This window comes from Rhinopithecus roxellana, chromosome 1, assembly GCF_007565055.1.
Source record: "Rhinopithecus roxellana isolate Shanxi Qingling chromosome 1, ASM756505v1, whole genome shotgun sequence".
Lineage (NCBI taxonomy): Eukaryota > Metazoa > Chordata > Mammalia > Primates > Cercopithecidae > Rhinopithecus > Rhinopithecus roxellana.
In genome coordinates, this window is record NC_044549.1 from 32,914,527 (window position 1) to 33,183,346 (window position 268,820).

The 268,820-nt window shown below is 38.5% G+C and overlaps 4 protein-coding genes across 13 annotated transcripts; 2 read left to right on the forward strand and 2 right to left on the reverse strand.

Annotated features, from left to right (window-relative positions):
- Nucleotides 1-3,987: 3,987 nt before the first annotated feature.
- On the forward strand, nucleotides 3,988-44,476 carry TMPRSS7 (transmembrane serine protease 7). 6 transcript variants are annotated; one of them, XM_030939272.1, is made up of 17 exons: nucleotides 3,988-4,124; nucleotides 6,297-6,422; nucleotides 8,929-8,996; nucleotides 10,746-10,936; nucleotides 12,396-12,508; nucleotides 12,734-12,962; nucleotides 14,852-14,982; nucleotides 15,702-15,814; nucleotides 21,674-21,780; nucleotides 25,326-25,462; nucleotides 27,065-27,172; nucleotides 29,924-30,034; nucleotides 37,418-37,534; nucleotides 38,449-38,620; nucleotides 40,101-40,369; nucleotides 41,969-42,105; nucleotides 44,125-44,476. In XM_030939272.1, exons 6-17 carry the CDS (start codon nucleotides 12,817-12,819, stop codon nucleotides 44,293-44,295), a joined length of 1,719 nt encoding a protein of 572 aa, XP_030795132.1. In that variant the 5' UTR covers nucleotides 3,988-4,124; nucleotides 6,297-6,422; nucleotides 8,929-8,996; nucleotides 10,746-10,936; nucleotides 12,396-12,508; nucleotides 12,734-12,816; the 3' UTR covers nucleotides 44,296-44,476. The 6 variants fall into 6 exon arrangements, with proteins under 6 accessions (XP_030795132.1, XP_030795129.1, XP_010359359.1 ...); XM_030939269.1 differs by having other exon boundaries at nucleotides 3,988-4,119; nucleotides 6,292-6,422; XM_010361057.1 differs by lacking the exon at nucleotides 12,396-12,508.
- Nucleotides 44,477-49,326: 4,850 nt separating this feature from the next.
- On the forward strand, nucleotides 49,327-82,297 carry C1H3orf52 (chromosome 1 C3orf52 homolog). Of its 2 annotated transcripts, none has more exons than XM_010361052.2 (6): nucleotides 49,327-49,551; nucleotides 56,486-56,615; nucleotides 65,772-65,899; nucleotides 73,593-73,663; nucleotides 77,018-77,199; nucleotides 80,737-82,297. In XM_010361052.2, exons 1-6 carry the CDS (start codon nucleotides 49,414-49,416, stop codon nucleotides 80,739-80,741), a joined length of 654 nt encoding a protein of 217 aa, XP_010359354.1. In that variant the 5' UTR covers nucleotides 49,327-49,413; the 3' UTR covers nucleotides 80,742-82,297. The 2 variants fall into 2 exon arrangements, with proteins under 2 accessions (XP_010359354.1, XP_030796761.1); XM_030940901.1 differs by lacking the exon at nucleotides 49,327-49,551 and adding an exon at nucleotides 50,068-50,137.
- A 2,646-nt stretch (nucleotides 82,298-84,943) lies between these two features.
- Nucleotides 84,944-97,800, reverse strand: GCSAM (germinal center associated signaling and motility). Of its 4 annotated transcripts, none has more exons than XM_010361053.2 (6): nucleotides 97,587-97,800; nucleotides 94,539-94,607; nucleotides 92,101-92,145; nucleotides 91,042-91,088; nucleotides 89,264-89,292; nucleotides 84,944-87,803 (listed from the first exon to the last, which is right to left on the reverse strand). In XM_010361053.2, exons 1-6 carry the CDS (start codon nucleotides 97,613-97,615, stop codon nucleotides 87,489-87,491), a joined length of 534 nt encoding a protein of 177 aa, XP_010359355.1. In that variant the 5' UTR covers nucleotides 97,616-97,800; the 3' UTR covers nucleotides 84,944-87,488. The 4 variants fall into 4 exon arrangements, with proteins under 4 accessions (XP_010359355.1, XP_030796799.1, XP_010359356.1 ...); XM_030940939.1 differs by having other exon boundaries at nucleotides 92,101-92,309; nucleotides 97,587-97,754; XM_010361054.2 differs by having other exon boundaries at nucleotides 94,539-94,613; nucleotides 97,587-97,754.
- Nucleotides 97,801-118,408: 20,608 nt separating this feature from the next.
- Nucleotides 118,409-236,429, reverse strand: SLC9C1 (solute carrier family 9 member C1). The gene is given in 28 exon segments (XM_010361081.2): nucleotides 118,409-118,491; nucleotides 127,791-127,917; nucleotides 129,395-129,580; nucleotides 129,707-129,838; nucleotides 140,052-140,222; nucleotides 141,080-141,178; nucleotides 142,650-142,775; nucleotides 153,757-153,905; nucleotides 155,141-155,192; nucleotides 156,678-156,827; nucleotides 158,650-158,835; nucleotides 168,137-168,332; nucleotides 171,616-171,735; nucleotides 175,651-175,748; nucleotides 184,811-184,936; nucleotides 187,688-187,854; nucleotides 192,101-192,182; nucleotides 210,794-210,968; nucleotides 212,072-212,215; nucleotides 214,107-214,206; nucleotides 217,791-217,952; nucleotides 222,776-222,904; nucleotides 225,555-225,720; nucleotides 226,630-226,758; nucleotides 228,569-228,669; nucleotides 234,649-234,715; nucleotides 234,717-234,743; nucleotides 236,397-236,429. Coding segments are annotated over 28 exon segments (3,483 nt in total).
- Nucleotides 236,430-268,820: the final 32,391 nt, after the last annotated feature.

The window sequence follows — 268,820 nt, forward strand, 5'->3', positions numbered from 1 at the left end:
GTACGTGGCCACATATTATCCCATTAATTGGCAGGGTTAAAGACTGGAGGGTATGAATTTTGAAGAGAAGAGTGAGGGAGAGGAAAAGAAAAGGAGAGAACTCTTAAGGACAGTGCAAAAGAGAGATTATTTCTTTGGAACTGGCGTTCCATACTGTGGCCTTTAAAAGAATGTGTGGTTAAAAGCTACTTCATCTCCGGAGTTTAGTTACCCTGACTTGTATAAATCTCTCCTTAAAAGAAGCTAAACTCTTGAATACATTATTAAAGAATTCACAGCATCAAATAGCAGAGGGTAGACAAGAAAATAAAAGAGGAGGAAGGGAAACAATTAAATAATGTATTTTTTACTCTTGCACATAACACTATACACATCAATACACTTAAACCAGCAATTTTCTAATCTAATGAGTGTTCTATTTCGTTCTTCGATTTACTTTTAAATAATTCTTTCATTTATAATTGAGAAACTGAGTCACTAATTAGTTCAGTGGCTGGCAATGGCAAAACAAACATATTTAATTCCTGTCCTACAACCCTATGCAAATTATCGTATCACCTTTACTTTTCCTTCCTACCACCCAGTCATGAAGCTGTAACTATGAAATCAATTCACTTCTGTGGGGAACTCACTTATCTTCTTATTTTCAATCCTGCATCAGCCCAGAAATAATTGTGAGACAAAAACCATATAATGCAAACATGAGAAACACATACATACACAAAAAGGACTGTAGCCAGTCATGGTGGTTCACACCTGGAATCCCAGCACTTTGGGAGGCCAAGGCAGGTGGATCACCTGAGGTCAAGAGTTCAAGACCAGCCTGACCAACATGGCAAAACCCCGTCTCTACTACAAACACAAAAATTAGCTGGATGTGGTGGCAAGTGCCTGTAATCCCAGCTACTTGGGATGCTGAGACAGGAGAATTGTGGGAACCCAGGAGGCAGAGGTTGCAGTGAGCCAAGATCACTCCATTACACTCCAGCCTGGGCAATAAGAGCAAAACTCTGTCTAAAAAAAAAAAAAAGGGGCTGTGTACACACATGAATCTAACCACATAGAATCTTAACCTTAACCTCCTAACCTTCAAATCCTCTAGTCTACTTTACCCCGTGAAATTCAAGCCTGTCCTCCACAGCATCTATTCAACAGAGTTGGAGAGTTGAGGAAAGAACCTAGAAACTGTTGCGGGAAGTCAGGGACCCAGAACGGAGGGACCTGCTGAAGCCATGGGAGAAGAATATAAATTGTGAAGATTTCATGGACATTTATCACTTACCCAATCAATACTCTTATAATTTCCTATGCCTTTCTTTACTTTAATCTCTTAATCCCATCATCTTTGTAAGCTGAGGATGTATGTTGCCTCAGGACCCTGTGATGATTGCGTTAACTGCACAAATTTTTCATAAAGCATGTACGTTTGAACAATACGAAATCTGGGCACCTTGAAAAAAGAACAGGATAACAGTGATGTTCAGGGAACAAGGGAGATAACCATTGGGTCTGACTGCCTGGGAGTTGGGCAGGACAGAGCCATATTTCTCTTATTGCCGAAAACGGGTAAGAGAAATAGTGCTGAATTCTTTCCCCAGGAAGGAATATTAATAATTAACAGCACTGGGAAAAGAATGCATTCCCAGCAAGAGGCCTCTAAAATGGCCACTCTAGGAGTGTCTGCCTTATGCAGTTGCAGATAAGGGATGAAACACGCCCTAGTCTCCTGCAGTGCCCCCAGGCTTGCTAGGAGTAGGAAATTCCAGCCTGGCAAATTCTAGTCAGACCAATTCTCTGCTCTTGAATCCTGTTTCCTGCTAAGATGTTTAGCAATGACAATGTGTGCCCAGCGGGACATGGACCTTCATTAGCAATTCTAGTTTTGCCCTGACCTTGTGATCTCGCTCTGATCTTCTGCCTTGTGATATTTTATTGCCTTTGAAACATGTGATCTCTGTGACCCACACCCTATTCATACACTCCCTTTCCTTTGAAAATTGCTAATAAAAACTTGCTGGTTTGGGGGCTGAGGGGGCATCATGGAACCTGCCCACGTGTGATGTCTCCCCGGGACACCCAGCTTTAAAATTTCTCTCTTTTGTACTCTTTCTCTTCATTTCTCGGACTGGCCAACACTTAGGGAAAATAGAAAAGAACCTATGTTGAAATATCAGGGGCTGGTTTCCCTGATAGAAACCATTTCACTAGGGTTTGTATACAGTAATGTCTAGTTTCTCTGATCTTAATTTTGTGACTTGGTGCAAATCAACTTATTATACTTATGCAAATAATTTGATATACTTACATAAATATGAATGCTTAAACAGTTACATTTAGGCCTTTTAGCACCAACCTCTCCTGACTGGGTAGTTTCATTTAAGATCCTGACTACTTCTACTTGGTAATATATCTTTTTTTTTTTTTTTTCTTTAAGATATCCAATATCTCAGTCCAAGTGGTCAGTGCCCAAAAGAAGCTGCCAGGGAGACGACCACCATTGCTGGGGAGACGACTACCATTGCCAGGAAGACAACCACCACAAAGACCCATTGGCAAAGCCAAACCCAAGAAGCAATCCAAGAAAAAAGTTCCCTTTTGGAATGTACAAAATAAAATCATTCTCTTCACAGTATTTTTATTCATCTTAGCAGTCACAGCCTGGACACTTCTGTGGCTCTATATCAGTAAGTTAAAAATCTGTGTTTCTTTGGGGTTAGGGCTTATGGTGTGAGTCTAGCATTAGCAATGCAAGCCTAATCTGCAGTAGGTGTTTCCGATGGGATTTTCCTTTTTCCAATATGGATACACCATTTCCAAAACTGGTGTTGATGGTTTTTTGTTATTTTGTTTTGAGACAAGATCTTGCTCTGTCACCCAGGCTGGAGTGTAGTGGCACAATCACAACTCACTGCAAGCTTGAAATCCTGGGCTCAAGCAATCCTGCTGCCTCAGCCTCCTGAGTAGCTGAGACCACAGATATATGCCACCACACCTGGGCTGATTTTTAAAATTTGTTGTAGAGACAGAGTTCTCACTATGATGCCCAGGCTGGTCTCAAACTCCTGAACTCAAGTAATCCTCCCACCTTGGCCTTCCAAAGTGCTAGGAGTACAGGCATGAACGATGGTGCCTGGCCTGGTGTTGATGTGTTAAGGAGACATAAACCAGAATTCTCTTTCTCATTTCTTTTTTTTTTTACCAACACCATTTTCTCCCCATAGGAGAGCAAGAGGAAGAGACTGGGGATAGGATGGGAAGAGCTGAGAAGGATGCTCAGGAGATTTTGACTAGTTCAGAAATGTAATGCATTTGTAGCTTTAAGAAAATTAATGGAATGCTAAGCTGTTTCATTTCCTCATTCCACCCACCACCTGTTTCTAGGCAACCTTGAATTTCCGGCTCCCTGAGCTCCATTTTGCACATGCATCTTTCTCTCCTCTGTTATTATGTGTTTGTTGATCTGACTGATCCTTTTGGACAGGTGTCATAACTAAGCCCTTTCCTATAGAGTTCTTACTTAGGCAACACTGTAAGTATAGCCTTTGTTGACTTGTGTTGGAGTTGCCATCTATACATGTTAATATATTTGATACAAAATACATGCACATGACACAATGTGAAATATATAGTTATTCTGTGCCCCATATTTCTGGCTCAGAGCTTCTAACATTCTGTAACTTCCTGAATGATAGGAGTGATAGGGGCATCTTTTGTTTTATATACATACATTTTGTTATAATATTTGATTGTAGTCCCTAGATCCTAACACAGAGCTTCTAAGAATGTCTTTTTGTATGTTAACAAAATGACTGGTGGCTAAAAGCCCCTAGGTGACCAGAGAAACCAACCACATGCTGAAAGGATTGTAACTTTCAGTAGGGGGCTGAAGATTGAGCTTAATCATGAATGGAAAATGATTTAAAATTGAACTCTATAAAAACCCTAAATGGCAGGGTTCAAGGAGCTTCCAGGTTGGTGAACATATCCAGTTGCTGGGAGGGTGGCATGCTCCAACTCCACAGGGACAGAAGCTCCTACTCTAGAGACCCCTCTGGACCTTGCCCTAGGTACTTCTTCATCTGACTGCTCATCTGTATCCTTTATAATAAAGAAGTAATAGTAAAGTGTTAGTCTCTGAGTTCTGTGAGTCATTATAGCAAATTATGAAACCTGAGGGCTTTATGAGAACAGCCAATTTGTAGCCAATTTGGACAGTAGTGTGGGTAGCCTGGGGACCTACTACTTCTGATTGGGATCTGCAGTGGGGGGCGGTCTCGTGATAATGTGCCTTTAACCTTTGGGGTCTGACATGAACTCTTGGTAGCTGGTGTCAGAATTGAATTGTATCATTGGACATCCAGTTGGCGTCTGCAAAGAATTGGAGAATTGCTTGGTGTGGAGAACCCCCACCCTCACCCCCACATTTGGTGACAGAAGTGTTATGGGTAGAGAAACAGTTTTCCTAGATGTACTCTCAGAGATATGAAAATCTGATTGGAAGGGAAGACTTTTAGGCAAAGAATGAAGGAATATTGTCTTGAACAGTTCAGGTCACTTATATGCACATAAATTGATGACTTGTGATTTGCTTGGCAGAAGGTAGGGCATCAAACACACCATGATGCATCTCCTACCTTCGGAAAGCTCACAGAGGCATTTGCTACTTTCAAAAAGTTCACAGTTCAGTGCTAGAGAGAAGGTGTGAGCTGAACTTTTTGCTTAAGTGATTATCTTGTGATGACAGAAGAAAGACATCTAAATTGCCCAGGGATGGTATCCAGAGAAGGGTTCGTGAACTGGTTCCTGAACATTCATCTGATACATCTTGAGACTGCTCATTATGTGTTGGGTCCTGGGGTGGGCATGGGAGCAGAGTGGTGAGCGAGATAGGATCTCTGTCCTTGAGGAAACTGGTGGGGAAGTCAAGTCAATGGGCCGTTAAGACAAACACGCACAACCTCAGCCCAGAACAAAGCAGCTTATTTGCCGTCGTTTCTCTGCTGTTCCCCAGCTGACACATTTGCACTGTCCTAGCATGTTTATAAAAGTTTTAGAACATCCTTGTGCAGATGTAGTTTGTTGGCTTATAAAAATCGGAGAAGGTTACTTCATGGAAACAGATCAATACAAGCAAAGGGAGACTGGTATGGACCAGTAAGAATTTTTCAATAGAAAACAGGTTAGTTTTGATACATGAAATCTGGGCATGGAGGGTGGCCTTGAGAAAGGAGGTAGACAGAGACAGGTAAACAGGGAGACTACGGAGGATCTTATACATTAGGCTGAGCTGAAGAGTTAGGTAAATGTAGTCTGATTTAATGCTAAATTAATTGATCTTTCTTGCATGATTGTTGTTCTGACTCTAGAGTACTCACTGATATGAGAAGGATGTATGAGCTTCTGGAAAGAAGTCATAGCTTTCATTTGAATTTTAGAGTCCGCAACCAAAAGAAAAAGAAAAAAAAAAAAAAAAGAAATCTAGGAAGCACTTCCCTGATAAAAATAAAAAAACCCCAAAACCAAAAAACAACTGCTGTTTTATATGACTGGCCTAGAGGCGAGGCGATCAGTCCAGGGTCACATTACCTGAAAAAACAAATCAAGGACAGGAGTTCAAGCCTCCTGCCCTTTACTCCTCCCCTCCCCAGCCTCCCTACACTTGCTGAGGCTAAAGTGACTTTAAATGGATCTTAGAAGGCAAGCTGTTTCCTATCACTCACAGCGGTTGCAACTTCTTTTTAATTCAGCCATCATTTATTTAACATTTCCATGTGCTGGGCCTTGTGCTAAGAGGAAATATTCTCTCTCTCTTTCTCACTCTGTCTTTCTCCCTTTCTCTCCCCCTCTACCCACTTTGTCCCTCCCTTCCCTCAAATGTTTATTGAGCTTCAAAGCTAAGCCAGGCACTGCCTGCATCAGGGGCTGAGGAATCAAAATAAATTACTGTTTATTCCTTCAGAGGGCCCATTAAGGAGACAGAGAGAAATCATGATAAAGCGGGGTAAACATGGACCACAGAAAAGTAACACACAAGGGCCTTGAGACCCTTTTAATCTTGCTTTTAAGTATTTGCCAGAGCTGACAGAAGGAATATTCTGAGATACGGTTATTTGCTGCTGATGAAATAGATGTTGTTACCTACATTTAAAACTTCACAGGCTCTGAACCAGTTAGTATGCAGCTGCCTAAAATAAAATTATTTTAGGAGCCTCATACTGACATAGCTCAGACAATTCCTTACTGCCACACAGATGGGAAAGCCTCCCAATCTCGTTCTCTCCTATTTTACAGGTAAGACAGAAAGCAAAGATGCTTTTTACTTTGCTGGGATGTTTCGCATCACCAACATTGAGTTTCTTCCTGAATACCAACAAAAGGAGTCCAGGGAATTTCTTTCAGTGGCACGGACTGTGCAGCAAGTGGTGAGGTGATGGGGGTAGAAGGGGTTAGGGTAGAGTGGGTTTGCGGGGAGGTAGGGGATGAAGCTGGAGGGGACCACACGTGTCAGAGGTGAGCAGGGTTTAGGGAAGTAGAGGGCAGGGTAGACAAAGGAAGCCGTCAGAAGAAAACATGAAATTTAGCACATCTCGGCTATAAGATAGAATTTCTCCCCTGCTCCCACGTTCCAATGTAAAAAAAAGAATGGCTCTCTCAGCTTCAGTTTTTCTCAACCATAAAATAAAGGAATTGGAATCAGATGACCTTTAAAATACCTTCCAGTTCTGAAGTTAGATGCATACCGATTAATTCCATTATTGTACACATTTATTTCAACCTTGATGCACTGGCAATCTCTTCACTGTAAAAAGTAACTTTCTCATTATAGAACTAATAAATATTTATTATAAAAATTAGCAAAATTCAGATGATTATGTTTTAAAAACTAACATCTTCTTTAACGTCATCACCAGAGATAAAGCCCCTTTTTATTCTGAAATACACAGGCATAGAGAATAGTGCGATACTGGAATATTATTTTCAGTTTTATAAACTAACATTTTCTCTTAGCATGCTATTGCATGCTTCTATGCAAGTAAATTTGTCTTAAAAAAAATGTAAGTTACAATAGCCTCAAAGTTAGCAAATCCCCATTTATTGGATGTTTAGGCTGCTCCCAATTTTTGCTATAGATAATGTGACAGCAAAGCTGCCACATTCTTTGTGAGTATCTCCGATTACTCCCTTAGGTGGTTTCCTAAAAGTATAATTACTTGGACAAATAGAAAAGTATGTATTTATGGCTCTTGGCGCATATTACCAACTAGAACGTTGCTGTCAATTTGTATTTTCACGGTACTGGAGAGGGTTGTCATAGTGATGACCTTGACACAATGACTGGCTGTGTAGAAAGAGGAAAGGTGGTGAGAGAGAGGGCACATCAAAGACAATAGTGCTCAGAGCAGCTTTTACTTACTGAATGCCTTCTACATACTGGGTACGTCACTAAACCCTTTGCCTCTAATATTTATGCAGTCCTGTGTCGCTTAACAATGGAGATACTGTTGTACAAACATCGTAGAGTATGTGTGCACATACATAGCTGGAGTGGCCTACTACACACCCAGGCTAGATGGTATAGCCTACTGCTCCTAAGCCACAAACCTGGATGGCATGTTACTGTACTGAACAGTGTAGGCCATTGTAACACAAATCACTAGATGATAGGAGTCGCTCAGCTCCATCATAATCTTATGAGACTACTGTCATATATGTGGTCTGTCATTGACCAAAATGTCATGTGGCATATCACTATATACCAATTATGTCTCAAATTATCCCAAGGAGGTGGGTGTTTTGATTACCACTTTATAGGTAAAAAAGAAAAAAAAAAATCCACCTAAACAGGTTTAGGCAACATGTTCTGTGTTGCACAGTGAATTTAAATTTCATAGCTCATATTACTTCCACTACACTTTACAATTTCTAAGGGTTAAAAAAATTTTTTTTAAATCTTGAGCAATTATGTAGTGGTTTTCAAATTATGCAGGAAGGAGAATACCAGAAAAAATGACTTGGGAGAAGAGAGTGAGTTTGGTTTTAGAAATGCTGGGTGAGGGCCAAGAAGTAAATCAATTGAAATACAGCTTTCCTTTGAGATCCAATTATGAAGTTTTTTTTTTTTTTTTTGAGACGGAGTCTCGCTCTGTCGCCCAGGCTGGAGTGCAGTGGCCGGATCTCAGCTCACTGCAAGCTCCGCCTCCCGGGTTTACACCATTCTCCTGCCTCAGCCTCCCCAGTAGCTGGGACTACAGGCGCCAGCCACCTCGCCCGGCTAGCTTTTTGTATTTTTTAGTAGAGACGGGGTTTCACCATGTTAGCCAGGATGGTCTACGATCTCCTGACCTCGTGATCCGCCCGTCTCGGCCTCCCAAAGTGCTGGGATTACAGGCTTGAGCCACCGCGCCCGGCCAATTATGAAGTTTTAAAAGAGCTGGGGCCCTTCCCTAGAGTTTGTTCTGAAGGAGGCTGGTAGACCTGGCTGTGGATACCACTCGCCCCCTAGTGGCCAATATGAGAATGTGTCCTTAAGAATATAGTCAACGCTGCTGCCCTGATAGAAAAGACATTGGGTCAGATACCGCAGTATGAAAATGTGCTTAAATGAGTTCGATTTGTTAACTGTGGAGAAAATTAACCTTTGGAGTGGGGAGAATACAGAAGTTAAGTTTGAGTTTAAAGAGAGCAATAAATGACTGAGGGTCACTGATTTTTCACAGATAGCAGAATGAAAGTAAGTCACCCAAGATTGTTGCAGGAAGAATTTATTTGAATTCAAGAAATAATGTCTGGGTGTAGAGTTAGGGGCCTTTATTTTGAGACTTGCACTTCTTCTTGCTGACTGTCAGAGCTTGGGCCTACAACATTTAAGATACTGTAAAAGGAAGTCAAGTATGAAATACTTCAGAGACCTCAACTATTCTTTTTCAGATAAACCTGGTTTATACAACATCTGCCTTCTCCAGATTTTATGAGCAGTCTGTTGTTGCAGATGTCAGGTAATGCATGTCCCTCGTTTTGGGATTTCTGTGTTCATTGTTCTAAATTCCATTCAAGGCTATGAAAAGGCTGAGATGCCACCATTCCTAAGTAGCTTCTTGGAGGTGGTTGGGGATTCATACTGTATTAACACAACTAGTGACTCAACTCACTGCCCTGTTTTTTTTTTTTTTGTTTTTGTTTTTTTGTTTTTTTTGAGACGGAGTCTCGCTCTGCCACCCAGGCTGGAGTGCAGTGGCCAGATCTCAGCTCACTGCAAGCTCCACCTCCCAGGTTTACGCCATTCTCCTGCCTCAGCCTCCCGAGTAGCTGGGACTACAGGCGCCCGCCTCGTCGCCCGGCTAGTTTTTTTTTTTTTTTGTATTTTTAAGTAGAGACAGGGTTTCACCGTGTTAGCCAGGATGGTCTCGATCTCCTGACCTCGTGATCCGCCCGTCTTGGCCTCCCAAAGTGCTGGGATTACAGGCTTGAGCCACCGCGCCCGGCCGTGTTTTTGCTCTTTATCTACCAAATCCCGACCTTCTCCCCATAGCTAGAATCCTGAACCCCTATAGCAGTGCTGCTGTGCAAAATGGCCATAAACTTGTCTATCATATTGGGTGGAGGGTGGAGGCAAAAATAAAGCACAGACCATGATTTCTTAATGTTCAGTGAAAAACTGGTCAATAGAGATCTTCTGAGAAAAAAGGGGATTCATGGTGAAATAATTTTTAGAAAAAATTGTGCACCATATATTGTATCCCACCCCTACCCGCTCCCAATATATCTGCAGAGATTCACAATCCACAATCCACTTTGACATATTAAAGCACTGAGAAGCCTTGGACTAAAGCAACTTGATTAGTTTCCTTAACCTTCCATTTCTCAAGTCATTTACTGCAGAACGCCATGTTATGTTCCTTTCATAAAACACGGCAGTATTTATGCCATTGGAGCTCAGGCTCTGGGGGCAGACTGGAAACCAAATTGGGCTTAATTACTGGATCTGCTACTAGCTATGTGACGTGGAGTTGTATTTGGCCTCAGTTTTCTCACCTATAAAATTGGAATAATAATAGGACCTTCTCATAAGATTAAATGGGATAAAGCAGATTTAGCACAGTCCCCGGACATGGCAGAGTATCAAACTTTTTAATGGTTTTATTTATTTATTTATTTTTGAGACAGAGTCTCACTCTGTTGCCCAGGCCGGAGTACAATGGCACGATCTCAGCTCACTGCAACCTCCGCCTCCCGGGTTCAAACAATTCTTCCGGCTCAGCCTCCCGAGTAGCTGTGATTACAGGCACCCGCCACAATGCCTGGCTAATTTTTGTAGTTTTAGTAGAGACGGGGTTTCACCATGTTAGTCAGGCTGGTCTCAAACTCCTGACCTCAGGTAATCTGTCTGCCTCGGCCTCCCAAAGTGCTGGGAATACAGGCGTGAGCCACTGCACCCGGCCACGGTTTTAAATTTTAATGGCAGTGAATACTGATTGATATCCATTAGAAATAGCATATTCTCCATGGAGATGCAACTATACAGTAATGGCTTTAGATTAGAATCCAACACAATAGTCTGAATACATGTAACATGATGCTGTCCTTTGCCAATCTTCACAACAGAAGTCAATGACTACCTAAAGAAGGGAGCTAGCTTCAGTTGAAGGATGTGCTCACTGGCCTTACCTTGAATCTATCAGCTGGGTACTGCTTCTCTGTAAAGTCCTGTGAGGTCCCTGACGATCTCTCTTTTTTCGTTATAGCAGCAACAACAAAGGTGGCCTCCTTGTCCACTTTTGGATTGTGTTTGTCATGCCACGCGCCAAAGGCCACATCTTCTGCGAAGACTGTGTGGCCGCCATCTTGAAGGACTCCATCCAGACAAGCATCATAAACCGGACCTCTGTGGGGAGCTTGCAGGGCCTGGCTGTGGACATGGACTCTGTAGTACTAAATGGTGATTGTTGGGTAATTCTCCTTTAGCATTCCTTCCTGCAGCACTCCGGATACTTGCCATGATTACAGTCAACACTGTAACGAAGCATTACAATGTGGGATTATCCCACAATCCCAGGAGCGCAGGATTAACTAAAGACATTGGAGCTATGTTAGTAAAGTAAAAATACAGCGATTGAAAGATAGATTTGGGGAAAATATTCATATGAAATTGAATGTATTACTGTGTACCTCTACCTACCCTTATTCAGTTCATGCATTGTCAAACTAAGTCCCCAAAGAACAAAGACCTAGACAAGGAAGAATTTTGCTGAGGTTTATCTTGTTACTTTACTTGCCCAGACAGAACTGTCCCTTTACTGTGTAATGCTGTCCAACACTCCAGAACAGCTTGCTTCATAGCCTCAAATGCAAATTTCATTGTTTGCCTTAATAGTAAAATGGCTTAATGATTGCATAACTCAAAATTTATGTAGTTTTCTGTTTTGATTTAAATTTTATATATAAAATACATATATGAACATATGTTATAAATATATTATAAATTTCTGTGTATTTAAAAATATATAAATATCTATATTATATACACACACACATACACTAGGCATATGGTAGGTAGCTGACAAATATTTGTTAAATAAATGAAAAATCTCATAGAAAATTCTGTATCCCATGTATTATTTCATATATAAAACTAATATCATATTTGTTTGGTTGCTTTTTTACCTTTGAAAATATTTGAAACTTGCAACTACAATTTCAAGGATACAAAGGTAAAGAGAATAGTACAGTGAACTCTCATACACCCATTACTTAGCTTTGACAACTATCAACTCACTCACAACTATTCTATTTGATCTCTAAATACCTAAACAACTACCTCATCCTCACTGGATTATTTTAAAGTAAATCCCAGATGTGTTTGATTGCTTTTAAAGAAGAACTGAAAATAATTTTTACTAAGCAAAATTCTAACAAAATGAAACGATGGGATTCAGTCTCTTGTCTATGTGCTTTTTCATTGCAGCTGGGCTTCGGTCGGATTACTCGTCAACCATAGGATCTGGTAAATTCTTTCATGTGGTTCCCCCTCCTCCCATGTTAATATTGTTTTTGGCTTTAATTTTCATTTTCTAATTGATGGTATTTGTCAGTGCTCTTTTAATTGCAAGTGACAGAAATGCATTCAAAATGGCTTAAGCACAAAAGAAACTTGACTGGCTCATGTAAGTGGGACATACATGGAATGTGCTGGCATTAGTCATGGTTGAGTCTAGGGTCTAAAATAAAATATCATCAGAACTCTGCATCTCTGCCTACTTCTATGGAGACTTCGTTATCAAGTTGTGCTCTTTCGCTGTAGTGGTAACAAGGACCACCAAACAGATCCAAACTTAAAATTTATCATTTTCTCAACCATGGTGAAACCACCTCCACGTATTTCCTGACTGCTCTTGCAGAAGTCCTGGGGCTGACTCTCACTGTCTGGATTGACTGACATGCCTATTCTTGAAATGACTTCTTTGACTCTGATTGGCCAGCCTGGGTTATGTGCCCACCTCTGAAGCTAGGGGTGAGTTTAACCCCAACCAAACTATATAGACAGAGTGCTGGTAGTTTCTAAAGGCAAAATGCAGGGCTGTTACCAGAAGGCAGAGAAGTGGACCTAGGCTGGCAAAGGCAGCATATGTCCTTCACATGACCTCTTTTGCTCTTTACTTTTCTATAAAGATTTCTTTTTTTAGAAAAATCATTCCTAAAATAAAGAAAAGAAAGGAAAATGGTGCTGTCTCCACAGACAAAGGCTGCTCTCAGTACTTCTATGCAGAGCATCTGTCTCTCCACTACCCGCTGGAGATTTCTGCAACCTCAGGGAGGCTGATGTGTCACTTCAAGCTGGTGGCCATAGTGGGCTACCTGATTCGTCTCTCAATCAAGTCCATCCAAATCGAAGCCGACAACTGTGCCACTGACTCCCTGACCATTTATGACTCCCTTTTGCCCATCCGGAGCAGCATCTTGTACAGGTACGATGCAGGTACTCTTCTTGGCGGGTAAAAAGATTTTTTACAACCTCTGTTTTACAGTATCTGTGTTCCCCCTGGATTGTTTTTTAAAACAGTTTTTGTGTGCACACATGAGGTCGACGACTGACCCATGCCCTATTTAGTATCCATTATACTTTAGTACCCTTGCCAGGGCCTATCAGACTCAATGTTTTCCACTTGTAGCAAATACTCTCAAAGTCAGTACAGCAAGAACTTCAGCCAATATACCTGAAATATAACAGATACTTTGTTTAATTTTACATTTATTGAAATAAAAATGAAGTCTACTGTTTCAACAGTGTGAGAATAAATATCCTATGATGATTGCATCACGTTAGTAAACAATTAAATTCTTTTCTCATTACAAAGATAACACATGTTTATTGTAGAAAATTAGGTCAGAGGAAAGAGTATCAATTACTTTATAATCTCCTTATTCAGAACAAATTTCTGTTATATTTTAGCATAAATCCTTTCATGTATATGTAATAACACACACATACACATACCCTAGTATTTTTTACTTAATAGTAGATATTTATTTATGGGTGCTTAATATTTGGTAAACTAATAATGAATCACGCTTTATTAAGAAAGTATTTATTACTCACTGTGCTAAAAAGGTACACAAATCATCCTATTATTTTTATCCGTGTCTATGGATGTACGTAACAATGCTTTATGTGTGTGTGTAGGTATTTATATTTTGGTGATGAATGTGCATATTAAAAATTCAAACACTATGTAAGAATATGCAGTGAAAAGTAAGTTTGCCACTGATGCCCATTCCTCCATCATTATCAGCTTCTTTTCATCCTTTCAGATATATTTACTTATCTCATTTAATCCTCAGCACAATGCTATGAGGAGCATACTATTATTATTGCTACTGAGGCAGCAGAATAGGATCTGGAGGCAGGGAACTTAAGGCCAATTAGTGCTGACTTCCTAAAGCTGATTCAAGGGGAAACAACAAGATCTGGGGGCAGGGAACCTAAGCCCAATTAATGTAAACTTCCTAAAGCTAAACCAAAAGGAAAAGCCCCATCACCCTACAACCCTCCCGCTTCCACCACTTCTCAGGTGGAAAGGGAAAGCACCCTGATTGGCCTCAGGCTAAGCCCAGGCCATTCCTTCAGCTGCATACCGCACCAATTTACCTCGACCTTTAATTAGCCATGGACCAAATCCTTCATCCAGATAAGGTGTAGCTGATAGGGACCTCACAAGGAGTACTTAAAACCCTAAATACTTTGTAACTGGGCCCTTGAACCGCTTGCTCTGGCCCACTCCCACCCTGTGGAGTGCTTTAATAAATCCCTGCTTTCCTTTCTCATTTCTGTTTCATTCCTTTGTTGCTTTGTGCATTTTGCTCAATTCTTTGTTTAACATGCCAAGGACATGGACAACTCACATGGCCTTTGTTCTGGTAACACTACCATTGCATAGAAGAGAAACTGGTGCTTACAAAGATTTAAGCCTGGCATCTTTCATCCATTTACATGATGGAGCTGACTTTTGAATCCAGTTTTCCCTAGGGCAGAGTCCAGGACCTTAGCCATTAGATACACTACTTTTATACCGTATTTCTGCTCAAGGAGCATCCAGTGACAGGCATCCCAGAGAATTCTCTGGTAGAGGTTCCTACACAAAAATGTATCTACCTTTTCCGGCTCTGTAGTGCTCTGTGGCTACTAATGGATGAGGATCTGGTTGGGAGAGATTCCCAAGAACTGAGTGGATGGATTGAATGGATGGCCCAGGAAACCTGTGGAATCGTTTTGAATGGAGACCCATTTCTCGAACAGGAGAACCATTTCTCAAATAATGTATTATTCATGTACTTTTGTTTTATTATCTGCTTTCAGAATTTGTGAACCCACAAGAACATTAATGTCATTTGTTTCTACAAATAATCTCATGTTGGTGACATTTAAGTCTCCTCATATACGGAGGCTCTCAGGAATCCGGGCATATTTTGAGGTCATTCCAGAACAAAGTAAGTCTTCCCCAGTTATGCAGAAGTCACTTTTAGAAATATTTGTTAAGATAGCCTATTCTTAACTTTCTGGAGGCTGTGTTGTAATATTCATTTTATTAGTCTGGGACTCTGAATAAGGGTCCAGTCAGAAGAGAGAGACCATATTAGTTATTTGGACAGAATGAATTCGGTAAGAACTATTAACTTAGTGTAAAGGTGTTAATAAGGTTAGTCAAAAGGTGAATAGGACAAGAAGAGAAATGTAAGGTACCATGGATGTAACATGTGCAGAAAGTAACTATTATCCTGAGGGCTGGATGAACAAAGGAAAGAGGTTGGGATTATCACAGTTTAGAGCGTAGAAGAGAGAATATGAGGGATGGAACTCAGGCCTCTGAGGAGGGGTTGCTGTTCAGCTGTTGCTGGTGTCTCTGAGTTCAGAACTATGTTTTTAAAGAAAGTAATAGCATCTTGCAGATCTGCAGCCAAAACATATGATTTGAAAACAAACATAGAATTTCAGAATAAGTATTTTAGCTATACATCTGTAGGGTGGTATTTCTTTCTTCTGAAAAACAAACAAACAAAACAAAACAAAACAAAAAACAAAGTTTACAAAATGTATAAAGCTTGTCGATCAAGGAAGTGTGCATTAGTAGTTAAATGAATGTATGAAGTGTATGTTTCCATAATCTCACAGCTGCGAATCATTGTGTGTCACTGGGTATCTTTTTCAGAGTGTGAAAACACAGTGTTGGTCAAAGAAATCACTGGCTTTGAAGGAAAAATTTCAAGCCCATATTACCCAAGCTACTATCCTCCAAAATGCAAGTGTACCTGGAAATTTCAGGTAGCCTAGTTCTACCAGTGTCTTAGAAAAATATGACTGCTCTATTTTTAATAACATGAATTTCATTACATTTATTTTTAATTACAAAAGAATATTGCTTAATTTTATAAAATTTCAGTATTATTGAAATATATTATTTAGAACGCAACACTTTTCTGTAATTTCAACTCTCTGCCCACAAATGAACTACTCTTAGCAGACTGGAGCTTGTTTCTTAAATTTATTTTGTTTGTGTTGAAAATGCAAAGGCATTGTTGAAGGTTCAAACAGTTATTTTATTATGATAGAGCACATTTATCCATTTTTAATTACTTCATCACTAGCATTGTAATAGGAATAATAATAAAATAAAACATTGGATTAGGCAATATAGTCAGCCCTCTGTATCTGCAGGTTTGGCATCTGTGGATTAAACCAATCACAGATCAAAAAATTTTACAAACACACACAATAAAATACAACAATAAAAAATAATACAAATAAAAAAATACAATATAACAACTATTTACATAGAATATAATTGTATTAGGTATTATAAGTAATCTAGAGATGATTTAAAGTATAGGAGAGGATGTGCGTAGATTACACGCAAATACTACACAATTTTATATAAGATACTGCAGTATCTGAGAATTTTGGTATCTGTGGGGTTCCTGTAACCAATCCTCCACAGATAGCAAGGGACAACTGTATTATATTTCAGTTGTATAAGCAAACCAGAGTGCAAATGTATATGAAATATCTATCTATCTATCTATCTATCTATCTATCTATCTCTCTATCTATATCTATCATCTATCTATATCTATGTATCTATCTATCTATCTATCTATCTATCTATCTATCTATCTATCTCTCCCACTGGTGCTAGATAAGGCATTTATGCTTTTTTTTTTAAAAAAAAAATCTTAGTAAACTGTTTTTTCTTTCTCCACCTATAATATCACATGGAGACAGGGCAAAGTGTCACCTTTGTTCATTCAGGATATACATATAAACTCATTGTTGTGTGGCATAGCAATTAGATAAATTAGATGTAAATGGCAAGCAGTATGTCGTTTGCATTTATTCAATGTATTATTGAATGACTACTAGGGGCCAGGCACTCAGGCATGATTCCAGACCCGGGGGATCCATGAAATCAGACACACACACCCATGAAATCAGACATACACACACACACAGCAGCCGTGCTCTCATGGAGCTTACCTTCCAGTAGGGGAAGGCAAGTTATAAACAAGTTAAATATGCATAATATGTCTCATAATGATAAAATGCTATGGAGAAAAATAAAGCAGGGAAGGGGGCTCTATACTTTGAGTTGGCGGTGGGAGGTGTGAAGGATAGCAAGTTAGGTGTTTGTTATCTTAAATAGGATGGTCAGGGAAAGTCTTGCTGACAAGGGGACATTTGCAGATAAACCTGAAAGATGAGGGTACTAACCTTGTAAATACCAGGATGAGAATGTTGCAGGCAAAGGGAATAGCTGAGCCAGGGACTCTGAGGCAGGAGGGTGCTTAACGCATATATATTTTTTTGTGCGTAGTCATAATAGTTAAAATAATTTCATTACTCTACCCAAACCTGTAAGTTGGTGTCAATACCCTGATGGCATGTATCCTTAAATTTTTTTAAAAAAATCGTTATTACAAATATGTCCAAAGTAGTTAAGAGACAAAGGTGCTGGACCCTTGCTCACTGCCAGATTCTCAAGGCTTCAGGGCAGCAGAAATGCAGGGCCTCAGATGAGCAGTGAGTCTGAGGAGGAGAGGAAAAGAGGAGATGAAAAAACGGGTTAGGGAAGGAAAAGGGAAAGGAAACATATCTCAATTTCTTCAGTCTCTCCACAAAGCAGATTTACCTTCTTGAGTTCATGTGATAGCAGAAGACAGTGCCATTCACAAAAGCCCTGTCAAATCCTTGAAATTCCTTTGAGATAAAATAAAGGTTGACTTCCTAATGATCCATAGCCTTAAAATGAAAAATTTAAAACTTTGTTGGGACTTTTAGTCAGGATGCGAATAAGAATATTGGATCATTTACTGTTTTGCTAGGGGTTGGGGGTGAGAAATGCTGAAGAAAAACAAAAGGCTTTGTAAGGAAAAGGGCATCCCAGTGCTCAAGTGAGGAGTGGGAGAAAGGAGGCGGGAAACCAGGACCAACGTGTTAGCTGTGGTCATCTCTCAGAGAGCAAGTTTGTTCTCCTCAGTGTGCAGGTTAAATAAAGCTGTTCCTTTTCAGAAAGCTTTGAAAACATGAGGGCATGTTACTGTGAATGGAAATCAGTGTAAAACATATTGACTTTTTTCACCTGTGAAATAGCTTTGAATTTATTAAAAAATAACTAAGAGCTAGATGACTTAAGTAACAAAAATATTGACTCATCATGATAAAAGTTTTTTACACAAAAGTTAGTTTATATTCTCCTCAATCCATCTTTGTGTCTGGTTCCATTTTGAAATTTACTGAAGAGCAATCAACTCCCTTTGCAAACTCACTTTCAGCTGAGTTTTAAGGTCTTATTTATCTGAGAAGGATTAACTCCTGCTACAGCTTAAAGTCCATCTGATTCTTCTCTCAAGCTCTCTTGTCCACTCAACAATGCTTATTACATGTCTGCCACGTGTCAGGCTCTATATGGGGATGCCTAGTAGCAAGATAAAGTCCTTGTTCTCATGGGGCTTACAGACTACAGGGGAATATGGAACAAATAAGTATAACCAAAAAAGGGTGTTGAGTTTATATTATGTTGTCTATATTTGTTTAGCACTTCAGTGTTTTTGGCAACATATTTTTATTTGCCCTTCAAAGCACACCTCTAATATACAAGATATATTCTTAGCACATTTTATAGGTGTGGAAAAAGAGATGGGTCAAATCATTTGCTAGGGATCACTCAAACAGAAAGTGACCCAGGTAGGACTAGAAGGAATCATGCCTTCTCCATAAATAAATTCAGCCCCTTCTCCTTTTCTGGGTTTCTAAAGATGTTCTGCTTCCCTGCGTTTCTTAACAATCACTTAGCTGAACATCTACCTCCTCCCTTCTTTTTGTATTCCAACACATTTTGTTATAGAATCTTAGAACAGGAAAATGGAGCAGTGCTTTGAATTGTTTTATCACAAAAGTCATCAGCACAGCACCATCCAATTTAGGTCCACCAGGCAGAAGCATGGATTTTTATGGGCCATGTAAGTCACCTCCTTATATCACTTAGGAAATGCACAAGATTCCCCAGAAGGGAGCCCCGCTCCCTGCTTCTGTGAAGGAAATATGCAATCAGTTTTACCACAGAAATTTTCACTGCCCATCTGAGGTAGGCTCTTGGGTTGTGTACACACGATCCCTGGCAAATTAGGGGTGGCTGAAAGATATGGCCTCTTGCATCCTATCACCATCACTGACCAGAGAACTATTTAAATATTACAGGTCCAGTTCCCAGCGCGAAGGCAGAGGATAGGGAACAGAAGCAGAGAACACAGAACATATAATAGTGGACTTATTTTTTGTTCATTTGTTGAAATAGCTTGCAATGCATTGTGAAACTAAATGTCACCCCTCTGTTTGTCAAGGAGGTTAATGTAAGTAATGCCTCTTGGCCAATCTGCATGCAAATGTAGAATTGTGTGCAATTCTGTATTAGTGGAATCAGTGTGCAAGGGGACTCATTTCTTTTCACTATGGAGGAACTCTGTAGTTTGGAAGGTAGTGTTGCATATAAATCCATTTTTATTTTGAAGCTTTGGAATATAGTGAAAATGCCTAACTGAGATTCTTGTAGAAGACTGCGCTGGAAGATGTTCTTACATTATAAGATTTACATTAGTTACTTAACATATTTACTGTCTCTCAGTTTGCATATTTTTTATGTGAAGAAATAACCAGATGAGAAGACTTAAAAAAATTGATGTGTGTTCTCATGAGCCCTGGGTTTTCGGTAAACATAAGACAATCCCTTTCCGATTGAGCCCCCTATGTTGTTATCCAAGCAGCCTGTTACACCGGGAAAAGGGTGACCTTCAGAGGCATGCAGGGCTGGTTTGAATCTGTGGGCTCCAGTTTTTAACCTTGGGAAAGTTACTTATCTTGGTTAGTCTTGGTTTTTTCTTCTGTGCAATGGGATTCACACTACCTGCACAACAGGGTTGTTGTGATGTTTAAGTGAGAAACATAAAGTACCTGACTGATTCTCCCTCAAAGGTAGGTGGTGAGGGGTGGTTTACTCTATTCAAATGCTCATGGGAAACAAGCAAACATTTGCAAGCGTGCGCGCGCACACACACACACACAGAGCATAACATATGATACGATGACATAACTAAAACCTAACATCTTTCAGAGCAATACAAGTAATGGGTAAAATTCACCTAAAGAAAAAGACAATAAGATTGAATTACAAAGTATTACCTAAAACTGAACTTTATGTTATTTTCAAAAGACAAAATGAACTAAAAAGCAACTCAATAAGGCTGAACAAAAAGGATGGGCAATTGTATCAGGCAAGTATAAACAACAAAATGCAGAGTTTACAATCTTAGTACCAGGCAACACTGAAATCAGGGCAACGACATCCGTGATTTGCAAGTACGAGACAAAAAGCAATCTGTAACAATAAAGACGATGATCCGTAAGATCTAATTACGTCAATTGTTTATGCAGCAAATGAAACAGCATTAATACTCATAAATCAAAAACAAGTGGAAATACAAAGAGAGAAGTGGGCAATGCCGGCTAGGCACAGTGGCTCATGCCTGTAATCCCAACACTTTTGGAGGCTGAGGCGGGTGGATCACTTGAGCCCAGGAGTTCGAGACCAGCCTGGGCAATGTGGTGAAACTCTATCTCTATAAAAATTATTTTATAAAAAAAGTAAAAAAAAATAAGCAAAGAAGTGGGCAATGCTTAAATAAGGAATTTTAAGTCTCTTCATTCATGACAGAGATAGTGGAGGACAATAAACAAGGCAAAGCAGGATATTAAATACTGAATATCATGCACATGAGTTTCATATTATATATATGCAGACTACTCCTTTTTTTTCAAAGTAACCATGAAGCATTCATAAATTTGATCACAAAATTTAAAAAATTTAAAGCACTATAAATGATACTCTTATTCAACTAAGATAGAATTAGAAAGCTTGAAAATGGATGAACCCAAATTTGACTCTCTTAAATGTAAAAATTCCTTAAATAATTCCTGGGTCAAAGTGAAAATCAAAACTAAAACTTTGTCATATCAGACATAATACAGATATATACCACAAAATGCAACAAAAAAGTCAGTTGCGTAGTGTGTGTGTGTATGGAGTGGTGTGGTGCATGCGCGCGTGCGCACGCGCACTCACACGTATTTGCTCATACACGAAGGCAGTTTTCTCTTTTAACGTCTCCCGACAAGATCTAGGGGTGACTCACTAAGAGCCTTCAAAAATACTGAATTTAATATGAAGAGGAGGCTGATTCATTTCTCCTTTGTCTAAAGAATCTGAATGATGCTTTAAATCAACTGTGTCATATGTACATCAAAAGAGGAAGGTGTTTACACTTATTAACAAGTGGGTGTTTTTAAAGTTAAGTTCACACTAACAGGGAGAAACTGAAACCCAGAGATGCTGATACGTCTCAAGTCACCCCACTCCACTTAGGACCCAGCATCTGCTCCCTGAATACATGGCTGCCTGCTTCCTTCTTCAGAACACTCTCCTCCTTATCCTGCTTTGTTCGGGAGAACTGGTTTATCCCACTAAGGGCCACAGGGTGGAAGGAGTAGAATGGCCTTAAAACAGCAAGCCAAGGGAATAAGTAAATACGTCCTTTGATTGAAGCATTTTTTCTGACTTAATGTTTGTTTTCACAGACTTCTCTATCAACTCTTGGCATAGCACTGAAATTCTATAACTATTCAATAACCAAGAAGAGTATGAAAGGCTGTGAGCATGGATGGTGGGAAATTAATGAGCACATGTAAGTGATTTTCATATGTGAGGCATCTGACGAAAGGTTCATAGCTGTGTGTTCCTTGTTCTCAAAGAGTTTGTGCTTTACCATTTACAGTTAGCGAAACTGAGGGATATAGTAGTTATGTAACTTGCTCAAAGTCATGCAGTTCATGAGTGATCGAGGCAAGATTCAAACTCATGTCTTAGGGCTCCTGTCCCACCTTGCTCTCTGCTGCTGGGCTATAGATATGTATATTCCACACTTCACACCAGTATTTGGCAGATGAGTTTTTCAAATCCTGGATCCATGGGAGAGTATAATAAATTGGGGTTCTGCTGGAAAAAAATGTTGGAGACCATTGACCAATTCTGTGTGGTAGGAGAGTCCCAGCTGGCCTGGCTAGATCCTGAGGCTGGGAAATGGGTTGAAGCTAATTGGAAATCTAGGGGCTTAAGGTTAGAACCAATCTACTTGGCTCTAGAACCAATGTACTAGGTGCTCACTCTCACTCTTAATTTGTCCCTTAATTGTTGTTGTTGATTTGCTTATAAACCTATAACAGATTAAATAGGCACTGAATTAAATAGTTTTGTTGTTTTTGTTTTGCTTTTTTATTTTTGTTTTTTTGAGACAGAGTTTTGCTCTGTCACCCAGGCTGGAGTACTGTGGTGCGATCTTGGCTCACTGCAACTTCTTCCCTGGTTTCAAGCAATTCTCCTGCCTCAGCCTCCCAAGTAGCTGGGACTATAGGCATGCACCACCATACCTGGCTAATTTTTGTAGTGTTAGTAGAGACGGAGTTTTGCCATGTTGGCCAGGCTGGTGTCAAACTCCTGACCTCAAGTGATCCACCTTCCTCAGCCTCCCAAAGTTCCGGGATTCCGGTCATGAGCCACCACACCCGGCCCCTGAATAGGTTTTCAAAAATACAGCATGCCCTGTCTTGACCACGGAATAACTTCTTAAGTTCACTTTCAGAAAATTCTGTGAAGTTAAAGGATTTGCCTGCTACTTCTTTGCTCATTGTTATTCTATGAGTGAAACCTTCCCTTTCTAAGTGCTTTTTCAGAAAAAACTTCTTTCAATTCCTTTGGACAGACTACTTTCAAAATAACTGGTCCTGTCTTCATTAGAATAGGGCTTATCAAATTTAAGGACATTCTTGGATTCATTATTAAAATACAGACCGTATTATTTTGGGGAGTGTAATTGAATCGAGGCTCTATTTTGTGGGAGTCAGAAGACCTGGGTTCAAGTTCCAGCTCTATCATTTAGTAGCTACATTAAATAGGGCAAATTATTTAACTTCTTTGAGTTTTAGTTGGTGAAATGAGGTAATGATTCTTAATAAGTTTTTTCTTGTTTGTTTTTTGGTTAGAATTTACGAAATCATGTATACCACACAGCAAAAAAATACTAGCTATTATTAATATGAATAATGAGATTGTTTTTGAAATGACACTTGTTGGATAAATACTATAGAACATGCCCCCAAGGCTTTAAAGATATTGCATTTTGGTATTTAATTAAAATACAGATCCAGAAAACAAATCTTTACAAATCTTTTTTGAAGGTGTAAGCCTATGACAGAGCTGTGCTTTGAAAATGAGGGACTATTTTATCCCTAAATCACAACAACTACCCAGGATGTGTTTATTGCTGCCTAAGTAGGAGCAGGATCTGCTCCCAAGCAATACCAGGAAAGCTCTCTGAGCCCCATCCTTTCCTAAAGGGCCAGTTCTTCACTAGGCTTGTGGGCTGGCTGAAATCCTATCAGATTCATTTAATGCTTCCTTACCCTCAGCATTTAAAATGCCAGCCCTTCACATTATCAGTACTTTTCATCTAAAAAGGAAAAGCTCTAGTTGTGCTAACTAGACACCTTGCTGAACAGTTAGCCTAAGGAAATTGAGGCTATAGTGGGGAAGGAGGAAAAAGTAATCCTGACTGAAAGAAACCTAATGATCTCCTCTAGCCAGCCTGGGGGTGAGGTGTGAATGCTCAGGGCAGCTGGACTGCTGTATATGAACCCCGAAGAAACGGATGGCCTTTTTACAAAGATTTAGCATGGCAGAACTGCTTTGGTATGCTAGAGTTTAGCATCAGACCAATTAGCATCCAAATTTTGGTTCTACTTACTTGTTATTTGAACTTTAGCAAGTTATTTCACGTCTTTATGTCTTAGTTTCCTCACTTGTCATGTGTCTGTCTATATAAACTGACTCTTGTTGGCTTTCTCCAGTTTCTCAGTTTCAAAATGTTCATTTCATAAGCCACCATTATTCCTCATTGCATACTCCCCCCTTTAAAACTCCAGCCCAAGCGTGTGATCTCTTTCCTCTTGATTCCCCGTAACATGCCTAACAAGGCTTATCTTTGCAAGGAAACTCTACTAAATGTTAATGGTGAGCGCAAAGAAAATCACTATGAGATTCAGATAACATAATCAGCATGTTTTTAAGAGCGCAGGATTCTGATCTCAAGATGGCCAACTCTGACTCCAAAAGTTTGGCATGGCTTAGCTTTCAGGTGCCTCTCAGACCCTGGCTCCCAGTTAGCCAGAAGGACATCTGCACTTGCCATCTCTTCCTCATACCTCAGGAGTTGTCTAACAGCTTATCAGTTCCTGTACTTCAGCCAATTGCGAAAGACTCTTCCTGAGAAACACGTGAATGCTTTCCTCCTTTAATCCTTAAAATCATAGGCTGTCTGTGCTCCTGAATGCCAGTGTCTGATCCATGGAACATTCCTGTTTCCCAAGTGCTTTAGGGGCCTAGAGTGATAGGCATCACAGGTTCCAGTGGAGGTCGTTACCCCCAAGCCTTGTGTCTGCTGTCTCCCATCAAGATCTTGCGGGTTTCTCTGTGGGAAGAGCCTCATCTACACAGGGTGGTGGACTAACTTAGGGGCCTGCAATATAATAATACTGCATGCTCCACTAACCACAGTGCTAATGTAGTGAGAATTATTAACAGGAGGGATATTTTCTCAAAAGGATACTGGGGGGCATTAGGTGATGAGAGGTAATTAAAAATAATCAAGGTAGGGAAATATTGGAGACAGACATTAATTCTTTGAAATTTTGCCAAAGACAAGCCCTTATGTGCATGTCAGATTTCAATTTACATTGAAATAATGTTGTCTTTTGCTTTTAGTCTTACTGGAATTCTTTGCATATTTTCAACCTGAACGAATGGACTCCACTTTGTTTGGCAGAGAGGCTTGTGGACAAAAGCAGGCAATTCTTATGTTACACAGGTTTTCACATTGTAGAAGGAAAGAAAACAGAGAGAATTAAATCTGTATTTCTTTGGATCATAAGTGATGGTGAAGAAAGCAACAGGTCAATGGTGCTATTATTGTTCTATTAAGCAGAGGAGAAAATAAAGAGGGCAGAAGTTACTTGATCACAGTCACATGGCCTAGATTGAATACCTACCATTAGCTCTACCATACGCATCTCTGTTTGTGAAAACCAAATGACCAAAGTATTAGAGAATTCACCATGAATAGGAATTCAGTCGACAGAACCTCAAGCTGTGTGTTGTCCCCGACTCTTGTCTCCTCAGGTACTGTGGCTCCTACATGGATCATCAGACAATTTTTCGAGTGCCCAGCCCTCTGGTTCACATTCAGCTCCAGTGCAGTTCAAGGCTTTCAGACAAGCCACTTTTGGTAGAATATGGCAGTTACAACATTAGTCAACGTAAGCCTGGGGTCACCTCCTTAGGAAAACTGAATGAATACTTATATAGAGGATAACATTTTATAATTCTAAACTGTGAGAATTTAAGAAATGAATACTGCTTTATTTCTGCTATTTCCTTTTACATACTTATTTTTATAATAAATAATAAATATAAAGTACTAATAAATATAACAAATAATATATATGATTACATATTTATTACTACTATACTTTGAATTGTTAAAGAAATAATATAACTTTTTAATATTACTGATTTATAGTTGAAAAATAATTTCTCACATTATTCCTTAAAGACATGTATTGGTTTGTAGTTTTTGCTAGCCATCATTCTCTGTAAATATGATGTTTACACCAACATGTAGCGAATCCAAAGCCAACACTTGCCACTCACTTTGGCCTGTGCTTGCTCAGGAAGAGCTGTTTGGTGGAGGGAGTTCAAATATCAGCCCTCAGAATGTTGAGCTTGAAATTCATACTGAAAACTACTGGAAGAGTGGCCAGGAAGTGCTCATGAGAAAAGGCAATGTGTGAGGGAAGTCATTAGAACTACAGAGAGTAGGTAATGACACGCTCAGGAAATCTTTGACCCATCTTAAGAGGGAAAAAGTAAAGACTGCCCACTGAGGAGTCCACAGGGATACGACTTGAGAGAACATTTCTTTAGACCATGTCCTTCTTTGCCAATCCCTAATAGACCTTTTTCTAGATTCAGAATATTATATCCTGAATATCAGAGTATTACAGTTTCCAGCAGAGTCACAGGTAGATAAAGCAAGCTGTCTTATTTTTAATTGTTTTTTCAAGTCGTAACTATTTTCCAGCATCTCATCCACTCCATCATGTGCCATTGAAATAGTGTTTGACTCGACCATACACTTTCCCCCATTCTTTTGCACAAGGGGAGGAAGGATTCATTATTTCTCTAATGTTTATCTATGAACTCAGGATGAATGATTCAAGATCAGGAATGAATCTTGAATCAGGGAATGGATCATTAATCAGAAGCCTGGTTGAAGAGGAAAGACTAATGGACAGGGAGGTAGGCGGCAGGAGTCTGGGTTTGAGGTCAGTAAGTAATCTCTCTAGGTCCAACGTGATAAGAGCAGTGGTTACTCATATGTTTTGGAGCACAGCTGACTTGAGAATGTAATTTAAGACATACAGAATAACTCATCTAATCACAGAAGATCCAGGGGCACCAGAAGTCAATTTGAAATTCTCTGGGGCTGTCTTTATAGACTCCACATTAGGAATGCTGGGCTCCCTTAGGTATGTTCCAACTTTCACATTCTTCAGGTATATGATAAAGTCATCCAGCTGAGACTAGACTATGGAGATAGTAGAAGTTTGCTTGTGCATATGACCTGAATGCAGTGCTCACCCAGAGCTCCAAGTGGATATTACTTTCTTCTTTGCCCTTCTATGTTCTGCATTTTTGTCTTTCAATGACCGGCAGCCTTCATTTGATGGAGACAATATATAATTATTACTGCTACCCTGCCAACTCCCTAACCACTTCACACTTTAAATTTCTTTGCTAATGTGGTCTAGTGATTTTCAGGGATCTATCCAAGATTTTCTATTTTTTGTTTTCCGTAGCCTGCCCTGTTGGATCTTTTAGATGCTCCTCTGGTTTATGTGTCCCTCAGGCCCAGCGTTGTGATGGAGTAAATGACTGCTTTGATGAAAGTGATGAACTATTTTGCGGTGAGTATTCAAGCTTTTAATATGACTTTCGTGTGAATAAGTAACTTCTCAGGACCATGATTGCTGCTGGTATATATCCTTAGTCTTTGTAGTTATTATTTATTACTGCATAACCAACTACTCCAAAGTCTAGTGGCTTAAATAATCATTTTATTCTTGATCATGCATCTGTGGATTTTCTGGGATCTGACTAATCTAGATTGGGTTCATATGGGTGGCTCTGCTTCAAGCATTGAGTCTTTCTGAGCTTGATTCTTCCAAGATTGGAATCAACTCTACTTTTTATGGCTCTTTTCCTCATTGAGCCAGTCATGACAGTGGCAAAAGGAAAAGAGGGGAGAGCAACAATTCATGGTTTCTCATAAGGCCTGGGTTTGGAACCAGCACACCATCATTTGTGTTACATTCTATTGTTCAAATCAGGTCACATAGCTGAGAACAATGTCAGGGGCAGGGAAATTTACTCTATACACCTTGGGGCTATGGTAACACTGGGGTGCATGATACTACCACAGGGAGTAAAGATCTGTGGCTAATAATTTAATTCACCATAATCTTAAACACTGAAATCCTAGTTGAGGGCAGAGATTCTCCATCTGGAGAGAAGCTCAGAATTTGCAGAGAAGTGCTCTTTCAGCTTGCTCCTTTATGAAGCCCAGCTCCCATCTGTTGTTTGTAAATAAAAGAGAACGGGTTTTGTCTGTTGTGCATGTTTTCTTTTCTTTTCTTTTTTTTCTTTGAGACAAGGTCTCGCTTTGTCACTCGGGCTAGAGTGCAGTGGCACAATCACAGCTCAATGCAGCCTTGACTTCCTGGACTCAAGCGATCCTCCCACCTCAGCCTCCTGAGTAGCTGGTACTACAGGTGTGCACCACTACATCTCACTAATTTTTAAAAGATTTTATTAGAGACAATGTCTCACTTTGCTGCCCAGGCTGGTGTCAAACCCCTGGCCTCAAGTATTCCGACCGCCTCAGCCTCCCAAAGTGTTGAGATTACAGGCATGAGCCACTGCAGCCAGCCCCATGAAAGAAAAAGTTTTGTTGTTATTTTTCTAACCTGTACAATTTGTATTGACATCACATTGGTGATGACTAATGTGTGGGGTAACTGACATTCTTATTTAGGGTGAAGAATCTCTGTCTTAATTTTTCATGACTATTTGCACCTCATTCTTGAATCTATCTCTAGTTTCAAGGAGGAATATGGGAAGGACAATTCACTGGACTATGTGATACCATTGGCAGCATTTTCCCCTGAAGGTCCAGAGAGTTTAAATCAAATACAGTCACAATGATAATGCTATTTACTCTTTTTTATATCCTTGGGAAAATATAGTTAATATGCTATATCTAACTGTGAGAAATTATATGAATGAAATATAACCTGTGACTATATACTTTACTTATTTATTTTGTAGAGACAAGCTATTGCTCTGCCATCCAGGCTGGAGAGCAGTGGTGTGATCATAGCTCACTGCAGCCTCGAACTCCTGGGCTTAAGGGATCCTTCCCTCTCAGCCTCCTGAGTAGCTGGGAATACAGGCACACATCACCAACCCCACTTTTTTTACTTTTCATACAGATGGGGTCTCACCGTATTGCCCAAGCCAGTCTAAAACTCCTGACCTCAAGCACTTCTCCCACCTTGGCTTCCCAAAGAGATGGGATTATAAGCATGAGCCACCATGCCTAGTTTATGCCTTTTTTTTTTAATTGACAACACAAAACACAAAATTTGTCTTAGCTTATGGTTCATTGATTATTTAAATCTACAGTGTTCTATTTCTTAAGAAAATAAATACTGATCATTATATAATGACTGACTTTTTTTACATTATTATTTTTTGTGCTGATTCTCCAAACAAAAATGATTATTGTGAATTTGTAATAAGGACTGTTTTTTGATAATCATTATTCCTCATTGTGCCATTTTTTGGAGCTGTTCTCTAAGAGTCCACGAGGTATGCTCAGGGACCTAATGAACAATTTTAGGGCAGCAATATACTCCTACCTGCCCTCACAAGAGATAGCTCTGAAAAAACAGGTGCAGATAGCAAAACTTTCAACTTTTCACAAAACCAGAAATATCTAAGCAATCATGCTTTCTAAATTTGCTTGCTTGTACTTGTTGCTGGTCTAAAGGCAATTCATGAAAGTATTCCAAAGAGGAAAAACATGATAGATTTACATGAACATTTCCTAATTCAGGAAATGGATCTCATCAGACAAAATAGTTCCAAAGAGACCACAGGGCCACATAAACCTGAAGTCTGTTATCCTTTAAGATCTCACATTCATTAATTCATTCAACAAACCTTTAGTAAACAACTACTATTTGTTCAGGGGCTTGAGGTGCAGAGATGAAGAAGACAAAATCTCCAATCTTAGGACACTCCTATTTTGCTTCGGAAGGTAGATGAATTTGATTTAGATCACAGCTTATGATTTTTATTTTCCTTAAAATAAATTACTATGATGCATTTAATTGTAACTAAATAAACAAGCCACCGGAGTTTAACGCATTTATACAAAAGCAAAAATCAGATCTGACAAAACAAGTGGTAGAAATTACACCAAAGTTTGAACACCTACTTTTCCTCATGGAAGTGTCAGTTTTTAGGAAAATACACTTTTTGTTTTATTTAGGTCATCTGAATGATTTGTACCTTGAGACTGGCACTGCTGATCATCAGAGAACTCAGCTGGTATCTCAGGCTCATGAACTTTCTGTTTTTATTTTTTATTCTAGGGAGCCCTCAACCTGTCTGCAATACCAGCTCCTTCAGACAGCATGGACCTCTCATCTGTGATGGCTTCAGGGACTGTGAGAATGGCCGCGATGAGCAAAACTGCACTCAAAGTGAGGGAGGGTCCTCTGTGCCCTGCTGTTCCACCTATGAAACTCTTCTAAATCAGGACAAAAATACCTCTGAGGGGTTAGGGGTTAGGGCAATCAACTTGTCCCAGTTTCTCTGGAACTTTTCCAGTTTTAGCACTGAAAGCCCTTGTGTTGGGAACCCCTTTAGTCCCAAGGGGACAAATAGGGACACTTGGTCACTCTAAATGGGGTGGAATGTGTGTGTATGTGTGTATGTGTTCATGTGTGAATACTGGCAGATTTTTTTTTTCAATTTTAAAAAATTTTAGTGTAAAAACACTTTTTTTCTTTTTTTAAAAATTATTATACTTTAATTCTAGGGTACATGTGCACAATGTGCAGGTTTGTTACATAGGTATACATGTGCCATATTGGTTTGCTGTACCCATCAACTCATCATTTCCACTAGGTATTTCTCCTAATGCTATCCCTCCCCCAGGCAGGCCCCAGTGTGTGATGTTCCCTGCCCTGTGTCCATGTGTTCTCATTGTTCAGTTCCCACCTATGAGTAAGAACATGAGGTGTTTGGTTTTTTGTCCTTGTGTTAGTTTTCTGAGAATGATGGTTTCCAGTTTCATCCATGTCCCTGCAAAGGACATGAACTCATCGTTTTTTGTGGCTGCATAGTATTCCATGGTGTATATGTGCCACATTTTCTTAATCCAGTCTCTCATTCATGAACATTTGGGTTGGCTCCAAGTCTTTGCTATTGTGAATAGTGCCACAATAAACATACGTGTGCATGTGTCTTTATAGTAGCATGATTTATAATCCTTTGGGTATATACCCAGTAATGGGATGGCTGGGTCAAATGGTATTTCTAGTTCTAGATCCTGGAGGAATCTCCACACCGTCTTCCACAATGGTTGAACTAATTTACACTCCCACCAACAGCGTAAAAGCTTTCCTATTTCAGGCCGGGCGCGGTGGCTCAAGCCTGTAATCCCAGCACTTTGGGAAGCCAAGACGGGCAGATCACGAGGTCAGGAGTTCGAGACCATCCTGGCTAGCACGGTGAAACCCCGTCTCTACTAAAAAATACAAAAAGCTAGCCGGGCGAGGTGGCTGGTGCCTGTAGTCCCAGCTACTGGGGAGGCTGAGGCAGGAGAATGGCGTAAACCCGGGAGGCGGAGCTTGCAGTGAGCTGAGATGCGGCCACTGCACTCCAGCCCCGGCGACAGAGCGAGACTCCGTCTCAAAAAAAAAAAAAAAAAAAAAAAAAAAAAAAAAAAAAGGCGTTCCTATTTCTCCACATCCTCTCCAGCATCTGTTGTTTCCTGACGTTTTAATGATCACCATTCTAACTGGCGTGAGATGGTATCTCATTGTGGTTTTGATTTGCATTTCTCTGATGGCCAGTGATGATGAGCATTTTTTCATGTGTCTGTTGGCTGCATAAATGTCTTCTTTTGAGAAGTGTCTGTTCATATCCTCTGCCCACTTTTTTGATGGGATCGTTTCTTTTTTCTTGTAAATTTGTTTGAGTTATTTGTAGATTCTGGAGATTAGCCCTTTGTCAGATGGGTAGATTGCAAACATTTTCTCCCATTCCGAAGGTTGCCCATTCACTCTGATGGTAGTTTCTTTAGCCATGCTGAAGCCCTTTAGTTTAATTGCATTCCATTCCTCCTTGAAGAGGTCCTTCACATCCATTGTAAGTTGGATTCCTAGGTATTTTATTCTCTTTGTAGCAATTATGAATGAGAGTTCTCCCATGATTTGGCTCTCTGTCTGTTCTTGGTGTATAGGAATGCTTGTGATTTTTGCACATTGATTTTGTATCCTGAGACTTTGCTGAAGTTGCTTAGCAGCTTAAGGAGATTTTGGGCTGAGATGATGGAGTTTTCTAAATATACAATGATGTCATCTGCAGACAGAGACAATTTGACTTCCTCTTTTCCTAATTGAATACCCTTTATTTCTTTCTCTTGCTTAATTGCCCTGGCCAGAACTTCCAACACTATTTTGGATAGGAGTGGTGAGAGAGCACATTCTTGTCTTGTGCTGGTTTTCAAAGGGAATGCTTCCAGTTTTTGCCCATTCAGTGTGATATTGACTGTGGGTTTGTCATAAATAGCTCTTATTATTTTGAGATACGTTCCATCAATACCTAGTTTATTGAGAGTTTTTAGCATGAAGGGCTGTTGAATTTTTTCAAAGGCCTTTTCTGCATCTATTGAAATAAACATGCGGTTTTTGTTGTTGATTCTGTTTATATGATGGATTACGTTTATTGATTTGCGTATGTTGAACCAGCCTTGTTTCCCAAGGAGGAAACCAACTTGATCGTGGTGGATAAGCTTTTTGATGTGCTACTGGATTTGGTTTGCCAGTATTTTATTGAGGATTTTCACGTCGATGTTCATCAGGGATATTGGTCTAAAATTCCCCTTTTTGTTGTGTCTCTGCCAGGCTTTGGTATCAGGATAATGCTGGCCTCATAAAATGAGTTAGGGAGGATTCCCTCTTTTTCTATTGGTTGGAATAGTTTCAGAAGAAATGGCACTAGCTCCTCTTTGTGCCTCTGGTAGAATTTGACTGTGAATCCATCTGGTCCTGGATTTTTTTTTATTGGTAGGCTATTAATTATTGCCTCAATTTCAGAACCTGTTATTGGTCTATTCAGAGATTCAACTTCTATCTTGGTTTAGTCTTGGGAGGGTGTATGTGTCCAGAAATTTATCCATTTCTTCTAGATTTTCTAGCTTATTTACTTAGAGGTGTTTATAGTATTGTCTGATGGTAGTTTGTATTTCTGTGGGATCGGTGGTGATATCCCCTTTATCATTTTTTATTGAGTCTATTTGATTCTTCTCTTTTCTTCTTTATTAGTCTTGCTAGCGGTCTATCAATTTTGTTGATCATTTCAAAAAACCAGCTCCCAGATTCACTGATTTTTTTTGAAGGGTTTTTTGTGTCTCTATCTCTTTCAGTTCTGCTCTGATCTTAGTTATTTCTTGCCTTCTGCTAGCTTTTGAATGTGTTTGCTCTTGCTTCTCTAGTTCTTTTAATTGTGATGTTAGGGTGTCAATTTTAGATCTTTCCTGCTTTCTCTTGTGGGCATTTAGTGCAATAAATTTCCCTCTACACACTGCTTTAAATGTGTCCCAGAGATTCTGGTATGTTGTGTCTTTGTTCTCATTGGTTTCAAAAAACATCTTTATTTCTGCCTTCATTTCGTTATTTACCCAGTAGTCATTCTTGAGCAGGTTGTTCAGTTTCCATGAAGTTGTGTGGTTTTGAAGTATCTTTTTAATTCTGAGTTCTAATTTGATTGCACTGTGGTCTGAGAGACAATTTGTTGTGGTTTATGTTCTTTTACATTTGCTTAGGAGTGCTTTACTTCCAATTATGTGGTCAATTTTAGAATAAGTGTGATGTGGTGCTGATAAGAATGTATATTCTGTTGATTTGGGGTGGAGAGTTCCGTAGATGTCTGTGAGGTTTGCTTGGTGCAGAGCTGAGTTCAAGTCCTGCATATCCTTGTTAACCTTCTGTCTTGTTGATCCGTCTAATATTGACAGTGGGGTGTTAAAGTCTCCCATTATTATTGTGTGGGAATCTAAGTCTCTTTGTAGGTCTCTAAAGACTTGCTTTAAGAATCTGGGTGCTCCTGTATTGGGTATATATATATTTAGGATAGTTAGCTCTTCTTGTTGAATTGATTCCTTTACCATTATGTAATGGCCTTCTTTGTCTCTTTTGATCTTGTTGGTTTAGTATCTGATTTATCAGAGACTAGGATTGCAACCCCTGCTTTTTTTTCCCTTTCCATTTGCTTGGTAGATCTTCTTCCAACCTTTTATTTTGAGCCTATTTGTGTCTCTACACATGAGATGGGTCTCCTGAATACAGCACACTGATGGTCTTGACTCTTCTTTTTTATTATTATTATTATACCCTAAGTTCTAGGGTACATGTGCCCAACGTGCAGGTTTGTTACATATGTATACATGTGCCATGTTGGTGTGCTGCACCTGTTAACTCGTAATTCTTTATCCAATTTGCCAGTCTTTGTCTTTTAATTGGGGTTTTAGCCCATTTACATTTAAGGTTAATCTTGTTATGTGTGAATTTGATCCTGTCATTATGATGTTAGCTGGGTTTTTTTTGCCCATTAATTGATGCAATTTCTTCATAGCATCCATGGTCTTTACAATTTGGCATATTTTTGCAGTGGCTGGTACCAGTTGTTCCTTCCCATGTTTACTGCTTCCTTCAGGAGCTCTTGTAAGGCAAGCCTAGTGGTGACAAAATATCTCAGCATTTGCTTGTCTGTAAAGGATTTTATTTCTCCTTCACTTATGAAGCTTAGCTTGGCTGGAAACGAAATTCTGGGTTGAAAATTCTTTTCTTTAAGAATGTTGAATATTGGCCTCCACTCTCTTCTGGCTTGTAGGGTTTCTGCTTGTAGGGTTTAGTGTGATGGGCTTCCCTTTGTGGGTAACCTGATCTTTCTCTCTGGTTGCCCTTAACATTTTTTCCTTCATTTCAACCTTGGTGAATCTGACAATTATGTGTCTTGGGGTTGCTTTTCTCGAGGAGCATCTTTGTGATGTTCTGTGTATTTCCTGAATTTGAATGTTGGCCTGCCTTGCTAGGTTGGGGAAGTTCTCATGGATAATATCCTGAAGAGTGTTCTCCAACTTGGTTCCATTCTCCCCATCACTTTCAGGTACACCAATCAAATGTAGATTTGGTCTTTTCACATAGTCCCAAATTTCTTGGAGGCTTTGTTCGTGTCTTTTTTCTCTAAACTTTTTTTCTCACTTTATTTCATTCATTTGATCTTCAATCACCAATACCCTTTCTTCCACTTGATTGAATCAGCTACTGAAGCTTGTGCATGTGTTGCGTAGTTCTCGTGCCATGGTTTTCAGCTCCATCAGGTCATTTAAGGTCTTCTCTACACTGTTTATTCTAATTAGTCATTCGTCTAATCTTTTTTCACAGTTTTTAGCTTCCTTCCAATGGGTTTGAACATGCTTCTTTAGCTCAGTGAAGTTTGTTATTACTGACCTGCTGAAGCCTACTTTTGTCAACTTGTCAAAGTAATTCTCTGTCCAGCTTTGTTCCATTGCTGTTGAGGAGCTGTGATCCTTTGGAGGAGAAGGGGCACTCTGGTTTTTAGAATTTTCAGCTTTTCGGCTCTGGTTTCTCCCCATCTTTGTGGTTTTATCTACTTTGTGTCTTTGATGTTGGTGACTTACAGATGGGGTTTTGGTGTAGATGTCCCTTTTGTTGATGTTGATGCTGTTCCTTTCTGTTTGTTAGTTTTCCTTCTAACAGTCAGGTCCCTCAGCTGCAGGTCTGTTGGAGTTTGCTGGAGGTCCACTCCAGACCCTGTTTGCCTGGGTATCACCAGCGGAGGCTGCAGAACAGCAAATATTACAGAGCAGCAAATAGTGCTGCCTGATTCTTCCTCTGGAAGCTTCATCCCAGAGGGTCACCCACCTATGTGAGGTGTCTGTCAGCCCCTACTGGGAGGTGTCTCCCAGTTAGGCTACACAGGGGTCAGGGACCCACTTGAGGAGGCAGTCTGTCCATTCTTAGAGCTCAAATGTCATGCTGGGAACACCACTGCTCTCTTTAGAGCTGTCAGACACGAACGTTTAAGTCTTCAGAAGGCGTCTGCTGCCTTTTGTTCAGCTATGCCCTGCCCACAGAAGTGGAGTCTATAGGGGCAGTAGGCCTTGCTGAGCTGTGGTGGGCTCCGCCCAATTCGAGCTTCCCAGGATGTTTTGTTTACTTACTCAAGCCTCAGCAATGGTGGATGCCCCTCCCCCATCCAGGCTGCTGCCTCTCAGTTGGATCTCAGGCTGCTGCCCTAGCAGTGAACAAGGCTCCGCGGGCGTGGGACCCGCCAAGCCAGGCATATGTGCCATATTTTCTTAATCCCATCTATCATTCATGGACATTGGGGTTGGTTCCAAGTCTTTGCTATTGTGAATAGTGCCGCAATAAACATACATGTGCATGTGTCTTTATAGTAGCATGATTTATAATCCTTTGGGTATATATCCAGTAATGGGATTGCTGGGTCAAATGGTATTTCTAGTTCTAGATCCCTGAGGAATAGCCATACCATCTTCCACAATGGTTGAACTGATTTACACTCCCACCAACAGTGTAAACGCATTCCTATTTCTCCACATCCTCTCCAACATCTGTTGTTTCCTGACTTTTTCTCTTTTTTTGAGAGAGAGTCTTGCTCTGTTGCCCAGGCTGGAGTGCAGTGGTGCGGTCTCAGCTCACTGCAACCACCCGCTCTGGGTTCAAGCAATTCCCCTGCCTCAGCCTCCTGAGTAGCTGGGATTACAGGTGCACACCACCACACCCAGCTAATTTTTTAATAATTTTGGTAGAGATGGGGTTTCACCATGTTGACCACATTGGTCTCGAATTCCTGACCTCAGGAAATCTACCCCCTCGGCCTCCCAAAGTGCTGGGATTACAGGCATAAGCCACCGCCCTCAGCCTTTTCCTGACTTTTTAATGATCGCCATTCTAACTGGTGTGAGATGGTATCTCATTGTGGTTTTGATTTGCATTTTTCTGATGACCAGTGATGATGAGCATTTTTTCATGTGTCTGTTGGCTGCATAAATGTCTTCTTTTGAGAAGTGTCTGTTCATATCTTTTGCCCACTTTTTGATGGAGTAGTTTTTTTCTTGTAAATTTGTTTGAGTTATTTGTAGATTCTGGAGATTAGCCCTCTGTCAGATGGGTAGATTTCAAACATTTTCTCCCATTCCGTAGGTTACCTGTTCACTCTGATGACAGTTTCTTTTGTAATACTGGCAGATTCTTATTGCTTACTTGCTTTTAATGATACTCAGGATTGTAGGATACAGAGGACCTGATGTAGGGGAACTTGCCAAATACTGGAATGGAACACTTTCCACTCTCACCCTTGCAGAAACAAACCTCCAGGGTTGTGAACAAATGTGTTGTAATTCACAAGTCTGTCCATTTTGCCTCCTACTGATATAAAATAACTGAGAATGGCTGTGATTTTTGCTCAAAAGTTTTCTTGGAGAATAAGAGAAGGTAATAGCAAAGAGGCTACAGCCTGAAGCCACTGATATGTCACACTTCTTCACATCTCACCTGCTGTAGGAGAAAGAAGAGGTGGTTTGATTGATTCTCAACAAAGCCTGCCAGCCTTCAAATGGCTTTTCTTAAGTGAAGACACACATCACTCTGAGGTTGCTTCACTTCTTTTTGCCATTTATCCCAGAGCAGTAAACACCAATCCTGTGATTAAATCATTTTTTATGGGGTTTGGAGTTTTTCATTCAAATCTCATTCACTCAAATTTGTTTCTGGCTAAGGAAAGCTGTTTCTTCTTTTGTCCATTTTTAGGTATTCCATGCAACAACAGAACTTTTAAGTGTGGCAATGATACTTGCTTTAGGAAACAAAATGCAAAATGTGATGGAACAGTGGATTGTCCAGATGGAAGTGATGAAGAAGGCTGCAGTGAGTAGAAATTCATTCCTTTGGATTCCTGTATTCCATCTTCAGTTTACCTGTTTTTTATATTTTCATTCCCTTCTTGGTGTATTTCACTTGATCGAGGTTGCCATAGCCAAAATAAGAATAGTAACTATTGGCAAACTGAGTCTGAAATTGTTTCTCAGAAATAAAAACTCTGGAATGGATTCTGTCGTCTTGATAACAGCATTAATGAATTAAATTTTTATAATGAGAACTTTCACTTTCTAATAACTTTAATCAAAGGGGAAGATCTTAAATAAAAAACCCTGTGAGAAAATAAATAGAAACTGGAACGCAGTGGATGACTTGTTAATAATGCCTTATGTTATGAACAATATCAAGTGTTGTTTCTTTCTTTAGGTTTGACCCAATAACTAATCTCCCACATGCTCCTATTAGTCATGTGGCCACTAATTGGCCATGTGGCAACATGTAAATTATACATCTTTACCAATACTAGTTACACTGGCAAACAATTGCTCTGATAACTAGTTTTCCCAGTAGGTTTCCATTTGTTCAGGTCTTATAAATCTTTTCCCAAATACTTTCTGTCACATCAGCACAACTTCAAGGAAATTCTCAATTCATTTACATTCCTCTTTACCTGACAATCTAAGTCCATAGGCAGCTGTTTATGTCAGTTCAGCTGTTACAACAGGTCCCCCTCCTCCCCTCATGCATTGTGGTATAGAGACTGTGTCAGGGCATGCTTCAGGAAGGAGGGGGTGGTTTGTTCGTACTGGTTTTGGACAGACTCACATGTTCTCTGTCCTCTAGATAAGGAGATTTCAAATTGCTACCTAGTGAGTCAGTTCCCAGACAGCACTAAAACTGGCTTAATTTCTAGTTTTTCTTCCAAGTTTACCTTTAAATCACATGCCCTTTCTCTACTAAAGCCTGCAGCAGGAGTTCCTCCACCCTTCACCGCATCATCGGAGGCACAGACACCCTAGAGGGAGGTTGGCCGTGGCAGGTCAGCCTTCACTTTGTTGGATCTGCCTACTGTGGTGCCTCGGTCATCTCCAGGGAGTGGCTTCTTTCTGCAGCCCACTGTTTTCATGGAAACAGGTAGGATATCACCGTCTTTACTCTCAAGTGGCACTCTGTGGCCACAGACAACATATCTGCCCTCAAATGGTGGGAAGCAGATCCCCGTTGGGGACATTCAATCAATTCAATTGAGCTTTCATTTTTTGGATCCCACTTGTGTGACAAACATTTTTTAAAGGTATTATTGGTATAAAAAAAGAACACAAAGAAAACATCAAGAACGTATAGGCTTTTACTAAGGTTGAGAAAATAAGATAGGGCTTTTAATTCAGAGGGAGCAAACTTAAGAGAATGTGTGGAGAATGTGGAGAAAAATGGGCACTGGAGAGTGACTGGAGAATGGAGATCCCCATTTAATATAGGAGGGGGATCCTGGAGAGGCCCATTAGGATTGGCTTTGGAAGGGCTCTGTCTTTACCAATGGGATTATTATGGGATAGATGCTCTTCCAGCTAAGGGTAAGAGGACATCTTAGAAAATAACCTCACTTAAAATTTAAACTTACTATTAGAATCTACTAAATCTTAGGTTAAAAAAATCATTCACTTCTCATTCTGTATTTTTTTTTTTTTTTTTTTTTTTTTTTTTTTTTTTTTTTTAGTATTTCAATGAAATTATACAGTTTGGATATTTGTTTCTCCTGGAAATTATAGGATTTGTATTAATTATTAAGATAGCTTCACAACTGTTTGATTATTAGTCTCAATGCTGTGAAACTGCTCCAAATAATGTGCTAACCCTAATATTTCTTTAGGTGTCCATTGCCACTCATGAGACATCAGCGAAGCAGATTGTGACCAAAATTTTGGGGCTTCCTTACTTTTTTCACTCCCACCTTTTACCCCACTGTTATGCTGATGGAGATGGAAGCTTCACATGGAGATTACAAGTCCTTCTGTGACTCGTGCAAGGTCACAGAGGTCAAGATTGGGATTCTTGAAGGACTGATGGGAATGGCAGTTGGTGACCCTATGAATGGGCATTGTTGAACAGTAACAGTGGTGATCATTAAGACTTCCGGTAGTTTGCCAGAAGGAATTTCACTAAATTCCTGCTTATAACACTTTGATTTCTAATCTATCTTGGTATTCACATCATTTGAATTTGGTAGTAGGGTTCTCCATCAAATGCCATTGTCAGCATAAATAGGAAGAATGTGACAAATTAATTCTAGTTACCAACATTCTTGACCTGTGTGTGGTTCATGAAATACCAGTGGCAAGAAAATGTCCAAGCATTTTCTTAGGATATTGTTGAGTGAATTTTCTATAACTCGCCACTCCGAATACAGCTTACTTCATTTCTGACTTTATGAGGGAGACAAAGGAGGCTCACAGTTATGCTTTCTGCCATAGTCCCTGGACAGAGCCAGTGGCTATAATAAGGCCCTGGAAGTCAGACCCTTCTTTTTCAGCCCTCAACCCTTTGGAGTGCTTGTTTGCAAACTATATGTGGTTCTCTAAGCTGCTAATTTTATGTTTCATTGCTCTTCTATCAGGCTGTCAGATCCCACACCATGGACCGCACACCTTGGGATGTATGTTCAGGGGAATGCCAAGTTTGTCTCCCCGGTGAGAAGAATTGTGGTCCACGAGTACTATAACAGTCAGACTTTCGATTATGATATTGCTTTGCTACAGCTCAGTATTGCTTGGCCTGAGACCCTGAAACAGCTCATTCAGCCAATATGCATTCCTCCCGCTGGCCAGAGAGTTCGCAGTGGAGAGAAGTGCTGGGTAACTGGCTGGGGGCGAAGACACGAAGCAGGTATGAATGTGTATGAATGAATGGTCATGCCCTTCCACTGCAAAGGATGATAAGGTGTCTATGTAGTGCTTTAGGGTTCATAGAAAGGGTTTGTGTATATCATCTCCTTTGAACCTCCTGACAACTTTGGAAGGTTGGATTGGAGAAGGGTATTGTTATTCCTTTTTAATGATGCTATCCACCTGCTTTAAAAGAAGCAGGGCTCACCTCATAAAGAGGGAGAGGACTGTGTATGAGCAAGGCAGGATTTTTTAACTAGATAGTCATGGGCCCTTTTCAAACTTTGAAGGGTATGTTATGTTATTCACTAGAGAAGGAGCAATTCCTCCCTTTTCATGCAAAGAAATGATTCATTTATAAAGGAGAGAAGGACACACATGCACATCCCACTATGTCAACTCATAGGCAACAGTCTGGAAGACTATGTGGTATGTCCTGTGCCTGTGTAATTGGCTAAGGGAAGAGAGTGAGGGCTGAACTTCAGACTGTCCTTAGTTTTCAGACCAAAAATTCAGCCCTGGAGGTTATACCAGCCTGGATTCGGTCCACCCAGAGGAGATACCTTTTTGCAATTCCTCTGACAGGAGAGGACATCTTTTCAATATGCGTAAAGATCAAGCTGTATAGTAGGGAAGTCCCTACGGCTACCCTGCCAAGGTTTTTCATGGTCCAGGATTCAAGGTGGGACTTCGAAGATGTAGTGAGGGGAAGAATCCAATGCTTTGTGAATGTATCCCCAAACCCTAGTGCTAATATTTTCCCTTGGTCTTTCATTCACCTCACATTCTTCTGTCGTCCTTTTCAAGGGTTTAGGACACATACAGCATCTGTAATTCCTGAACCTTACCCTGCAGCCTCATTCTGACACTCTAAAGTGTGGGCTGTTTCTCAAAGGCAGCTTCTCACTGCTTTCATTTAGTTATTGAAGGAGTAATACCACCAGCTTGGGCCCACCAAGTCTCAGGGTCCCAAGGAGGGAAGGCAGCTGACTGTGTGAACACTTGTAACTTTGATAGGTTACTGTGCTCAGTGCTTTGATTACATTATCATATATCACAGGAGGAAAGCATCTGCCCAACCAACTTATCATGAGATGTTTTCTTTATAAGCCTGAGTATGTGTGTGCGTGCTTATTTTTCTGAATCATCTTAGCCAGGTAGGTTCAAAAGGAAGTGAAAGGGCTATATGCAAACTATTAGGTTTTTATGGTTCGTCAGAGACTCCCACATATCAGTTATGCTGCTCCATTTAAAGAGCTCTCTTGAATAGTAGATATTAGTAACAACTGTTGCTGACTCATCATTCTACTGAAAACAGGAGGGAAATGGTGAGGAATATGACACAGTTGTTCAAGTAATTGAGTCAGACCTTGGGTCTGAATCTTGTGTTACTTGCTAGCTGTGTGTCACTGGGCAAGCCCTTTAATCTCCTAACCCTCCATTTCTTCATCAGCAAAATGAGGATAATAGTAGAATCTACCTTAAAGAATTGCTGCTATGAGGGTAAAAGGAGATAATGTGTGTTAACTTTTCAAATGAAGCCCTGAATACATGTAGCCATTACCACTAACACCATTTGTACTTCCAATGTGTTTTGCAGATAATAAAGGCTCCCTTGTTCTGCAGCAAGCAGAGGTAGAGCTCATTGATCAAACCCTGTGTGTTTCCACCTATGGGATCATCACTTCTCGGATGCTCTGTGCAGGTGTAATGTCAGGCAAGAGAGATGCCTGCAAAGTAAGTCACTGACCCTTTCCCTTGCCTAACATGTTGTGCTTTCCATAAATGCTTTCTCACTTAATCTACATAACACTGGGAAATAACCAGGGCAGGTATTTCCCTTAATTCACCTGAGCTGCCCAGATATTATTTATCATCCAGTTGCCTAAGATCATGGAGATATATTGAAATAATTGATTCTATAGAACTCAGTTTTCTATAATGTGCTCCATGTATTTTCCTTCAATATTTAGAGGATGAGGTCAGCATTCATCAATCTGCCATAATTTTCTTATAACCAATTTATTTCCTATTTCCTTAGCAGCTGTCATTTAATTTCTAAAATTTGCAGGATTTTATGTACTCATTCCTTTGAAGCATATACTGGGAGAAAAAGGAGAGGAATGGAGAGGTGACAAAGAGTACTCATTTGTAGTTCGCTGCCCTGGCAGTGGTAAAGTTGGAGGTCACCGTTGGGGTGACATTTCTTGGAGCCTGAGATTCCAATCTATGCAGTTACCTACATGATCACCAAAGAGTAAACAGATGATTTAGGGCAAGCTTGTCCAACCCATGGCCCACAGGCCATATGCAGCCCAGGACAGCTTTGAATGCAGCCCAACACAAATTCATAAATTTTCTGAAAACATAATAAGATTTTTTTTTGCAATTTTTTTTAGCTTATTAGTTAGCATTAGTGTTCGTATATTTTATGTGTGGCCCAAGACAATTCTTCTTCTTCCAATGTGGCTCAGGGAAACCAAAAGACTGGCCACTCCTGATTTAGAGGGTGAGTAGGACAGTGGGAGCTGTTCTTTCATCTTTCCACAATCTTAGCGATGATGCCACAAAACTCATCCTATAATAATGACTTCTATCTTCTGAGCTCCTATTTTGTGGCAAGCACCATGCTAGGTTCTTTACATAAATTTATTCTAATCATTCTTTTTCCTCATTTTATAGAAGAGGAAACTGGGCACAGAGAGGGCAAGTAAATTGCCCAAGGTCATACAGCTAGTAAGTGTAAATGTCTGAGCTGGGATTTGAACCCTTGCCTCTCTAATGCTAAGGGTACTCTATTTTGGGTGCTTCCCATAGCTAGTCAGTTACTCAGCCCTGTTCCACATAGCCACGAGTGTTTACTTAAACTTAGTAGAGTTGATGTGGTGACAATTAAAATGACGACCCCAGTTTCCCTACTAGTTGGAATTTTGCTAATCAGATATAAGATCATGATTTGGATACATGGGCAAATTTGTTGCCTCTGAGTAAGCTGCAAGATTATCTACCCTCTAAAATAGGAAAATAAAACCTAGATATTATAATTTAAAGGATTAATACTGTGGAAATGATGTTTATACTTTGAATTGTTTAAGCCTTTGCTTAGAGGAATTGAGATATCAGAAAGGACTCTCAAGTGAGAGTGATTTGTTTTTGATAATTGTGGACCAGTAGTTGTTAGGGTTTTTTCACTGGACCTGGCTAACTAAACAGGGTCTCTTCTTCTCCATGGGGCTATGAGCTAATCACTGAAGTTGCATGGCCCAGAGATAGAAGTCAACCTTCCAAGATAACCATGCCTCATAAGGTTGTTGTGAGGATTAAATGTCTTTAAACAATTCTTATCACATGGCTAGCACTAAATAAATGTTAGCCCTTACTACTACTACTACTACAACTACTACTACTACTATTACCAACACCACCACCACCACGATCACCACTAGTATTATTGAGATTTATTATTTGTTTAGGGCTATGTGAGAGTTGTTTTCTCCAGTAAGAATCTTCTAATGTTATTCTTAGCCTAAAGAATCATGTTTTGTCTAATGAATGCAGCTGTTTGATTATTGGAAGAACAATTATAAAATGATAGAAGTTTCACATTACTTTTTGACACTTCCCAAATTACACAGTGATTAGCCAAGCAAAAACATGTCATAAGAGGACTCTTGAACACAGTTCATTAGATACAATAAAGATGAAACCGATGATCAGGGGACCAATTTACTTTATACTTATTGTTTTTTTGTGTAGGGAGATTCGGGTGGACCTTTATCTTGTCGAAGAAAAAGTGATGGAAAATGGATTTTGACTGGCATTGTTAGCTGGGGACACGGCTGTGGACGACCAAACTTTCCTGGTGTTTACACAAGAGTGTCAAACTTTGTTCCCTGGATTCATAAATATGTCCCTTCTCTTTTGTAATTGTACCAGTTGTATTTTTACTGTGATTTATGTTAAAAAATAGTTTAAAATGATGCAATAATTGCCTGGGTGTGGTGGCTCACACCTGTAATCCCAGCACTTTGGGAGACCAAGGCGGGCAGATCACGATGTCAGGAGATTGAGACCATCCTGGCTAACATGGTGAAACCCTGTCACTACTAAAAAAAAAAAAAAAAAAAAAAAAAATTAGCCGGGCATGGTGGCAGGTGCCTGTAGTCCCAGCTACTCAGGAGGCTGAGGCAGGAGAATGGCGTGAGCCCAGGAGGTGGAGCTTGCAGTGAGCCGAGATTGGCCACTGCACTCCAGCCTGGTTGACAGAGTGAGACTCCATCTCAGTAAATAAATAAATAAATAAATAAATAAATAAATAAATAAAATGATGCAATAATTATTAATAAAATCAGTCCCTTACATTTTCTTTAAACTGGAAATGTCAGATTGCATACATTTAATAATAAAATTAGTCCCTTACTTTTTTTCAACTGAAAATGTCAAATTGCATACATTTAATACTGATTGAAAGACAGATTAATACGTGTTCCATAAAAAGTTTTCCGAAGGGAATAACTAAATTCATTCTTAAGTACAAAAGGTAATTGATTCAGAGATGGAAGAAACCTAAAGTAATGTTATGAATCAAGCCTTTAAAATAAAATAAAAAAATAAGGGAGCTGTTCAGGGATCCTTATTTTATGTCCCTATTCATGTTCAGATATTTATAAAAATTAGAGCAAATTTGACTTATTAAAATAAGAAATTCCAGTAAAAACCATACCTGACCATCAGCATTTTCAAGAAACTAAATGTACAAAATATCTTCTTTGCAAATGCAAATAAAGCAAAACTCGGTTATTGACAGAATAAGTACCAATATTGTTGCTTTATAAACCAATTTTATCTAACCATATCATAGTGGACCATCTTCGCCATGGCACATGGTAATGTTGTGTACAGAGAAACCAACCAACCAACCAACAAAACTGACAGCAACCATTACTAAATGGCAGAATAAAGCATCATGGTAATTGAATTGAAAGCATGTATATGAGATTCAAAGAAATTGTTGTAATGCTGGTCAGCAAAAAAAAGGCAAAGAAATTTTTGAATGATTGTTGTGAAAGTGGAATTTTTCAGAAAAATTATCATCTGACTTTTGGTTATTTCCTAAAACCCCATGGATGAGACTTTCTTTTACTTTCAGACTCTTATAATACCTTACATAGTTGTAAATCTATAGCACACTCTCAATGTATCTTAGTTCTTGATTTATTTTATCTTGATTTAGAGGGTTTCATACTTGATCTCTGAATATTCTTTTCATCAACAGAAGCCAGAATTGATGTACCACCAAATGAGTGAAAACAACAGAAAAAAGAGTGATATTATTTGTTTTCCTGTTATAAAGTCAAAGCAGTAATAACAATACTATTATCAGGTAGGGTCTATTAATAGAATAATGCACAGAACCTTAGGAAATCTTAATGTAACAGCAAAAGGAGAGAGAGCAAAAGTTGTCATCCCCCAGGCCAGATAACTTTTTCAGTTCACAGAACATACTTCTATTTGTTAAAAGACTGTTCCCTCAGATTAAGGATAAAACATCTTAATAATACCTCTATGAATGGGCCTCAAAGGTTTCAGTAAACTGGTTATACGATAGTGCAATTCAGAGGGCCAAGTCTACCACTAATTCAAAAGGGAGGACTTGGCTACTGAATCTACTGGACAGAAGAGCAAATTAGGCTGATAGTTCTTATAATCTACATTTATTTTGTCTGGATGGCTGTGACCTATATACAAGGTGAATTGTACTTTTTACTTTATGGTCATTTCTAGGGCATAGAATTGTTCTTCACAAAATACATGAAAACCTTTGCCTAAGTCTGTGATCTCAGTTATGGGATGGAGGAGGGCTGGCATGATCTATGAAATCGATTAGAGGGAGTTTTTGAAAGCACATGTATGCACTACCACTATAGGCCCTCACTGGTATGAAAGTGAGTACACTATGTTCCTTAGCAGTGCTGGGGCAGGGAAAAGGTTGAAAATCAAACCTAACTTACTTGGATATTGCATGTTAAGATGCATTTAGAACCTGAATGAAGTGTGAATATCTACTTCAATCTTGCAAAGGTGTGAAGTAAGGCAAGCCCCAAGAATGGTTTTGTTAGCAGAGCAAAATGGCCTTCATAAACCAAGACAGCAGCATTTCACATGCTATGTTATTGGGGAGAATTTGTAGGGACTCATGCCCTCTTTCACAGTGCCTTGAAAATAGCACAGTGAAGCACCACAAGCAGCCATTTCTCAATTGTTTTCTACTTGATTAGCTTGAGTGACTGACCCGGTTGCTGATGTTTGGAGTAGTACTACTTGCCATCTGACAACACACAGGAACAAACTGTTGCGTATTCCAGAGTCACTGACCTATTTGAAGGGAATGAGATGCTTTGGTGTGTTGGTGATATCACTCTGATGATGTCACTTTGTTTTTTTGGTTTATATGATAACCATTTAGGAAATTATTTGCTTCTAAAAAGGATTTAAAAAGAAGAGCAAGTACTATTACAAAAAAGCAACATCAAAAATCTTATATTGGTCAGCAAATATGTTTTAATTTTTTAATGTTATTTAAATTGGACTCTTCAAACAGCCTAAAGCAATTGAGTCAATAATAATTTTAAATTATATTGAAGAAATCTATTTTTGAAATAATAGTGCATTTAAAAAGCTACCCTTATGTAAATAAATTCTGAAGGAATTACAAAAACAAATCTAGGTAGAGTTTGGTTCCTCATTCACAAATGCTTGACTTTCATCAGAATCATTTAATCTAAACTTGGTTGTACCTCTAGGGAGAAACACCTCTTCCTAACTTATTCTGAATCCTTAGTGTGGAGTGAAACTGGCAGGATGAAGAAAGTCTTCAGGTACAGTTGGGACTCTCATCTGCATTCTAGGTCAGCTGTCTGGAGATTAAGAAATTTGCAGTTAACCAGAACAGGAACAGGTTGCAAATAAGAATTTAAGTAGTTCAGGTAATATGGGAGGTGTCAGCAAGTGTGAGTGATCAGGAATACAGGACAGGACAGGAAGAAAAATCAATATCAAAAGAAAACTTTGAATCAAGGGTTAGTGCTAGGTGCTAAGGGTCGGGGGAGGGTGGGTATTAGCTACAAAGACACAGGTAATGTAATGGAGCATTTACTGAGATCCTCTCATTTTTCAGGCACAGGAATAAATGCTTTACCTTAATCTTCCTGCCTCTGCTAGGTAGGAATTATTTTATAAGAAAACAAACAGACATTAAACAACTTGCCCAAGAACACACAGATAGTGAGAGTCTAAAATTGATCCTACTTCTGTCTGCCTTCAGAACTTATATTCCTTCCACTGTAACATAAGGACAAGGGTTAGGCATATGGAATTACAGAAATGCATTCAAATCTAATTGCAGAATACATAAACCTTGCTTAACAGTACTCAAAATGCATTAGAAGATGTGGTTTAGGGTGTGCATGAGACAGGAACAGTTGCTTTTTGATTCTCTAGGGGAGTGAAGGAGGCTTTAGGTATCTATGCCTGGAGAAACCAGGCTTGGAGATATCTACTATCCATCTGATGTGAGAAAAAAATCTCATATTTAGGCTGAACTCCTGCAATCAAATGAGGGAACTATGAGAAAAGTTTTCTGGACCCTGGGTAAGGATGGGGGTGGGGAGAATCAGAAGTTTGAGAGGTCTCAGTGCTTCCAGTCAGGTCTGCATGTTTTTGTGACTACAGATCCTATCAAGACCTCCCTGCAAATTCCCACACCCTTCAATGGCTCTAGTTCTTAATCAGTCTCCAGTCCCTTTTAGGCCTAGGGGTGTTAACAGTGTTAACAGCTTCGCACTATTGCTAGTCCCTGGGTACCTCACCATTCCTTGTTGATTCCCTTAACCCTTGCTCCTTAGTTAAAAAGCCTGTTCAAAAATCCCAGCTGAGAATGCAGCCTGATTCTTGCAGGATCTGCCTGTTGGAGCAGAAGTCAGTGCAGGTCAGCAGATGAGTCACTGCAGACTCCCCTTAGCAGGCGGATGGATCCAAAGTTCAGGGGATCTGGTAGCAGGCACCAGACAACTGGAGACAGGATATCTAGGCTGTGTCTCAACATCAGGCACTGAATATGCCAGACTTTTGGACTCAAGTCAACATATTTGGAGTGGAGCTGATTTATATGCTTCTTGTTAATGATCTGGTCTTAATGTGTGTGTGTGTGTGTGTAAGGCCCCTCCCCTCAAAGATAAATAATAATGGTCAATATTTATGAGTGCTTGCTGTGTCAATCACTGTTCTGAGTGCCTTGCTTACAGCAACCCTTGTAATCCTGGTAAAAACTATATTAGGAGGGTACAAATATTACACCACCTTTCCAGGCGAGGACGTTGGCACAGAGAGATGAAGCCCGAGGTCTCACAGTGAGGAACCCTCTGGGTGGAGAATAACCCAGGTACACTGGTTTTAGAGTCCACCGTCCCCAGCACCACACAATACTGTCTCTGTGCCTGACTCTGGACTTGACGAGGAAGTGTGTTGGTGTATATTATTCACCTTCATATACTCAGAACCTAGCACCATGCTGGCACGAGGCATGGTTATTTCTTGATTGAATGAATGCACTTTTGCTAGACCGCGACGACTGTGGCAAACCCCAACAACCAACAGTTTGTGGGCTTAGATTGCAAACTTTCCTCCGTTGGACGGTGCTGCCGGGCCCATCCTTTCCTTACCACAGCCCGACACCCAGGCAGCCCCTAAACGCAGATGGTCTGCATCTGCAGGCGCGGGGAAAGGCATAGCAGGCAGCGCCCTGAACAAACCAGAAAAACAGCCCTCGGCTCTGGAGCCCACTGCGGGCACGGCCTTGGGTGCTCTACCCCGCTCCGGGGAGTGGCCGCCACTCACCGCTCGCCCCTCCCGTCGGCTCCGGTCTGCTCCAGCCGCCCGAAGTCCGCGGCGCCCCGCCCAGTGGGTGGAGTGTGAGGCGGCGAGGTCGCTAGACCCTGCTTTCGCTGTAGCCTCCAGCGGAGCGACTCAGACCTTCTCCGCCCGCCCATGGACCTGGCCCAACCCTCACCACCCGTAGACGAGCTGGAGCTCTCGGTGCTCGTGCGGCAGCCAAACGAGCACACGCCTCTCAATGGTACCGTCAAGGTCTTCCCTTCTTTGGACGAGGAGGCCCCCCCGGCCGAGGTAAGGTCCCCTTGGCGCTGGCCCTAACTTGCCAGCGACGGGACAGTAGTAGGACCCCGGCCTGGCACCCGCGAGTTTCGGGTTTCCAGCCAGGCGGGGCGTCGCCGGCGCCGAGCGAGGGTGGGGCGCGCTCGAGTGCTCTGAATGGAGCCGAGTAACCGCGACACCCTTCGGCCGGAGCAGTCCCCTCCCCAGCCCCTGGGATCCTCCAACCCCTCCGACCCCCGAAGCGCTTTAGGAATCCTAGTGGTGAGCTGTGGCCGCTCCTGTTTTCAGATACTCCGGAGATAGAGGTGGTTTTTTAAAGTTATGTAACTTTTAATTCAGTTTTTCTTTTTTCCAGTAGGGAGAATGAGAATGACAGATGGAGTCTCCTCCTTCTCTCAGAATCTCTTACGCCTTCCCCTTACCTTCACTGCCTTGCCACGTCTCTCCCTCGCCTCCACCCACCTCGCCGCAGCTCCCAGCCGTCTTCCATGCCTACCATCCGCCAAGCACTTTCTGCCTTCTCCCAGCCTGGCCATTCGATTCTGCAGGAAGAGAGATAGGGGAGAGCACAGGGGAGAGAAAGCGGTCAGAAGAAGGGGTAGGGCTGGCGTGGGGATGGTGCGGGCGGGTCGGGGGGCAGGTGGAGGTGAACTTGCCCTGCTCAATTGAAAGAAAATAAGTTCAAAGTTCTTGTCTCGAAGGATGAGACTTCGCCCACCTTGCTTTTACCTCCTCTCAATCCCTGGCGATTTTTAGGCCAAGCTCTTTTCTGCTTCAACCTTAGCAATGATGGAAACATTATTCGCTCTCATCAAAGACTTGTAAAACATCAGAGCTTTGACTTCCCAGCCATCCACCTTCTGATTAACTGTTAAGATTGGCTTGAGGTTTTCTGGGTACACAGAACTCCCCATATTGAGCCCCAACCTCATCTTTCTAGGCCCCACTCCTCCGCCCCCAACTTTTTGGCTGCCCAGCTGTTGATTTTAGGGATAAGCAGGAAATTCAAAAGTTGAAAGCATTGCTTTTGTTCTACATTGACTCCTGCACCTATTGCAAAGTCTGCTTTTATAGGTACTCTGGAGAGTAATTTGGAAACTTATTTCTGAATAAAATATGAATACCACAGAAGAATGAAGGTTGAACAGAGATAGTCTGGTCACCAGTGCAAGTGGCCACAACTGTGAACTTGGTGTATGGGTCCTCCAGGACGGTGTCTACGAATGGGAGTTGGAAATACTTGCCTCAGATTAGACAGACCCGGACACCCTAAAGACTCCCTAGCTTGGGACTGAATCCAGAGATCGAGTCACCACTAAACAATGTGTCCCAGGGGCAAGGCTGTCCCGTAGTGGTAATGTGTGCCTAACTCGGGCTTCTGTGAGGCCTGGGAATGCCTTGTTGAAAACAGGTGATGGGTAGAACATGCCAAATCCATGCAGGGTTATTAGTATTCTGTAATTGTTTAGCACCTACCCTGTAGCAAGGTTGTTTCATGTTCTCATGACGTCCTTGTTAGTAAGGTATACACAGATACCCTAGACTTCTTTGTAAGTTAACTTTGTAGGTCGCCCAATAGGAGAGCTGTCCTCAGTAACAGGATGGAGTGAAGGCGAAGGGTTACGGGAGCACTTGGAGTGTCTTCAAGGAATGCTTGGACTTTGTTAAAGGGAAATCTTTAACAAAGAAAGAAAAAGCATCATCTAATGTGATAATTATTCTGTTTTTTTCTATAAAATAAGGTGAAGTGTATTTCAGTTAGAAAAGCAATACATATAGGCTCATTAAAAAGATTCAGACAAGATTCAGACACTTAAGAATTTTGTGTGTTGGTCTCTTTGAACTGTATATTAAGATTTCTAATTTTGAAATGTAGCTGAAGTTCATGTATTTTCATTAACCCTGTTTAGTAACTGTCTTGTGACAAATACTTTTGATGCATAAATGCATTTTATTATCATAACTAACTTAAGAGGAAGGCATCAGTATTCTGGTTTGTCAGATTAAAGATGCTGAGTGAAGAAATTGAGGGAGGCTCAGAGGAGTTACCAAAATGCTCAGGTTCCCTCACTGGTGCCTCTGAAGCCTGAACGTGTGTTTTTTAGATCTCAAAACTATGCTGTTTCTGTTGATTTATTCTATCTATTATCTATCTATCTATCTATCTATCTATCTATATTTAATTTAAATATATGTCATATATAATTTATACTCATTTATTTATAGTTGCCTACATTATTAATTATTACTAATTTCTATAAGTTAGGTAGTTTATAATTAGGTAATTTAAGTGAGCTAGGAGTTGAGTGTCACATCTGGAATAATGGAGTTGCAGGTGGATGGGTGAGGAATCGGGAACAGTTCTGGAATGATTGGGAAGAAGACATCTCTCTTCTTCCTTGGAAGAGCTGTGACGGGAGAGTGAACAAAAGCAGTAGAAAGAACTTCTTTCCCTTTCTTGATGTGTGCTTGGCACTTGAGACAAACGAATAGAAGCCACTGAACTCTACTTTGCCTGCTGTCACTGTAAACATGGCAGTATGATTGGGTCAAAAGTGAAAAAGAAATTATGGGTAATAGAGTGAGGCTGGTTTTCTTTCATGGCTCATAACAGGGGCTCTGGCTCAGTTTTCAAATAGAAATCCCAGAGGCATTTTAAGAGATGGCAACATCATTTGAAGAATAACAAACCAGTAAATTGATAGTTTTGAGGCAGGTAAGATTTATTTCAGGCCGGACGCATTGGCTCATGCCTGTAATCCCAGCACTTTGGGAGGCCAAGGCGGGTGGATCATCTGAAGTTGGGAGTTCGAGACCAGCCTGACCAACATGGAGAAACCCTGTCTCTACTAAAAAATATACAAAATTAGCCAGGCGTGGTGGCACATGCCTGTAATCCTAGCTACTCAGGAAGGCTGAGGCAGGAGACTGGCTTGAACCTAGGAGGCGGAGGTTGCAGTGAGCCGAGATCACGCCACTACACTCCAGCCTGGGCAACAAGAGCGAAACACCGTCTCAGAAAAAAAAAAAAAAAAAAAAAAAAAAGGATTTATTTCAATGGGCTAGCTAAAAATTAGCTCCATTGCCATGTGTTGTTCAGTTTAGGACAAAAATCAACTGGCTGTTTTGTGCTTGGATCAAACAAGTGGATTAAATCCCACAATGAATATTATAAAGAGTTTCTTACCTGTAAGAAAATTTTCCCTGATCTATATAATATCTGCTTCTGTTTGAGTCAAAAAGAAGAAAAGCTTTTTGGATCTAAGCGATAGGTATCCTGCCACTGTTGCAGGATCCTGTGTCATGTATTTAGACCTTTATCTAAAGACGGATGTGAATATATCTGAAAGCCCCAAAAATTCTTGAGCCATAGAATACGATCACAGAATATAAGATGCAGTTTGCAAATGTAAATTATTAAGCCATGTAAAACAATAATAGAATGTAAGATGCAGCTGCAAATATCTCCGGAAGGCACCTTAGAGAAGAATCTATCTGTGGCCTCTCCTCATGACCTAGAATTTGGGCAAGAGAGATGAAGCCAGTGAAGAAGGCAGTGTGTCTTCATGATCCAGTTTAGAGGCAAGACTCAGATGGCACAAATAGCACAAACCTATTGTATCAGAGGCTGTTCACCCTCAGGGCACATTGGAATCTCCTGGGGGTACTTCTAAAAGATACTAATTCCTCAGCTGATTCTAATGTACAGACTGCTGAGAAGCACTGTACAAGCTATTGTTTGGCTGGGAGTGTCTGACAGTTCCGTGTGCTTTTTTTTTTTTTTTTTTTTCATTTGAGACAGAGTCTCACTCCTGCCGCCCAGGCTAGAGTGCAGTGGCACACTCATAGCTCACTGCAGCCTTGACCTCTTGGGCTCAAGCGATCCTCCCACCTCAGACTCCTCAGTATCTGGGACCACAAGTGTAAACCATCATGCCTATTTTTTTATTTTTATTTTTTGTCATGACAGACCATTTTATAATGACATAAATCTGTGATTATTAATCATGTAAGGGATAGCACTCAGCAGTCTTGATCTTAGAGCTGAGGACAGGTCAGTGAGGGCACTGGGCTGCAGGAAGAGGCATTTCCTATAGATGACGGCTGTATAATTTTGAGCTGATTTCCACCAGGAAGTCATAGAGTAATTAGTGGTTTTTTTCAACCCACCAGAGTCCTAATTTATGATCTCTAAGGGACAGCATAAGTAAAGGTCTGAGAGGCCAAGGAGATGCATTGACATCTCTTTGAAACTAGGTATTTCATTTTGTGCTAATCTTTATGGGTTCCAGCTGCCTTTTGTGTGAGGGCTGAAAATAGCACCAGGCCTTTGGCCTCAGGAGCTCTGTAAATGGGGAGATGTTTCTGTCCCCTGAGAAATTAAAGATTCCTTGTACTGGGATGTCTTTTTCCCATGTGGCTTTCCCTGGCTTTGAAGCAGTTATGCAGGTTTTGAGTGGGGATGAGAGGTGACCCTATCCCTGGGATTCCAGAAATGCACTTAACTCAAGAGGGATTTCCTCTGGCACGATATCCCCAGGGCCTTTAAGTGCTCCCCTTGCACCCACAGGCTGGGCCTCAGAGTCAGTGTAAAGTGCACTTCGGAAATCCAACATTTGTCCCCTCATTTAGATTTTCTCAGGGTCCGTTCTTAAAATTTCTGGAGGACCCTACAACTAAACAGCACACAATTGTTAAATGTATATTACTTGTAGAAGGCACAGGTATGGAATATAAGAACAGGGGAGTGTAAGAGCACCCCTCCTCTGTGTGGTTTCAGTTTACCTAGCAAGATAAGACCAGTCTCTGTTTGTTTTTGAACCTGAAACCAGAGAGGGCAGTCAGTGGCAGCAGCAGATGGGCTATGTGGACAGCTCAGGTATTGGAAGCTGTCACTGAGGGCAGGTGGGGAGGGAGGCTTCCACTAAAGGGGAGATTTGACCTAGCTCCCTAAGGGTGGGAGGCCTCAGACCAGAGGCCTGCCATCACCTCCCTTACAATCTGGTCCACTAGGCACAGGTGGGGCCTAGGTATGTGTCAGCACTTTGGGAGGCCGAGGCAGGTGAATCACGAGGTCAGGAGATCGAGACCATCCTGGCTAACTCAGTGAAACCCTGTCTCTACTAAATATACAAAAAATTAGCTGGGCGTGGTGGTGGGCGCCTGTAGTCCCAGCTACTCAGGAGGCTGAGACAGGAGAACGGTGTGAACCCGGGAGATGGAGCTTTCAGTGAGCCGAGATCACGCCACTGCACTCCAGCCTGGGCGACAGAGTGAGACCCCGTCTCACAAAAAAAAAAAAAAAAAAAGAATGGGAGAGAAAGCAGGCCAGGTGGCCAGGTGTCAGTCAGGAGCGAGTCTCCTTGAGTGCCGGCTGCTGCTTTGTGGGATGGTCGACGCTGAGGAACAACGGAGGCGCGGTTGCACACTTCAGCTGAGCTCCCAATAATTGTTTAGTGGATGCTTTGTGTCCATTATCTCTAGTTTTTGCAACAGTCCTATGAGCTACATTTAGTATTTATATATTTTAAAATTGAGGACTTTGGGGCCTATGAGTTTCAGTAGCTTGCTTAAAACCAGCTTGCCTTTAAGTGGTATACCTTGGTTTGGAATCCAAGCGTGTTAGCTACAGAAACATTTTTTTCCCATTGTATTCTGTTGTTTCCCATGGTCTCCATGTAAGAATTACCTAATGGTGGAGTGGGAAGTAGGAGAAGAGTCATGGGACCACATAGGGTAAGGTGGGGGCTCCTCCTTGACACCCTCATAAATCAGACCTCTGCACAGTGATGTGGACAAAAGGGAAAGTTGGAGAGCTTTGTGCAGACACACAGCAGGGATTGGTTCTGGCTCATCTCTCTGAATTGCGTCTTTGAAATGGGCTAGTGCACACCCTGAAGGGCTGTTAGGGTTAAGTGAAATGATGCTGGTGCTCAATAAACCATAGCAGTTGTACTTGTTTTCACTGGCCCCTCCTCTGCCCCACTCCAGCCTTCTCACTCCAGCTTTGCAGCTTATTTCCTGTTGTCTCTTCCATCTGTCCTTTCATTGCCCTTCCCAACCCTTTTTTACATGGAACCTAGGCCACGGCTTTTTCTTGGTGTTTCCACTCTAAAGTACACATCATTTTCCCTTAATTTTCTTTTTCTTTTTTTTGTTTTGAGACAGAGTCTTGCTCTGTCGCCCAGGCTGGAGTGCAGTGGCCGGATCTCAGCTCACTGCAAGCTCCGCCTCCTGGGTTTATGCCATTCTCCTGCCTCAGCCTCCCGAGTAGCTGGGACTACAGGCGCCCGCCACCTCGCCCGGCTAGTTTTTTTGTATTTTTTAGTAGAGACGGGGTTTCACTATGTTAGCCAGGATGGTCTCGATCTTCTGACCTCGTGATCCGCCCGTCTCGGCCTCCCAAAGTGCTGGGATTACAGGCTTGAGCCACCGCGCCCGGCCATTTTCCCTTAATTTTCAACACGGCTCTGGTGTTTCAAAACCTTCAAGTTACCAGTGCACACCCAATTAAGTCCAATCTATTCTGGGACAGCCATCAACACCCTCTGAGTGTGCTCCCAGCCTTTCACTCTCTCTCATCTTAACGTTCATTATTTGCCTCTGAAACCCACATTCCAATCGGCAGACTAGTCTGCTGGCCGGTTGCATTACGAATCCACACTGTGGATGCTCTTTCCTGGGTTTGGAATGCCTTCAAAAATCCATCTTTCAAAATCCCGCCTATCCTCCCCACCTCAGAGCCCCCGGAGGATTTTCCTGCTAACTTCTTGGTGAGGTTCTATTCTACCTCTGATCGATCTTTTTGTAAACTTGATTCAGTAGAGTGTTGCCCTGAGGTCAGGGTCTTCCTGCCTTCATTTCTGTGTTACTGGCTCATCCTAGGTATTCAGAAATGTCTGTTGCAACAAAATGACTGCCTGGCAATCTCCCTCTGCCTTTCTAGGCTAACAAGGAAAGCCCCTGGAGCTCCTGTAATAAGAATGTGGTTGGAAGGTGCCAACTGTGGATGATCATCACCTCCGTTTTCCTAGGTCTTATTGTAGTGATCATCATAGGCGTATGTCTTTCTGGAGGTAAGAGGATTTAGATGTGAATAAGTTGACACATTTTAAGAACTTACTTAAGGTGTGTGACTTACACTGAAATGGAAGATGTACTCATAGCCACTTCGTTATTTATAATGTTAATTTAAGACTGGCTTGGAATATATTGTATGGGTGGGAGATATCCCTGATTCTTGTGGGGTTTTTTTTCTCAGTTGTTGCTGTATTTTGTTGTTTTATAAGCTCCAGAAGAAGTAGACAAACCAGTGTTTTACTTTCAACTCTGCTCATTGGATCTTGAAGAGGTTTCTTAATATTTTAACTTAATCACTGATTTATATTTTATGATATCCTGATATCTGTTAATGTGAATTCTTTTTATTTTCATTTGTTTGCTAAAAATAATGATACTTCATCTGGTGTGTCTGATATATTATTATGATGATAAAATAATAAATAATGCATTTGAAAGAGTTTTCTAAAACTCTTGTTGTCTTACTGTATTTATTTATTTATTTTTTGAGAGAAAGTCTCACTCTCACCCAGGCTAGAGTGCAGTGACACGACCTTGGTTTGCTGCAACCTCTACCTCCCAAGTTCAAGGAATTCTCGTGCCTCAGTCTCTGAAATAGCTGGAATTACAGGCATGCGCCACCACACCCAACCAATTTTTGTATTTTTAGTAAATACGGGCTTTCGCCATGTTGTCCAGGTTGGTCTTGAACTCCTGACCTCAAGTGATCTGCCCGCCTTGGCCTCCCAAATTGCTGGGATTAGAGGCATGAGCTACCATGCCTGGCCCAATTTTAACTTATTTTAGAAATGACTGTTTATTTTATTAGTGTCATATGTGTGTATAAAGCAAAAAACATATAGAACGCTAACTATATATGACTACATCTATTCCATATATTATTTCATTTTGTTGCTTATTTTGATTGAAAAATGATACATGTTCAGTTACCCATAAAACCCATTCATAATATTAATATTTGGTAATATTTTCTTCTAGTCTTTTGTTTACTTGCATTTCTAAAGTAATTTGAGATTAGATTTCTTTATAGTCTTGTGGACTACCTTTAGGATTTTGATATTATGTTTAGATCATTTTGCCAAGTCATTAAAAATTCTTTGTGAACATTATTATTTTTATGATTTGCATGATATAGTCTTCCACATCATTTAAAGCCCTTTAGGTAGTTACCAATTTTTTAATGATTATTGTATTTGTTAAAGTTTTTACAGTGCATAAATATAGCATCCTCCGGTGGACAATAATTTCAGTTTCAAAATGGAAAAGAAGAAAATTGTTTTTATTTATATGTGGGGGTGATGGTAGAGAGGGACGCGTCTGAGGCTGGGATACTCCCAAGCATGATCCAGCCTTCACGTGGGCATGGGTTGAGTCCAGCTCCCCGTTGCAAACCCAGTCATAGAATGAGAGCAAGAAGGGGTAACTCCCCAGTCTCTCCAGAGGGAGTTCTCAGGAATTTTCTTCAGAAACTACATTTTCCATTTACCTCTTATTTCCCCTTCTCCCAACCCCTTTATTTCCTGTCTTAGAGTTTTGTAGTTCCTGAAGGAATAGGAAAACTTTGATGACATCAGTCAACCTCCAGCACCTGAGTTTCCTGGCCAGACACCATGTCTACTTCTTTACTTAGGGCATTGTTCAGGTGTGGTAGATGACTCTTTGAGGCTATAAGCTTGTGTTAAGGTAGGAAAAAGCTAATAAAGTGTGCTGTACCTCCTCTGTCATGCTGAGGACAATAGTTTTGATGTGAGCATTACCATACTTGCTATTCATATCAATTCCAACATATAGGTGTTGAAAATGAGGTTTAGTAGCACAATCTTGTCCTGACGTGACTAGTTGGTGCTATCCTGGGAGTTGATATTTGGTTCCTGATGGCATCTGGGGCCTATCATAAAGGATGATTCAAGAGATCTAGATGGTTTAATATTCAGGAATCTAAAGCACAAGACCCAGGATCTGTCTTCCATTCCCAAAAAGTCATCTAACCTCTTCACCTCACAAAGAGCAGTCTGCAAGAGGAAGGTATTTCACTGCCTTCCATAGTTTTTCTGGAGATGTAAAAGGTTATAGGATAATATTCAGGGAAGAATTTTTTTTAACACTTGTAGTGCAAACTTTATTTTTAATTTAATTGTAAATTTGTGTTCTAACATGTCAATGCTGTAAGAGAGATTTTTTCAAACTACTTTTTAAATCAAGGAAATATTTTTATTTTACTTGGCATCTCAGCTCTTAGCTATTTGAGCCTGTGGGGAGAGTCATGTTAGACATGGGGGTGGGGGAGATGCAGTAGGTAAAAATGGGTGGGGCAGGGACTCCCTTCTGTGACAGTCCCAGCCTCACCTAGAGCAGCTCTGTAGGCATTTTTTGGGGATGATCTGCAATAATCGGCCACTTCCTAATTGCCAAGCCTGTTAATATGAATCAGATATTTGTGGAACTTTCAAGTACTGCGTGGGAAACGTTGTCTGGGGACAAAAACACTGTTGGGAGACTCAAGGGCTGTGCCTGTGGATGTCTGGATTTACTGGGTGACTAAGGTTCCTCAGGAACTACATTTGCCATTCGTTGCCTGCTTACCTTTCTCTAGACCCCTTAATCTCCTGCCTCAGGGCTCTATAGTCTTCAGACTGAAGCTTGGAGGCAGAAGGGTTAACTGTTGTTCTTCAGTAGGCAGGACTTTGCAAAACTACCCAGAAAGGGAAACTGAGAAGCTAAAGAAAAACTGACAAATCCGGTTACTCAGACAGAAACATTTAACAGGGTTTTAGGAACAGAAGCCATGCCTTGGGCAGCAGCGAGAGGAGATAGTGCATTCCTGCACCATTACCCCAAAGGCCCAGGGCTTAAATACCATAGAAAAAAGGTATGCCTGCTTCAGAAGGGATGTGTTTTACAATTGCATAAGGGCAGGATTTATGGCATGTAGATAATGTCAAAGTTGTTTTGACCTGAGGGTGAGATTTATGGTAAGTATGTGCTCTTATACATGAAACAGTCGATGAAATAGAAATCTTAGAGGCATTTCCAGAGCTAGAAGTTAACACAGAGAAATCAGAAGTTAACACAGTGAAATAATAACTAAGATGGAATTTCTTTAGCCTTCAAAACTGTGCAGCTGGGGTGGACATAAAATGGGACAGTGAAAGCATCTCAGAACAGAAAGTTGGAGAGGGGACAATAGGGTACCTAGGGCAGGGTATCCAGTGGGGAGTTGTATTTTGTCACTCAAATTAAGAATTGTCAGCATGTGGTGATAATAAAAGCAGACCAACTTGTAGTAGGTTTTACTATTGCTGTTCATGCTCTACAGACTGTGTAGCCTTTATTGCCTGTACATGGGATGGGCTTGTCCACTACCCTGCCCTTGTATGCCGTTGAAGAATGACACATTCAGGATCATGGCTTAGCTTAAGGTACTGAGTAGGGGCTTTGTATGCACTAGGGAAAAGAGGCCACCCTTCCTCCAGACTCACAATCGACATGGAAATTTTTTTACTGTCCATTTTTGTGGGTGGAACCCAGGAAATTCTGTTATTTGAGACTCTTTAGGGAAAAGGTATTAACAGATTCTTTCCTTCTCCATAAGGAATTATAAATTTCCTGATTTGAAAAGTACAGAAACAAAAGCCTTCATCTTTTTCTCAAAGTCATTTTCTTTCTGGATAATTTGGAGAACCAGTTGAGTGTTCTCAAGGGTTCTCCTTTCTTCACTAATTCACACTAGTCATGGAGAGGTGAGACCCTGGATAACACTTTACTAATGAAGTTTTGGTTGGGGCAAAATATTTTAAATATTTCAAAAACAAAACTGTGACAAGTAGGTGGACGCTTAGAAACATGATTTAAATTGATAGACCTGGAGACCCTTATGTGATATCCCCCAACATTATACCCCAGATTCTTGCCTGACCCTAATCTCTTAATTTACACATCTTTTATGAGTAGGAATGCTGTGGTACTGAGATATAAGCAACGACTTCCTAAGTGACATTGTGTTGAGTGGATTTGTTTGCCTTTCAGTTGTGAATAAGAGCTACATTTTATGATGTCACGTGGTTCTGGCAGACACTGACAATTTTCACATGGTAATGCTCCCTGGTGTAGGGTGACTCATTGGAAGATCCTAGGCAGACGGCATTAACAAGCTATAAGCTGCCAAGGTCCTTTGGGGCAGGAACGTGAGAGCAGTGCTAGACCCAGTACCTTGAACTTTCTTTCCATTTTCAGCTATTTATCTTTTCTTCAAATTGCTGATGTTTCTCTACTTTACCAAGATGGACACCCTTACCTGTGGTCTCTTGTAATATCTTTCAGCTTCCTCTAACCCAGAGATCTTCAGATATCTCCTCCTTTCTCTAAGCATCCTCAGGTTCTTCTTAATTTATGCCTTGTGTTCCTTTATTGGAATGCTAATCATGTGGAAGTTATTTATATCCCACTGCTCAAGGTCATCACCAAAGTCCGATTGCAAAAATTCAAAAAGTTGCAACCTCAGGTATAAATGGGTTAACTCTTCAAATGCACAAGCATCCTCTTGCCTTCAAAGCAGTCTTCCATCAGGATTCTTGCTACTTCATTTAGATATGTGTTTTTTTCTCTCTCTCTTTTTTCACTTCCAGAAACAAAGGTCTGCATTTGAATCTTGCAGACTTCCAAACCTCTTGTATCTATTGGTTCCCAATTTTTCTTCCCAAGATTACTGGCAATTGTCTGATCATGGAAGCCAACATTTCTCTGTCTCCTGCCTCACTGTCAGCTTTTAGCTCTGTCAACTTCATTATACTCTTCTGAGTGTATAGAACTCCTGGACTTTAGGTTGATTTTGCTATTTTTACTCTTGGCCTCTGCATTGTGGGTTCATGAGGCTTCTCTTCAGCTTTCTGACTTTTCATATTCTTCATTCTTTTCCTTGGCGAGATCATTCACTCCCAGGACAGCAGCCATGCCTCCAAGAAGGTGACTCCTAGATCTACGTCTGTACAGTTTTCCTGAGTTTTAGAGGTACTCTTGGCTAGAGATCTTTATCTAAAAATAACTGTCATCATCTCAATTATTATACATGTGAAACTACCATTTGTATACTATTTTAGTCTGCCTGGAACAGAATATCATAAACTAGGTAGCTTATACATAACAGAAATTTATTGTTCACAGTTCTGGAGGCTGGAACTCCGAGATCAAAGTGTCAGCACATTTGCTCTCTGATGAGGGCACACTTTTTATTTTGTAGATTGTGCCTTCTAGCTATATATTCTATGGTATAAGGGAAAAGGCAGCTTTCTGGGGCCTCTTTTATAAGGGCAGTAATACCATTCATAAGTGCTCTCCCCTCATGATCTAATCACCTCCCAAAGACCCCACTGTCTAAGACCATCTGATATTGTTTGGATTTGTGTCCCTGCCCAAATCTCATGTTGAATGGGAAGAGGGGCCTGGTGGAAGGTGATTGGATCATGGGGTGGATTTCCCCTTTGCTAGTCTCATGATAGTGTGTGAATTCTCATGAGATCTGATGGTTTAAAAGTGTGTGGCTCTTCCTTCTTTGCTCTTTCTCTGTCTCTCCTGCTCCTCCATGATAAGACATGCTTGTTTCCCCTGAGCCTTCTGCTATAATTGTAAGTTTCCTGAGGGCTCTCATCCTTGCTTCCTGTTAAGCCTGAAGAACTGTAAGACAATTAAACCTCTTTTCTTCATAAATTATGCAGTCTCAGGTAGTTCTTTATAGCAGTGTGAGAATGGACTAATACACAATCACGTTGGTGATTAGATTTCAACATATGCATTTTTCAGGGAGACACAAACTTTTAGACCATAGCATATCCTTTATTACAATTTGCTCATCTTTTCCTCGTTCACTCACCCTTTATATAAGACCAAGTTTATTTTAGTTCTACTATCCAGTTGTGTAACTTTAGGCAAACTTGTCAACCCTCTGGGCCTGTTTTCCCATTTATAAATGTAAAGATTTCGGAATCTGAGGCTATAAATATACCTTGACCTTAATACATGCTAATTCATTGACCTGAACAAATTATGCATTTTCTCTAAGACTCAGTGTCTTCATTTAAAAATGAAAACAACAATATTTAACTCATTGGGTTGATGTGAGGATTATGTGAGGAAAATATATTCATAAAGTGCATAGCAGAGTGTTTGCACATCATACTTAATACAGTAGCTATTATTCTGCTTGTTCCTGGGCTTGATATCTTAGAAACCTTTTTGATTTCTTCTTTCTCATGTCTAGATAATGGCCAAATCTTACCAGTTATTCCTTGGTAGTGTCTTAATAGTAACTTTCCCACTTACTACAGGGCACCATGCAGGATATTTTATGCATGTTGGTTTTCATCTTTACTATCACCTGCATTGTAGGTGTTGATATTTCTGTTGGGGAAGCAGCTTCAGAGATTTAAATGACTTGCTCAAGGTCACCTGGCTAACAAATAGCCAGCAGGAGTTCAGACTAAGTCTGGCTACCTTTAAAGTCAGCTCTGTTTCCGCTATCCTGGGCTTTCTCATTAATTTTTTCTTTTTGTTCCCACTGCTGTCAGTCAAATCAGTCTTTTCCAAACTTGTGCCTGTTGGCCTCTCTGCCTCATTTCTCCTGGTTTCATTTTATCCCTTCCATGACCACCCGATTAACCTCCGTTGAACACCGGCCTCTACTTTCTTCATGGGAGATGTTTAACAACACACCATTACCCCTTGAAGGCATCTGGCATTTAAGGGCTCTCTCTCAAGCTTAATTTCTTATATTCTAGCCAAAGAACTGTTTTCATGTTCCTTCAACATACAACACACGTTTTTGTGATTTTTTAAAAATATGTTTTCTCTACACGAATAAGTACAGCCCAGATTATCTCATTAGTGACATAAAAACTCTTCTGACTGGGTAAGCCTGTCGTTGTTACTATTGTTATTATTTTGACACACACAACTATTTAGATAGGTCTTGGTACAGATTCATGATTTGGATGATACACATTAAATATGTGTTATTAGAGCTATTATGGGAGGCCTGTTTTCACACTTGGCATCGCTTCTCAGTGTCCTTGAGTTTAGCAGTTATTTGAATCTTGTATCTATCCTTTTGTCATCCCCTGTTGTTTTCAGAGGCATTGACATCTGTTATGGGAATCTACATGGTGAGTATAGAACTCAAAGATACCCATTGAAATATTATTTATAGAAGTAGAAAGCCGAAAATAATAAAAGTCATATTTAAGAAAATAGGTGAGCCTATTATGAAGCCGTTAAAATAATCTTTGCAAGGAATTTTAAGCACATGGGAAATGGCTTTTGATATGTTTACAACAAAACAATCAGGATAAGTAAGCAATAATAGCAGCAAACAACAAAAATCAGGATATAAATTACCTCTTTGTTAAGACCTCAAATATATAGTATCAAGTATAGGAGGAAAAAACCCTCTCGATTGCAAGATTATTAGTATTTTTTTCTTTGCTTTGTTACAATTTCCTGTACTTTGCAAGTTTTTTGCTATGAAGGCATAACTTTTTAAAAAAAATCATACAACATAATATCATGACATAGCAAGTAAGGACGCAGGGATAATTCCCTATGTTCGGGGGTCCCAAGATCATTCCTAGATTCAACAATTTGCTAGGAGGATACACAGGACTCAGCATTCAGTCCTACTGATGATTGATGTATTACAGCAAAAGGATACATTACATCAAATGATTAATTACAGCAAAATCCAGAGAAAACCAGGAGCAAGCTTTCAAGTGTCCTCTCTCAGTGGAGTTGCACCAGACTTGTTTAATTCCTCCAGCAATAGACTGTGACAACACATGTGAGATCTCATCTACTAGGGAAGCTTATTAGAGATTCAGTGCCTGGGGTTTTCAATGGGGGTTGGTCATATACGTAGCCTTCACTTACCATGCACCAAAAATCCAGACTCCCAGAAGGAAAGGAGATGTTAGCCACATTGTACAAACAGTTGAGGCACAGTGAGCCCCTCTCATCAGGGGAAAATCCAGGTTCTCTGACGCTAGCCAGGACCAATTTCGAGGAGGCCTTTTTTATGCTAGCAATCCCAGGCCTGCTATATTAACTCTTTTCTGCACATTCCTTGCTCCAAATGCTTCACATTTCCAGATGTCCTCACAGAATAAGTAACAGGAATACCAGGAATCTTCTTCCTTTTTGCCTGTCCTTCCATCACAAACACTGAATTTATTCCACTATGGTCTTAAAGTCTATGGCAATATAAGCACCTGCTTCCTCCCACCTATGCCTTTCTCAGGGCCAGAGAGGTGGTCTCCTGTGTGGGGCCAGCTGGTGAGGCTGGCGTGGAGCCAGGGGAGCATAATTAGCACACTAGTGCCAGCTTCTGGTGCCTGGATCCTCACTTTGTGATTTTCCTTTAGTTCCAACTACTTAAAAATCAATTAGATAGCAGTCATTAAACACAAGCAGCAACACATAACTAATTGTCCCAGGAACGTAATTCCTGCACACCCTGGGGCTCTGAGTATAGTTTAGCTTCCCTTCTGCAAGCAGAGCATGTCAACATACCTGTCCTGTGAGACATAGTCTAGAGCGATGACTTCATGCTCATCCTCCGTCTTCCTGGGGAGACTTCAAGACATGGACTTGCATGCTCATTTTCTAGTCCCACCTCTGTTGTTTGGGTCGATGATGTCACTTCTTCATGGTGGTCTTTGCCAGCACAGAACTGGGAGGTGAGTCAATGCAGTTGCTTGTTCCCACTTCCTGTCCTCCATCACTCATTGTTCATCCCCACCCACTACCGTCTCCCAGTACCTGTCTTGACACCTGTGTACCTAACTAAGCTGCAGGTTCAGTCTAATAAGGAAGTTCATATTCTTCCTACTCCCTCTGGCCCTTTCCCCAGTCTGTATTCATTGGAATCTGAGACCCCTTTGCCATAAAACAAACAAACTTTTTATTTTGATGGAGGCAAATCCCTGTATTTTACTCAATTTTACTGAGTGGAGAAAGCATTTCTGCTTATACTTGCTTGCTGTGTTCAGCCTTTACCCTTGATGCTCATAGTTATGTTCAAGTATGGCAGTCAATGGAATAAATAAGTTTATTATTATATGCAGGTGTTTACTTTCGTTTTTCATTTCCACCTCCCCTACTCTCTTTAGTAACTTATGTTGATGAAGATGAAAATGAAATACTTGAATTATCATCAAATAAAACATTCTTGGTCATGCTAAAGATTCCAGAGGAGTGTGTTGCTGAAGAGGAATTGCCTCACCTGCTCACCGGAAAGGTAATTCCATCTTACGTACTTGCCTGAGGAGTTCTTGACATTAGAATATGAGTTCTGCTAGAATAATTGGCATAGAGCTGTAGAGGAAGTAGCTTCAATTTTGGATTCTTTGTCTGGATTTTAGCAGAAAATGATGCTTATAAATATATTTTATGATCAAATACCACATGTTCTTACTTACAGGTGGGAGCTAAATGATGAGAACACGTGGGCACCAAGAGAGGAACAGACATTGGGGCCTACTTAAGGGTGGAGGGTGGAAAGAGGTAGAAGAACAGAAAAAAAAAATAACTATTGGATACTAGGTTTAGTACCTGGGTGACAAAATAAACTGTACAACAAACCGCCGTGACATGCGTTTACCTATATAGCAAACCTGCACGTGTATTCTCCTGAGCCTAGAATAAAACTTTGTTAAAATATAAGTAAATGTCTTTACTGTAGTGCAAAGCCAGAGGGAAGAGTCCTGGCCTCCAGCTACATAAATGCTGGAGGACACTGTTCTTTTTACTCCGTCAGGTCCTATATTGAATTCAACCTGTAGTATTCACTGAGGGTCTGCGATGTGCTAGACAGCATGCCAAGTGCCAGGGCCACATTGTGCCTTCAGTGGTCTCACAGTCCAAGTACAGGAAGTAACTAAAAAGATAGTTTTGTAACAGTGTGATATGTTCTAGTGTGTTTTACAATGGCAAAGGAGGGGCATCTGAGCTACCTGAGGTGAAGATGAAGGCGTGAAAGCCCTCTTAAGTGAAGTGATGCTCAGGATTAGTTCTGAAATGAGATAGGAATGTTCTAAATAAAAAAGCATGAGACATTAAAGGATCTGCATAGTATGTACTGTGGCCTTCCCATGCTTTGTGGTGACGGCTTGCAGAGATGAGGCTAAAAAGGAAGGCAGGGGTCAGGTCATGAAGGCTTTCCCACTCTTCGGTAAGGCACCAAAATATTTTAATCAGCAGATTGACACAGTTAGATTCTTCCTTTTAGCCTTTCTCTGTTTTGGTGGAGAACGCCAGGAGAAAGAGGTCAGTTAGAAGGTGTTACAATAGTCCAGGTGAGAAACGAGGGAGGCTTGAACTAGGGCAGTGTCAGGAAAATAAGGAAGATTTGCGTGAGATTTAAGAGGTATTCTCACTCAACAAGAGTCCGTGACTGATTGGGTGGTGGTGAGGAGAGTGTGACTCCAGGCTCTGGTTGAGTGATTGGGCAGATGGATGGCAGTGTCAGTCATGGCATGAGAAACCCAGGAGAATGAACGCTCTGTGGAAGACGGAAGCTCTGCAGCCAGACTAGGAGGGTTGGGTGGAGCATCCCGATCATCCTGTCAAAGACAGGGTGGTTCACAGCCAGACCCAGAAATTTTGATAAGAAAATCTGGGCAAGAACAGCCTGGCCTCCATTAGATTCTTCTCTGCCATCGCTAGGTTGAATGGAGTGAGTGCTATTTAACTTCCATTCGATTTGATTCCTACAAAAGCGCCTGAAGAGGCGATTCCATCTAGGTCACATCAGAGTCAGTTTCTGGGTACCCATGCATGAGATTTAATTGCTTCTTTTATCACAGGAGTTTGTATCCTGTGATGATTACTCCAGGTTTCTCTTCCTCCTTCTCTTCATTTATGTCTTTAAATTTTTTTAGGTTGTTTAAATTTATTCATTTTATTTTTATTTTTTATTTCTATAGGTTTTGGGGGACCAGGTGGTATTTGGTTACATGAATAAGTTCTTTAGTGGTGATTTCTGAGATTTTGGTGCACCTATTACCCGATCAGTGTACACTGTACCCAATTTGTAGTCTTTTATCCCTCACCCCCGCCACCCTTTCCTTCGAGTCCCGGAAGTCTCTTCATTTATGTCTTATCTTCAGCTCCCTTTTCTCCTTTCCTTCCACCTGCTTCCTGGGGCAAGTTGTTGAGTGAGAAGCTTCTTGTTACTTTCCTCTTGGCTGCTTTTTTAATGGAGAGGTTTTGCATTTGCTGAGCAGAAATTAGACGAGTCAGCATCCACATGTGTCACCTGTTGCAGAGTAGACTGTCTATTTCAAAGGTAAATTGAAGGGGTGGCCTGCCCCTCCACACCTGTGGGCGCTTCTCATTAGGTGGAACAAGAGACTTGAGAAAAGAAATGAGACACAGAAACAAAGTATAGAGAAAGAAAAGGTGGGCCCAGGGGACCGGCGCTCAGCATACAGAGGACCCGCGCCGGCACCGGTCTCTGAGTTCCCTCAGTATTTATTGATCATTATCTACCATCTTAGAAATGGGGAAGTGGCAGGACAATAGGATCATAGTAGGGAGAAGGTCAGCAGAAAGACATATGAATAAAGATCTCTGTGACATGAATAAGTTTAAGGAAAAGTGCTGTGCCTTGATATGCATATGCAAACATCTCCATTAACCTTTTTAGTGCACAAAGAGCAGCATTGCCGCTAGCAAGTCCCACCTTCAGCCCTAAGGCGATTTTCTCCTATCTCAGTAAATAGAACATACAATCGGGTTTTACACCGAGATGTTCCATTGCCCAGGGCCGGGCAGGAGACAGATGCCTTTCTCTATCTCAACTGCCCAGAGGCCTTCTTTCCTCTTTTACTAATTCTCCTCAGCACAGACCCTTCATGGGTGTCGGGCTGGGGGACGATCAGGTCTTTCCCTTCCCACGAGGCCGTATTTCAGACTATCACATGGGGAGAAACCTTGGACAATACCTAGCTTTCCTAGGCAGAGGTCCCTGCGACCTTTGGCAGTCTATGTGTTCCTGGGTAATTGAGATTAAGAGAATGGTGGTGACTTTTCACAAGCATACTGCCTTCAGGCACTTGTTTAACAAAGCACACCCTGCACAGCCCTAAATCCATTAAAGCTTGAGTCACCACAGCACATGTCTCTTACAAGGACAGGGTTGGGGGTAGGGTTAAAGATTAACAGCATCTCAAATACAGAACAAAATGGAGTCTCTTATGTCTACTTCTTTCTATACAGACACAGTAATAGTCCGATTTCTCTATCTTTTCCCCACATAAATGAATGTCCATTTTTCATCTTACAACCATATCTCTTGCACGGAGTCAGACACAAGGAAATTCTCTGGGTATTTTGGGCTCATCAGTAGGTAGTGGCAAAGGAACAGGGACTGACATTGATGCCTGCGGTGGGTCCACAGATTTCTTTGAGCCAGTTTCTTCTCTTATAAATAGAAATCAGTACACTTTCTCTGTATAACTCAGGTGCAAATGAGATTACATAAAATAACTTGAGAAACATTTTAAAAGAATTATATTGGGCCAGGCACGGTGGCTCATGCCTGTAATCCCAGCACTTTGGGAGGCTAAGGCAGGTAGATTACAAGGTCAGGAGATTGAGACCATCCTGGCCAACACAGTGAAACCCCGGTTCTACTAAAACTACAAAAAGTTAGCCAGGTGTGGTGGTGGGTGCCTGTAGTCCCAGCTACTTGGGAGGCTGAGGCAGGAGAATGACATGAACCTGGGAGGCGGAGCTTGCAGTGAGCTGAGATAGCGCCATTGCACTCCAGCCTGGGCAACAGAGACTCGGTCTCAAAAAAAAAAAAAAAAAAAAGAATTATCTTATTTACACATGATCAAAGTAAGGCATAGTGAAGCGACAGATTCCTGCCCTTCATACCCCAACCAAATATGCTCAGGAACAAAAATTAGCACCTGAAGGTATTCCTGTCTTAATGTCAGGTCAATAACTCCTTTCTTCCATTAGGTCAACTTCCAGAAGTTTATGGATATAAAAGATAAATGGAAGTGAGTATTTGTGGAGGAAAAACTATTTTTTTCTCTATACCCACATTCAATGCAGAACACTTCTGTGGCCACATGTGTGTTTTTTTTTTCCACACCAACCAATTATCTGCCACCAGCTGTGTATCCTACAATCCAGTTCAATTCTGACATGATCGCCTGGAGTTAGGGCAGACCCCACAGTTTAAGGGTTCAGCCCCACAAAACTTCCCTCACTTAACATGCCAGTTACAAGTCTAGGTTGTCACTTGTGCTTCTGACCAATCAGCTGCAAATCCGAGGTTTCCAAAACCCCCGCCTTGGGTTTCATCATTTGCTAGAATGGCTCACAGAGCTCAGGGAAGCATTACATTTATGGGTACACTGTAGAGAATAGAGCATATCAAAAGCCAGATGAAAAGGTACATAGGATGGACATGTGGGACGGAACGTGGGTGTCCATGTCCTTTCAGGTGTGCCACCCTCCCTGTAAATGTGGTCAGCCACCTGGGAGCTCTCCAAACTCTGTCTTATATGGATTTTTATGGAGATTTCATCACATAGGCATGATGGATTATTATGCATTATTATGCTGGAGAGAACTTGCTCTCCAGCTTCTCTCCCCTCTGGAGGATGGGGGTGGAGGTGGGGCCAAAAGCTTCAGATTTCTTCCTCTTCTTTTTTTTCTTTTTTCTCGAGATAGTTTTCACTATATTGCCAGGGCTGATATCAAGCTCCCGGCTTCAAGTGATTCTCCCTGCTAGTCTCTCGAGTAGCTGGGATTACAGGCGTGCACCATCCCACTCCACCACACTGGCTGAAAGTTCCAAGCTTCTAGCTGTGGCGTGGTCTTTCTGATGATCAGCTCCCATCCAGCAGCCCACCAAGAGTTGCCTCATCAGAAATAAAGACACTCCTATAACCCAGGAAACTGCAAGAGATTTAGGAGCAGGTCTGTGTCAGGAGCTGGGGTAAAAAGATCAAATGTTAGAGTAAAAGATGGACCCGGCACCCCTGTCACTCAGGAAGTAACAAGGGTTTTAGGAATTCTGTGCCAGGACCTGGGGCAGAGACTAAACGTATATATATTTTTATTATATCATAGTATTGGAACTTTATGCCCTTTCCCTTGGCTTTTCTAAACACAGGCCCTGCCATGTGTCATTGCCACAGTTTTTTCCTCTCAGGATTGGGGCTGTTACTCTGCTTAAGCCAGCGTGTTAGTTACATGCGAACCAGCACACCCTGTGCATGGGTTAGGAGTTAATGATGGCACCTCTCTTATTCTGGAAGCTGGTCTCTAATTAGCCACTGCATCAGACTCAGCTAATCAACTCGCTGAGCTCCTTGCTCAGTTTGCACCAAGCCCCATAGACATTGTGTGGGAGACACCAGACTAAGGGTTGAGGAACCTCCCTATTTCACTTCTTTGGGCCCAAAGTGGACAGTGTGACTAACAGCTCCCCAAATAGAAATATGTCCTAAGTACAGCAGAGGAGCATGATCAAAAAGAATCTTTAAGTGAACACAAAAAGTGATCTAGTCTACCACTCCATATGTTACCTTACAATTTTAACTTAAAAATTTTGCTGAAAGCCCTTATGTGCAAAACACTGTGCTGGGCTCTAGAGATTAATAAAGGAAGGAAGGGAAGGAGGAAGTAGAGAAGACTGGAAGGAAGGATAGATATCACCCCTGCCATAGGAAGCTCAGTCCAAAAGGAAGAGAGAGACGAATTAAGAGACCAATTAAGCCATTGGTGCTTGAAAAGATCCTCCTCTACGGCATCCTCATTCTTCTCCCCATCACAGCATCCCCGTGAAAGCTGCTTTCCTACTTCCTGAGTTTTTTAAATGGCTGTCAGCCTATCGGCAACATCCTGTGCTTTGGGACTTAAGAGCTGTACGACGACCCAGTCATTTTCTTCTTCAGGAGACAGTTTCCTTCATTGTATATATATCCATTTCATCTTCACTGGGTAGTGTGGTAAGATGGGAAGAAGCTGGTTTTTAGTGTTCATAACACGTAGGATTGAATGTTGGCTTCTCCATTTACTAGCAGAGTGACTTGGGACAGGTTTCTTCATCTCATGGAATGGAGTGCTGTTTTATTTTCCAGTAAAAAGGGGAGACATTTTAATGCCTGTTATGCCAGGTTTTTATAAAGATCACGACATAATGACAAGATTAGAAGAGCAGAAATAGCAGGCACTCTCATCTTTTGTTCTCTCTTTGAGAGATGGGTTGTACATGTTGAATCAAATGCGAGTGTATTGTGGAAGTGCAGCGTCCTTGACATTCCATTCAGAGTTGAGGGGAAGCAAGGTGAGCTCTCCCTAGGGCACTGCTGTTTTTGTATGTTTGACTGCTTATTATTGAATAAAGTAATAGGTCATTAAGCCATAATGGCTGTAGCTGGGGATGGCACATGTTCCTGAGTACTACTAGTTTAGGATTCAGACCTCTGAAACACAACTACTCAATGCCTGGGAAAAGATGTGTGTAACATAATATCACCAACTAGTATCCAGAATATAAAACTAACCACTTAAGCTAGATGAGAAAAAGATAGATAAGCCAAGGGAAAGAAAGGAAATGAGTGAGAAATTCAGAGATGAGAAGTCCCAGAGTTAATAAACATATGAAAAGATGTTCAACCTCACTAGTAAGCGAGGCAGTACAGATTAAAATAATGTGAAGCACTATTTTATACTCCTCAGAGTGGAAAAAATTTAAGTTTGGTAACACTAAGTGCTGGTAAGGATGTGGCAAATGGATATGTATACATTGCTGGGAGGGATGGGAAAGGGAGAGCAATTTTGTGAAGTTGGAGATGAACCTACCCTTGAACCCAACAATTCCTTTTCTTGGCATATGCCCATTGGAAACTCCTGCGTGTCCAAGAAGAGATGCACAGAGAAATTAAGGATGATTGCTTCAGCGTAGGTTGTAATGGGGGAAATTGGTAATAGTGCATGTGATCATCAGTAGGGGAATGGATAAGCTGGTATACTCATTTAAATGAATCTATGCAGGAGTTAGGTAAATGCCTTTTATTGAGATTTATTTTATGAATGAATCTTAAATGTAATTTTGGTGAAAAAAAGCAAGTTTTAGAAGATTTTGTAGAATATGGTGCCCTTTGTTTGAATAAAAACACAAATTATATTTTGTTATGATTACATAAATAAGTAGCAATTTGTTAAAATATGCAAGGAAAGGATGCATGCCAGCTTCAGAATGATGGTTAGTACTAAGGAAGAGAGAGAGGAGGAGCTGAATGGTATGTAAGGGTGATTTTAGCTGTATTTTGTTTCTTAAATTAAAGGGCCGAACCCAATATAGCAAACTGTGAAGACATGAAAGCTAGGTAGTGGAAACACAGGTGTCATTATTTTTTATGATGCTTGCAATGTTTCATGCATAAAATAAAACCTCCATATTTTTGCAATTCCCCTGTTTGTCTTTTTGTCCAGGGGATGTGCTAGATCCGTGGCTTAGCATGGCTGTTTGTCTTTATGCTGAAGCTCTGGAGAAGGGAGAAAGAAGCCCTGGCTAAGCAATGTCGCAGGTGCTAAGTGGTCTGTGCTGCTGCTACCCAGCAGCCATTTTGGGGTCTTCTCTCCTTCCTATGGTCTGTGAGGTCTCTGTGGGCTCCAGCTGCTGACATTCTCACCACCAAGGCCACAGGGTGCCAGTGCAACTTCTGAGAGAAGCTGAGTCATTTGGTCCTTATAAATGTGGTTCTTTTGAAGTAGCGTTAACTTGAGTTTTGGTTTATGGTAGGCTCAAACCTTCCTATTTCTTGATCCAGAGCTTCCAGATAAGTTGATTCCAGTCTAGAATGGAATGTCCTCTGCTGTAGAAGTAGTTTTGCTTTGTCAGGTGTTGTGTAATATAATCTGTCAGTAATGCGTGTGGTTTAATTTGCTTCTGTTTGTTTTAGCTCACTGATGTGTACAGTACATCGCCCTCTCTGAGTCGTTATTTTACTTCAGTTGAAATAGTGGACTTCAGGTAAGAGTGTGGAACATTACATTTTGCTCTCTTTCTCTGGAAAGAGATCCCCCCACCCCACCCCTCATCATTTACCTAGCAGGGCTTTCTAGAGCCTCAGAGCATGAAGGGAACCCATAATAGAATCACAGAAATCACAGAATGGCAGTGCTGGGAAGGTCTTTTACACCAACAGGCTTGACTCCCTTATTTTACAAATGAGAAAAAGGAAGACCAGATTAATGGTATGATTCGACCAGGGTCACACAGAAGAGAGGAAAAGCCAGTCCCAGGTAAACGATTCCTGTTTAACAATGAATGCTCAAATAAGCTAAGGGTAGAAGTAGAAATAGATCTCAGGTAATGCTGTGATATGAGTGATATAATCTATGTATAGGTGTATAGGCATTTGCTTCTGAGGAGCACAAGTAATACAGGAGTATATTCTCCTTGTTTAGTATTAAAGATGTAAAGAGGGGCCGGGTGTTGTGGCTTATGCCTGTAATCCCAGCACTTTGGGAGGTCAAGGCGGCCAGATCACTTGAGGTCAGGAGTTCAAGACTAGCCTGGCCAACGTGGTGAAACCCTTCTACTAAAAATACAAAAATTAGCCAGGTGTGGTGGTGGGTGCCTGTAATCCCAGGTACTCGGGAGGCTGAGGCAGGAGAATCTCTTGAATTTAGGAGGGGAGGTTGCAGTGAGCTGAGATTGCACCACAGCACTCCAGCCTGAGTGACAGAGCCAGACTCTGTCAAAAAAAAAAAAAAAAAAAAGGAAGAAGAAGAAGACGACATAAAGAGGTACGCACAGGAAAAGCCTACCTTCTGCCTCCTTTCTTCTCCACCGCCACCACCAATAACTAATGCCATTCCCTTCCATGGAGTTAATAGCTGTCAAGAGTTGAGTATAATTACTTCTGTTCATGTATCTATTATAGGCACCACAGATACCACACACACATAGGATATACACACCCATATGTATTTTTTTATTTTTTAAATTTCCTCCTCATCTTTAATGTTCTTGAGATGTAGGCATCAGGGTGTATGTGTGTGGAGTCAGTTTATTATCCTTTTACATCATCGGGACTATTAGAGATGACTTAAAATTTACATCAAAGCTTCATTATCCATTATGCCTGAGATGTCTCTGGAATATGACCATCAAAAGTTGTATTATATATATTAAGAGTCCCCTTTCAAACTATAAGTTCTCCAAACCCTAATATTAGCAGACCTGGGAGGGGAGGCACATAAAGCAGGTGGTAGGTAGCACCATGGTGTGGGGCCAAACAGACCTGAAGTCTACAGATACATATGGTGCAGGCTGCCTTTGATCTCCTTTAAAGACTCCCAACGGGCGGGGCATGGTGGCTCAGGCCTGTAATCCCAGACCTTTGGGAGGCCGAGGCAGGCAGATCACAAGGTCAGGAGATTGAGACCATCTTGGCTAACATGGTGAAACCCCGTCTCTACTAAAAATACAAAAATTAGCTGGGCATGATGGTGCGTGCCTGTAACCCCAGCTACTCAGGAGGCTGAGGCAGGAGAATCGCTTGAACCAGGGAGTCAGAGGTTACAGTGAGTCAAGATTGTGCCACTGCACTCCAGCCTGTGACACAGAGACTCAAACAAAACAAAACAGACCCAATGTACATGGTACTTATGGTGACATCTCCTCACTTTGTTTCAAGAAGTCCAGGCAGGGGTTCTAAAGTATTGAACTGAAGAAGAAAAGCCATTGCTTCCCAAAAGGTGCTGCTGCACATGGGTGGAAGGCGGCTAAATCCTCGGCACATGCATTTGTGTTTACAGGAGCATCATGACCTCAGCCCTGGACTAGCCCGACTAGAACCTAGAAAAATGCCCGTTGGCTTATTGGCTGCTAGACTCACTCCAGTGGTGGGCAGCTGGGGGAAAGGCCCTGAAAATTGCTCTTTTCTCAGAATTCAGCCTTACATAAATTTACCCTGTGACCTACCATGGGGGATTAGGATGGGCTGGCCAGGCCAGGCCAGGTGGCCTGATTTTCCCATTCAGCTTCTGACCTGGTCTTCTGAAGGTCAGACTCTGGCCCTCTCCATTAGCCAGCCCAAGTCCTGCGCCTGGGAATGCAGAGTGGCTGGCTGTGTAGGTGTTGATCATCATTAGCGATAATTAGAGGGCAGAGCTCAGGGAACAAGTTATGACACCTGCAAACTAGGGTAGCTGGATTGCAGTTTGAAAGTGCATTTTTCGGCTTTCCTGTAGGGCATCCTTGAAACTATGAGTTTGAGAGTCCTGGCTCTCCATTATTCATCTGATCTGAAGGATCTGGCACATCTCCCAGCCGTAGCAGAGTTTATAAACTCAATCGTCAGCCACTCTGTAAGATCCAAGAATAGCGGCCTGTGTGACCTGTGGCCAGAAGAGGGAGCTCTTTGCCTGTCCTTAGCAGGGCCAGGGGCCTGATTCACCCTAATGGGCCTGGTGCATCTGCAAAACTTCCCCAAGGTGATAGTCTCCGATGTGGCCTCCTGCTCGTCATTTTATTGCTGGTTCTTAATCTGGCCCATCTTGAACCAAAGTAATAGGATAACTATGAATAAACTAAATGTTGAAGTAGCATTTAAAGAGTAGCATTAGACACTAATTAATGGAGGGTAGCCCTTGATTATTTTTATTTTGGAAATAGGAAAAAATGTTCTAGGAAGATGAAAATTCCCTTTCCTTAGGTCCCATTACTGAGAGTTACAGGGCTTGGTTATCTTGCCCTAGGGGCCTCTGGAAATGGGACAGAAAAATTTCTCACTTTGGTGACAAACCAGGGAAGCCTGATTTGTTGCTGATACACAGGGTGGTCTCTGTCAACATTCAGAAGTTCTGGACCCAGCCAATGGTAGGAAGCTTTGGCTGTGCCTTAAACATTTTCATAGGTCAAATAAAGAACTGATTAAACTAAAGATCCCTGGCACACCTTTGTGGGGGCAATGCTGAGAAAATGAAGAAGGAATGTGTGTGGAGAAAAGGGGAGGCTTCCCGGGCTTACCTTGAGGGATGAAGGCTGGGGTTGGAACAGATGATGGGCGAAGCTTGGGATCTTCTCAGCATCTGGACCGGAGATGGGCTGCACCTCTCCCTCTGATGGCCTCTCCCAGTGGATTCCTAGAGGATGGGTACTAGGTGGAAGGAGGAGATTAGGATCACCTCAACTTTTTGTGATGAATCTATGGAAAAGGATTCTTACAGGACACTATGTTCTTCCAGGACAGAACATTCTTTGCTATTTTGTACTGGAAGAATATGCAAAACTTTAAAAAAAGTTATTGCTTAAATTCATTTCTTGAGTTGTAGTGTGATGCTGTCTATGCTTTAATGTCTCTGGTTTGCCTTTCAGTGGTGAAAATGCCACAATAACCTACCACCTGCAATTTGGGGTTCCATCAGATGATGAAAATGTTATGAAGTATATGATGAGTGAGGAGTTGGTGCTGGGCATTTTGCTACAGGATTTCCATGATGAGAACATACCTGGTTGTGAGAGTCTGGGGCTTGATCCGGCATCCCTCTTGCTCTATGGTAAGTAGAGCAAGTAAAGAAGTCAGAATTGTGATGATAAACAGGTGAACCAGACTGGAGTCAGATTGGTTTGGTTCGATTTGGCAACTTTGGTGCCTTGGTACTGTGTCAGACTATTCATTTCTTCACTCGTCCCCTCAGCGCATGGTGTTGCTGTGAGGTGATGTTCCCCTCTCTGTGGAGGCTACACAGTCCGTGCCCTCCATAATTACACAGTGTAGTTGGGGAACAGTTATGGAAAAGATAATTCAACCATAAAGATTAACATTGCTACATGTTTCCTCATGCAGTTCACCCACATTCTAAGCCCTGTATCCTACTTTACAACATGATTAGCAACCTTTCTGGAGACACTAGTTTCACAAGAGAAGTAAGAACTGAAGAATTTGAAATAAATGATACAGCTAAATTGCTCAGAGTATCTTCATATGGGGAACCTATTTCTTTTTCTGTTGAAGGCCACTGAGACCATTAAGAAATTAATAGAGAGAAGTTTATTCCTTTCCTTAGAAAATTATGACAAATTTACTCATCAACTTTTAAAATTAAGAACAGAACAGGGAAATAGATATGTTGTTTAATAAGTGTAACAAACACCCCATTTATCGGAATATGAGAACTTTTAACACTTGGAACAAAACCTGGCAGAAAGGAAGGTCAGAAGGCCAAACGGCTTCAGGCCCTCAAAATGTCCTTCCATTGCTTTGTAGTGAAGCTCTGGCCTTTGCTGCTGATCTCAGTTTCTGATACCTGGCTTGGAGGCTTGTTTGCTCTTATTTAGCCCATAATGCCAACAATCTTGACTGTTTTACGTTCTCATCCACAGTCCATCAGAATCACTTTCTCCACTTTAGTAGGTTCTCAGTAAATACTAGTTGAATGAATGAAAGGCAAATTAGAAGTAGTTGTGGTTGGCAGCAGGTGCATTAACGGTCTAGAATCAAAAGCATGGAACGGGGTTAAAAGCACACATGTTAGTGCATAGTACAAGACAAGGTGTTTATTTTGATGACACTGTTTCTTGAGGATGAGAGGCAAGAGTAATGTTGGCCTAAGAAGGCGGAACGTTATGTAAAACAGCTCTTAAGAATGCCATTCTGAAGGCCACATTTTAGCTCACTGGAAATGTCTCATAAAAGGAGATCCCCCTCACAGAGCATCCTGAATAAAGTGTATTTGTGGGTCAGGCAGACAATACATGTGTGTGGAGCGAAGAGGTTGTGCCCCAATTACAGTAATTTTAAAAAGAATTTTAAAAAGGCCAGGTGCGGTGGCTTACGCCTGTAATCCCAGCACTTTGGGAGGCTGAGGCAGGTGGATCACATGAGGTCAGGAGTTTGAGACAAGCCTGACCAACATGGTGAAACCCCATCTCTACTAAAAATACAAAAATTAGCCGGGCATGGTGGTGAGTGCTTGTAATCCCAGCTACTTGGGAGGCTGAGGCAGGAGAATCGCTTGAACCCGGGAGGCAGAGGTTGCGGTGAGCCGAGATTGCGCCATTGCACTCCAGCCTGGGTGACAAGAGTGAAACTCCATCTCAAAAGAACAAACAAACAAATACACAAACAAAAAACCACAAACCTTCAGCCTCCTCCTGTGTAAAGAGGCCTGCGATGCCCGTGGGGGCTGCTGCTGTGGTGTAGTTGGTCTTGATTTTCTTAGGCCCCTTGCAAAAATTGTTACTGGCTCCTTCCAAATGGAGGCCAGGGAGGTGGGCAGAGGTCTGAGGAAAGGTTTAAGAGGCTTCCGAGGCTGAGAGGTTCATACAGCACAGGATAAAGGGCAGGCTGCTTATGAGGCCTGAGGAGGGCTCCCAGAAGACCCTGAGCTTGGCCAAAGAGACTCAGCTGTTTCCCCAGGGCTCGGTGCTCCAGCAGGCGCTGGGGAGGCAGCTGTGAGTGGAACAAAGTCTCTGATCTTCTGGAAGTTGCACTCTTTCTCTCATGCATTTCTTCTGACGGGACATGCTGAGAAAATGTGGGTTTTCTGTGACCCCATGTCCCACTTTCCAGAGCATGAATGTGCAATATTTGAGCCATTTTGTTTTCAGAATGTGTCACTGCCCTCTCAAAGGGAAGGGTGCACAGAGAAGCAGTTGGGAAATAAGGAAAGAAGAAGAGGGACTCATCGCAGGCAGGCAGGCAGATGGGGGATGAGCGCAGAGGCAAACTCTAGAGAAAGGGAAGATGTGTCAGGGAGAGGCCCAGGGCCCTCGGAGGGACCAAGAGGGATGGAGTGAGTTCTTACGCCAGTTTCCCCGTGCACTTGAGCTGTGGGCTTGGGGGATTGCCACCCCCGCCCTATGATTAGCTGGGCAACTAGTTTCCCACAATGGTCATGTTCTCAGTCTTCAAAGAGCAAAGATTCTTAACGTTGTTTGGTTTGTTTGCCCCTTAGAGAATCTGAAGACAGCCATGTACCTTCTCCCCAGGGAAAAAAAAAAATGTACACACCTCTCCCCACAACACAAAATTGTACAGACAATTTCAGGGATTCCGAGTATTTCCCTGAGGCCAGCCTGTGGTCCATTTGGGGTTTGAATATGTGCACTTTAGAAGCAGAATCCGAAATTAGATTGTAATTTGGATTCCTGAGGCGTTTTTGTGTGTTTGCTTCTTATTCTCTAATTTGGAAATACGGCGATTATTTTGACCTGACTGCATGTGTGTTTGGATGCCTTATAAAAATAAAAACTGTCCCTAAAATATCATGATAAAGGAATTTTTTAAGTCCATCATCCCTCACCCTTCCCTTTCTTAGATCTTCTTCACCTCCTAGGTGAGTGGGGCCCTGGGCTAAGAGGGGAAAGTCTGTTTTACAAAGGTCAAAGAAAAGGTCAGCATCATGAGTTACTTTGGACACAGAGGAGGTACTTGGTATGTTTTCACATGGGAAGGAGTCAGCTAGTAGACTGAGTAGGGAAAAAGGACAAAACCAGGATTTTTGTGAGAGAGAAGAGGAAAAAGCCCCAGCTAGGGAGAATAGTGAATCTTGTCAGTCCTGTCAGTGGTGGTGAGGCTGGACTCCTGTAGACCCCGGCGGGCTTCCCCTGTGTCATGTCTGTTTAGGGCTTTGCATCTGCACCTGCATCTGCCCCCTAGGGTTCACACCATTTCTCTCATCAGAATTTCTCACAGTATATTGTACATGTTTTAAAAATGGAAATTTTAGAGTTTATGGTTAGATTATGAAAAGGGACTGGATGTTAAAATGTCCTCAGCACCCAAAAACCACATCATCAAAATTATTTCTCATGCATCCTACCCAAACAAATAAGCAACAAACAATAAATGTGATTTGCCTTTTGACATGTATTCAGAGTGGTTTGTGTGTGTGTGTGTGTGTGTGTGTGTGTGTGTGTGTGTGTGTGTGTGTGGACTGAAGACTAAATTTCCTCTGTTAGGAATTTATAAACTTTGCAATTTTATCTAAGATTTTATATTGAAATTCAATGAAATGAAATAAAAACCTAAACATTTAATAATGTTTTTAAAAAAAATCAGTAACTTTGGTTCATCTGTGTTTTCTTTTTAGAATGAAGTGACGGAGGTTGGTCTGTGTCTGAAAGCAGTGCTCCACCAAGTCCTGGAGATGAAGGGAATTCACTCTGTTTTGCAGAAAAAATTCTGTGGATTAATACAGAAGCACCGGCAACAACCAGAGGGATGGAGACTCCTTTCTCTCCTGATTCTGCAGGCTGGCTCCAAGCCCAGTAAAACAGCTCCCAAGCACTGCTTCACCTGGGTCCAGTCTTAACAAAGGCAGGAAGCCAGCTAGGGTAGGGGCGATAGGGTCAGCGGGTACATCCCCCTGTGGGAGGTCACTGGTATTCTGTTTTTTGTTTTAGTTTTTGTTTTGTTTTGTTTTTTGAGACAGAGTCTCGTTCTGTCGCTTAGGCTGGAGTGCGGTGGTGCGATCATGGCTCACTGCTATCCTTGAAGCACCCCACCCACCTGGGCTACTTTTTCTTTAGTGCAAGGTGGGATCGCATAAGCATGAGCTGGTAGAGCAGGGAGAGGCAGGCAGCCAGGTTAGGAAGACTAAGCCAATCATTCACTGAAATCACCCTCCTCCCCTGCCACCGTTCGTTTTGATCTACCTCTAAGCCAGGCTGTGAAGAAAAGGAAGACACTTCAGAAGACCTCAGCAGTGTGATTCTGTGTCTGCTTCCATGACCTGTACCTGAGTATCTCAGCCAACCAGCCCTAGGCACACCACCAAGGTTACTTTGAGATCTGTATATATAGCTAGCTACAGATGGGAGCTGTGTGCTTCTTCGTTATTTTGCAACTCCTCGTTGTTTCTGTGATTCCTGAACACGCTTTTTGGAAATATGGGTCCCTGTGACTTTTGAGCATACTACTATCACTTTGGATAGTCACTCCATTTATATTTTTAGAAACTTCCATTAGAGAATCATTAAGGCTGTTTAACATCTGCTCTGGATGTTACGCATTGGCTTTTTGTTGCCCAGTGCTGCAAACGTTCCTGTAGGACTCAGTGTCTTCAGGCAATGATTGTGTATCCTGTTACAGATGGTTATGATACAGGAAGAACCACTCTTCTTTGAAAATAAAATGTTGGAAGCTTTGGCCAGCTATTTGGGGGGTAGAAGGAATATTAGTGACTGTATTGATTGTCTACAGATACATAATTTCCCGTTGTGAGGGAACTGAGTGTTTGTTTTGTTGGGAAAAGAAATTTACCAGGAGAAAGAGTTTTGTGCTGTATCGTGAGAGATCTTGTCTGTCAGTTAAATCAGCCCTGGGTTAAAGTCAGTGTGAAAGGCAGCTGTGTGTGGGCATGAGCTAGTGTCTGCCTCAGACTAGATTTGACTTACGTTCTTTATGACCCAGGACTCTGGATAATGTGAATTTGCTTTCCTATTTAACTAGAAGATACATGTACTATAGATCATTGTCTCATTTTAGTGATCGTTCCTTAAACTAGTGAAACTAGTGGATTTCTCTTCTTCCTCTTTATTTTTTACATGTCAAATGTGAACCTTAGTGTATTTGTATTTTGTAGAAAATAATGAAAAATTTGAATGGAGAATGATTTAAAAACATTTACAATAAATTATGTTTGCATCTGTGTTGTTGCATTCCGATTGGCCGAGCTTTGGGCTGGGTTTTTGTTTGTTTGTTTGTTTCTTGCAGTAAATGGTGTTGAACGTCATCTTTTCATTTCCCTTAGGGCAGCTTCCTCTTCTGGGTGAATAAGATCAAGCCAAGTTTCGCGGGGGTGACCTGGGTTCTCCTCTCTGTTCCAGCAAGAGCAGGCAGAGGCCATCCCCTCCTCTTTCTCTGAGGTCCTCTCTGGCAGGACTTGGTATCTGAAATGGCTTGGGCTTGAAGGAACGGCCTGTTCGTGTCTGGAGCAGGATTTGGTTTTGTTCTTCCCTTCTTCTTTGGAAAGCACCAAGAAGCAAGTACCTTGTCTTGGGTTTTGATCACTTGCAAGTCATAGAGAGGACTTTCCATAGGTTCGACTTTTCTGCCCAAATGGTAGGGAAAAACTAACCTTTGTGACTAACATATTTGGCGGTGTTTGAAAGAAAATGTCACTTGCAAATGCACTTTCTGCTACAGGAGATAAATCTACTGCTCATCACACAACATCATGATGAGCATAATGCCTGGTACATAGTAAGGTTTCAAAAATTGAAGGATTTGAGAAGAAAAACTGCTCTTCTCTGTATGTCACTTAGATATGGATAGAATGACAGCAGCCATATCAGCAGAACCCGCTCCTATTCCTCCGCCAACAAAAATTCCGGCCATGTGTCTAATTCTTTTTTTTTTTTTTTTTTTTTGCCTTTCAATTTAATTTAGTTCTATAGATTTGAAAAAATGATGTGTTTTATAGAAGGCTATAGAGGATACTAATGGAGAAGACAATAAGAAAAGAAGCTGTTAGTTTTATTAAAGAGTTAGGATCAGTACAAATGAAACAGGAAACAGCAGAAAAAAATACCCAGGGGTTAAAAACAAAGGCAGTCTGGGCATGGTGGCTCACGCTTGTAATGCCAGCACTTTGGGAGGTCAAGGCAGGCGGGTCACCTGAGGTTAGGAGCTCGAGACCAGCCTGACCAAAATGGTGAAACCTCATCTCTGCTAAAAATTAGCCAGGCATGGTGGCAGGTGCCTGTAATCCCAGCTACTCGGGAGGCTGAGGCAGGAGAATCGCTTGAACCCAGGAGGCAGAGGTTGCAGTGAGCGGAGATCACGCCATTGTACTCCAGCCTGGGTGACAAGAGTGAAACTCCATCACAAACAAACAAACAAACAAACAAACAAACAAACAAACAAACGGAAACCCCAGTAGGGTTGCGGGTGGTTAGAGAAAAGAGTGGTCAGTATAGTTTAATCAGAGGAGGGTTTTTTGTAGGAAGTAGGACTTAAGCTGAATCCTGAAGCACTGGTGGGGTTTGAATAAGAAGATTTGCCTTCCTTTACACATGTTTGTGTCTTCTTAGGATGAGGTACATGTTCTCTACTTTGTCTTTTACATGTGAATTCTGGACATGAATCCTGTCCTATTCAGAGTCTAATCAATGCTAAGAAAAAGTGGGAGAAATCTCTCAATATCCTCCTTCTCCTCTCCCATCACTCTTTCATTGCTTTAAAATAAGTTAATTCACACTATTGCTGCATTTTTGGCAGCTTTATCCACAGACATCCTTAAATCTTTCCTTTGTGACTAGATATTATAGACTCAGCTTCAAAGGCACCTCCCTCATCTCACAGTTGGGAAATCAAATTCTGGAGAGCTGGGAGGACCAGCCCAGAGTTCCACCGCTTGTTGAGAGCAAAGCCTAGATCACAGGGCAACCACACACTATGAATGGCCTCCAGCCCAGTAGGATCCCCAGAGGCATGCTCAGTTCAGGCTTGGCTGACATCTGGGAATTCCTAAGGAGCACAAGTGGTCAGGAGTCAGGGGTGAATGGAGAGGGAGGGCCCTCAAACTGCAGGAGACTTTATATGATGATGATGACCTCTCAAGGCTTCACCAAGTGCCTTGCAAAAGAGAATTCTGTAGGAAAGTAGACAGGATTTATACTGGTCCAATTAACAGTTGGCAGAACCAAGGTACGCTCAGATCAAGTGGCTTTCTGAACTTGAGGCTATAGGCTTGGAAATGAACAGAGATAAATAGAAACAGAATCTACTTCTCCCTGGAGCCCTCGTGGAATCCTGGAGACTTCTATTTCCTGTTCTGTCCATGCCCTTCAATCCCCGAGAATATCCGAAGCACCTATCGCTCAAGTTTGTCCTAAAAAACGTTAGCATTTCAACTTGTTGTCAACAGATTTTCCTGCCCTGTCTTTGCCCTCTTCCTATTTTTCTCTTCTGTTTTAAATAAGAATTTATTCACAGAATAAGGGGTTATTTATAGATGCTAGTATGTATGTGAAACGGAAACCACAAAGTCTGCAGTTGCAGCATAAATTGTGCCTCTGAATGTTGGCTAAGTAGTTTTAAGACCAGCATGAGGGAGGGAGAGTTTCCTGGTTATGTTTGTGGCTTGAGAGAGTAATTTAAATGCTCAGGCTCAGGTTCTTTATCAGGGACAGGGATTCTTTCACTGAGGTGTTACATCCCTAACCCCCACATACATCATATACAAACATGTGTGTGTGAATGTGCGTTTTCTGCAAAGGGGGTGCACAGCTTTCATCAGAAATCCTGAAATGTAGGGGAAACAGCATCAGTGTTACATACAGACGTAGTGGGTATTTTGGGACATTAAAATTTATTTACTGGAAATTTGAGACATCCTACACATTAAGTATGTTACATTCATATCAGAATTTTTAAACTCTTTTTGTTCTTAATATTACTTTTGACTTAGAAATCATAATTGTATATATCATTTTGGGTATCCTGAAGCACTCCCAAATGGCTCCCCCTGCTCAAAAGTAATTCCCTTTCATAATCCCTCTTATAATTCCCTCTTGTAAATCCCTGTTATAATTTCATTATAAAAACAACTTTCTTTGGTTAAACATTAATATTTAATGTGTCACTGATAAAAGGCATATACTGTTTGGGACAGATAATGCTTTCACAGGATGAGGTTCAAAGAAATATTATGTCATACTAAGAATATTTCAACCAGTCTACTTCCACAATGGCCCAGTAGCCATGTGAAAACTTCTAGCATAAACTCATTGATTTGGTGTTTCTACCTTGCTGGAGGACTGCTGGGTGACCCTGAATAACCAGCTGCATCAGCATAGTTTTTTTCCATACATCAAAAAAGATTTTTGTTTATACCCTTTGATATCATTTATTCAGCGTCTGTAATAGATGATTGCCTACATTGGATGTAATCCTTCTGTCGATGATTAAGGAGCTGAGACTCCAAGTAAGTAGCATGTTCAAAGTCACAGATGGAGGAAGAGAGAGAACCAGGATTTGAATGACCGATGATCTGTCTCTGGGATCTACAGTCTTTCCTCTAAGCCATGTTACATCTTGTACAATATCCACTGCTAACATGAATACCTCCTTTTGAGGATCTGATCCTGGCCAAGGATCAGCTAGAGTTCCACGTGAAGGAATCTTGCTAAAAGTAGGAAGTCAGCAGAGGAGGAGATACCAAGATGCAGGTGAAGACCATCACCTGGCCGAAGTCTCCAAAAACCTGACACATCCAAGCTCAGGCCACTGCATTTCTCCTCATTTGGGAGTTAGCACATTTTAAATAGCAAAGTTATTCAGCTTTGGTTAACTTTGAGAAGAAAACAGTAACTAAACATAATGTACTAGGGTCCCTGTCACTTAGCTGGTCAAAGGGCCTGTCTAGTAAACATAATGTACCTACTGCTTTCTTAAACAAACCTCTTTTAAAATGAACTATTTTAGCATGCCTAAAATTAGGACAGTAGCCATGAGTTAAATAAAACAAGTGGAAGACACAGGTGTGAATACAGAAATAGCAGAATTTGCTAAATTGTCTTGGTCTCACTTATCCAATTTGTGATTTAATATTTTTATGCCATTTTATTGGTGCTTGCTCTTATGCATCAGTAACCAAACACATTTCTGTTAAGTTTCTCTCAAACTATAATAATTTAGGGCAGGTGTCTGCAAACTTTTTTTCCAAAAAGTGCCAAAGTATATTTATTTTGGCTCTTAAGGGCCTATGGTCCATGTCACAACTACTCAACTCTCCCATGGTTGAACAATCATAGATAGTAGGCAGACAAATGAGTGTGGCTGTGTTCCAATAAATCTTTATCTATAAAAACAGGGAGTGGGCCAGATTTGGCCTGGGGGTTACAGTTTGCTGATCCTGGTTTACAGGATAGATATAATTTGAGGAACACTAAGGAAAAGATAAGAGAAAGTAATGTGGACATTACTATGTGGACATTTTATTCATATTTTATACATGACATTATTAAATATATACATTTAGTATACATTTAGTATATTGCAGAGAGCTTTCTATGTAGCATACTGGGGGAGCACTAAATTGGAAGTCAGTAGGAAATCAGCCTCCAAATTAAGTTTTGCCACTAACTTTAATGTAACATTAGGTAAATTATCCTCTCTGAGCCAAACAAGGGTAGTGGGATTATGGGATCTCCAAGGATCATTCTTCTTAACATTGTCTGATGCTACAATTGTCTTATTAAGATTTCTAGGGAGAAATACAAAGTTAAAAATAAAATCATATAGGTTAAAATTATGTAAACATCTGGCCTAGAGCCTCTTGATTCAACTCACATAACCAGCCAGACCCTGGGGGCCAACAGGTCAAAGGACACTATGTAAAAGACATGGCTTACACACATGGAGTGAGAGGAGCAACACAGGCTCCCATGGGGTGAGGGCTGAGCTGGAAGGTCACTGTAATGAGTGAACTCCCCCTTGGGTACACTTAGTATGATGAGTAAAGCTTCCTTGTGACTTCAGAGAACAATCATAGGAACACTTTATAAGAAGATCCCAGACAGACAGCAGAGCCCCTTGTGGTGTGCATAGCTTTAGGGGAATCAGGGAGCCCCCCCTACCACTGTAATCTCCAAATCATGTAGAACCAAAGATGGCTACCTCTTTCTCAAATGGTAGTGTTTAGGATAAATGGTTGATCTTTATATTTTGGCTTTTGCGTGCTAAGAGGACTTGTGGTACGCAAACCGTGCTCTGCAGGGAAAGGGTTGCTGTGGGAGGTAAACTGGAGGGACTTTGTGTCCCATCCCTGCTTCAGGCAGATCCCCCATCCCACCTTTTATTTGTTGGTGCTAAACAAATGCTAGTCCAACCACTTCACTATAAATGGGAAAACTGGGTCTCAGAAGGGGCCGTAAGTGGATGTGGCTGTTGCAGAAAGTGAGAGGAGAGTCTTTGAGGCATGAGAAGTTCATATTCATCTTCTGGGGATCGGGCATGTGTAGGGGTAGAAGGCACGTGTAGAAGTGAATACTCAGTCTCAGTTCCTCCCAAGGACTCTCTGGGTCTCTCAGCTTTGCAGGGAACATTCTCATAGTGCTCTTCAGCAGAGTTCCCTGATGGCCTTCTACAGAGAACCTGATGATTGATGAGGGTGTAGCACAGCTCCTCTGAGTACGTCTGGTCAATATTGTCCTGCTTGTCAAAGGAGAGCCATCATCAAGATTTGGCCTCTTGCCGTGACCTTTACACTTCAGTCTCAACACAGGCTTGACCCTGGGTCAAGTCTGTCTTCTATGACCACCTCCTCCCCATCTCTTGGCCATTTTTTTCTAAATGACTGCTTCTACCCCAACCACTAGGCCAGCAGCAAGAGTGCTTAAGGTCTAGAGCTTACTCAGGTGCATCCTCTCTGCCCCTTGTTCCAGAGTGACCTCTGACCACCTGATATGGTTTGGATATTCGTCCCCTGCAAGTCTAATGTTGAAATTTGGTTCCCATTGTTGGAGGTGGTACCTAGTGAGAGGTGTTTTCATTATGGGAGCAGATTTCTCATGAATGGCTTGGTGCCATCCTCACAGTTATGAGTGTACAGCCTGAAGAACCATGAGCCAAATAAACTTCTTTTCTTTATAAATTACCCAGCTTTGCATATTCCTTTATAGCAACACAAGTGGACTAAGGCACTATCCATACAGTTCCCAGTCTCAGGGCTCTGAGGATAGCCAATTCTAATAAAAAAGAATAATCTGGCTGGGCACGGTGGCTCATGCCTGTAATCCCAGCACTTTGGGAGGCCAAGGTGGGTGGATCACCTGAGGTTGGGAGTTCCAGACCAGCCTGGCCAACACGGTGAAACCCCATTTCTACTGGAAATACAAAAATTAACTGGGCTTGGTGGCAGATGCCTGTAATCCCAGCTACTAGGGAGGCTGAGGCTGAGAATTGCTTGAACCCAGGAGGCGGAGGTTGTAGTGAGCTGAGATTGTGTCGTTGCACTCCAGCCTGGGTGACAAGCGCAAAACTCTGTCTCAAAACAAAACAAAAAAATTAAAAAAGAATAATCTTATAATACCTTAATGTGTTTTGGTTATGATATTTAAATACCCTCTAGAGATATTTATGTTATTAAACAGGGAAACAACTCAAGGGAAGGTTTCACTTATGATGGGGTATCAGGAGGTAAAAAGCAAAGCAGCAAAGTACGGGGGGGGGGAAGCATGGATTTTGAAGTGAAACTTGGTTTTGAATCCTGGTTCTGCCCCCTTGTTAGCGATCTGGTTTTGGGGAATTATCACTTAATCACTCAGTTTTCTTGTCTGTAAAATGGGGAGATGGGATGGATTATAGCAGCAACATTCAAGCGTTGTTGTTTTAGCTACATGAGTTGATGTGTGTAAAGCACTCAGCATGTTGTCTGTCATAAATGAAGTGGTCAGTAAATTTAAGTTCCTTTCCATAAGTTACACAGCAGAAGTGGCTGCTGCTTCTGCCACCAGGCCCTGAACATGCCTCCCGGGTCACAAGCACTGACATCTGAAGTCTTTCTCCATGTAAAGGTCAGAAGGGATCTCGGAGGCCAACTTCTCCTGCCATTTAGGGTGTCGGCATTTCTATCATCATCTCAAAAAATAACTTAGAGATGTTCTTATTACCTGGATGGGAGTAGATGACAATCCTTCATCTGGAGAAAGAAAATACACTCAATGAATTTCAGGTTATAGGGAGATTTGAGGGGAGGAGCAGGGGGGCTAGAATATAAATAACTAAAAAGCCAAGAAACAGCTGGGGTAGCTCTTCTCAGGCTGTTCTGATCTACAGCATATCCCTGGGGAGTGACAGGACATCTAAACAAGTCACAGCTGCCGGAGCTGTTCTCAGTCTGAGAGGTAAGAGAAGGAAGACACATTTGGTTAGTCTTTGGATAGGAAATCACAATTTCTCCCTCCAGCTCTCTTTCCCTCCTTGCCTACTCCCCTCTCCCTCCTTACACAAAATTGATTTTTGTTCCTTACACAAATTCAGTGCCTCTGCATCCGGCACTGGGGAGACAAAGAAGAATCAGAAACAGTCCCTGTCCTCAAAAGGCCCACAAGCTAGCACAGGAGACAGACAAGGGGCTGTGAGAGATCCACACTGTGGAGTGGAGGGCCGTCGTTTCTACTCTAGGTGACAGGATGGTGGTGGTGTGATAATTGGTGTTCAAGGAGTTAGGCAGAACAGGAAACTCTTAAGCTAAACATTCTCATTCTTGTACCTGCTGGCAGATAACAAATGAGCACGGCAATTTTTTAAAGCCTAATTAAAACCAAATGGCTCTGGTCATTCAGCAAAGAGGCACATTGACACCCTTGCTCTCTCTTGCAAACATACCAGCTCCGTAAACAAACATGTGCCCTCACGTGAAAGTCTACAGAGGAGGCTACCGTATGGTATACGGATTGACGTTCTCTCGGTCCTCACATTCTGGATTTCCACATCTCCATAAGCTCCTATAGGCATCTAAGACTTCCCTGATTATCATTACAAGAAAAGCATCTTCAGCACAGAGTTTTAGCATCTGGTCTTATTTCTATTATGTTTTGCTCTGATGGAAATTGAGGTTCCCTGGGACCCACCATTCCTGGAGTGAAGTGGCTAGGGAGGGAGGCTATATTATTCATTTACACATCTTGCAGGGCTAGATTTTAAGATTCTACGTAAATGAACTAGGTTCTCCTCTTTAAACTAACGAAGGCAAAGTCAAAACTCTTCCATTTTTCTTCTTCAGAAACACAATGGCTTGTCCTCAGGCCTACACTTTCTTATTTTTATTTTTAGGTGTGATACAATTCATCACACTCTACGTCTAGAATTCTTCCTTCTCCTCAACTTCAACGCTGTTCTATCACCAGAGACTATTGCACCAGCTTCCTAAGTGGTCTTCTGGTATCTGCTCTTCCCACTCCTTGCTGTAATTTGTCTTCTGCACAGGAACCTGGGCGATATCTTTAATACAAATCTAATCATACTTGCCCCCCAGTCCCCATTCTCTGTGTAAAGCCAGTATCTCCTGTAGCTCTCAAGACAAAGATGAAAATCTTTAACCTGACCAGGAGGCCCCACCCCTCCCCTATCCCAGGCTGGCTTTCTTGCAGTTTCTTGTAAGCGCCTTTCTCCTCCACCTTTTGTATCCTTGCCTCCAGTTACTGCCTTCAGCCTCCAGGCCTCAGGCACTAACTGAGGAATTTGGAGATTAATGAGCCAATTCCTTCCTGCTTCAATGAGCTCACCATCTAGTGAGGACAAAAGACAAGCAATTGGATACATTGCAGCAAAATGTGTAGATACTGTAATTGAAATAAGCCTAAGGGGCTTTGGGAACATAGAGAAGAAGCAGTTTGGAAATGTAAGTCTTATCAAAAGTGAAAATGATAGGAAATCAATGACTTACTTTCATTTTGGGAATCTTGCCTCTTTTCAAAAATGAGTATTTTTTTCCTGTAAAAGAAAAGCAAAGCAGATTGTTTTAATATTCAGAAACTCTCAAAGGAAATGACACAAACCTACAAAACTTACTTTTAACTCTTTGTTAAAGTTATATGCCTTTTATAATACCTCCTTCAGGATAGATGAGTTAAATAAAAAAGAAAAAAGTAAAAGATAAGGCCAAGTAGAAATATATTCATTTGTGCCTCTCTCTCTCTCTCTCCTCCTTTCTCTCTTTTCTAAATATGATAGGGAATTGATTTATAGATGGGGAAATATGATGATATAGGTTACTTTTTCGAGACTTTTTTTTCTGACAAAGTATCAATTTCTTTTCTATCATGTGAGTGAAGGAGCCAGGATTATTTTCAATCTCAATTCTAATCTATGATCTCCAAAACAAACAAACAAACAAACAAACAAACAAACAAACAAACAAACACACTCTTCCCGTAAGGGAACACTGTATAAAAGACCCCCTGAAAAAATGCAATATAAGTATAATGGAAGCCCACCATCATTTCAGTAGACAAGAACATCTGCTCTGAGGGTGACCATATGTCCTGGTTTGCCTCAGTCTGGTTAAGGTCATTATCAATCACTTAGCAAGCTTTAATTATTTTTAGCATCCTTTTCACTCTCAAAGGTATCTTAGTTTGAATGATAAATTATACGATCACCCCAACTGTAAGTTCTATGTGCAAGCGATAGAAACGTGTGCTTCGGAACTTGCAGACTCAGATTTGCAGTGTGGCAAAAAGGTGTCTTTTTTCTACGTTAGTAGCTAGTTTCATCTTTGCTTCTGAGGCTTTCCTGTTTGAGGACAGCACGCCACCCATGAGACTGTTGTTCCTGTTTCTCATCAAATTGGAAGGATTGCTTCCCTGATTAACTCTTAGGTGATTGTATCTGGGCTAGTAACAGGCTTCCGCTGTGGCCACAGACAGTCACAGGTAACTTACAGCAAATACCACATTGAAACCACACTTAGGGAAGTAACTCCTAAAAACAACTGTCCACTCACCAGGGAAGGCAGAAACACCCTTCAGCGACATGGTGATCCCAGCATCTAAAATACCCAAGAGAGATGGCAAATCATAAAACTGATTTCTGCAGCTTTGTTAAGGTGACTCCTTCCTTTTGCCATTTCTGTGGAAAACCTTTTCTCCCCGCAAGCTTGTTTCATTCTAGATAACTTGGGCACATCTCTCACGGTAGAATGCCTTTGTCCTCCTAGGATGAAGATGATACTATCAAATTCAGGGAAAAAGCTTTCTGCTGTGTTCCCAGCAAAAAAAAAAAAAAAAGTTTTCTCACTCTCAATTCTGGTAATTTCCTTGGTTCCCTTGTAATGAAGAACACACAAGAGTTATCTCCTTATCTCCAGGGAATGAAGGTACAGATGTGTGGAACTTTTACAAATCATTTTTTTCAGGTATGGGTTAGGCAATATCTGTACAGTATTTTACTATACTTTGAATTTCTCCAATTTACAGTATATTGCAATAGTTTGCTCACTTGTCTATATTCTACACTAGAAATGTGAGCTTTGCAAAGCTGGGGACCATATTGATCTTGTTCATTGTGGTATGTATTTCCAGTGTATGATACAACATCTGGCACAGTAAATGGGTTTTCAATAAATATTTGATGAAGATATGAATACAGAATGAATAGCCAAGGACAGAACAACCCTGCTGCAGGAGGTCAGCAAATCTACCATCATGACTCCAACGATATAGTTAAATAACAGGACTTCTCTCTCGTAGCACAAAGGCTTAGAATCTCTATGCAGTCCCACATCTACATTAATGTCTAAGTATCATTCCGTACATCTTTCTGAAATGGAGGCATAGACAACTACCTACATGGTTGAATGTGAAAGCCCTTTATAAAGTAGTACGTGTATCAGTTATGGTATGTAAAAACCTTTGGAAAACACCATCCAAAAATGTCTCCCCAGTGAGCTTTCCCATGAAGTTCCATCAGGAGGAGCAGTGGAGGAAAGGCTGACTGCATCGTGACCTTGGCTGTGGTCACCTGCTTGGCTGAGCATTCTGACAACCTGTAAGATCCATGCACCATCAAAGCCTCTGGGGCCCAGAGGCACAGCTGCAACTCTTCCTCTTCTTTAGGTTACCTTCAATGTGCTTCAGGCCGTTTGCTTACATCTCTGCTTTGTTGCTAAGGAAACATCATAAGAAAACTACTGAATCACACCAAGCTAACAAACCAGGTTCACTGAGGAGAAATGAGTGAGATAAGAGGAGGGGGGTGATTTTGAGAGATATTCTCTGAACTCCTGAGGCCACAGTTTTTAAATCTGTAAAAGAGGGTGTATATACTGCTTATACATGGAATTATAAGAATAAGCTGAGGTTAAATATGGGCAAAAACTATTTGTAAGCTGGCTGTTTCTTCTACTCGACTTTTCAGCAATTTATTCTTGCATTTCAACATGGTTGTTTTGGTTTGGGATGGGTTCAGACAGCCTCCAAGAAGAAAACCAGACAAATATCTTTAACTTTAGGTTACATGTCAGCAATTTGAGGTATCTGTCTTTTTCATAAAGCCTTCTCTGGCCCTCTCGTCTACCCAACCCCTCCCTTGTTATAATGCCATGGCCCTTCTGATATATTTCATCCTTTGAACTGTATGCCTCAGCATGTGCCCAGTGATACCCCTGAAAATACGTAATTCTCAGCTTGCACTGAAAAAATGCACCCTGTTGAAAGGAATCTCTGGGTTTCCAGCCCCTAACGCGGGCACTGGTGTTAAAAAATAACAACAGTGCTTGTTTTTTAATTGCTCCTCTTTCAAAATCTCCTCCTGAAACCATGTGAAAAGCACAGATAACTTTACAGGCCACAGAAAAACTGACCTTGTCACCCCTTGGGATTCTTGGACCCTGGAACATTAGTTCCATATTTTAATTATTCCTTTCCTTAGAGAGAATTCTTTAGGGCTGGATGTTTGGAAGGTCGGTTCAAAAAGAATTAATGAGGTGGTCTTTGTTTAACAGCATCAGGGCAATCACAACGGTGTCTCCACAAACTTTCTACAAATTGTCGTAACATCTGGCATGTGTTCACCTCAGAAATAGACACCTATAACTTAAAATAAAATGGCTAGGGTAGAAGTTGAGCACAAAGGTGCCTGAGATAGACAAACAAAAGGACAACAGGAAATAAGACCCCTTATTTTATAACAGGGTATGACAGGGACTAACAGGGACTTAGTTCCTGTTGCTAGGAGTTACATTAGGCTTCTAGCAAAGTAGCACATCTCCTATCCAAAGTTTTCAAGCATTTTGTCTTTTGTCCTGTCTTCACATTTGCTACTATTGCAACTGCTGCTGGTCTAAACAGGGCCGTCTCTCACTGCGATGTGAAGTCCAGGGCTTGACACACTTCATTCTCCTTGGGCAAAGGCTGGGGGGAGTTTGGTTGATTTTGCTCTCACCTGGATGTTCTCTGTTTGGGGCTTTGCATTCTCAGATTCCAAGGCATCTCTTGAGAGTTCTGCTGCCACCTGAAACTCAACGTATCAGAAACAGGCTAAGTATTTGCTAACCAGGCCTACCACTTCTTTTCATAATTTTTCCAACTTTCCTCATTTCTGCTATTTGTGTGTGACTCTGAAATTGACTGGTTGCCCTCACATATGTTAATACTCTTTCCTCAAGCACATGCCACAAGCTACCTTTGATCTCACATGCTCTCCATTGCCACAGCTACAGCCCACTGATATTCTCCAGCTGCCGTGAATGAGTGATCATAAATCGTCCATTCCCAAATATCCAGGGATCCTCATCATGACCCTGAGAGTATCAGTGTCCGGGAGAGGCCTGAGGTCCTCAGCTACCATCTCTTTGGTGCAGTTCCAGGAGCTATACACAAGTAATGGGGAAAGGTACTGGCTTTGTCATGTGTAAATCACACCATCTTTCACAGAAAGCATGGAGGCCCAGAACAAGGGCTAGAAGGAGAAGAAAAGGATTGAATAAAGAAAATAAATTGGTTCATTGTTTGGGTTAGATTTCTGTATACCCATCTTTCCATTTGTTGGGAACTGGGGGTATGAGGATAAAGAAACTAACACTTAAACACTACTTAATATATGCCAATAATTTTGTGTGTTATATTTCATTTAATCCCAGAATAAATCCATAACATAGATATTATCATTATACTTTTTATACTAATGAGGAAACTGAGGCCCAGAATGCCAGGCAATTGGCCTGAGGATCCACAACCACTAAGGAGGAAAAGCTGGGTTTGCTGCTGGCAGGTCCCTTCCTCTGAGACTGAGCTCCTCTCAAGAAGGGATGGGTGCCATTCTATCCTGTGCAAAATTTCCCCAGTTTCTTAGCTTATTTGATCTGGAGAGACATGGTTGGGGGGTATGCTGATTGGATGATAACTAGGTGTTGGGGTGACAATGAAAATTAGATACCAGTATATACAAGACTTTTGAATACATTAAGGGAAACATTTTATTTAATCATTTTAATGAATTTATTTTTAAAACTGGGTCTTGCTATGTTGCTCAGGCTGGCCTCAAACTCCTGGGCTCAAGCAATCCTCCTGCCTCAGCTTCCTGAGTAGCTGGGACCACGGGTGCATGCCACTGCACTTGGCTCAAGGGAGACCTTTTAAATCATCATAGAAATAAAGATGTTGGGCAAACTGATAAACTATTTGGAAAAAGAATTATATCTGACACCATATACTGAATATATGTTGCCAAATGTAAAATAATAAAATCAAAACATATGGGTTGATTTGTCTTATCTTGGGAAGACCAAAGAATTTTAAGCATGAATGCAAACGCAGAAACCAAAAAGCTTTCTAGATTTAAAATTGAATTTTCTTTAAAATACAATAAACACAAAACCATAAGAAGTCCAAACAGCATACAATGTGTGTACCTTGGAAAAAGTATTTTTTTCTTACATAAAACAAAATTTTAAAGTAAAAAATTTTTTTAAGTTTTTTTTTTTTGCAATGTTTATGAGAATGGACTAATTTCTTCAAAGCACCAATAGCTTTTACTATCAATAAAACAAAATATATCAAAATAATAATGGGCGAAAGACATTACTGGCTCTTCACAGATGAAGAAATACAAATGGCTAATGAATACAGAAATTTAAATAAGCAGAATGTATCCAATGTCATCAGTAGTTATAAATGCAATTACCATTTTTTTTTTGTTTATACTTTCTGTATTTCCCAATTTTGTTATTACAAATACATAGTAAGGTCATAATTTTTTACCCCCACATCAAAGTTCTAAGAAACAAATCCCATATGTGACTTCAATCAGGACTTAATAACTCATATCATTTCTGTATTTTGTTTTATTTGATTTATCAGAACGGTAATTTCTTTATGTTTCCAGTCAATCATCTACCACTTATTAAGTGCCTGTCATGTGCCAGAAACAATGCCAGGAACCAGGAATTCAAAGATAAATAAGAAACAATCACTACATTTGAGCAGCTCATATCTAGTAATAAAAATAGTAATTTATATAATTGTTAGACCAATGCTAGAGTAGAAGATTGACAAGGGGCTGCGAGGACCCAGGGTAGAGAAGTCTCAGACAACATGATTTTTAGGAAGGGACATGAGATATTCCAAAGGGCCGTCAATCTTCTTTTCAGCAAGTGGTCAAAAGTGGGCTAACATTTTTTCCTGTGTTCCACTCTCCAGTGGCATGAACTGAGACCTGGGATTCCAAACATAACCCTGTGAAGACCTCCTCTGGCTGGCTTACTCTCTCTAGATTGCCCCACTTTTATACCCTAGAGATTACCTTGTCTTTAGTGGCACTAGATTTTTACAATGATGGCTTTGATATTAAGGAAGATGATGGTCAAAAAAAAGAAAGCAGAAAATATCTTCTAATTTTGAACCCTACTTTGTGTCAGACACTATGCTAGCACAATACACACTAGAACCCTCTAAGGTAGATATTGTATAAAGAAACTGAGGTCCAGAAAAGTAAATCCGAGTTCTCTGCCTATTTAATTTAGATGACCTCTGCTTACCTGCTTGCAGGGAGCGTACATCAAAGGAGGCCTCAAGGTGGCAGGAAGCTTGCTGTTTATTTCAAACTTAAAATTCTGGCTGAAAGAGGGTGGTGATTTTGACCTCCCTTTGGAGCATGAGGAGCTCAGGAGAGCATCTCCTTCCTGGGCTTTCAGAAAGTTGTTTCATTTCTTAGGTGGTAACCTATGATATAGACCTTCCTTGGTAAAGTCTTTCTACCTTTCAGCTATTCTCCATCAGCTGCTCACCATGATTCTTCGGAGAAGGAAAACCTATGGGAAATTTAATGTGGTATCTGGCACAGAGTAGGCACTGAAGGCTTGGCAGTTTCCTTACCCAACTACTTTCTACCCCAACTTAGTGTGCTAACTGTATACTAGCTTTCTTTTTCTCTTCCTTGCTGTATTGCCCTGTCCCATCTCCTCTGCTCTCCCATAGGTAGTCTATTACTTACCTGTTTTCTCTCAGCAGAGAGTTTCCCATCCTCTCAGTCCTCTCAGGGCTTCCCCTCAGTCCCTTTATCACTTCCTTCTTGACTTGTGCTTTGACAGGGCAACTCCTGACTTAAAGAAAGGGCTGTGTGGCTCTGGCCACCCATGCAGAAACAGCAGAAAGGAGAAGGGTGTCTCTGCAGAGGGGAGGAAGAGGCTGGGGGAGGAGTGTTAGAGGTGCGCACGTGCAGAATGTTCTAACATGTCAGTGCCTGAATCAACTTGGCTGTTGGCCATAACCAGCAACTACCCGTCAATGAGAGCTTCAAACCTCTGGGGAATCCCAGGTCTGAAATTACAGATGGGTCATGGGAGTTTTTCCACTGCAGGTATTTACATTTATAAATTACGTTGTCTTCTTAAAAAAGTCAGAAGGAGGTTAAAACAGTCAAGCCACAGACCTGTAAAAAATATAGTATCAACAACTCTCAAATCTGAAAACAAACACCCAATAACAAAATAGGCAAAATATTTGAACAGACACTTCACCAAAGGAACTATACAGATGACCATTAAAAGATGATAAACATTGTAGTCATTAGGGAAGTGTAAATCAAATCCACAATGGAACACTTTCACACACTTATTACAATGGCTGTAAAACCCTGACAATATCAAGTCATGACAAGGTATGCAGAGCAACTGGAAGTCTCATTCCTTGCTGATGAGAATGCAAAATGACAGCCTTTTTGGAAAGAAGCGATAAGAACAGAAGGCAGATGGCTTTACTGGGTAGAAGAGGGTGGCTCACTGGCAAAGGTCCCACCCTCAAGCCTTGAAACCGCAGCCCTAAATGAGAACGGTTATCCCTGTTTTCCTGCCCAAATGTTACTGTGTGGCCTGTCCAGCCCCCCTATTCTGTGCCCATATAAACCCATATAAACCCCAGACCTCAGCTGGCAGAGAGACAAGCAGCTGAACATCAAGAGGAGAAGCAACTGAGTGTCAGAGATGCGGCTTAACTTCAGGTGGCATGACCTCAGAGAGCAGCCTGGCCAGAGACAGCAGGCTTCAGGGAAAGATCACCTTTTTCCTGTACCATCCCCTTTCCGGCTCCCCTTCCACTGAAAGCCACTTCCACCATTTAATAAAATCCTCCATATTCAACACCTTTCAAACCATTCATGCAACCTGATTATTCCTGGATGCCAAACAAGAACCCAGGTACCAAGAGGGCAGGGTGTAAAAGGCCGTCACCCTGACTCTCCACTGAGTGGGTTAACACTGAGCTGTCCACGGATGGCAACTGCTAAAAGAGCATTAATTGTAACACATCCCTAGATGCTGCTGTTGGGCTGGAGCTCAAAAGTGCTCACCCCAGCCCTGGCACCCGCTTGCCTGTGTGCTCCTGCTCCCACAGAGAGTTTGAGTATGGTGGTGGCCAAGTAAGTAGGCCACACCCCTGTTGCAAGTCCCGAGAAGGGGTCAAGGGAACTCTCCCATCTCAGAAGTATGACAATTTCTTACAAAATTGAACATAGACTTACTGTACAACCTAGCAATTTCACTCCTAGGCATTTAGCCAAGTGAAACTTACATCCTCTAAGAATGTGTGCATAAATTTTTATATATGTTTTACTCATGATAGCCAAAAAACCCTGGAAATAGCCCAACTGCTCTCCAATGAGTGAATTGCTAAATAATCTCTGTGTTATATTACATCCACACAACAGAATCCTGACCATCATTGAAAAGGAGTGGACTATTAATACATGCAATAACTAGGATCAATCTCAAATGCATTATACTAAGTGAAAGAGACCAGACTTGAAGCCTACCTTTTGTGACATTCAAGATAAGGTGAAACCATAGGAACAGAAAACATACTAGTGTTGCCAGGAGCAAAAGATGGGGGAGATGCTGACTTTCAAAGGACAGGAGGAAATTTTTTGTTGTTATTCTTTATCTTGATTGTGTTAGTGGCCACATGACTGTATGCATTTCTCATAATTCATAGAACTGTATACTAATAAGGGTGCATTTCACTGCATATAAATGAATCTCAATAGAAAAAAGGTTAAAAAAGAAAGAAATCTGGGGACCGGAATCATCGGTTTTTGTATTATCCTTGTATTCGATGGTTGTTTCTACTTTGGTCACTCATCCGTTTGTTCATTCCTTGAGGAAGTATGTGTTGAGTGCCTACTATGTGCTGGGCACTGTGGGTTCAATGGCAAGAAAAGCAGATACAGGACTGCTCTTATGAAGTTCCTTGAAAGAAATAAAACAAAGTGCAAAATATTTTATTGCTTGTCCTTGAGTAATGTAAAGGTCCTATCTAAAACAGGCAGAGAAGCATGGGGAGTGGGCTTAGAAGAAACAATTTCCCAGAAACTAGGGTACTAGCTGTGCAACCCTAGATTCACCCCACATCATTCTTCTCCATATAGCTGCTCTCCAAACTTCCTTTTGGCTCTGTGAGGGATTTCCAGGAGCAGTTTATTAAAAACAGAAGATTTTATTATAAAAGATAAGCCATTATTGACCATTCACTTTTCTAAAAAAAACACAAACGTGAGAATAAAATAAAAATACCCAAGACTCACTAGCCCCCGCAGGACAGAAAGCAGCCCTGGCCAGAGAGCCTGCTTATACCTACCTAATGTCTGAACTTCTCACACGTTCTAGGGTTTCATATTTTGTTACCTCTTGCAAAGGAAAGGAAACTGGCTAGAAAATTCATGTACAAGAAGGTCACAACTTTAAAGCTATCTGACGCTAATGACTTGTACAATCTAGTTTGCTGCTCTAAGAGACAATATCAAATAAGCACTGTCAAATACTACTCCCACCTAATCTTTGCTGTCATTGTTCTTTGAAATTGTCTTTGAGATTGGTTATGTTCTCTCACTGTAGCTTTCGTTTATCTCAGAGCACATACCCTAACATCCATGTGCAGTCTCCATGCTCAAGTATTCCAGAATACAATTCTCTAGAGCCTAACTTCAGTTGACCCCTGACTCCCAATTGCAAATCTCCCTCCAATCAAAAAGAAAGGGGAAATTAATTTTTAAGGGCAATTAGCAAATATATTACAAAAATAATTTCAGATAAACTCTATGTGACAAATGTTGCTGTCAAGTCTTCTTATTTGAATACTAGTCATTGTCTTGAGAAAATGTGTGCAATGTTGGATATCTTCTTGGCATATAAAAGGGAAGATTTCTTTCTGTTTTTGTAATCTGTTTCCAGGGTTGCCTGTGGTGCACATTACATTCTGGTTGAATATTTATTCAGCAATAAAAGTGTTTTCTTTCTCTTCTATTTTTGTGGACAGGTTTTCTGAAATAGCAGGAGATTTTGCTTTTAATTCTGTTTCCCCAGTAGTAGCCCCATTAATTTTTTTTTCATGAATCCCTCAGGTAATCGACTCTGGGAAAGATGTTAGGGTGGTGAGTTTTCTTATTTTGTAAATATTTGAAAGTCAGGAAAATCCTCCCATCAGTAAATTAAATGAAGCATTGAAGTAAAAAAGAATATTCTTAACAAAGCTTATATTAAAAATTAGAGGTTTCTACTGCATATAGATCTAAGAAACCTAGGGGTACCCTAGTCTGTTTCTCCTACTCTCCTCTTTCAAAACCATTCCCTTACCCAGGCTGGATAATTACGATAAAAAATAGAGTATGTGTTCCAAGTTATCAAATGCTTCTTCCTTGTGTATGGAGAATCTGGGATGACAACCAGTGGTCTGCCATTTTGTGTGTGAAAAAAAGAGGTATGTATATGTGAGAGTCTGAAGGAATCTTCATATATCATTATAACTAACTTCTCTCTTCCCTATTGCCTTCAGAAAAAAAGAAAAATAATCAATCTAACCTAAAAGTGCCACCTCCTCAGTGGCCTCAGCACCTTTTGCACCACCTAGAGGCTAGCAGCAGGAGACCAGAACGTCTTAGCATTGTGAAAGAGAGACAACGTGGACAGGGTGCTTAGCCAGTGAGTAGGGCTATTGTTGACTTCTCACCGGTATGAATGAACAGATCCCAGACCCTGGCTGGGGCAGTCTGAGCAGACACAGCCTGGATGCTGCTCCATGGGTGGCTTAATTAGTTCCAATATTGTCTAAAGGAGTCTTTCAGTCCAGAGAGCCATGGCAGGGTGAGTTCTGGAAATCAATCTGCCCATTGTAATTGAGGGGAAGGTTAGGAATTGCTTTCCAGCATCTGTTTTACTCAGGCCGCTAGATGGAGAAGCTGAGCTGTGGAAGTGTTAGCTATCCATCACTTGTGTAAAGTAGCATGAAAGAGCAGGATATTTATAATATACAGATTTACTGCTGTGAAACTCACTGGACTATAAATAATACATCTCCTCTCCATAAATGAGTAGAGCAACACACCCCCACACAAAGAAGCCCAGATAACAAATCTTTGAATCACAGATTCAGTCTTTATTCTTCTCAGTGTTAACCCCAGTGCCTAACACATCAAAGAAACTATATTTCTAACATATGTAAGAAACTGTATGTGTTGAATTGGAAATAAAAGTCTGGATATTTGTTAGCAGATGACAGAGAAATCAGAGAACATTTGGGTTGAGATTTTTAAATTTACTTTCCTATCCTTTGGCATTGCTGTAAAGAATTAATGACCAATGACAGTTTTGCTCTCTCCTTTGAAGATCATAGAAAAGTATAATCACAATAAGTATTTGTTGAGAGCTTGCTAATAATCCAGGATCTCTGTTAAATGCTTTAGATATAATTTCTAATTTATTCATGTAAGAATTCTGTGGAATAAATACTATTTCCTCTTTGTGGTAGATGAGAACACCAGGCTCAAGTGACTTGCTCAAGGATATCCCAATAGGAAGTGACAGAGCTAGGATATATCAAACAGGGTGTGGATTTATCCATTTGTTGTCCTACTTAATAAGTACTTGTTGAAAGATAAGCTTGACTTTGAAACCTGGTCTACATCGCTCCAATGTGTCAATAAGGAGTGGTATATTTGCATGTTTAGTGTGTCAAGGCTTCCCAGTTCTTATGCGGGTTTTCACAATCTGGGCTGGCCTCAGCACAAGGCACGTTAGAGACCTTCAGGATAAGACTGAGTGATAAGAGTGATTCTAGTCACTCCTGCAGTTTCAAAGGCCTAGATGGGATAATTCTAGCCCTAGTCCAGTCACTTTCTGGCAATGGTGAAAAGAGGAAAGGGAATTGGGAGAACTATTTATGCAGAAAGAAAATTCTGTTGGGGCATTTTATTATGGGAAAAGAAGTGGTTTATTTAAGACTTCTTACAGAACCAGGAGTCAAATAGTTTACTTAAGACTTTCCTATTCTTCTTCCCTTTAAAAGAGGATAAAGGCTGCATGGTGACAGAGTACTGAGGAATCTTCCTGAATAGAACTTTCTACCTATATACTTTGTGATACAGAATATGAACTGATTAGTGGTCCTAGCTAATGTCAGATAGTTACGTGTTTGAAAACTGTAACTATTAATTGCTGCTATTCCATACAAAAAAAGTATTTTGTTCAAAGAGGAGATAACAGAGTTTCAGTAACTCTCTAGGTGGACGTTGGGGTTGGACTTTTGCTTTCTGGTGAAGAGATTTCAGCACATAGCTCTATTGACTTTGCAGGAGCCATGGTAATCCAGAGATGATTGTCTAGAAACAGAATGGGAACTTTTTCAGTTCACTGGGAGTGCTCTCATAGCCGCAACCACCAGGAGGGTGGCACAGAACTTCTCTGAGAATGAATGACCCTTGGGGAGAATGTTTCTTCATTTGCAAAGTTTCCTGTTTTTCATTAGTAAAACTAATATAGAATAGGGAAGATAAGTATCTGCAGAAAAAGTACAAACCAGGTTTAAGCATTATAAAAGTTAAAGAATAAAGCTAAATTACAAAAATATTCAAGGGTCAATGGACCAAGGAAAGCCTTTTATATAAAAATTTATAAAAGCAGACAATGTTCTGGGCATTGTAAGCAAATAAGCAGGTTTCCTTTGAAGAGCCAAATAAAAATGAACTCTAGCACCCTCCTCAGCCAAAGTCTGTACATTACATTCTTTCAGGTAAAAGCAGAGCCCTAGGCACATAACCCACCATGCCCTGAAGATAAGGCTGGTTATATACATCATGCATGGTACAAGGATTTTATATTCCAGTGTCTTGTGTAGTGGCCTTTTCCCACAGGGAAAAGGTTTACAATCCAGTACACAAACCTAGTCCATGACATTGACAGTGACTAATGTAATGGAGTGTATGCAATACTTCTTCAATGGCTTAAATTTCCATAATAAAATCTAAATAACTTAAAAAGCATTATACTGATTGTGCTTGGAGGATTTAAATCCATGTCATCATGCCTAGCTATGTGACTTTGAGCAATTTATTTGCATGCTCTAAGCTCCATTACTTCCTTGGCAAAATGGAACTAATGATGATGGTACGTACCTCCCAAAATTCATATGATGACTGCATAAGCTAATGAGGGAAAAGCACTCAGAATAGCGTATCAGAAGATACATTAGGCTCTCCTTAAGTAACAGCTACTGTTGGTGGAAAACACTTCTTCCCTCTCCTGGTGCCTGCTCTAGATCAAGGGCTGAACTCTCCATTGCCTTTATATTGCTGCCCATCTTCATTTTCTCATTTGTTCTACTGAAGAGAGGTGGTTTATTTGGTTGATGAATTTGGAAGTAGAGCCTGGACATTCTTTGTTAATCCCCTTCTTCCTGATATTTTTTGGAGTAAATTTAGTCTTAGAAATCCTGCATTTTCTACTGCTCTCAGCTATGCATTAAGCTTAATGACAAATGCCTACAGTAGCCAATCTTTCCAATTCTAGGGTAAAGAAGGCAACCACATTATCTAATGTCAGCTCCATGAGTAACAATGGTGAGCTTGTGAATGTTTTAATCTCCATCTGCTTTAACGCTTTATCACAATTTTCAGTTGGTTCAGAACTCAGGAGAGGAGGGGTACTCATTAATGGGATTCCTTAAACACTTAAAAGCTGTCAGGTAATTATCATTGGGAAAAAAACTGGTTACGGTTAGCTGTGGAGAGAAGTGGCAGCAGTTTGATTTGATTTTGTCAGCAGAAACAAACCAAGCTGTCTTTTCTACAAGGACACTTTTGTGACAGGAGTCGCCATACTTGGCTTCTAAAACTGTGCCCACCACCGGTTATTTGGCATAGCATTCAGATTTCCAAACCCCCAGGTGGAAGTCTGACTCTGAAGACACAGCTTTAAATTTTTAGTAATTCTTCAGATATGTATTTAGGGCTTACCATATTAGAGGGATATGTTTTATAACTTGTTTTCAAATCTCTGCTCTGCCTCTTCCTAGTTGTAAGATTTTCGGTTTACTCATTCATAAATTGGGAATAATTGTACTTACCTCATATGATTGTTACAAAATGAGTTCATCATAACTATATGGCATCTGTTGGATGCCTAAAATAGTCCAACTCTTCACTGTTAAGACTATTTTCTAAAATTACACGCCAGGCATTGTGCTCATTGCTGTGAGTATAATGGTGAATAAAATGATTACTGAAAGTTTCACTTAGGCCTAAGTTGCCTGATTCAGTCTGAATCAGTTTTCATTCCTCACTATTATAATTCTCTGAGAGCTACCGAGATGAGTGAAGTGCAGTGAGTGAAACAAATCAATACTTGGATCAAGAACAACATTTAAACTATATTTTAATACATTTTATTTTTCATAAAGTGAACCAAACCATTACTGCTGTAAGAGCAATATGCAAAATATCTAGATGGCTATAAGCTTATTTTCTGGCTCTAAGACTAAAATTTACTCTAAGGTTTTCTAAAATGTTTTGTATATTTAAAATAACAAATATTTTAAATCAAGGAAATTTTGTAAAAGGTATATATGTTGAACTGGCTGGTCTCAAGGTCCAAACTTCTTTTCTGCTTAGCACCAAGATCGTCCACACAGGATCCAACTTGAAGTTGTTCCTTCTTGATGTAGGGAAGTGTGTTTCTGCCGCAGGACGCCTCTCATAGCCACAGCATTAATTCATGCTTCGGTCTTCATAACAGTCTCACTCTTTCCTAATAGAAGTGCAAAGAAAAAACAAAAACATAGAGGGCTTTGGTATTTTTCAACATTGACTTACAACCCAGAGTAGGATGTATTAGAGGGTCAATTTGATTCCCATGAGAAACACTTGGTCATTTTTGCTAAGGCCAAGGAAGGAATTGAGCACGTGAGGGTGGATCCCTTGTCATTCATAGAGTGGTGGCAGAATGATTTAACCTAGGAGTCAGAGTCTGAGAAGCCACTGATGCCTGCTAAAATGAACAGGTATAGTTTATGGATTGTCAGGAGGAGGATTGTCCATTGTGAGAAGCATTGACTTAATCCATTACCACTCACTGAGCTTCAGTTCAGACTATAAAAACCCCCTCTCATCAAACCAGTATTGCTGAATGCAAAGGGTGTTAAGAAGAAATAAATAACTTTCAAATAATTTATATTTCATAATGTTTAATAGTTTCATAATCACGTTTTTGATTATAAAATCAATAGAACCACATAAAATGAGAGAAGTGAACAAAACCACTCCTACTTTCATCCTTCTAATTCCATAAATAATTTGTATTGATCTTTTCTAGACCCTTTTCATTTCGAAAGATGTGTATATGTTGTATGTTGCATATTTTGCCTTCCTCTTCACATTTTACATTGACCTGTACAACCAACCATTTTAATGGTTGCATGATATTTCCTCATATGGATGTTCTGTAGACAATCTTGTTGTTAGACACTTGAGCTCTTTCTTTTGTCATTAGAAGTAGTGGTGCCTTGGATGTTTTGTACACATTTACTGTAAGAATAATTTACTTTGGATTAATCCCTGGAAGTATAATCACTAATTCAAAGTGTGTGAGCATTCTTCTAACTTTGTTACAAGTTGTTATTACTCTTCTACCAGCAAAATATGAGAAAATCAATATCCCTCAATTTTCATCTATTTCCTCTTCTATTTCAAAGGAAATAGATTTTACCAATGAATAAAAAATTTGTCAATTAAAAAAGCAAATGCCAATACTTTATTTTTTTAAAATTTGCATTTTTAGATTACTATTTTCCCCATTGTTAAGTATTGTCTTTCACTTGAATAGGTTGTTCATAGTTTGCCTGTTGAAATTACAGTGTTTTCCTAATCATCTTGTACACATTATTCCAAGGTACAGATATTGATCTTATTGTAAGCAATTAATTCTTTTTTTGGACCATTCTTGAACTGCTTTTATTATTATAGGATTGTATAAGAAACTGCTGACTTGGGTGTCCTCCTGCCAAGAAGATTATCAATCTCCAGCACCTTCTTGTATTTCCTTCTGCTTTCTATGACAGTATTACTTTCTTGAGGTAAAAGAGATTAATGCATTAAACATTATCTAAATTATTCTGAGTTAAATTCAATATACAAAAAAGAGAATATCTGCTGATAATATATGAAAGTATTCTTTGGGCAATAATTTTAAAAAATCTTTTTTTTCCAATTTTTATTTTAGATTCTGGGGATACATGTGCAAGTTTGTTACCTGGGTATACTGCGTTATGCTGGGCTTGGGATTCAAATAATTCCATCACCCGGGTACTGAGCATGATACCCAGCAGTTAGTGTTTCAACCCTTGACCCCTCACTCCCTTCCCTCTGTAGAAATCCCCGGTGTCTAATGTTGCCATCTTTACATCCATGAGTACCCAATGTTTAACTCCCACTTATAGGTGAGAACATGCAATATTTGGTTTTCTTTTGCTGTGTTAATTTGCTTAGGATAATGGGTTTCAGCTGCATCCATATTGCTGCAAAGGACATGATTTGGGTCTTTTTATGGCTGTATAGTATTTCATGGCATATATGAACCACATTTTCTTCATTCAACCCACCACTGATGAACACCTCGGTTGATTCCATGTCTTTGCTATTTATTGTAAGTGGTGCTATGATGAACATGCAAGTGCATGTGTCTTTTTGGTAGAATAATTTGTATGTATACATAATCTCCAGTAATGCCATTGCTGCATCAAATGGTAGTTCTGTTTTAAGTTCTTTGAGATATCTCCAAACTACTGTCCATAGTGGCTGAACTAGTTTACATTCCCACCAACAGTGTATATGTTTCCTTTTCTCTGCAGCCTCCTCATATCTGTTGTTTTTGACTTTTTAATAACAGTCATTCTGAATGGTGTGAGATAGTATCTCATTGTGGTTTTGATTTGCATTTCTCTAATGATTAGTGATGATGAGCACTTTTTCATGTTTGTTGGCTGCTTGTATGTCTTCGTTTGAGACGCATCTGTCCATGTCTTTCATGCATTTTTAGCGGGGTTGTTTTTTGCTTGTTCAATTGTTTAAGTTCTTTATAAATTCTGGATATTAGGCTTTTGTCAAATGCACAGTTTGGGAGAATTTTCTCCCATACTGTAGGTTGTCTGTTTATTCTACTGATAGTTTCTTCTGCTGTGCAGAAACTCTTTAGTTTAATTAGGTCCTCCTTGTCAGTTTCTGTTTTTGTTGCAATTGCTTTTGAAGACTTAGTCATAAATTATTTGCCAAGGCCAGTGTGGAGAATAGTGCTTCCTAGGTTGTCTTCTAGGATTTTTATAGTTCGAGGTCTTCCATTTAAACCTTTAATCCATCTTGAGTGAAGTTTTGTATATGGTGAAAGGTAGGGGAAAGAATGAAATAGTTTCAGTTTCATTCCTCTATATATGGCTAGTCAGTTATCCTAGTACCAGTTATTGAATAGGGAGTCCTTTCCCCATTGCTTGTATTGTCAACTTTGTTGAAGACTATATTGTTTATAGGTTCTCTATTCTGTTCCATTGGTCTGTGTGTCTGTTTTTGTACCAGTAGCATGCTGCTTTGGTTACTATGCCTTTATAGCATTGTGATGCCCTGGCTTTTTGTTTTTCTTTTTCTTTTCTTTTTTTTTTTTTTTTTTTGAGACAGTCTCGCACTGTCACCCAAGCTGGAGTGCAATGGCGTGATCTTGGCTCACTGCAACCTCTGCCTCCTGGGTTCAAGTGGTTCTTCTGCCTCAGCCTCCTGAGTAGTTGGGATTACAGGTGCCCACTATGAAACCCAGCTAATGTTTTGTATTTTTAGTAGAGATGGGGTTTCACCATGTTGGCCAGGGTGGTCTCAAACTCCTGACCTCGCAATTCATCTTCCTCGGCCTCCTAAAGTGCTGGAATTACAGGCATGAGCCACCACACCCGGCTATTTTTTTCTAATTCTGTGAAAAATTATGTTGGTAATTCAATATGAATAGTGTTGAATCTGTAGATTGTTTTGGGCAGTATGGCTATTTTAACAATATTTATTCTTCCAATCCACAAGCATGGAATGTTTCTTCATTTGTTTATGTCATCTGTGATTTCTTTCAGCAGTATTTTGTCATTCTCTTTATAGAAATCTTTTACCTCCTTGGTTGCATGTATTCCTAAGGTTTGTGTGTGTGTGTGTGTGTGTGTGGATATTGTAAATGGGAGTGTGTTCTTGATTTGACTCTCACCTTGAACATTGGTGTATAGAAATCCTACTGATTTTTGTACATTGATTCTGCATCCTGAAACTTTGCTGAAGTTGTTTGTCACCTCCAGAAGCCTTGTGGTAGAGTCCTTAGGGTGTTTTAAATATAAAATCATATTGCCTGCAAAGAGAAATAGTTTGACTTCTTTTTCTTATTTGGATGACTTTTATTTCTTTCTTCTGCCTAATTGCTTTGGCTGGCATTTCTAGTATTATGTTGAATAGGAGTAGTGGGAATGGGCATCCTTTTCTTGTTCCAGTTCTCAAAGGGAATGGTTCCAGCTTTTGCCCATTCAGTATGATATTGGCTGTGGACTTGTCCCAAAAATAATAGGAGCTTGATGGTTTCTATTATTTTGAAGTGTGTTCCTTCAGTGCCTAGTCTGTTGAGGCTTTTTATCATGAAGAGATATTGGATCTTATCAAAAGCTTCCTTTATGTCTATTAAGATGATCATATGGTTTTGTTTTTGATTCTGTTTATGTGGTGAACCACAGTTATTGATTTGCTGGATGTTGAACCAGCCTTGCATCCCAGAAATAAAGCCTACTTGATCATGGTATATTAACTCTTTGATGTGCTGCTGGATTTAATTTGCTAAAATTTTGTTGAAAATTTCCACATCTATGTTGATTGGGAATATTGGCCTGTAGTTTTCTTTTTTCATTGTGTTTTGCCAGATTTTGGTATCAGGGTGATATTGGCTTTGTAGAATGAGTTAGGAAGGAGTTCCTTCTCATAGATTTTTTTTGAAATACTTTCAGTAGAATTGGTATTAGCTCTTCTTCTCTTTGTGTATCTGGTAGAATTTGGCTGTGAATCCATCTGTCCTGGGCATTTTCTTTTTTTTTTTTTTTGGTTGGTAGGTTTTTTTTTTTGGATTCAATTTTGAAACCTGATATTGGTCTGTTCAGTTTTCCAATTTCTTCCTGATTCGATCTTGGGAGATTGTGTGGTCCCAGAAATTTATCTATTTGATATGATTTGGCTGTGTTTCCACCCAAATCTCATCTTAAATTCCCACATGTTGTGGGAGGGACCTGATGGGAGGTAGTTGAATCATGGGGACAAGTCTTTCCTGTGCTGTTCTCAAGATAGTGAATAAGTGTCATGAGAGCTGATGATTATATAAGGGGGAGTTTCCCTGCAAGCTCTCTTCTCTTGTCTGCCACTATATGAGATGTGTCTTTCACCTTCTGCCATAATTGTGAAGCCTCCCAGCCACGTGGAACTGTAAATCCAGTAAACCTCTTTCTTTCATAAATTGCCCAGTCTCAAGTATGTCTTTATCAGCAGCACGAAAATGGACTGATACACCATTTCTTCTATATTTTCTAGTTTGTGTGTGTAGAGGTGTTTATAATAGTCTGTCTCCAAGGATCCTTTGTATTTCTGTGGGATTGGTTACAATGTCACCTTTGTCATTTCTGATTGTGCTTATTTGGATCTCTCTTTTTACTTTAATCTAGTTAGTGATATACTGATTTTGTTTATCCTTTCAAAAAACCTACTTTATTTCCATTGATTCTTTGTATGGATTTTTCTGTCTTAATTTTGTTCAGTTCTTCTCTGATTTTAGTTATTTCTTTTCTTCTGCTAGCTTTGTAGCTCATTTGTTCTTGTTTTTCTAGTTCCTCTAGTTGTGAAATTAGATTGTTAATTTGAGATCTTTCTAACTTTTGAGGTAGGCATTTAGTGTTATAAACTTTATGCTTAACACTGGTTTTGCTGTATCCCAGAGACGTTGGTATGTTGTGTCTCTGTTTTCATTTATTTCAAAGTATTTTTTTGATTTTTTGCCTTGATTTAATTGTCTACTCAAATATCAGTCAGAAGTCAGTTGTTTAATTTCTATGTAATTGTGTGGTTTTGAGAGATCTTCTTGGTATTCATTTCTATTTTTATCCCACTGCTGTCCAAGAGTATGGTTGGTATGATTTTGATTCTTTTGAATTGATTGAGACTTGCTTTATGGCTGAGCATGTGGTCAGTCTTGGAATAGTTTTTGTGTGCAGATGAGAATAATATATATTGTGGTTGATGGGTGGAGTATGCAGTAGATGTCTATTAGGTCCAAGTGTTGAGTTAAAGTCAAGAATTTCTTTGTTACTTTTCTGCCTCAATCTGTCTAATACTGTCAGTGGGGAGTTGAAGTCCCTCACTATTATTGTGTAACTATCTAAGCCTTTTCATACATCTAGAAGTATGTGTTTTATGAACTTAGGTGCTCCAATATTGGATGCATATAAATTTAGGATGGTTACGTCTTCTTGTTAAATTGAATCCCTTATTATTACATAATGAACTTCTTTGTCCTTTTTTACTGTTTCCAATGTAAAGTCTGTTTTATCTGATATAAAAATAGTGACCCCTGCTCTTTTTTGTTTTCCATTTGCATGGTAGATCTTTCTCCAGCCCTTTACTTTTAGCTCATTGGTGTCATTATGTGTGAGATGGGTTTCTTGAAGGATAGGTCTTGTTTTTTAAATTCAACTTGCTACTCTATGCCTTTTACATGGGGGTGTTCAGACCATTTACATTCAAGATTCATATTGATATGTAAATTTTGATCCTACTGTGAAGTTGTTAGCTGTCTATTGTGCAGTTGCTATTGTGCTTTTGTTTTATATGGCCTGCAAGGTATATACATAGGTGAGTTTTTGTGGTAGCAGGTGCCATTCTTTTGTTTCCTTGTTTAGAACTCTCTTAACAGTCTCTTGTAAGGGTGGTCTCATGGTAATGAATTCCCTTAGCACTTTCTTGTCTGGAAAATATTTTAATTTTCCTTTGCTTATAAAGCTTAGTTTGGCAGGATATGAAATTCTTGGCTGGAATTTTCTTTCTTTCAGAATGATGAATATAGGCCCCTAGTCTCTCCTGGCTTGTAAGGTTTCTGCTGAGAAGTCTGCTGTTAGCCTCATGGAGTTCCCATTGTATGTTATCTACCCTATTTCTCTGACTTTAAAATTTTTTCTTTGGCATTGACCTTGGACAGTCTGGTGACTATATGTGTTGGGGATGTTCATTTTGTATACTGTCTCTAGGTTTTTGTATCTGGATATCTACATCTCTAGCAAGATTAAAGAAGTTTTCTTGAATTATTTCCTGAAATATATTCTACAGGTTGTTTGACTTTTCTCCTTCTCTAGGGAATGCCAATAATTCACAGGTTTGATCTCTTTATATAATCCCATATTTCTCAAAGACTTTGCTCATTTTTAAAATTCTTTTAAACTTTATTTCAGGTAGACTGGGTTACTTCAAAAGAGTGGTCTTCAAGCTCTGAAATTCATTCTTCTCCTTGGTTTAGTCTATTGATAAAGTTTTCAATTGTATTTTGAAAATTTTTGGGTGAGTTTTCCAATTCCAGAAGCCCTGATTGATTTCTTTTTAAGGTGTTTATCTCTTCTTTCATTTCCTGGATTGTTTTAAGGTTTTTTTGTGTTAATTTCCAACTTCGTCTTGGATCTCATTAATCTTCCTTACAATCCATGCTTTGACTGCCTTATCTGTATCTCTGAGTTTACATTTTGGTTAGGGACCATTGCTGGAGAGCTAGTGCAATCCTTTGCTGGTGTTACTACATTCAGATTTTTCATGGTGTCAGAATTCTTGCATGGGTTCCTTCTCATCTGGAGACACTGGCACTTCTAATTTTTGTAATTCTTTTTATGTGAGTAGAATTTTCCTTTTTTCCCTTTAACAATATTATTATTCGTTTATTTTTTTATTTTTCCCTTCCCTTTTCCCCACTCCCTAGGTGGTATGACTATAGAGAATGCTGTTTTGGCTTTGCTACTATAGTTCTATGTCTTAAGACTTTTGGCAGGTTTTATATTGGGCTGTTCAGTTCATCCTACAAGTGTGTAGATGGCACTTACAGTAAGAGCTGGCTGTGGCCAGTGTGTTAAGGTATATACTTGATCCATGTTTACTGGCAGAAACTATTGTTTTAGGCAATGGGCTAATTCCTAATATGCACAGTGGTCTGAGTTCTCTGCTCAGCCCTGAGGGGATGGGGAGTAGGAGCCATAAAGGGTATATCTTGACTGGGCACGTCTTTCTGCAGGTCTCCTGATAGCAGGTGCAAGAACCAGTGCCAACAGAGAACCAGTGGGTGTCCACCAGGTACTCACTGGTGTGTCTGGGAATGGAGTTGGGAAACCTTGGCTCTGAGTTCTCTGCACAGGGATGTGGGGGCAACCTAAGCTCCTAATCTAGAAGAGTGGGTGCTTCAGATGTCTGAGATCTGCTTGTGTGTAGAGCAAAGATGGCCCCCCTGCACCAAGACCTCTGCACAGGAGGGGTAGGATGACTCAGGCTGCTGGCCCAAGGAAGCAGGTGCTCTGAATGCCTGCAGATCTGTGTGAGCATGGAGCAGATAAGGTCCCCCTGTACCAAAATATCTGCACAGGAAGAGCGGGGAGCAGTTAGGTCAGGCTGCTGATCCAGTGAGTGCATAATCTGAATGCCTAGAGATCTGCCTGGGCATGGAGCAGACAGTACCAGTGCATCATGATTCAGGAAGGGTGGGGTGGCTCAGGCTGTTGAACCAGGTCAGTGGGTACTCTGAATGCCTGGTGATCTGCCTGGGCATGAAGCAGAGAGAGAGTTCCCACACACCAGATCTCTCTGCACAGAAAGGATGGGGTGGGTCAGGTTGCTGATCCAGTGAGTGAGTAATCCAAATGCCTGGAGATCTGCTTAAGTGTGAAGTGGAGAGAACCCTGCCATACCATAATCTATGTGCAGAAAGGATGGGGTGGCTCAGGCTCTTGAACCAGGCAAACAGGTGCCCCAAATGTCTGGAGATCTCCCTGGGCTTGGGGCAGAGACAGCCTTTCTGCACCACAATCTATGTCTAGGGAGGATGGCACAGCTTAGGTTGCTGAACGAGGTGAATGGGTATTCCAAATGCCTGGAGGTCTGCCTGGGCGTGGAGCAGAGAGCCCCACTGTACCATGATCTATGTCCAAAAAGGGTTGTGTTGCTCAATCTGCTGAACAAGGCAAATGGGTGCTCTGAACACCTGAGATCTGACTGGGTGGGGAGCAGAGGGAGCCCCACTGCACCATGATCTGTGTCCAGGAAGGGTGGGATGGCTTAGGATGCTGAACAAGGAGAATGACTGCTCCAAATACCTGTATTTCTACCTGGAGTTTGAGCAGAGAGGGCCCCACTGAACCACAGTCTCAGGGGAGCAGGATAAGGCACCCATCAATGGCACATACAGATAAGTTCCTGGTTGCCAAGCTGGCCTTGGCTGCAAGTCTCACTACCCGGGAGAAACTACAGGTGTAGCAGTTTTCCTCCTACCCTAGACTTGCAACGGGGAAAAGCACAATTCTAGCACCTACTGTTGAGGCACTTTCCACAATTCTGGCGGTGTTCTGCTCCAGAACAGCGTGTTCCATCTCTGGCCTGAGACTAAAATGCTTGCATAGCCACACTGCTGAGTCACCCAAGAATGACCGACTTTTTATGTGACTGGATTAAAAATGGCATCCTGCTCTCATCCCAGGTCTGGGAAAATGTCTACAACTTTCTCCAGTGCCTTTCTCCTAAGTTAACTCAAGGGCTAGGGAGAAACAAAGTGGTCTCCCTTGGCCTGGGTTGCTTAGAGCTCCAGTAGAAAGATGAGTCACAAAGAGAAGCTCTCTACTTCTCTCATATACTGGGGCTTCACTCACTTTTGTGAGGTAGATGCCGTCATGGGGGGGTGTTTGCCAGTGTTCTCCTCTCTGGGATCTGTATGTCCCTCATGATTCCAGTGGATTCCCAGTTTCCTTCTTGAATTTCCTTCTATGCTCACGGAGATAATTTTTATGCACTATCTTGCTATTTCCAAGTGGCTGAGGCACACTGAAAGCCTCTAATCTGCCATTAAATTTATCTTGCAAATACTTTTTCAAAGGGTATTTTAAGCTTTAAAATCTACTTTTAAATATGGCCACATTTTAAAATATGGAGGTGGCATGGAAGAAATATATATACATCCATATATATATTGAGATGAAGTCTCACTCTGTTGCCCAGGCTGGAGTGCAATGGCATGATATCGGCTCACTGTAACCTCGACTGCCCAGGTTCAAGTGATTTTTCTGCCTCAGCCTCCTGAGTAGCTGGGATTATAGGCATCTGCCACCGTGCCTGGCTAATTTTTGTATTTTGAATAGAGATGGGGTTTCACTGCCTTGGTCAGGCTGGTCTTGAACTCCTGACCTCATGATCCACCCACCTCGGACTGCCAAAGTCTTGGGATTACAGGCGTGAGCCACCGTGCCCAGCCTGAAGAATTACATTTTTAAAATGGAGGTAAACCTCTTTATCTGATGGCTTTTATTTTTTAACTTAGTGATATGATTTATGTAACATAAAATCACATAAAGCATACACACAAATATTTCCCCATAGACACATTTTGAACAGTTAACTGTCAGACTGTCCTCCTCATTGTTCCCCAAAAGTCTTGCTTTCCTTTATCCTCTCTCGTGAACATCCTCTTCCTTTCTTTACAAAGACTTTGCTCATTCCCACAGCCAGACATTTCTCTCTTGAATTCCTTTAACTTCAGCTGGTGTTATCCACAGTGTATCTTTTGTGGTTGTTTAATTGCCTTCTGGTAGGTTTTGTCTTCTTAACTAGAACATAAACACTTGAGAAGTGAAGTCTTAACTTATCTTTTTATATCTTCCAACAGTACATGGTAGCCTGAAAAATAACCTGCTAAATTGAGAGCAGCCAATTTGTGAGATTAAGTAGCAGTATATATAGAGGAAACCAGAATACTATGCTTTCCTCTTATCTCAACTGCAAAGCGGCCTTCCTCTTTCACTAATTCTCCTCAGCACAGACCCTTTATGGGTGTCGGGCTGGGGGACATTCAGGTCTTTCCCTTCCCATGAGACCATATCTCAGGCTGTCTCAGTGGGGAGAGACCTTGGACGATACCCAAGCTTTCTTGGGCAGAAGTCTCTGTGGCCTTCCACAGTGCATTTTGTCCTTGGGTACTCGAGACTGGAGAATGGCGATGACTTTTACCAAGCATACTGCCTGCAAACACATTTTTAACAAAGCACATCCCGCACACCTCTAAATCCATTAAACCCTGAGTCAATACAGCACGTTTTTGCGAGCACAGGGTTGGGGCTAGGGTTACAGATTAGCAGCATCTCAAGGCAGAAGAATTGTTCTTAGTACAGATCAAAATGGAGTTTCTTATGTCTACTTCTTTCTACATAGACACAGTAACAGTGTCATCTGTCTTTCCTTCCCCCACAACTTTGATGGACTTTTTATTACATAAAGAGAAAGCCACAATCCTGGAATGGTAGTGATGAGAAAAGGTTTTGGGATCCTGGGAAGAGAGCTGACTCTAACACAGCCAGGTTCTAACTTCAGGGAGAAAAAGCATCTACTAAACAACAAAATTTGATGATTTTCTTTACATGTCTTAGTAGTTAATTTTCGTGTCATTTAACAAACTTTTATTTTCACACTCCTGCTTCATTAACAGCCATCATGCCATCATTTTTTTTAACTGATGGAAAAGCAGCACTCTTTGAGGCTAGGTACATGAAAAACATTAGTTTTCCTCCTTCGATCCCTCCAAATATGCTAAGGTAGTATTGTTAAAAAAGAAAAAAAGAAAAAAGAAAAAAAAAAGATGGCCTTGTCAATGGGCTCTAGAAGTCATCTAATATTTTATTTTAAATGTCCTCCTCATGTATTTTTCTATTGTTATTTCCCTTTGCTATTCTCTAGCCTTCAGGAGCAACTGTGTTTGGAAGAGTTAGAATAGGTGCATGTATCCATGTTTTTCAGAGAATATGGGAAGAGTCAAAGACGTTTGGAGAAGTAGTTTCCTGTCTTGAGAAGGCATGAGCCGAAAATAATGGAAACTGTGTATAGGAATTGCTTCTTTGTGCCAAGGACTGTGCAGTGTACTTTTCACTTCTTTGATCTCTACAGAGGTGGGTATTGCTATTATCACTCTTTTGTAGATGAAAAAAATGATGCTTCTGTAGGTTAAAAAATTTGCCCAAGGTCACATGGCTATTAAGTGGTGGAATCTAGAGTCAAATCCAGAAAGTCTCATACTTGACCCTTATGCTCTTCTGCCATGAATTCCATTCAACAAGCAATAAATAGGAAAGATTTGAGGAAACTTTTTCCCAAGGTCTCCAAAATACTTTTTGGAGAGAGTGAACATCCTTCCTTCATGAGGGATGGAAACTTGGGTACTGAAGAGTGTTGTCCTCTTAAAAGCCAGGGCACTTGGATGAGGAACATCTTCAACTTATCACAGAGCCTATGATCATCTTTTATTTAACATATATTTGTGAGGAGATGTTGGGGTCAAAAGGAGTGTCTGTTCTCAGAGGTTTATGTCTAGTGCTAATAGAACAAATAGGCTTAATCGATGTAAAATAAGTATTTAACAACTGAATACACAATTTTATGGCTTGTGTGTTCATAGCAGACATGTATCAGATTCTGAATATTATAATCAGCATCTTCTGGAGCAATATAACCAATCTGGCAGAGACTAAAGCTAAAAATGAACTCTCCATCGCATCTGGAGTCCATGCGATTCAGACACAGACAGGATGGTGTAGATTTGGTGACGTATTTTAATTAGATTTCTCTCTGCTCAGTTTCAGTTCCAGGGTCCTAATAGTGTTTCATAGCTTGGAATCCTATTGTGAAGTTGGCTCAAGATTTTGAGGATCTCAAGATCCCCAGGGTCATAGAGGAACATGAAATTGATCAACATTTGTGGGACTTTCTGAATAATTTAGGTTAACTGGGATATATTTTATCAGAGCATTTATTATTGAGCTTCTTCTTTCTGTCATGCACTGTGAACACAGGGCAAACTGCTTTCAGGCTTAAAGATCCCAAATGCATAGTTGAGGTAGCACTGAAAGACTTAAGGTCAGTCCAGATTTTGGCACTCCAAGGGGGAATGGAAAGGGCTCAGGTGTGCTACAACTGTAGCCATCCTGGTAGTGCCCTATTGCTAATGTGATTCAAGACAGATATTCTGGCATCCCTTGAACTTTGTTTTTCTTTGTCATTTCTCTAATATTTCCCTAAAAATAAGTATAATTTCCACTGTACCCAGTGTTAAAATAAGTGTTTTACACCAAAATCTACAAAATGACTAGCAGATGAACTTTATCAGAATAAGAGAAACACATTGGTAGTTTCCATAAACTCTAGAGTCTCTTTTACCCAAAATAAAACCTTTAGAAAGGCTGCTTTAAATTTACCTCCTTAACATTTGTTTTTGTTTCTTCTTGAATGCCTTCTTCCAATGTTTCAGTTGAACCTGATTCCAAAAAAAAAAAAAAAAAAAAGTGTTAATTCAACCACTGAAGCAAGTGACTATTTCTATTAGTCCAACTATCAGATTAGATCAGATTCAAATCACTCACACTCAGGATCTGCAATCTGAAATTGGTGGTAATCTCGTTTGGTTTAAAAAAAAAAAGGTCACATTTTAGAAAGTGATTATAAGTTTTTTATTATGGAGATTATATAATAAATGTGCCAAAAGTTTGGAAAGTAGAGCGACAAAGTCATCTATCACTCCAATATCCCAAAATACTTTTATATTAATATGTATTGAGGGCCAGGCATGTTGCTGGCAATGAGGATATAGAAGAAAGCAGAAGAGTTAAGATTCATGTCTTCTAGGAGTTTTACTTAGTAAAACAGACAGACTAGCAAACATACAAAGAAACATGACATGGTAAAAACAGGACTGTGTGTATGTTGGGCTATGGGAGCACATAGGAGAGTCACATAGTGACGTTTTGTGAATTTGGGATGTATCAGTGATGGCTGCTTGGAGAAAAAGCTGAGATTTCAAGGATAAGGAGTTAGCTCCATGAAATGAGGAGATGTGGGGAAGAGGATGTATAGAGAATTTCAGGAAAAATGAACAATATGGGGAAAGGCTCAGGAATGGGAGGCCACCAGGTCTTTTATATCAGGTGAACCATTTGTAGTTTGGTATGGCTAGGTTTTAGAGAGTGGGGAGAGAAGGTAGCAGGTGAAAGCAGATGGTGAAGGGCCCAAAACTATGCCCTGTATATGCTTAATCATTTTTAAAAGCAGAGAATCAAGGTATTTTATTTTAATTGTTTTTGACAATTTAAATATTTTATTGATACATATTAGTTTTACATATTTTGGGGGTACATATAATACTTTGATGCCCACATACAATGGGTAATGATCAAATCAGAATAATTGGGATATTCATCATCTCAAACATTTATCTTTTCTTTGTGTTGGGAACATTACAATTCTTCTCTTCTGGCTATTTGGAAATTACTATAATTACTATAATTAACTATAATTATCTATAATTACTGTACTATTGAATACTAGAACTTATCCCTTCTAATTGTATTTTTGTATCCTTTAGTCAACTTCTCTTCATCATCTGCTTTCCCTTTCCTTCTCAGTCTTTGATAACTATCATGCTACTGTATACTTCTATGAGATCCACTTTTTTAGTGCCCACATATGAGTGAGAACATGTCGCATTTGTCTTTCTGTGCCTGGATTATTTAACTTAAGATAATGATCTCCAGTCTCAAGCACATTGCAGCAAATGAGAGAATTTTATTGTTTTTTATGGCTAGATAATATTCCATTGTGTATATACACACATACACACATATACACACTGCATTTTCTTTATGCATTTGTTGATGAACACTTATGTTGATTTCATATCTTGGGTGTTTGAACAGTGCTGCAATAAACATGGGAGTGAAGACATTGCTTCAACATACTGATTTTATTTCTTTTGCGTATATACCCAGCAGTGGGATTGCTAAATCATATGGTAATTCTAATTTTAGTTTTTTTTTCTTAAAGAAACACTGTACAGTTTTCCATAATGGCTGTACTACTTTACATTTCCATCAATAGTGTACAAGTGTTCCCCTTTCTTGGTATATTTTCCAGTATTTTAAATTTTTTGTCTTTTTGACAGTAGTCATTCTAAGGTGAAATGATATCTCATTGTGGTTTTGATTTGCATTTCTCTATTTTTAGTGATGTTGAGCATTTTTTTTGTATATATGTTGGTCATTTGCATGTCTTCTTTTGATAAATGTCTCTTCAGATGTTTTGCACATTTAAAAATCGAGTACTTGTGTTTTTGCTATGGAGTTATGTTCCTTATATATTCTGGTTAGTAATCCTGTATCAGATGAATAGTTTGCAAATATTTTCCGTTATTCTGTAGGTTGTCTCTTCACTTTGTAGACTGTTTCCTTTGTTGTGCAGAAGCTTTTTAGCTTGATATAATCCCACTTGTTTATTTTGGCTTTTGGTTGCCTGTTCTTTTGTGGCCTTAGGCAAAAAAATCTTCAGACAGGCCGAGCGAGGTCCTATAGCATTTTCCCTTTTTTTTTTTTTTTTCTCTTTTTGTGGTTTTAGGTCTTAAATTTAAGTCTCTAATCCATTTTGAGTTGTTTTTTCTATATGGTAATAGATGGGAACCTTGTTTCATTCTTCTGCATATGGATATCCAGTTTTTCTAGCACCAATTATTAAAGAGACTGTCCTTTTCCCAATATATGTTCTTGGTGCCTTTGTTGAAAATGAGTTGGCTATCAGTGCATAGATTTATTTCTGGATTCTTTATTCTGCTCCATTGATCGAGGTGTCTGTTTTTATGCCAGTACCATGCTGTTTTGGTAATTGTAGCTTTGTAGTATAATTTGAAATCAGGTAATGTGATGCCTCTGGTTTGTTCTTTTTGCTCAGGACTGCTGTGGCTATTCGGGGTCTTTTGTGGTTCCCCACGGATTTTAGGATTTTTTTTCTATGTCTGTGGAGAATGCCATTGATATTTCGATAGGGTTCGCATTGAATTTACAGATTGCTTTGGGTGGTATAGACCAATTTAACAATATTAATTATTCCAGTCTATGAACATGGAATATCTTTTAATTTTTTGTGTGCCTTCTTTGATTTCTTTCAACAGTGTTTTATAGTTTTTCTTGTAGAGATCTTTCACTTCTTAAGTTAAATTTATTCCTAAGTATTTTATTTTTTTGTAGCTATTGTAAATAAGATTGCTTTCTTCATTTCTTTTTCGGACTGATCACTATTAGCCTATATAAATGCTACTGATTTTTTGTATGTTGATTTTGCATCCTGCAACCTTACTGGATTTGTTTATCAGTTTTAAGAGTTTTTGGTATGAAGTCCTTAGGTTTTCCTAAGTATGCTATCATGTCATCTGCAAACGAGAATACTTTGACTTCTTCCTTTCCAATTTGGATACCTTTTTTTTTTTTTTCACCTAATTGCTCTGGCTTGGACCACCTGTACTATGTTGAATAGTGGTAAAAGTAGACATCCTTTTTTGCTTCAGATCTTAGTGGAAAAGCTTTTTAAAATTCTTCCCTGTTTAATATGTTATTAGTTGAGGGTTTGTCATATATGTCACATTTATTGTGTTGAGGTATGTTCCTTCTATATTCAATTTGTTGATGATTTTTATTATGAAAGGATGTTGAATTTTATTGAATACTTATTCTGCATTTACTGAAATGATCACAGGGTTTTCATCCTTGATTCTGTTGATGCAATACATCATATTTATTGATTTGCATATGCTGAACCATCGTTGCATCCTTGAGATGAATCCCACTTGATCATGATGAATGACCTTTTTAATGTGTTGCTGAATTTAGTTTGCTAGTATTTTGTTGAGGATTTTTGCATCTATGTTGATCAAGGATAGTGGCCTGTAGTTTTCTATTTTTCTTGTGTCCTTTTCTGGTTTTGGTATCAGGATAATGCTGGCTTAGTAGAATAAATTTAAAAGTATTTTTTTCTCTTCAATTTTTTGATATAGTTTAAGTAGAATTGATATTAGTTATTATTTAAATATTCATTAGAATTCAGTAGTGAACCCATTTGATCCTGGGGTTTTCTTTAAATGGGAGACTTTTTATTATGGCTTTGATCTTGTTATGTGTTATTGGTCTGTACTGGTGTTCTACTTCTTGATGTTTAAATTTTGATAGGTTGTATGTGTCCAGGAATTTATCCATTTCTTCTAGGTTTTTCAATTTGTTGGTGTGTAATTTTTCAGAGTAGTCTATGATGATCCTTTGTATTTCTGTGGTATCAGTTGCAATCTTTATTTTTTAATTTCTGGTTTTATTTATCTGGGGTTTATCTCTTTTTCTTAGTCTAGATAAGGTTTTGTTAATTATCTTTTTTAAAAAACAATTTTTTTTGCCAAATTTTAAAATCATTATTTTTCCAATTTTATTTATTTATGCTCATTTATTATTTCTTTCCTTCTACTAATTTTGGGTTTGGTTTGTTCTTGCTTTCAAGTTCACTGAGGTTGTCATTAAATTTTTTTTAAGTGTTTCTATTTTGGGAGTATGGGCATTTATTGCTATAGACTTCTCACTTAGTACTGGTTTTGCTGTATCTCATAGGTTCTGGAATTTTGTGTTTCCATTTTCATTTATTTCAATAAATTAAAAAAAAATTCCTTTAATTTCTAAATTGACCCATTAGTCATCTAGGTGCATGCTTTTTAAATTTCGTGTATTTACACAGTTTCCATAGTTCCTCCTCTTATTGATTTCTAGTTTTATCCCATTGCAGTCAGAAAAAGCATTTGATATAGTTTTGACTTTTTAAAAATTGTTGAGACTTGTTTTGTGGCTTAACATGTGGCCTATCCTAGAGAATATTCCATATGCTGATAAGAAAAATGTATATTCTACAGCAGTTGAATGAAATACTCTGTAAATGTCTGTTAGGCTCATTTGGTGTAGAGTCTAGTTTAACTCCAATGTTTGTTAATTTTCTGTCTTGATAATCTGCCCATTGCTATAACTGGGGTGTTGAAGTTCCCTACTACTATTGTATTGCAATCCACCTCTCCCTTTAGATCTCTTAATATTTGCTTTACATATCTGGGGACTCTGATGTTTAGCACATATGTATATTGACAACTGTTATATCCTCTTGTTTAATTGATCATTATTTATTATATAATGACCTTTTTTGGTTTTTTTAATATTTTTGTAAAGGTTTTGATTTAAGGTCCATTTTATCTGATATAAGTATAGCTATTCTTCCCCTTTTGGTTTCTGTTTGTACAGAATATTTTATTCTATCCCCTCATTTTCAGCATACATGTATCTTTATAGGCAAAGAGTTCTTCTCATAGGCAGCATATAGTTGGGTTTTTAAAAAATTTATTAAGCCATGCTTTGTCTTTTAATTGGAGAACGTAGTCCATTTACATTCATTGTTACTACTAATAGGTAAGGACTTGCTCCTGCCGTTGTCTTACTTGTTTTCTGGTTGTTTTGTAACTATTCTCCTTTCTTCTTCCTTTCTTACTATCTTCCATTGTGGTTAGTCATTTTTTCTGATAGTACGTTTTAAATAAGTTATTTAAAACTAATAACAACTTAACTTTGATTGCAAAAAAGAGAGAGAAGAAACAAACACACAAACAAAAACATCTGTACGCAGCAATTCCCTCCTTACCCCACATTTTGATTTTTAATGTCACAATTTGCATTTTTACTGCTTATCTCTTTAAAATTGTCATAGTATATTTTAAATATTCTGTCTTTTATTCTTCTTAGTAGGGATATAAGTGATTCACACACCATGATTACCATATTAATGTAACAATCACATTGATAGTATTTTATTTCCATTTGAAGAATTCCCTTTAGCGTTCCTTATAGGACAGGTCTGGTAGTGATAAATCCCGTCAACATTTTTTTTGTGTGTGGGAAAGTCCTTATTTCCACTGTCTTTCTGAAGTTTAGCTTTTCTGAGTATAGTATTTGTGCTTGGCAGATTTTTTTTTTTTCTTCAGCACTTTGAATATATCTTTCTACTCCTCCTGGCCTATAAGGTTTCTGTTGAGAAGCCTGCTTTCAGGCATATTGGATTTCCCTTACATATTATTTCCTTCTTTTTTTTCCTCATTGCTTTTGCTCAAAAGTCCCTTTTCCTTTCTTTACCTTTGGCTTTTGAGTACCTGATTATAATGTTTTGGGTTATTCTTATTTGAGTTAAATCTGATTGATGACTTAATCTTTTTGTATCTAGATATTTGTCTCTTTTTCCAGGTCTGTAAAGTTTTCTGTTATTATTTATTAAAACAAACTTCATACATCTCTTTCTTTCTCAGTTATCTTTTTAACTTCAAAAACCAAAATATTTGTTCTTTTGATGTTGTCACCTAGACCTTGTAAGATAGCTTTATTAATTTTTGTATTCTTTTTCTCCTCTGACTGTATTTTTAACTAGACTGTCTTCAACTTCACTGATTCCTTCTTCTATTTGATCAATTCTGCTCTTGATGCTATTTCATTAATTTTATTTTCAGCTTTAGGATTTCTGTTTGATTTTTTAAAATTTTGATCTCTTAAATTTCACTGATAAATTTCTGAATTCATCCTGTGTTTTCTTGAAATTCAGAGAGCTTCCTTAAAACGTTTTTTTGAATTCTTTGAGAGATCACACATCTCCATCATTTTAGGGTTGGTCTCTGACATGTTATTTTGTGCATTTGGTGAGGTCATATTTCTCTAAATATTCTTGATGCTTGTGGACATGTACATTGAGGGATTAGGTATTTATTTTAGTCTCCACAGTTTGCCTTTGCCTGTCCCTGTCTGCCTTTGGAGAGCCTTCCATGGATTCTGGCAGACTGATTGTTTAGTTACCTGAATCTGTCATCACTGGAGCCCTTTCAGCACTAGAGGATGCTTACCAAGACTCTCACAAGGTTTTCAAGGTTGATGTAGTTTTAAGGCCCAGATGGGCCTGGGGAAGTCCCAAGGAGGATTCTGGGGTTGTGTGGGAGTGCTGGTCTGGAAACGGTCCCAATGGCCCAGATGGATGTGACTCTTTGCCCATCTCTGCAGGGATATGTTGGGTCCCTGATTGCAGTAAAAGGGGTTGAAGTTGAGGCTGGGCCCCCTTGTGATCTGCCAGAGAAAGGAGGTTGATGGGCCTGTATTGTTGGCTTAGTTGGGCATGCATCACCCAGCAGGTCCCTGCACAAGCAAGGCAGTTCCTTGACTGTAGCTGGAGGAGCCAGAGCTGAGACTGTCCCTTCAGGATCTGCTGTGGGACACAGGCTGGAGAGGTCAGTCTTGCTTCAGAGTAGTGCACATTACCCAGCACAGACAGGATAGCTCCCTGATGCAGCAGGAGGGGACAAAGCTGAGACAAAGCCCTCTGGGGCTCTGCTGTGAGATGGAGGCTGGCATGCCTGTCACATCAACTCATATAGATATGTTTTCCTAGTAGGTCCCTGAACAGATGGGATAGTTCCCTGACTACAGCAGGAAGGGCTGGAGCTGAGATTGGGTTGATTTGGGATCTGCTGTGGGACACAGGCTGGAGAGTCTTGTCTTATTGCTTCAGAGGGGCACGCCTGGCAGGTTTCAGCACAGAGGGGATAGTTTACTGGTTGCAGTGGGAGGAGCCAGACCTGAGACTTGGTGCCATCAGGATCTACTGTGAGTTGGAAGTTGGTAAGTCTGTCAGGGGGCCTCAGACTCCCCGGTTGTGTGATATGGGTGATTCTCTCTCTGGATCCTTGTGTGAGCAGCTCTGAGCTGGGACCTCAGCTGAGAGTTGTTGAAGCCAAACCACAGGGAAACTTTCAGATTCATCACTGAGATAGATGTCAGCAGGCAGGTGAGTTTCTCTGCCAAGGCACAAGTATGCATGATACTTCCTGGATCCCTTGACAGATGGTTTTGGATTCAGGCTCAAGACCAAATGAGGAAGGAGCCAAGTCCCTTGTAGGACAGGACAATTTCAGGACTTGAATGTGGAAGTAACCTTGTAGTATCAGCTACCTGGGGTCAATCTGCATTCTCAAAATGATGCTCCTAGGTTGTGAGCTACATGAAGACTTCACAAACTCCTACCTAAATTTTGAGGCTCCTGCAGAGAGGCTTTGGGCCATGTATGGGGACAGAATTCTTTTTTTGTTGTGGGATATATGAATGGATTACCTTCTATTCCACTATCTTGGTTATGCCACTCTGTATATGCTTAATCTTAAGGTCAGTGGGGACCCATACAATGACAGTATTTTGTGTCCACATAGATGTAAAATTATATGATTGTACATAATACAGATTATATTCATTTAAATTAGTAGCATAATGTTATATTCTTGGTATTTTTACTTAATGTATATCACTGGGTTTACTTTAACTTTTAGTTTAGGTTTGGGGGTACATGTGAAGGGTTTGTCACATATGTAAACAAGTTGTCACAGAAGTTTGCTGTATATATTATTTCATCACCTCGGTATTAAGCCTAGTACCCAACAGTTATCTTTTCTGCTCCTCTCCTCCCTCCCATCCTCCCCCTTCAAGTAGACCCCAGTGTCTGCTATTTCTTTCCTTGTATCACTGGTTTTTCAAAAGTTATAATATGGAAAATCAAGTTTTTAATGCTTATATAATATTCAATCATGTTGACTGATGTACTGATTTAGTTAACCATTCATTTATCATTATACATTTTTATTATTTCTTATATTTTATTTTTATAAATAATGCTCAATTATCATTTTCCTTTTTAGCTTTATATATCTTTAGGATAAATATTTAGACATATTATTTAGTCAAAGGATATAAACTCTTTTTTGGCTTTTGGAATCTCCTGATGAATTTACTTTATTGTTTGCATTGCTATTAATAAAGTAAGAATGTGTATCAGATTCACTACATTGCTTTGGTCTAGAGGTATTATAATTCTTATAAAATTTCACAAATTAAATAGACCAAATACATAATTTGTTTTTGTAAATATTAACAGCGTTGAACATTTTCCACCTTGTGTTTTCAATGCAAGTTTTCACCTGTGAATTGTCTTTGGTTTATCTCTTGATTGGTAATATTTTTTATAGACACAGGGTTTTAAAATTGATTTCTATATTTCTAAATTTTGAACATTATTTCTCCTTTAGTGAATTGATCAATTAAATTCTATTATTCTTACTTATTCAATAATTTTTAACTTTTTAAAATTTATCTCAAAATTCAATTTAAAATTTTTGATTTAAAATGGAAAATTTAAATTAAATTTTTAAATTTGTCTCAAAAGTATTTTTCAAATTTTAATCAAGGGCTTAATAGTAGTGATTAAATAATCATATATGTTATGATTAAAGTTTTATCTATTAAAATCTGTATGAAGAATAGGCTTTATATTAAAGTTATTCATCTAGTTCCAGTGATTTATGTTTGTTGTTCAGACAGTACAATGGTATTTTTAATGTTATTGCTATATAACATATCTTAATTTGGGGAAACAGTTAGTAATTCCCTCATTAACCTTTTTTTGTATCATTTTGATAATTATGCACTTTTGTTCTTATGGATGAAATATATAATAATTTAAAAATATAACTTCAGTATTGTCTGTCTGAACTCATACATTGAATAGCAAATATGGCAGTTAAAAGGATTCCTCAATACATTAGGCAGAATGCAAGCAACAGTTTCCAAATATACATATGACTATTTTATAAAGGAAAAGTAAGTTCTTACAATTGCTCAAAGAAATCTAACTCACGTATTAATCCTGGTGTAAGAGAACTTTTATGTTTAGGAATAAACTTTCTAGTATTCAATCTGAATGCTTTCATGTTAGTTGGAGTTTGAATAATCACTACTTTTGTGAAATCTTCAATACCTTGTATCTGAAAGTTGACAGAATGCAAGTTAATTTCTGAGCAAATATCCTACGATTAAAAATTTCTCTAGTAAGCTGCTATTTCTGGCTTTCTCTAAGTATCTGGGAAAAATGGAAAATATTAAATCAACACAAATAAAATTGATATCTTAAAATACTTGGGTATGTTGGTTTTGCAAAAGTCAATATTCCATATACATTCATTGATTTTTAAATATTTCTATTCCATATGAAAAAAATGATTAAGAATGAATCACCAATGGCCCTTTAAAAATCATCCAGAGACTTTTTCTACATGACAGAAAGAAAGTTTAATGAAAAGAATTAAACTTTCTTTCTGCCATACAGAAATATTTCAAAATATTCTTCCATCCTGTGGTTGTTTTCAACATAGTTTGAATCACATTGGTACCCAAATCCACAATGAGTAGGGCTCTGTGTATACAGAAGTAAGTAGAGAAAGTTTACCAGGCTTCAGGCTCTTGCTTGACTGTCTAAATTCTCAACAAGCACCCACACCAAATTTCTGTTATGTGTTCAAGGATAGAGGTAGAGAGCAGCATAGTGGAGAACGTTTCACTTCCTGTCATTAAGCATTACGTCAGTGCTGCTGATGTCCACTTAGAAAATTTTCTTGTGATCATTTCTCACCTTGGGATCCCTCCCATCCCCATTACACTTTTTTCTTATGTCCAAAATCTACCCTGTAAGTGCTTTCATCCTAGCTGTAAAACATTTTGTTAATATATTTACTTATTTGTTTCTTTCCACTTGGTTGAGAGATCTCTTGAGGATAAGTTGTAAGCATCTTTTTTTTATCATTTCAATATATAGCACTGTATACAAGCATATTTTAAATAACTCTGAGTCCTCTTTGAATTACTTTTTGTAGCTGTATCTTTCATGTTCCCTGATTCCTTTTGACATGTGCCTCTCTCATTCTCCCCCAACACAAAACAATACACACACACACATACTTCTTTCCTTCTTGACATGGCTCAGGTTCTCATTTTGATTGGCAGGGGAACTCAATTAACAGTTTAAATATGAGAAGACATTCACTTTCAAAGCAGCTGTGGAAATACTACTAATACTCAATTCAGCATCAGTCTGGCAGAACCTTTTTAGAGCATTGTGGGTACAGTTTTTCTGCAACTTGTGAGTAAAATAAATGCACCCTCTTTTGCAATGAATAACTGTACCAAAATCTAACTGTAGCCAAAATGTCCAGCTTGGCCTTCATAGGCATTGGATAGGAATAGCTTATGCTTGGGCTAGCAAGTGCCAAAGCAGTCAATGAACTTGGTGCGTGTGGGCGTATGTGGGTGTGGTTGTGGGTATAAGTGAGTGTTTATGGAGTGGTGGGAAAAGGGAGAAGATTGGAAAGTGAAAAGCTTAAGATTATACTGACAGTTTTCCTGATGTTAATACATTGTTGGACATATGGCATGTTGACCTGAAGACAGGAATCAATATTTCTTTACCTGATGGCATGTTATAGGAATTAAGAAAGGTGCTCTATAAGATTTTCGTAACTGACAATCTTCTACAGCTCCATGTATGAGGATAACATAGATTACATTTTCATCATAGATATCAGTTTTGGTGGTCATTGGTATATCTTCTATATAAATATTAGAGAGCTTTAGTTGCATCTTGTAGTTCCAATCCTGTTTTAAAAACACAATTTCAGTCTATTTATTAGTTTATGAAGTTTTATATTCATAGTCAATTATAATGTTTTAATGCCATTCCATTCAAAGAAAGAAAGACAAGTTTATACACGCACTTCCTACCTCATAAGACAAGTGTTCTCTGATTTTTCTGGCTGTAATAGCGAGTCCAATTTTTAGCCACATTTTATGTTCAATGAGAGGACAGCATTGCTTAAAAGCATCATACAAGTGAGTTTTGGGAATAAAATATGTCTGGAAAAGAAGGATGTAAATTTGGTATTTTATTTTGTGCACTATGTTTTAAGGAATAAAGTTTTTTTGTTTATGTACATTATTAAAGCTAATAATTTAATTAGGTAAGATTCACATAATAGCCTGGAAACTTAATAAAATGTGTCTATCAATGAAAATTGGTATGTTCTTTCCCTATGTTCTTGTTGACTTTGTCAAAATCAGTTGGCTGTAAAATGTGGCTTTATTTCTGGGTTTTTTAATTTGGTTCCATCCATGTATGTGTATATTTTTATACCAGTATCATGCTGTTTTGATTACTATATCTTTATAGTATAATTTGAAGTTAGGTAATGTGATTCCCCCAGCTTTGTTCTTTTTGCTTAGGATTGCTTTGGATATTTGAACTCATTTTTGGTTCCATATGAATTTTAGGATAGTTTTTTTCCAATTCTGTGAAAAATCATGGCATTTTGTTAGATACTGCATTCGATCTATAGATTGCTTTGGGCAGTGTGGTCATTTTAACAGTACTAATTCTTCTGATCTATGAGCATAGCATGTTTTTCATTTGTTTGTGTCATCTAAAATTTCTCTCCATAAATGGTATTGGGAAAATTTGATTGCTTTATGCAAAACAATAAAACTAGACCCTTTATCTCTCAACATATTTTAAAAAATCAACTCAAGATGAATTAAAGACTTAAACATTAGATCCCAAACTATAAACATGCTGGTAAAAAACCTAGAGAAAACTCTTCTGGACATTGGTGTAGGCAAAGAATTAATGACTAAAACCCCAAAAGCACATGCAACAAGAACAAAAATAGACAAATGGAACATAATTGAACTAAATAGCTTCTGTACCACAAAAATAAATAATCAAGTGAACAGGTAACCTATTCACTGTGAGAAACAAAAACCCTGCAGAATGGGAGAATATATTTGCAAACTATGTGTCTGACAATGGACTAATGTCCAGAATTTACAAGGAACTCAAATAGCCTTTCTGACTAGTGTAACGTGATATCTCATTGTGATTTTCATGTGCATTTTTCTGATGATTAATGATTTTGAACATTGTTTATATACCTGTTGCCCATTTGTATGTCTTCTTTTGAGAAATGTTTATTCAGGTCCTTTGCTTATTTTTAATTGTATTATTTATTTTCTTGCTGTTGAGCTTTTGAGTTCCTTATATATTTCAGATACAAATCCATTATCAGATGTATGATTTATACATATTTTATTTTTTATAAGATAAAAAATAGAAAACAAATTACTAAAAATTATTTGACCTTTTTAGATAAATATATGCCTCTATAAATATGTTGAGGGGATCAAACTTTTTAGGCAAAAATAAAATGCTTATGCTAAAAGTGAACAGACCATTGGTTACTAAGAATAAAACTTCTATGAATAGTCAAAAACAAGTTTTGTGTACATTGGATTTTATTTCTCTTGGGTCGGTATCTTTTTTGTGTGTAGTATAGGACATGTATATTTAACTTTTGTAAGCAACTGACAAACTGTTTCAGACCAAAACCACTGTTCAAATTAAAATCTCTGTTTCAGAAGTTGTTTCAACATTTTACACTCTCATCAGCCATGTATGAAAATTTCAGCCAGGAGCGGTGGCTCATGCCTGTAATCTCAGTACTTTGGGAGGCCAGGGAGGCTGAGCACCTGAGGTCAGGGGTTTGAGACCAGCCTGGCCAACATGGCGAAACACCGTCTCTACTAAAAATACAAAAAATAGCTGAGTGTGGTTGCGTGTGACTGTAATCCTAGCTACTCGGGAGGCTGAGGCGGGAGAATCACTTGAACCCGGAAGGCAGAGGTTGCAGCGAGCTGAGATCGGGAGCCACTGCACTCCAGCCTGGGAGGCAGAGTGAGACTCTGTCTCAAAAAAAAAAAAAAAAAAAAAAAAAAAACACACAAAAACAAAATTTTAGTTGCTCCATGTCCTTGCCAATACCTGTTAGTGTTTTTATTTTTAGGCAATGTAGTAGGTGTGTATTGACATACCACTGTGGGTTTAATTTGCATGTTTCTGGCAGCTAATGATGGTGAACATCTTCAAGTGTTTATTGGCCATTTGTATATTCTTTGTAAAGTGTCTGTTCACATTCTTTGCCCAGTTTTTAATTCAGTAGTTTGTCTTCTTATTTTTGAATTGTAAGAGTTGTTTATAGATTCTTTTATCAAATCCTTTTGTTGGGGAACTTTTGAAAAGTCCCTAAGCCCATGACTCATATTTTTCCCTGATCCTGTTGCTCGTATTTTTTGTAATGTCTTTTGAAGAGCAGAACATTTTTAATTTTAGTGACATCCAATTTATCAATATTTCTTTTTATGGTTAATACTTTAAAAAAAATCCTGGCTAAGAAATCTTTGCCTACCTTAAGTTCTCCTATGTTTTCTTCTATAATTTATATAGTTCTATCTTTCATGTTAAAGTGTATGATCATGCCACATTACATTTTGGGCCTAGTACATGGGGATCAAGGTTCATTGCTTCTGCATGGATATTCAGTGTTTTCAGGATTATTTGTTGAAAATATTGTAATTTTTCCTTTGAGATAATTTGATTCTTTGTTGAAAATCTATTGACTATGTATGTGTAGATTTACATATGGATTCTCTTTTCTGTTGCATTGATCTCTACATCCTGACCTAAAGCCAACGTCATGTGGCCTTAATTACACGGGATGTATATCTTTAAATCAGGTAGTGTAAATCATCTAACTTTTTTATATTTGTCTATTGTAGGTCCTCTGCATTTTCATACATATTTTACAAAAAGAGTCTGTGGAGATTTTGATTGAGGTTGTGTTGAATCTATAGATCAATTTATGAAGAATGGATATCTTAATAATATTATGGGCTCTAATTCACAAATACAGCGTACTTCTCCATTTTTTAAATCTTTTTTCAGTTATCTAGGAAATATTCCATAGTTTTCATTGTAGAGTTATTCCATGTATTTCATTAACTTTATGTCTATCCCTTTTATATTTTGATTATTTTTGTAAAAAGAGTTAAAAATTTTATTTCCAGTTGTTCGTTACTAGTATATGAAAACACAATTAATTTTTGGAATTTGGACTTGTATCTTGCCATCTTACTAAATTCATTATAGATTCTAGTTATTTTTGGTAGAATCTTAAAAATGTAGATATCATGCCATCTTGCAGAGACAATTTTAGTGCTTTCTTCTGTAATTTTTAAGTCAGTTTATTTCTTTTTCTAGCCCTATTCTACTAGCTAACAACTCCAGTAGAATACGGAATAGAATTGGTAAGAGTGAACGTTCTTGTCTTGCTCTCAGTCTTATTGTCTTAGTTTTTCATCACTAGATGTGATGTTAGCTGTAAATTTATAATAAATGCCCATTATTGAGTTCAGGAAGTGTCATTCTATTCTGAGTTTTTGGAGATTTTTTAAAAGAATGTTACATTTTGTAAGATTATTTTTGTTCTATATCAAATATTTTATATAAATTTTCTGTTTTTTTATAATGTGTTGAATCACAATGGTTGATTTTCAAATGTCGAGTCAATCTCATATTCCTAAAATAAAGCTTATTTATTTAGTTTTGATGTCTCATCCTTTTAATATATTCCTGGATTCAACTTGCTAATATCTTATTAATGATTTTTTGTATCCACATTAATGTGGGATATTGGTCTGTAATTTTCTTTTGCTGAAATGTTCTCTCAAGGTTTAGTATTTGTTTACACTGGCCCCATAATATGCACTGGAAAGCTTTTTTTCCTCCTTTGTTTCCTGATAAAGTCTGTGTAAGATTCATGTTATTTCTTCCTGAAATATTTGATAAAACTCATCAGTAAAACCATCTGGCATGGAGTTGTTTTTGTGGGAAGGATACAAATTCCAAAAATTTCAGTATGTACGGGACTATTAAAAAGTTCTAGTCCTTAAGTAAAGTTTGACATGTGTGTGCTTTTTAAAATTTTTTCATTTAGGTTTAGGGATACAGGTGCAGGTTTGTTATATAGGTGAATTACATTTTGCAGGGATCTGGTATACTGATAATTTCATCACCCAGTTAATAAGCATAATAGTACATGATATGTAGTTTTCTGATCCTTACCTTCCTCCCTACACTCCACTCTCAAGTAGGCTCTGATGTCTCTTGCTCCCTTTTTTGTGTCCATATGTACTTGATGTTTAGCTCCATTTATAAGTGAGAACATGCAGTATTTGCTTTTCTGTTCCTGTGTTAGTTTGCTAAGGATAATGGTCTCCACCTCCATCTATGTTGCTGCAAAGGACATGATCTCATTCTTTTTTATGGCTGCATAGTATTCCATGGTGTGTATGTACCACATTTTCTTTATCCATTCTACTGTTGATGGGCATTTAGGTTGATTCCATGTCTTTGCTGTTGTGACTAGTGCTGCAAAGAACATACACATACATGTGTCTTTATAGTAGAATGATTTATATTCCTTTCTGTATATACCCAATAATAAAATTGCTGGGTTGAATGGTAATTCTGTTTTAAGTTCTCTTAGAAATTGCCAGCATTCTTTCCACAATGACTGAACTAATTTACATTTCCCTCAGTAGCATATAAGCATTCCCTTTTCTCCACAGCCTTGCCAGCATCTGCTATTTTTTGACTTTTTAATAATAGTCATTCTGACTGGTGTGAGATAGTATCTCATTGTGTTTTGATTTGTATTTCAAATGTAAATGGTTAGTGATCATCAGAATTTTTTCATATGCTTGATGGCCACGTGTATGTCTTCTTTAGAAAAGTGTCTGTTCATATGGTTTGCCCACTTTTTAAAGGGGTTGTTTGTGTTTTGCTTCTTAATTTGTTTAAGTTTCTCAGAGATTTTGGCTTATAAACCTTTGTCAGATGCATAGTTTGCAATCATTGTCTTCCATTCTGTAAGTTGTTGCTCCTGGGGGCTCCACCTCCATGAAATGTGGAGCTGCTGTTACTGGTCAGCTGGAGGAGTGGGTTGTGTGTACCGTTGTCACGACCTTGGGGTTTTTCTTGGTGGGGATGAGGGGGCCAAAAGCTCACAGGGAGGAAAAATTGATCTTTCTTCTGTCTGGTACCTGTGGCATGTGGTAAACTTGGGTGTAGCCCTCAGGCTTTTTGTTTCTTCCCCAGACCAAGGGCAGCAGGGATGCAATTGTTACTGTGGCAGTGGCAGGAGCGGGGGCGCACTTGTATGCCTCTAGAAGCCTCTCCCTCGGGAAACTCTGGGCCACTACCAGTGAGTATGCTCAGTTGTGGATGGAGCAACTGTTCTACTTTCATGAGCCAGGGGCCCTGCCTTGTGAAGAGTGGGGGGAGTGATACCCTTCCATATGGTGGCTGGACTCCCCTCCATATGGTGGCTGCCATGTGCTGGAGGTGCCAGCATAATGACTAGGCCCTTTGTTCCTTTCCAGTGTCAGGGCTGTAAGGGCTGAGTCACTGCAACTGTAGTGGCAGAGGGGTTGTGAGTTGACTCTATGATTTCCTCCTTGAAGAAATGCTGGGCTGTCTTTGATTGCGGTGATCAGGCAAGAGTTGGGTCATTGTGCTGGAGTCCCAGGCCAGGCGGCCCTGTTCATTGAGGAAAAGTGAGGATCAGGATCTGCGTGGAGAACAGTCTGGCCACTTTTCTGTGAGGTGGTTGCTCTTTGCTGGGGTTCCGGACCAGCCTCTGATCCCTGCAGACTCTCTGGATCCTAGAGACAGCAAGGGCAAGGGCTGCAAGACAGCAAGGATGGCAACCCCCGACTCCCACTGGGAGTTCTGTCCAGGGAGTTGCAGAACTGCTATTGGCTCAATAGCCCTGGCAAGGGGTGGCTGGAGCTCCAGGCCTGGAGACCTGCCCAGTGAGGAGATGTGGGAACTAGCCCCATGTGACAGTCTGGCCACTTTTCCATAGGGCTGCTGTGGTATGCTGGGGGTCCGCTCTAGTCCCTAGTCACCTTGGACTTTCTTGTGCCTGAAGGTAACAACAATGAGTGGAGGCTGCAAAACAGCAGAGATGGTGGCCTGCCTCTCCCTCTGGGAGCTCCGCCTCAGGGAGGTATGAACCTATTGCCAGCCTGAACACACCTGTAGGAGGTAGCTGGAGACCCCGGTCAGGAGGTCCCAACCAATGAAAAGGAATGGGATCAGAGACCCACTTAAAATAACAGTCTGACCATGTTTTCATAGAGCAGGTGTACTAGCTGGGGGTCCGCTCCAGTCTCCAGTTGCTTTGGACTCTTCAAAGCCCGAAGGCAAGAATAGCTAAGCTGACCAAACAGCAAAGATGGTGGTCCATCTTCCCCCTGGAGCTCTGTACCAGGGAGGTTTGAAACCCAGTTGGCCAACACCAGCAGGGGTGATTGGAGGACCCCAGTTGGGAGATTCTGCCTAGTGAGGAGAAATGGGATTTGGGATCTGCATGAATAAGAAGTCTGACTGCTTCTCCATAGTACTGCTGGGCAGTGCTGAGGGTCTGCTCTAGTCCCTAGTTGCCACCGATTTGCTAGAGCCCTAAGGCAACTGTGGCTGAGGCTCTGAAACAGCAAAGGTGGTGGCCTGCCCTACCTGCTGGAAGCTCTTTCTCAGAGAGATGCAACACTGCTACCCATGGCTGGCTGGATTTCTGAGCCAGTGGGTCTTATCATGTGGTGTACCATGGGCCTGCAGACCATCATTGGTCAGTCCCTTGTATTCAGTCCCTCTCCTAGGAGTAGGTATGGGGATCTAACTTCTGCTGAGGGTTGCAGCTGCTTTTTCCAGGAGGCCTGGGTATCTAAGGCTCCTAGGACTCCACACGTGCCTGAGTGACTGCTCTACTGAGACTCCACATAGTCCTACATGTCAGACTGCAGGCCCTAGTGGAGTGGGTTCATGAGGGGATCTCCTGACTGGAGGGTTGCAAAGATCTATGGGAGAAGCATGGGTTCCTGGGACTGCTCATTCGTTCACTCTTTCCCTGGGCAGGTGAGGTTCCCCTGACTCTGTGTCGCTCCCAGGTGGGTGGTCATCCTGCCTTGCTTCTCTCCATTCTCCATGAATTGAGTTGTTTCCTTGATTAGTCCCAACGTGTGGACCTGGATGTATCAGTTGAAAATGCTATGTTTACTTGCCCCTTCCATCCCTCTCTGTGAGAGCGGCACACACCAGCTGCTTCTAGTCGGTCATGTTGGCCACCTCTCTCCAGAATCCATTTTTAACAACTGGTTTAAAGTCTTTGACCATCTACAGTCTGGACAATCTCCATGATGGTTTTTACTCAATGCTTTACTCCTCACCTTTTATACTATCGATCACAATTTCATGCTTCTTTGCTTGTTTTGTAATTCATGGTTGTTCACGATAACACTACAGAGATTCTAGATTATTTTATCTTCCTCTGAAAATTATGATTTTTGTTATAGTAGGCAGTTCATTTACCATCTGATCACACTGAGTTTGTACATCTGGATTTTACGATTTGCTTGAGTGAATCAGTAGAAAACCTCAGGTATCTAAGACAGTGTAACTTGGTGGTTCTTAACCTCCAGACTCTGTCTCAACCGTGAATGCTGTCAGGGCTTGCTCCAAGGCTTTGTTAGGTCTTAGAATAAGAGCAAGCCTTCTTCGAGGTAATGATTCTCACTCCTAAGGCCTATTCTTTCTGGTCTCTCAGCTGTGGGCCTGAGATTTTAACAGATCTTTCCTTTCTGTTAGGTATCTTGACTTCTTGACTCCTGGTATGTTTCTCTCTCTCTCTCTTTTTGTGACAGAGTCTTGCTCTGTCACCTAGGCTGGAGTGCATTGGCGTGATCTCGGCTCACCACAACCTCCACCTCCTGGGTTCAAGCAATTCTCCTGCCTCATCCTTCAGAGTAGTTGGGATTACAGGCATGCGCCACTGCGTCCAGCTAATTTTTGTATTTTTTTGGAGCCGGGGTTTTGCCATGTCGGCCAGGCTGGTCTCAAACTCCTGACCTCAGGTGATCCACCCGCCTCAGCCTCCCAAAGTGCTGGGATTACAGGCGTGACCTGCCGCGCCTTGCCTGACTCTTGGTATCTCTCTTCCTTTCTTAACAATCTGGTAAATCTAGTTGTGTCTCATCCTGGGCATTTGCAGCCTGTCTCTCAACCAAGGACTTGTGGAGAACCACCACACAGACTACTTGGGTCTTTCTCTGTGTAAGACTTTCTCTTACTTCCCACTCTGCAGATTCTAGCCAGGTTAGTTTCCACAACTTCTGATGTCTCATTTCTCAGCTTAGCAGGATTGCCATCTTCTGCTTGGATTCTTATTGCATCATGGTCAGGAAATGATCCTAAGCGGAGGATCGGGTGAATGTAGGGCTTACCTTGTAAGTTTCTCATCTGTTAGTTTTGGATGATGTAAGTTTACCTATATAACAAACCTGCACATGTACCCCTGAACCTAAAATAAAAGGATTAAAAGAAAATAATTTTCAAAAAAAAATTTAAATAGAAAAAAATCACATTTGCCTCATATATTTTATTAAGTTTTAGGTTTTTTTTTAATAGAGGATGTGCTGCTCTGTTACATGTAGCTTCATTATAGCCTGAAGCAGAAGGCTAGAGGGTTTTTATGCAAATTCCTGGTATCATAAATATATAATTTTATTTTCAAACATTTTAATGATAGATATTTTAAGTATATAACATATGTGATTATATGCCAAAAATAAAAATATCATTTAGTATTCTGTTCACATTAAAATGTCCTAAATTATCGCAAATAGGCCTCTTTATAATTGGTTTGTTCAAATTAGAGCAATTGTATTTATTTGGTTATTATATCTCTTAAGTCCATTTTTAATAACTTTCCTTTGCCTTCTTCCCCTCCACCACTACACGCTTTTTTTTTTTTTTTTTTTTTTTTTTTAAACAGAGACAGAGTCTGGCTCTGTTACCACTCTGGAGTGCAGTGGTACAATCATGGCTGACTGGAACCTTGGGTTCCTGGGCTCAAGCAATCCTCCCTCCTCAGCTTCCCAAGTAGCTGGAACTACAAGCATGTGTCACCGTGCCTGGCTAATTTTTTTTTTTTATTTTTTGCGGATGTGTTGCAGGACAGTCTCAAACTCCTGGTCTCAAGCAATCCTCCTGTCTCAGCCTCCCAAAGTTTTGGGATTACAGGCATGAACCACCATAACTGCTACTCCATTCACTTTTTATGCCATTGATTTGTTAAAGAAATCAGGTTATTTGTCTACAGACTCTTCCACATTCTAAATTTAGCGATTATTCCCTCTCGGTGTCAATGAACTGGTTTCTCTCCTTCCTGTATTTTCTGTAAACTGATTCAATCTACAGACTTGAAGAACTTCAGATTTTTTCTTTTGTGAGACTTCGTGGGTGGTGCTAGCACTTCCGCTGCGTCACATCATGAGGTACATTATGCCTGGTTTCCTATTTAGTGACACTAATATTGACCAATGTCCTTAGGTAGTATTTCCTTCATTATAAAGTTTTCTATTAACATTCACTCAGTAGTTTTAGCATCAACTGAAGGTTGTTTCCTAGATCTATTATTAGTGATGTCACAATGGAGATTTTCTGATTCTCTCATTCTGTGTTTATTAGTTGAAATTCTATATAAAATTTTTCCTCATTTAAAAAGCTACTTTGAAAGAGTTCATAGAAGAAAGGCAAGATAAATGTTTACTTCTTTCTCTTAAAAAATCCATTTTCAGAGTAATAAAATGATATCCTAGCAACCTCAGTAAAAATTTAAAAAATTAGCCTCATTATCAATGTATATTTATTTCACATATTTATGGAGTTTAATTATTTACAGTCATTATTCTTTTTGAGTTCAAATTAAGCCAGTGGGAGCCCTTGGTACTGTAAGGATGTTTTTCTCAATCATGTGTAGGGAAACTTCCATATACTTTGCCCAGCTTTTATATTAATAGATTCCAGCCCCGTCTTTATCCCCTTTCTCCTCTTTCAAATTGTGGTATTGACAATTAACATGTGCCAGCCAATTTCCCCATGAAAGAGCTTATGTAGCCAGTTTTTCTGGATAAATTCTTCTTTCTTTATGGTTAACATTCATAAGCTATTTTGCCAGGGCTTTATAATTCGACAAGTTTTGTTCCTTTATTATTCCTAGTTTTTAAAAGTAAATTGTCAGCTACACTGTAAACTTATACTAAATGCTAAAATAACCTTAAATCTGATATTAGATATTTAACAAAACACAGCAAAAGTCACAGATTAAGTTTTTCTCACCTCCACTACAGTTTCGCAGGTGGCAGAATATTTCATAGGTTCATTAGTTAAGCAGTTTATCTCCCCTATTATTTCTCCACTGAGCATATAGTCTGTGTCAATTATCAGACAATCTTTCTCCTTTGACTCCACCATTTGATCAATCCCCAAATCTGGCTTTGATCTTTCAAGCTGTTCAGGAACAATGAAAGAGAAAAAGACATATGCCAGTTAACTTGTATTACCAAAACTAATTTATGGCTTTTTCCACTTTGGTTTGAACAATTCTAATATTTACATATTGTCTTGAGAATAAACATTTTATTTCTTTTTAAGTAAAATTATTAAATTAGCAATGATTTAGACACAAAGCATTCTTAAATACTCTGATCTTTCTGATTCCTCCTACTCAGTTAATCTATAGCCATTTAGAATGGCTAAATCTCTAACTCAGATCAGCAAAGTTGAATAACAATTTATATCATAATTTTCCATCATAAAAGAATTATTTTGAAAGTTTCCTGTTATTTGTGAGAAAGTATGTCTTTAAAATGATGAATAGTGTTATCCATTGTGTCTGAACATGAAAATTTATCATTAGACGGTAGTCATTGTCCTAAAAAACAAACTGTGCAGCTCTTAACCTGGAAAGCTACTAATTATCAATTTCATAAAGTTTTCTTAAAAAACTTATGATCACAAGTGCATTTATAAATAACTCTGCCCAGTCAGGTGCGGTGGCTCACACCTGTAATCCTAGTACTTTGGGAGGCTGAGGCGGGCAGATCATCTGAGGTCAGGAGTTCGAGATCAGCCTGGCTAACGTGGTGAAACCCCATTTCTACTAAAAATACAAAAAATTAGCAGGGTGTGGTTGTGCATGCCTGTAGTCCCAGCTACTTGGGAGGCTGAGGCAGGAGAACCACTTGAACCCAGGAGGTGGAGGCTGCAGTGAGCCAAGATCACGCCATTGCACTCCAGCTTGGGCAACAAGAGAGAAACTCTGTCTCAAAACAAAAAACAAAACTAAACAAAAACCTCTGTCTTACCTTTACCATGCCTGAAATAATGACATAGATTCCTTTGGGCTCATCACCTTCTTCAAATATACCATTTCCACAATCAAATGTTACAACTTTGGCTTTTTCCTAAAAGATACCACCAAATACATAAGCTATGAACAACATTTTAGGAGTGGTTGGGAATGTTAAAATTTGCATTTTTATTATTTATTTATTTTTTTGAGATGGAGTCTCACTCAGTCACCCATACTGGAGTGCAGTGGCACGATCTCGGCTCACTGCAACCTCCCTCTCCTGGGTTCAAGCCAAGGAGAATTGCTTGAACCAATTATCCTACCTCAGCCTCCTGAGTAGCTGGGATTACAGGTGCCCACCACCATGCCCAGCTAATTTTTGCATTTTTAGTAGATACGGGGTTTCACCACATTGGCCACGCTGGTCTCAGACTCCTGACCTCAGGTTTTCCGCCCACCTCGGCCTCCCAAAGTGCTTGGATTACAGGCGTGAGCCACCGCACCCGGCCTAAAATTTGCATTTTTTTAAAAAGTTTTTACATTTAAAAAATTACTGTCATTTGATAATATCTGAAATACATTAGTAATAAGTTTGTAAGAGAAAATAGAAATTATGAAGAGTAAAGAGGAAGGTGGATCTTTATGAATATATGCAATTTTAGATAGGGTATTTATACATGGATTAGAAAAGAAATACTCTAGGAATGAGAATGTAATTAGGGGATAAAAATCTTTCATCTGGATGAAAAGTAATGGGAACAGATGTAGGCTAGTGGCATGCATATGTCATACATACTCCTGCTCTAAACAGCTGATCAGGTAAATAAAATATTCATTTATGCAAAATGTTTTAATCAGGTAGAAAAATTTAATTGGTCTTTTGACATCAAATAGATATATATAAAAGAACATTAGAACAAGTTAGATCCATTTATTTGTTCATTCCACAAGCACTTAACTGAGCATCCAATATGCATTATGCAAAGTGCTAGGGGCTGGGTATTCAAAAGATAGATGAGATAAAAAATGTAGTAGGAGAGAGGCCTAAAGATAATTGTAATGTAATGTACTTAATGCTATAATAAAGGTACACATTGGGTACAATGGCAGCAATATTGGTCCTCTGAAAACCAATGGTCTTCTATTGGTGGGGCATTTGGCCCCAAAGCCTACTTCTCTGAGTACTCTGGTGGGGATGTTTCCAGAAAAGAAATAAGCAGGAAAAGTTTGAAAAAAAAAAAAGTGAAATACAAGGGCATTTTAAGAAAAGTAAATAGCACCCACAGATGAATGGAATTAGAATAACATGTAATGTGCATGGGACACCATGATTGGTTCAGTATAAATAGAGAATAGAGGGTATGTGACAATGGAAAACAGAAGACGAAGGTGGAGAAGTAGGCAGGAAACAGATTGCAGAAAGATTTTGCATATTATTCAAAACGATTTTGATTTTATCCTATTGGCAATAAGGAACATTTAGAGAATATTAAACTAGAGAGTATCATGGTTAAATTCTTATTTTTAAAGATATTATTTGTTAGTACATTAAAAATATTATTAATAGGAAATAAAAATGTTACCTGAATGAAGTTTATATGGTCTTTGTTTTTATCTAGCCACGGAATATGATATAGGACTTCTTCAACAGTAAGAGGTCTGATAATAGATTTAGACTCAAGCACCTCTTTCTTTTTGTCCATGATTAACTAAAACCATAAAATTTAAGAAAAGGGATGAGCCAAACTGCTGTTCCCAGAATGTTTAAGGCAGACAGGTCTTTGTACTATTTCCTATTCTTGATCATTTGACATTTTTCTTCTTCCATGAACATTTCCAGCCTCTCCTTATATCATGATTCTATCTTTCTGTATCGTTATTTTTATTTCTTTCCAACTTTTATTTTAAGTTCAGATGACACATGTGCAGATTTGTTACATGGGTAAATTGCATGTCATGGGGGTTTGGTTTACAGATTATTTTGTTACCCTGGTGATAAGTATAGTACCTGTTAGGTGGTTTTCCCTATGATCATTATTGTGAAGTCATAGATAAGCTTCTCTTAAAGTAAACCATTTTACTGAAGTATAGCAGATGTGAAAAAAAGTGTAAAAGTTGTAAATATTCACTCAAAGAATATTACAAAGTAAAAACATCTGTGTAACCAACACCTAGATGAATAAAACATTTGCTTCACCCTAGAATCCTCCTTTATGTTCTCCTCTAATCATTACTTCTATCCAAAGATAACCTCTATACTTCTATCATCATTGTTTAGCTTTCTCTGGGGTTTTCAGCGTTATTGACATGAAATGAAAGAATGTACTTGTGTCTGATTTCATTTGCTCAACATTATGTTTCTGAGATTCATGTATGGTGCTGCAGAAAGCAAAAATTTATTCACTTTATTTTTATTGTTGTATAGTATTAAGTTGTATGGATACCACAGCTTTATTTATCTACTGTTGATTGACATTTAGATTGCTTCAGTTGGGGTTTTTATGAGTAACAGTGCTACGAATATAGTGTACAGGTGTACATATTTCTGTTAAGTTTATGGTTATCTAATTTGATTGCTGGATCATAAAGTATGCATATGTTCAATTTTAATAGGTACTGCCAAATATTTTTTCAAAGCACCTACATCAATTTATACTTCTACTCTAATGTTCCAGTTGTTCCACACTGCTGTCTACACTTGGTATTGTCAGTTTAAAAAAAATGGTATGCTGGTGTTGTGTATTGGTATTTCATTTGGGTTTTAATTTGCATCAAGCTTACAACAATGATATTTAGCACCTTTTCTTATGTGTATTAGCCATTTAAATATCTTCCACCGCACAGTGCACTTTCAAATCTTTTGCTCATTAAAAAATGAACTTTCTGTTTTGTTCTTATTGATTTGTATATTCTGGATATGAGTTCTTCATTGGAAATATTTGTCTTGCAAGTATCCTCTACCTTTTTGTGGACTGTCTTTTAGTTCTCTTAATTTTTTAATGAAGAAAAATTCTTAATTTTAATGTTATTTAAATCCAATTTGGTATCCTATTTAAGAAATCTTTGCCTATGCCAATATCATGAAAATTCTCTTATGTTACCTTCTAGAAGTTTATTGTTTTACCTTTAACAGTTATGTATATAATTTATCTGGGATTGATTTTTTGTGTATGGTATAAGACAAAGGTTCAGATTTATGAATTTAGTGGTATAAGAACTGCAGACAGAAAAAAAAACAAAAACAATTAAAACAAAATTAAAACCTAAATAAATGAAGATATATCATGTGAGTAGATCAAGTCAATATCACAAAGTTATCAATTCTCCCTAGATTGATATACAAGATTAATGGAATCTCAATGGAAATTTCAGTAGGCCAACTTAGTAGAAATTTCCAAGTTGCCTTTAAAATTTATTTGAAAATACAAAATGTCAAAACTAGTCAAAATAGTCTGGAAGAAAATAACAAAGCTGGAAGATACACACAATCGTATGTGAAAACTTAACAAGTTTCAGTAATCAAGAAAATATGATTTGGTTTAATGATAGTTAAATAATACAGTGGAACAGAAAAAGAGTCCAGAAACTTATCCACGCCTACATAGTCGCTTAAATAATGACAAAGGCACAGTGCAATGCAGTAGGATGGTCTTTTTCATAAATTATGCTGGATCAATTGATTATTCATACAGAAAAAATGTTAACTTCAACCTAACATTGTTACATAAGGCATTCTAAATGGCATTGCTTCTGTTCATTGTTTCTATTTTCTGCAGAGTTTATCTTGCAGAATAATCAGGTATATTGACTCTGCTTTCTAAGCGCAAAAGGCTACACACATCTCTTTCTATTTTGGGCTTTTTATAGTGTTGTGTTTAAGAGCCTGGGTTCTGGGATCAGAATGCCTGGATTAAAATAACGTCTGCATACTTACTAGCTATCTGACCTTGGTGCAAGTTATTTAATATCTCTGTGCTTCAGTTTTTTCTCTCATAAAATAGGGACAACAATAGTATCCACATCATAGGTTGCTGTGAGGATCAAGTGGGTAAAGATTTATTTTAATCTTTCACTATTCTCCCTTCTGTTATTTTACCATGAACTTGTGTAAGTTTTTATCTGGTGTTTATGTTTCTTCTTCAGTGGAGATACTGCTTTTCACAGGTCTTCTCGCCATGGCCAAATGAAATTACAGACTGGACCATTGAACTGTATAATAAGCGTTAAACTAAAAATAACCTTCACTGAATGTGGTGAGTTTGTTTCAATTTGTACAAGGCACACAGGCTTTGTGTGTTAATGATGTAACCAATAGAAGATCAAGCAAGACTGTGTCTTCAGGATTCTATTCTGGTTGCTTTCAAAAAAACTTGTGGCAACCGGAGGACTTGAGAAACCAGTCAAAATTCTTTAAAAATTAGTTTACTAATTATATAAGTGATATATAAGAACACTTTCAAGTAAAAGTTTCAAGCAAGATGAAAATGTAAATAAAATAAATAGCCAAGGCTCCCTTCATTTCCCTTCTTTCCTTCTCATTTCTTCTTCCATGTGGGGCAATATGAAAAGTTTTGTATGTATTTGTCCAGATTTTTAAAATGTATTACATAGATATATGTATCTACAGAAATTTTAAAAAATCTAAAATGACCATCTTATATATATAAAATCTTATAATTTTACAGACTACTTTTTCCTACTAATAGTGTATCTTGGTGAATTTTTTGTATCAGTATGTGTAGATATTTAAAATTCCTGTTTATTTATATATAATGTTATTTATATGTTTACATATATGTTTCCATATCTATTTACATGTTTATTTACATTATATGTAAGCATATATTTACATACATGTTGCACTTGCATGGCCATACTACAGTTTATATAACCATCTCCAACTTGATGGACATATAGACTGTTTATAATATATGTTTGAACACATATATTTGCTTATTCTTGAATAACTATAGATTCCTATAGGTGTAATTACTGATTCAAAGGTATGCATTTTTAAAGTTTTAATTTTCTTTTATTATTATACTTTAAGTTCTAGGTTACATGTGCACAATGTGCAGGTTTGTTACATAGGTATACATGTGCCATGCTGGTTTGCTGCACCCATTAACTTATCATTTACATCAGGTATTTCTCCTAATGCTATCCCTCCCCCAGTCCCCCACCGCATGACAGGCCCTGGTGTGTGATGTTCCTCGCCCTGTGTCCAAGTGTTTTCATTGTTCAATTCTCACCTATGAGTGAGAATAAGCGGTGTTAGGTTTTCTGTCCTTGTGATAGTTTGCTGAGAATGATGGTTTCCAGCTTCATCCATATCCCTGCAAAGGACATGAACTCATCCTTTTTTATGGCTGCATAGTATTCCATGGTGTATATGTGCCATATTTTCTTAATCCAGTCTATCATTGATGGAAATGTGGGTTGGTTCCAAGTCTTTGCTATTGTGAATAGTGCTGTGATACACATACATGTGCATGTGTCTTTATAGTAGCATAATTTATACTCCTTTGGGTATATACCCAGTAATGGGATTGCTGGGTCAAATGATATTTCTAATTCTAGATCCTTAAGGAATCGCCACACTGTCTTCCACAATGGTTGAGCTAGTTTACACCCCCACCAACAGTGTAAAAGTGTTGCTATTTCTCCATATCCTCTCCAGCATCTGTTGTTTCCTGATTTTTTAATTATTGTCATTCTAACTGGTGTGAGATAGTATCTCATTGTGGTTTTGATTTGCATTTCTCTGATGACCAGTGATGATGAGCATTTTTTCATGTATCTGTTGCCTGCATAAACGTCTTCTTTTGAGAAGTGTCTGTTCATATCCTTTGCCCGCTTTTTGATGGGGTTGTTTTTTTCTTGTATAAATTTGTTTGAGTTCTTTGTAGATTCTGGAGATTAGCCCTTTGTCAGATGGGTAGATTGCAAAAATTTTCTTCCATTCTGTAGGTTGCCTGTTCACTCTGATGGTAGTTTGTTTTGCTGTACAGAAGCTCTTTAGTTTAATTAGATCTCATTTGTCTATTTTGGCTTTTGTTGCCATTGCTTTTGGTGTTTTAGTCATGAAGTCCTTGCCCATGCCTATGTCCCGAATGGTATTGCCTAAGTTTTCTTCTAAGGTTTGTATGGTTTTAGGTCTAACATTTAAGTCTTTAAGCCATCTTGAATTAATTTTTGTATAAGGTGTAAGGAAGGGATCCAGTTTCAGCTTTCTACGTATGGCTAGCCAGTTTTCCCAAAACCATTTATTAAATAGGGAATCCTTTCTCCATTTCTTGTTTTTGTCAGATTTGTCAAAGATCAAATGGTTGTACATGTGTAGTGTTATTTCTGAGGCCTCCGTTCTGTTCCATTGGTCTATCCCTCTGTTTTGGTACCAGTACCATGCTGTTTTGGTTATTATACCTTGTGGTATAGTTTGAAGTCAGGTAGAGTGATGCCTCCAGCTTTGTTCTTTTGGCTTAGGATTGTCTTAGCAATGTGGGCTCTTTTTTAGTTCCATATGGACTTTACAGTAGTTTTATTTCCAATTCTGTGAAGAAACTCATTGGCAGCTTGATGAGGATGGCATTGAATCTATTAATTACCTTGGGCAGTATGGCCATTTTCATGATATTGATTCCTTCTATCCATGAGTATGGAATGTTCTTCCATTTGTTTATGTCATCTTTTATTTCGTTGAGAAGTGGTTTGTAGTTCTCCTGAAGAGGTCCTTCACATCCCTTGTAAGTTGGATTCCTAGATATTTTATTCTCTTTGTAGCAATTGTGAATGGGAGTTTTCCCGTGATTTGGCTCTCTGTCTGTTATTGGTGCATAGGAATTCTTGTGATTTTTGCACATTGATTTTGTATCCTGAGACTTTGCTGAAGTTGCTTATCAGCTTAAGGAGATTTGGGCTGAGACAATGGGGTTTTCTAAATATACAATCATGTCATCTGTAAACAGGGACAATTTGAGTTCCTCTTTTCCTAATTGAATACCCTTTATTTCTTTTTCTTGCCTGATTGCCCTGGCCAGAACTTCCAACACTATGTTGAATAGCAGTGCTGAAAGAGGGCATCCCTGTCTTGTGCCAGTTTTCAAAGGGAATGCTTCCAGTTTTTGCCCATTCAGTATGATATTGGCTGTGGGTTTGTCATAAAAATCTCTTATTATTTGGAGATACTTTCCATCAATACCTAGTTTATTGAGAGTTTTTAGCATGAAGGGCCATTGAATTTTTTAAATTGCCCTCCAGAATGGTTGTGCTGACTTACATTTTAGTCTACCATATTTATGTCTATTTTCTCATAACCTAATTAGCATTGAGCAATAACAGTTTTTGCCCATCACTGTTGATTTAATTGGCAAAAAAATTGGTATCTTTAGTTTCTATTTCTCTAGTTTCTATTTACTAAAGAAAATACTTCTATTCTTTGATTATTAGGGATGTCAAATATCTTTTCAAACATTAATTGTAAATTTTGTTTATATATCTGTGAAATACTTTTTCATATCCTTTTTTCACTTTCTCCAGGATTTTTTGCCCTTTTTAAATTGATTTCTATAAACTTTTTAGGAATTATTGCTATCAGTACTTTGTGTGTAATATGTGTTACAAATGTTATTTTCCATGCTTTGCTTTTAACCTCATTTTAATATATTTCAATATATAAAGTTTTACATTTTATGCAGTAATTTTTACATGGTAATTTTTACTTTCTTAAAACTTATATATATATATACATATATATGGCTTTGTAAGTGGGTTAGAAAAGCTTTTCTCACATCAAGAATATAGATATATTTTGTATTTCATTATAACATTTGTATAGTTGACTTTGTATCCTACAACTTTACTAAATTCAATTATTAGTTCTAACAAGTTTTTGATGGTTTTCTCTATAAGAGATCATGTCATCAGAAAATGGAGACAGTTTCACTTCTTTCTTTCCTATGAGGATGCTTTTTATTTCTTCTCATGCCTAATTGCCATGGTTAGGACTTTCAGTACTATGTTGAAAATAAGTGGGTAGAGTGGACTTTTTTTTCTTCTTTCTGATCTTTCAACTTTTCCTCATTGAGGATAATGTGAGCAATGGCTTTATCATATTTGGCCTTTATTGTGTTGAGATACATTCTCTCTATGCCTAATCTATTGAGAGTTTTTATCATGATAGGATGCTTAATTTTGTCAAATGCCTTTTCTATATCAATTGAGACAATCATATTATTTTATACTTAATTTTGTTAATGTGGTGTATCACATTTATCGATTTGTGTATGTCAAACAGTCCTTGCATCTCAGAAATAAATCCCACTTGATCAATTGTGGTGAATGATTCTTTCAATGTGTTTTTGAATTCAGTTTGTTAATATTTTGTTAAGAATATTTGCATGTATGTTTATCAGAAATATTGGTCTATAATTTTCTTGTAGTGCTCTTATCTGGCTTTGATAGCAGAATAATGATAGCCTCATAAAATGGGCTTGGAAGTATTCCTTCTTTGCTTTTTTGGAGGAGTTTGGCAATTTTAACTCATTACTGCATCTGGAAGTTTTTCTTTCTATATGGTGTGAGGTATGGATCTAATGTTATATTTTTCATATGAATTTCAAATATCTCAGAATTATTTATTGAATAATCTATCATTTCTTCCTAATATGCAATGTCACTTAATATTATATATTAGACTACCATGTGTATTTATGTTTGCTATTGGACTCAAGTCTGTTTCCTTGAATTTTTTTATTCTGTTCTAATTCTTCACTATTTGGTTATTATGGATTTATAGCATGTCATAATATTTAGTAGAGCAAACACCCCTCTCACTGTTTTTTTCCCATTTTTTTTTTACTGTGGTAAAATACACATAACATAAAAATTTATTATTTTAATTATTTTAAATGACTAAGGCTCCCTTCATTTTCAGTGGTATTAAGTACATTCATACTGTTGCTTAACCATCACCACCATCCATCTCCAGAATTCTTTTCATCTTGCACAACTGAAACTCTATACCCTTTAAACAATAATTCCCCGTTCCAACTTTCCCAGTCCCTGGCAATACCATTCCACTATTTCTCTATCTTTTGATTCTCTAAACACCTTATATAAATGGAATCACATAGTATTTGTCTTTTTGTGACTGGCTTACTTCAATTAGCACAAGTCATCAAGATTTGTCTATATTGTAGTATATATCAGGATTTCTCTTTTTAAGGTTAAATAAAATTCCATTGTATGTATATACCACATTTTGCTCATCCATTCATCTATTAATGGACAATTGGGTGGTGTCTACCTTTTATTATGTCTATTCTTTCTTTGTTTTTGTTTCTTTCTTTTTGGTCTGCCTGAGTTATTTCAGAAGACCTGTCTTCAAATTCAGAAATTATTTTTTCTGCTTGGTTTAGTCTTTGCTGAAACTCTCAATTGTATTTTTTTATTTCATTCATTGAATTCCTCAGCTCTAGAATTTCTGTTTGGTTCTTTGTTAAACTTCTCACTTGAATCATGAATTGTTTTTCTGATTTGGTGTATTGTCCATCTGTATTCTCTTGTATCATACTGTTTTCTTAACATGATTATTTTAAAATTCTTTCTGGTATTTTGCATATCTGTTACTAGAGAGTTATTGTGCGCCCCTGGAAGTATCATATTTCCTTGCTTTTTCATGTTTGATGTGTCACTACACTAATTTCTATGCATCTGGCAGAACAATTGCCTCTTTAAATTTTATGAAGTAGGTTTTGTAGGGAAAGACTCATTGGCATGAGTAGGTCTTGGGGTGTTGGTTGGGTATAATGCATTGGCTTTGGATCTAGATGGATGCAGTAGTGTAGTCTCCATGTAGTTTGTTCTAACTGGAATCCATACTAGTGCATTTTGCAAGTGTTTCAGTGGCCTAAGCTATGAGAGTGTGTGGTGGTAGTGCCATGACTTTGCCAGGTATAAACTTGCCAGACTGCCTCTCAAGTTGGGGACACATGCATGCACATGACATGCCAACTAACTTGGGGGCTGGTTCACTTGTAGCTGCTCTGCCAGCCTGGGGGTGTGTTATCTACTTGCTGGCTTGGGGCCCTCTCCTGGTTGCAGGAGAGACACAGTGGTTAGGCCATTTCAACAGAGGTTTTGTCCTGAATGGGGCTGCAAGACTCTTTCTCTGGCTGGAATTATGTGTGGTGGGGTTCGTTTTCCTTCTGTGCGGGACCAGAGCCACAGCTGATCCTAGGCCCCAGTTTCACGCAACTGCGTTTGTGGCAATCAGTCATTCATGTGGCCTTGGTGGAATGAAGAGACAGCTCCAGGCCTGGAGGGGTGCAGTAGCAACTGGTCCCATGAGCAGCGTACACTCCACAAATGGCTCTGGTGTCAAGATGGTGCAATGGTGCAGCAGTTTGGCTCACAGTGGATAGACAGGGTGTGGGGGGTGCACACCTTATGATCCTAATCTGGAGCAAAGCAGCTTCATAAATTCCCAGCAGCTCCCCAAACAGTGTTCAGGTTTTGGAAAGGCTGTGCAATACTTCTGTAGGGAGGACTGTAGGTGCTTGCAATGGTATTGGGGGCTGGTGGGAATCTTCTGCTTATCTTTTCCCTGAAATGGGAAGTGTTGGCCTTTTAAATCCTTTGGAAGTCACTTCAGCCAGAGTGGGAGGGATTACAATAACGTGAGGAGGTGCAACCACAATGGTTTCCACCTCTTTGCCTTTTCCTCTGATTAGAAGCAGTAATCAATCTGTCATCAGAGTACAGATGCAAGATATTTAGAGAACAGAGTCTTTTATTGCCAATCTGGCTCTTGCAAGCTGTAAGTTGCTCCAAGGACACACGCATAGCTGCCTGCCATGGTGCTGAGGGGTGAGAAGTAGCTATTACTGTGCTAAGAGATAAATATGACAGAAATTAACCAAAATTTATCATCCAAGCTTTCCCCTGAAAGTTGCAAACCTTCATAGAATTCAGATTTCCAAAATAGTTACATCAGACAGTTTTTGCCAGTGCAATTGTAGTCTAAAAGGAGAGACAGATTTCTGAAACTTCCAACTCTGTTTTCTTCCTAGAATTCTCTCAATTCTTACTGTTTTTTTAAAAATTAATTTCTGAGCAATAAATTGTACAAGTAAAATCCTTAAGCTCCCTAACATGCTGTGAATTTTAATTAAGTTTTATTAAATTAACTGATTATTTTATGGATGATTCATGCCTTAGATATTGATTCTCTACAATATGGGTTGCAACTACTGCCTGTAGGCCTGCTCCTGCTTAATATCTGCTTTTGTAAACAGTATTTTTTTTTTTTTTTTTTTTTGGCGGGGGAACACAGCCATGCCTATTTATTTACATGTTGTGTGTAGTTGTTTTGGTATTACAATTGCAGAATTTAGTAGCAGTAGTAGGAACCATACAGCCCACATAATATAAAATATTTACTATGTTTTCCTTTATAGAAAATGATTGTTAATCTCTACTCTACACAAACATGTATTCAGTTGGAACTTTTTGGTTCTTGCCACATAGGTGTTATGTATTTTATGTTAGGTTCATAGATAAGAATTTAGAGTTTCTAATTGCAATTGTAAATATAATAGTATTTTTCTAAATGTTTCCATTGGAGAATAATTTTATGTATTACTCTTATTTCTGGACACTACTGAATTATTTTATTAATCCTACTGCTTTCAAGTTAATTCCTTAAGATTTTAAATTAATCAGTCAACAAATAATAGCAGTTTTCTCCTCTTTCCAAAATTTTCATCTTTCAATTTTCTTTCTTTTTTTCTTGACTTGGATAAGACCTCCAGCATAGTTATTCAATGCTTGGAATGCCACTTGTCATTCTTCTTTTGTTCCTAACTTTAATAAGAATGCTCTTAATGTTTTGCTATCTAACACAAAGTTTGCTAAAAAATTTTAATAGATCCTATTTATCAAGTTAAGGAAGTTCCTTCTACTATTAGTCTTCTAAGATTTTTATTAACATTCTTAATGAGGGTTAAATTTTATCAAATGTTTTTTCTTCTTCATCTTTTAATATGTGAGTTACACAGCTGTTTGGGGAGATAAAACCTACCAAGATAAAGTATATTACACATTTAATATGCTACCCAATTCAGTTCACTGCTATCATGCCAACAAATTTTGAATGTATATTTACAAGTATAACAGCTTTATGCTTTGTTTCTTATGTTATATCCAATTTTGGTGTCAAGTTTGTACTTACAGAATGAATTGGGATTCTTTCTGTCCTTTATATGTCATAGTACCATTTATGTAACTTAGAAAAGAAATATAGTCAACACTAACCCTACAATTGAGTGTTCTCATAAATCATGTTTTACACGAAAAGTGTTATTTCAGTGTCACAGATAATTCCCCAAACATAATAATACCCACTGTAATCTAGGATGAAGAATAGATTCATCAGACTTTTGATTTGGCAGCAAAGCAGAGAAAGAGGTAGCCTGTTACTGTAGCAAAAATAAAAAGAGAAGCTAACCACCTGGGCTGCAGAAAGGAAACTGTCTATCGTAGGAGTTTGTCTTTAGACAATTATTTTAAGTGAGATTTTCCTATCTTAGAAATGGCCTGTATTAGAAGTCAAATGTAACCTTGAAGGTCAAGGTCATGAATGATTACATATGAAGTAAATATATTTGCTTTGAAAATATTTTGCCTTACCTTATTAATTTCAGCACTTTCAATTTTATGAATAATTCCTTTCAAGCTGAAAGCCTTAAGAATTTCTCTAGCCATATTGAGCATAACATTAATTTCCTCCTTTGTTTTCACAGTGACAGCAATTTCCGGGTAATCATACTCTAAGTAGCCTAAAAAATAACAAACTATTTTTAGATTAAATAAGAACATTATTTTAAATGTTTTATGTGGACAATAAGCTAATGTTTCTGTTCTAAACCCATGGAATACTGCCCTCAACACAGAGAAATGTATCTCTTCCTGAAGGGGCCATTATGATCAATCATAATTCACTAGTAGTGCCAGAGTTCTGCTGGATGTTTTCTTGGCAGCAGTCATACTTGTACCTAAGTCCATGGAGAAGGATGGGTAGCCTCGTTTCTAGCATTAACAGGTATACTTTTCTACCTGCACTGGACACTGGGAAGCTGCTTAGGCCTATGTGTCTGGAGTTCATGACTCATTTTCTTAATCTGTGTGAATCCGAATTTTTAACTACAGATTATGTGATTAAATACGGCTTCTGATTACTTCCTTTCATTCATCTTAGGCCATTGTCCACTCAACCTGCCAGTGCATCTAGATGACTCATACATCTATGCTCTTCTGCCCATTTCATCTAGATTCCTGAAGTCCCTGAAAACTTCACCTTAGAGTCTACATTTGGGCTTTTCCTTAATCATAACCTCTTATCTGGCTTGGTAACTATCTGTCATAGAAGATCTCTCAAATGACCTCATCTCCAGGTTTGCTGTGTCCTTTTGTAGCTCACCACATGGTATACAATTTTCTTGTCCTCCTATACATGAACATTATAGTGTAGGGTTGTGACTGTGCCACTCTCAAGATTTGTCCTGTGCCAGGAGCATGACTTGGCATGACTCAGAGAATAGGCTATTGCCATGTTTGGCACTGGGCCTCCCAGCAGATATAATAGGATTCTGCAGGATTATATTCTAATTTCAACTCATTTAAGACCTAAATCCTTAAATGGCAGCTCTGTAGCAAGTAGAGGAAAAGCATAACTTCTTTTCTTGTGTCACTAAGGAAGGTACATGTATTTCTGGTTTGGAAAAAAATGGAATTTACAAGACTATGATGGCATACATAATCATAGCATGGCAACTTGTCTAAAGAGAAATGAAAAGGCCTTCATTGTTGTATGAAGCAGAGAGAGAAAGTGTGAAGAGCTATTACACTATTTCCATCTCAACTAGAAAATAAGATTGCATTAATTGTTGAAGTTACTTCAGTATTATTAGTGAGTAAGTTTCCTCAAAGATTAACTCAAGTTATGAAAACCATTGACTTTCTGAAGTGGTGATGATAAGAGATGGTCATGCTAAATAGGATGAGAGCTACTTACCTAGCTCTTTCATAGCATGTTCCATATTCCTTATCACTTGCTTTAATAATATCTAAGGAACAAAAGAAATGTTATCCCCATTGGAAAAACAGACTGTTATAAAATGTCCTTACATTTGCAACTGATGGACTTATAACCTAAGTTAATAGTTTTAAGAAAAGTATGATGAAGAGGTTTTCAGGGGTTTGAATTGAATTTTGTGTTGCAGCACTTTTTGCTTCAGCTACAGTGATAGAGAAGATAAGAGGTATAACCTAGCCCGATTTTGAGACGTCTGAAGGCGAGTCATGATTCTGAAAAGTGCAGGCGTGGTATTAATTCCTAATATAATTTGGATGTTTGTAAAATGAAATGTTATAAAACTTAATTTGTCAAAGGGAGCTAAAATTTAAAATACAAACATTAGCCCAACAGAAAATTGTAGCCGTAAAACTAGTAAACTGTTTTTAGTCTATGTTTTATGAACATAGGTAGGTACTTTCCCATGCAGCTTTGTGAGAGCCCCCAAATTTGCGATTCCAGGATGGCTTTCAATCTGAAGAGACTAGAAGTTTTGGCCAAGGTGAATCAAAGCAGAAATTAGGGATAATAAAACAATATTTTAGGGACTCAAGTCTTTTCATGTTTTCTCCTGTGTATCTCCAAATTCAAGTGCTAAATATCAGTGGTTAGGAAAGGTAATAAAAAACATAAGAAAATAGTTTTAAAGTTGCAGGAGGTGAAGAGAGGAAGATAATACTTTTTGTGTTCTACCACATATTGAATGTTCAATTTCTCAATGACAAAGTTTTGGGCACATAAAATATAGCATTGAAATGTTTTAAATTGTCTTGAAAAGTAAAGTAAATATTGAATTCCATGTAGCTGACAAACTCATGGGCACATATCAGTGTTAATCTGTCTCAATCTAGAAAGTAAAAATAATATCTAGAATTTAGGCCTTAGAATTATCTTTGCTGCTTACTCACTATGGAACTTTGGGCACAATCATTTAACCTCTCTTGGCCTCCTTTTTTCTCATCTGCATAATGACAAAATCAAACTAGGTTTCCCTCTATTTTAATTATTATTTTCTTTACTTCTTTCTATTTGCTGAATCACTTGTTTTTATTTTCTTTACTGTTTAATGTGTAGAGAAGAAGGATAGAGAGAGATTAAAGAAGCTTTTGGGCATTATGAGGAAGCCCTGTTTTTTCCACCCTGCCTTCACTTCTCATGCCCTATTTTACACGCCCATAGCCTGACAGATCTTAGAGTTTGCATTGGGAGAAAGCTAACCACTGCACATGGATTTCGTGATAGCCTCCACAAAGACAGAAAGGTGCTTTATACTAGCCTTGTAACTCGCTAATATGATACAAGTCATTTCAGAAGGAGGCATTTGAGTAATTTACATGTAACCTAGTTTAAGTTTTTAAAGAAATTAATTAGAAAACCAGGAGTCAAAGACATCTGCATATATGAACAGTAAAAAATGATGGATGAGGGCAACTGAGGGCTGAGTGAACTCTTTTCTTAGTGTTTAAGGTTTTCTTACCTGTTTAATCTGTTTAGAACTTGTAATCTGATCAATTATAGTCATTACGTCTGCTTCACCTTGGACATATCCTTTTAGTATTCCATACCAAAAGGTCTTCTGATGACTCATTCTTTTATCTATTATTTGCAGCACCTTTGGTGCTATGAGCTGAATTAAACAGGACTACCATTAATATAAATTGCACAAATACCATTTTATGATATGTTGATTAGTTTAATCAAAATAGTTAATAATAAGAAATTAAGTGCCCTCAAAGATAACTACAATAACCTGTCGAGGTTCTTCATTATTTTTTTAGTGGTATCTTTATAACTTCATGACTATAGCTATTTCCTTATAACTAATAATTTGGGAGTACCTATGTGAAATTTATGGCTTTATTCTTCACTTATTTTCCTTATAGAGAATTGGATGCTATTTTCAACTGGTTTAAATTTTTGGAAAACAATGCAATTAATCTTCTGTGCTTAGGTCATAAAATGAGTAAATTACTGCCATTTTTGCATGCTAAATCTCCTATAACACCTCCTACTAGATGGTCTGGTCAGGTGAGAAACCACCACAACCATACTGCCTGTTAGACCCCAAAATCAACTTCTCTTCTCTGTGTTTCTTTGCTGAGGGTTGAAGTCTCCAGGTTATAAGCTACCATTGTGCGGTCCCCTAGCTTCTGCAGGGTTCATCGATCCCTTTGTTTTTCTATCTATGTTCCACAACCTCCATACTCTACCCTACAACTACCTGCCACTAATCACCAAAGGGTTTACACTCATCTTTCAAGATTCAGCTCAAGTATCACCTAATAAAGGAAGTCTTTTCTCATTCTGTGCATACTCCTGTTTTGTACTTATCCTATCATATAACATTCCAATATCTAGATTACTTGTGATTTCTCTTCTACAATAAGCTTTCCAGGGGAAGAGACAATATCTAATTCATCTTCATATTCCAAGGACCTGTGATTTAACATAAAACCATAGTTCAGAGTTTTTTGAATATATCAACAAACTTTTCTTAGGTGGTTTATCAGTTTCTTCATCTGAACTCTTTGTTAGGCTCTGTACACCTTCCTATCAGAAAGAATTAATTCATCAGTGGAATACACTAGACTTGCCTTCCTCAGGTAAATTGCACTCTAGCACTACTTACGGTCCCTTAGAATACTGAAAAATCAGGCTACTGGTTGTGTACTCTTTGACCTAGTTGATTTATGCCTCTAAGTAGCAAAAATGTTTTAAATTATTCCTTACATGTGTAAGAAAGATCTAAATGTAAAGATTCTATTAGTTTTATCTCCATACGAACTATGTTTTATTTAACTGCATTTCTCACAGTGCTTATATATGTATGTATCTTGCTTGTGTATGAATAGTGAAAAAGATAGGAAAGATAGAGTATATCTACATTCATATATATACTTATTTGTGAAGGAGTGAGTTTCATGTCATTGAAATAATCACACAGAAAATAACTACCCATAATATATGTTATAGAAACATGTTACAAGATAATCAAAAGTTATTTTTGAAACCATATTTCTATAATACTATATGTATTTTTTTCTTGATTTGTACAAATGTAGGCTATTTTCTTTCTCCCTATAAATAGTTTGCATGGTTGTTTTGTTAACTTCCATCTTTTATTCCCCGAGTTTCTATAAAAATAAACATTACTTGGAGGTTAACTTATACTTACATTAATATAGAATTTCTCATGTGCTGTCTATTTAAAGGAAAAGTTGTGATGAGTATTTCTATACTTTCATATGCTCAACAAATTCCTAATATAATTTGGATGTTTATAATATCAAATGTTATAAAACTTAATTTGTCAAAGGGAGCTAAAATTTAAAATATAAACATTAACCCAACAGAAAATGGTAACCATAAAACTAGTAAACTAATTTTACTCTATGTTTTATGAAACAATCAGTAGGAATTGGAAACTGCATGATTGACCGGTTCTTTACCTTGAAAATGCGTAGTATACGGATAAATTGAAAAAGTTTTATAAAGACTATTACTTCAGTCATAGCAAAAATATAATTAATGGGGTCTATTTCAATAAGTATTGCATATAATATGCCAATTAATGTAATTGCTAACTCGAATAGGTTCCAGGCATGTGAAAAAAAGTCCTTCCTCATTGCTGCTATCTGTTGATTTAAAAGGAAATTACGTTATCATGTTTGTTTCTGCTTTTACTACACCATTTTCCACAATAATTTAAACATCATGTTAGGCTTTTCTCTTATCTACTCCACATGTATGAAATATCCTCAGGAAACCAAAATCAAACAAACAAACAAGTTCATCAAATTTATCCTGTAGTAAAGGAATACTCCTAGGACTATTAATTTAGGATTGGGTTTAAAGGACAGGTATAATGAAAACAAACAGATTTCTATAATGACACTAGTAAAAAGTAGCAACAATGGAAAGGCAAATTCAGACAAAAATATAGTATGCCAGGGTTTTTAAATTTAAAACAAATTGCCCTAAATGCCATAAAAATCCTGGGGGTTGTGTCCATTTTTTATTATTTTATAATTTATATACAAAATGATGATCCTGAGTAGTCAAGACAAAATTAGTTTATGTTTGTTGTGATACATGTGGGCAAAGTTTTTATTAAAGTAGTTCAAGATTTTAAAATGTATTTATTAAAAGATTATGCTCTCTTCACTAAATTCACTTGTGTAATTTCATTCTGGGATAACGCAGAATAAGTTATTTTTAATTTCTCAAAAAAATTCGTACGAAAATCTAAGTAGAAGTAAATATTTTGTCAGAATTACCTTAGCAATTCCAGCAACCCTTTTCTTTATCTCAGTGAATATATTTGCAGAGCTAACATAAGGTTTCATCAACACATAAACATTAAGATAAATACATATCAGAGGCTTTCTATGTGTATGTTTTACTCCATAATCATGTATTCCTATCTTAGAGGTAGAATAGCTTATTAGGATGATTCTAAATAGGTCCGTCCACTAATTTGACAGTCTTTCAAATCAGATAGCTGTCAGTTGAGAAATTGTTTTTGCCGTTTTTTTAAAAAGCATATTACTTTTGTTTGTTTGTTTGTTTCCTATTTTCTCCCTCACACATCTAGAGATCCAGCAAGGACAACTAGAATATTTCTTGATTCAGACAACATTCTTTAAGGATCCCTAAAAAGGGTGACTTTTTAGAAGCAACTCAAAAGAAAATAATAAAATTGGAGCACTTACAAATCTCCTACTGCCAGGCATAAAATCAAGTTAGAATACATAGTTCCTTCCCTTTCCTTGTGTTCCCTATATTAATTTGCAGGCATTAGTACCATAACTTAGTCTGAATTCTGGAAACAAAGATTTCATTGCCTTGAATCCACAATTGAAAAAGATTTTCTGGCAATTTTGTCCAGGGCTAGCTGAATGCCAACTGAAGATAGTTAAGGTAGGTTTCTAGTTACATATGACATTTCTAGTAGAATACAAATATGGAAAGAGTTCATTTTATTAGTTAAAGTGAAATATATGTGAATATTTTAGATCCAGTATCTGTACCCGCATATTTTATCTCACTTAACTGTTATCTAATGATTAATTGATCTGCTAAATTTATAGTACTGGAACAAATAATTTTTAAATTTTACAGAATTGTGACCAATAGTCACAATTGTGGTGTCTATAGTGGTTTAATGCAATAACATCTTTCTTGTTAAAAATAATTATTTGAGGGGGTTCATTACAAGATGACTGAATAGGAACAGCTCTGGTCTACAGCTCCCAGTGTGATCGATGCAGAAGATGAGTGATTTCTGCATTTCCAACTGAGTCACCTGGTTCATCTCACTGGGACTGGCTGGACAGTGGGTGCAGCCCATGGAGGGCAAGCCAAAGCAGGGCAGGGCATTACCTCACCTGGGAAGTGCAAGGGATCAGGGGATTTCCCTTTCCTAGCCAAGGGAAGCCATGACAGACTGTACCTGGAAAAACAGGACACTCCTGCCTAAATACTGTGCTTTTCCAATGGTCTTAGCAAACGGCACACCAAGAGATTATATCCCACGCTTGGCTTGGTGGGTCCCATGCCCACAGAATCTCGTTCACTGTTAATGCAGCGGTCTGAGATTGACGTGCGAGGCAGCAACATGGTAGGTGGGGGAGAGGGGTCCGCCATTGCTGAGGCTTGAGTAGGTGAACAAAACAGCCTGGGAAGCTCCAACTGGGTGGAGCCCACTGCAACTCTGCAAGGCCTGCTGACTCTGTTGACTCCACCTCTGGGGGCAGGGCATAGCTGAACAAAAGGCAGCAGAAACTTTTGCAGACTTAAATGTCCCTGTCTGACAGCTCTGAAGAGAGCAGTGGTTCTCCCAGCATGGTGTTTGAGCTCTAAGAATGGACAAACTGCCTCCTGAAGTGGGTCCCTGAACCCCGTATAGCCTAACTGGGAGACACCTCCCAGTAAGGGCTGACTGACACCTCATACAAGTGGGTGCCCCTCTGGAATGAAGCCTCCAGAGGAAGGATCAGGCAGCAATATTTGCTGCTATGCAATATTTGCTGTTCTACAGCCTCCGCTAGTGATACCCAGGCAAACAGCTTCTGGAGTGGACCTCTAGCAAACTCCAACAGACCTGCAGCTGAGGGACCTGACTGTTAAAAGGAAAACTAACAAACAGAAAGGAATAGCATCAACATCAACAAAAAGGACATCCACACCAAAATCCCATCTGTAGGTCACCAGCATCAAAGACCAACGGTAGATAAAACCACAAAGATGGAGAGAAACCAGAGCAGAAAAGCTGAAAATTCTAAAAACCAGAGCATCTCTTCTCCTCCAAAGGATCACAGCTCCTTGCCAGCAATGGAACAAAGCTGGATGGAGAATGACTTTCACAAGTTGACAGAAGTAAGCTTCAGCAGGTCAGTAATAACAAAATTCTCCAAGCTAAAGGAGCATGTTTGAACCCATCGCAAGGAAGGTAAAAACCTTGAAAAAAGATTAGATGAATGGCTAACTAGAACAAACACTGTAGAAAAGATATTAAATGACCTGATGGAGCTGAAAATCATGGCACAAGAACTATGTGACACATGCAAAAGCTCCAGTAGCTGATTCAATCAAGTGGAAAAAAGGGTATCAGTGATTGAAGATCAAATTAATGAAATAAAGCGAGAAAAGAAGCTTAGAGAAAAAAAGAGTAAAAAGAAATGAACAAAGCCTCCAAGAAATATGGGACTATGTGAAAAGACCAAATCTACATTTGATTGGTGTACCTGAAAGTGACAGGGAGAATGGAACCAAGTTGGAAAACAGTCTGCAGGATATTATACAGGAGAACTTCCCCAACCTAGTGAGGCAGGCCAACATTCAAATTCAGGAAATACAGAGAACACCACAAAGATACTCTTCAAGAAGAGCAACCCCAAGACATATAATTTTCAGATTCACCAAGGTTGAAATGAAGGAAAAAATGTAAAGGGCAGCTAGAGAGAAAGGTCAGGTTACCCACAAAGGGAAGCCCATCAGAATAACAGCAGATCTCTCAGCAGAAACTCTACAAGCCAGAAGAGAGTGGGGGTCAATATTCAACATTCTTAAAGAAAAGAATTTTCAACCCAGAATTTCATATCCAGCCAAACTAAGCTTCATAAGTGAAGGAGAAATAAAATCTTTTACAGACAAGCAAATGCTGAGAGATTTTGTCACCACCAGGCCTGCCTTACAAGACCTCCTGAAGGAAGCACTAAACATGGAAAGGAACAACTGGTACCAGCTACTGCAAAAACAAGCCAAATTGTAAAGACCATCGATGCTAGGAAGAAACTGCATCAACTAATGGGCAAAATAACCAGCTAACATCATAATGACAGGATCAAATTCACACATAACAATATTAACCTTAAAGGTAAATGGACTAAATGATCCAATTAAAAGACACAGACTGGCAAATTGGATAAAGAGTCAAGACTCATCAGTGTACTATATTCAGGAGACCCAGCTCATGTGCAGAGACACACATAGGCTCAAAATACAGCAATGGAGGAAGATTTACCAAACAAATGGACAGAAAAATAAAAAGCAAAAAAAAAAAAAAAAAAGCAGGAGTTGCAATTCTAGTCTCTGATAAAACAGACTTTAAACCAAGAAAGATCAGAAGAGACAAAGAGGGCCATTACATAATGGTAAAGGGATCAATTCAACAAGAAGAGTTAACTATCCTAAATATATATGCACCCAATACAGGAGCACCCAGATTCATAAAGCAAGTCCTTAGAGACCTACAAAGAGATTTAGACTCCCACTCAATAATAATGGGAGACTTTAACACCCCACTGTCAATATTAGACAGATCACTGAGACAGAAGATTAATAAGGATATACAGGACTTGAACTCAGCTCTGCACCAAGCAGACCTAATAAACATCTACAGAACTCCCCACCCCAAATCAACAGAATATACATTCTTCTCAGCACCACATCACACTTATTCCAAAATTGACCACATAGTTGGAAGTAAAGCACTCCTCAGCAAATGTAAAAGAACAGAAATCACAACAAACTGTCTCTCAGACCACAGTGCAATCAAATTAGAACTCAGGATTAAGAAACTCACTCAGAAACGCACAACTACATGGAAACTGAACAACCTGCTCCTGAATGACTGCTGGGTAAATAAGGAAATGAAGGCAGAAATAAAGATGTTCTTTGAAATTAATGAGAACAAAGACACAACGTACCAGAATCTCTGGGACACATTTATAGCAGTGTGTAGAGGGAAATTTTTAGTACTAAATGATCACAAGAGAAGGCAGGAAAAATCTAAAATTGACACCCTAACATCACAATTAAAAGAACCAGAGAAGCAAGAGCAAACACATTCAAAAGTTAGCAGAAGGCAAGAAATAACTAAGATCAGAGTGGAACTGAAGGAGATAGAGAACAAAAAACCCTTCGAAAAAAATCAATGAATCCAGGAGCTGGTTTTTTGAAAAGATCAACAAAATTGATAGACTACTAACAAGACTAATAAATAAAAGAGAGAAGAATCAAACAGATGCAATAAAAAATGGTAAAGGGGATATCACCACCGATCCCACAGAAATACAAACTACCATCAGAGAATACTATAAACATCTCTATGCAAGTAAACTAGAAAATCTAGAAGAAATGAATAAATTCCCGGACACATACAACCTTCCAAGACTAAACCAGGAAGAAGTTGAATCTCTGAATAGACCAATAACAGGCTCTGAAATTGCGGCAATAATCAATAGCCTACTAACCAAAGAAAGTCCAGGACAAGATGGATTCACAGCCGAATTCTGCCAGAGGTACAAAGAGAAGCTGATATCATTCCTTCTGAAACTATTCCAATCAACAGAAAAAGAGGGAATCCTCCCTAACTCATTTTATGAGGCCAGCATCATACTGACAACAAAGCCTGGCAGAGACACCAAGAAAAAGGAGAATTTTAGACTAATATCCCTTATCAACATCGATGCAAAAATCCTCAATAAAATACTGGCGAACCAAATCCAGCAGCACATCAAAAAGTTTATATCCACCATGATCAAGTCAGCTTCATCCCTGGATGCAAGACTCGTTCAACATATGCAAATCAGTAAACATAATCCATCACATAAACAGAACCAATGACAAAAACCGCATGATTATCTCAGTAGATGCAGAAAAGGCCTTTGACAAAATTCAACAGCCCTTCATACTAAAAATTCTCAATAAACTAGTCATTGATGGAAGGTATCTCAAAATAATAAGAGCTACTTATAACAAACCCACAGCCAATATCATACTGAATGGACAAAAACTGGAAATATTTCCTTTGAAAAATGGCACAAGATAGGGATGCCCTCTCTCACCACTCCTATCCAACATAGTGTGGGAAGTTCTGGCCAAGGCAATCAGGCAGAGAAAGAAATAAAGGGTATTCAATTAGGAAAAGAGGAACTCAAATTGTCCCTGTTTGCAGATGACATGATTGTATATTTAGAAAACCCCATTGTCGGCCGGGCGCGGTGGCTCAAGCCTGTAATCCCAGCACTTTGGGAGGCCGAGACGGGCGGATCACGAGGTCAGGAGATCGAGACCATCCTGGCTAACACGGTGAAACCCCGTCTCTACTAAAAATACAAAAACTAGCCGGGCGAAGTGGCGGGCGCCTGTAGTCCCAGCTACTCGGGAGGCTGAGGCAGGAGAATGGCGTAAACTCGGGAGGCGGAGCTTGCAGTGAGCTGAGATCTGGCCACTGCACTCCAGTCCGGGCGACAGAGCGAGACTCCGCCTCAAAAAAAAAAAAAAAAAAAAAAAAAAAAAAAAAAAAAAAAAAAAAAAAAAAAAAAAAAAAAAAGAAAACCCCATTGTCTCAGCCCAAAATCTCCTTAAGCTGATAAGCAACTTCAGCAAAGTCTCAGGATACAAAATCAATGTGCAAAAATCACAAGCATTCCTATACGCCAAGAACAGACAAACAGAGAGCCAAATCATGAGTGAACTCCCATTCACAATTGCTACAAAGAGAATAAAATACCTGGGAATCCAACTTACAAGGGATATGTAGGACCTCTTCAAGAAGAACTACAAACCACTGCTCAACAGGATAAAGGAGGACACAAACAAATGGAAGAACATTCCATGCTCATGGATAGGAAGAATCAATATCATGAAAATGGCCATACTGCCGAAGGTAATTTATTGATTCAATGCCATCTGCATCAAGCTACCAATGACTTTCTTCACAGAATTGGAAAAAACTACTTTAAAGTTCATATGGAACCAAAAAAGTGCCTGCATTGCCAGCACAATCCTAAGCAAAAAGAACAGAGCTGGAGGCATCATGCTACCTGATTTCAAAGTATACTACAAGGCTACAGTAACCAAAACAGCATGGTACTCATACCAAAACAGAGAGATCAACCAATGGAAGAGAACAGAGGCCTCAGAAATAACACTACACATCTACAACCATCTGATCTTTGACAAACCTAACAAAAATAAGAAACAGAGAAAGGATTCCCTATTTAATAAGTGGTGCTGGGGAAACTGGCTAGCCATATGCAGAAAGCTGAAACTGGATCCCTTCCTTCCACCTCATGCAAAAATTAATTCCAGATGGATTAAAGACTTAAATGTTAGACCTAAAACCATAAAAACTCTAGAAGAAAACCTAGGCAATATCCTTTGGGACGTAAGCATGGACAAGAACTTCATGACTAAAACACAAAAGCAATGGCAACAAAAGCCAAAATAGACAAAAGGGATGTAATTAAACTAAAGAGCTTCTGCATGGCAAAAGAAACTACCATCAGAGTGAACAGGCAACCTACAGAATGGGAGAAAATGTTTGCAATCTACCCATCTGACAAAGGGCTAATCTCCAGAATCTACAAAGAACTTAAACAGATTAAAAAAAAAAAAAAAAAAGCAACCCCATCAAAAAGTGGATATGAACAGACACTTCTCAAAAGGATATGAACAGATACTTCTCAAAAGAAGACATTTGTGCAGCCAGTAGACACATGAAAAAATGCTCTTCATCACTGGTCATCAGAGAAATGCAAATCAAAACCACAATGAGATACCATGTCACACCAGTTAGAATGCCGATCATTAAAAAGTAAACAACAGATGATGTAGAGGATGTGGAGAAATAGGAACACTTTTACACTGTTGGTGGGAGTGTAAACTAGTTCAACCATTGTGGAAGACAGTGCGATTCCTCAAGGATCTAGAACTAGAAATACCATTTGACCCAGCAATCCCATTACTGGGTATATACCCTAAGGATTATAAATCATGCTACTATAAAGGCACATGCACACATATGTTTACTGTGGCACTATTCACAATAGCAGACTTGGAACCAACTCAAATGCCCATGAATGATAGATTGGATTAAGAAAATGTGGCACATAGATACCGTGGAATACTCTGCAGCCATAAAAAAGGATGAGTTCATGTCCTTTGCAGGGACTTGGATGAAACTGGAAACCATCATTCTCAGCAAAGTATCACAAGGACAGAAAACTAAACACTGCATGTTCTCACTCATAGGTGGGAATTGAACAACGAGAACACCTGGACACAGGGCGGGAAACGTCACACACCAGGGCCTGTTGTGGGGTGGGGGAATGGGGGAGGGATAGCATTAGGGGAAATACCTAATGCAAATGACAAGTTAATGGATGCAGCAAACCAACATGGGACATGTGTACATATGTAACAAACCTGCACGTTGTGCACATGTACCCTAGAACTTAAAGTATAATAATAATAAGAATTTGAATTTAGACATGTTAAAATATATATTTATACCAGTAAATGATCATACTAATTTGAAATCAAATAGCTAAAATACTGAAGCATCTATTCCAAGGGAAAAAATAGTCAAAATTCCTACTATCTTGTGATACTTCATACAGTCAGTCCTTCTGTATATTTCAAAAAACGGTTTCTTAAAACATACTATAGCTAAGAAAGTGGCAGGTTTCAAAGATGATTGTAGATTTCAGCTTGGGAAATTGGGTCTTCATTGAAATTCTGAAGGGAGAGTAGGACTAGAGAAGACACATTTCTTTTCAATGTGCTGCCTGTAATGTTTGCACAGTACTTTGTCCACAGGATCTAGTTAGCAGTTACCTATATAATCTAAGGCTCTGGATAAAATTTGAGCTATAGACATGAATTTGGGAGTCATTAGACTATGAATGACAGTTGATGTCACGAAAGTAGATGAGACAGCATGACCTGCCCTTTATTATTTAATTCACATCTATGTCTCTTCCCTCGTTTTCCATATCTTGAAAACACATTTAACATCTCTCCAATCTCCACTGTGACCAACTCATTCCTGAGCTTCACTCATTGGGAGTGGTATTCCTCATACCTGTCATAGGTTGCTTCTATGTTTTCCCTTGTTCTTGTTTGTTATGCAATGTACTCATGCGTATTCTCTTTTTTGACTCCTATACAGTATTCAAAATTCAACTGAAGTGTCACTTTCCCTTGACTACCTTCCTTCTCTGACCCTACTATTCTGCATAAGAAGCTCCTTCTGTCTGTTCCCATTGTACTCTGTGTATTACTCTATCATACTAGATAGATATAAAAATATCTATCCAGTGTAAAAATAATAAAATGAACATTCAAGTACTCACCACACTGCTAAGACTGAGAACATTGCCAATACCTTTTAAACTCACTTTGCGTCCCTTTGACACACACCATTTTAAAATTTATTTCTGGAAATACGAAATCAGTGCTTCAAGTATATATATTATCTCTTGAGTTACTATAAAAATCACTTTCAAAAATTAAAGTTTGGAAATGTGAGGAAGAAATTCACACACTCCTTCAGAAAACGGTCTGTTGCTAGTGTTGAAAAACAAGGCTAGGAAATCTCCCTGTCAGACATATCACACTTCCATACACACACAAATTTTAGATTACCTTAAGTAGTGCCTCCAGAGCATACAGTGTGAGAAAACAGTAGTTAGTGTGTTTTAATTCTCTGTGGTAGATTACATTTAACCGGGATATCCAAGAGATTACAAAAGGAAATATATTCATTAATATCACAAGGTATCCAACATGCTCAAATTCCTCAGTAAATACTATTGTATGGCATAAATGAAAAAAGAAGTATCTGCAAAATAAAAAGACAGTTTTATCTGGTAAAAGGTTTACGTTAAATGATTTTCATATACACTCATTTCTGTTCTGCTTATCAACAGCCACAGAGCCCTCCTTAATTCTTTTTTTTTTTTTTTTTTTTTTTTTTTTGAGACGGAGTCTCGCTCTGTCGCCCAGGCTGGAGTGCAGTGGCCGGATCTCAGCTCACTGCAGGCTCCGCCTCCCGGGTTTACGCCATTCTCCTGCCTCAGCCTCCCGAGTAGCTGGGACTACAGGCGCCTGCCACCTCGCCCGGCTAGGTTTTTGTATTTTTTTTTTAGTAGAGACGGGGTTTCACCACGTTAACCAGGATGGTCTCGATCTCCTGACCTCGTGATCCACCCGTCTCGGCCTCCCAAAGTGCTGGGATTACAGGCTTGAGCCACCGCACCCGGTCAGCCCTCCTTAATTCTGAAAGCAGCCACCAGCAGCTAACACGTTCTAGCATCCTGCTTCAGAAATTATCCTTTTAATTTCTTCCACTGATCCTCCTCTGACTTGAGTCTGGTTTCTCCTTTTTCTTTCTCTCCCTCCGTAAATCTCATTCACTTTTTCTTTTTACTTTCAATAGAAATATTTTTGGTATAACATAGGAAAAATTCAAACTGGAATTTTTTTTTTAAATAAAGAGAATACTTTCTAACTTTTGATAATTCCTATTTTCAGAGACGAATACTATTATTTTGAATATTGTTCCAACTTTTTATGTTTATAAAATGATTATCTATAAACATAAAAGAAGTTATATGACACATATTTTTCTGTAACCTGCATTTTTCCCTCTTCACGATGTATCATGAACATCTTCTCTTGTCAAGGTGTAAAACTGGGATCGAAGCCTAGGATGGATGGTGGTGGAATATATGGATCTAAATTTTATCACAAAATTTAAATTAATGTATATGCTTTGAAAAATAGCTTCCATACTCAAAATGATGGAGAGTAGAAATGTACAAAAAAGATTTACTTTTAATATTTTAATTCTATTTTAATTATTCAAGTAGTATAATAATACACTATTGTTGTTAAAATTTGCATGATAATGATTAATTAACTGCTGATTGAAGACTGGGTAAGTACCAGATCATTTTCTCATTCTCCAAGGTACATCTATGCCATGGCCCAGAAGCTTTTACAATTTTGCATCCCATTTGAAAAAAAGATGATGAAATTATGAGTGCAGTAATATATAATCTGTGCTCACATTGCCAGGGCCCTCCAAGGCCTCTGGCAGTTCCTCTGTGATGGGAGCTGCAGAGTTTAAGCCTTGTTAACTTTGTGGTAACCCCTCTGCCCTTCTCTGTCCTCACTTCAGGCTGCTTTTCTTGATCTCTCCCAGCAGCAGAACCATGTTTGGCAAAGCATGGCACTGGAGGTTACCTTTGCTTAAGTTTATGTTTAAATTTGCAGTCACTGATGTCATTCATTTTGTCCCTAGCTATATTTCTTTCCTTTGAATCTAAGAAAACAAAATAAAAGGAATTCAAATTGAAAAGGAAGAAGTAAAATCTCTATTTGTGGATGACATAATCCTATATACTGAAAATCCTAGAGAATCTGCAAAAATCAACTAGAGCTAATAAACAAAATAGCAAAGTTTCAGGAAACAAAATTGATATATAAAAATCAGTTGTATTTCCATACATTAGAAAGGACTGATCTGAAAATGATATTATGAAAACAATTCTATTTAAAATAGCACCAAAAAGAACAAAATAGTTAGGATTAATGTTAACCTAAAACTTGCATGCTCAAAACAACAAAACATTACCAAAATAAGTTAAAGATTTAAATAAATGGTAAGACATCCCATGTTCATGGTTTAGATTAATATTGGCTTAATATTGATAATATGACAACACTACCCAAAGCAATCTACAGATTAAATTAAATCCTATAAAAATCTCGACCTTTTTCTTTATTTTGCAGAAACAACAAGATAATCTAAAATTTATATGGAATTGTAAGGGACCTTAATTAGTTACAACAATCTTGAAAAAGAAAAGTTGAAGGACTTATACTTCCCGATAACAAAATTATATACCAGCTGTGGAAAACAATTTGGTGATTACTCAAGAAACTAAATGTAGAATTACCACATGGTCCTGCAATTTTACCCCTGGGATATGCCCAAAAGAATAGAAAGCAGGTATTCAAATAAAAACTTGCACATGAATGTTCATAGCAGCACTATTCATAATAGCCAAAAGGCAGAAACAACTCAAATGTCCATCAACTGATGAATGGGTAAATAAAATGTGGTATATTTACCATGGAACATTATTCAGCCTTTAATAGGAATCACATATTGATACATGCTACAAAGAGGATGACCCTTATGCTACTAACACATTCTGCTATGTGGATGAAAACATTATGCTAAGTGAAAGAAGTCAGAAACACAAGGCTACATAGTGATGATTTCATTTATATGAAACATTTGAAATAAATGCATTCGCAGGGACAGAAAACAGACTGGTGCTTTCCAGGAGAAGGGTGGAAAGGAGAAATGGGAAATGACTGCTTAATGAATACGCAGTTTATTTTTGGACTAATAAATAACACTAAATAGTACACTTTAAAATGGTTAATGGTTAACTTATGTATGTGAAATTTACCTCAATTAAAAAGAGAATACTATTCCTGTCTTTTTTATTCTTCAAATAACTTTATAAATGTACATAAGAAATTTAGGGTGGTGACTGACCCTCACATTTCTAATAAACATTCTGTAGCTCTTTATGCCCTAGGATACTCATCAGTCTCCTCTGAGGTGGCTACCACCCACTTCAAGGCTTTAAGTCTACTGTAAAGACAGGAAAAAAACCCTTTATTTTTTTTAAAATAAAAAATTAAAAGGATGTAGCTAAGGTTTACAGTGGATGTTGGCCAGATCATTTTTCTCTTAGATTATGCCATAATCTCCTTTGATTTTTTATGAAAACTCTAACAACTTACGGGGGTACCAAAACTTGTGGTGAGTTTGAAGGCTGATTTAGTAACAGGTATAAAAAGTGAATTTGTTCATACAAATTATTTTTGTTTTCTTACTTTAGGTACATTTGTGAGCATTTTCTATGACTGTAAATAAGGCCATTTTTCAAATAATAAAATATGCAAACATTTTTAAAAAGAAACTTCATTGTAAAATTACTCAAAATATTTTGCAAAATATTCAGGATACAATTTTAAAAGAAATAAACAGGGAATTTCAAGTGAATATAATAGCATTTCTTATAAGGTTGTAAAGCACTTACTTTGATGGACCCACTTTTTCCTTTCTGGTATTATACAACCAATTGAGCAGTAGTTTTCTAGTAAAGGTAATTGTTTTTTGGCTTTCGGAATAATTCTTTATTGTCTCAAGACGCATACATCTAAAAAAAGAAAGAAATCTTCAAACATGCTTTAAACATTTTGAGATAAGTTTAATGTCGTACTGTCAGAAAGCAAGAAGACTATTTTGTGCCATGATGGCTGGATTAAGACATTTTCATGGGCATAGTTCATGAAGTTAGATTGTAAGGCTCACTTGTTAAACAGAGAGTATTAAAACTTGGAGATACATGGTTGAAAATAATGGAGATTTCAAGGTTCAGGGAGGGAAAACATATTATGTTTCAAATATTTGGGATTCAGACACCTGGGTTTTCATGTTAGACTCCCCATTGTCTGGTATGGCAATGGACACATTACCTCATTTACTTCTTGCTAATCTGCAAAGTAAGGATAAAAATACCAATGTTAGGCTGGGATAATTAAACGGGAAAGCATGTATAAAGCATCCAACTCATATCACACATCTTCCCATCTCTTTGTCTTCATCTTCAAAGCAGGTAGTAAAGTTTAGAATGACTAAAAATGAGTTTAAATGGTAATTTAGAGAAGTCACTCGTTATAAGAGCTCAGTGTAATTTTGGTAACCCTTGTCCCAAGTTTTCTGTAGCTTTCTGCTGGCTTTTTTTTTAACTGAGACAGCTCAGATCCGTGTATATGATTGTGTCTTGTTTAGCCAATCTCCTTGGCTTTTCAAGGAATTTACCTTCTGCTGACCAGATACTTTCATTATCATGATCAGAAGGAGAGTAAGTCTCTGCCCTTGGGTCTGAGGCTCTACCTTATAATGTGGCTTAATGGAAGGGCATTGGAAACCTAAGTTCAAAGGTAAACCTTGCCCTTTCCATGAATTATAATGTTCTTACTTTAAAACTTGTGTATCTATCTATCTATCTATCTATCTATCTATCTATCTATCTATCTATCTATCTATCTATCTTTCTGTCTATTTTACTACAGGGATACTAACATAATCGAAAAGAATGAAGTCATTCAATTATCTGTAATTCAATATAATATGTGGTAAATAAATGGAAAATGTTGAATGTGTATATGACTTGCTTCATTTATAATGGAAAAAATATTTATTCAACATCTGCTGTAGTTGTTAAATGCTAAAGATAAACCACAAAGAAATACTGGTCTGCCCTCAAGGCTCCAGCAGACTAGTGGGAAGAAACATGTAAATACCAATTGCAGTAAAATGTGGTAAGTGTTGCCACAGAGATAATAAATGAAAGGGCCCCCTGGACCCACAGAAATAAGCATTTAATATAGTCTTATTGTGATATCTATGTGTGACACTTCTCAGCACAAATTACTAAGTAATTCAGGCTCTTGAATTCCTATCAACGTGTTCACTGTTTAGTCCTGATTTAGGGGAACAATATGATCTATTTAACTAGACAGTGAGGCAGCTTGGCTTTGAATCCCAACTCTGTAATTTATGAGTCAAATGACCTTGCATAAATTATTTAATTTCTCTTTGCTTTACTTTCCTAATCTGCATCGTGAATGTAATAACAGCATCTATCTCATAAGATTCTTCTGAGGTAAAATAGGTTAATACGTGTAAAGTGTTTAAAACTTTACACTTTTCTATAAACTTTGCACTCAATAAAAATAAACTATGTGCTCAAAATATTATTTTTTAGGCAAATTATACAAGTACTTAGCATAGGTCCTGGTGCTCCTGTTTAAATCCTCCACTCTTTCTTTTCTTAGACTTGTTTTTCTTGCCACGGGTCACCCTGACACATGAGGCACTGATAGGAATAATTAGCAAATGGTAAAATCAACTCCAAGGCAGCTCAGCAAAGAAGCAAGAACTGAATATAAGCATAATCAATAGAAAGTTCTCTAGGGGCTGGAATACCATTTTGCTAATATTAATATTCCCTACAGTGACTGGCATATATTGATAATATATAGCGTTGCACATATTGGTATTTAATGTATATCTCTTACATGTATGCATAAAAAATGTAATACATTCCAAAATTTGCCTTCATAGTCATATGTTGCTTCTGCTTTTGTGGAACATTTAAAGACAAAAAAATCGAGGCAGTGGGCTAAATTGCTCTATGTTGTTTTATTTTTATTTTTATTTTTGAGACAGAGCCTTGCTCTGTCGCCCAGGCTGGTGTGCAGTGGCGCGATCTCAGTTCACTGCAACCTTTGCCTTCCGGGTTCAAGCAATTCTCCTGTCTCAGCCTCCTGAGTAGCTGGGACTACAGGTGCATGCCACCATGCCTGGCTAATTTTTTAGTAGAGATGGGGTTTCACCATATTGGTCAGGCTGGTCTCGAACTCCTGACCTCAGGCGATCCACCCACCTTGGCCTCCCAAAGCGCTGGGATTACAAACATGAGCCACCATGCCCAGCCTGTTGTTTTATTTTTATATTAACATCTCCTGGAAAATATATTAATGATGCTTGTTATTGTGTCATTTATTAAAAACTTCCACTGTACTGCCGGGCGCGGTGGCTCAAGCCTGTAATCCCAGCACTTTGGGAGGCCGAGACGGGCGGATCATGAGGTCAGGAGATCGAGACTATCCTGGCTAATACGGTGAAACCCCGTCTCTACTAAAAAATACAAAAAACTAGCCGGGCGAGGAGGCGGGCGCCTGTAGTCCCAGCTACTCGGGAGGCTGAGACAGGAGAATGGCGTGAACCCGGGAGGCGGAGCTTGCAGTGAGCTGAGAGCCGGCCACTGCACTCCAGCCTGGGCGGCAGAGCAAGACTCCGTCTCCAAAAAAAAAAAAAAAAAAAAACTTCCACTGTACAATGTGCACCCTTCTTCTTTAAAATATGCGTGGTATTGTTTTGAATTGATCACATTTGCCCAGCCCTCTCTTTCAACTCCCGCAACTTTACTAGGTCACCTAAAGCATTGGAAGGACCTGGATCAAAAGGACAAATGGAGACCCTGGTACCATAGATGAAAATATTCAAGCATTATAAATCAAGGAAACAAAATTTAAAATAAGATATATTTCATCTTCCTATCATGACACATACAATGTCATAATGATTTGTATGACTAGGTTTAAGATGAAAACTCTTAGTTACTTTGAAAGTCTGTACTTGAAATGCAAATATGCCTTAATTTCTGGCTGCTTCTTTTCTAACATCTAACTTTATCCTTCAGTGTACCACAATGTTATACGTGTGACTTAACACAAGGTTGGCACAACCTTCAGGTTTAGGGGTATGCACACCAAAGACCTGGTTTGCTCATGGGATGATGGACCAGGAGTAGAGGCCCAAATAGACTCTGGAAATAAGCTTAGGATAATTTAAGCAGAGAATTTTGGTGTCTTCAGGACTGTTGTCTAGAATGAGAAGGTATGTCTGGGTGGACATTGATGCAATTGCATTGCAGTTTAACCCCTCTCTTTGCCCAATCATAGATCTAGCATTCCTCCACAGGGGATGATCTGAGGGTACTCCCCAAACTAATTTTGAGGAACTCAAGCTTATTTTGGAGACCTATATCTAAAGAAATCATTATAAGATTACAAATGTGTGCTGAGTATTAAGAGAAGATGTTGAAGTAACACCTATGTATTGGGGAAGATGTGGCTGGAGGGATTAAGGAAGGCTTCACCCTTACTTAGTCTGGCATTCAAACTGTCTAAAAGGAAGAGTTCTTTACCATAGCTTACCTTTTGGCAGCGGGAGGACAAAGAACCAAAGAAAGTTTCAGTCAGAAGGAACAGCTTGTTCAAAATCATGGAGGTATGAATGAATGTAGCAAATTTGGGAAACTGAAAATAGATAGTTTGGCCTGAGGGTTGGATACAGAGCAGGCAGCTCTTCTGTAATACTAGAGTATTAATGTTAATAGTAGAGGGAGCCAAGTTACCAGACAAAAACAAGAAAACTCACTTGGGTAATTGCCTAAATGCTGTGGCTTAGAATAGAAGCCATCTCTTGAGAACATACTTACTTTCCCTTCTTCTCACCAAAACTTCCTGCTGCACCTACCAACACCTGGACAGCACTCTGGGACAGAATCTCATTCTTGTATTGTCTCTGGTAGCTTGCCTAAAAGAAATATTAATTCAAGTCATTATATAGCATGAATAGCAATGACTACTTATTACAATCTTGATGGCAAAAAATGTGTGATAAAGAAGTAAAAACACACAATCTGGTATGTTTGTAAAAAGGATCTTTCTATGGAGTTCAGATTATAAGATTACTGGATAAGGTAGGTCTTGGCTTTGGGTGGAGCCACACTGGTTCTGAAGGAAACTAGAGCTCTTCTAGACATGGAATTAGGTTTTCAAAAAACAAATTGAACTTGTTGGCAAATGAGTTTGGGAACTGCTGCAAGCTATATCCACATCTCAGAAGTTAATAATGAATATTAAAGGCTCTGAGAAACCCTACAGTAAAAAAAAAATCCTACTATACATCTTTATTTAATTGAATTTTCTCAAATATTTCCTCAACAAGGCTCTGCTGCCTCATCTGTGATAAGAATTAAAATTATTATAGCTTTGTAACTTATATAATTATTTATAGAAAATTTTATAATTTATAAGGAATATTATAATAAGAGACTGCTACTGTTTGGCAGAATGCAGTCACTTCTTCATTCAATATATATGTAAAGAGCCTACTGAGCTTCAGGGACTATGTCTGATGATGTGGAAACCAGTATCTGACACTGTTCCTGGCATTCATGTGCTGAACACTATTGAGAATCACTGTGTAGACCAACTTCCTTAACTGAAATTTATTATATGACCAAAGATTTCTAGGTTCTGCAGCAGGGATTCTCTCTGCACGATCAGTTTTGAATATTAAACACTGCTTTGTTTTGGGCAAATACTAGAAAGAAACAGCAATGACATTTGAGGATGTGGGATGAAAAAACTTTTCCCATAATTACAGGAATTCAATAGAGTAGCACTCTTCTCCTTAAATATCATTAAAATATGTTTAAAACAATATTAAATCAAAATATTCTTAGTATCTTCAAGATAAGAATTGTAGTTTGTGAAAAAATGAGGAAGCTGAAGATTATATGGATCTCGTGAAAGCTTAGCAATACAAATACCAAAGCAATTAGATACCAGAAGATGTTAATTGTTAAATTATCTTTCCCAATGGGAATGCAGAAACCAAATCAACAAATCAAGATAAGCATGAAAATATATCTAAAATTAAGAAGAACTTGGAAGATATTAAGTGAAATGAGGATCTAGAGAACAGAGCAGAGAAGTCCAATCTACTTTGAAAAGTGGGATTTCTTGATTAAGACATAACAATAGCACAAAATCAATGATCAAAATATAACAGTAGAACCCAAACATTTGAGGCAATAAATCAAAAAGTTACATGGAGTGTACATTGCAGAAAACATAGAATATCACAAGTGAAAAACTTATTCAGTCACCATAAGTTTCCCCTTTTATAGATCGGGAGAATAAAAACTAAATAGATAAGTCCTTAGTCACATATCATATTAATAATAAAAACAAGACTCAAAATGAAGTCTCCTTCATTTATTTTGTGGGTTCTTGAGCACCATATTTTCCTGAAATAAATTAAAATTGGGAAGTGACTAAAAGACATGGCCTCATAACATTTTTAAGTTACAAGGAAATAGAAATAATTCTACAGGTATCCAAACAAAAAAGAAAGCTGTATTTAATTTCATAAATATTAATTTATTAATTGCATAAAAATCATCCCTTTGTCTTCATATAAATATATCATTACTTGGATAAAACTCCTATTTTTCGATCTGAAACATCTTTAAATATTTACTGATCAATTTTTTTTCTATAAAATTACACTAGAGACACTAGCCAAACCATTGAAAAATACATTTCAAAGATATTCTCAACTGGGAATATTATTGGAAATAATCAGTGAAAATTATAATATCAATATATAAAAGAATGAAATATGTAATAAAAAATATCTACAAATGGCTTCTTGTTTATAAGAATAATAAGCATAATCGTTAAAACAAAACTTAAAGTATAAAAGTGAAAAGAGGGGAAGTACTCTAGGAGACTAAGGCAGGAGGATTCTTTGAGCTCAGAAATTTCAGACCAGTCTGAGCAACACAGAGAAACCTTTTCTCAAAAAATAGAAGAGGAGCACAAAGAAGTTTCAGAACATTGAACTAAATTCATGTTCCAGCCATGGGTACAAGGCCTAGTAAGCAATTTTTTTTCTTTTTTAAGTGAACGTAGAGGTAGATTGAGAAAAGGGAAATGAAAACATGTGGCTACTCTAAAAATACATCTAAAAGTACACCTATAGTTAACATTTTAGTTAGAAAGTTAGAGAGTATTATTGATGTTTATATAATTTTGCAAGGCAAAATTAGATACTTTTTGAAGTTAGTTTATCAGACAGAAATAAACAAAAAATGATATCTATCTCAAAGAAAGAAACAAAGAAAGGAAAGCAGGCAGGCAAAGGAAAAGAAAAAGACAAAGAAAAAAAGGAAATTAAACAGCAACAGAGGAGTGAAAGAAGAGAAGAATTGAGATATCAAAATAGAAGAGCTATTAGATCCTATAATAAACCTGGAATACTCCAAAGACGTTCAGATTAATTAATTGAGTGAATATTAATTGAGCGCCTACTAGGTACTACACATTGTGGGATTCACTGAAGACATTCAGATGAATAAATCACAGTCTTTAGCCTAAAAAATATTACCTAGGTTTACTAGATTTGCCTACAAGGAAAATTAACTACACTAAAAAGCAAAATTTCAAGGATAGCAGCATATGAGCTGAGCTGCTGGCTAACCAGCCCCTTGCTTCCCCAGAGTGAAGATCAGCCTGGAACACTGCCCTCAAGGGAGTAGCACCTGAGAAGAGATGCTGACTGACCAGTCCCTGCACTTCCCCCAGATCACAGATGATCCTGGTTCTCTACCCATGGTAGCATAGCCAGCTCCCTCATTCACAAGGGAGCAGACCCCACATAGTTATACCAGCCACACAAACTTCTGCAGCCTAAGCAACTGAGGCACTCACAGGCATCAATGACATTGACTGTAACTGAAGAAACTGTATTGAGGCTATGCTATTGTATCCACCCAGTATAAACTAATACACCCTACCCAACTGATACCTTGGGACATATCTGCAGGTGAGTCTTTTCCCATGAAAGCCACTATACAAAATTGAAAGAGGCAAGTGTTTCACGAGATCTAAAGACATCAATGCAAGGACACAAAAAACATGAAAGAGCAAGAAAATATTTCACTGTTAAAGGAACACAATAGTTCACCAACAACTGGTCCCAAATAAATGGAAATGTAGAAACTCCCTAAAAAGGAATTTACAATAATGATATTAAGCAAACTCAGCAGACACAATAAAATCAGAAAAGCAATTCATTATGTGAATGAGAAATTCAACAAAAAGATAGATATTATAAAAAAAAATAACCGAACAGAAACATTGGAGCTAATTCAACGAATGAAAAAAAAAAAAAAAAAACAATTGAGAGCTTTGATAACAAACTAGATCAAACAGAAAGAAAAAAATCTGTAAACTCGAAGCCAGATATTTTCAAATAGCCATGTCAGACAAAAGAGAAAGAACAAAGAGAAAAAGAGAAAGATACATAGATAAGAAAGAAAGAAAAGAAAAAAGAGAGAGAGAGAAAGAAAGAAAAGAAAGAGAAAGAAAGAAAGAAAGAAAGAAAGAAAGAAAGAAAGAAAGAAAGAAAGAAAGAAAGAAAGAAAGAGCCAAAGAACCCAAGAGAGCTCATGGGACCTATGGGACATCATTACACAAACACATGTTATCATTACAGGAATCTAAGAAGAAGAGGTGGGAAAAGGCATAGAAAATATATTTAATAAAGTAATAACAGAAAACTTCCAAGTTTTTGAAAAGATATAGATATCTAGATCCAGGAAGGTCAAATATCCCCCAAAAGTTTCAGCCTAAAAAATTATTCTCTGAGGCACATTATAGTCAAACTGTCAAAAGTCAAAGACAAAGAGAGAATTTTAAAAATAGAAAAAGTGTCAAGTCACATATGAAGGAATCTCCATTAGAATATCAGCATATTTCTCAGCAGAAAGTTTATAGGTCAGAAGAGAATAATAAGATAATATGGTTGAAGTGATGAAAGACCAAAAAAAGAAAAACTTTCAACCAAGAATACTATATCCAGAAAAGCTATCCTTCAGAAATCAAGTGTTTCCCTGACAAATAAAACCTGAGAGAATTCACCATCACTAGACTGGACTCACAAGAAATGTTTAAAAGTCCAATATCTGGAAGCAAAAGAACTAAGATTGTAAAAACATGTAAAAGCCAATGATAGAGCAGATACACAAATCTTAAAGAAAAAGGAATCAAACCTTATTATTACAGAAAAACACCAAACTTCAAAGATAAACAAATAAAAAGAAATACACACCAACTCCCCCCCAAAAAATCAACTAATAAAATGACAAGAATAAGTCTTCACCTTTTAATAATAACCCTGTAAGTAAACTAATTAAAATTTCCATTTAAAAGATATAGACTGGCTGAATTGATTAAAAAAATAAGATCCAACTACACACTGAAGTGACACCCAACTAAGTCACTTCACCTGTAATGACACCCACAGACTGAAAGTGAAGGGGTGAAAAAAGATATTTCTGGCAAACAGAACCCAAAAATGATTAGGAGTAGTTATATAGCTATACTTATAACTGATAAAATAGACTTTAAGTAAAACACTGTAAGAGAGACAAAGAAGTTTACTATATAGTGATAAAGGGATCAAATCAGCAAGAGGACATACAAATACCAAAAACCAGAGCACTCAGATACATAAGGCAAAAATTATTGGATCTGAAGGGAGAGAAAGACTCCAGTACAATAATAGTTGGGTCTTTAAAATCCCACTCACAGCATTGGAAGGACTATCTAGACAGAAAATCAACAAAGAAACATTGGATTTAAACTGCACTATAGACAGAACATTTCATTCAAGAACAGCAGAATACATATTCTTCTCATCAGCACATAGATCATTCTCCAGGATAGAGCATATGGTAGGTCACAAAACAAACCCCCCAAATTTTTAAAAAATTAAAATCATATCAAGTATCTTTTCTGACCACAGGGGAATAAAACTGGAAATTGGTAACAAGAGGAACATTGGAAACTGTACAACCACATGGAAATTAATCATGTTCCTCAACCACTGATAGATCAAGGAAAAAAATTAAGAAGGTAATTCTTTATTTTGAAACAAAAATAGAAACACAACATACCAAAACCTATGGGATATAGCAAAAGCTACACTAAGAGGGAAATTTATAGTAATAAACTTCTACATCAAAAAAATAGAGGGCCAGGTGTGGTGGCTCATGCCTGTAATCTCAGCACTTTGGGAGGCTGAGGTGTGCAGATCACTTGAGGTCAGGAGTTTGAGACTAGCCTGGCCAACATGGTGAAACCCCGTATCTACTAAAATTACAAAAGATAACCAGGTGTGGTGGCAAGCGCCTGTAATCACAGCTATTCAGGAGGCTCAGGTAGAACTGCTTGAATCCAGGAGGTGGATGTTGCAGTGAGCCAAGATTGTACCACTGCAATCCAGCCTGGGTGACAGAGTAAGACTCTATCCCCCCTCCCCCCTACACACTACACACTAAAAGTTCCAAAAACAACTTAATTATGCACCCCAAAGAACTAAAAAAGCAAGAACAAACCAAACCCCAAATTAGGTCAAGGAAAGAAGTAATAAAAATCAGAAGTAAAATAAGTGAAATTGACACCAAAAATAATATAAAAGATCCATAAAACCAAATGTTGTTTTTTAAATACGAAAAAATTAACAAACCACTAGACTAAGAAAATAAGGAGAGAAGATACAAGTAAATTAAATCAGAAGTGAAAAACTAGACACAACAACTGAGACCACAGAAATTCAAAGGATCATTACAGACTATTATGAACAACTATACTCCAACAAATTGGAAAACCTAGAGGGAATGGATAAATTCCTGGACACATAAACCTACTGAAATTGAGCCAGGAAGACATAGGAAGTCCGAATAGACCAATGAAGACTTATAAGATTGCAGCAGTAATATAAAATCTCCCAAGAAAAAAATATTTTTGAATGGGAAGAATTCTTCCAAACTCATTTTATGAGGCTAACATTACCCTAATACCAAAAGCAAAGAACACAACAAAAAAGAAAACTATAGGCTAATATCCCTGATGAACACAGATGCAAAAATCCTCAACAAAATACTAGCAAACAAAATCTAACAGCACATCAAAAATATTATACACTATGATCAAGTGGGATTTATCCCAGGAATGCAAGGATATTTAAACATACACAAATCAACACACATGAGACATCACATTAACAGAAAGACCAAAGCCATTTGATCATCTCAATAGACTCAAAAAACATTTGATAAAATTCAGTATTGTTTCATGATAAAAGCTCCCAACAAAGTAGATATACAAGGAATGTACCTAAATACAATAAAACCATATATGACAGATCCACAGCCAACATCATACTGAATGAGGGTAAGTTAAAATCTTATATTTAGGAAAGCTAAAGACTCCACAAAATAACTCCTAGAACTGATAAACCAATTTAATGAAGTTGCAGGATACAATATTAACAAACAAAATTAGTAGCATTTCTACAGACTAACAGCTAACTATGTGAAAAGAAATCAAAGCATACATCCCATTTATAATAGCTACCAAAAATACATGAGAATACATTTAACCATGAAAGTGAAAGACCTCTACAATGAAAACTACAAAAGACTGATGAAGGAATTGAAGAGAACACAAAAAATGGAAAGACATTCCATGTTCATATATTGGAAGAACAAATCTTGTTAAAATGACCATACTCCCTAAGAATCCTACGGATTCAATGCAATCCCTAGCAAAATACCAGTGATAGAGAAAACCTTCCTAAAATTTGTTTGGAACCTCAAAAGACCTCGAGTAGCCAAAGCAATTTTGAGTGCAAGGAACATAGCTGGAGACATTATAATACCTTACTTCAAAATATACTACAACCAACAAGCTATAGCAACCAACACAGTATGGTGCTTGCATAAAAACAGGCACACAGACCAATAGAACGTAATAGAAAACCCAGAAATATATTACCTATTTATAGCCAACTGATTTTCAACAAAGTCATGAGGAATGTACACTGGGGAAAGAAGAGTCTCTTCAATAAATAGTGTTGGGATTAATAGTCACATGCAGATGAATGAAACTAAACCCTTGTCTCTCCTTTATATGAAAATAAACTCAAAATGAATTAAAGACTTAAATGTAAGACTCACAACTATGAAATCACTAGAAGAAAACAGAGGAGAAACACTTCAGGTCATTGGACAGAGCAAGGATTCCATGGCTATAATCTCAAAAGCACAGGAAACAAAAGAAAAAATGGACACATGAGATTATATCAAACTAAAATACAACTGCACAGCAAAGGAAGCAATCAATAGAATAATGAGACAACCTGCAGAATGAAAAGAGATATTTGCAAAGTATTCTTCTACTAAGGCATTAATATCCAGAATAGGCAAAGAATTCAAACTACCCAACAGCACTAACCAACCAACCAACCAACAAATAGTACGATTTAAAAATGAACAAAGGATCTGAATAGACATTTCTCAAAGACACCCAAATGGTCGACAAGTACATACAAAATTTAACATCGCTACTCAATGGAAAATGAAAATCAAAACCATAATGAGATATTATCTTTTCCCGGGTAGAATACAATGTTTATATATGGGGAATGTTTATGACAGCACAATTCACAATAGCCAAAATAAGCAATCAACCTAAGTGCCCATCAATAGATGAATGGATACAGAAAATGTAGTATATTTACACAACAGAATACTATTGAGCCACAAAAGTGAATAAAATGCTTTCATTTGTGGCAACGTGGATAAGACTAGAGGACATTATGTTAAGTGAAAGAAGTCAGGCACAGAAAAATAAATACTGCTTGTTCTCTCATATATGGAAGCTATAAAAGTTGACCTCATAAAAGTAGAGTAGAATAGTGGCTCCAAGAGGCTGGGAAGGGTAGAGGGACAGGGGGCAACTAGCAGGAGTAGGTTGGTTAACAGATACAAACTTGCAGTTAGATAGGAGGAATAAATTCTAGTGTTCTACAGCACTGCAGGGTGATTACAGTAAACCATAATCTATTGTATTTTTTCATATAGTTAGAAGACAAGATTTTGAACATTCTCAACCTAAAGAAACAATAAAGGTTTGAAGTGATCTATATGCTTATTACCCTTATTTGATCATGACACATGTATACATGTATTGGAATTTTACATTGTGCCTCATAAATATGTATAATTATATGTCAATTAAAACAACAGCAATAAAAATTACCCTCTTGACCCTAAATTTACATTTCATATTGGAATAAAATATTAGTTTGAAAAGGTAAAACTTCCAACAGTTTGTATGCTGCTGTGTTACAGAATTTCTCTAATTTTTAGCCAAGATTTGAATGAAAACATAATACCCTCTTCTGTTAGTTATTAGAGGATTTGGCTCTATCATTACATGAAAAACTGGCTTGGATCCAGAGATGGGCAATGTCACAGAACTGATTGCATAACACATCTGAAGTTTAACCCCAGTTGCAATTTCTGCCATTGGGATCTGTGAAATTGCCATTTCTTCATAAATAAACCACTCTACTTAAGCTAATGTGAGTGAATTTCTTTCCTTCCTTCCTTCCTTCCTTCCTTCCTTCCTTCCTTCCTTCCTTCCTTCCTTCCTTCCTTCCTTCCTTCCTTCCTTCCTTCCTTCCTTTCTTTCTTTCTTTCTTTCTTTCTTTCTTTCTTTCTTTCTTTCTTTCTTTCTTTCTTTCTTTCTTTTTCTTTCTTTCTCTTTCTCTCTCTCTCTCTTTCTTTCTTTCATTTTATTTTTTGCAATCAAGCAGACTCCTAAGGCAATGTCAAACTTCCCTTTGCTTTTGTAAACAATCTATTAAGTGAGCATGATCAAGATGTCTTTATAAAGGAGGAATTTTTCAGTATAATTTTTAGCCAAAAATAATTTCAAAAGAGAATAACACAATACCATTTGTGCCGACAAGAGACGCCTGTTGGCCAGCTCCATTGCTTCAATGTTAAGGATCTCATCTATTTCCTTGTTACAGTGTGGACATTTTACCTTCTGCTGTTCTGTTGTTTCTTCTTGGTTCAACTAAATAAAACATAAATAAAAGAACAAAAAACACATGAATATTAACACATTGGTTAGCATAATCCACAAGCAGTTTTTGTACCAGTTTGCTTTGAAAAATGGTAGCAAATCTACTCAACAGCAAAAACAAACAAACAAACAAACAAATAGTATGATTTGAAAATGAGCAAAGGATCTGAACAGACATTTCTCAAAGACACACAATGGTCAACAAGTACATTAAAAAATTTAACATCACTAGTCAATAGCGAAATGAAAATCAAAACCATCATGAGATATTATCTTTTCCCAGCTAGAATGCAATGTGAGTGAATTTCTTATAGAAATTAGACGTATATTTCTTACAGAAATAAATATAGAAAAATGTTCAGATCCTCATGATTTGCTTAGATGTCTAATCATTTGCTCAGTTATAGAAGGTAAAATAATTGTCAGTTTTGTGGGGGGGAGTTATATCATATCTTTACTTTTACATGGCATTATTAACAGTTTGAAAAGCTATCATATATATGATCATGCTTTACACTAGCAGTTTTCAAAGTGTGGTTTCCCAGCAGCATCAGAATCACCTGGGAATTGCTAGAAATGTGCATTCTCAGATCCCACCTTAGACCTACTGAATCATAATTGGAGGAGTGGGCAGCAATCTGTGTTTCTAAAACCCCATTTGAAAATTTTGCTGCAGCTAAAACTTGACAACCACTGCTTTAAAATGATCACTTAATGTAAAATAGAAAGTGAACACACATAAAGGAAATGGGAGTATGAATAATTTACAGATGAGAAACTGAAGCTTAGAGAAAATTGATGATAGGCTCAAAATTACAAAGCTACTAAGTGAGAAAGGTAGGCTATAAAGTCAGATTTTCTGATTCCAAGGTCAGTGTTCTATCTTTAATACTATAATATCCCTCATGTTTGCATCACAGAAAGGAGAATGTAGTCATTTGATCCTCTGCCTCCTGAAACAGATCAAGTACCAGAGTGGTGGCCCCAACACTGGCTTCTGCTTTAGAATTAGCTGGGTAGTGGATTTAAAATATTCCTGGGGCCCTGCTCAGACCACCTGCATAAAAATCTTCAGAGAGCGGGTGAAAACGCTATCGTTATTTTGAATGAGCTTTCTAGATAATTCTGATGCAGATAAGTCAGCAAAAGTTCACAATCAGGTATTGGAAGCTACTACAGAAATCCTTGGGTATGACACGGTACTTGTTCCATCCAGAAATCCTGGCAGTATTTCTGCAGATACAATGGTTAGTTCTAAATTCCTATCTGGAGCTTTAAGCACTGTTTCAGTGGATATGAAATGGATTTTTTCAGAATTCTACTTCATAGAGACTAATTATCTCACCTAAGCACTCCTAGAACTCGGCCCCTCATGTTGTGTGATGCAAAGAAACAAAAACAAAAACATTGTAAAAACCATTGAAAATTGGACATGATGTAGGACATGGAAAAGTGCAGCAGCTCTGAGGACCCCAGGACAACTTTTACTATTTCCCTTGAGGGAAACCGTGACAGATTAGTGTGCTGAGTGTTCTTAAAAGAATAAGTCTGACTGCAGATATCTTAAAGCATATCTCAGAAGCAGAAGGTGACATCTCGCACAGCTATACTTGTGGTATTGGCTTTGAATTCTATTTTATATTAAAAATATTTTTAACCATAAATTAAGGTCTAGCAAATGCTTAGATATACAATAGCCTAAATAAATAAACAAAGGCCCCTGACCCCTCCCAATTTGGTCAAAAACTAGCCATTTTCTAAGGTTCACTTTCATACACACACACACACACATATATATAATTTTTCTTTTTAAGAAAGGGTTTCTCTCTGCTGGCCAGGCTGGAGTGCAGTGGCACAATCATGGTTCACCATAGCCTCAACCTCCCAGGCTTGAGTGATCCTCCCACCTCAGTCTCCCGGGTAGCGGGGACTACAGGTGCACACCACCACCCAATTAATTTTTGTATATTTTATAGAGACATGGTTTTGGCATGTTGCCAGGCTGGTCTCAAACTCCTTGGTTCAAGCAATCCACCTGCCTTGGCCTCCCAAAGTGTTAAGATTACAGGCATGAGCCACTGTGCTGACCTATGATGTCTTTTAAAAGGATCTCCGGCCGGGCGCGGTGGCTCAAGCCTGTAATCCCAGCACTTTGGGAGGCCGAGACGGGTGAATCACGAGGTCAGGAGATCGAGACCATCCTGGCTAACACTGTGAAACCCCGTCTCTACTAAAAAATACAAAAAAAAAAAAAAAAAGAAAAAACTAGCCGGGCGAGGTGGCGGGTGCCTGTAGTCCCAGCTACTCGGGAGGCTGAGGCAGGAGAATGGCGTAAACCCGGGAGGCGGAGCTTGCAGTGAGCTGAGATCTGGCCACTGCACTCCAGCCCCGGCGACAGAGTGAGACTCCGTCTCAAAAAAAAAAAAAAAAAAAAAAAAAAAAAAAAAGGATCTGCAATACACAGCTTCCTCTTTTGAATTTAAACATATGTATTTTAAACATAAACATAAAACATGTATTTTAAACATATGTATTCAAAGGGGTTATAACTTCTACTTTGCCCCACAGTTACCATGAAATTCCTTAACACCCCCCCTTACTACTTGGTTAAATAGAGTTATCAACACGACTTCTCTGTCAATTACAAACGTTAAAAATTGTGAATTAATATTTATGATCTGATTTATACTTCAGTGTAATCAAATCTGCATTAAAGCAATAAAAAAGATATTACTTGCTTACCATGTATGGGTTTTCAAGTATAATTGCTTTCTCAATCATGTTCCAATCAGCATTAGCAAGATCTTTGTCAAATTTAAGGACAGAGGCTACAGACTTGGTTAGCTCTTGAAAGTGTTGAAATGTGCAACAAACTGATTTACATTTTGTTGATGTGGCATCACGAAGACCTTTGGTACAAACACACATTTGATAAATAGTAGAAACACCACCATTTTGATATGGGTTAGAAAGCTTCCTTTTAACTTATTGTCACTAATCTTTAAGTAAAATTTCAACATACATTGTTTAATAATGGGAACACTAAAGAGTTAAAAATTTTCTGCTTTCATATTTCTTCTTGCAAAAGGTGAGGCATGTAATAGTAATAGCTAATGTTTATTGAGTGCTTACTATATTCTGCAAAAGCATATTTCAGCACTTTGCATGCATTAAGTTTTTGGTTATCTGGCTACCTTTTGAGGTGAGTCCTTTTTCCCAGTTTGATACATGAGGAAACAAAGAAACAGAGGTATAATGGTTAGTTTCATGTGTCAACTTGATTGGGCCACAGGGTACCCATATATTCAGCTAAACATTCTGGGTGTGTCTGTGAGAGTGTTTTTGGATGAGGGTGACAGTTAAATTGGTAGACTGAGTAAAGTACATTGCCTTTCCCAATGTGGGTGTACCTCATCCAATCTGTTGGAGGCCTCAATAAAACAGAAGTCTGAACAAGAGAGAATTTGTTGTCTCTGCCTAATGGGCTTTGAGAAGGCACTTCAGTCTTCTCCTACCTTCAGACTTTAGCTGGAACTTGTACCATTGGCTCTTTTGGTTCTCAGGCCTTTGGAATGCATACTTTGGGACTTAGCTTCCATAACTGCATGAGCCATTTAAGCACATATGATAAATTATCTGCATTATCTTTTAAGACTCCAATCTCTCAAACTATCTTTTTGTTCTAGAATACATCCAGTTTCTAGCTTCCTAAGAAATTTAGCACCTGTTGTGTTTTCTGAAGATCATTATGTTAAGTGAAATAAGCCACACACAGAAAGACAAACATCACATATTCTCACTTATTTGTGGGATCTAAAAATAAACTCATGGACATGGAGGGTAGAATGATGGTTAACAGAGGCTGGGAAAGGTGGTGGGGAATGGGGGCAGGTGGGGATGGTTAATGGGCACAAAAATATAGAAAGAATAAATAAGACTTACTATTTGACAACACAATAAGGTGACTATAGTCAATAATACTTTTACATTTTAAGAATAATTTAAAGAGTTACATTTTAAATTTTAAGAATAATTTAAAGAGCAATTGAATTGTTTGTGATTCAAAGGATAAATGCCTGAGGGGATGGATATCCTATTCCCTGTGATGTGCTTATTTCACATTGCATGCCTGTACCAAAACATCTCAGGTACCCCACAAACATATACACCTAGTATGTACCCACAAACATTTTAAAAATAAAAAAGAAGAAAATCGGCCGGGCGCGGTGGCTCACGCCTGTAATCCCAGCACTTTGGGAGGCCGAGGCGGGAGGATCACGAGGTCAGGAGATCGAGACCATCCTGGCTAACACGGTGAAACCCCGTCTCTACTAAAAATACAAAAAATTAGCCGGGCGAGGTGGCAGGCGCCTGTAGTCCCAGCTTCTCTGGAGGCTGAGGCAGGAGAATGGCGTGAACCCGGGAGGCGGAGCTTGCAGTGAACCGAGATCGCGCCACCACACTCCAGCTTGGGCGACAGAGCGAGATTTTGTCTCAAAAAAAAAAAAAAAAAGAAGAAGAAGAAAATCTCCACAACAAAGAGAAATATCTAAGAATACGGCTAACCCAGGAGGTGTAAGATCTCTACAAGGAGATCTATAAAACACTGCAGAAGTAATCAGAGATGACACAAATAAATGGAAAAACATTCCATGCTCAGGGATTGAAAGAATCAATATCATTTAAATGGCCACATTATTCAAAGCAGTGTACAGATTCAACACACTTTCTATTGAACTACTAATGTCATTTTTCACAGGATTAGAGAAAAACAGTTCTAAAATTTGGAACCAAAAGAGAGTCCAAATAGCCAATACAATCCTAAGCAAACAGAACAAAGCCAGAAGCATCACACTACCTGACTTGAAACTATACTACTGGTCTACAGTAACCAAAACAGCATGGTGTTGGTACAAAACAAATACGTAGTTCAATGAGACAGAATAGAGAACCCAGAAGTAAAGTTGCATGCTTATGGCCATCTGATGTTTGACAAAGCTGACAAAACAGACAATGGGGGATGGATTCCCTATTCAATAAATGGTGCTGCAATAACTGGCTAGCTGTGTGCAGAACAATGAAACTAGACCCCTACCTTTCCCTATATACAAAAATTAACTCAACATGGATTAAATATTTAAATGTAAGACCTCAAAGCCCTAGAAGAAAACCTAGGAAATAACTTTTTCCACATCAGCCTTGAGAAATAATTTTTGGCTAAGTCCCCAAAACAATTGTAACAAAACAAAAATTGACAAGCGAGACCTAATTAAACTAGAGAGTTTCTGCAAAGCAAAAGAAACTATTAATAGAGTAAACAGACAACCTACAAAATGGGAGAATATATTAGCAACCTATACATCTAACAAAGATCTTATATCCAGAATCTATAAGGAACTTAAAGCGACAGGCAAAAACCAATAACCCCATTTAAAAATTGGCAAAGGTTAAGTGTCCATCAACAGATGAATGGATAAAGAAAATATTATACATATACATAATGGCATACCATTAAGCTATTTAAAAAAATGAGATCCTGTCATTTGCAATAGCATCAGTGGAACTGGAGGTCATGTTAAGTGAAATAAGCCAGGCACAGAAAGAAAAAATTTGCATGTTCTCACTTATTTGTGGGAACTAAAAATTAAAACAATTGAACTTACAGAGATAGAGAGTAGAATGATGGTTAACCAGAGCCTGTGAAGAGTAGTGGGGAGCTAAGGGGAAATTTGGATGATTAATGTGTTCAAAAAATAGAAAGAATGAAAAACGTCTGTCATTTGATAGCACGATAGGGTGACTATAGTCAAGAATAATTAATTGTGCATTTAAAAATAACAAAAGAGTATAACTGAATTGTTTGTAACACGAAGGATAAACACTTGAGGTGATGTATACTCCATTTACCTTGATTATTACACATTTTATACCTGTATCAAAATATCTTATGCACCTCATAAATATATACAACTACTATGTATCCACAAAAATTAAAACTAGAAAAAATCTTAATGGGTAAAGAAGATGAATAGACACTTCTCAAAAGAAGGCATACAAGTGGCCAACAAACACGTGAAAAAAATGCTCATCATCACTGATCATCAAGGAAACGCAAATCAAAACACAGTAAGATACCATCTCACACCAGTCAGAATGTTATTATTAAAAAGTCAAAAAAATAACAGATGCTGGCAAAGCTGTGGGGAAAAGGGAACACTTATATACTCTTGGTGAGAAAGGAGAATGTAAATTAGTTCAGTCATTGTGGAAAGCAGTTTGGAGATTTCTCAAATAGCTATAAACAGAACTACCATTCAAGCTAGCCACCCCAAGATAGCCAAAGGAAAATAAATCATTCTACAAAAAAGACCCATTCACTTGTATGTTCATCACAGCACTATTCACAACAGCAAAGAGATGGAATCAACCTAGGTGTCCATCGTTGGTGGAATGGATAAAGAAAATGTGGTACAGATACACCACTGAATACTACACAGCCATAAAAAAGAACAAGATTATGCCCTTTGCTGCAACATGGATAAAGCCAGAGGCCACTATCCTAAGTGAATTAATGCAGGAGCAGAAAATCCAATACCTTTTGTGGGAACTAAACATTGGGTACACATGAACATAGAGATGGGAACAGTGGACACCAGGGAGTACTAGAGTGGGGAAAGAGAAATGGAACGTGAGTTGAAAAGCTACCATTTGGGTACTGTGGTCACTGCCTTGGTGATGAGATCTGTACCTCAAACCTCAGCATCATACAATATACCCATGTACCCATGTAACAAACCTGCATATGTAAAATAAAATTTGAAAAAAATTAGGCACCACTGACTCATATTTATATAATTTATATATATATATATATTTTTGAGACAGGGTCTTGCTGTCTTGCCCAGGGTGGAGTGCAGTGGTGTGATCTTGGCTCACGGCAGCATTAGCCTCCTGGGTTCCAGCAATCTTCCCCTATCAACCTTCCGAATAGCTAGGACTATAGGTGTACACCACCACACCGGGCTAATTTTCAAACTTTTTGTAGAGATGGGAGTCTCACTATGCTGCCTATGTATTCTTTCTTTATTATTATCACTTTTTGACCATATTTAGAATGTTTTTCTCTCCACAGGAATAGTAATTGTTAGGGCTTACCTAGTATAGTAACTGCTGTTGGCAAAACAAATCTATTGACAACGAGGGTTATTAGGCATACTAACACTCCATGAAATAATATCTAGAATTGAAGAAAATACAAAGTAAGTATTCATTACAATTTCATATAATATAGCCTGTATTTAACAATATAAATTAAGCTAGGTTGTACTGTGTTAATAGATGCTCATGGCAGGGGAGGAATTAATCTAAGACATGATGAAAGCACTCTGGGTATTCTCCATCTTCCTGCATATAATTCATCCATGCTTTGTTACCAAACCAAAATTAAGACATGAGTTTTGACAAGTAAATCAACACTTATACAGACGTTGGGAAGGAATATTTATCTTTGACTTCCACTGTTGCACTTCCTGGTAGCTGATAATACACTTATACTTATCAGTCCTTATCCACTATACACACCTGGCTGTGCATAGCCACACCGTTCTCTGTTCAACATTACCAGCATATCTGCATCAAAAACTTCTCCTCACCTGGGAAAGGAGAACAACTCAAGGCCCTTGATATGTGTTCTCCATCTCACACTTTGCCTCATTGGTACCCTTTCATTGTCAGGAAGAAGGAGCAATAAACATCTTTGGTGCCACTTAATATCTTTATCTTCTTGTATCCCAAGTCAGTCTTGATAGACAAGTGAACTAACACTTTTCAGTCTGAGGCTACACATTTTTGGGGATTTATAGAATTCTAACTTCCAGAATTTATGTTTAACCCTAGCTACTCTTCTGTTCTATATCCACAGATGGAATTAGGGATAGAGCATGAAACCACACTAGAGGCTTCCAAAGTTGAACATTAGAATCATAAGAGAAACTTTAAAATATTGGTGCCTAGGAGATCCCCAGTGAATAGTCTGATCTAATTCTTCAAGGGTGCAGCCCAAGCATTGGTAATAAGGAAATCTGAGGTATAATGTACATACATTGAAATGTACTCAAGTACCATTTTGTCAATTTTGACAGTGTATATCTACTCACGTAACTCTCAGTCCTGTCAAGACGCAAAATATTCTCACATCCCCAACATTTCTCTAATGCTCCTTCCTAATCAGTCCTTCACCAATGAGAGGCAGCAAGTATTTTGATTTCTACTTCTGTAGATAAGAATTGCCAATTCCAAAATCTTCATATAAATTAAATAGCATATGACGTGTCTCATTGTGATTTTAATTTGCATTTCCTTAGAGTAATAATATTGAATATTTTTAACATGCATATTGGTACACATCTTTCTTTTTGAAGAAGTATCTGTTCAAATATTTTGTACATTTTTTAAAAATTGGGTTACCATTGTATTTTCTTCAAAAAATTTTAGAGTTTTTAATTTTATATTTAAGTCTATGGTCCATCTCAAATCACTTTTAGGTATGGTGTGAGGTGAAAATAGAGTTTTTCTTTTCCTTTTTTCTAAGTGAATACAGTAGTTCATCATCATTTATTGAAAAAAATATTTTTTTCTCTCATTGAACTGTTCCAGAATCTGTCAAAAACCAATTCACCATATAAATGTGAGTCTTTTTTGAATTCTTTATTATACTTCATTCCTCTATTTTTTTATTCTTATGCCAGGATGCTACTGATTTAAATACTGTATTTTTACAGTAAGTCCTGATATCAGATAGTATAAGTCCTTAAATTTGGTTCTTCCTTTTCAATATTATTAGGGCTATTCTCAGTCTTCTGTACTTCTATATGGAATTCAGATTTTGTGTATCTATTTCTAAAATCTTCTGGGATTGGAATTGCATCAAGTATAGTGATATCTTAATAATTCCAAGTCTTCAAATCCATGATTGGAACATATATTTTATGTAGGTTTTTTTGAATTTCTGTCAACAATGCCATGTTGTTTTCAGTGCACAAATCTTGCATATTTTGGAAAGAAGCCTCTAAGTTGGCTCTCAAAGGTATCTATCTCTTGATACTTAGTCCCTTTTTTGTGTGTGTGTGTGTGAGTCGGGTGTTCATTTATTAAATACAAGTTTTGAACAAACTCTGCCAGGCAAGTTTGACAAGAAACAACCTTCCTGAAATGTTTCAAAATATGGTCATGTTGATCATGTTTTATTTCAAGCAACCTTTTTGTTCTTCATTTTCTGTTTCTAGGTTTATTTCCTGGTGAGCAATTAGAGCATGTGCATTATTTCCTCACATGACATCAATAGTGCAGCATCAGCCTCTGGCTTGTAAAGGCACCCAGTAGACTAATGCTCTGTGCAATGGCTGCTTAGCAACCAGCATCAAGTAAAGTAATGAAGCTTTTGTAGAGTGTGATACCAAATAGCAACTGGCACCTTCACCTGCACCACTAAAAAACCTTTAAAGTTTCCTTCAGTTTTCAGATATCCATTAAAAACTGTATTAAAAAACAAAACCCAGATTGCTTGATAAAACGTACTTAAACAATTTTCCAAGTTTAGTATTAGCCTCTCGGTAAGTTATGAGCAATACCAGAACTGAATAAAGACTCTTCATTTTCCTATCATACTCCAGTGAAGTCAATAAACAAAACTAGGTATGTTAGAAAGTCTGCCCTACTAGATTTAGAGCTGCTTCTAAGTTCCAGACAAAACACCTTTTTAAGCTCCCAAGTGTATATGCACACAGTGTTGTACCAAGATGATAACTTTTTAAAATCTAATTTTTTGGATGTTCTTAAATTACTTCACAGAAAGTAAAAAGGCACAGAGGACACTTGGTTTCCTCACCAGTAGTGGCCTTAAGCTACACACTTGCTTGTGCGAAGAGTTTAAAGATATTCAGCAGCATTAATGATGCCACAGCCATTCATAGAAAGTTTTGGGAAAAGAGCTTTAAAAAAAAAAAAAAAAAAAAGAAGAAGACGAAGAAGAAGAAGAAGGAAAAAAGCTTGCCAGAAAAGGCTTACAATCTGAAGTTTAAATACAGAAGAATACAGACAGAGACTAGAGGCCGCATCGAGGTTCTTAACTAGGAAGCTGCCGGGAATAGCTGCTTTCTGAGGTTTCATCCCCATTTTCCTCCAGTTTTTCTCCTGAAAAACTCTGGTTTTTTCCTCTCTTGTTTTTAAATTGAAAACATCCTGTTAGATTAGGTTTGGAGGATAAATGCAAATAGGCAGAAGCTTATTTTATACAGAGTTCATTCTCAGAGAGGAAAAGGAGAATAATAAACACTGAATGAAGCTAATTTTAGAAAGTAAGCAAATCCTGTCAATGCATGCTTTAGAGGCCCAGGGAGCACACTGAATGAATCTTACATTCTGGCATTTGTAAAAGTGTCCTCAACTTCCTTTTTCATTTATAAGCACAGCAACAGGCAACATCTATTTTATATCTGGGGTGGGAAGCCCTCTTAGATTTGAGGCTTTCCAGCTGACACCATCAAAAAAACATCAAGGACTGCTTATAGCGACTTGTGTTGAAACATAAAACTACTATTTTATTTGATCTTTCAACCATAGTTAATAATGTGTTCCAAATGAAGCAGTGACACCCATTTCTCAATCCTATCACTTTTCTTGTCACTTATGACATCTCTGGGCTTAGAAAGATGGTGATATAAAGACAATCCATAGGGGAGTGTCCCTACCCAGCATTTTAAGCTGCACAAGTGAGTAGTGAACTCAAGCTCAACTTATGAAAGTGGCGTCCATCCACCTACTAACTACACCGGGCTACGTGTTTATTTAAAATGTCTTGTGGACAAGGTTGTGCTCAAATTTCTACTTTGTTAATTGAATACCTAACTCTGTGATAGAAGCAGCTTTTAGAAGTCAGGTCACAAGCCCAAATATTAACCATATACATTTTATAATCTCAGAATTTTGTCAAGAATGAATATGTTAGCAAACATGGCCACATACTGCATACATCTCACTCTGGAAGAGAAAATGTAAAGTGGTACTCAGTTTACACTGAGTGTGTGTGTGTGTGTGTGTGTATTTCACACACTGAAATATACTGAAATATACTGCTGATATTAAGATACTTAGTCATCTTAAATATGGACTAGACTTATTGACTCACTTCTAATAAATAGAATATGAAGAAGTAATGGGAAGTGACTTTCAAAATTAGGTTAAAGAAAGACCGTGGCTTCTGTCTTGAGGGTTTGCTCTCTCTAGCTCTCTTGCTTAGTCATTCTGAGAGAAGCCAGCTACCATATTGCTAGCTGACCCATGGAGAGGTCCAAATGACAAGGAGGCTTCTGGCCAAGAGTCAACAAGAAACTAAAGCCCTTAGTTCACTGCCTGCAAACAACTGAATCTTGTCAACAAAACCACACAAGTCATCTCAGAAGCAGATTCTGTAGCCCCAGTTGATGGCTGCACCCCCAATTTATGCTTAAATGCAAGTTTATGAGAGAAACAATCAGAGAGGCACCCACTTAATTTACACCTAGATTCCTGACTCACAGAAACTGAGATAATAAATGTTTCTTGTTTCAAGCCACTGAATTTTGGGACAATTTTTTACATAGCCATAGATAATGATAACTGATACATACGTATTTCATTATTTTGGTTACTATGTCATGTTTTTGATGCTATTATTATGTTCTTTATTTCATTTTTCTGTTTGTTGCTAGCATATAAAAATATAATTTAGTTTTGTATACTGAACATGAATTTCATGATTTTGCTAAATTCACTTATTAATTCTACTGGTTATTTAGTATCTACCAATTTGTGTGCCTTTTTTCTCCCTATTGCCTGAGGTAGGACACTGAGCATAATGTTCCATAAAAATGAAGAAAGCAGATATATTTGCCCTTATTTGAAACTTAAGGGAAAGTATTCAGTACTCTACCAGTAAGTGTCACTTATCTTTAAGTTTTTAAGTTTTTCTTTTTAAATAAATCCCTTCTATCAGATTAAAGTAGTTTTCTTCAAACTCTATTTCACAAAAAGTTTTCTATGTATAAAATCATATCTTCTGCACACAGAGATAGTTTTACTTAATCTCTTCTTATTTAGATGCCTTTTATTTCTTTCTCTTGCCTGATTGCTCTGGCTAGGACTCTCAGAACTGTGTTGAATAGGAATGGTGAAAATGGGCATCCTTGTTTTGTTCCAGCTCTCAAGGGGAATGCTTCCAGCTTTTGCTGATTTTGTATGATGTTGACTGTGGGGTTGTCACAGAGGGCTCTTCTTATTTTGAGGTATCTTCCTTCAATATTTAGTTTTTTAAGGGTTTTGAACATGAAAGAATGTTGGATTTTATCAAAGGCCTCTTCTGCACCTATTGAAGTAGTTTTCGTTTTTAGTTCTGTTTATGTGATGAATCACATTTACTTATTTGTATGTATTGAATCTACCTGACATCCAAAGAATTTTTGGGGGGATTTCGCATCTATATTCTTCAAGGATATTGGCCTGAAGTTATTTTTCTGCTGTGTCTCTGCCAGGTTTTGGTATTAGGATGATGCTGGCCTCATAGTATAAATTAGAGAGGAGTCTATTCTCAATTTTTTGAAATAGTTTTAGTAGAAATGGTACCAGCTCTTTATCTATATAGTACAATTCAGCTATGAATTTGTTTGGGCTTTTTTGGTTGGTAGGTTATTAACTGCAGAATCAAGTTTGGAACTCATTATTGGTCTGTTCAGTGTTTCAATTTATTCCTGGTTTATTCTCAGGAGTTTGTATGTTTCCAATAATTTGTCTATTTCTTGTAGGTTTTCCAGTTTGTGTGCAGAGGTGTTCACAACAGTTTCTGAGGGATTCTTGTATTTCTGTGGGGTTGATGGTAATGTCCTCTAAGTCATTTCTGATTGTGTTTATTTGGATAGTCTCTTTTATTCTTTATTAGTCTAGCTAGCAACCTATCAATCTTGTTTATTGTTTCAAATAAACACCTTCTGTCTTCACTGGTGTTTTCTATGGTTTTTCACAACTCACAAAAGAAGAAAGTAGACATACAGATGGGCAACACACATGTGAAACATGTGAAAATTGCTATCACCAGAGAAGTGCAAATCAAAACCACAATGAGATACCACCTCACACCAGTCAGACTGGCTATTACTAAAAAGTCAAAAAATAACAAGTGCTGGCAAGTTTGCAGAGAAAAAAGAACACTTATATACTGCTGGTGGAAATGTAAATTAGGGCAGCCATAGTGGAAAGCAGTTTGGTGACTTCTCAAAGAACTTAGAACTACCATTTGACCCAGCAATCCCATTATTGGGTATATATCTAAGAGAATACAAATTTTTCTACCATAAAGTCATGTGCATGTGTATGTTCATCACAGCACTATTCACAAGAGCACACACATGAAATCAAGCAAAATGCCCATCAATTGTAGACTGGATTTAAAAAATGCGGTACGTATACACCATGGAATACTCTGCAGTCATAAAAAGAACAAGATTGGGAAACTGACCAAGATGGCTGGCTAGAAGCAGCTAGTATGCACCTCTATCATGGAGAGAAATAGAAGGGGTGAGTAAATACAGCACTTTCAGCTGAAACATCCAGGTACACACATTGGGATTCGTCAAGCAAAAACTTGACCCACAGAAAACAAGGAAAATCAAGGCAGGATGACCACCCACGAAGGAGTGACACAGAGTCAGTGGAGCCTCCCCTACCCCAGGAAAGTGATGTGTGAGTGAGTGATTCCAGGCACCCATTCTTCTCCCATGGATCTTTGCAACCCTCAGGTCAGGAGATCCCCTCGTGAACCCACTCCATCAGGGCCTTCAATCTAACATGGAGTCTTAGCAGAGCAGCCATCCAGGCACAGGTGGAGCCCTAGGTGCTTCAGATACTTGGGGTTCCCAGCAAAAGTGGCTGCAACTTCAGCAAAGTTAGAGATTAGACTCCTGTACATACTCTAGGAAAGGAGGTGATCCAGGGGAGATGAGTAGCAATGGTCTACAGGCATTGCTGCCATGGCACCTCCCGGTATAAGACCCACTGCTTGAAACTTCAGTCATCCACCAGTAGCAGCATTACATCTCCCTGAGACCAAGTTCTGAGAGGGAGGTGCGAGCCGCCATCTTTGCTGTTTCACAGCCTTTGTCATTGTTGCCTTTAGTGCAGTTGCCCTATGGAAGAGTAGCCGGCTTGCTTTTCTATGCAGGTCCCTCTCCGGGTGGGTGAGTGAATGAGTGTCCTGCTTGTCCTCTCCGGGTGAGTGAGTGAATGAGTTATTCTGGGTATGCATGCTTCTCCCATGGAACTTTGCAACTCTTGGGTCAGCCCTCTGAATCATCTCCTTTCCTAGAGGTATAAACAGGGGTCTAACTCCCAACTTTGCTCAAATTGTTGCCATTTTTGCTGGGAAGCCCAGGTATCTGAAGTGCCCAGGGCTCCATATGTGCCTGAGTGGCTGCTCTGTGAATATTTCATGTAGCTCTGCATGTCAGACTGCAGCCTGGGCTCCCCAGTCACCCTAGCCAGTATTTTCTAGGTGGCAGTGGTTCCTGGCCTCCATGGGATGGAGGTCCCTGTGGGAGGGATGGGCCACCATCTTTGCTGTTACACAGGCTTAGCCATTGTTGCCTTTGAGCTCCAGGGATTCTGAGGTGACTAGGGAGTGGAAAAGTCCTCCCTGTTCTGGGGAGAACAGTGCAGCAGCTCTATGAATGAACAGCCAGACTGCATTTTCACATGGGTCCCAGGTCCTGGTTCTCTTCACTGGGCAGAATTTCCTGACCACAGTCTATGACCACCCCCACCAGTGTTTTCTGGTCAGCAGCAATTTCCAGCCTCCATGGGATGGGGCTACCTAGAGGGAGAGGTAGGCCACCATCTTTGCTGCTTCTCAACCTAAGCCACTGTGGCCTTTAGGTTTTGGAGAGTCTTCAAACAGACCCCCAGAACAGCACAACTGCTCTATGAAAAAGCAGCCAGAATGCCTTTTTATGCAGGTTCCTGATTCTGATCCTTCTCACTGGGTGGGACACCCTGACTGGGGTCTCCAGCCACCACTGCTGGTGTTTTCTGGCCAGCAGCAATTTCAAAACTCTCTGGGACAGGGCTCTCAGAAGGTGGAGTGGACTGCCATCTTTGCTGTTTAGTAGGCTTAGCCATTGTTGCCTTCAGGCTTTAGAGAGTCAAGGGTGACCAGGGACTGGAATGAACTGCCAGCAAAGCACTGCTGCCCTTGGGAAAAGAGGCCAGACTGCTTTTTTAAGTGGGTCCATGATCCCATTCCTCCTCACTAGGTGGGATCCACCAACTAGAGACTCCAGCCACCTCCTGCTGGTGTGTTCAGGCTGGCAAAATGTCTGTACCTCCCTTGGCTGGAGCTCCAAAAGGGAGAGGGAGGGGCAGGCCACCATTTTTCTGTTTCACAGTCATCACTAGTGATACCTTCAGGTCCTGGAAAATCTGAGCAGACTAGGGACTGGAGATGACTGCCAGTATACCACAGCATCCTTATGAAAAAGTAACTAGACTCTTATGTGGGCCCCTAAGCCCATATCTCCTCACTAAGCTTGGGCCCACAGCACAGACACCCTATTCTGGACAATTGCACTGAATGATTGCTCACCTGCATCTCTCTGGGGTGGAGCTCCCAGCAGACAGGCAAAAGACCGTCATCCACAACCACTGCTAAGGTCCCTTCCACTGTTGCCTCCAAGTTGGGGAAGAAACATAAAACCTGAGGTCACACAAGAGCTGTGGTAGGCAGCCTTGGAGTGCCAGTTTGTAAATAATCTACAGCCAGCACTCAAGTAGGAGAGGAGCCCACATGTTCAGGTCATTGACAGAGAGCATGGCTGCAACTGTGAGGAAATATAGGGGAGCCATGTGATTGAGCAAGAGCCCACCAACTGACCACGATACCTAACCACCACCTACTGGTTCACAGTCCAAAGTTTCAACACCAAAAATACCTCACTAACATATACCCCCTGTGAAACCAAAGACAAGAAGTCATTTACAAATAAAGACTCTGCACAAAGCTTTGGCCCAGTGAAAACATTCAGAAAAGAAGTCTACTGACTGCACTCAATCTGCACCACAGTTAAAGGGACACCCAAACACAGAGATGAGAAAGAACCAATGTAACAACTCTGTCCACTCAAATGGCTAGAGTGTCTTATGTCCTCCAACCGACCACACTGATTCTCCAACATGGGTTCTTAACCAGGGTGAGTTGGCTGAGATAACAGAAATAGAATTCAGAATGTGGATAGTAATGAATATCATCAAGATTCAGAAGAACGGCAAAACCAATCCAAGGAAGCTAAGAATCACAATAAATGATACACAGATCTAATCTGATAGAGCTAAAAAACACACTACAAAAATTCCACAAGGCGATCTCCAGTATTAGCAGCAGAATAAATCAGGATGAGGAACTTGGAACTTGAAGACTTGATCCATGAAATAAGACAGTCAGACAAAAATGAAAAAAAATGAAAAAGGTTAAACAAAACTTCTGAAAAATATGGGATTATGTAAAGAGGTAAAACTACAAAATATTGGCATCCCTGCAAGGAATGAGGAGAAAGCAAACAACTTAAAAGAGATATTTCAGCAAATTGTTCATGAAACTTCTCCAAACTTGCTAGAGAGGCCAACAGTCATATTCAGGAAATACAGAGAACCCTTGCAAGATTCTATGCATGAAGATCATCCCCAAGACACACAATCATCAGATTTTGCAATGTCAAAATGAAGAAAAGAAAATTAAAGGCAACTAGAGAGAAAGGGCAGGTCACCTACAAAAGGAACCCCATCAGGCTAACGGTGGATCTCTCAGTAGAAACCCTACAAGCCAGAAGTGACTGGGGGCTTATATTCAACATTCCTAAACAAGAAATCTTCAACCAGTAATTTCATATCCAGCCAAACTAAGCTTCCTAAGTGAACATCAAATAAGATTTTTTTTATTTCAGATAAGCAAATACTGAAGGAGTTGGTTACCGACAGATCTGCCTCAGAAGAGATCTGGAAAGAAGCACTAAATATAGAAAGGAAACATCACTGCCAGCTTACACAAAAACACAAATAAATACACAGACTATTGACATAATAAAGCAACTATACAAACTAACTGACATAATAACCAGTTAACAACACAATAGCATGATCAAATCCACACATATCAATAATAACCTTGACTGTAAATGGGCTAAATATCCCATTTAAAAGATGGAGAGCAGCAAGCTGGATAAAGAACCAAGAGCCAATGGTGAGCTGTCTTTAAGAGACCCTTCTCATCTGCAGTGACACCCATAAGCTCAAAATAAAATATTTTCCAAGCAAATGGAAAACAAAAAAAAAGCAGGAGTTAAACAATCATATTTGCAGACAAAACAGACTTTAAAACAGCAAAGTTTTTAAAAACACAAAGAAGGGCATTACACAATGGTAAAGGGTTCAATTCAATAAGAAGACCTAACTATACTAAATATTAATGCACCAAACAGAGGAGCACTGAGATTCATAAAGCAAGTTCTTAGAGACCTACAAAGAGACTTATACTCCCACACAATAATAGTGGGAGACTTCCACACTCCACGGACAGTAGTAAACATATCGTTAAGGCAGAAAATGAACAAAGATATTCAGGATCTGAACTCAGCATTGGACCAAATGGATCTTATGGACCTCTATAGAACTCTCCATCAAAAAACAACAGAATATACATTCTTCTCATCACCACATGGTAAACAGTATAAAATCAACCACACAATCAAACATAAAACAATCCTCAGCAAATGCAACAGAGCAAAATCATACTGTAAACACTTCTAGATCACAGCACAATAAAAACAGAAATTAAGGCTAAAAAATTACTCAGAACCACCCAATTATATGGAAATTAAACAACCTGCTTCTTAATGAGTTTTTGGGTAAATAAAACTCATAATAAATAATAAAATAAAGGCAGAAATCAAGAAGTTCTTCAAAACTAATAGGAACAAAAAGACAACATACCAGAATTTCTGGGACACAGCTAAGGCAATGTCAAGAGAGAAATTTATATCACTAAATGCCTGCATCAAAAAGAAAGATCTCAAGTTAACAACCTAAAATCACAACCAAAAGAACTAGAGAAGCAAGAGTAAACTAACCCCAAAGCTAGCAGAAGATAAGAAATAAGCAAAATCAGAGCTGAACTGAGATCAAAACACACAAAAAAAATTGTTCAAAAGATCAATGAATCCAGTGGTTCTTTTTATTTTTGAAAAAATTACTAAGACAGATAAGCTGCTAGCTAGACTAACAAGGAAGAAAAGAGAACATTCAAATAAGCACAATTAGAAATGACAAAGGGTACGCTACCACTGACCCCACAAAAATACAAATAACCATCACAGACTTCTATGAACACCCCTATGCACACAAACTGGAAAACCTAGAAGAGATGGATAAGTTCCTAGACACATGCATCTTTCCAAGCCTCAACCAAGAAGAAAGTGTTTCCCTGAACAGGCCAGTAATGAGTTCCCAAATTGAATCAGTAACAAATAGACCAACCAAAAAAAGTCATGGACCAGACAAATTCACAGCCTAACTCTACCAGATACACAAAGAAGAGTTGGTACCATTTCTACTTAAACTATTCCAAAAAACCAAGGAGGAAAAACTCCCTCCCAAATCATTCTATGAAGCTAGCATCATCCTAATATCAAAACCTGGCAGAGAAACAAAAAAAAGAAAACTTGAGGCCAATAGTCTTGATGAACATTGATGCAAAAATCTCCAACAAAATACTAGTAAACCGAAATCCAGCAGCACATGAAAAAGCTAATCCACCACAATCAAGTAGTCTTGATTGGGATGCAAGGTTCGTTCAATATATGCAAATAAATACATGTGATTGATCAGAACAGAAGTTAAGACAAATTATATGAAGATCTCCATAGATGCAGAAAAGACTTCAATAAAATTCAACAATTCTTCCTGTTAAAAACTGTCAATATACTAGGTATCAAAGGACCATACCTCAAAATAATAAGAGTCCTTTATGACAAACCCACAGCCAGTATCATACTGAGTAGGCGAAGGCTGGATGCATTCTTTTTGAATACTGTCACAAGACAAGGATGCCCTCTCTCACCAGTCCTACTCATTATAGTATTGGAAGTCCTGGACAGATCAATTAGGCAAGAGAAAGAAATACAGTGCATCCAAATAGGAAAAGAAGAAGTCAAATTATCCTTATTGGCAGAAGACATGATTCTGTATCTAGAAAACCTCATAGTTGGCCCAAAGGCTCCATCCATCAACTGGTAAACAGCTTCAGCAAAGTTTCAGGATATAAAATCATCATACAAAATTCATCAGCATTCTTATGCACCACCAACAATCAAGCCAAGAGCCAAATCAGGAATGCAGTCCCATTCATAATTGCTCAAATAATACCTAAGAATATAGCTAACCAGTGTGGTAAAAAATCTCTACAATGAGAATTACAAAATACTGCCCAGTGAAATCAGAGATGACACAAACAAATGGAAAATAATCCATGTTCATGGATAGGAAGAATCAATATAATTAAAATGGCCATACTGCCTCAAAGAATTTACAAATTCAAGGCTATTCCTATCAAACTAACAATGACATTCACAGAACTAGAAAAATCTATTTTAAAATTCATATGGAACCAAAAAGAGCTCAAATAGCCAAGGTATACTAAGCAGAAAGAACAAAGTTGGAGGCATCACATTACCCGACTTCAAAATGTCCAACAGGGCTACAGTAATCAAAACTGCATGGGTGCTGGTACAAAAACAGACATGTATACCAACAGAGTAGAAGAGAGGGTCCAGAAATAAAGCTGCACACCTACAACCATCTTATCTTTGACAAGGCTGTCAAAAAGAAGCAATAGGGAAAGGACTCCCTATTCAATAAATGGTTTTGGAATAACTAGCTAGCCATATACAGAAGGTTGAAACTGGACCCCTTCCTTACACCACTTAAAAAAAATCAACTCAAGATAGATTAAAAACTTAAATGTAAGACTCAAAACTATAAAAACTCTGGAAGACAACCTAGGCAATACCATGCTGGACATACTGACAAAGATTTCATGACAAAGATGCCAAAAGCAATCACAACAAGAGCAAAACTTTTTAAAATTGATCTCATTAAACGTTAAGAGCTTCTGCACAGTAAAAGAAACTATCAACAGAGTAAATATAAAACCTACAGAATGGGAGAAAATATTTGCCAACTATGCATCTGACAAAAGTCTAATATGCAGCATTTATAAAGAACTTAAACAAATTTATAAGAAAACAAACAACCTCATTAAAAGTGGGTAAAGGACATGAGCAGACACTTTTCAAAAGAAGACATACATGAAACTAACAAGCATACTTTAAAAAACTCAGTATCATTGATCATTAGACTCAAGCAAATCAAAACCATAATGAGATACCATCTCACACCAGTCAGAATAGCTCTTATTAAAAAGGGAAGAAATAACAAATGCTGGCAAGATTGCAGAGAAAACTGAACACTTATACAGTTAGTGGGAGTATAAGTTAGTACAATCGTTGTGGAAAGCAGTGTGGCAATTCTTCAAAGAGCTAAAATCAGAATTACCATTTGACCCAGCAATCCCATTCCTGTGTATATACCCAAAGGAATATAAATTGTTCTACCATAAAGACACATGTATGCCTATGCTCATTGCAGCATTGTTCACAAATAGCAAAGATATGGAATTAACCTAAATGCCCACCATGGCAGATTGGATAAAGAAAATGTACATATATACCACAGAATATATATTAGTCCATTCTCACATTGCTATCAAGAACTACCTGAGATTGGGTGTTTTTTGTTTGTTTGTTTGGGTTTTTTGTTTTGTTTTGTTTTTGTTTTTGAGATGGAGTCTCACTCTGTCGCCCAGACTGGAGTGCAACAGTGCAATCTCGGCTCACTGCAACCTCCGCCTTCAGGGTTCAAGAGATTCTCATGTATCAGCCTCCTGTGTATCTGGGATTATAGATGGGCACCACCACACAGGCTAATTTTTGAATTTTTAGTAGAGACAGGGTTTCACCATGTTGGCCGGGCTGGTCTCAAACTCCTAACCTCAAGTGATCCACCCACTTCAGCCTCCTGAAGTGCTGAGATTACAGTCATGAGCCACCACACCCGGCCAGACTGGGTAATTTATAAAGAAGAAAAGTTTAATTGGTTCATGGTTCTGCAGGGTATACAGGAAGCATGGCTGGGGAGGACTCAGGAAACTTACAATCATGGCAGAAAGCAAAGGGGAAAAGCAGCAAAATCTTCACATGGCAGAGCAGGAGAGAGAGAGAGTGAAAAGGGAAGTGCTACACATTTTTAAACAACCAGATCTCATGAGAACTCGCTCACTACCATGACAACAGTAAGGGGGAAATCCTTCCCCATGATCCAGTCACCAGGTTCCTCCCCTAACATTGGGAATTACAATTCAACATGAGATTTGGGTGGGGACACAGAACCAAACTACATCAGAATATTATGCAGCCACATCAAAGAATGAGATCATGTCCTTTGTAGGAGCATGAACAAAGCTGGAGGCCATTATCTTTAGTAAACTAACGCAGGAACAGAAAACTAAATACTGGGTGTTCTTATAAGTGGGAGCTAAATGATGAGAATATATGGACACAAAGAAGGGAACAACAGATAGTGGAGACTACTTGAAGGCGGAGGATGGAAGAAGGGAAAGGATCAGAAAAAATAACTATTGGGTACTAGGCTTAGTACCTGGGTGATGAAATATTCTGTACAACAAACCCCTGTGACATGAGTTTACCTATGTAGCAAATCTGCACATGTTCCGTTGAACCTAAAATAAAAGGTTTTCTAAAAACACAAAAACAAACAAAACAACAACAACAAAAACAAAAACACAAAAGCAAAAAACAAAAACCAAGACCATGTCCTTGTGTCCTCTGCAGCAACACGGATGGAGGTGGAGGTCATTATCCTAAGTGAACTAACACAAGAACAGAAAGCCAAATACCATATATCACACTTATAAGTGGGAGCTAAACATTGAGTACATATGGACACAAGGAAGAAAACAACAGACACTGGGCTTACTTGAGAGTGGAGGTTGGGAGGAGGTTGAGAATGGAAAAAATATCTATCAGGTACTATGTTTATTTCCTGGGTGAAATAATCTGTACACCAAACTTCCATGACACGCAATTTACCCATATAACAAACCAGAACATGTACCCCTGAACCTAAAATAAAAGTTTTAAAAAAAGAAAAAGTAGACACTTTCACATTGTTCCAAATCTTAAAGGGAAACGTCTTTCACTATTAATTATGTTGTTCCTATAGACTTTTTACAGATGTTCTCTATCAACATTAGAAAATTCCCTTCTATTCTTATGTTTTGAAGTTTTTATCGTGAATGAATTTTACATTTTGTAAAATGCTTTTTCTGCATCAATTGATATAATTTCCATAAATATCATTTGGATCCTATTGGTCGATGATGATTTCAATTCTTTCATATCTTTGCTGATTTTCTGTCTAGTTGTTCTATAATTTGTTGAGTTATATACAGAAGTATTAAAATGTCCAATTATAATTTATCTATTTCTCCCTTTAGGTTTATCAGTTTTTGCTTCATACACTTTCTCACTCTTGTAGAACATATTAACTTAGAACTTATTTTTTTTTCTTCTGCACAGTCCAATCTGCCATTAAGCTGATAACAAAAATTTTTAGTTTGGATATTTCCTATTTCTAGAATTTTTCTTTAGATTTTTTTATAGTTTCAATTTCTTCACTGAAATACCCCATATCTTCATTTCTTATATCCATTTTTTCTTTAGATTCTTGAGTATATTTTTAAAAGTTTTGCTAGTTCCAACATCTGTGTCATCTTTGGGTGGCTGTTTCTATTGAACAATTTTTTCTCTTAGTAATAGACCACATTTTCCTGCTTCTTCATATGCACAGTAATATTTGATTTTAGGCTATGTATTATGGATGTTACATTGTTGAGAGTCTTGATTACACTGTCTTCCTGTAAAGAGTTTCGTTTTGTGTCAGGCAGTTAATTTACTGGCAGATCACATTATCCTTCTAAGGTATGATTCTAGTCTTTCTTCAAATAGGTCTAAAATACACATTTCTTTAAGGCATAATTCTTTTTTCTTTTTTTTTTTTTTTTTTTTTTTTTGAGATGGAGTCTCACTCTGTCGTCCAGGCTGGAGTGCAGTGGCGCAATCTCTGCTCACTGCAAGCTCTGACTCCTGGGTTCATGCCATTCTCCTGCCTCAGCCTCCCGAGTAGCTGAGACTACAGGCACCCGCCACCACGCCCTGCTATTTTTTTGTATTTTTAGTAGAGAAGGGGTTTCACCATGTTGGCCAGGATGGTCTCGATCTCTTGACCTCATGATCCACCCGCCTCGGCGTCCCAAAGTGCTGGGATTACAGGCGTGAGCCACCACGCCTGGCCTAGGGCATAATTCTTATTTCTAAGACATGGTCTTTCTGGATTCACAACTTAACCTATGTGGTTTTCAGTGAGGTTTATACACTATGGCTAGTCAGAACTCCAGTATCTGCCAGAGCTGTGTGGCCTTTACAATATCCATTCAGCCAAAAGCTCCCAAGCAGCTCTTTTCTGCTGCTCCTCCTCCAAAATCTCTGCTTATTATGATTAGTATTGAAATAATGATCCAAAGAAATTTAAATTTCTGGTGCTCCTTTTTCTATACAATTCTTCCCTCCATGATACCCTGTCTCCCCAAATTCTAGCTACTTAGGTAGCCCTAACCTCTCCTACACGTGTTTTCCACCCAGTAAGTTTACTGCACCCTGTTTGGCCCTCACGTCTCTGTGCCACATTTTTGAAGAAAGATCAGAGTGAATGTGAATTCTCCATATATGTTCTGTTTCTTGAAGGATCTAACCAGGCAATGTCCCTTATCTAATACCCCAAATCAGTTGCTTCATATATTTTAAACATTTTTGTAGTTGTTTACTATGGAAAGTAAGTCTGATATCCACTATTCATCACAGTAAAGACTAGAATTTCACAGACATTGATATTTTTTCTAAAAGTTCCTAAATCAATCTAAAGCGCATTGCATTCTAGGTAAAAGACCACTCAATTATATAAATAGTTTAAAATTAATAAGAGCTAACACATATAACAGTCATATAATACAATATACCAGGCTTATTGAATCTTCACTGCAATTTTGTGAGGTAATTACCAATACTGTACAATCACACAGATGGGAGGCTGGGGCACTGTGACTTTCCCAATATAACATAACTTATGAGTAGTAGAGACAGAATTAAAAAGGCAATAAGTCTTTGATGTTAGTATTTTTAACCCTTTACTGTAATGTCTCTGGGTAAGTATTAAGTTAACTGTAAGGTTCCGCTAGATTAAATTGAGAAAAGGAGTGCTACTTTCTTCTCAAGGAGTTACTTCTAGTGAGAATATTTTACTAAATGATTTTATCTACTAAAATTTTATTTCAAAACACTACTGCAGAGTATATCATCACTATAATTTCATCATCAGAGCTTGTATTTATTGTACAATTGCTATATGCTAAACAATGTGCCAAGCGTTTTATGTACATTTTTTGTTTCTCATAATAATGCTTTGTGATGGTAGTGTGCTAGGCTGGCTCTTACTAGCTCATGAGAGCTAATCATTCAATTTCAGGAAGTTTGTGAGCTGACTGATGTTCTGTTGGTGGAAGTGATCATACAACAGAGATGGACAAATACTGCAAATTAGGGCTTCCTCTCACCTCAACACTTAAGTTACTTGTTAAATATTTACCAGCAAACCACTGATACTATTAAGTCTGTTTTGGAGTAAGGAAACTGATACTTGAGGTGAGGTGGGAATTAAAAACTTGCTGATGTCCACGCAGCAAATAGCAGCTAAGCTAAAAATTTTAGAACCTAGATCTGTGCACAAGGGTAGCCATCACACTGATCAGGTGTATGGTGATGATACTGATCTTGATTATTTGGGTGTGTAGAAATAGATAGAAGGGAGAGGTCATACAATATTGGATAATTTTGATTTTAAAGGCAGTTTAAAGATTAGTTTTCTAAATATTTGGACTGAATATTATTTAGGTAGACACATAATGATTATCTTGCCACTTCTCTTTATACACTTGGAATTTTTGTTTAAAAAAATCCAGATGATAAAAGCATCAGATGCTCTGTGATATCTGCATAGAAAGTTTCTTATAGAGATCCTTGTAATTATCTTGCCCAGACACATGGTAGAAGAAGAATTATGCCCAGTATTTTCTGCTAAGCAGAGCTTGAGGGTACTGTTTAGAGTGCTTTACCTGACAATTAAAATGTTTTGGCTCATAGCATTACTAAATGAGGCCTCAGAAAGTTACAGAAGGCAACAGGGCCAATCATAAGAAAGTTTCCATTTCTCTTGAGTGCAATAAATAATTAAAACATTATCGAGTGCACATTTTGTATCAGATACTATTTTAAATGATTGATAAGTTTGAATTACTTTGATCTTTGTAATAAACCTATTTTTAGGGTATGAAGAAACTTAGGAATTCCTAAACTAGAATGGGGTGAAGGAAAGTTGCCAGTTGTTCCTCCTCTCCCCAATCTTGCCATTATAGCTAAATCACTCCTACATCCCAAGTGAAGTTGAGCTACCTCACTACAAAAAATATATTTTATATACACAGCAATAGTTGTATACAATATTCAAATAAGAAAATACAGCTTTCTTTACTTGAGATTTTTCTTTGTCAGATCCAAAATAAAGATCAGAGTAGGCAAGCAGAAGGGCCATGTTTATATTAGGCATCCCTTTCGTTTCACTCCAGACCATTATGAATACCCAGCGCCAGCTGAACTCATGACCAACTCGAGACAAAACAGGGCTCATTAACAGAAGGGTCAGAAGTCTGAAAGACAAAGCAATTTTTAGAAAGTTATTCTTTCATAGGCGTTTCTTTCCATTTCTTTCTACTCTACTCTAATCTACTCCCTGTAGAATTCGTAACTCTCAAACAAATGAGACATCTTTCACACACTGTTGACATGACACCAAAGAAAGGCAGCAGGTATTCCATAGAGAGACATGCCAAGAGAATGGTATTCTTTGTTTCTTTCTATTAGGTGAGTAGCATAGTAACTTTACATCATCCTTGAGTGATGCTCCTTCAGGAGGAAAAAAAAAAAGTTCAAGATGTGTTGTGCATAAATTCTGAATCCCCACCCCAAATAAAAACGAATCTAATGAATAAGAAGTAAGAAAATGCTCTCTATTTCTTTTTGTTTATAGATTTTAATCTTGCTGAATTGGTCCAATATTTGCCAGATTTTTTCCCCCTCAGTCATATATCATTCCTATGTTTTACACTAATTTGATCTGATAATTTGGGAAATAATTTTGTTTTAGTTGGCACTAGCTGCCTTGACTTCAACAATTCAACTAGATGGAAGCAGAATGTTAACCATTTGAGTGATGGAGATTAAAGAACTATGAGACTCTAGTTATGATGGTTTTTCCCACTCTATGCTATCTCCTTTTCGGCTACATGAACAGACTTTTTTCTACCTCTTAACAGTGGAAAAAGAAACTACAAAAATTATTTGAGAAAAAAAGACGTTTACAAAGAGGGCTTCCCTATGATTTTTAAAAAGCAATTTCTAACTGTAGTTTTTAATTAATAGAAAATTGTTTGCTATATAATATTGAACAAAAACAAGATTTTTATTTATAAGAGGTACTTAATTTCATGAAATGTCATTACAGAAACATTGGACAAAATATGTTAAATGTTAATTGTGTTTGTTTCTAATTAAAAATAAACAGAGTTTGCATTGCTTTGAAATTTAGTTAAAAGCCAAAAAAAAAAATGACTAAGCATTTATTTGCTGATGATCCTTGGAAAGTTTCAGTCAATTTTTCAATCTAAGGTACAAAATCTTTGTGTTATTTAAAAGATGATCTTTAAACTTACTCAATTATCTATAAATAGAAAAATTTTAATGATATTCTTACCTTAAAACAATCAGTGTGAAGTAGATATTTAATGAATAGTATATATCAACAAATTTTACATACAAATATGTATGTGCAGGAATTAGAAGTCCAGAGAAAGTAAACACCATGAGAAAAGCAACACGTGATAGAAAATTCCAGAATCTGCATTATTCAGAAAAAATTAAAAATATTTATAATTGATTAATTTGACATCTTGATTACAGGGTTTATCTATGTGAATCATTGTGCTAATAATTATCAAAAAATGAATAAAACATTTACAAACAACTTTTGACTTTTAGCTGAAAATGATGAAAAGTTATTAAATTATTTTACACAAAAGAAATGACCTGGATAAAGAGGAATTGAAAATATGGGATAGGTGAGGGTCAGTAAAAGATGACAGAATCAATGGATTTTAGTCTCAGTATGGTTGCAGAATTGTTAGAATTTAGGTACTAGAGGGCATACAGTGAAAAGGTGGGAGATGGTACACCTTCTCTGTTTAAGAGTTAACATGGACCTGTTACAGGTTGTTTTGAGATGTTAGTAGAATTTAACACTATTATCTTAGATTTCCACTATCTTCAAGAGTAGAAGTTGGTACGTGCCGTATTTTAGACAGTAAGATTCTTGCAACTGTGTTTATGAAGTAGTTATTTGTACAACTGTGGGAGTGGGTGGTTAAAGAGTAGTGGTGGACATACTTATACAAGGAGAGAAGATACAGGAATTGGAAGATGAGGGAGTAAAGGATTAACTGTATGAATATTGACATCACTAAGAATGGTGATAGAGTAATATTGGAGAGTCAGAGTGAGACAGGAACTAAAATCTTCACAAAATGGAGAATGTGAGTTAGAAGTCTATAGATAATCACAACCAAGAGGCAGATGGTATATTCTGATGGCACGGGCTTCTAAATTGGATTCTTTTAAGGAAGTGGGAGATAGAATGATTTAGAAATCAATATGAGGTACAGATAGATCACCTATTTCAATTGTAGGCTCAATAGTACTAGGAACGCAGGCAAGAAAGACATCACAACTTACAAGGAATGAAGAATAAAGATAAGTAATATATTTGAAGATCCAGCTTACAGTTGGAGCAAGAAGGAGAGGAAAACCTTCAGAATAATTCCCCATATATATAGCTAACACTTGTGTAGCATTTTAAATTCTTCCCTCAACTGTGTCCATTTAATTTTGCCTAAGTGTAAGTACAATTGACTTCCATTGTAATTGGCATGGAATTTTATTGAAGTGCTCCAGAATCCTATAAGACCCTACATCTTTTAAACTTCTTACATCAGAATTAATTCTGTCTTCTATAACGTTGTCCCAAAACTCTAAAAATCATGGTTTACTTTCAGGGTCTTTGTTAACACATATGTTGTCATTATGTGGTTCAGGTCAAGTTTCCACTCTACGTATCGAAGCATTACAGAAAGTGCTCTTCCTTTTGGCTGATAACTACTCACCCCTCAGCTGAGTGCCCTTGAGCAAGGCACAATTTGCACTTTTCCACCCTTAGTCTTGCTTACATTTAGTTTGGTCATACTTTCTTTTATAACACTGCTAATCCTCTTCAAATGCCCCAGCTTACTCTTCTGATTTGCTTTACACAGCACCTCATTGTCCTTAAAATACTGATCTTTAGATTATTTTTTTGCATTAAGTTCAACTTAAACTTAATTTTAAAATATTGCGTTAAAATATTAAAATATTACTTCTCGATTACTGCACTTTTGGAACCCTCTTACTAGTGGGTACAAGATTTTACATGGGAAATTATTGAGGAGATAATCAGAGACTTGAGGAATTAGTGGGGAAAGAGAACCAACTTGGACTCAAGTTAAGTTTACGAATTTGCTTTAAATTGGAGGATTCAAAGACACTGGCAAGAAAAAATAAAATCTAGGAAAGGTTTTTAGTTGGGTAGTTTTCAAGTCTTTGCAAATCTTACTTTGGCCATGTAGATGTAGATACTGTTACTATTATAATATTATACATTCCAGTGTATGAAATAAAGTGAAAATATGCTAGCCACTTACTCAAGAAGAAGTGCTTCAACTCCTGCTTTAAAACTTGTAGAATTTAAAAGAAGTCCCACAATGGCCAGAGTAAATATTCCTGACATTCCAATTAACTCACCTATTTTTAAAAAGAAATAAATATAAAGTATTAATTTAACATCAGCAACAGCACAAATTTTACCCGAGTTAAAAGTATCAGATGTTGTGACAGTACTGTGACTTTTATAGAGAGGCAACTTCACTTGATTTCAGCTGAAAAATATTGCAAATTATTACCACCACCCCATGTCCTTTTTCTTCCTCCAACTTATATCCAATTGTATTGTAAAGCCTACTGCAGACATCTTTGCACGGCTTCACATACCCCATTGAGGCTAGAGCACACTTTAGAGGTCTGGTTGTTTCAGATGGGTTCTGGAGGGTTGAAATGAAAATCAGCTGATGATTTATTTGTGAACTTGCCCACAACTTATACCTCCTTCTTAGCAGACATAGTTCTAGTTAATAAGTAAAAACTGAAATATTTGTTTTTAATACTAAAGAATATTGTGGATATTCTACTTTTATCATATATTAAATTGCCATTCATACTTCAACTAGTTTTGTGCCCTTTGTGTTTCTTTGACTTACTTTGTGTTCCTGTGTTACAACAGTTGTATTTTAATTACTGTAGATCTATTAAATGTTTTAATACCTATCTGGTAGAGAAAGTTCACCACTTAAAAAAATTGTTTTGCCTATTCTCACACATTAATTTTTCTAGATGAATTTTGAAATTGTCATGAAATTTTGGATAGGCACAGTGACTCATACTTATAATTCCAGCACTTTGGGAGGCTGATGTGGGATGATTGCTTGAACCCAGGGGTTTGAGACTGGCCTAGGCAACATAATGTGACCCTGTCTCTACAAAAAATTTTAAAAATTGGCTTGACTTGGTGGCACATGCCTGTAGTCCCAGCTACTTAGGAGGCTAAGGTGGGAGGATTTCTTAAACCCAGGAGGTTGAGGCTGCAGTGAGCCATGATCATGCCACTGTACTCCAGAGCCTGGGCAACAGAGCAAGACTCTTGTTTCTAAGAGAGAGAGAGGGCCGAGCGCAGTGGCTCACACCTGTAATCCCACCACTTTGGGAGGCCGAGGCAGGTGGATCATGAGGTCAGGAGATCGGGACCATCCTGGCTAACATGGTGAAATCCCATCTCTACTAAAAATACAAAAATTAGCCAGGCTTGGTGGCAGGTGCTTGTAGTCCCAGCTACTTGGGAGGCTGAGGCAGGAGAATGGCGTGAACCCAGGAGGCAGAGCTTGCAGTGAGCAGAGATTGAGCCACTGCACTCCAGCCTGGGCGACAGAAGGAGACTCCACCAAAAAAAAAAAAAAGAAAAGAAAAGAAAAGAAAAGTAAAGTAAAAGAAAAAGAGAGAGAGAGAAGGAAATTTTAAAACTAAAACAATTTCTATCATTGTTTGATTTGGATTGTAATAAAGTTTAATTTAGTGAAATTAATGCCATTATTACATTATTGAGTTTTCCCTTCTAAAGATGGAAAATTACAAGTTTTCTATTTTTTATTTTAATCCTGGCTGAAAATGGTAGCAAAGGCAGAGTCACTGTTGAATCATGAAAGAAGAAGAAATCACGGACATAGGTTCTTTGAAATAATCAAGCCCTGGATTAGGTATTATAACTTGTTAGGTGATGGTGAAGTCAGGAAAATATTTATAATGACTATCTTGAAGGTACTAAATATAAACACAAAGCCAGGTCACCGGGAAAGTCTTTTTACATTAAATTTATATTTACTTTGTACCTTGTTTTAATGAAATTCTGTCCTGGCAGGTTTCTTCCTAAAATGTTTATTGAGACATCTTGACTCTAAAAGTTTTAAATTATTTCCTTGGGTATAACCTTTAATCTTGAAATTAGGGTTACTTATTAAAAATAATGTTAGATGAAATTGTTGGATTTTCTTTTAGGAATTTAAGTAGACACACGAACACTAGTACATGAGGAACCTACCTGAATTAACTGATCATTCTCTCACTGTCTGTTAATTCATTAGCTTGATTCTATAACCCTCAGTATATTATAATTGAATTTAATCCACTGATTAATTCATTAGAAAGCCTCAAGATCCTCTGGTCTGCCTTTTCCTCTTCAGAGGGAAAATGATAAATTCCCATTACTCTAAGTTTTTCTATGCTTCAATTTATTTAAATTTTATATTTCCTAATAACTTTTATAATTTTCTATGTTTAGATCCAAACTATTTGTTAAGTTTATTCATTGATATTTTATAACTCTTTACCAGCATATAAAGAATCCAATTTTCTTATTTTCTAGTTAGTTATTGCTGTCTGATAAAAATACCATCAACTGTTTGGATAACTTATATCAAGCTATTAAAGGGTCTTGCTGACTTTGTTTACCCATTAATTCTGTTGAATTTTCTATATGATATAAAATGTTGTGATTAATCTACCCATTTTTTCCTTTTAAAATATGTATAAATGTTTCTCCTTATCACATTAGCTAGAGCTTTCAGAATTATTTTTAATCATGGATGTGAGAATATACACCATTGTTTTATTCCTAAATGTAACAGGAACATAGTGCAGGTGAGGTAACTAGGTATTATCGTGCATGTCAATTCCGAATCATAAGAAGGGCTGTCTGAAGAGCTGAATTAAATGTTATTCTGAGGCTGTGTCAGGAAACAATGGTATGACTAATTATCAATAGCTACCATATTTTTGTGAGGAGGTGATTGTGGGACATGGATTAATTGATTAATAATATTGATAGATTTTCCAACATTTAGCTTTACTTGATATGTAACTTCTATTTTGATTGCCTTTCTGATCTAAGAGTTACCAAGACAAAATATCTAATTTACAGGTTGAAACTGCCCCCCTCCACCCTTTCATTAGAGAGATGGCTTCTCTCTTTGTTGCCCAGGCTGGAGTGCGATCATAGCTCACTGCAGCCTCAAATTCCTGGGCTCAAGTGATCCTCCCGCCTCAGCCTCCTGAGGAGCTGGGACTATAGACACGTGCCACCACATCTAGCTAGTTTTAAAAATTTTTGGAGACATGGGGTCCCATTATCTTACCCAAACTAGTTTCAAAATCCTAGGCTCAAGTGATCCTCCTACCTCAGCCTCCCAAGGTGCTAGGATTATAGGCATAAGCCACTATGCCTGGTAGGAACCCTCTTTTTGTAGTTCATATTTAATTTAATTGCATCATGGTTGAACAATGTTTGAAATTTTATTGAAATGTTCTTCGAGTTAATTTCTGCAAATTGTCTACATGTATATGTAAAGGATATGCATTCTGTTTTGGGAGGTAAAACTATATATCTTATAAACCAAACTTCTAAGATATTTAAATATTTTTATAGCCATAATTATTTTTTGTTCAATTAGTCATGAAATTCTCTGGGAAAGGCATAATTTCTGTATGATAATTTTGTCAAATTCTTCTTTCTTTTATAATAGTATTTGCTAATATTGGCACATTGTTTTCTGTTGTATAGATATTCATATTTTTAATCTCTTTTGATAGATTATTTTAGTAAAAATATTCTTTCTAGATCAGTTGAATGTTTTTACTAGCTTTTGCCTGGTATGCACTTTTCATATATTTTTATTTTGAGGTTTTCTATGTTATTTTATTATAGGCATAGGCCCCTCACTTACAAATATAAAAGATGAGATACAGAATTGAAAAGATGAGACTTATATGATTGACATCATCACAAAAAACAGTTGACATCCAAAATTGAATCAGTTTTGAACTTAGAATTCCAAACAAGAAACTTGCTATAATATTTGAAAAAGTTTCGCCCACGATGTGTTGAGCTACAAGAAAGGGGAGTAAATAAGAAGTAGTTAATAGAACTTGCCCTTAATTTTAATTGATATTCTGGGTTAATTTTCCTTTTTGTCATTATCTTTAAAATTAGCTAATTGCCGCAATGAACATGAGAGTGCAGATATCCCTGTGACATATTGATTTCAATTCCTTTGGATATATACCCAGAAGTAGGATTACTGGATCATATGGTAGAGTTCTACTTTTAGTTTTTTGAGGAACTTCCACATAGTTTTCCATAATAGCTGTACTAATTTACATTCCCACCAACAGTGTACAAGAGTTTCCTTTTCTCTGCAATCTTACTAACACTTCTCTTTTATCTTTTTGATAAAAGACATTCTAACAGATGTGAAGTAATATCTCATTATGGTTTTCATTTGCTTTTCCCTAATGATTAGTGAGGCTGAACATTTCTTAATGTACCTGTTGACTGCCGGGTGCTGTAGCTCATGACTACAATCCCAGCACTTATAATCCCTCGGGAGGCTCAGGTGGGCAGATCACTTGAGGCCAGGAGTTTGAGACCAACCTGGCCAACATGGCGAAATCCCATCTTCATTAAAAATACAAAACTCAGCTGGGTGTGGTGCCACATGCCTGTAATCCCAGCTACTTGGGAGGCTGAGGCATGAGAACAGCTTGGTGGAGGTTGTAGTGAGCCGAGATCACACCACTGCACTCCAACCTGGGCAACAGAGCAAGACTCTGTCTTGAAAAAAAAAAAAAAAAAAAAAAAAAAGCACCTGTTGACCATTTATATGTCTTTTTTTGATGTCTGTCTGTTCTTAGCCTATTTTTTTAATTGGGTTATTTATGTCCCAGATATGGGGTCAACCGAAGTGTCCAGCAATGAATGAATAAAGAAAATATGGTATACATACACAATGAAATAGTATTCATCCTTAAAAAGAAGGAAGTCTTGTTATTTACAACAAGATGGATGAACCTAGAGGATATTATGCTAAGTGAAGTAAGATAGGCACAGAAAGAAAAATACCACATGATCTTACTTATATGTAGAAACTAAAAAATTTGAACTTTCAGAAATAGAGAGTAGAATAATTATTACCAGAGGCTGGGGATGTAGGGAGGAAGAGAATAGGGAACTGTTGATTATGAAGTGCAAAGTTTCCAAGAGAAAGCAGTACTAAGTTTTCAGATCTATTCCACAGCAAAGTGACTATAGTCAATAATAATATATTGGTATTTCAAAATAACTAAGAGAGTAAATTTCAAATCTCTCATCATAAAAAATTATAGTTAAATGAGGTGATATTAATTAGCTTGATTCAATCATTCTACATTGTATACATATATCAAAGCCTCACATTGTACCCCTCAAATGTACACATTATGATTTGTCCATTAAAACTAATATTAATAAAAATAGCTCATTGCCTTTGGAGTAGATGGACAATATTTTCTTGTTTCTGTGTTGAAAGAGTTTATTTTCAATGGCTAAAAGCCACACTTAAGTTTGGAAAATTTGGTCAGTTTAGTTTAAGAGCTCCTTTTGGTCTCCATTAAGGAATTTATTCAATGCCTTTAACGTGTCAAACATGTAATAGATTTTAGAGATATATGAAGGAACAAGTAGGAAGTCCCTAAACTCATGGGAGTGATAATCTAGATCTAATGTAATACATACAGGAAATACAGAAAGAGGAATGTCTCTAGGCCTCAGCTGGGTGAATCTCCTGCATTATGTTGGCCTGTCAAAGTGACTGATGGCTTCCTTCTTTTTGAGCATTTCATATGTTTTAGCTTTTCACCCTGATAAACAATGTTGCAATGTGTATTTCTGTACATACATTTTTCTCTCTTGGGCTTCTCTGAGTACTTTTTAGGTTCCAAAAGTAAAATTAATGCGCCAAAATATATTTGCTTTTTGGTGTTATTACTTTTATGTTTTGCCTAATTACTTTCCACAGAGCAATGTCATGATGCCCTTCCCAGGAAAACAGGGAGCCGGAGGCCATCATAGGCTCATTTTCTGGAACTACACATGTCTCCAGGCCACATGAGCTCTAGGCACAGAGTTGGTCATGGCAATAATTTTGAGTCCAGCATCTCCTGTCACTGAAATATAGGATGGAGGCCAACTTTAGTGGCAGAAGCATACAGGAATCTGGAGTTAGAAGACCCCAGTTTGAAAGCTGCTTTTTCCTTTAAGAAAGGAAAATACATTTTAATAAGTAACATGTTTGCTGACTAGATTTGTTAAGCCAGGAAAAGTCTCAAAGCAAAGCCATTACTGCTTATACTGTTTTAAAATTTCTAGCACTTAAATTGGAAAGAGTAAGAACTCTGAGTGAAATAATCTTTCTTAATTTTTTCCTATTATAAAATATGTGCTAACTTCAAAGGTTAGTAACACTGTTTAAATAATTACAGAAGTTATAAAAACAATGGTTACTCTGAAAATTATTGATTCACAATTGTCAAATGAAATAGCAGTAAAGCTTATTAAGCATCTTTATTTCTTAAGGAAAATTTGTATTTCAAAGGTGTTCACGTTCAGAGAAAGTCCTAATGTCTAAGAAAGTAAGTTCATTGTTCTCTTTCTCCTACAGCAGTTTTTATTGTTGAAGTTATTACTCTTATTATTTTAAAGTGATTACTTACAGTTTTTCTTCTTCTGAAATATAAAAAAATAAAGTTCCATTCCATTGATTATTGTCAAAATTACAAGGCAAGCTCTATGGAGGCAATGGGACTTTGCCTATTGTGTTTATGGTTAAATCCTCAGGTCCTAGAATAGAAATTCTCACATAGTACATATTAATAAATCATTGTTGAATCAGTGAATGAATGAACTTCCAGATCAGAACCTTTATTCTTCCTTTTCTTTTCCCTTCTCCCAAAGAGTACCAAAAAAGTTCCCCTGATTAGCCTGTAGATGTTATTTCTGATATGTTTCCCTGAAATTCCGTGGTCAGTATATAATATCGTAAATAAAGCCTGATAGAACACTAAACCAGGTTTAGTAGGTGAACATGGATCCTCCTCAATGGCATGCAAGATTGTACTTCTTTAAGGTTTTTTAGTTCCCCCAAGGGTGGCCCTTGAGTTTTAAAAATGCTTCTGAATATAAAAATTTCTTTGTTGCTCAACTTAGTCAACTTCAGGAAGGTCATAGCTATAGGAGGTTTTAGGGTGAGCACTCTCTGAGTGCCATATTACATCACCTCCTTTTGCACCCTGGATTTTAGTAGAGGTTGTGTTTATGGTTGTTTGGCTTTCACACACATCACAGATGGTGAATTAGAAGTACCGAAAGACAATGTACCTTTCTGAGCTAATCTGAGGTTCCAGGTTCACCACAGATGCTCCAAGTTTCCGTGGGCTAGGCAAACTGACACCATACACAGAGCTTCACCCATCTGTTGCCCACAAGCCTCAAAGGCTGAAAGCAAATACCTCCTATGCCCAATTAGGGTAACTGTCCACCACCTGGATCAGCTCCTTTGAGGAAGGGGTGAGAGGAGTGGTGGTCCTCAGGATGATTCTTCTTGGGAAAGAATATTCTTCACTTCTGAGTTTTAGGATAAGGCAAGAATAGGAAAGAATAGAGGTACACAGGGTCCCTAGCTGCACAACAATGAAGCACTCTCTAGGGGCAGGGAAAACAATTGCAGCTAAAAATCTCCTCTTCTTGAGTAGTAGGAGAGGTAATTTAAGATATTCTTCATTGCTGAGGGGAGGCGGGGAGTAGAAGAATCCCACTACAGCAGAGTGAATTGTTTGATACCATACAGATCAACGGATTAGAATATGTTGTGGAGGCACCTCTTAAGCACACCTTTTCAACAGGAATGGGGGTAGTGGCAGAATGAGACAATGCTGCATAAGATCTTAGAACAAAGAAGACACCCAGTGCGTAGAATAGTACGTCGTCGGTTTATCAAGGAGACTATAATCATTGCTTTTCCAAAACCAGTGCAAGTGCACCACAATAAAAAGCTAAATAAATTCTTAGTAATATTATGAAAATGCTTTGATTTCATAGACACCCTGAAAAGATCCTATGAACCCCTCTCCTCCACTAGCCAGGGATTCAGAGACTAAACGTTGAAAATGACTTTTCTAGGAGGAAGATACAGGGCTTTGACCAGAGAAGAGCACATAAGATGCTTCTAGGGATGCTGGTAACATGAAATTTCTTCTCCTGATTAATAGTTATATAGCTGTATACTTTATAATCACTATTATATTATACATATGTCATTTATTTTATACACACACATACTCATGATAAAGGGGAGAAAAGTACTTATGGTTTAGGGCTATCTGAAAGCGGTAAATGAAACAGCTCATGGGCACTTTGCAATCCCTCTGCTTACAAGCACCATTCTCTGACCCTGTAGATGGCTAATAACGCATACTTCCTCCCTTATTTGACAGCTTTTTATGTTGCCTGCATGAGATATAGTCCCAGGGCAAACGGAAGAGAAGCTGCCTCCTCTCACTACTAGTGGATGCACTATTTGGTTTATCTTCTAAGCTCATCTTCAGCACATAAAAAAGAACATCTCTCATTCTGGTTGTCTGGCATTCTGGTTCAGCCCAGGCCTCTCCCATAAGCATCTTCATGAAGAGTCTCAACCCACTCTCACAACAAATATGTAACTAACATTAAATAAGTAATGGGTAGTAGTGCTTTGTAAAGAGTAAGTCACTAAACCAATACTCACTATTACATTCTTACAAATATAACTTATGGTAGGATATTACAAAATACACATCAGCTTTCAGAAAATACAGGATTCTGATGTTAAGAAAAAAATTTAAAAGAAAAGATCCTTACCTATGGTATGGTTCCTTTTATTTTGTTGTTCTTTTTCAAAATCCATAATACTAGTAAATGTAATTAATGATATAACAGAGGTCATCAGACTTTCTCCATTAATTAAACTGATGAGGCTTCTAGAAAGCCCTACATACGTTGAGGGGGAAAGATGTTTTATAAAGTGAGAAAAACATTAAATATTAAATGTTAAAGAATAAAATTTTCTTAGCAACTATAAGGATGGTCTTAGCTATGGATTTACTGCAAGTTAAGTTTAGACCATCATAATTGGCACTAAATTAATTAGGGTCCATTTTGTTCATGTAAGTGAGATAATTAAAATTCTCATTCCTTGCTTCAAAGTACAGAGGAAAACATGACATTTATTATTATTTTTAATTCAGTGAGTTGTTCTATATAAATACATGCATGATAAATCAGATACATTTAAGGCAAGACAGAAAATGATGATTGAAGAATAAAATAAAGTTACAAACCAAAGCTTTATAACATAACATAAGTATCAAGACAATTGTTCACATAATCTAGCTAAGCTTAGAAATGGTCTGACTTTCTCATTCATTCTTCCCAATGGTTTTAGAAATCAATCTCCGTGAATGGAGAGTTCTTGATATTATGCACTTCCATCCAAATTTTCCTCTATTTACGATGGCATTCTAAGTTTAAATGTCTATCAGTTGTCCTTTTCCTCTGCCCTTAAATGTGCATGTAGCGGTAAAGCTACAACTTTGAGCATCTATAGTGATTTTCTAAAACTCATGGGAGGAAATGTTATTATCCAGTAAAAGTCCTTTCTGTGAATCAGCCAGTGTGTAACCGCAATCACAACCTAACTACAATCAGTATGCCGAGAGAAGAAGCACCAAGGCTGTTCCTGTGCGGCTCGATCGCCTCGGCCATCCCATACTCCACCTCTGCCTGTATCTAAGCCCTTCGCTGTAAGACTTGACAGTGTTTCTCACCAAAAAGATCTAGTTTGTTTCATTATGAGACTCAACGAGAGCAGAAAATTTCTGCCTCCTCTCTGACTCCTGCCACCGCCATGGCAGCATTCCTCTGTAGGATTATAAGAGATACATGAAGGAAAGGTAAATCTTCCCAGTTGAGGCCATCCTGGATCACTTAGCCCCCCAGTGTCCACCAGCTGATTATAGATTCCTTAGTGAACCTAGCAAGATCAGCAGGACCCAGCCCATATCATTAGAACTGCTGGATTCATGAGAAATAATGAATAATTGTTGTTTTAAGCCACCACATTTGGAGTTGTTTATTACTCAGCAAAACCTAACTGATATTATTGTATAAATGGAGCTATGGCAAAATGTAAATATTCAGAAATACATAGTAGATATAAGGGCATAGGAGGAGCCAAAGGACCATGAAAAGCTCAAGCCAGTGTGAATGTATTTATGTATTCTGACAGTCTTGGGCAAATTTTTCATATATATATATGAAAAAATACATATATATGTGCACATATACACACATGCACACACACATATACATATATAAGTCTTTCTAAATCTTATAAATCTTGCTTTGTTAACTCAGGAACAATGCTGCCAAGAAGAAATTACTTTTAAAAATGTCTTCTGGAAAGATACAGGGGGGAGAGAAACAAAATTCTGAAAGTAATGGCAAGATGGACAAAATTTATGAAAATAACCCTGCAAGGTACTCTGAGTAAATTAAATTCAATTGTGGCAGGGTAGAAAATCAGTGGAATACTAGATTACAAGATAAGAAAGTTAGACAAGAGTGAAATCAGCTCTCAGGTATCATAAGAGTCTCTCAAATATAGAGGAGAAAAGGGTTGGCATTGACAGTCACAAGGAGGCAGGGATGTGGGCTGAGAGTGTGGGGAGGAAGACAAGAATTCAGGGTTGGGTGGTGGATGTTGGCATCTTCTTCTAAAGTGTCATCTCACTCTCTTAATGTCCTTTGTCTTGAAGGCTCAGTTCTCATTTATTCATATATTTACACTTGATGCCCTACTCTATTTCTACTTGCCTCAGATAGCTATTTCCCCTTTAACTGGTTGCAAAGTGAAATTAAAATTGAAAAGAGTATGCGTGTTGTGTGTGTGCAAATGCATGCATGTGTGTGCCATATTAATATTCTATTTTAAAGCAGTTTTTCTAGTTCTCATTATTAAAAAGTGATGAAAGGGGACAATAAAATTATTGCTTTTCTTGCATGATGCTTTTTTTGTTTTTGTTTTTCTGGGCTAAATTGAGTTGGTATTTTACTTTTAAATATAGACTGATTTTTCTTAAAATAGTATATACTCAAAACACTGTATGATTGATGATTTTACCATTTTTTGACTTTTTAGGCTTTCAGTCTTAATGATGACAATGATGCCAAAGGCAAAATACTTTTTAAATGGAATTGTCCTAATGATTCTTTACAAAGGAAAAGAAATATTGGGCAACAGAAATGTCACGACAGTGTATATGCAATATTGTAATGTCCCAGAACTATTCTGTTGGCTCAAGGTAGAAGTATGTATAAAGTCAAGGGTTCTAAATGAATTCCCTCCCTTATTGCACAATTGGGTATAATACTTTTTTTTGACACTAAATAAGCCCGTCACTGGCATTTCTTCTGCCCTAAGCATGACCTCCAAAATCTCTTCTTAATCCCCAACCCCCAATCCCTCACTACCTGACTTCTCATAGTAGAAAGCTACCAAAAACAAAAGATCTTAAAACAAATGCAAGTTCATTATGAAATATGATATTATAAATATAGAAAAAGAGAGCAATATACCCACCAAGGTCTCTGACAGCAGCTGCGGTTAGCATGGGATCCGAACTCACAAGGATAGCTGAAAATAATAACCATGGGGTGTGCTTCAAATGTAATTTATTTACAGATGCCAGATACCAAAGAACTAAGATATAATTAACCAAAAAGCCGGGAATTGTAATTAAAAGTATCTGCAAAGAAATTTTACAATTAGAAAAATCAGACTGCTTTTGTAGTCCATTTTAAGAAGAAGATAATCAGGATTACTGGAGATACAGAATCAACCAACACCAACAGTACCCACCAGCAGACACAGGAGTGGGGCCATCTAGCTCACTCTGCTTCAGCTGACTTCCACTTGACCAAAGATGCAGGAGATGGTTTGGCAGAGCTCAGCTGAGACAACCCAAACCCCTTTTATGTCTGTTCTTTTTGATTTCATCTTTTAGTCATTTGTCTGAACTCCATGTGTCTGCATTTGGTTTAAAAGTATCAATTATTCTAATAAATTATTTGCTTCTAATGCAGTTTAGGTAATGGCCTGTATTTATAAAACTGTTTTGATTACTTTGAAAGAAATGTACACCTTACTTATGATTTGGAGTGTTTTTTCTTGAGGTCTTTCCCTGATACAATTCAAATCTCGCATGTTAAAAAACTTCTTATGGTTTTTGAGTTAGAGTTTAGCTGCTTCTGTGTTTTCTTCTCTGCTTTTATTCTCTTAGATATGAATGTAGGAAGTTTTAGAACACAGGTATTTAAAACATGACTTTTTTAAACAATTTCCTTTTACTGGAGCTAATACACTTTCTCATAGCACTCTTGTAGTATTTCAGAGTTAATATTATATCTGGCATGAAGTAGTGCAAGTCTGAGTCTCAGAATTACTGTTTTCTTTCATAATTTTTCCCCTGGGTCTTTGATATGCCAGACTATTGCCAAGATATGATTTATTCACTAAATTATGAAGCTGAATTTATTACTCCCATGCCCTTTTATTTCTTCTTTGTTCCCTATTTTGGAAAAAAATATTCTAAAAATTTGAACATAGATAATATGTGGTTCATGAATGAATGACATTACCAAAAAAGAAAGCTTACCTGCCAAAATAACTTTTGAAGCATGTATGTATTCATGTCAAATGCAGTAGTAAAGAAAATTACTGGTGCAAATATACGAAAAAGTAAGTCTGGACTCATCCATTGTATGGCGTTTGCGTATCTTTGGACCTAATATTATACAAATATATCATCTTCTCATTTATTCATCACTATTAGAATAGAAAACATGCTAGGCACTCCTAAATCTAACAGTAGAGAAAGACAATTTTTAAAAGACATATCACACAATGGAGTAAGTGATCGTATCAAATTCTAGAAACTACAAATAATCGGCCATGGCTTATATAGAAGATGTGTGTGGAAGAATAGAAGGGATAGAGACTGGAAAGTTAATGCAATTCATGCAATAACTAATTAACAATGTTTAACATGAGATATTTAGTTGAAATGTGTAAATTCTATTATAGGTATCCATTCAACATTCACTTATTAGGGAAACACTGAGTACCTACTGTGTTAGGTAATATCCTTGCATTTGGGAGATAATTCTCCATGCATCTCTTGTGTTGTCCATGGCTTATGAATACAGGCATTGATTGTTTTTCTTCCATACTATCTTTTCATGGATGTTGGTATGGCTTAGAAGGCAGAGCAAGTGTCTTCCTCCAGAGCAAATGACAGGTTTACTTTACTGTTCAGTGTAATAAAGATAATATCTCCCTCAGAGACATTTATTATATTTAAAGAACAGGTATAGGAAGTACATTGACATGGGTACTAAAAAATATGCAGCAGATTTTCAGGCAATCAAGATGAAGAAAGAGGTTTCAGGTAGGTGGATAATCAAGCACAAAATTCACAAAGGAGTAAGTGATTGTATCAAATTCTAAAAACGACAAATAACTGGCCATGGCTTATATAGAAGATGTGTGTGGAAGAATAGGCAAGGGAGCAAATGAGCTTACTACCCATTATAGGATTCGGGTTCTCTAAGCTTACATTTCTTCTCCTGTGGCCAGATATATAACCCAATGTAGGTGCAGATTTCACCTGGCCCTCTTTTCTTCTTTGGGATTATCGTTCAGGAAACAGGCACAAGAAAGTGTTAACTCTGGTTATTGCTATCGCTGTGGATAATAAAACCCTTTTTCTCTGGTCCAGGAGTCCCATGTCTTTTGCTGGGATCATGAAACTGGCAAGCTAGCTCATTAGCTGGCAAGTAGAGAAAAATCTTAGACACTTCAGGGGTCTTAACATTGGTTCCTTCCTTTAAAGGAGTTGCTGACAAATAATAAAGCTTATAGAAGTACTTCAAATTGCATCTGTGTCAAAATCATATGATTATAAAACCTGTTTATGACATGTAAAGTGGTAAACTGCTTCTGGTTCTTACATGAATACATGTTTTGTATAATATTTTTAACATCATTGACTAAATTTGTTTGGGAAAGTCAATCATTTCAGACAAGTTCTCACATCCATTCTGATTGACTAGGGCAGACTGGCAAATTATGGCCCTTTGGCCAAATCTGCACGCTTAAGAGACTAGTTTCTCTTTTAAAAGAAACCCTTTAAAACAGTCTTCATTGAGGAAATAGATTAGTTCAATATTACAATATTTTTGCTACTCAAGTCCTGCACCAGCAATACAAAGTCTCCCTGAGCTCCTATGTCATTAGCCATTTTTTTTTCCCCAGTTTTCTAAATCTGTTTAACATTCCTTGGCCACTAATACTTTCAGTAGCTGTATGTACTCAGTAGCTGTATGTACTCAGCTTTTCCAGATCTCAGCTGGATCTCAGCTTTTGCAGGCCTGGCTCCTTTTTCTACACACCTGATCTGATGCTATCCACATCACAATCATCTATCAACTGGCAGAACAGTGAGCAGATGAATAATTTCTGAACATTTTAAATGGCATCTCAGCATTTATATGATCTCAAATAAATAGCATGAAATACTCATTTACAATACACACCTGCAAAGATGTAAAGCTTAATACTTCAAAACTGCATCCAAGTAAAAATAACATCACAGGGAGAGGAACTGGAAAGTCTTTCAAGTGCAGGTTCAAAAATGCTGCAAAAAACATGTTGTTAGTGAAAGGCAGTGAGGTATCTCATTTATAGAACTTTAATGTGACAGGATTTCTTAAAATTGTGAACAATATCTTACAGTTTCACTACTTGTTTTCTTTTTTCATAAGTTTAAAATCGTCCCTTACACTTAGCAGCACACAGAATTAGTGTAACTGTTAATCTACCGGGTTACTGTTTTACCTCTCCTATGATGTATCTCATTCTCATCTCCTTAGAAACTTAACAAACATTATTAGCAATTGTTGTATCTTGGATTACTACTGAAATATTTATAGTAGTTTTGTACACATCATAAATCAGAGATTAATTTCTTTAGCAATCCTGCAATAAAAGGTTAATAAGTAAACTTTAACGTAATCTTCTGGTTCAGAACAATGAGAAACTAGCCCAGTTTTAAAAACTAGTTGTGGAATAGTGGGTTTTGCTGCAACTGGTTCATTTTCCTCCTGTTTTCACTCATTCTGGCACAATCAGCACCATCGTCCTTCTTGTAAGGCCAAGCCTGAAAATGCAAAGCAGAGAGGCAGGACCAAAATTGAGGAGAATCCAGGAACCTGCCAATGGGTCTCTGGGTGCAGTCTCTGAAACTGGAGGATATCCGGTGAAAGGGCTCTCCAATGTGGAGATAATGGGGAAGCTCTTGGCATGGTTGGCGGGTAGGTATGTGATACCGGAGCCGCGGGAGTCAAATAGGCTATGCCGACTTTTAATTCAAGGAACCCTTTTCTGAAACACTTTGCCACAGTGAAGGAAATAAGGAATTGTACTCTCAGAGATTTTGGGAAAAGATGCATGGGTCTTGGAAGATAATTACTCAAAATATGCAGGGAAGGAATACAAGTGAAGAGCGTTTTTCTTACAGAACATCATTTGTCATATTTATTTGATCAAGACGTTGAAGATTTGTATCATAAGGTTACAGTTTTAAGCACTAAGAAGAATAAGACATCGGTTTGAAAAGAGGAATATGAATTCTGCTAAAATTGAAACAAGAACAAACATCAAATTTATGCTGACACTTGGGTGGAAGAATGGTGACTTAATTGATGCTTTATGAAAAGTTTATGGAGACAATGCTCCAGAGAGATCAGTTTACAAATGGATAATTAGTTTTAAGAAGGGATAAGGTAATGTTGAAGAAGAAGCCCACAGTGGCCCATCATCCACATCAGTTTGTGAGAAAAAAATTAATCTAGTTGATGGCCTAATTGAAGAAAACCAACAATTAACAGCAAAAATGATAGCCAACACCATAGACATCTCAGTTGGTTAACTTTACACAATTCTGACTGGAAAAGTTCAGCAAACTTTATACCTGAGAGGTACAAAAACCTTTGCACCCAGATCAGCTACAGAAAAGAGCAGAGCTTTCAATGGAAATTTTAAATAAACGGAATCATGACCTTGAAGCATTTCATTGAAAACTTGTAACAGGAGAGGAAACATGGCTTTACCAGTGCGATCCTGGAGACAAAGCGCAATTAAAGCAATGGTTACCAAGATGCAGAAGTAGTTCAGTCAAACTACAAGTGGACTGGTTGAGAGCAAAGGTCATGGCAACAGCTTTTGGATGCTCAAGGCATTTTGCTTGTTGACTTTCTGTAGTGCCAAAGAATGGTAACAACTGCTTATTATGAGAGTGTTTTGAGAAACTTAGCCAAAGCTTTAGCAGAAAAATGCCAGAGAAAGCTTCACCAGAGAGTTCTTCACCACAGCAAAGCTCCTGCTCATCCCTCTCATCAAACAAGGACAATTTTGTGAGCGTTTTGATGGAAATCACTAGGCATCCACCTTGTGGTCCCGATCTGGCACCTTTGGACTTTTTGTTTCCTAATCTTAATAATTTTTTTAAAGGCAGTACATTTTTCTTCAGTTAATAATGAAAAAAAAAAAAAAAAAAAGAGCTGCATCGATGTGGTTAAATTCCCAGAACTCTTTGTTCTTTACGATGGACTAAATAGCTGGTATCATCCCTTACAAAAGTGTCTTGAACTCAATCAAGCTAATGTTTAGAAATATAGCTTATACTATTATCTTTTCAAGCTAATGTTTAGAAATATAGTTTATACTTTTAATTCCATTTTTCCACAAACTTTTTGAAACTCCTTGAATATCCACCCCTTATAGAGGGGAAAAATTCTTGTGACCATTCATGTTAACTTAAATTAATGCTGACTTAATTTTCTGTTTTGTAAATATACATAAACATAAAAGTTGATACAAATTTTGTTTATAGCCCTTAACAAACAGATTTGTGAAGTAAATGCATTCAGAAACAAACTAAAACAACATTAATGGAATGGATGCTACTGTTTTACTGAGGCATAAACATGGTACTGGCTGCTAGGAAAAAAGTTAGTCATGTGCCTTGTGATGATTGTTTTGTCTACAACTTTACTCCTGGCAGACCTCAAGACTGTTGAAATGAGGGGAGGGGATCTGAATCCCCAAAGGAATGTCGACTGGCCATGGAGGCTCATGCCTGTGATCCTTGTACTTTGGGTGGCCAAAGCAGAAGGATTCCTTGAGGCCAGGAGTTTCAGATTAGTCTTGGCAACAAAATGAGACTCTGTCTCTACAAAAAAATAAAATAATTAACGACGCATGGTGGTGTGTACCTGTGGTCCTAGCTGCTTGGAAGGCTGAGATGGGAGGATCACTTGCATCCCAGGTGTTGAAGCTGCAGTGATCTGTGATTATTGCCACCACACTGGGCAACAGAGCAAAACCCTATCTCTAAAAAGAAACTAGAATGTCTTTGTGCTATGTAAATCCTAATTTGAAGAATTCTGCATTAAATTCTCTCCAAACATTTTTCTAACTCCTGTGAGCAGTTCAGTTTTTATTTGATTCAGGATTAGGCTTGGATAGTAGTTAACTAAATTGGATTAAAAGTTAACTGTTTTGTGAACTAATAAGGAGTTTTTTCTTTTCTTAGATACAGGCAGTCCTTGCTTTGCACAGTTCCAATATGCATGAATATCAGTTACCACAGTTAAGTTAAATAAAACCAGTCCAACAATGTGGTTAATATTTCCATGATCACAGTATTGGGAAAACCTGCATACATTTTGCTGCTAGCTCTTTATTCCATAAACCATTGTGCAAAAAAAAAAAAAAAAAAAAAGATGTGCATCATGATCAGTCTTCAATTACATTACTTTTTTCAAAGTCTGTTGGTGATTCATTACTGATCATCAGTTCATGCATAGATAGCAAAGCACAAAGTGGATAGTAGTGTTGCTTCCTCGACCCCAAAGATTAAACTCATGACCATTTACAAAAATGGATAATCAAAAGAGGTAATTGGTTAGCAAAGAACAGGGCAGCAAAGAAAAGTGATAATGCTGAAAGTGAAATTGGATGTGATTAGATTTGAAAGTGGTGATAGCAAAGCAAAGATAGGTTGAGACTCAGACCTGCATGAAACTGTAATACAAACCTATTTTAAAAGTCTGATAAACGTAAAAAGGTTAAGTTGCTTCAATGTCTTTCAGTTTTAATTGCACTGGGAACAGAAAGCTGCTTGTGGTTGAAATGGAACATTTACTTGTTTTGATTGAAGATTAATCAAAAACAAATCCCAATCAGTTTGACTAGCATTCAGGCCAAAATGATAACCTTAGTTACTGCATTGAAAGAAAATGGTAATGACAAGAAGACTGAAAGAGAATATATTACTACCAGTAAAAGCTGGGTTCATCATTTCAGAAGTCGGCATGAATTGACATTAAGCTATCTCATGAAGCTGCAAAGCTTCAGATGGAATGTTACAGAAGATATAGCTGACTACGGGAATGTCAACGCTGCTGCTGTTCAAGAGGCAGTTTTAGATATGTAGCCAGGGGAATTTAGCAAAGTCAAATGCAGAGACATAAATTAAGAAAATGGTGGTGACTTAAAGAACGACCATGTCTCAGGAAGTGATGCCAGCAAAAAACTTCACATTAAAGGAGCTCTCGGATACCTCTTTACATTGAAAATGCAAAGGATAAACTTTTGGAAGCTGACCCAAAGCTAAGAAGGAGTGAGACAATTTGCCAAGGCATAGAAAAGATGCTCACCAGTTAAGTTATATAAGACAAGCACTGTTCAGACTGCTCTTGATAAAAGTATAAAGAAATGTTTTAGTGTTTCAATGTTTCTAATATTTTAAATTACTAAAATTTAGTATACTAAATAAATATTAGTTTTACATTATTAGAAAAAAATACAATTTTTAAATTTATTTTATTTATTTATTTATTTATTTATTTATTTATTTATTTATTTATTTTTTAGATGAAGTCTTGCTCTGTCACCCAGGCTGGAGTGCAAGCTCCGCCTCCCGGGTTCACGCCATTCTCCTGCCTCAGCCTCCGGAGCAGCTGGGACTACAGGCGCCGGCCACTAAGCCCGGCTAATGTTTTGTATTTTTAGAAGAGACGGGATTTCACCGTGTTAGCCAGGATGGTCTCGATCTCCTGAAAAATATTTATAGACAACAGCAGGAGAGGTTTCTTTTGTTTTGAGAGAGTGTGCTGCTATATCACCAAGGCTGGAGAGCAGAGGTCTGACCTCTGCTCGCTGCAACCTTCGCCTCCGGGGCTGGAACGATCCTCCCACCTCAGCCCCCCAAGTAGCTGGGACCATAGGTGTGCACCACCACTCCAGGATAATTTTTTTGTGTTTTTAGTAGAGACAGGATGTTGCCATGTTGCCCAGGGCAGTCCTGAGCTCCTGAGCTCAAGCAATCTGCCTGCCTCCGCCTCCTACAGTGCTGGGATTACAGGCATCAGCCGCCGTGCCCAGCCAGGAGAGCTTTTAATCTAGCAAATTTAAAAGTCACAGAACAACCATAAATTTTTGCAAAGATTAAGATTACAGTACATAATTTCAGCTTGCATCCTCAAAGCCAGGACTCCTTGCGTGTAAAACAAGCTAGGGAGCCTGCATATTTAACCAGATATAAATATGCACATCAAGTCTGCAAACAGCTATATTTTTCCTTCTGGCATTCAGTTATAATTTAACATTTACTTTTTTTTTTTTTTTTTTTTTTGAGATAGGATCTCGCTCTGTCACCCAGGCTGGAGTGCAGTGGCATGATCTTGGCTCACTGCAATATCCACCTCCTAGCTCAAGCAGTCCTACCTCAGCCTCCTGAGTAGGTGGGACTGCTGGTGCGCGCTAACACCTGCAGCCAATTTTTGGTTGTTGTTGAGAGGAGGTTTTGCCATGTTCGTGGGACTGGTCTTGAACTGCTGGACAAGTGATCTGCCCATCTCAGCCTCCCAAAGCGTTAGTATTACAGGTGTGAACCACTGCACCTGGCCTGACATTTAGTTTTCATATTGCTTTTATGTGTTGCTATATCAAAAGCTTTGAAATAAAATTTTATAATACTGTGAAAAAAAACTAGTTTCTTATTACACATTAAAAAGCCCATAACAAATATTTAACTTTGTGTATTATTGTTATAAAAGTGCAATAAGTAATATCATAACATTTGCTTTCATTTAATTTTTTTCTGTTTCTTTGTAATACAGTCCCTAATCAGGTCAAAGAAACTGCAAAAAGTGTTTTCTTTTTGTTTATACCATGTTCTTTTCTTCTCAAAATAGCAGGCATAATTTATAATTTGGACAAAACCTATGGAACACCCTGCCCTAACCCGTGATTTTCTACCTGTTTTCTTCAATTGTCTCCTTCACTGAAATCTAACCCTGACATAGCAAGTAAGAAGGTATGAATGAACACTTTGAACCCAATAGGGTGAATGTTATGAAAATCAGATTCTACATGTCTCTCCATAGGAGCAAATTATTATTGGATTCATTTGATTGAAAATATTGATATAAAGATGTAAGTTTGAGGACAAAATTATATCCGATTACTTCTACTTTCCTTAATTCTATATGGTAGAATTTATAAGATGTACCTGAAGAATAAACTCAGATAAAGAGAGAGTGATACTTACCTCCAATGGTGCTGATCAAAGACAATGTTAGAATGATTTCAGGGAGGTCATCAGGAGCACTGAAAAGTAAGCTCCTTAAATATTCCAGCCACGTGCTAGAAACATTTTTCTGAAGATTGATGTTAGAAACAATCTCTGTATCATCATCCATCTTGCCGTTTTTCACAGTCCATCTGAATCTAAGAAACATAAGATTTGCCTTCTTGGTGGCCTCGTAATAATTTTCTAAAAAAGAAAAAAAGCCCTATTCTCTTTTAATTATTTCTAGTGATTTCTCATGGTCTGCCAAATTTAGGGATGCCTCTCCCTTATATGATGCTTTCAAGTTAATGTAATAAAAAAGTCAGAACCCCAAGTGATAGAGACTACCAGTGTTACCTTATGTTTACTTATAATGCCAAGCACTACTCAGTTGTTATCCACCCTGAATCCATCCAACTGTCTGAAAGAAGGATTCTCCATCTAACCATTCACACTCACCAATGTGGTCATTGGAACCACAAGCTGGTGCAGGTTACTTAGTTCTGTGGATGGACAACAAAGGGTTTTGTCCTCAGATTATCTAAGCCTCTGGAAGCATGTTCTGACAGCTATTTCAAAGTAGGAGGGAAACCCGGGAAGAATATTTGGATCTCTTTTGTTGTTTTATCCAGACAGAAATTAATAAATCATGATGATGTCCAATCACAGTCTCCTTTAATCTCATTTGGGACACTGACAGGCCAGGTGTTCTCTAAATTTATATGTGTATATAGCAACCAAGAATGTAAGAAAAATATTAAAACCAAAAAAACTTTCTTAAATCAGGGAAATTATTATATGTTCTATTTCTTTGTTACTTCTTGGAAGAAGAACAAGAGGGGCCTTGATAAGAGTTTGAAGCAATAGACAGTTAACCACAGTCAGGTAATCTCGTCTGCTTCCCGGGGAAAGGAAAGTTTTGCATCAAAGGTCTTACATTTCACACAGGATATTATGATTCTATCTCTCATAATGGTAGCTTGACATTTTTTAGTGCCTTCTATCAGCATCTCATATGGCTGCCTTGATAAGAAATTATAATTCCTGGCCGGGCGCGGTGGCTCACGTCTGTAATCCCAACACTTTGGGAGGCTGAGACAGGCAGATCACGAAGTCAGGAGAACGAGACCATTCTGACTACAGTGAAACTCAGTCTCTACTAAAAATGCAAAAATTTAGCCGGGTGTGGTGGCAGGTGCGTGTAGTCCCAGCTACCTGGGAGGCTGAGGCAGGAGAATGGCATGAACCTGGGAGGCGGAGCTTGCAGTGAGCCAAGATCACACCACAGCAGTCTAGCCTGGGTGACAGAGCAAGACTCCATCTCAAAAATAAATAAATAAATAAATTATAATTCATCTCATAATCTGGCAATTTGTTTTTCAGTTTCATACACAAATGCACACACACACATCATATACTTATATATGTGATATATATATATATGTTTCCTTATATGTTATTTGTTATTATAAAACAATATTTTGAAGGGCAAAATAAATAAATACATGTTTGTTGTGAATACTTCTTGAAATAAATATGTAAACAAGTATTTCAAAAGCAGAAAAGAAATGACCCAGAATCATATCACCTAGTTGCTCTTACAGGTTTTATTAGGATTGTTGGGCTCATCCTTTTACGATTATATTTTGTACTGTTTTCCTCTTATTATTGTATCACCAGCATCAAAAGCCTTATAGGTAACATTCACAAAGGTTGTAACGTATTACCACCAAGGTAAAAGTGCATTCTCTGGCTGGCATAGTGGCCCATGCCTATAATCCCAACATTTTGGGAGGCTAAGATAGGAGGATCCCTTGAGGCCAGGAATTCAAGACCAGACTGGGCAACATAGCAAGCCTCCATTGCCACAAAAAATAAAAAACTTAGCTCAGTGTGGTGTTCACCTATGGTCCTAGCTACTCAGGAGGCTGAGGGGGTGGGGGACATTGTTTTGAGCCCAGGCATTCAAGGCTGCAGTGAACTATGATCATGCCACTGCATTCCAACCTGGGTGACAGAGCGATATCTTGTCTCTAAAAAAAATTTCAGAATCTGCAGTCAGACTACTTGCATTCATAGGTCTGATGGGCTTCTGCTTGTAGGTTGAAAGACTCAGGGTAACTTACTTCAACACCACTGGCCTCAGTTTTCAAATCTGTATAATTTTCTAGTCTATGTAATTTCTCTCCCTATATTTATTATTTTTTGGAATTACCTAAGGAGCTATAATAATACCGGTGCCTACATCCTATCTTCAGAGATTCTGATTTAATTCAGTCTGGTCTGCAGTCTGGGCTCTTTAGGTAATTTTAATTTAACCCAGCCAAGGTTAGCAACCACTGTGATTCACTCAATTCAAAGACAACATTGCTCAATATTTAGTCTCAAAGCTAGCTTCTTTTCAGTATTCTTGGTGAGGTTTTGTGAGAAAAGCTGTCAATGCCCTTCAGCCAAATGCTACCAGAAATACATCTGTAGTCAACAAGTTTTGTTTATTATTTATTTGCTGCAGTGAAGGAGATGACTCACCATGGGAAACCATGGGGTATATCAGCAAAAGAGTGTTAGAAATAACCTATTAGAGCATCTGCACTTTGTCTAGGTAATTTTGGAAAAGGTCTATGGAAGTCAGGGTTCAGTTTTGATAGGGTGCTGTCAGAAAGTGAGGACAATTCTGTGATTGAGTATTTCAATAAAACTTTACTATCAGGAGGGTGGACTAGAGCTAAGATAAAGCTGTAATGGGCACAGAAGCAGCAGTCACTCATTTTAGCTGAGAGTGAGGGTGGTTGGTGTTGTATAGATTGCACAACAACCTTTGTGTCTTATTTTGCTAAGGTTTGGAGTGACTTTGTCCGATGTTGATGTTCTGTGGGATCATTTACGTCAAAGAGGAGAACAACATTGGCCCAGCTATGAGCCTAAGGCCAGCTTGGAGCAACATACTGAGTCCTGTCTCTGAGTATCAGATCACTTCCTGGATTTGGGGGCTGTTTTGGGTTTTGTGTTTGGTTCTTTTCCTCAAAGGATTTCTAAAGTCTTTAACGTTATCTAAACATATCAAGAACTGTAGGTAGACCTGAAGATCTCGAATGTAATATAAGTGACAGAGAAGAGTGAGCTCAGCTATGTTTCTTAACAGAGATTCTCAACCTTGGCCACACATGGAATCATGTGGCAAGTTTTAGAAAATACTGATGCCTTGGTGCCCACCCTCCAAGGTTAATTTAATTCATCTGGGGTGCAGCCTGAGTACTGGGAACTCTAAAAGTTTTCCAGTGATTCTAATGAGCAAATATTGGTTAGAAACACTGCTCCAGGGGAAGCCCCTGCCATTAGGAAAGAACATTTTGGTCAATTGGTAACATTTGCTCTTAACATCAAACCATTGAGAAAAATATTGGCAATGTCACCTCTTAACTTGCCCACTCTTATGCCAAGACTAACCATCCTCGAGTATACAGGCTAGATGAAATAAGGAAAACTATTTTCTGTACCACAGTTACACATTCCTACATGCTTTCTGAATTTAATATAGTTAAGAAGTTTATTGTTTTCCAAACTAGGAATACATGTTCCCATGAGCATTTTTATCATTTCTAAAATTATTTAAAAATTTTAATAAGTGTTTACACATTCAATTATAATACAGTTTTTTCAGAAAATAATAAAATTGTGCTGTGGTCCGAGAGAGTGGTTATTGTGATTTCAATTCTTTTGCATTTGCTGATGAGTGTTCTTTGTTTGACCATATGGTTGATTTTAGAGTATGTGTCATGTGGCAATGAGAAGAATGTATACTCTTTTGTTTTGGGGTGAAGAGTTCTGTAGATGTCTATCAGGTTCATTTGAGCCAGTGTTGAGTTTAGGTCCTGAATATGTTTGTTAATTTTCTGCCTTGATGATCTGTCTAAAACTGTCGTAGAATGTTGAAGTCTCCCACTATTGTTGTGTGGGAGTGTCAATCTCTTTGAAAGCCTGTAAGAACTTGCTTTAAGAATCTGGGTGCTCCTATGTTGAGTGGATATATATTTAGAATAGTTAGGTATTGTTGAATTGAACCCTTTACCATTATGTTATTCCCTTCTCTTTTTTTTTTTTTTCTTTTAAATCTTTACTGGTTTAAAGTCTGTTTTGTCTGAAATTAGGATTGCAACCCTTGCTTTTTTCTGTTTTACATTTGCTTGGTAGATTTTCCTCCATCCATTTCTTTTGATCCTGCATGTAAGATGAGTGTCTTAAAGACAGCATACCATAGGGTCTGGGTTCTTTATTCATCCTGCTACTCTGTACCTTTTAATTGGGGTAGTTAATCCATTTACTTTCAAGGTTAGTATTGATATACATGGATTCAATCTTGTCAGCATGATGCTAGCTGGTTATTATGCAGACTTGATTGTGTGCTTGCTTTATAGTGTCACTGGTCTGTGTACTTAAGTGTGCTTTTGTAGGGACTGGTAATGGCAACATCATTCTCAACATAGGAGTGGGCTACGGTTTCAAAAGCAATCGCAACAAAAGCAAAAATTAACAAATGGGAATCTAATTAAATTAAAGAGCTACTGCACAGCAAAAGAAACTATCAACAGAGTAAACAGATAACCTACAGAATAGGAGAAAATTTTTGCAAACTATGCCTCTGACAAAGGTCTAATATCCACCATCTATAAGGAACTTAAAATAATCTACAAGAAAAAACAAACAAACAACCCCATTAAAAAGTAGGCAAAGGACAAGACACTTCTAAAAGGAAGACATAAATGCTGCCAACAAGCATATGAAAAAAGCCTAACATCACTGATCATTAGAGAAATGCAGATCAAAACCACAGGGAAGGTAGCATTTCACACCAGTCAAAATGGCTACTATTAAAAAGTCAAAAAATAACAGATGCTGGCAAGGTTGTGGAGCAAAAGGAACGCCTATACACTGTTGGTGGAAATGTAAATTAATTCAACCACTGTGGAAAACAGTGTGGTGATTCCTCAAAGACCTAAAAACAGATCTACCATTTGACCCAGCAATCCCATTACGGGGTATAAACACAAAGAAATGTAAACTGTTCTATCATAAAGACACATGCATGCGTACATTCATTGCAGCACTATTCACAAAAGCAAAGTCATGAAATCAACCCAAATGACCATCAATGGTAGACTACATAAAGTAAATGTGGCACATATACACCATGAAATATTATGCAGCCATAAAAAAGAATGAGATCATGTCCTTTGTAGGAACATGGATGGAGCTGGAAGCCATTATTCTTAGCAAACTAATATACGAACAGAAAACCAAATACTGCATGTTCTCATTTAAAAGTGGGAGCTAAATATTGAGAACACGTGGACACATAGAGGGGAACACAGTGGGGCCTACTTAAGGGTGGACGGTGGGAGGAGAGAGAGGATCAGGAAAAATAACTAATGGGTACCAGGCGTAATAGCTGGGTGATTAAATAATTTAAACAACAAATCCCCATAACAAACCTGCGCATGTACCCTAGAATATAAAAGTTAAATTATAATCACATTAATAATAATAAAATTACCACAAATCCTGTTTACTCTTAAATTCAGAGTGATAGATGATCAAATTCAACACAATTTATCTCTCTGGCTATGCATATGTGATAAATACCATTTGGCTTCCCCAACCTCTACTCCAAAATTTCATAAGAAATCTTTATTTCAGAATATATGTCATTTTAAAATAGTTTTTAAAATACTAGCATTACTGTAGCTTAATATGTTAAATGTATGATTAAAGAAATAGCGATAAGAATAAACAGGTTTTCAATGTAATACTCTTCATCTTAAGCTGACTTTTGACAGCTTTGTAAAAGTCTGTCAGTCCAAATCTCATTAAGGAAAAAAATACTGGTTTATCACAAAGGTCCTCTGCATTAGCTGACTGGGCACAGTGGCTCACGCCTGTAATCCCAGCACTTTGGGAGGCCTAGGCGGATGGATCACTTGAGATCAGGAGTTCGAGACGAGTCTGGACAAAATGGTGAAACTGTCTCTACTAAACACACACACACACACACACACACACACACACACACACACACAAAATTAGCCAGGTGTGGTGGCACGTGCCTGTAATCCCAGCTACTTGGGAGGCTGAGGCAGGAGAATTGATTGAAGAAGTGGAGATTGCAGTGAGCCAAGATTGCGCCACTGCACTCCAGCCTGGGTGACAGAGTGAGACTCTATTAAAAAAAATTATATATATGTAAAAAAAAATTATATATATACACACACACACATATACACAAATATATATAAATATGTTAGCTAAAATCTTAATTCTCTTTGTGCGTGGAGGAAACTAATGACTGCCCTCTCAAAAATGACGTTAATTTGTCCTTTTTTTTTCTTTCTTTCTTTCTTTGAGACGGAGTCTCGCTCTGTCCCCCAGGCTGGAGTGCAGTGGCCGGATCTCAGCTCACTGCAAGCTCCGCCTCCCAGGTTCATGCCATTCTCCTGCCTCAGCCTCCCGGAGTAGCTGGGACTACAGGAGCCCGCTACCTCGCCCGGCTAGTTTTTGTATTTTTTAGTAGAGACGGGGTTTCACCGTGTTAGCCAGGATGGTCTCGATCTCCTGACCTCGTGATCCGCCCGTCTCGGCCTCCCAAAGTGCTGGGATTACAGGCTTGAGCCACCGCGCCCGGCCGTGAATTTGTCCTTGTCAGTCAGCCAGCATTGAGAAATGTTGTCTCATGAACCGGAAGTCATACTAATTTACCATGTTCCTGAACATGGAAACAGTCTTTCTTCCTTCACAACGGAAAGTTTTGCAAGAATTAGTTGAAGAAAGCATCCTGAAGAGGGCACTGTGGGGTCTCAGTAATCTTCACAACTACAAAGCTCATGCTTACTGGTTTAATTTATTTTGGTACCTGGGGCTGGACTATCTCTTTAGTAAACTCTCCCACCACACAACGCAGACATCTTACTGACTCTGAAGGTGGGTGGGTTATTGCCCTCCTAATGCCCCTCCACTCAGAATGAGCCCTTCATCCGGCTCAGGATCAGCTCCACACACCTGAGGCGATTCCCTGAACCAGTGAGCTTTCCCCTGGGGCTGGACTTTTCAGTTTCAGTAACGCAAAGGGAACACATGCTACTGGATAGTTCACAAAGAGTTGATGTAAAAAGCATAATGGAGGAGGGCAAACGGCTAGGGGGTAGAAGTTCAAACCGAGAGGCTAGCTGGACTTTGGGAAAGTGTTTCATAGTCTGCCACAAAAAAGGTGGAAGCTCCAAGAGGGAGTGGCTGAATCTGCGCTGGAAAACTGTGGGAGCCTTTGTTCCTCTAGGAGGCGAGACTGAGAGAGAAAGTACCAGTAAGAAAGGTCAACTTCCAGAAAAGGAAACTAGAGACTGGAGAGCTCACCATCCGGAGCCTCAGGAGGAGTATCCCGTGGTGTGCAAGTGAGAAGTGGGAGGCAGCTATTTCGCTCACAGCCAAACAGCCCGGACCAACTGCAACCTCACTGACAGTTACTTGCTCCAAGCTCGCCCCTAGTCTGCACCCGTTAGCTTCAGGCCCATAATCTCTGACTTGATTGGCTGATGAAATACAACGTCATTGCTCCCGTAAACTTCAGGCGTTTGAGGGCTTAAGGTTTTGTTTTATTTTAAAAAATAAATAGGGGGTGAAAATGAACCTACAGAAATTGCACCATTATTTTAATTTAAGGCTTTGGGACGGTGGATTTCTGACAAAGAGCTGTTGGACACTGCTTTCCCAGAATTCTAGAAGGAAGTTTCCTGGATAAGATAGTGTGGTAGAGATATGAAGACGCAGGTTGCTGGGTGAGGAAAAAAGTAAATGGATATTCTGGGCATGTAAGAGAATGAAATCAAGATGACAAGGTGAACTTTCACTCTGGGATATATGTGAGGAAATTTTCAGGAATAATGATATACTCATTCATTTTTTCTAAACATAATATGTAAAAAAAAATTTAATAGAAATTAGTTATTACTATAGAGCCAACTTTTCATATTCCTACTCTCATAAAATATCTTAATGTTTTAAATTGTATTTAATGTTCTGTTCTCTGTGTTTCATCTCTATCTCCCCACCCACACGTTTGTAAGTGAATGGTGGTAAAATTCCGAACTCTTCATTCGGTCTCCTCTGATACTACCCTGATGAAGAAGGCATGAGGTAATTTGTTTGACTGGATGGGAGTAGAAGTTCGGGCTCCCTACATGGTCTCCACTGAGGCATGGGGTGCCTCTTTATGACCTGGTTGTTATGAAAGTTCCAGCTCCCACTAGGCCTCTTCTGATACTGCTCTGGTTGGGTTGGGGGAACAGGCAGGGTTTTGGCACCTTGTATGGTACGGGTGAAGTTTAAACTTCCTACTCAGTCTTTGCTGGTATGTGGGTAAGGGGAGAGGGTGAACATTTTACTGTGGTATTTGGTTAAAGTAGAGCAGTTATTGGAAAAAGTTTCTGTCTTGCTGGGCTGCCCCTTTTCTTGGGTCTTTAAAAAATCCATTCTCAGCCAGTTGCAGTAGCTCATGCCTGTAATCCCAGCACTTCAGGAGGCTGAGGAGGGTGGATCACCTGAGGTCGGGAGTTTGAGACCAGCCTGACCAACAAGGTGAAACCTCGTCTCTACTTAAAATACAAAAATTAGCCGAGTATGGTGGCAGGTGCCTATAGTCCTAGCTCTGCGTGGCTAAGAAAGGAGAATCACTTGAACCCGGGAGGTGGAGGTTGCAGTGAGCCGAGATTACACCACTGCACTCCATCCTGGGAGACAGAATGAGATACTATTTCAAAAAAAAACGAAAAGGATTCTCATTGTTGGAAATACCACATATCTGTGTGTGGGTTATGGTTCATAGGTGGATATATATTTAAAAATTAATTAGGTTGCAAACCTAATATTTGCCACATTATGTATTTGTTGATATACATATGTCTTAAGTATATATGTGTATATATACTTGATATATATGTATGTATATACTTGATATATATATTATTGAGATATATATATATATCAAACAGGAAATTTAAATGTTGTCTAATATTTCTCTTTAGCAGTACACTCCAATGACTACACACTGGACATCCTTGTAATCCAGAATCATTCTCCTTTTTTTTTTCTAAGAGATGGGATCTCACTCTGTCACTCAGGCTGGAATGTAGTGGTATGATCACAGCTCACTGCTACCTTAAACCTCTGGGCTCAAGCAATCCTCACACCTGAACCTCCTAAATATTTGGGTGAATACTTCTACAGGCATGTCACCATACCTGACTAATTTTTAAATCTCTAGTCTTGCTATGTTGCCCAGGCTGGTCTCAAACTCCTGGCCTCAAGCCATCCTCTCCTTAGCCTCCCAAAGTCCTGGGATTATAGACGTAAGCCACCTCCCATGGTATCAGTGGAGACCATGCAGAGAACACTAATGGGACACCCTTCTCTTTCCCATCCAGGGGGTATCATCAGAGACCTAGTGATGAGCCTGAAGCCCCACTCCTACCTAAGCACTAAGAAGACGCCCCTTCTTCGGCTGTGTGTCAATGAAGACTGAGTAGAGAACTTGAGCTTTTGTTCCACCTTGCCTACAAGAGGTGACCCCACTTCTCCTGCCAGAGCAGTGTCAGAGGATGCCTGGTAAAACCCAGCATTTAAATAAGATCCAGTATCTTATAATATCTGCAATGCCTGAACAGAAATTGAAAATCACTCATCATACCAAGAACCAAGGTGATCCCAACTTGAATGAGAACGGACAATAAAAGACACCAACCCCAAGATTGCACAGATGTTAGAATTATCTAGAAAGGATTTTAACATAGCCATCATAAAAATACTAATTTCAGCAATACTAATTTCAGCAAATACTAATAATTATGAACACTATTGAAACAGATGAAAAAATAGAAACTCTGGGCAAAGAAGTAAAGTTCCAGGTAAAAAAATAGGTTATATAAAGAGAAGGCAAATGAAAATTACAGATGCAAAAAATACGACAACAAATTCTAAAAAAAAAAAAAAAATCAGCAAATGGACTGCCTTGCACTTCTCTTGTTAAACTTAATCCCGGTCATTTAATTCTTTTTTTTTTTTTTTTTTTTTTTTTTTTTTTTTTTTGCAATCACAATGGAACTGTTTTTTTAATTTTATTTTTGCATTATTCATTGCTAGTGTGTAGAAGTACAACTGATTTTTCTGTATTGATCTTGTATCCTATAACCTTGGTGAACTCATTTATAGGTCAGTGCAAAAGTAATGGCAAAAACCACTACTCTTGCACCAACCTAATATTAGCTCTAATAGGCCTTTTGTAGATTTTTAGGGGTTTCTGTATATAGGGTCATGTCCTCTGCAAATAGATATACTTCACTTCTTGTTTTCCAAACAGTATCCCACTCCATCCCTCACCTTTTAAAAAATCTTGCCTAATTGGCCTGGCTAGAATTTAAAATACATTGTCTAATAGAAGTAGGGAGAACAGATATTCTTGTCTTGTTCCTGATCTTAGGGAAAAACTTTGTTTTCACCATTAAGTATGCTGTTAGCTATGGGTTTTTCATACATGCCCTTTGTTAATTCAAAGTAGTTTCCTTCTATTACTAGGATTTTTTTTTTTTTTTTTTTTTTTGGTGTTTTTAGTATATGTTTCATATAAAGGTGTTAGATTTTGTCAATTGCTTTGTCTGCATGTGTTGAGATTATCAAAAGCTTTTTTCCCTTATGGTGCATTATCTTGATTTTCATTTGTTGAACCAACCTACATTCCTGAGATAAATCCCACTTGATTGACGTATAAATTTCTTTTTTATATGCTGCTGGGTTTAGTTTACTAGTATTTTACTGAGGATTTTTGCATCTATAGTCACAAGAGATATTGATCATTAGCATTTTCTTTTTTTTTCTTTTTTTTTTTTTTTTGAGACGGAGTCTCGCTCTGCCGCCCAGGCTGGAGTGCTGTGGCCGGATCTCAGCTCACTGCAAGCTCCGCCTCCCGGGTTCATGCCATTCTCCTGCCTCAGCCTCCCGAGTAGCTGGGACTACAGGCGCCCACCACCTCGCCCGGCTAATTTTTTTGTATTTTTTAGTAGAGACGGGGTTTCACCGTATTAGCCAGGATGGTCTCGATCTCCTGACCTCGTGATCTGCCCGTCTCGGCCTCCCAAAGTGCTGGGATTACAGGCTTGAGCCACCGCGCCCGGCCGATCATTAGTATTTTCTTGTGAATTTTTTGTCTGGCTTCAGTATCAAGGTAATACTGACCTCAAAAAATGAGCTAAGAAGTGTTTCCTTCTGTTCTACTTGTTGTTATTGTTAGGAATTGTGAAGAATTTGTGTTACCCTTTTAAGCATTTGGTAGAATTCACCAGTGAAACCATCTGGTGGCTTCCTCTTTGTAACAAATTTTTTTATTACCAACTCAATTTCTTTACTTGTTATACTTGTATTCACATTATCTATTTTTAGTCAGTTTTGCTTGTTTCTATTTTCTATTTCTCCTTTCATATCTGCTGTAATCTTTGTTGTTTCCTTCCTTTGCTTTTTTGAATTCAGTTTGTTCTTCTTTCTCGTTTCATAAGGTGGAAGATTAGGTTACTGGTTTGAGATTCTTCTTTTTATTGATCGTATATATATATATTTATGGTGTGCAATGTGGTGTTTTGATATGTGTATATATTGCGGAATATTTAAATCAAGCTAATTAACATATATATCCCTTCACGCATTTATTATTTTTTGTACGTGTGGTGACACACTTAAAAATCTATTCTCCTAGGAATTTTCAAATATGCACTATATTATTAACTATAGTCACTATGTTGCACAATAGATCTACAGAACTTATTGCTCCCTTTCAGCTGGAAGTTTGTACCCTTTGACCAACATCACTATATTTCCTTTTTCCTCCATTCTCAATCTCCTAGTAAGCACCATTCTAACCTCTACATTTTCATTTCTCTACCCCCTCCACATATAATGCTATTGATATAATAGTTTACATCTTTTACATATTATTTCCATGACCAAATTTTTGTAGTTATAGTAATTTTTAATACTTAAAAAATCTTTTACACTGGATTAAGTCTAATTTATGTGCCACCTTTATAGTATTTAGTATATCCTAAATTTAACTATATTCTTACCTTTATAGTGAGTTTTGTAATTTCATGTTTTCATGTTATTAGCATTCTTTTGTTTTAACTGGAATAACTCCCTTTATCATTATATGTAAGGCAGGTGTAGTGGTGGGTGAACTCCTAAAGCTTTTTTATATGGTTACTAAAGTCATTTAGATGTTCTACAATATTTTCTTTTAAAAGCTGTCTTTTGCAGTTTGGGAGACCAAGGTGGGAGGATTGCTTGAGTCCTGGAGTTTGAGGCCAGCTGTGGCAATATGGTGAGACTTCATTTCTACACAAAATTTAAAAATTGGACCATCATGGGCCGGGCACGTTGGCTCACGCCTGTAATCCCAGCACTTTGGGAGGCCGAGGCAGATGGATCACCTGAGGTGGGGAGTTCAAGACCAGCCTGACCAACACGGAGAAACCCCATCTCTACTAAAAATACAAAATTAGCCAGGGTGGTGGTGCATGCCTGTAATCCCAACTACTCGGGAGGCTGAGGCAAGAGAATCGCTTGAACCTGGGAGACAGAAGTTGCGGTGAACCAAGATCGCGCCATTGCACTCCAGCCTGGGCATAAAAAGCGAAACTCCATTTCAAAAAAAGAAAAAAAAAAAAAGTAGACAAGCGTAGTGGTACATATCTATATGTACTTAGGAACATATAACAAGCATAGTGGTACATATCTATATGTACAGCTACTTAGGAACCTGAGGTGGGAGAATCACATGAGCCCAGGAGGCAGAGGTTGCAGTGAACTGAGTTTGCACCACTGTACTCCAGGCTGGGTGACAGAGCAAGAGCCTGTCTCAGAAAAAAAAAAAAAAAAAAGCTGTGTTTTGCTGTGTTTTATCTTTCACATTTAAATCTTCAATGCATTTGAAATAGGTTTTTGTCTCCAGTCTTAGGTAGGGGTCAATATACAATATATAATTTTTCGACATGGATATCCAATTGACACAGCATCTTTTGTTGGAAAGATCATATTTCTCTAATCTTATGCACTGTCTGTTTTATTTGTATATTTATATATATATATATCAGATGACTGTGTGTCTTTTTCTGATCACTATTTTATTGTATATTCTTATCCTTAAATCAATATCACATCGTATTACTTTAGCTTTACATCTGGAACAGAGGTAAGTCTTCTGTTCGTTATCTTGACTTTTTTCAGAATCAGCTTGTCCATTTTCACAATTAAAAATTCTTTTAAAACTGGTTGAATTTTGACTAGGTTTGTGCTGAATCTAAAAATTAGCTTGGAGAGAACTGAGATCTTTATGCCTTTCCCTGTGTATGAGTATGTTATATCTTTCCTTTTAATTAAGTCTTTAATTTTTTCAGAAATATTTGCAGGTTTTAGTGGAGACATCTTATAAACCTTTTAATGTATTTATTTCTACATATACTTTTCTTTCTTTTTAATGGGGAGATGAGCCATTGTAAATGCTATATTCAAGTGTTTGTCTTCTATGAGTTTACTGAAGATATATAGAAAAACCGCTTTTTTTTAAAGATACTATTTTTTAGAACCGTTTTAGGTTTACAGAAAAATGGAAAAGGTAGTACAGAGTTCTTAGGTACTTCCTTCTCTAGTTTTTTTTTTTTCTATTATTAACATCATACATTAACATAATACATTTCTTAAAAGTAATGGACCAAATTCAATACACTTTTCGTAACCAAAGTTCACAGTTCGTTTTGATTTCCTTAGTTTTTACCTAATGTCTTTTTCTATACCAGGGTGCCTACCAGAATATCGTACTGCATTTACTTGTGATGTCTACTTAGGCTTCCCTTGGCTGTGATAATTTATCAGAATTACCTTGTTTTTGATAATTTTTAGACTATTTTGAGGAGTCAAGCATTTTGTAGAATTATCCTCTCTCAGAGCCTGTGTGATGGTTTTCTCATTATTAGACTGGGGTTATGGATTGGCAGAAAGCTCCCAGAGGTAAGGTGCCATTTTCATCACATCTTATCAAGTGTGTGCACTGTCAATTCTTATGTTTGTATAGATACACTTATAATACCGTTAATTTTCAGGTTACAGTCTGCACTCCTTGGAATTCCTAAATTTCTTTTTCTGGTATCTTAAGGTAGAAGCTTATTGATTTAAATCTTTCATCTTTTCTAATATACGCATTTAGTGCTATAGATTTTTCCTCTGAACACTGCTTTTACTGCATCTTACACATTTTGATAAGTAGTATTTTTACTTTCATTTAAAGTATTTTTAATTTTTTTTTAGACTTCCTATTTAACCCATGTTATTTAGAAATATATTGTTTGGTCGGGCCTGGTGGCTCATGCCTGTAGTCCCAGCACTTCGGGAGGCCGAGGCGGGGGGATCACGAGATCAGGAGATCAAGACCATTCTGGCTAACACAGTGAAACCCCGTCTCTACTAAAAATACAAAAAATTAGCCAGGCGTGGTGGTGGTCGCCTGTAGTCCCAGCTACTCGGGAGGCTGAGGCAGGAGAATGGCATGAACCCAGGAGGTGGAGCTTGCAGTGAGCCGAGATCACGCCACTGCACTCCAGTCTGGGAGACACAGCGAGACTCCATCTCAAAAAAATAATAATAATAATAAAATAAATAAATAAATAAACAAATAAATAAAAGAAATATATTGTTTAATATCCAAATATTTGGGGACTTTCCATTTATCTTTTTGTTATTTCTAGTTTAATCCCATTGTGGTCTGATAACATATTTTGTATGTTAAAGTGTTGTTTTAACTCCCAGAATGGGTTCTAGATTGATTAATGTCCTATGTGAATTTGAGAAAAACAAACATTCTGGTGTTTTTGGATAAAGCGCTCTTAATGATATTAAGTTGATTGATAGTGTTTTCAGGTCAATTATATCCTACCTGATCTCTTGGCAGCTTGATCTGTTAAGGGATGTTGAAGTCTCTGGCTATAACAGATTTGTCTATTTTTCCTTGTGGTTCTATCAGTTTTTGCCTCACATATTTTAACATCTATTGTTAGGCACATACATATTAAAAATTATTGTCCTCTTAGAGAATTAACCCCTTTATTGTTATATGATGCCCTCTTCTATCCCTGAAAATTTTTCTTGTTCTGAAATCTGCTTTGTCTAAAGTTAATATAGCTACTGCGACTCTCTTTTGATTAGCGTTAACGTGGTTTTTTTTTTTTTTTTTTTTGGCTCCTTTACTTTAAACTTATCTGTGTCTTCATATACAGTCATCCCTTGGTGTCCATGGGAGATTGGTTGCCTCCTCCCCAGTACTCTACATTACTGTAGAGATGAGTGCTCAAGTCACTTACATAAAATGGTGTAGTATTTGTTTATGACCTACACACATTCCATCATATACTTTGTTTTAAACATTTTTATAGCATTAATATTTATTGCTTTATATGAATACTGTATTGAAAGCCCAAGCATTCCATTTACTCACAGAAACTGTACAATTACATATCACTTCACAAATGCAATGAACACATTACAGTCTACAAAATCAGAAATTATAGAAATTTAAAAATTCTGAGTATCAAATAATACAGATGAAGAAATAGGCATAGCAGCCTGTAATTTTGACAAAGAAGTTGTAGCTTCTCTGACTTTAAATACGCGAATTTGAAAATATTGGGTTTGGAGTAATCATTGTCCTTTGTGTTGATCTAAAAAATACAACACTGGCTGTCAAATAAGCATGTTTGAAAATATTTAATTCACTTCAAAATGTCGTACAAATTGTTATCACTTCTATGCACCCTAAGGCTTCAGTCATTTAGCTCAGGTACATTACTAAAAGTAATATATTCATTCTTCCAGTACAGTGATGTTTCATGTCATTCACATTTGCATACTCTGGAATAAAATAGAAAGAAATGTGTTATATTCAAAATGTTCAGAAAAGCAAGCAAAAGGTCAAGGAAACTGCTGGTTATTCTGAAATAATCTTGTCTTGAGGCGGGAAATTAAAGAAAAATAAAATTTAAAAGACAGAGAAAAAAGTTTTCCTGTTTTAGGTTAACTTGTCCCAGAGGCAGCAACAGGCACAGACCAGACCCTGGAAAAGTCTTGATAATATTATCTAATGTGCTCTGAAGACTCTCCCAGCACTCCCTCAACATAGTGAGAAGAAAAACAAATTTTCTTTTGTTTTATGGAATGAGTTTATAGATTCTTGTTCTCTTAACTAGTTACTTCAAGTATGCTGTTTTATCTAAGAAGTACAACAAAGGTCATGAGAAGCCTGAGTAGGCCTCAACTACAGCTGCCTGGGCACCATAGCGAAGGTTATAGGACAAGCCTGTGCACAGACAAACCTAGATAACAAACATCTGGGTTGCTTGGCAACAGTTACATGCAAGCCTGTCTTTGTCCTGCCTCTGGATCCCTTCTTTCGTGCCACAGTAAGCTTGCTTCAAGCTAGCCCTCCCCATTTTGTGAAGTGTGTATAAAAGTCAGGTGCTGTCTTTGTTCCAGGCCCACTCTTTGGGACGTGAGTCAGCTGGGCTGAGTGAACTCAATAAAGATTCTCCTGTTTCAACCAGAGGTCTCTCTTGTCTTCCTGAATCTCGCAACATTTCTGGCAAGCAAGCCAGTAGACCCATGGAGAGGACAGGTTGGCTGTGTCCTTTGCCTGTAGGTGGTCTGGGGCCCCAGCGGTGGGAGACCGGTAACTTCAGGCACCACTGGGAGAACCTAAGCCCAGAGAAGGAAGTGGCTCTCCACCTCCCAGCCCCCCTCCCCGGACAGTGCATCAGAACCTGGAGGGTTGCAGGACAATCTCAAGAGCTGCACGCAGACATCTGAACTGCGGTAAGTTTTGGGACCCAAGGAAGGGAAGCCCATCCCCTAAGGACGAAGGGGAGCTTGATCACTTCCCGGGGAATGACCACTAATCCAACCCAGAGTGGCTGGGGGCGGCAGGAGAGGTTTGCCGATTTGGATGAACCTCTTGTCCCCACTAACAAAGTGAAAGTGGTTCACTGGATCTGGAGACAGGAACTGGAAAAAGGGAGGAAATGGGCCAATAGAGCGGCAAGTACAGCAAGGTAGAGCTTGCTGGCAGGGTGGCAAGTGTGGCTTGCCACCACAACTGTGGTGTGGTTGCGTGTGAACCTACCCAGGACACGAGAGAGGCTTGTAATAAGGGAGGACGCCACTCCTCATATCATTTTATGCCAACTTTCTGCCTCCAAAGAAAGAAGAAATAAAAACTAAAAGGCAGAAATGAAATCCACAGGCAGACAGCCTGATGCTGCACCGTGGGCCTGGTAGTTAAAGATCGACCCCTGATCTAATCTGTTATGTTATCTATAGATTACAGACACTGTTTAGAAATGCATTGTGAAAATCCCTATCTTGTTTTGTTCCGATTTAATTACGGGTGCATGCAGCCCCCAGTCACGTACCCACTGCTTGCTCAATCAATCACGACCCTCTCACATGCACTCCCTTAGAGTTGTGAGCCCTTAAAAGGGACAGGAATTGCTCACTTGGGGAGCTCAGCTCTTGAGACAGGAGTCTTGCTAATGCCCCCAGCTGAATAAACCCCTTCCTTCTTTAACTTGGTGTCTGAGGAATTTTGTCAACATTTCTTAGTTTGCTGACTGGGAAGTGAGGTGAATGGCGGATGGTTGAGGTGACTCCTTAGGCAGCTTAAGCCTGCCCTGTGGAACATCCCTGCTGGGGACTCTGACCAGCCCAAGCGATGCGGATCCTGAGAGCGCTCCCGGGTAGGCATTTGCCCCATGGGACGCCTCGCCACAGCAGTGTGTGGCAGGCCCCCATGGAGGATCAACACAGTGGCTGAACACTGGGAAGAAACAGGCACTTGGAGTCTGGACATCTAAAGATTGGTAGGACTAGTGTTTGAAACTTGCCCACTCCGTTTGAGAGGAAGCGTGGCCTGATCACCCACAGCATGCCTTTATTGGCACTTTGGTTTTGTTTTTGGTTTTGACTTGGTTTGAATTTCTTGACAGGACCGGTCTTGGGAACTTGCCCACTCCGTTTGAGTGGAAGCATGCCTTTATCGGCACTTTGGTTTTGGTTTTGACTTGGTTTGAATTGCTTGACAGGATTGGTCTTGGGAACTTGCCCACTCCATCTGAGTGGAAGCGTGGCCTGATCACCCACGGTGTGCCTGTACCAGCACTTTCGTTTTTGTTTTTGACTTGGTTGCTTGATACTTTGGTTTTGGATTTGACCTGGCTTGGATTTCTGGATATTCTGATTCTGGTTTTGATTGTGGTTTGGTGCAAACTGCAAAAGCGTGTGTGTGCCCTTTTTACCCGTTCTGTGTTTTGTGGTGTGCGTGTGGTGTGAGCGTGGTGTTTTGTCTTGAAGAAGCATAGGTCAGGCACAAATAAGTCCACCCTACTAGGCACTACGTTGAAAAATTTCAAAAAAGAATTTAAGGGAGTCTATGGAGTACCATGACACCAGGAAAACTTAAAACTTTGTGTAAGATAGACTGGCCAGCTTTAGAAGTAGGTTGGCCATTAGAAGGAAGCCTGGACAGGTCCCTTGTTTCAAAGGTATGGCACAAGGTAACATGTAACCCAGGGAACCCAGACCAGTTCTTGTACATAGACACTTGGTTACAGCTGGTTTTAGACCCCCTTCCCCCAATACACAGTGGTTGAGAGAATAGCAACATAAGCGACTGGCAGAGGCAAGGAAAGACCAGCAGAGAGAGAGAAAGGAGACAGAGAGGAAAAGAAGCAAAGAGAGAGAGAGGAAGAGATGGAGAGGAAGATACAAAGAGGGAATCAAGGAGAGAGAGAGAGAAAGAGAGAAGCAGAGAGAGAGAGAGGAAGAGACAGAGGCGGAAGGAAAGTCAAAGAGAGAAAGAAAGAGAGAGATACACAAGTAGTTAAGAAAAAAAAAGTGGGGGGCGGAATGTCAAAGAGAGAAAAAAAGGAGGGGGCGAACTGATATAAAAAGAGTGTTATATGGTAAATTCTTGTCCTGAAATAAATTAACTGATTGTTTAAAGAAAGAAATGTTTGTAATAAGTCAGAAAGTTAAGGCATGTCAAAAAATTCCCTGTAAAAGTCGTGAAAGAAAAAAAGGTTATAAAAAAAGTGTGTTAAAAAAAGAATTTGTGCAAAAAATGTTGTATAATTTAAAAGTAACTAGGTCTCCTGAATGTAAAACTATTTTTAAAAAAAGTTTACGTGCAAGGTGTATATGAAAAGTAAAATATACCTTTGGTAAAAGGATTATAAGGAGGCATAAGAATGTACATTTTCACCTACATTAAAAAGTTAAAAAAATATTGTTTTGAAGGTTTACGCAAGTTTTAAAACATTAATTGTAAAGAAAATTCTGTGTGTAAACATATTAGCTAAAATTAAAGAAGTATCATCCAGTTTTTCTGTGAACTGGACATTAAAGTAAAAGCATAACAGGTTTTTCTTAAAGCACCAACCTGCTCTTTAGCAAAAATTATAAAAGTTAAAAAGAGTCTATAAAATCTTACCTTATGGTCAAACATTAAAAATTAGATACATATATCTATAACGTTTTATTAAAATTAGATTTAACATTAATAACACACTAATATAAAGATAAAATTTAGCTTATCTGGTATAAAAATCATATGAGAAGCATTGTTAAATGTAAAATGGTATTTGGCATTCTTTGGTTTAAAAACTAATAAAAATAGGTGCTAAAGGAAATTTCTCAGTAAAAAGGCACTAAGGACTATAAAGTCCACTGCCAAGGTCCCCACATTTAAAACAAAAAGTCAATTTCTTAAAAATTATATACTTGGTTTATCTTCCACTTTCCTTTCTTGAAAAAAAACAAAACAAAACAAAACAAAAAACCAGCTAAAAGTCTTTTAGCACATGTATTACCCCTAGAATTTCTAGTAAACCAGCACCAGCCTGAAGATCACGTTCTCATCAAAGGGTGGAAAGAAGAAAAACTCGAGCCAGCCTGGGAAGGACCCTACCTTGTGCTGCTAACCACTGAGACTGCCGTTCGTACAGCAAAAAAAAAAAAAAAAAAAAAAAAAAAAAAAAAAAAAAAAAAAAAAAAGGATGGACTCATCACAACGGAGTCAAGAAAGTGCCACCCCCTCCAGAGTGGTGGGCCATAGTCTCAGGGGAAAACCCTACCAAACTAAAGCTAAGAAAAATTTAACTCTTTTAATCTATTCTATTACTCTTTCTTCTTTCCTCGTTCTATTGCTGACCATCTAGTTATTAATATAACCAAGTCAATTTCACCTCAAACTATTGCATTTAATGCCTGCCTTGTTATACCCTGTGGGGACTTGCCAAGTCAAAGACAGCTTTCTACTTCAGAAAAGTACTTCTGTCCCTCCTGACTCTCCTCAGACTAGGCATTAGTAAACTAGGACCATTTAATCCAGGGAGATTTCGATGAAGACCCCAGTGCCAACCAGGACTCTTGCCTCCTGATGTAGAGCTTTCACGCCGTAGTTGGTCCAATGTTCTGTGGACCCCTGAAAAACAAGAATGGACTGCCCCAACCGGTTTTTGTAATTTCCCTCAAACCATACATTCATTTTACTAGGGGATCATAGAAGTTAAAGACTTAAAACAAACTTTAGCAATTAAGACAGGACACCAAGATGCAAATGCCTGGTTAAAATGGATCAAATATTACATCTGCACATTAAAAAAATAAAAAATGAAAAGGATCCAGTCCACCTTCAGAAAGGAAAAAATGGCCCTTCCTGTACTAAGGGACAATGTAACCCCTCAGAGCCAGTAATAACCAATCCCCTTGATCCTCACTGGAAAAAAAAGGGAACGTGTAACCCTAAAAATTGAGGGAGCTAGACTGTATCTTCAAGTAAATATCGTGGTTTGAGAAAAAGTTTATAAATGCTCTTCTGAGCCAGTATTTCAAATCTTCCATGATAAACTAAAAGTGCCAGTACCAGAAATTCCAGGAAAAACAAGAAATTTGTTTTTGCAATTAGCCGAGCATGTAGCACAGTCTCTCAATGTCACTTCATGTTATGTATGTGGAGGAACTGTAATAAGAGATCAATGACCATAGGAAGCCCGAGAATTAGTACCTACAGACCCAGTTCCTGATGAATTCCTGGCTCAAAAGAATCACCCTGATAATTTCTGGGTCCTAAAAGCCTCAATTATTGGACAACATTGCATAGCTAGAGAAGGAAAAGAATTCACTCACCCTGTAGGATGACTTAGTTGTCTGAGACAAAAACTGTATAATGGTACCACAAAAACAGTCACATGGTGGAGTTCAAATCACACAGAGAGAAATCCATTTAGTAAATTCCCAAAGTTGCAAACCATGTGGACCCACCTGGAGTCCCACCGGAACTGGACAGCCCCCACTGGATTATACTGGATATGTGGTCATAGAACTTACGCCAAAGTACCTGACCAGTGGGCAGGTAGTTGTGTTATTGGCACTATTAAACCATCTTTCTTCCTACTGCCCATAAAAACAGGTGAACTCCTGGGCTTCCTTGTGTATGCTTCCCGTGAAAAGAGAAGCATAGCTATAAGAAATTGAGAAAATGATAAACGGCCCTCTGAGAGAATCATACAATATTATAGGCCTGCTTCTTAGGTGCAAGATGCCTCGTGGGGATACCAGACCCCCATTTACATGATCAACCGAATCACACGGTTACAAGCTGTCTTAAAAATAATCACTATAAAACCGGCAGAGCCTTGACTATTCTGGCCTGGCAAGAAACTCAGATGAGAAATGCTATCTATCAAAATAGATTGACTCTCGACTACTTGCTAGCAGCTGAAGGAGAGGTCTGTAGGAAATTTAACCTTACTAATTGCTACCTACACATAATCAAGGGCAAGTAGTTGAAGACATAGTTAGACATATGACAAAACTGGCACATGTGACTGTGCAAGTGTGGCATGGATTTGATCCTGGGGCCATGTTTAGAAAATGGTACCCAGCACTAGGAGGATTAAAACCCTTACAACAAGAGTTATAATAGTAATAAGAACCTACTTACTGCTCCCTTGTTTGCTACCTGTACTTCTTCAAATGATAAAAAGCTTCATCGATAACTTAGTTCACCAAAATGCTTCAGCACAAGTGTACTATATGAATTACTATCAATCTGTCTTGCAAGAAGACATGGGTAGTGAAAATGAAAGTGAGACCTCCCACTAATAAAATGAGTGAGAGTCTCAAAAGGGGGGAATAAGTGAGGAGACCACCCCTCATATCGTCTTATGCCCAATTTCTGCCTCCAAAGAAAGAAGAAGTAAAGACTAAAAGGCAGAAATGAAATCCACAGGCAGACAGCCTGGTGCTGCACCCTGGGCCTGGTAGTTAAAGATTGACCCCTGACCTAATTGGTTCTCCTATCTATAGATTACAGACATTGTATAGAAATGCACTGTGAAAATCCCTATCTTGTTTTGTTCCGATCTAATTACCGGTGCATGCAGCCTCCAGTCACATACCCCCTGCTTGCTCAATCAATCACGACCCTCTCACACACACCCCCTTAGAGTTGTGAGCCTTTAAAAGGGACAGGAATTGCTTACTCCGGGAGCTCGGCTCTTGAGACAGGAGTCTTGCTGATGCCCCCGGCCAAATAAACATCTTCCTTCTTTAACTTGGTGTCTGAGGGGTTTTGTCTGCGGCTCCTCCTGCTACAGTTTCATCTGATGAGGAGTCCTGGGGCAGGGGAAGTTTGTGAAAGTGTGTGAAAGAGACAGTTCCGGGAGAAACCCATGTGAGGAGTGACATGCAGGGAGTGGCAGGTCTCTTAGTAGAGGCTGTATATTCCCAGCAACATATAGGACCAACTGGGTCCAATCAGCCTAAAAGGAAAGGAGGAGGGAGTGTGCTGAGCCTTGAAGGGAGAAAGGGAAGGGTGAATGTGCTGTATGGTTACTGGGAGGAAATAGGAGGAAAATCCTCTAAACTCACCCCCTTGGAATGCATGCTAAAGAACTTTAAAAAAGGCTTTCCAGGAGATTAAGGAGTCAGGTTAACCCCTCAGATGCTCAAAACTCTCTGTGAATTAAAATAGCCCTCTTTTAGTGTGGTTGGCTGACCGAAGGCACTGTAGATAAAGAAATTGGTCGTGTGTTTTAAGGTGGTGACTAGGGTCGGAGGACAGCCAGGACATTCACACAAAGGCTTCATATTGACTAATGGCTAAATAGATGCAGCCCTGCCTAGCAGTTTATTGCAGAATGCTCTCAGCTCACGCCAAGAAAAATCAGCTGCGCCGGCAGCTACAGAGTTAAAAGGAAAGTCACAAGGGCTTGTAGCACTGCCAGGCCAAAAGTGAAAGTAAAAATCAGCTGCCCTGGCAGCTATGGAGACAAAAGAAAAGTCTCAGGAAAGGCAAAAAAAAAAAAATTGGTTTTGCAAGAATCGCGGGACAATCTACCCCCCTTTACCAAGTCTAACTGCCCCTAAGTAGTTAAGTTCAAATGGATACACGCTCCCAGTCTCACCCGAGAAGGAGAAATCAGAACTCCAGGAAGTTAAAGTGAAATGCTCGAAAAATCGAGCAGGCTGTCTCAGGTCTGTCCGTGCCCAAGTTATGCTTACATCTCTTAAGAGGACAAGTGGACCCCCACTAGGACCCAGATAATGCAGTCCAGCTTCAGTGCCTGCAAAGATGGCCGAGAAGCACTTCTGCAAAGGCTAAAAGATGGTAGAAGAAAAAGGCAATCAATATAGAAAAAAAATCTCAGAGGTGCTGCAGGGTAGAGATAAAAGCACCAGCCAGTTTTATAAAAGACTTTGTGACGCAATTTGGTTGTAGACTCCATTTAACCCTGAGGCTGCTGCAAATCAGTGCATGGTGAATACAGCGTTTGTAAGGCAAGCCCAAGGAGACATCAGGCAAAAATCACAGAAGTTAGAAGCTCTGCAGGCGTGAATACTACACAGCTTATTAAAGTGGCTACCAAGGTGTACATTAACCGAGATCAGCAGGCAAAAAAGGAGGCTGATCAGAGGCTTAAGAAAGGCTAATTTGCTAGCAGCAGCCCTTACGGGAAGAGAAGCTGACTTTGCAAGGAGGCTTGGACGTGGGCATGAACGCAGTCGTGGTAGAGGCTATTCTGGACAAGAATTTGAAAGCCTGCAGAGGCTAAAGAGAGATTAATGTGCACGGTGCAAAAGGAAAGGACACTGAAAAGACGAATGTCAAAAGAATAAGGAAAATGGTCAGGGCTGTGGTATAAGAAAATCACCAGCCAAGGGCTACTGCACCCAGGAGGAACCCAAGATCTCCTGCACCTGCTATAAAAGGCAGGATATAAAGTGTCAGGAAAAAAGGCTCAAATCTGCTCTAAAAGTGTCCAGTATTTAAGCTTTTATATAAGCCAAGAGGAAAGATGGCTTAGCAGTGAACAAAAGCAAGCTGTTTGTGCACTTCCTACTCCAACCACCAGGCGTCAGATTAAAAAGTTCCTAAAGGCAGCAAGGTTCTGCCACATTTCCATCCCAAATTTCTTGCTCATGGCTAAGGCATTATACGAAGCCACAAAGGGGAGGAAAGAAGGAGCCCCTCCTCTGGAAGGCCAACCAGGAAAAGGCTTTTAGGGAAATCAAAAAAAGCCTTGACTCAGGCCCCAGTTTTAGGACTACCAGATCTAACTAACTAAACTTTTCTTCTTGTTTGTCCACAAGTAAAAGGAGGCTATACAGGTTCTAACTCAAGCCATAAGGTCATGGCATCACCCAGTGACATACTTATCCAGGCAATTAGATTCTGTGGCACTTGGATGACCTCCTTGTTTTAAAGCACTAGCTGCCGCTGCCCTACTGGGACAGGAAGCTAATAAACTGACTTTAGAGACTGTGAATACCCTAAACCCAGCTACCTTGCTCCTTCCTCATCAGGTCAGTGCCAGGAGGCCCCCTTTATTGCTGTATGGATGTGGTAGATGAGGTGCTCTCAAGCTGGAGAGATTTGACAGATCAGCCCCTCAGGAACCCGGACATTGAATATTTTACTAATGGAAGCAGTTTCATACTAAAGGAAGTCCGCCGAGCTAGATATGCAGTGGTAACTTTGAACTCGGTAGTAGAGGTACAGTCCTTGCCTACAGGAACTTCTGCTTAGAAAGCAGAGCTAATAGCTCTGACAAGAGCTCTCTGGCTAGCAAAAGACAAGAAGGCAAATATTTAAACAGATTCCAAATATGCTTCTGCCACTTTGCATGTTCATGAGGCTATTTAAAAAGAAAAAAAAAGACTTTTAACTGCTGGAAGTAAAGAAATAAAGTACAAGGAAGAAATTCTACAGCTCTTAAATGCTGTATAGGCCCCCAAAAAAGGTGGCAGTAATGCACTGCAAAGGGCACCAAAAAGCAAGAACACCGAAGGCTAAATAAAACAGAAAGGCAGACAAAGAGGCAAAGCAGGCTGCCGTGACAACTCCACCTTGTAAAGAAGAAGCCTTGGCTATGCCTCTCTTCCTAGAGATTCCCCTCCCAGAGATCCCAAGCTATACCACAAATGAAAGGACTTGGTTTGCCCAGGAAAATAGAAACTACATTGAAGGAGAATGGTAAAAAATCTCCAATGTGAGGCTAACCATACCTGAAATGGTGGCCCCCAGATTTGTAAAATAGTTTCACCAAGGAACTCACATTAAAAAAAAAAAAAACACTAAAGACATTATTAGGGCATTATTTTCTATGTGCCATGGCTCATTGCTGTTACTCAAGCCATTTATAAACAAACAGTGTTTAACTTGTGTTCAGAACAATCCACGACAAGGGCCTACTCAGTCCCTGGAAGTTCAGGAAACAGGAGCCATGCCCTGTGAAAAACTGCTTATGGACTTCACCGAATTGCCCTGAAGAGGGGCGTTATCAATACATGTTGGTGTTCATTTGCACCTTTTCAGGATAGGTCAAGGCCTTCCCCACCTAGACAGAGAAGGCACTAGAGGTGACCAATGTGTTGTTAAGAACCATTATTCCCAGATTTGGACTGCCTCTAACTCTAGAAGCAGACAATGGACCAACATTTGTGGCTGAAATAGTTCAGAACTTAACTCGACTATTAAAAATAAAAGTGGAAATTATATACAGCCTACAGGCCGCGGAGCTCAGGTAAAGTGGAGTACATGAACTGGGCAGTCAAACAGCTGCTGAAGAAATTTTGCCAAGAAACTCATCTAAGGTAAGATCAGGTCTTGCCCATGGTCCTCCTCCAAGTCAGGTGCACCCCCACCAAACAAACTAGGTATTCGCCCTATGAGATTTTGTTCGGCCAGCCACCCCTCATCATAAGTCAGATTAAAAGTGATCTCTGTAAACTAGGAAAACTAACTTTAAAAAGGCAAATGCAGTCTTTAAGTATGGCCATGCAAAAAGTGCGTGGCTAGATATAGAAAAAATGCCTATAAGTCTGACAGACCCCCCCAATACACCCTTTCAAACCTAGGAACTTTAGTTAAGTTAAAAAAGGAAATCCAACCACTCTAGGACTCATATAGGATAGGCCCCATTCTATAATCTTGCCTACTCCCACTGCTGTTAAAGTTTCAGGTATCATGCCTTGTATTCACCACAGTCAGCTAAAACCAGCGGCCCACGATCAGTGGATCAGTCAATGAGACCCAGACCATCCAACACCGCTGATCCTGTGACAAGACCATGTAACCAGTAGAAATAACAGCAGCCCTGCTCTGGCCACTCTAGAAGCTGGCCAGTCTACACAGGGCAGAAGCTTAAGGAAAACTGTAAGCCCTGCTCTAGTCATGCAACCGAAAGTTGACTAGTCTATGCATGGCCGAAGCTTGAGGAGTCATCATCAAATGAGTAGATGTGAATACAAATTTTATGTTTAATTACTATCTTAGTATTTTATTACTATGCTCTCATTATTGCCAATCTCTCTGCCCAAGGAAGAACTCTTTCTGTCCATATTTAGTATAAGAATGTTACTTTTTGCCTTGGCTTTATTTGTACCTAAATCTATACAAAAAGAAAAGCACATAGATAGTTGCCACCAGTGCATGCACACTACGTAAATAAGAAACACAGTAGTTAAGACTTTATGGTACCATACATACTATGAATACACAGAAACTCCTCTGGAGACGTGTATGTACAACCAAACAACCTATTCAGTCTGTGACCCAATGAATAGCCAGTCTTATGTATGTTATAACCCTTAGCTTTCATCTAGGACATGGTTTAAGATTTGCGACCGGGTGTGGTGGCTCAAGCCTGTAATCCCAGCACTTTGGGAGGCTGAGATGGGTGGATCACGAGCTCAGGAGATCGAGACCATCTTGGCTAACATGGTGAAACCCCGTCTCTACTAAAAAGTACAAAAAAACTAGCCGGGCAAGGTGGTGGGCGCCTGTAGTCCCAGCTACTGGGGAGGCTGAGGCAGGAGAATGGTGTAAACCCGGGAGAAGGAGCTTGCAGTGAGCCGAGATCCGGCCACTGCACTCCAGCCTGGGCGACAGAGCGAGACTCCGTCTCAAAAAAAAAAAAAAGATTTGCACTGGGACAAGGAAAGGAAGTCTCTTAAACCAGACCAAAGTCTCTCTCCCACGAAGGAGTCAGATCTTTATATTTTAATGTTTGCCGGATAACATCCATAGGCTCACTCTTTCCCATAATCCACAGTTCCAACGAGTACTATAGTATCTGTTAGCACAGTTGGCTAAAAACATAGCTAGACAAACTAACACTCAGCTAATGGCTTTGTGTATATATCAATCTTTGCTCAAAAAAGAAATCTTGTCTCTTCATGCAAAATTAAGTAATATTGAGGTCTTCTAGTAAAATTCCTTTATAAAAGGCCTCAAAGGGGGGAATGAAGCGGGAAATTTAAAAAATAATAAAATTGAAAAGAAAGAGAAATCAGTTTTCCTATTTTAGGCTAATTTGTCCCAGAGGCAGCAACAGGCACAGCCCAGACCCAGGAAATTTCTTGATAATATTGTCTAATGTGCTCTGGAGACTCTCCCAGCACTCCTTCAACATAGGGAGAAGAAAAACAAATTTTCCTTTGTTTTATGGAATGAGTTTATAGATTCTTGTTCTCTTAAGTAGTGACTTCAAGTATGCTGTTTTATTTAAGAAGTACAACAAAGGTCATGAAAAACCTGAGTAGGCCTGGATAAACCTGTGCAGAGACAAACCTAGATAACAAACATCTGGGTTGCTTGGCAACGGTTATATGCAATCCTGTCTTTGTCCTGTCTCTGGATCCCTCCTTTCGTGCCACTGTAAGCTTGCTTCAAGCTAGCCTATCGCGTTATGTGAAATGTGTGTAAAAGTCAGGTGCTGTCGTTGTTCTGGGCCCAGTCTTTTGGATGTGAGTCAGCTGGGCCTGAGTGCACTCAATAAAGATTCTCCTGTTTCCACCTGAGGTCTCTCATCCTCCTGAATCCTGCAACAGTGTTAGCTTCATAAGCATTTATTTTACAAAACAGTAAGCTAATGTTTGAACACAATTTCCAAGATAAAGCACATTTTCTCATAAATAATGTAGTCTTTTTCTCAAGCACCTCAAAGTATAAAAAATAATTTTAGTTTGAACAGATCTCTTGGAATGTGTTTAACCTTGTATTTCAACAGACGAGATTTTCCAGGTTTCACAAGGGCCTTGTATTTCAACAGACAAGATTTCCCAGGTTTCACAAGGGCCAGATTTTATTTGAATTACTCAGAAGAGAAAGAAAATATCTTATGAAAAAGGTGAACTCAATCATTACCAATAGAAAAATATCCACCGTATTTATCTCTTATAGAAACAGAGAAAGATAACATTTCCCTCCTTTAAATTATATATAATTATATATTGTGTGTAATATATAATACATAATTATATATTGTGTGTAATATATAATACATAATATAGTAATAATAATATAATATATTATATAATACATATCATATTATATAATACGTATTATATAATATATATTATATAATACATATTAATTAATATATAATATATTATTAATTGTATATTAATAATAATTGATTATATATAATAATAATAATATTATATGTTATTAATATGTAGTATAATATATGTAATATATAAAAATATATAATAGGCCGGGCACGGTGGCTCAAGCCTGTAATCCCAGCACTTTGGGAGGCCGAGACGGGCGGATCACAAGGTCAGCAGATCGAGACCATCCTGGCTAATACGGTGAAACCCCGTCTCTACTAAAGAATACAAAAAACTAGCCGGGCGACGAGGCCGGCGCCTGTAGTCCCAGCTACTTGGGAGGCGGAGGCAGAAGAATGGCGTGAACCTGGGAGGCGGAGCTTGCAGTGAGCTGAGATCCAGCCACCGCACTCCAGCCTGGGGCGACAGAGCCAGACTCCGTCTCAAAAAAAAAAAAAAAAAATATAATTAGAGAGAGAGAGAGAGAAAAGAGAGAAAAAAAGAAGGGGAGAGAGGGAGAGAGGAGAGAAGATAGGGAAGAGAGGAGAGGGGAGGACGAGAGAGAGAGAGAGGAAGAGAAGACAGAAGAGGAAGAGAGAAGAGAGCAGGGAGGATAGAGAAGAGAAGACAGAGAAGAGATAAGAGAGGAGAAGAGGAGATATAGCGAGAGAGGGAGAGAGAAGAACAGGACAGAGAGAGGAGAGAAGAAGAGAGATACATAGGAGAGAGGAGAGACAGAGAGGGAGACAGGGAAGATTGATTAAATTGAAATATATTACGGTATATTAATATTTAGTAAAATATAATATATATAATATAATACATAGATACTATATGTAATGTATTATATAATATACATTATGTATTATATATCTATATCATATAATTACATATATACTTAATGTATCATATATTACATATAATATGCATTATATATCACATATTACATATATAATCTATGTATCATATATTATATATAATTATATGTATCACATATTATATATTACATATATAATTATATGTATCATATATTACATATGTAATATATGTAATATGTTATATATTATAAACATAATATATATCTCTCTCAAATTTCATTGTTTGTAGTCAAATAATAAAATCTGGAAGGCAACATGGAACCCTATAATTCACATGTTAAAATGTTGAAACTATGACCAAAATATGAAACTCCTAGAGCTAAAAGCTTTATTGTATGTGTATAAACTGGATGTGATAATCTCAAAAATCTTTCAAAATTATAATTATTACCTTCCAATATAAACACTAGTTCTAAATTTTGAAAAATCTATACACAAATTACTGATTTACTCAGACCAACAAAATATCAGCAGTAACCAGAACCTAGAGGAGCTGATACTCACAGTTCTTACATGTACAACTCTTCAGAAATCATCTATAAAGTACTTTATTTTATAACCTACTTTTCCTGTAAAACTAAAGGTACATTTAATTATATAAAAGTTTTATACGGTGTTAAAACCAGAGCTGTATGTAAAATACTGCATCACAGTGTTTCTAAATGGTCAATCTTGTTCCATTGATTCATCTGTGACTTCAGTGGCTTTGCCATAATTTTCCACGGATGGTTCTGAGAGAATCTGTAAATCATTTCTAGATTACTTATAATACCTAATACAATGTAAATGCTATGTAATGTTGTGATACTGTCTTGTTAGGGAATAATGACAAAAAAAAAAGTCTGTGCCTGTTCAGTACAGACACAACTAACCATTTTGTTCCCAAATATTTTTGGTCTATTGCTAGTTGAATCCAGAGACATAGAACTCAAGGATATAGTGTATGTAGTGAATGTCTTGTATGTAGTGAATGTCTTGTAGTGTATGTAGTGAATGTCTTGTAGACAGCATATAAATTTTTTAGAAAAGATGTAGTCTGGGCTGGGTGTAGTTGCTCACGCCTATAATCCTAGCACCTTGGGAAGCCAAGGGGGGGCAGACAACCTGAGATCAGGAGTTCGAGACCAGCCTAGCCAACATGGTGAAACCCTGTCTCTACTAATACAAAAATTAGCCGGGTGTGGTGGCACATGCCTGTAGTCCCAGCTACTCAGGAGGCTGAAGCAGGAGAATCTCTTGAACCCAGGAGTTGGAGCTTGCAGTGAGTTGAGATTGTGCCACTGCACTCCAGTCTGGGCGACATAGCGAGACTCCGTCTCAAAAAAAAAAAGAAAAAATGTTGTCTGGTAATTACTTTTTATTGGTATATTTAGACCATTCATTAGAAGATGATCATTGATACAGTTGGATTAATATCTGCTATGTTTATAACTGTTTTGCTATTTACCCTTGTAATTTGCTTCTTTTTCATACTTTCCCTAGCCTCTCTAGTTTTAATTATTTTATATGATTCAATTTTTCTCTCCTCTCTTAGCATACCCATTAGACTTCTTTTTAAAAATATTTGAATGACTTTCCTAGAGCTTGCAAGATACATTTACAACCAATTGTAACCTACATTAAAATAACACTATACAATTTCATGAGCATTGTGTGTACTTTATAACAGAGTATTCCAAGTTTCTCCCTCCTATCTTTTATAATATTTTGCCATGTATTTATTTATACATATGCTATACACAATGCTTTGTCACTGTTATTACTTCCAACAATTAGATCAGGTGTATAAAAAATAAAATATCTTATTTTACCTTTATTATTCTTTGCTGATGCTTTTACTTTTTATGTAGATTCAAGTTTTCTGTCTGTATTATTTTTGCTCTATCAAACAGCTTCTTTTATACACATACACACACACATACACACACACACACACATACACACACACACACAACACACACATACACAACAACACATACACACACATACACAACACACACACATACACACACACATACACACACACACATACACACACATACACACACACATACACACACACATACACACACACACACATACACACACACATACACACACATACACACACACATACACACACACACATACACACACATACACACACACATACACACACACATACACACACACACACACATACACACACACATACACACACATATTTTGGCATAGCAAGTCTGTAGGTCTGCTGGTAATGAATTATTTGATTTTGTTTGTCTGAGAAAGTCTTTATCCTTCACTTTTACATGAGGATTTTAGGTTGGTGGATATTTTTTTCTAAACACTTTAAATATTTCACTCCACTTTCTCCATGCTTGAATTGGTTTGATGCGAAGTTCATTGTAACTCTTACTCTTTTTTCATCTATAGATAAGATTTATTTTCTCCCTCGTATTTCAAGATTCTCGTTCTGTTTGTTCTGAAATTTGAACACAGTGTAGATTTTTTTTGGTATTTATTCTGCTTAATGTTATCATGCAGATTCAGAGTCTGTGATTTCATGTTTGCCATTAATTTGGGAAGTTCTAGCATTATTCGAATGTCTTTCTCGTAATCTCTCTCCTCCTTCTGGTATTCCACATTGTGCATAAAAATTATCAGAAAATTCTTACCATTTTTGGATATTTATTTTTCCCCCTTATATTTACTATTTGGAAATTTCTATGTGAAATATCTAGAAGCCACTAATTTCAACCTTGGCCATGGACCAATTATGATGAGTCCATAAAAGACTTTCTTAATTTGTTACTTGTGTGCTTAAACATTATTACTATCTCTTGCATTGTCTTTTTATTGCTTCTTAAAGTTTCCATCTCTCGCTAACATTATACTTGCACATTGTCTATTTTTCCACCCGACGTCCTTACTATATGAATCATAGTTATTTTAAATTTCCTGCCTGTGATTTAAAGTTTGCTTTATCTTAACATAATTTAATGCTTGCTTTGTCTCTTCAGGCTGCCTTTGTTCTTGTCTCTCTCTCCTTATCTTTTTTTTTTTTTTTTTGATAGGAGTCTCTGTTGCCAGGCTGAAGTGCAGTGATGCAATCTTGGCTCATTGCCAATTCTGCCTCCCAGGTCAACAATTTCTTGCCTCAGCCTCCTGGAGTTGCTGGGATTACAGGTGTGCCCCACCATCGCCACCGCTAATTTTTGTATTTTAGTAGAGAACAGAGTTTCACCATGTTGGACAGACTGGTCCCAAACTCTGGACTCGTGATCGTCTGCCTCGGCCGCGAGTGACTTAGGATTACAAGCATGAACCACTGCTCTGGACCATTCTTGTTTCAAATGGCTTGCAATTTTTTGTCAAAGGCCAGACATGATCATGCGGTAATAGAAACTGAGTTAAATAGGCATTTGGGTGGGTTTTATGCAAATGTGGCTATAAAGTGGGTTTCATATATGGTTTACGTAGCCAGGGTGTCAAGGCTTCACATAACATAGTTCCTGTTTGTCTCTCCTCAATAAAGATGTCTTTCCTGTTTCAACCCAAGGTTCTCTATCCTCCGGAATCCTGCGATAGTGCTAGCTTCATAAGCATTTATTTTACAAAAAGTAAGCTAATTGTGAACACAACTTTCCAAGATAAAGCACATTTCTCATAAATAATGTTACCTCAAAGTGTAAAAAATTTCTTGAATATCCCTAAGAACTGGCTTATTAATTAGAGTCTGAGATTTGCAACAATTCCAGCTATAATCCAGCAATTATACCAGAGCCCTGTTGATGGTGGTAAGGAATTGGACGGAACGCATTCTAAAATCTTATGATTAATTCTCACTCTTTGAGTGGGCCTAGTGTACCTTGGCTATATGCTATTGAGCTGGGAAATCAAAGAAAAATAAAATTAAAAAGTAAGAGAAAAAAGTTTTCTGTATTATGGGATTGTCCCAGAGGCAGCCACAGGACAGCCCAGACCCGGAAGAAGTCTATAATATTATCTAATGTGCTCTGAAGACTCTCCAGCACTCCTCAACATAAGGAGAAGAAACAAATTTTCATTTGTTTCTGGAATGAGTTTACAGAGTCCTGTTCTCCGTAACTAGTGACTTCAAGTATTATGTTTATCTAGCAGTAGAGTGAAGGTCATGAGCCTTTGAGCAGACCTGACTTACAGCCACCTGGGTGCCATAGTGAAGGTTATAGTATAAGCGTTTGCCTAGGCAAACCCAGATAAACAAGACATCTGGGTTGCATAGCAATGGTAATA

What these genes read in the sequence shown, in the direction of transcription:
- C1H3orf52 (XM_010361052.2), top strand. Translation starts at nt 49,414, where the DNA reads ATGGACCTGGCCCAACCCTCACCACCCGTAGACGAGCTGGAGCTCTCG. An exon ending in AGGCGTATGTCTTTCTGGAG is followed by an intron (nt 56,616 to 65,771) that starts GTAAGAGGATTT and finishes TACTCTCTTTAG; the next exon opens with TAACTTATGTTGATGAAGAT. An exon ending in GTTGAAATAGTGGACTTCAG is followed by an intron (nt 73,664 to 77,017) that starts GTAAGAGTGTGG and finishes TTTGCCTTTCAG; the next exon opens with TGGTGAAAATGCCACAATAA.
- TMPRSS7 (XM_030939255.1), top strand. Translation starts at nt 6,330, where the DNA reads ATGTTTCGCATCACCAACATTGAGTTTCTTCCTGAATACCAACAAAAG. An exon ending in GGACTCTGTAGTACTAAATG is followed by an intron (nt 10,937 to 11,962) that starts GTGATTGTTGGG and finishes TTTTCATTGCAG; the next exon opens with CTGGGCTTCGGTCGGATTAC. An exon ending in TGGGAAATTAATGAGCACAT is followed by an intron (nt 21,781 to 25,325) that starts GTAAGTGATTTT and finishes TTGTCTCCTCAG; the next exon opens with GTACTGTGGCTCCTACATGG.
- GCSAM (XM_010361054.2), bottom strand. Translation starts at nt 97,615, where the DNA reads ATGGGAAACTCTCTGCTGAGAGAAAACAG. An exon ending in TCTCTGCTGAGAGAAAACAG is followed by an intron (nt 94,614 to 97,586) that starts GTAAGTAATAGA and finishes TGATACGTTGAG; the next exon opens with TTTCAGGTGGCAGCAGAACT. An exon ending in CCCAAACAGAGAACATCCAG is followed by an intron (nt 92,146 to 94,538) that starts GTGAGAGCAAAA and finishes TGGGTATTTTAG; the next exon opens with ATGCTGGGATCACCATGTCG.